This window comes from Gorilla gorilla, chromosome 8, assembly GCF_029281585.2.
Source record: "Gorilla gorilla gorilla isolate KB3781 chromosome 8, NHGRI_mGorGor1-v2.1_pri, whole genome shotgun sequence".
NCBI classification, from domain to species: Eukaryota; Metazoa; Chordata; class Mammalia; order Primates; family Hominidae; genus Gorilla; species Gorilla gorilla.
In genome coordinates, this window is record NC_073232.2 from 11321843 (window position 1) to 11610200 (window position 288358).

General features: G+C 39.5%; 2 long non-coding RNA genes across 2 annotated transcripts; one reads left to right on the forward strand and one right to left on the reverse strand.

The window, feature by feature from the left end:
* Nucleotides 1–60275: 60275 nt before the first annotated feature.
* On the reverse strand, nt 60276–115338 carry LOC134759164 (uncharacterized). The gene is made up of 4 exons (XR_010135094.1): nt 115308–115338; nt 115187–115244; nt 61309–61372; nt 60276–60972 (listed from the first exon to the last, which is right to left on the reverse strand). It is a non-coding gene; the product is annotated as an uncharacterized lncRNA (long non-coding RNA).
* Nucleotides 115339–116106: 768 nt separating this feature from the next.
* Nucleotides 116107–183632, forward strand: LOC134759165 (uncharacterized). The gene is made up of 3 exons (XR_010135095.1): nt 116107–116243; nt 175938–176054; nt 182624–183632. It is a non-coding gene; the product is annotated as an uncharacterized lncRNA (long non-coding RNA).
* Nucleotides 183633–288358: the final 104726 nt, after the last annotated feature.

The following is a 288358-nucleotide window of genomic DNA, read 5'->3' on the forward strand; positions in this document are numbered from 1 at the left end:
ACCCATGTGTGCAGAAAAGCTCGAGTGAAGATGCAGGAAAGTCTCACAACAACCAAGTACAAATCTCCTCGGCCACAACAAATCAATGGCATTGTTAAACTTGGAAATAATCCATCCCAGCTTTCATATCACCTGTCTCTGTGCCAACTGGCTGCTGGCTGCTCTGTCTTCCTACACAACCCATGCTGCACAAGCAGCCCTGAGGCTCCGATGTAAACAAATAAACATACATTCGTAAAAATGTGATTTAGAAATGTTCTGAGGCACGTCCTGTAGAATATTGTCCATCAATTACCATTCTCTTTCTTCAAATCAACGATGCCTCTTAGAAAAGATGGTGTGACCAAGAAGCTGATCCCCAAAACAAAAAGCTAGTTCAACATTGACAAATGTATATTGCATTTATTATTTTAGCTAACTAAATTGCATAACATATTTTCATCTCTATAGATGCAGAAAAAGAATCATAGGCTTGATACAATTTAATATTAATTCCAAGTTTAAAAAGTTCATTTGGGCTGGGTGAGATGGCTCATGCCTGTCATCTCAGCAGTTTGGGAGGCCGAGGCAGGTGGATCACTTGAGGTCAGGAGTTTGAGAGCAGCCTGGCCAACATGGTGAAACCCCATCTCTACTAAAAAATACAAAAATTAGCTGGACGTGGTGGCAGGCATCTGTAATTCCAGCTACTTGAGAGGCTGAGGTAGGAGAACTGCTTGAACCCAGGAGGCGGAGGTTGCAGTGAGCTGAGATAGTGCCACTGCACTCTAGCCTGGGTGACAGAGTATGACTCTGTCTCCAAAAGTAAATAATAAATAAATAAATAAATAAATAAATAGTCCATTTGCAAACCAGTAATAAAATGAGCATCCGTTACCTTACAAAAGGTAAGTCCAAAAAACTTTTTGGCAAAATCATATTCAAAGGAAAAATGATAAAATTGAGATGCTTAAACACTAGAAATATGACAAGAGCACTATCTCTTACCACTTCACATTACACTAGATCTCTAATGCTGCCATAAAACTAGAAACATAAATCGCAGAATCGTGGAGGAAATACTGAACACCATAATGATCTCATCTTTAAACTGTTCTATAATTCAACAAAATACCAAACTCCCAACAAGGGAGGTTTTTTCTTTGTTTTGCTTCTTTTTAAGGTTTCTCTGAGGATATAGATAAGTAGATTCCCAAATTTTATATGGAAAAAATATGGCTCAGATACAGTGAAGACACTGCTGACCTTGAAGATGAATGCGAAGTATGTCAGACACGACATTGTGCATTGCTGGAGAATGGAAGGGAATGACAGTTTCATATGGGAAGAATAAACAATCGGTTTTTCTATTTAGGCAAATTAGCTAGAAATTGGAAATCTAATATATTAAAAACCTAAATGTAAATGGATAAAGATTAAACTGTTATAAAAAAAAAACAGATGAATTCTTTAGGAGCTTGTGGTAATGCATTAGGTAGGCTGAAAAGGTTATATTGTGTTAGCAAATAATCCCCACATCCAAGCACTTTTCCCCATTGCTTGTTTAATTCTCCTGCACACAACCTCTGCTCCTTGTCCTAGTGACTCCCCAGGGGTCAGAGTCCTCAAAGGGCAGCACAGCCATGCAAGCGGACCGGACGGAGACGCAAAGTCTCACATTTTCATCAAGTGCCGTGCATGCTTTGCTGTTGTTGCTGTTGTTCATGCGTTTGGTGTTATCTGTTAAAATCTATGACCAAATCCAAAGCTATGAAGTGCAATCTCTGTGTTTCCTTCCAACCGCTGTATAACTTTAGCTTGGGTACTTAGATTTCGAAATACTTTGTGCTCATTGTTGCATGTGGTGTAAAGTAGGAATCCAACTTCATTCTCCTACAAGTGGAAATACAGTTGTCCAAGCACCATTTGTTGAAGAGACTATTTTTTGTGCCCATTGAATAGACTGTACACCCTTATTAAAATCAGTTGGCCGCAGATGCATGAGTTTATTTCTGCAGCCTTGATCTATTCCATTTGTCTCTCTATATAAGCTTATGCCAGGATCACACTGCTTTATTACTGTAGTTTGTGATATGTTTTGTAATTCATCTCACTTTGGTATTCTTTGTCAAGATTATTTTGACAGCTTGGGGCCCCTAACAATTCCAAATGAATTTGAGAATTTGCTACTTTATTTCTGCATAAAGTCTGTTAGAGTTTTGGTAGGGATTGCATGGACTCTGTGAATCATTTCATGTAGTACTGACGTCTTCACAATATTAAATATTTCAATCCATGACAAAGAAATGTCTTTTTTAAATTTATATTTTCTGTAATTTTTTCCATAAATGTTTTCTAATTTCCAGTGTACAAGTCTTTGATCTCTTTGGTTCAAATTTACGACTAAGTATTTTTCTTTCCTTTTTTCCTTTCTTCTTTCTCTCTCTTTTTTTCTTCCCCTTTTCCTATCTTTCCCCTTTTTGTTTTCCTTTTAAAATTATAGTTAAATGTGGATAACATACAATTTACCATTGTAACCATTTTAATGGTACAGCTTTTTGGCATTAAGTATTAGGTTGGTGGAAAAGTAATTGCTGGTTTTGCCATTACTTCTAAATCAGCAATTGCTTTTGCACCAACCTAATACATTCATATTGTTATACCAATCTCCAGAACTTTCACCTGCCCTAACTGAGGCTCTGTACCATTAGTGTGAATAACCCACTTCCCCCTCCTCCTGCCCCCGGGATCAGCATGGTACCTGCTGCCTCTATGAGTTTAAATAATCTAGGTACTCAGACAATTGGAATCATACCATCTTCTTTGTAGCCAAGGAGTCTGAGATTCAGAGTACAAGGGCTACTTCATCAGGACCTCGCTCCACGCTGACGGCCGAGCAGAAGGGCCCAGGCCTTGCCCTCCCTGGATGGATGACCCGCAGATTTGCTGGTGAGGAGGAGGTACAAAGCACACCACCCTCCTTTAATTGCACACCAGGATTTCTCTTCCATTGCTTTTTCCATTCCATTTAAAATAGCGTTTTAAATCTACTCACATGTTTGATACTAACCAAATTAAAAGTATAAAAAGTAGATGAGCCCAATATACATACAAATGGGAAATAATGGTAGAATTTAAAATGTAGAAAATTTTATCTGCATGAAATATAAGCTGAGAAAATCCAGAATATAGGTACACATAATTCTTAAACACTCACTTGTTCCCCAAACTTCAGCCACTTGTCATTTTTGGTATTCTGATGGTGTGAGATAAGTAACAAAGGGAAATGGCAACAGTAATCAAAGAGTCGCGTGATCAGTAGCTGCAATTTTGTGACATAAGCTCGTGTGGAGAAGGCAGTATGTTGGGTGTGAACCAAATAAAATTGTTCCCAAGTATGGACCGTGAACCACCTTTCTTATTTTTTATTTGAACTTACTATGTCTACATAATAGTTATACATATTAATGGGGTACATGTGGCATTTTGACAAGCATTCAATGAGTAATGATCAAATCAGGGTAATTGAAGTATCCATCACCTCAAGCAGTTATCATGTTTTGTGTGTTAGGAATAGAACATTGCAATTCCACTCCTTTAGATCAGCTCTTTTAGAGAAGAAAGCTCTTTTAGAGCTTTTAGAACATTGCAATTCCACTCTTTCAGATCAGTGTGTTTAGATCAGCTGACAGGTGAGGGGAGAGGAGGGTGTGTTTAGATCAGCTGACAGGTAAAGAGGGGAGAGGGGTGTTTTTAGATCAGCGCTGCTGTCCTTCACTCCCATCTCAACCTACATTGGTGGGAGGTATCTTTCCAAGGATCCTCTGTGTGTGCTGCAGGTGGGAAGGCTGGGGCTACGGGGGGCCAGTAGCCTGTACGCACTGTTGTCCTGCTGGAGGCCACAAGCTTCCAGGCGAGCCCTGCCTCTGGGCATATTTTGAAATATACAATACATTGTTACAATAGTTGCTACCGAATTCTCCTTCTCATTTTGTCTATCTTACTGTATTTTTGCACCCATTAATCATCCCCTCTTTATTCTCTCCTCCCTGCTACCCTTTCCAGCCTCTCCTACCACCCTTCTTATTTTTCTTGTAAAATCCAAAATCCTGGGCCATAGATCAAGTTAAGGAGCTATTCCAATCGGCAAATTTTTGATGCTACCACTAGCAAATGTAGCCTCTTTAGTGAACTAGAATTTAAGCAATCAGCCAAGATTCCTTTAAGAGAAAATGAGAGGCTGGGTGGAAGACTAAACATTTGATAGGAACATAAAACCACATTCTTTAGAGTAAGTGAAAACTTGATAAATATTCATCGACGGTCCTCCTATTCATGGGAGCAATTCGTAACAATTGTGAAGAATAAAATAAAAAGTAATTAGAGATGATTAGAATTCTCAAAATCACACGCTCAGATGAAATGAAATATAGCTTCAGAAATCTTCAAATGGCAATTTTCTGAATTAATTTTAAGTTTGCATCACCTAGCATGGTCGGAACATATCCTACTGATTGCTCATACTGACAGAATGTCAGTATGATGATTCTAATATTGTTCAAAATAAGTACTGGAGTTTGGCAAGTTCACTGTAAACCTGCACTACTGTAAGACAATTTGGAGACAATGTAAAGATAATGAAGAAAATCTGGTGTAAGTATTGAAGTCTCAGACCCGATAAGCAAGCTGAGCACCTTAGATGATGCTTCTGTGAAGAACTTGGCATTGTCTTCTGACTGCATGACTTACCATCTTTCACTGGGATGAGCACCCGCTCTGACTGTGATTATGAACAATGTGTGTTTCTGTGTCTTTTAGCCTTTTTGTTTTTGCACAGCGATTCATATTTTAACATAATTTTAATCGATGGACTAACTTTGTTAGGGTCATAGATTTTATTTTAATTTATTAAGTTAGATATGTACTTTGAGAAGATTTAAATTAGAAGCTGCAATTAAAGATTGGGTGAAGATTTTGAAGGGTTCAGAATTATTTTCTATTTATTCTAAATTAACATAAAAATAAACATTACCAATCACCTCACTTTTAAACCAATTTCTCAATGGAGTTGAGAAGTAGGATACGTTTTTGAAAGCAAAGCAAATCCATATTAGAACGATTAGACTAACTCTCATTTATAATTTGAAAATATATGTATGCAGCAAACTCTTTTTAAAGTTAATTTGTAAAGTTCCAGGCTAAAAATTGTGTTAAAAATAGAGAAAACAAAATTGACAAATAATTTGTTTTGAATTACCTATTTTTTATTGTATTCATTAAATATTTATTAAGCTCCGGTTCCATTCTCGGCTGTGACCTCTGGGTAGGGTGATCCCTCACAGCCGTGTTTCCCAGGCTTGCCTGATCATAATCACCGGGAGCCAATGTCGTCAATATCCTGGTTTCCTGTTCTCTTTTCTCCCCACCATGTGGGTTTTGTCTTCACGTGTGTTGCCTCAAGATTATAAGATGCCATTTCACCTCCAGCACCATGTTTATGTCCGTTGCAGAAAGAAGAGGGGAAGGCCAGGAAAATAAAAACATCCCCCAAATCCTTGGAGGTTTTGGTTCATGTGTCATTGGCCAATGTTTTTTTGTTTTCAATGAATCAGAAAAATAAGCATTCCACCTAGACATGTTGCTTTCCCAAACAAAATTACGATTTAGCCACCAATGAAGAGGGAAAACTACGTATTGTATAAGCAACCTACAGTGTGTGCTAAGTAACCAATGAGTAATGCGATGAACCTGTTGAGAGGAAATGACAGGATCATACGAAATCCGTTGATAAGAACTCTGTCTTTTTATCAGATATTAAGACCAAGCATGACCTGCCCCTTCTCACTTCTTCATACCCTTCAGAATCTATGTGGGCCTTTATTATTTATTTCTTCTTCAAGAATGCGTTTGTTTCTTATATTTAATAAAAATGTATGTGTTTTAATAAACCAATATAAATTTTAACAATAAAATTTCTAAAAATCAATCTTCAAAAGTCACAGTAATTTTTCACAAAGTTTACTCACAAAAATGTTGAAGTAACCTGCATACCTGATAATGTGGGTTGGCTCAATCACTTAGAGGAAAATCATAGGAATCAATAGCAGGTAGCCATTACATTGTAAATAGACTTGAGTGTAAATTGTGATGAATTGGAAAGATACTCATGATAATTTTATTTTAATACAATGATCAGTGTACTCAATTTTATGTAGATATGGTTATACATAGATATGTTTATTGATTTGCATTAATAGCTATATGTTTCTTTATGGATGATGATCTTAGATAAGAATTTTACTTTTTTAGTTACTATTTAAATTAAATTAAATATATTACAAGTCATTTGGTCAACACTGGAAAAGGGGGTAGAGACGAAGACGCTGGAAAAGTGCTTCTGTGTCAAGATTTTAGTGCATTAGAAATGAGAGGCTAGGCGGGGTGGCTCACGCCTGTAATGCCAGCACTTTGGGAGGCCGAGACGGGCGGATCATGAGGTCAGGAGATCTAGACCATCCTGGTTAACTCGGTGAAACCCGTCTCTACTAAAAATACAAAAAATTAGCCGAGCGTGGTGGTGGGTGCCTGTAGTCCCAGCTACTCGGGAGACTGAGGCAGGAGAATGGCAAGAACCCGGGAGGTAGATCTTGCAGTGAGCCGAGATCGCGCCACTGCACTGCAGCCTGGGCGACAGAGCGAGACTCCGTCTCAAAAAAAAAAACAAAAAGAAAAGAAAAAAAAAGAAGCGAGAACACAGGAGATGGGGAAGTCATTCTCTGCAAATTAGGAGGCAAGGTAGCGCAATTGCATGAACGACAAACAGGCAAGCACAAAGAAGATGTCAAATTTATATATATATATATATATTTAATTTTTATTTTTTAGACAAAGTCTTCCTCTGTCTCCCAGATTGCAGTACAGTGCTGGGATCAAGGCTCAGTGCACCTCAAACCCCTGGGCTCAAGAGATTCTCCCACCTCAGCCTCCCAGGTAGCTGGGACCAGAAGTGAACATCGCCACACCCGGCTAAAGACGTGAAAATGTTCTATTCAACCCAGTTTGGCCTTAGGGAAAGCAGCTTTTAATAACCTCCTAGCTTCTTGCTTATAAGTTCTCTAAAAACAAACAAACAAACTTGTTTTCTAATATTCCCCAGCTATCTTCTTATCCAATCCTGTACTATTTAATTCTGTTATATAGTGTTAGCAGTGTGTATTGTACTAAAATATTTGATCAATAACTATTGAATTAGTGCATATTTGGAAATATTGATATTCTGTTCTCTATTTCATTTTCCCATGACATGCATATGATATTTCATCCAAAGCGATTACAGTCTTTCTTTATTATGATTAGAGAAGTAGATAAAAGTATTTCAAATTATAGACAAGAAAAAATGCAATTACTAATAAACTTCTAAAACTCAAAATTGTACTTTCTTCAGCCAGAAAAATAACCCTAAAGCCAGAATTGGTCATGAGAATCAGGAGTTTCTAAATAGAGTTATTATGTCAGAATTTAAAGTGAGAGGTTTTGGATCACGGGCTTTCTTTCAAAATGCAGACAAGAGGCAATTTCTGTTTATTACCTCTATACTGCGGGTGCAGCTCCAAGTATGAAAATATATGGTGTAGAGATTGGAAAAGGCCTAGACCCGTTCCTTTGAGTTGTCAAGGTCACAGGGTGAGGAGGGGACGGGGGTGTGTTTATATCAGCTGACAGGTGAGGAGGGGAGGGGAGGAGGGTGTCTTCAGATCAGCTGACAGGTGAGGAGGGGAGAGGGGGGTGTGTTTAGATCCGCTGACAGGTGAGGAGGGGAGGGGGGGTGTGTTTAGACCAGCTGACAGGTGAGGAGGGGAGAGGGGGGTGTGTTTAGATCAGCTGACAGGTAAGGAGGGGAGGGGGGGTGTGTTTAGATCAGCTGACAGGTGAGGAGGGGAGGGGGGGTGTGTTTAGATCAGCTGACAGGTGAGGAGGGGAGGGGGTGTGTGTTTAGATCAGCTGACAGGTGAGGAGGGGAGGGGGGGTGTGTTTAGATCAGCTGACAGGTGAGGAGGGGAGGGGGGGTGTGTTTAGATCAGCTGACAGGTGAGGAGGGGAGGGGGGGTGTGTTTAGATCAGCTGACAGGTGAGGAGGGGAGGGGGGGTGTGTTTAGATCAGCTGACAGATGAGGAGGGGAGAGGGGGGTGTGTTTAGATCAGCTGACAGGTGAGGAGGGGAGGGGGGGTGTGTTTAGATCAGCTGACAGGTGAGGAGGGGAGGGGGGGTGTGTTTAGATCAGCTGACAGGTGAGGAGGGGAGGGGGGGTGTGTTTAGATCAGCACTGCAGTCCTTCGTTCCCACCTCAACCTAGATTGGTGGGAGGTACCTTTCCAAGCATCCTCTGTGTGTGCTGCAGGTGGGAAGGCTGTGGGGGCAGCAGTCTGTACTCACTGTTGTCCTGCTGGTGGCCACAAGCTTCCAGGGGAGCCCTGCCTCTGGACATTCGCAAAATAGCACGGGGCAAAAATGTGGGGTATCGGTAGAGGGCAGGGAGAGATAGAGATTCAGATGGCCCTTGTATGTCCCGATCGCTTCCCTCTGTGCTTAGATTCTGAAGATGGATCTGTTATAGATAATTTGAGAATGAATAGCATCAGGGCCTCCACCCCCTCTCTAAATAGGACTCTGACATTACCCAACTGGCTAACACTTACCACTTGGGGATTCACCATTTCTTATGTAGGCAGGAAAAGTTCCTGAGGGCAGCACTCCTTGGCTCCCCTTCTGTGTGGGCTAGAAGGAACTCAGAGATGAGTGTGTATACCTCAAGAGGGTGGCTGGCACGGGAGGAGGGGTTCTGCCAGGAGTGGCTGCTGCATTGGGGTTGAAATGGCTTTGAAGCAGATTAATGGGGCCAAGTGCTGGGGCCAAAGAAAGTCAGTCACAGGTGAGTATCAGGAGGTATGCAGGACCCATTAGGAAGAAAATCCAGCCTATGCGATGTAGAACCAAGGATGTACAACACTTTCCTTGTGCACCAGAGGTGGACAGTGCATTTCCTGGAAGTGAGGAGGGCCCAGGCAGACAGACTCTGCCATAAGCCAGGGTCAGTTAAGACCTGCACGTAGCAGAAGACCCTGACAGTCAGACAGGTGAACTTTCCTCAAAGTTTCTTCTTTACACACCACACTCAACCTCACCTTTGGGGTTAGACTAGCTTCAAATCTAAGAGATACACCTTTTACCTAAAAGCACTGTTTCCAATATTGCATCAGATTGCATGACTCTATTGGACTTTATTCGTGCTCATGACCTGTAGGAGAGAAATTGCAGGAAGAGCCAATTAGCTACAATGACACGCATGCTGTCCATTAATGACCTTGCTACAGAAAGGAAAGAATGAGTCCCAGGGCATCTCTGTGAGTAACAGAGTCTTTCATGACTCTAGGAAGGTTGAGCTTGGGCAGCTCTGGATGTCTGAGTAGTTGTTTTAGGAAAGCATCGGTAAATTCTGACATGGTCACAACATTTCACGGAAAATAACAGAGGTTGGACAATCACGCCATGTTACAAAGAAGCAATATTTACAAATGAGAATTATCGAAAATAAAGGCAGTCTGTGCTATCAAGGTTGCTTTAGCTAAATCTGACAAATGTAGTAAAAATATCTCCAATTTTAAAGGCAGTAAGATGTCGTGATCCAGAAGCTCAGGTGACAAGGCTTTAATTAAAGATAACAACATATTGGGAGGCCAAGGCGGGCGGATCACCTGAGGTCAGAAGTTCGAGACCAACCTGGCCAATATGGTGAAACCCCATCTCTACTAAAAATACAAAAATTATCTCTACAAAAAATACAACCAGGCAGTTTGGCAGGTGCCTGTAATCCCAGCTACTTGGGAGGCTGAGGCAGGAGAATCGCTTGAACCTGGGAGGTGGAGGTTGCAGTGAGCCGAGATTGTGCCCCTGAGCTCCAGCCTGGGAAACAGAGCGAGACTCCATCTAAAAATAAAAATAAAAATAAATAAAGATAACGGTATAGATGCTGTGGATGAGTGGGCCCCAGCCATGAGCTCTCTGTGCCCGGTGGGATGGAATCCGCTGGAGGAGGAAGGCTTGTAGTGTGATGCCAAAGAACGCAGCAAGTAAATACAGCCGCCTGAGTGAGGTCCTGAGCAGTCCAGTACACGTGACATGGCAGGACTTTTGCACATGGAAAAATGAAAGGAAAACGCAAGAAAGTCCCCATAAGGTTGTAACCATAAAGGGAGAGACTAAAGTAGAGTCCTTAGAGAAATTAAGTTTGCAGGTGGGTGATGGAAAATCACAACATTTGAATTCTGGGGTGATAAAGGAAGAATATCTAGGTTGTCTTCGTAACTCTTTTAATTGTTATAATTTTTGGAGAGGTTTTGAAAAAGAGGAATGTCCAGTCCCAGTCAATATGAATGGAATTGATTTTCAAAAGCAGTAGATACACAGAGTAGATGAAAGGTTACACATGTTTTGGAAGAACTGATGTAAAGTTATTAGGAAAAAAAATACTGTAGAGAGCTTTTTATTAAATAAAGTGATTTGATTTAAATAATTATATACTGTATGTCCTTTGATGCCTTGAGATAGAATCATAATGTTTAACCGTAACTGTTAAACATTCTTCACTTAGCAAAATTAAACAATTTAATGTCTGTTGCCTGTATATTTGTTGTAAAATTTCACTCATCTGTAAATCTGCAAGTATAGGAATCGCTGATCTAAACCACCAATGACACAGATCATTTTACAGACAGGGCTTTAATTTCCAAATTTACAGAACTCATCGCTTTAAATTAAATTATACATACAATATTACATACATATTTGTGTTACAAATTTATTAATTATGGTAAATATGATATCAATAAGTAATATATAGATATAATTTCTTTCTCGTAGTTTCAAATAATCTCTTGAGGATGTTTAAACATAAATCCCAATCATTGTACATTGTTCCAGCGTTGCTGCCTGTTTGTGTTTATACACATTAGAATATACCAGTATATTTCTCTTAAACCATTCCTAAAGTAAAGGTGAGGAAGTAAATATTTCTTTGAAGGACATTAGCACAGTATTTGATACCTTTGGTAGTATTTGATACATATTGAATGAAAAGAGAGCTATATTGTTCATCACAATATGAACAGTGATTATAAGAATTATATCCTGTATAGGTAAGTTATATAGTAATCTATCTTATCATTATGCAAAGAAGCCCCTCCACATTTAAGTTAGTTGTGTATTGCTTGAAATACGAGCATAATAATTATACTCATTTTTGTGTACTATTTTTGCAGAGTGAAGTGTCAATGCAGGTCTTTTCTTTCTTTTTCTATTGCTTTTGTTAAGTAGAAACTGCCTTTGTGACAAAGAGGTTTTACCTTAAAAACCCTCAAATTCGTTTTCGCAGTTCATCTGAAGCTCTCTGTACAATTTCTGGAACAGCCAGAGAAGGTTGAGTGAATAAGTACAGAAAATGATCTCAGAACGAAATCAGTGCTTTTATAGAATATCGTTTTTAAATGCTAGTATTTTACCATCTATAAATCCTTAAACGCTATCATGGAATTTTTTCCTCTTAACATTTTTCAATAACTCCATAAATAAATAACTTCTTTATTAACATTCAAAATCATTTTATGAATTATATAAAGGTTTGATATATATTTGTCATTTTTCTGAACTCAGATATTTATTCTCAAAATATGAAAAATGCATCAAATTATGAGATAATATTTGACATATCTAAATTACTTATATCTAGTGGAAATTATGTACTTCTTGTCCATTATTTTAAAAAAAGTAAATGCATTAATTCTCAGATATGAGTAGTTATCTGAATTTTACTGTATTCCACTCAACTAAAAAATGATCATTTTTTAACAGAAAAAAAAACTATAAGCAAAGTTCTGCTTAATTTTATAAGCAATTCTGGCAGTTTATTTTATTTGCATGTTTGCTCACTTGGCCTTATCTAAGACCATCCATCAGGGCTAAGGACCTGCCCAAGCACTGCATCTTATCTAAGACCTTCCTTGTAAGGACTTGCCCAGGCATTGCTTCTTACCTGAAACCCTCCATCAGGGCTAAGGACCTGCCCAGGCATTCCATCTTATTTAAGACCCTCCATCAGGGCTAAGGACCTGCCCAGGCATTCCATCTTATTTAAGACCCTCCGTCAGGGGTGAGAACCTGCCCAGGCATTGCATCCTATCTGAGACTCTCCATGAGGGTTAAGGACCTGCCGAGGCATTGCACCATATCTGAGACACTCCATGAGGGGTAAAGACCTGCCCAGGCATTGCTCCTATCTGAGACTCTCCATGAGAGTTAAGGACCTGCCGAGGCACTGCATCGTATCAAAGACCCTCCGTCAGGACTAAGGACCTGCCCAGGCATTCCACCTTATTTAAGACCCTCCATCAGGGGTAAGGACCTGCCTAGGCATTCCATCTTATCTAAGACCCTCGGTCAGGGGTACGGACCTGCCGAGGCATTGCATCTTATCTGACACCCTGAGTCAGGAATAAGGTATCTAAGACCCTCCGTCAGGGCTAAGGACCTGCCCACGCATTGCATTGTGTTGGCAAGCCGTGCAGATCTCCTGCCATGGGCCTCATTCCCCACCCCTGGTCTGGGTCTGGATGATTTTATTTATTTGCTTTCTGGATCTTTACAGCTTGGGTTCTACTGTCTCAGGATATAAATGGCATATGACGTGTATGAATGATGCCTTTTGGTCAGTTTAATGTTTTTTAGGTTTTTACCCTCGTGTTGCATTTCTATGCATTCAAATCAAAGCCGCTTTCATCCTTGCAGCCTGTCACACAGGGGACTTCAGGGATCAGTCAGCGGAAAATCCAGGTCTGCAGTTTATGACGACTTTTTTTGTCCATCTAATTCTTGCCTTATCAACACAATAAACAACTATTCTATTCTTAACGTTTAAACCTGTAAAGCTACCTCATTTTTTAACTTTTAGAACCAGCCTTTCCTTCTGCTAAAATGTTCTCATTTAAAACCCTCCCCCATTCTTAAAATTATTAATGATGACCAGGGTTTAATTGGGTTACCTTAGTGTGTTAATTCCTTTCACTGGGAAGTCAGAAAAGAAGCTGGGTGCCGTGAGGAGTCTAAGCACACTGGGGAGGTTGAATGAGCAGAGTGGAGCCACATTATGGAGGGGCTAGATGGAGCGACCCAAATATTTTATCTTAGAACACTAACATCATCAGGCTCACAATATATCCATCCTTCATGGAACTGAATTATGCCTGCATTGGACCTAGTTATACTGAAGAATTTTAGGTATAATCAGATAAACTTACGTTTTAAATAAGAATGTTATGCACCACTCACATGCTGCATGGAGGTTCATGTCTGAAGCAAACAGTATAATATTTAGTATTTAAAATTCTGGCCTTACTTCTGTTGGTTTCCAGATTAACTTTAGAGGACAGTTTTCTCCCTACTGCAGTAGTGATCACAGTAACCCAGCCGCTAAGGGAGAAAGATTTTTATCTTTATTGCCACGGGCCACTGTCTACAGGCTGAAATGGGGCAAATGAATTTGGTGACGGTCTTCAGAGCCTGGTTTCTCATCTTTCCTTAAAGCTACTACAGAAGCAGGAAGGTGTCATACCTTCCCTTACCTGTCATAAGGGTCACAGCTGATACTCCTATAACAAAGACAGGCGAATGAGACAAAAGTATCACAAATTTATGAAGTCAAAGTTTTACATGGTATACGATCTTTCAGAAATAAAGACCCCCAAACCCAACAACAACTACTTTTATGCTTAGGTTCCATAAAAAATGGACAGCTGTGTAGAAATGTGTTTGGACAAAAGGCTGTGACCTAGCCATAACAAAGTTGAATGACCTGAGGTCAGGAGTTTGAGACCAGCCTGGCCAACACGACGAAACCCCGTCTCTACTAAAAATGCAAAAATTAGCCGGGTGTTGTGGCGGGCACCTGTAGTCCCAGCTACTAAGGAGGTGGCAGGGGAATTGCTTAAACCCAGGAGGTGGAGGTTGCAGTGAGCCAAGATAGCACCACTGCACTCCAGCCTGGGCGACAGAGTGAGACTCCGTGTCAAAACAACTAACCAAACAAATAAACAAATACCAAAGTGAAGGGAAACCCAGCAAGGACTGCCTGTTCTGGGTCTTCTTGACCTCTTTGTATGTGTTCCTTACTCCCAGGGACAGGGCAGGACTCCTCTGGAATGAAGGTCTTCAAAGGAGAGGGGTTAAGGGAGAAGGTGACCTTCTAGGTGGCATGGCAGATGGATGTGTTTGGGGAGCCAGGGGACTGACTGTGGTAGCCACCTCCAGGATGACCTGCAGTCACCCTCATCTCCTGGTATTGACGCATGTGTTTGAGCCCCTCCAACATTTAACCAGGGCTGCTGCGTGTGAACAATATAATATGGTGGAGGTGACCATGCCTGACTTCTAGAGTTAGGACACGAAGGCATTGCAGCGAATCCTGCGGCCTCTTGGATCATGTATTCTGAAGGAAGCCAGTCACATGTGAGAACACTCAACAGCTTTGTGTGCAGCCCACACAGAGAGAAATTGAGGTCTCCAACCAATGAGCCTTTTTCATTGGATACCGTGAATGTCGTGGTTTGCAGACTCTCATCCTCTGGAGAACTCTGTTGTCTTGTTAAGCAGATACTTTCCAGCCTTTAGGCTCAGGTCAGTCATCACAGCTTCCAGTGTGTTGTTACACATCTTTGCTGCTTTCCTTTTACATCCTAAACTCTCCAGGCTCTTCCTCTGACTCCATGGACAGAAGGCAGCAGGTTTCTGTTAGAAACCCTCACCGTGCTGCTCTATGACAAAAGCCACCCGGGGCGAACTTGGGTGTAAGAAAGAAAAAAAACCGCTAGGAAACCGCCCTGCGTTCTTTGCTTCACAATTGTGGATTCCCCTCAACACCAGCCTGCCTGGTCCTCAGGTAATTGTGTTTGTAAAAATGGTTTTCAGTAGCTTCTGAAGTAGCCTCTCATTCCCACTTGCTATAATCAGTTGTCCAGGATAATCACTGAAGATGCAAATCCAACCGTGAAAATCTCTCTAAAATATCTGTGACGCTCCGTACTACCCTAAATAATATTACAACTGCTTACCATAGCCCTACATTGTAAAGAACCCATTTATAGCTCTGAGCAGGTCTTTACTACTCCTGTCTTCTTAACCACATCATAGCCATGTGACTTTCTCTTTGTTTTTCACATGAAAATGCCTCAGTGCTGTTTTGCTCTCTCAGAAAGGTTCTTTTCTGAGCTTTTCTGTGGCCGTTTCCTTCTACTCACTTTTCATGTCTCCAAAGACCTTCTCTCAGCCCCGCGTGTGAATTCCTTCTCCCTCCTCACTGACTGTATCTCATCCTTTTATCCATTCACACATTTATAGCTTTTTGAAACGACTTTATTGTTTTTAACTTAAAACATTCCTATCATATGCTTCTTCCATTGAAATTTAAACTTAATGGCTCCAGGTCTGAGAAACACAGAAGATTAGATTGTCAAGTCAGATTTCCACAAATCTGATTTAGCAAGTATCACCTTTACTATAGAGGCAAGCTGATGTCTGGGATCTGCAGCTGACCTCCGCAAAAGTGTTCTCACCCAGCTAACCAGCCCACCTCGCCCTCACCCAGCTAACCAGGCCACCTCGCCCTCACCCAGCTAACCAGCCCACCTCGCCCTCACCCAGCTAACCAGGCCACCTCGCCCTCTCCCAGCTAACTGGCCCACCTCGCCCTCACCCAGATAACCAGGCCACCTCACCCTCACTCAGCTAACCAGGCCACCATGCCCTCACCCAGATAACCAGGTAACCTCACCCTCACCCGGCTAAATAGGACACCACGCCCTCACCCAGATAACCAGCCCACCTTTGGCCTGAAATATCTCTAGTTCTAGACTCAGACAGTTACAAACTTACATAATACTTCCTAGGGAGACATGCCCCATTAATACAAAATTCTAGATGCGTCTATTATAAAAAACACCAGACAATCAAGCATTTTCTGCTAAAAGCACTCCATGGACAAGAAAATGGAAAATGACCCTAAAGAATAGCTTTCTTTGAACAAACTCCTCTGACAACTCCACACACAACCATTAGCATAATAACAGCTCTGAGAATTATGTCCCCCAAGTTTTAAAGCTCTGTGATTCAGGCTTCTAGAAACCTATTTAATCTCTGAACCCTTCTTTATAACATTGATTTAGAAGACTCAAGGTCTCCTACAGCTACCCAAAGTAATAAGAGGTGAGAGCTCACTATTCTAGCCTTTAAAGCCAGGGTGACGATATAACTCACTTACATTGTGAGTGAGAGGGGCACTGTTGCTGGTTATGTCGGGAAAACAGGCGGAAATGCACACTACCCAGGAAAACACCCAAGTACGCTCACTTCGTCTAAAGTAAATGAAAGCAGCAATATGTTTATTTTTAAGCAGTAATATCTAAATATTTCTACCCACATCAGCCCCTAAATTATATATGTTTATATATTATATATATTTATATATATGTATGTGTGCATGTGTGCGTGTGTGTGTGTGTGTATATATATATATATATATATGCATTCTCTGAAAATAAATTTGGAAATACCAAAAAGCCTAGAGCTGTTTCAGCTGACAGATCAGCCCACGTTTTTGTTAGAAACATGAGTGCAGAGCAGGAGACAATGAGGAAGAATACGGCTTTGTTTGGTGGAAGCACAGCATCGGGGCTCAGTAATCTCTCCTTTATTGTGTGTCTGAGTTGGAACGTCTGGATAATAATTTAGCCTAAGCCACCAGGAAGAGATGGAGACTTATATAAATCATACAGCTCTGAGTATACTGCTTGCTAAACAAATACCAACAGAAAGAATAATGTTTGCCTAATGGTGGTGAAATGTCACACGAAATGTGTGCTCAGCAAAGCAATCACCCTCAGCCTGCACAGAATGATCCGGAAAGCATGATACTCAAGGGCGTCGGGGGTCTTCTCTTCCTTTGATCTTCCTGTGTGAGAGAGAGCTTTTTTTTTTGGATGGAGGTGAAGCATTTTTTCTTGCTTTTACATCTAGATTAGTGTTTGTGGGGAAAAAAGTGATAAAAGATGAATTCAAAGACAAGGAAAAAAAGATGAAAGTAAAGATTAAAACAAGAAAGAAAAAGAAAGAAAGAGACAGAACCTTTGGATTAATGGAAATGGATTTCTTCTAAATAACTATTGTCATTACTCACTAGAATATAGGCCCTCACCACTCCATCCCCCTTGCTCCTGTTCACCCATCACAGTGCCTTGGACACAATATATACTCACAGATTACCGACAGGGAGAGGCAGAGAAGAAATTAAGACGTTCTAGAAAAATTAAAATAAAACACACCAGAGGTTGTGTCTCAAATATTAGCAACGGTACCATAGTATTTTCTGGGTAGATCTGTAGTTCAGTTCTTCATACTTTCTTTTCTAACTACAAATTTAAAAATGGAAAATACATCATCTGTTTTCTAGCGTTTTCTCTAAAGTATGTCCTAAATTGATTTATTTGGAGATTAATATAAAAAGAGACAAGCGTTCTCCTTAGAATCACCATCTACGTTACGAATGGTGTGTATTTTATAACAATACCACTAGGTTCAATTAGTAGCTCATTTACATTAATATCTTAAAAATTTATCTGGAATATTTATAGTAATTTTTTTGATAACCAAGTCTATTTTGTTTTGCCATTTAGGTCACTTTTTAATCTTTAACTTGTAGTTGTATCTGGAGATATTTTCTGAGCTGTCATCTTAAGATATGAGCAAGAAGCATAATGTCTAATGTGGTTGACATTTCAATCTGAATTTGACTATTTTGTATGAATGATGAGCATATTATTTTCAAGTAAACGATAACTTTTAATGGAAGAGGACATTGTGTTACTATATAAGAATAAAATAAAATATTCTCTTTCTTCAAGCATCTTAGAATTATATAAACCACATGTGAAGAGATGTTAGATAACATGAAAATTTTACTAAACATGCAACATTATTAAATGCTAAATGATAGCGTACCATAAATTTGTAGCAAGGAGCTAATATTTCACAGTTTATCTAGGAATTATCTCTGGAGAGTATGAAGTGTCTTAATGTCTGTCAAAAATATAACTGATGTTGGAAAATATGTTTGTTTACAAGTAAGTTGTGTGTCAAGGCATTTTGTAGGTTTGTCATTTGATACAGGAACTCTTTGAATTGGTGGGAGGCACAATTCCCTAGTCTTCTAAAACTGGTTCTTGTTTTCTATGTCCTGGGCTTGAATAATGAGATATAGAGGCAGCACTTTCACAATGATTATGGAGAAGTGTGGAGGAGCCGACCCCAGCTTCTGAGAGTCTGTGCTAGAACAGCCTTCTCAGGTGCTCTGATTGAACCAAGTGACAAGGGTGCAAGAGGGCATGGTGACAAGGTCTGTCCTGAGCCATTGTGGATGACACTTTATGGCTTACAAGTGTCCTCAGGTGACACAGCCTAAAAATTCTTGAAAACGGGTCAAAATGGAGAGAATGGGAGGATGAGAACCAGTGCTTTCCCCATCCCGTGCATCAACACCGCTGTTCCTTGAATCTTTAAGAAGAACAGACGAAGTAGTAAAGTGAACACATCAAGGAACACTCCCGGCTCTAGATAGGCTTCTCATAAACCTTTGTTTAATAGTCTATTTTAACCAACTAAAGAGAAACAAACAAATAAATCATGGGGCCAGTGTGTGGCTCATGCCTGTTATCCCAGAACTTTGGGAAGCTGAGGCAGGAGGACCCCTTGAGCTCATGCATTTGAGACAAGCCTGGGCAACATAGGAAGAATCCATTTCTACAAAAAAATTTTAAAAATAGCGGGGTGTGGTGGCATGCAGCTGTCATCCCAGCTACGTGGAAGGCTGAAGTGGGAGGATCACTTGAGCCCAGTGGTAGAGGCTGCAGTGAGCCATGATGCATCCAGTGCACTCCAGCCTGGGTGACAGAGTGAGGCCCTGTCTCAAATAAAATAAAATAAAATAAAAAGGAGAAGTTTCTTTCAATGTATAGCAAACACAAACATCAAAGTACAGTGGGTGGTATTAGGGTGTTTATAGAGGAGTTGCTTCTGCTGCAAGATAGACAAGAACTAAAGGTGGAAAGGAAGCAAGCTCCTGAAAGAGGACAGGTGTGGGAACATCCAAGACTCTCAGATTCTATGTCATTCCCTGCAGGCGCGGGGACTCTCAGATTCTATGTCATTCCCTGCAGGAGCAGAGACATCCGGGACTCTCAGATTCTACGTCATTCCCTGCAGGCACGGGGACATCTGGGACTCTCAGATTCTAAGTCATACTCCACATCTCACAGCAGGAGGAGACTGATTCTGGAGAGATCACCCAAACTGCTCAAGCAACCCACTCAGTCTGCAACTGAGCGGGGTCTAAAGCTCAGGGCTTTCCACTCCTCGTTCTGTATTCCTTCTTCCACCAGCACTTACTGTCTCTCCAGTGACTCAATGCTTGGGCCCAGATTAACACCTCAGGAAGGTTATGTCCCTTGCTATGAGTTACAAGTACTGGAGGATAGCGCAGGTGCATTATACCAGTCTGATGTGAGGTAAATATGTGGTATCAGTGAAGGTTTATGGACAGTAAAATTAGGAGTGTTTGAAATACAGATGTTCTTGGACTTATGAAGGGGTTATGTCCCAATAAATTCATCCTAAGTTGGCAATATTGTCAGTAAGAAACGCATTCAATACACTTAATCTATGGAACATTACAGCTTAGCCTGGCTTACCTTAAATGTCCTCAGAGCACTTACCTTAGGCTGCAGTTGGGCAAAATCATCCAACACTACTACCTAGTTTCAGAAGGTTTTGCATAATTAACCAGCTATGTCTGGGAGTAACATCATGAGAAGCAGGCCCCTTCGCTTCTTAATTTAGATCAATGACAATTAGAAGACCTAACTCTTAAGGATAAGGGCTAAAAAGGGTTTAACTCTTATTTGTTTGTTTATTCTTTTCTTTTTTCTTAAGACAAATGTTTTTTAGAACAAAAGGCGTAGGTTCTTCAGCAAATACGGGCATTTGTGTATTACAATTCCTTAAACTCTGTGTGTATGTTCTATGGTTTTTGTTCATATAATGTATTTCATTAAAATACTTTTTAAAAGCAACTGATTTTTTTTTTCTGAACACAGCACTATTTTAATCCCCAGGTTCATGGCCTGTGGCAGCTATACTTAGTATAAATTGTGTGTGTGTGTGGGTGTGTGTGTTTGTCTTTCCTGAATTTCTAGGGAGAAATGCTCTCATGGTACCAGGCTCAAGAGAATGTTGGCCTCCTCTTAAAATTTTAATTACTCACTTAATCTTTCAGTTGAGAGTAATTTTTAGTGTCTCCTAGGTGTGGGGCACCTCTAGGATAGAAGTCCTGTTGGGTTAAAGGAAAGAACAAGTTACATGGGCAGATTTTAACTCCAGGGACTTTAGTGAAGATGATTTCATAAATGCTCATGCCTTCCAATAAATAATTGTGTAAGTATTTTTGAACATGAAAAATCTACTTTATAGTTCACCATAGAGCATTTTCTGTAAGCTATAGAGTGACAAGATAAAGATTTTTATCCATATCACTAAAGACATTACATTAATGAGAAGACTAAAGGAATGCTTATTGTTTGAAATGTCACCTACGGTGAAGCCTGTGTCCCTGTGTGAAATGGTATAATGTGTATGGATGACGCATTGGACATTGATGTAAGTTAAAACAAATGCAAAATCATAGGATATCAGAGGGTAAGTTGACCTTATACACTATCTAATTCAAATTTCTAAATCAAGACAAACAAAAATTGAGGGAATTTATCACCAATAGACATGTAGAGCAAGGGACGTTAGAAAACATTCTTCAGAAACAAAGAAAAAGTTATAGTTCAGAAACCCAAATCTACACAAAGAAAGGAAGAGAATGAGAGAATAAACAAAGATAAACTGAAATCTTTTATATGTCTTTTCTTAGTTGATCTAACAGGTAGCAGTTACTTTAAATAACAAGGAGAGCAACGCTGTTAAAGGATGAGCACGAGGAATTGGGAATGTTCTGTTCTAAGGCACATGCACAGCCCATGAAATGGCGCAGGGTTATTTGAAAGAGCACTTGGACTTATTGTAAATGTATACTGCAAATTCAAGGGCAACCACTAAAAATAATTTTTTGAAAAAAGCATAATTGATATACTAAAAGTAAACAAAAATACAATCGTATAAAATAAAACCAGAGAAGGCAGAAAATGAGTGGAAGGCAAAAAAAAAAATAATAAGATTAACAAATAGAAAACAGTAACAGATGTGGTAGGTGTTATTCAGACTACATCAATCATGAGTTTAAATGTTAATGGTCAGAGTACTCCATAGATGACGGAACTTCAGGGGCCCTTCTGACCTTGGAGGGACTGCCCCTTCCAGCGTTAGTTAATTCCCAGATATAGCAAACAACCTGCCTGTAAGTGTGCTTGTCATTAGCAAACTGACCAATGCCGAGTCGAAATCCCCAACCACAGGCTCTCATGCTCAGCCCCACCGTACCTTGCCTTGGTCACCCCCAGGCACATTTAGTTTTTCCAGTTTGGTTAAACATTTGGACATTTACACTTGGCATACATTTAATTCATAAATATAATCTTGTAAATTTAAGATTTCAAAAAACTGTTAACTTGATTTTGAAGATACATTGAAATTGAAAATATACAAATCTTATAGATGCCTAGCATCTAATAAAAAAAATTAGGAAACTATAAAATGAAAATATAAGCCCCAAACAGGACAAAACACCAGCCACTAGGAACCGACGTAGAAATTATAGAAACCATGAAGTCAGCACATGTGCACTTTAAAGTAACTGCTGCAACTGTCATCAAATATTAAAAGAACGTTTTTTAAAAGTTATTTTAATCTAGCAATTGTCAAAGAGATACCATGCAATAAAAATAACTCAGATAAATTTAAGATGCCGAATTCCTGGAATTCAACTCTTAAAAAATTCAACTCTTAAAAAAATAACAGGGAGAAATATAGCTTAGATACATGTTACATAATCTGTTAATTTACAAATACAAATATATGTGTCCAATAAATAAGCATATTAATCCTCAATATTATTTAAGAATTTTTGGCAAAATTCTAATGATATCATATATTTGCAATATTTTGTAATTCTTAGGTCACCCAGATGTCATAATATTTTGATATAAATATATTTATTTTCACCTTATGTTTGATAACTGAATCTACATAAAGAAATCAGAGTTTATGATGTTGTTCTAATACTTTTGAATTTTTTATCTCCAAATGCCGGTTTCAACTTTCAATCTTCCAAATGTATTACTTCAGATTCTCCTTGCGCCAAGTTAAGACTGTTAGTCTCAACTAACGTGATTCCAAATTTCATCACAGCAGTCAAGGAGTTCTCAGCCATTGCCCGCAGAAGTACTGTGGAACTACCTTGAAATATCCCATTCTTGCTGGTGATAACTTTCTTTTCGATGACAATAACTTAATCAATGTAACGAATCCTCCCCATAAAATAAATTTGTTCAACAACTAGAGACTTTTATGTGACCAGGAATCTTACATGTGTTTCTGTATTCTGAAGAGTTGGATGAAAACATATTGTGTGAAATATTCAGCAAACTAGGATCGAAGAGGAAGAATAATTCCTCCACATTCCTGGCTTCAGTTAGATTTAGTCCACATTTTATTTATTTTGAGACGAAATCTCGCTCTGTCGCCCAGGCTGGAGTGCAGTGGTGCCATCTCGGCTCACTGCAACCTCTGCCTCTCTGGTTCAAGCGATTCTCCTGCCTCAGCCTCCCAAAAAGTAGCTGGGATTACAGGCGCGTGCCACCACGCCTGGCTAAGTTTTGTATTTCTAGTAGAGACGGGGTTTCACTGTGTTAGTCAGGATGCCTTGATCTCCTGACCTCATGATCCGCCCACCTTGGCCTCCCAGTGGCTAATTTGTCTATTTTTGTAGAGACAGGGTTTCGCCATGTTGGCCAGGCTGGTCTCGAACTCCTGACTTCAGGTGATCCACCTGCCTCGGCCTCCCAAAGTGCTGGGATTACAGGCGTGACCCACCGCACCCAGCTTACTCCACATTTTAAATAGATTTTGGATTCAAGATGTATATACTTGGTCTTAGTTCCTGATTCTCCCAACAAGATCTGAAACAGATGTTCTTAAATAGTTTTTTCATATTTAATTCTGTTGTGAAAATGTTTAAGTTTAAATATATACTGAATATAATTTAAAATTTCAGACACTGACGTTACTGAAATAGCATCTTACATTACAAAGCTGTAAGGAAACTACATTATCTTTTAATGTGTAATGTGATGATATGTTAAGGGAATGGGTAAATATTAAATTCAATAATTTATATATTTTTAAAATATATTAAGGGAAAGTGATATGAGATTAAAAGTTTATAAGGCTAATACTTTTTCTCAAATTGAGAAATCAGATTTCCTCAGAGGTCCACAGAAAATGAAAAATAACTTTGTTTACTTGTTTCTTATGTACATTTGGTAAATAAATATGCTTCAATTCATGCCTCCACGGCTCATCAAACTATTAATTTAAAATATACTACAGATGCATATTGGAGTAACAGCAAATTTTAGAATTCTTCAGAAGATAGTTTTGCCATGGTCAAGATTATTTATAAAATTCAGGTGTATAAAACAATTTAAAATATTTTGGGCCATTGATATAATTGACGATAGTATGGGTGATACAAAATGAATCTTTGAAAAACTGCTGCACTAGATGGGAAGTTATTTCTCTGGAGATTGTAGCTCAGGTGTGTGTCAATAACTTCAAGTTTCAGTCGCAGAACACAGCTGAGACAAAGATCATAGGCAAGTGTGTGTGCACGTGAGAGTGTGAGTGTGCATGTGTGCACGTGTGGGAGAGTGTGTGAATGCACACCTATACCTGTCTGTGCGTATGTGGCAAGGGTGCACAAGTATGCATGTGTGTGCATCTGTGAGACTGTGTGGTGTGCATGTGTGATCACACACACGTGTGACTGCGTGTGAGTGTGTATAAGTGTGTGAGCATATACGTGTGCACCTGGGAGTGTGTGTGTGAGATTGTGTGTGAGAGTGTGTGAGTGTGTGTTAGTTATGAGTGTCTGACAACAGGCAGCAGGGGAGGTATGGAGAAGATGATTGTAAATACATCGGAAAGCATCATGCTCACTCAAACATTTATTTACTTATTTATTTTTTTATTTTTTGAGACGGAATTTCACTCTTGTTGCCCAGGCTGGAGTGCAATGGCTGATCTCGGCTCACTGCAACCTCAGCCTCCCGAGTAGCTGGGATTACAGGCACGAGCCACCACGCCCAGCTAAGTTTTGTGTTTTTGTAGAGACAACATTGTCACCATGTTGGCCAGGCTGGTCTTGAACTCCTGACCTCAGGTGATCCACCTGCCTCGGCCTCCCAAACTGCTGGAATTACAGGCGTGAGCCACTGTGCCTGGCCTGTATCCCATCTTCAAAGGCTCTTTGGAAGCAACACGACACCAGCAGCACAGACAGACCATGTCACTCGGCTCTGCATTAGGACTTCAGGACCGTGGCAGTCTCATCATTGTGGGTGGGCGAGTGGACAGGGAGTACCCACGGCCTGGACAGCTGATGCCAGGACTTGAGGGTGAAGGATAATGCTCAGACAGCATCTTCTTTGATACGGAATTCTTGGGCCGATTCTTCTCAGCCGAGTTAATGCTTTTCCCCTTGGCCTGGAGAATACTCGCCAGCTGCACTTGTGGCTGCAGCTTACGCTGAGATAACGCTGCCACGAAATATCTCGCTTTTATTATTATTTTCGCATCGCTCTACTATATCGATTTTGGAAATAAATCATTCTATCTAGAGCATTTATTTATTTATTTATTTATTTATTTATTTATTTATTTTTTTGAGACGGAATCTCTCTCTTGTTACCCAGGCTGGAGTGCAATGGCGTGATCTTGGCTCACTGCAACCTCCGCCTCCCAGGTTCAAGAGATTCTCCTGCCTCAGCCTCCCGTGTATCTGGGATTACAGGCATGCACCACCACGCCCGGTTAATTTTGTATTTTTAGTAGAGATGGGGTTTCTCGATATTGGTCAGGCTGGTCTTGAACTCCCGACCTCGGATGATCCGCCCACCTCAGCCTCACAAAGTGCTGGGATTACAGGCATGAGCCACCGTGCCCGGCTTATATTCTATTTTTAGTAGTGGTATTTCCATTTACAAAACATAGTAATGCTCGATCACTGAAAATATCAAACCCTGGAAAACATAGCATTCCTACGCGTGATGTTAACATCATTCTCCAACAGTTGTTGGCCGAAGATTCATTTGATGAATCCGTTTTTTCCGAACTGGATGATTCTGATCATTCAGACGATTCTGATGTCAGTTCTCTTTAGAAATAACTCCAAGTGCAGTTTTTATATTTTATTTTCGCACTGAAAATTAGTTAGATATGCTTCAGCCTCAGAGCATGTTTATGTAAAATTAAATGAGCACTGGCAGAGAGCTGCACTTTTTTTTTTTTTTTTTACTAACAGGAAATTAAAAAGTTCTCAAGGGGAAGCCTGTCCCATCTACATTCATAATTCCAAAGACACCTATGCATTCCGCTGCCTGTGTAAAGTACACACCATCAATCTTTGTGGATTTACTCTTGCATGTTTAGTATACACAATTTTATTGGACCAGTTCCAATCTCAGAAACGGGAAAGTATGCTAAAGCAGTAATTTTCTACCGTCGCTGATAGTCTATCACCTGGGGCTCTTTTTAATAAATGCTGGTATCTGGACCACATCTCATGATGCTTCGGTTTCACGCATCTGTGTGAGGTTCCGGCATTAGAACTTTAAAACTTAAGCAAGTGTGTTTTAAGAGGTTGCCAGGGGATCTGGGGAGCCACAACTCTAGGAATTCTAACTCATGCTTTGGATTCTCTTGTATTGACAACCATATCTAAAACCACTCTGTCTTGCTTCCAGAGGTCTTACCATTGTCTTCCATTTTTTAACAGTGGCTATTCAATATTTTCCCTACTCCCTGTGTTTGTAATGAATATTTTCCCTACTCTGTGTTAGTAATGTAAAATACCCCTTCCTTACACTAAAAATTGTTCTTATTTTCTCAGGGTTCTTGGAAGTTGAAATTCTGTTGGGGATATGGGGCCATGCTACCTGCTTCTCTTCCTCCTGGATGTCCGTGACTTATCCACCTATATTGCTCATCAGTGCCTTCTCCTTGACTCTGCGTGGATTGTGCCTCCTTACTACCTACCCGTTAAGGCAATCTATCCTTATTTTGAGCAAAGAGACTTAACGTCAATTCTTCGTGGAATAAATAATTATTTTGTCTGGAGCCTTCCTTCCCATCTGTGTTATTATCTTCCAAATGTGGCTTTATCCTATTCATGATCCAAGAGTTCATTTTCCCCCACTACGGTAGGCAGCTGAGCTTCTTCCACATTTGTGCCAATTTGTTCAATTCAACTTCAATGAATGAGGCCATGACCAGGTGTGTCCAAGACATGGCAGTGGGAAGCACATCACACAAGCTCACGAAGAGCTACAGATGGTACCATGGCAGCTGCATAATGCTGCAAAATAGAGGGGCTCTGCTTATGAAAATGAAAGGCTTTGTAAGTCTCAGTTTCCAGCAGAGAAGAACATCAAGGCGCCATATTCCAGTCTGTGCTATTGTTTTTAAAAAACTCATGGATGGACAATATTTCTTAGTTAGGCAGTTAAACAAAATGGCTAGGTGTCTGTGTTAATTTCTATGTATTTGCAAAGCTATGTGCACCAAATTACAAAATTCTCGTGTATGCATATGTAAACCTACAGAATGAGAGGCTGTTTGTAGCCTGTTTCTCTTCCTTCTCATTTTTCTCTTCTTCACATGCAACTCTTAGCCAGCCATAAAAAATGAAATGCGGTTAAACCTAACAGTTGAACAAGTTGAAATTGTTTTAAAATATTGAGGTCAAATAATTATATTTCAAACAGATTAAAATCTCTATGAAACGAGGCTATATAAGAACTACGAACCTCAGAGCCTCATTTTTAATTCGCACTATGGAATTCTAAAGTTGACTGTATCTGTTATCTGCTTTGTTCCACGATGTTAAAAATCTAGGATTTTTATGATTGCCAGCAAAATATTTTTCTCTGGTAATGCAAGAAAGCGGGCTGAGGAACAATAAGTTAGGGAATTGAATTGGCATAATTCCCAAATTTAATAACACAAATGTCTACGGACATAAGAACTTATAGAATTTTGTCAGGTTGAATATAAAGAGAAAAGTAGTCCAGTGCGAATAACAGAATATTGTAAAATGAGAAATTAAATCATTTTACAAGATGCAGAATATATTTATGTTTTCTACTTTGCAGCTGGACAATAAAAGAACATTATCTCAATAATGTTAATGTTATTTTATTTCTAATCTATCTGATGACCAAACTGTAACCTAACAAACGTATTTTTATTCAACTAGTGAAATTCAAATCAGCTATATCTGTTCATTGTTTTATCTCATTTTAAGTTTCTTAATCCTTTTGGTGTTTAGGAAAAAAAGTGCAGGTGGCTGCCAGCACTCATTAAAGTTTACATAAACATGCTCTGAGGCTGCAGCCAATCTGACTGATTTTCAATGTGAAAATAAAATATAAAAACTGTTCTTGGAGTTATTTCTAAACAGAACTCACAACAGAACCATCAGAATTGTCTATGTCAGAAAAATCGAATTCATCAAATGAATCTTCAGGCAACGACTGTTCAAGAAGGATGTTAACATCCACGTAAGAATGCTACGTTTTCTAGTTTTCTAGGATTTGACATGTTCAGTGATCAAGAATGACTGTACTTTGCGAAAACAAATACTGCTACTAAAAAAAGAATGCTATAAACGAATGACGTCTTCTGTTTCCAAAGTCGATATACTAGAATGATGCAAAAATAATAATAAAACCTAGGTATTTCATGGCAAAGTTATCTTGGGGTACACGCTGCAGCTGCAAGTGCCCTGGTGAGTATTCTCCGAGAAAACTGGTAAAGGGTTAAAAGGTTTAGCAGTGAATGATCTAGCTTAAGCCAAGTGGGCTTATGCTTTCAACATCCATAGCATGGCCAGTTGCCATCAGTTATCCAAGTCACAACTGGGGTGGCATAGAAGCCAACTCACATCAGAAAGCTTCCAAGGGACAAGGTGGCTGTTCCCTGTGACTCCACCCTCATTGATTTGGAGGGATCATATTCAATTTTCTTTCAGAATTTGCCTTATGCATAATGTGACTCCTTGGCGTCTATTGAAGCCCAAATCCCTTGCTCTCCATATTTGCTCATTCAATTAATCAAAACAAAACAAAACAAAAAGGCAAAAGAAAACTTTAACTAAAAAAATACTTTGCATTCCAATTTTAGAAATAAGAAAATTTTTGAAAAATATCCACTTCCCGAAATGTTAATTTACGTTTTAAAATATAAATGCTGAGAAAGCAAAAAATTGCCCTTAATTTATACAAATTATTTGTGCATGGAAATGGTGTTAACAGATACATTTCCTTTTCTTATAGTTCGGCTTTGCAGTTGGACGATAAAAGAACATTTTCTTATGGTGGAGGAAGAGAATAAAAATATGCCATGAATAATATTAATATTTCCTGTTAGCCCTGATTTTATATGACTGGCTAAATACTATCTAGTTAATTGCCTCCTGATTTCCCAGGAATACATTTTATATTTTTTTATATACAAGAAGTGGACATTTCTCAAATATGTATATATTTGCTTTGCTGCATTGCTTTGCTGATTATTTCCTATCGCTAAAGTGATCAAGTAGTAAAATTCACACTTGACAATTTCTGGGACCCAATACTCATGGCTTTAACTTATCTTAGAAGTGGTGAATTGCAACGCCTTCCAATGGGGGCTACTAGGGAGTCCTAAAGGGAGAGGCGCCTACTCAACAGCAACCAGGCGTTGGCATGCAGGAATGGGTGCCATGTCATCCAGAAAATTGATGTCTAAGTGAATCTCTCAACTTCACACATGCGTGATATCCTTATGTGATCCAAATGGACCCATCTGAAATATTGAATCTGGCCAGTGGACTTGCAGATTGCAACCCCTGCAAATAAGGCTGAAGTTTCAGAACCTCAGATCACTCCTTGTTCAAATTGTTCAAATTAAAACAGACTCAACGGTTTATTGGGAAAGATCTCTACTTGCACCAATTCCACAGGAGAAAACGTACCTCCAGGGAGGATTTTAAGGCTGGAAACCCTCCTCTTCCATATTCATGCAGTGGCTGTAACACTGTGGATTCTCTCATAAAAAGGTGGAAACTCTTCTCCACCTGTTGCATCCAGGTTGATGAAGTGAGTCACAGTAGCCAGACAAACATGACCTAGCGTGGTTTCAAAAGCACACTGGAGCCTTCCATCACTGTTCTTAGAACCCCACTACTGCCTTGGGAAGCGCCCTGGGCTAACCTGCTGGGTGATGATATACGTGTGGCCCCATCATCTCTTCACCCTAAAAGACAGCCTTCCAAACACCAGATATGCGAGTGCAGTCACCTAGATAATCCTGTTGCCAGGGGATGCTCCAGCTATCCACAGGTGCATGAGGGAGCCCAGATGTTTCCAGCCGAACTGGCCAAAGCCCTGTGAACTTCCCGGCTGACAGACAAAATTTTGAGCTAAAGGAAAGGTTACTGTCTTAAGCCACTGAGATATGGGAGTGTGGGGTATTTTAACGCAACAAAAGCTGCAGGTGCTTCAAAATCCTAATGTAAAGCCACATCCAGAGTGCAGAAGAAACAGGCACGAGGGGTAAAAGGTGGTTGCAGAAAATGCTTTTAGTAGGGTCCTTTCTCTCCATCACAGCATCCTCAGTTGGTTGTTGTCATGGGTTTCCACTTTGAGGCGAAAAAAAAAAAAAATCAATATCGCCAAATCAAAATTTGTCAGCTCTGTTCTGGGATAGTCAAGTATAAACGGGACTCAAATCTGGCTGGCTGGGGCTTTGGTGGTGCTAGCTTTAGGTGAAACGTATAAACCGTAGCTGAAAATGTAGCCCTCTCTCTGGGAATTGGTGTTACCGTCCTTGCTAGCTGACAACAATTGGAAATACGAGTCTACAGGGAAAAGCAATGAGGAAACCTATGTGTCTAAAATGTAAAAGATAAAATAAAATTGTACAACTTACCACAGAGAAAACAAAAAAACAGAAACAGATCAAGAAAATATAAGAAAGCTTTAAATATCCCAAAGTGATGAGATAATATTGGTAACATGAAATTTTAAAAAATAATTGTAAAGAAAAAAATCCCAATTATGGAAACTACTGGATAGCAAATGCCAAACAGTGGAGATAAGCATATCAGGGATAATTGTACTGAACAGCACAATAGATGCAGATTCCAAATGGATTTTCCAGCTGGAAGCTCTGTGGGGCCCAGCTCTGCTCCTAGCTTCCGGCCCCCGAGCTCGTGAGCTCCATGGGAGCCTCACCTGCTACTCCTTTGCTGAGGGTCTGTTGACAGGTTCACCTTCTGGGCCTCCTGCCATGTCTTATGCTTCTGACACATTCTTTGAGATGCTAACATTATTGCATTTTGTCTGCAGTGTGTAGAGGGGAGGTTAGCATTAGCTGTGACTTCCCACACGATTCCCAGCTCCGTCTTCACCAAATGTGCAGCCTGACCCTCAACCCTAGAAAACTGCGCTGGCATTTCCAACAAGCAGGCCACCTTCCAATTCTGTCTTGCTGCCAAATCAAATATAAATATTACCAGGATAAATATATAACTAAATAATTTTTAAAAATAGGATTAGGGGGCCGCACGCAGTTGCTTACACCTGTAATCCCAGCACTTTGGGAGGCCGAGGCGGGCTGATCATGAGGTCAGGAGATGGAGACCATCCTGGCCAACCTGGTGAAACCCCGTATCTACTAAAAATAGAACAAAAAATAGCCAGGCATGGCGGCATGTGCCTGTAGTCCCAGTTACCGAGGAGGCTGAGGCAGGAGAATCGCTTGAACTCGGGAGGTGGAGGCTGCAGTGAGCCAAGATCCTGCCACTGCACTCCAGCCTGGGTTTTACAGAAACTTGATACAGTCTTATAACAATTTAAAAGCAAGAAAGATTAGTTTATATTCCAATTAATCTTCCCCATTTCCACATCAATATAGCAATTACGTTATGAGTACATGTCAAGGGATTTCTAGTATCTCCAAGATGTAGACAGTAAGAAATTAATCATGGAACACCACTTAGTATATGGGGTAATATTTTTCACAAATAATAAAAGTCATTCCTTGTTTTCCAGTTGGTGTTTCAACATGATGTTAACTGCAGACTTTAATACACTTAGAGCTGAAAAGTGCTTCCTTGACCAAAGTGTGCTTAGCAAAATGTAATTTAATAATAGTGCTCTGATTCTGGCTTTAAAAAAGTGTTTTAGAGCAGATGACATTGAAACAACAGAGCTGTTTAAAAGTCTAATTGATCTCTTAAATTGTTTAGAAAAACATATTCAAAGGAATAAAGTGTATTTCTGCTTAAAATAAATGGAAAAACTGAATCACAAGTGAACTGCACCAAAAACAATAGAAATCAAAGAAAATATGCAGGTTTTATAACTTTTTAAAAATGCCTTTAAGTCAGAAATCCTAAGTTATTGAAAATTTTACTGTGTCATTTATTTTCAAAATTTTGTTTTTTAATTGACAAATAATAATTGTTCATATTCATGGGGTACACAGTGACGTTTCCACACCTATAGTGATTAGACCAGAGTCATTAGCCCACCATCGTCTCAAAATTGATCATGTCTTTGTATTGGGAACATTCAGTACTCTCCTTCTGGCTATTTGAAACCATATATTATTGTTAACTGTAGTCATCCTACAGTGGTACAGAAACAAAAACTTCCTCCCGTCCAGCTGAAATTTGTATCATTTAACACATCTGTCCCTATCCCTCCATTTCCCCTCCCCTTCCCAGGCTCTGGCATCTTCTGTTTTTTTTTTTTTTAGAGTGTCATGGAAACCTCAGCTATGGGGAGAATAGAGAGCTACCTGATGTGTATCTTCACAGTGTTCCCAGAGTCCTTTACCCAGACTCTTCCCAGATCAGTGTGTGTTTCTCTTGATGTTATTTATCAGTGTCTCCCAGGCCTGCTACTCCCCATGCCCAACCACACATCATGCAAACACTTTGAAGCCACAGTTTGGCTGAATATTGTTATGCTCAGAGTAGGAGAATTGTACCCGAATGTAAGCATTATTCTACAGGATGGGTTATCCTCTTCATACATTTTGAATATATTTTGGGTTTTATTGCTAAAGAACATGAAATCAGCTGATGGCCTCTGCTGAGTATGTCCTCCAAATTAATCCACTACATGTTCAAGACTGTCTCTTGATGCACATGGAAATCCAGGTACCATGCCTTTCCAAAGACATTTTCCTTCACTAGAATTGCTTTCAGTAATTTGTTAGTTGTTTTTTACCCTTTTCTCTGAAAGCAGTTCATACAGTTTTTGAAGTATTCCTCAGTCAAAATGTGTAAATGCCTGTGAGCTGAAATAAGTTCTATAGAGAGATGTTACTGATTCTGCTAATAAACGAATTACTCAAGCACTTAACATTTAGAAGTGAGGTATATCTTCATGGCTTTCACGACATTAATTATTTCATATTCTTATTTTCAGTCCCAGGTAGGCCCTGTTATCTGAGTTTCTGTCTCTAAGTGCGCTGTTAAGGTTAAAAAAAAAATTGACAGTCCTGGTCGTATCTTAAAACTCCTCTTCCATACACAAATATGGTGACTCAGATGTGAGACTTTAGAAATGAAATCATGCCCCATCAGCTCTCTTCCTTGGGTTCTTCACCGAGAAATTTAAATTCTCATTTGTGAAATCCTGACCAGAAAGAATTTATGACAGTTCTAGCCTCTTTAACATATTGATCCAGCTTGTAGGTTCAGTTTATCTTTGAAAATGGTCATTGACCAGACATTCTACACAGTGGTTCAAAATAACATGTAGAGAAAGGACTGTTATTATCTCATAAAGACATGCATTATTCAACCCAGTCCTTTTAAAATAGCTGCTTTAAGCTCACATTAATTGACATTCCAATAAGGCAAGGAACAAAGGTTCGATTCTTTGGGTTAAGATAGCACTGCCTTGTAATATAAAATATGCATATAAAAACACTTGGTCTGTGGAATATATTTCCTAATTTCATCCTATAAAACACATTGATGACACTTTCAATGTAGGATTAATGATATTACAATGCTTATTATTGATTTGCATAATGAGCGATGCAATGAGCATTAATGATTTTTCCATTACATTCCAAATAAAAATGTTCCTCCAGTAATAGAAAGTCTCCTTGATGAATGAGAGACCTGCATTTCAGTGAGGACTGAAACGGAATCCTATTTTTTACCTTCTTCTCCCATTAGGCTTCAGGATGAAGCAACCAAGCTTGACGACATCAAAGAAATGATTCTAAATCAAGCATGAAGAATTTGCCAAGGAGGGATTGCCTGTTGAGGGAGGTTTTGAAAGTTCTTTACTGGAAATATGAATAAATGAAGTTAATTTCAATGGCAAAAGATGGTTATTATAAAACTAATACGTGTTGTGTGTTGAGTAATAGCTCCCCGAGGATATGTCTATGTTCTCATACTCAGACCTTGGGAATGTGACCTTCTTTAGAAAAAGGGTTTTTGCAGATGCTCAGGACCTTGAGATGAGTAAGATCCTCCTGGATTACCTGGGTGGACCCTAAATCCAGTGACAAGTACAAGTATCCTCATAAAAGTCAGAAGACGAGAAGACATGAGCACACAAAGAGAGGAGGAAATATAACCATGGACGTGAAGATTGGAGTATGCTCCTAAATGGTCAGGAACCACGGGACTCACCAGAGGCTGGAAGAGGCAGGGAAGGATCCTTCCCTAAAGCCAGTGGAGAGAATGTAGGATTTCCACAAGATCTTCTGGGACGTGGTGCCCAGACCTTGCAGGAAAAGTACATGGAAACAAATAAAATAACTTGGTTGTGCCAGTGCATTTGGGAGATTTAATTCAGAAGATGCATTCACCAGACTGATCAGGAAAAGCAAAAGACCAGTATTTGCCTGGAAGCAAAAGTAATACTGTCACAAAGGCTGATATTCTTATCCTGCAAAGCCCAAATATTCTCTTCTATGGGAATCCCTACAGGGGAAACCAGATGGAAATCAAACATTGTTTGTTGAGCGTGAAATCAGAACTAAAGGGATTAGTTAGCCAATTTTATTATTTAATAGCACTGATATGGTTTGGCTGTGTCCCCACCCAAATCTCATCTTGAATTCCCACGTGTTTGGGGAAGGACCCTGTAGGAGGTAATTGAATCAAATGGCAGGTCTTTCCCATGCTGTTCTCATGATAGTGAATAAGTCTCATGAGATCTGGTGGTTTTATAAGTGGGAGTTTTCCTGTAAATGCTCTCTCTCTTTTACTGCTGCCATCCATCTCCTTTTTGCCTTCTGCCATGATTGTGAGGCCTCCCCACCTACATGGAACTGTAAGTCCCATAAACCTTTTTCTCTGTATAAATTAGCCAGTCTCGGGTATGTCTTTATTAGCAGCATGAAAACGGACTAATACAATCACTGAAGCTAAATAGCCTAAACATCTATTCCCTGATAGAGATTTTATTGTCAATAAGATTAGAATATTAAAAATCTACTTTTTAAGCCTCCCTTTTTTGATGTCACTGGGAGCGTTTGCTTGTGCACATCTTTTCACTTGTTTTTCTCTTATTCGGAACCCTGATAAGTCTAGCTCGTCTAGCAGCCCACTCACAGTTTTTAAGTGACTATTTTTTTCTGCTCTAATCCATTAGAAGTTGTTTTGAGGTTAACTGTCAGAGGGCATTTTCCTTCAATTACCCACTTCTGCTGCTAGCTGACTGCAAATCCTTGTTGGTTAGCAAGCTGCAATTCTGGCTGCCAAGGTGTGTACATGCCTATGACATTACGCTTATCTTTACCTATCTGTAATCTAAATCCAGACTCTCAAAACTTTGTAGATAAAATTAAATTGGATGGCACAGGTAACTGACCTTTAGATAAAGCTATCTGAAAGAATTTCAGTTAGATGTGACAAAATAAGAACATAAAAATGTAAGGCTTCTCCAGAGAGAGATAGCTGATAAATGCTTAGAAAAGCAACTTCTTTTCTAAAATTATTCACTCTGTTATCAAAAGAAAAATTATCACATATTAAGCCAAATATGCTTTCTGAACATTTCCTACTTTGAAAGAAGAACTATATCTTACCAGAAAAACAAAACAAAACAAAAAAACTGCAACTGGAACATAGTCTGTGCCATTCACTGGAGACATTTAAAACCTTATTCATAAAAGGCCAAATATTAACAACGTGATAAAAACTGAAAATTAAGTTTTTGTTTTCATAGAACATTGTTGGCTGCAGTATTTACTAAATTGTGGCTCTGTAATTATTCCGAATTTACCATATAAAAGATTTTCATTTATAGCTTTAGGATGAAGTGACTACTTAGCATGCATACAAATGGAAAATTCCAGCTTCTGCTATTCTAATGCCTTTTACTGATGAAAATGTAATTCTTATTTTTAGATTTTAGAAGATGGAAACTGTAGTCAGAAAAAAATTGCTAGACTGCATTTGCTGTTCCACTTAAATTAAATGATATCGTATTTATTCCTCAGGTAAATTGGTTTTCACAAGTATATACCAGCATATCAGACACCAGACCCTATTTCCCCCCACATATAATCTATTTTTTTGGTGACATTTTCCATCAATGATTAGGCATAGGGCAACAGATCTGTTAAATTATTAAATCACAGTGTACTAATGCAGGATCTCCTTAAAAAATTGTCATAGAATTTTTCTTCCTCCAAAGTAGTAGATCAGACAAAATGAGCTGGATTTTCTGAAAATGCATTTAATTCTGAAGCCTGACTTACAGGCTAAGAAGTGCATATACTCAGGGCACACACTTCAGTCTAGACTTAGAATGTATTTTTCAGGGTTGCATTTCTTAAGGACTAGAATCTATTGAAGCCAACTCTGGCATGTTACTTTTTAAAAGAAGGCTGTCCTGGCTCAAATGTCTGCTGGTTGTCTCTGTCACACAGCATGCTTCATCCTCCTTAGGACCAAGTGGGTAGCTCAAGTATGTCTTTCTTATAGTGATGAATGCTGTGAAGAGAAAAAGCAAATACAGTTGCACAAACACTTTCCCAGTATCTTCTTGCATCATATTGGCCTGGCCAAAGTGAGTCTTGGAACTGAGGCCAGGGGGAAGGTGGAACATCACTGCAGTGTTCTGGGGAAAAGGGCGAACATTCTTGGAAGGGGACCGGATTTTTTTCAATCTATGATAGTCAATGTTCTACCCATAATTCTCACTGTCTTCCCACTTTAAAAACATGCTTAAATCCATCGCTAGGATCTTCTACATCGCCTCCCATGTTGAGTTTCGTTTTGTCCAGGATCCTGTGACATGTTTTACATTCATGTTTCTCTCTTCTTCATCTTGAGAACTGTGAACTAAAGAGACAATGATTTGCCTCTGAAACACAAAATGTACCTAGTGAGAGAGAGACAGATTCCCTGCAATGAACATTTTCACATGAAAAAGGAAAGCAAAGATAAATAGCCGTTTCTGGTCCATAGCAATTCTGAAATCTGTTGAGTAAATGCTGCAAGTCCTCTTTCACCTGGGGGCAAGGATTGTTTCTGCCTTCTGATAGAGCTTCCTTCACTCTTCCGTAAATACACTGGAAAAAGCACCTTCTATACAGCTTTCTACCACGGAAAGTTTTGGGCCCGGAAACTGTCGTATATTTTAATCGTTTTAATCTGCTGTTTTCTATAACTTTTGCGAGAGCAACCAATTTAAGAAATAAACAGTCAAATGAACAAAAAACTAAAAAGCCATGTATAATTTTTGTTTCAGATTTTAGTTTCCTTCTTGCACCAAAAGCCTTCTGTGTGTGTGTGTATGTGTGTGTGCATGTGTGTGTATGTGTGTGTGCATGTGTGTGTGTGTGTGCGTCTGTGTCAATGCTTTACTTTCTAGACATGAATAAGACCTACCGTGGGTAGGTCAGGCTGCTATGGAACAATACAATTAAATTTTTAGAACCTCTTTTTTCTTTTTTTTTAAGATTCAGCTAGGAATACCTTACTAGGCATCAGCTTGGTTTGTTTTTTTCAGATGACTTAATGATAAAGATCGTTGGTTTTGTTTTTACCTTGAGGCCATTTTAATGTGACACAATTTTCTTTGCTAGAGAGGAAGAGAAAGACAAACATATTTACTTTCTAACCCATGGAAATCCCAGAATTTCTGAAATTTATGTAATAGTTTATTTGAATTAAGCCTCAAAATCGGCTATTTCATTATTTATTTCATGTGTCTCCTGATGTTCAGTCATATATGCAGCTACTAAGAGACAAGAGATACTTTCATCCATATACTTACAGGTTCTCCTCTACAAACCCAAAGAGCCAGGAGGTGTGTGTGTGTGTGTGTGTGTATTTTAAATATATATACTTAAATGTTCTAAGTGACTATATGCAATGTTTTGAGTTTGTTTTCTAAACCTTCTCAAGTATTTAACTAGGGTTATTATTTTCTAAGCTGTCTATAACATTTTCCTTGCCATTTTCCAACATTATATTAGGTGTTTTTTTTAATCACTTTTAACTTCCAACCACCACTTTGTCCCAAAACAAATGTCAAAATGTTAGATTTTCATTAGGAAAGCACTGTGGTGTGATAGCATGATTGCTGATCTGTTAATTGTCACAGTAGTACTGCATGAGAAACAACCATAAAGCTTCTGACACAAGACACATAAATGTCTGCGGAGGTCACAAGCGTGCAAGCTGGCATTCTGGCTGTGGGCGGTGGGTGGCACGTTTGATTCCTGCAAGGCTTGCCCGTGCTCTCTGGAAGTTGACAGCTGAACGTCTGATGGGTCCATTGGATTGACATTGACAACTCAAATCCACTGTCTTCTCTCATCCTCTTCCTGGGATCTGTGGGCTAGTCTCAGGACGTCCTTCTTGTGGCAGTGACAGGGCAAGACCAACAAGGTCAGACATCATTACACTCACACTTCTCCAGCTCTAGCCTGCATCACTTTGCTAACATTCCCTTCGCCAAAATGAGTTAAGTGTCCATCTCAAGATCAGATTAGGGTACCTCTGAAAGCCTCATGAGAAAGAGTGATAATGCTGGAAAAGAGGAAAAATAAGGGCCAATTTGGGAATCTATTACATAGTGAACGTCAGCTTCCAGTTTCTAAGTAAAGGTAAATTTGAGAACATTATTATGGTCCAGAGAGATGGAGTACAACAGACTAATATATGATGAAAGTGAATACACACACTTTGGAATGTGCAAATCAGTTTCAGAAATATGAGGCCTCCACTGTACAAGAATCGTGTATGAGTAAAACATTAAATCAAGGACTGAAGAGTATAATGGATCCTTAAAAAATAGTATATTTTTCCTTTCATTATAGAGGAAGAACATTCTATTCATTCTTCCCTACTGCCTCATTCACAAAAGAGGGAAAAGCCCATCACACGCACCAGAAGAAAACACTGCAACAGAAGTTTGAAAACAAACTCCAGAGGAACAGGAACAACTCTCATGTAGTTCATCTGGGGCCAAGTGTAGGGATTTGTGTCTAGTGAGAAGACTGAGCAACACTGTCTAGAAACATGGATTGCTTGATGGTGTTTCTTAAATTTCCAGATATTTTGACAATCTTTCACAAGTGGCACATCCACCGCAAGTGTATTATTCAAGCATATAGTCATACATGGACAAAGAATTTCTATTAATTAGGAATTACCCTCATGTGCTCTGCTGATTAAGAGCAAGACCAGTGCCTCTCCAAGTGTGTCTTCCAAGCGTCCCCCGAAGATAGAATAAAATTAAATTAAACAGAAGCACCTCAAGAAGAAGCAAGATATAAAAACATGAGTTTGTGTTAAATCTCTTGTTTTATATCAATCAAGCATGAACATTTCTGCTCTACATACACTCAAGTGTACAAACACACCACATGCTTTCTTCCCACATCTACATAGAAGACTGATGACCAGTGACAAGCACTGCATTTAAATCTCTTGTTTTATATCAATCATGCATGAACACTCCTGCTCTACTTACACTCAAGTGTACAAAAACACCGCATGCTTTCTTCCAATGTCTACAAAGAAGACTGATGACCAGTGACAAGCACTGCATTCATGCTTTGTGTTCCTCTATTTCTGGACACGAGGTAGCTGAGACAGGGATGTTTGAAGGCAAATATAGGAAAATACATAAATATATTTAAATTTATCAATCAGTAATTTTGCACACTTTATGGCTATAAATTGAAAAATAAAATTAAGAAAATTAAATGTATCAATAGTTCTAACACCAAAAATAGTCAGTAGATATTTTATTGTGTATCATTTGAATATTATTTCTATGAATATATATATGTGCTTCCAAACAAGAGAAGTGATGGTATTTTCTATCTATAAAATCTTTCAAAACTATATTTTAACTGGGTGGTAAATAATATCATACTCATCTTACAACATTGAGGTCTTTCTTTTTAAACCTTTATATCTCTCTTTTTTTAAATAATATTATTGCTTAGTTATATTTTTAGGTAGAAAATTTATTAACGTCACAATTTGCTACTTTTGTGAATAATTTATATCAGTTTAAAATTAATATTTGACTGATTTTTGCTTTTCACTGTTAGCCCTTCTCTTTATTTTTCAATAAAAGATCCTTTTTTTTGGCTTAAAGATGGAGAAGAAAGTATCCAAGGCAAGTGTTGTGTGAAAAGTAAAGTGGGAAAAGCTAGCAAAAGATGCACCAGGATCGTATAGCAGTTCTTACAAGGCACCGCCAAATGCCCTGCTCTCTGGAAGCCTATACTACCAATTTCAGCTCAAAAGTCTCATCCTGCTCTGATTTCTGGCACAGTTCACTTGCTGCGTCACTTCCTTGACACCTGAAGCAGGCCTGTGTCCGCTGTTGCTGCCATCCCTCCCATAGGTCCTCCCTGGGACCAACTATGATTCCTGAGGAAAGCATGGGGGCCCTTGAAGCCCAGTGATGGAGCTCAGACCCTGTAGCCCCACCGCCTGCACTATGATTCCTGAGGAAAGCATGGGGATCCTTGAAGCCCAGTGATGGAGCTCAGACCCTGTAGCCCACACCACCTGCTCATGAACTCGGCCGCTACACTTGGACAGGAGCCCTGGGCATGCTACCCATCCTCTACATGGCTCATGGCCTGTCCCTGAACAATAAGTGAATAACAAAACCTTCCTAACAGGGTTGCCTGGAGGTTTGCAGGAGGTGATACCTGTGAAGTGTTCAGCGCAGGGCCGACACACGTCCAGTGTTGGACATGTTCTGCATTTTCATGATGAAAGCAGGTAGGATGTGCATGGCCTCATGCCTCTACTTTATCTGAGCGGATTAACTGGCTCTCCTCATCACTGGCTCCTGTGCTGGCTGCTAGATCTGCATGTGTTGCCCATCGTGGTTGTTTGCTCACTCTCAGTGCATGTGCAGATAGATGTGATAAGTCTTGAACCTTTATTCTTCCCATGAGGTTTTTAACTATCCCTGCATTCTCTTTCCTCCTATCTCTCCTTCCACGTTTCCCCATCCCTGTCCTCTTTCTGTTCTTTCCTTCTTTCATCTCCTTTCCTCCTTTCACTCACACATACACATCCATGATGAGCTCAGGCGAATTGGACTCTGCTTTGTCCCCACTCTGAGTTGTTGCTTATTAAGTCTCTCCTTCTGTGCTCAGCTAACATTAACAGCGCCTTTGTCAACCTCTCATTTTAGAAGTAACCTTGCCTCTTACCAAAAATCTGACGCAGAAGCCACAGCTAGAGGGGACAGACTGTGGCTCATTTTGGTTTGCTGCAATGTCTCAAAGGACATTGTTATCTACTCTAAGAGCTTCAGTTTTCATCTATTGCCTAAAAGTGCACTCGGTAATTGCATGTGAAGCATCTGACAAAATCAACTCATTGCAAAAATGCTTTGCAAACTAGAGATACAAGAGAATCTCCTCAACCTGACATAGCCCATCTGTGAAAATCCCACAGCTAACATCATAACTGAGGGTAAAAGACTTGAATGCTTTCTGTCTAGGACTGGGGAAGAACACGAGAAGTCTGTTCTATTTCTATTTGAGATTGTACTGAAGGCTGTAGCTGACATAATGAAGCAAGATGATATATAAAAGGTATGAGTCAGAAGTGAAGAAGCAAAACTGTCTCTTATTAGAGATGATGTGGCTCTGTATGTAGAAATCTCAAGGTACTTAAAAAAGGTTATTAGAACTAATAAGTGAGCTTAGCAATGCTATGGAATACAAGGTCGATGTGCCAAAATTAATTGTGTATTTCTATACACAGCAAGAGCAATTGAAAACTGAAATGTTTCAAGAGTGCCATCTAAAATATCAGTTAAAACAGAAACAAGTGACACTTAGTACTAATTTAACAAAATATGGGCAAGATCAGAAAAGCACAGAACATCATTGAGGGAATTAAATACATATGTTTTCATGAACTAAATGACTCAGAATAGTTAAGAAGCCTATTCTGTTCAATTTAATCTAAAAATTCAATAAAATTTCAATAGAAGCTTCACTAGTTTTTGCTTGTATAAATTTATATAAATATTTAAAATGCAATTTTAATTTAATATAAATTAAATTTAAAAATACATTTTAAATATACGAGGACATTCAGAATGACCTAGAATATTCAAAATCATTTTTAATAGCACAGGTAGAATACTAATGTTATTTCAATCAAGACTGATAATAACCCTACAGTAATCAAGCTAATGTATTATTGAGAGGAAACAGGTATATAGATGGGAGATAGACTAATAAACATTGAAGAGAGAGGAAGGTCCAGAAATAGATCCACACTTCCATTATATATTGTTTTTTGACAAAGAGGCCAAGTTAATTCAATGGAAAAAGGATAATTGTTTAGCAACTGATATTAGAAACACATATTTGTATGAGGGAAAAATATTAGAAACACATATTTGTATGAGGGAGAAATAGCCTCTATCCTTATCTCATGTCATACAAGAAAACTAACTCAAAACTTAACAACCTCAGTATGAAAGTTGAAACTATGAAATGTATATGACTATATTGTTCATTATGGTGATTGCTAGCCACATGTAATTATTATACATTGAAAATACGGCTAAGTCCTACTTAAGATATACTAAAGGAGCAAAATGCACACCACACATCAAAGGCTTAGTACTAAAAACGTTGAATAGCATTTTAGTAAACTTTATATTGATTCTATGTTGGAATAATATTATTTTGGATGTGTTAGATTCAATAAAATACTTTATTGAAATGAATTTTCCTCTTTCTTTTTACTTATTTAATGTGGCGACTGAAAAATTTTAAATGGCATATGTAGCTCACATTGTATTGTTGTTGGACAACATTGAGCTAGAAGAAAACTTAGGAAAAAGTTTTACAGTCTTGGGTTAGGAAAAGATTTCTTGAATAAGGCATGAAATAAATTATAAGATGGCTTGATAAATGAGACTTCATCAAAATTTAAGTTTTCTAATCTTTAAAAGATATAGTTAAGAAAACAAGAAGGCAGTTAACAGACTAGAAAAAAATATGTGCAAGACACATATCAGAAAAAATAAACTTGTTTCTGGGAAATATAAGAAGTCATAACTCAAGAATAAGTAGATATCCAAAACTATTAAAAATGAACAAACTGTGTGAACATACCCTTCAAATAAGAAGAGATATGAATGGCCCATAAGGCCTTGGAAGGCTCCTCAGCTCCATTAATTGTCAGGAATCTGTATTAAAATCATGGCGAGAAACCACTGCACACCCACTGAAATGGTGGACATGAAGAAGACTATCAATGTCCAGTGTTGGTGGGAGTATGGGGCAAGTGGAACTCTCCTGGGTTGCTGATGGGATTACAAAATGATACAGCCACTTTAAAACTTTTTGACATTGTATTATGAAGTTAAACCTAAGCTTACATATAGTAAAACTCAGAAATCCCACCTCTATGTATCTGCCCCAAAGAAATGAAAACATAAGTTCACGCAAACACATATACTCGAGTGTTTATAGCATTTTTGTTCATAATAGCCAGCATCTGGGAACAGCAAATGCCCGTCAACAAGGTCCTGGGTAAAAAAATTGTGTTCTTTTCCTACAATGGAAAAACGATCAATAATAAACAGGACTGAGGTATTGCAGCCTGCAGCAACATCGATGGATCACAAAAATATTTTTCTGAACGAGCAGACCCTGACACAGAAACAACCACACTAAACGGTACTGTGGGCGGGAAACTTTAGACAGGGCATGAAATCTATTCTGACAGCAAGTGTGGCAGTGTTTCCCTGGGCCCTGTGCTGGTGGTGGTTTGCAGGAAAAACACACAGGTGCTCTTTGTGGGCCAGTGGAAACATCCTACCTCTTGAGTATGATGGTGGCCACACAAGGGCATCGATTTGTCAACACTCATCAAGGTGTACCCTTAAAGTGGCGCATGTCCTTGTATGCAGAACATACCTCAAAAAACCTAAAACAAATAACAGGGCATGGCAAAATCATTTCCTTTAAAAGAAAAAGGAACAATTTTATACATTGATGTAGACTTTTGATGTGCAAATTAAACTCATAAGGAATGTCCTTGGTACCTCCATTTTACTGATAGCCAACTGAGAGACATCAGGACGTGGCCAAAGACTAGAAATGTCAGAGTGAGGCTCGGCATCTGCTCTTGGAGAGCACGTGTTCAATCCCAATCACACAGCCTCCCACAGTGACCTTGAGAGTCGGGCATAATGAGAGGCTGTGTAACTGCCAGTCTGTTTCCACGTCAGGGTCTGGGGTAGCCATGGATGGTGATTAGAAAGGCCAGTGCACTGTGGCCTACTTCCAAAGAATTGTGCACACTGTTAATTCAGTCATAGAAGATATGTTATTAAATTGTAAGTCAGAGATCTTTGTTTTCACAGATGTTTCTTACCACTGATTCATCAGAAAAAGACACTAAAAATATAAATAATACAGTTGCTTAAGTAGAGGAATACAGCCTCTGAGAGATGCGTAGGAGAAAGAAAGAGAGAAAGAAAAAGAGAGAGAGAAGAAAGAGAGAAAGAGAAAGAAAGAAAGAGAGAGACACAGAGAGGGAGGGAGGGAGGGAGGAAGGAAGGAGAGAAGAAAGAAAGAAGGAAAAAGAAAGAAAGAGAGAGAAAGGGAAAGCAGGAGAGAGAGAGAAAGGGAGGAGAGAGAGAAAGAAAAAGAAAAAAGAGGAAGAAAGAAAATAAGGAAGGAAGGAAGGAGGGAAAGAGGGAGGGAAGGAAAAATGGAGGGAAGGGAGGGAGGGAAGGAAGGAAAGATGGAGGGAAGGAAGGGAGGGAGAGAGAGAGGACTGACAAACCTTCACACCATAATTTATGTAATTTCACACAGTAGCTTGAAAACACTGAGGGGATTATTTGTTACCTGGTGGTTTGGCTCCTACGTTAACTCACTTCTACATATTTTTCTTCTTTACAAATACCATGGGGCCCCAAATCATGACCAAGAAAAACAAGAATCTGTCTCACCTGAAGCCTACTGATGCAGATAAACATGAAGCCTTGTCTTGACATAGACTGACAGGTCTGTATGTGATGCAACCAGGAACCAGGACTCCATAGCTGCAAGATTTGACCCCATCTTACCCCATCACACTGGCCATGTGAAGCCACATCACACCCCAGCAGCCATCAGAATGCCAGCGGCTCCCTAGCTGACGTGGAACAAGACAAACACACAGACAGACAAATGTGTTGTCAAGTTTGAGAAGCGCAAAATAAATAGTCTTTTGTTCTTTTATGAACATGGAAGTTAAAATGAAGATCCAAAGAGAATGTAAACCGATATATAGTTTCAAAATGCCACTCAACAGAAATACGTATCTTTGAAAAAAGTACTTTCTATAAAAGAGCAAAATCTTACAAATTGTATTCTAAATATAGACACTAGAAGTTGGCTTTTTAAAATGTACTGAAGATGGTATATGATGTTGCGATTTCTTCAGAAACAGAAAATTAAATATTGATGCCCAATCAATAGATAATGCACCTAAGGTGACAAGTTAAGTGATTTCAAATTGGACTTTAGACAATAATACAAAGTCCTCCTAAAGTCCTTGTTCAGTTGGCTCTAAGTACAGCATTTGTTAAAAATGGTTTTCATTTTGTAGTTTAGTGAAAAATCAAATATTTGATCCAGATCTTAGAATGCTTTTGTTGAAAGAGTTGAACTTTTTATCTTTAAAGATAAATCCATGCCCCTTTTCTTCCTTGAAGTATCAGTTTTGTGGGAGTGGTACCCAGTATGGACCATGCATACGCACGGTAGAGCACAGACACAGATCTACAAATTAGGTGTGCATCTGTGATTAACACCAGGTTCCATCTGGAAACGAACACAGCACATTAACAAATAAAATCATCTCCTGGCTCCGAAGGTCATCATTTTATAAAAGGGCTCTGAAATAGAAAGTTCTTCATCATTTTATTTTTTTCAAACCTACAAGGATTCTGAAAATGATTCTTGCATGTGTGTGTGTGTGTGTGTGTGTGCGTGTGTGTTGTTTTTATGAGCTGTGCCCCAGATCTGTATTTGCAACTGCCATTAAAATATTCAGTCATCTGTGTAAAAACAAAGAATCATGTGTTATATCCCAGAGGGAACCCCAAGTTGTCACTGTCACATGAGTACAAACTGATGTTTGGCATCCACCGTATCCAAAAGGAGCAAAACTTACAACAGTAGCAATGAAGATAATAAAATTGATTTGAGTTCAACAAAGGGGACAAATTTTAGGTACTTATTGGTTGGGGAAGAGTCAACTTACAGCCCTCATAACCAGACTTTAACACATGGGTAAATGTGTAGGTTAAGAAAGAAAAGGGGTTAATTTACAGCTTCATACAGAGAAAAGCAATTGTAGAAAAATTTTATAGATACATATCTATGGTTATGTATATGTGTATGTACATGCATATATGTATACCTGTATGTGTGTACATGCAGTATGTATATGCGTGTATATATAGTGTATTTTTACCTATATATTTTGTATATGAGCACATAACACATAGTAACAGAATAAAAGTTAGAAACGAATGCTGAGCCCATGGATAGCAGCAGACAGTTGTCCTGTGTGATTTGCCTTTGTAGAGAACATAGACCCTGAGTAATATGAGATACTGAGACAAAGAGGGGGCTGGGGAGAGAATGGTGACCAGCTATGCTGAGCCACCATCTGAAGAAGAAAATGGGTGCCATGAGAAAGAGTCATCTTAAATATTCTCCTTGTTTCCCAACACCTTCTTGTCAATATTTCTGTGTCTTGCTTGAGTGGTGTCCATCAATGGAAAGGCCCGCAGAGCCCTGCTGAGCTGCCCTTTCGAGGAAAGCAACCAACTTGCTCATCATGGCTTCCCCTCCCCACTGGGTCTCCCTAGGGACTCAGGACTTGCTTGTTCACCCCCACAATCACATACGCCAATTTCTGGCAATAAATCTTTTTTTTTTTTTTTTTTGAGATGAAGTCTCACTCTGTCGCCCTGGCTGGAGAGCAGTGGTGCAATCTCGGCAATCTCGGCTCACTGCAACCTCCACCTCCCGGTTTCAAGCAATTCTCCTGCCTCAGCCTCCAGGTAGCTGGAATTACAGGCACCTGCCACCAGCCTGGCTAATTTTTTTGTATTTTTAGTACGGACAGGGTTTCACCATGTAGGCCAGGGTGGTCTCGAACTCCTGACCTCAAGTGATCCACCCGCCTCGGCCTTCCAAAGTGCTGGGAATACAGGCATGAGTCACTGCGCCCTGCCTGAACTTCTTAATATAGATCCCCTACTGGATCTGCTACCGTGGTTGAATCCTGACTGATGCATGCCTCTTCTGGGAAGCGGTAAAGAATCATAGTTCTACCAAAGAATAGCTGCCTTCATCATTTATTGTACAAGGTGACTATGACGTTAGATTCCTGTTAGGTCAAACTAAAAATCATTTTTTATAAAACTGCATTAAGTCTAAATTTTAACCTTTTGAAGTTTTTGAAGGCCAAGTATGTGCAAAGATATTTAATATCATATTTATGGTATTTTATATCACATTATGTGGTGAAGAAAAACAACTGCCTTAATTAGGAGTTAGGAGTCCAAGATCACTTTACTTCTTAGTGGGATAACCGGGTAACAGCCACCTCCGTTACTTACATTAGGCTGCCTGATTGGGAAATATGATGCCATGTGGCAGCGCTGATTATACCATACAACACATATGGGCATGTTATATAAACAACAAACTCCTTGCTAACACGATGTGAACCAGGAGCTTCCCTGTAGGTTCCTGAGCCTAGAAGCTGTCCTGGAAATGTTCTTATTTTCAGCAGAGTGGGTTCCACCTTGGGATGTCACTGCAGAAAGGAGACAGCCTCCTAGAGAAGCGTTGAACGCAAGCTACTTTAGAAACCCATTAGAAGGCCGGACTCAATGGCTCATGCCTGTAATCCCAGCACTTTCGGAGGCTGAGGCGGGTGGGTCATGAGGTCAGGAGTTCGAGGCCAGCCTGACCAACATGGCAAAAACCCATCTCTACTAAAAATACAAAAATTAGCTGGGTGTGGTGCTGGTGCCTGTAATCCCAGCTATTCAGGAGGCTGAGGCAGGTGAATTGCTTGAACCTGGGAGGCGGAGGTTGCAGTGAGCCGAGATCACACCACTGCACTGCAGCCTGGGAGACACAGCAAGACTCTGTCTCAAAAAAAAAGAAAGAAAAAAAAGAAACCCATTAGATAGGAAACAATAGAAACAAAGCAAAATAAAACAAAACAAAACACTGCTTGCCAGGTGTAACAATTTCAGCCCTACCATTTCCAGCTTTTCACATTCTTCAGCCATTGTTTACCATTTTCCACCTGCAATCTTGACTGAGCCCCCGGCTGTGTATTCCTCTAAATGACTCCTGCTTCATAGCCCTCATAGCGTGTGTGCCTCTGACTTACTTTTAGGCTCTAACTCTCCTTAATATTGTCTGACATTTTCAGCTATTAAGCTCCTGGAACTTTTGAATTCTCCCCTTGACCCATCTCAAAACTTCAAATGGACCATCAGCAGCAGTTGGAATTTCATGTTTCCATGTGATTTGTCCCAGAAACTGCCTCAAACGTTGAGCCTTCTCAAGTCGTTCAGTGCCAATTGAGAGCCGAGATTCTCTTCTCCATTAGCGACAGGGGATTCCTCCCCAGGAGACGGGGCTTTGGTTAATATGAGGGTTGTATGTCACTTTCTATCCAGGATGAGCTTAGAATTGTTCTGAAAGTGCCCTTGCTTTTGCTTTTTCAGGTAGTGGGTGGAGGGAGGCTCTTGTTCTTTGTTGTCCTTGCTCTGCTGTAACTCATATTCTAGCCCCAGTACTCACTGTCTTCACAGAAGATTAAATGCACCCACTGTGGGCTACCTCTGCCCCTTTTATGAGTAAAATTGTCATCTGTGCACTCCACACTCCTGCGTTTACTCTCCAGTCAGGATCTGTTCCTAATCCCCAGACACGTGTCTAACTGACTAGTGGTCATCGCCCCTGTCCCGTGGGCTCCTCCAATTCAGTGCATGGAAACTAGGCTCACATCTTTCTCGAAGCCACTCATCTCAGTAAACGGGTGAGCATTATCCAGTTTCCCGAGACAGTGGTTCTGGCCTTGTCAGGGATTCCTCCTGCCCGACCTCATATTTAAGCATCCGGATCTGAACGTCCAGGGTGGACTTAGCTCAGCAACCTGGCATGTAAGACTTGATCTATTGTCCCTCAGCTCTCACAATTTCTTACTTCTTCCAGTTCCTGAAAATAGTACTCTGCATTTTGGCCAAAGTGAATAATTTCCAGTTCCCCAGCACACAATCAGGTAAGAAACAGAGAGCAGGATGTCCAGAGGATGATACCCCAGCTTCACGTTTGTCTGGAGGGAAGCTTGCACGTCATTCAACGGATCCCAGCCTCAGGTTCTTCATGGGAATATAAAACCAGATTAGATGATCTCTAAGGTGTACTCTGGCTCAAACTGTAATCATATTTTAACAGAACTAAAGAAAAGATACGGTGCTCAACTTTTAAAATTAGTAGATATATTTTTGGATTACCAATTGTACATTGGCTTACAGAACTTTGAATCATCAGATTTCAGTTCCAAAATATCTTACTTCCAGGCCTCATGTGAGTGTTTTGAAATAAAACACTATAAATGATATGAAGAATGATGTAAAAGGCTTTCATGTGAGAACATACATAAGTAGTCACAAAAGCTATCACCCAATATACTTATGAATCGTTTGTGAAAATATAAATAAAATATTATTTGTCTATTTCATGAATAATGACTGTAATTATACACAGTTGCTCCTCTTTTAGCAATTACTATATTTTCTTAAACCATGTATTTTCTTATTTTGCTTAATAATTCTATCAATTATGTAAGTGCTATCCACTGTTATATTGTACAGTGGTACCATCTTCTACCTGAATTATCTCAATGGCTAACAAGGCTGTAAGTTTCTAAAATATTCTCAGGACTAAATCTGCTTCTGGGAACTTAACATGACAAGTCTATATAGATGAAATAAGTGCTCCAGACTCTAATTGTATATTATGTATACAAAAAGTAATATATATTTTATATATAAGACATATCTAATATAAAATGAGAGTCTAGAACATAGTCTATAAGTATATATTATAATATATACTTTTATATTATATAATATATTATAATATATACTTCCATATTATATATTATAATATATAATGCATAATTACATAGAAATTATATATATCATGTGTGATTATATAGATATGTAATTATATATTATATAATATAATATAAAATATATATTTGTGCAGATACACAATATAGATAGTAATCAAATAGATGCATATATGCACATAAAATATATATGGGAATCTCCTATAATAACTATGATTTTTATTTCACATTTAATTCATCCAAATCCCTGTTAATAGATAAGATTTTGGTCCTATTGTATTAACTAGCTAACATGAATGAAATTATGTATAATTTGAAATAGCTGGGCGCAGTGGCTCATGCCTGTAATCCCAGCATTTTGGGAGGCCGGGCAGGCGGATCGCCTGAGGTTAGGAGTTTGAGACCAGCCTGGCCAACATGGTGAAACCCTGTCTCTACTAAAAGTACAAAAAAATTAGCCGGGCATGCTGGCAGGTGCCTGTAATCACAGTTACTCTGGAGACTGAGGCAGGAAAATCCCTTGAACCCGGGAGGCGGAGGTGCAGTGAGCCAAGATCGCGTTACTGCACTCCAGCCTGGGAGACAGAACGAGACTCCATCTCAATAATAATAATAATCTTTTGAGAAAATGCTACATAGAATGTGTACGTTTTGGTAAGTGGATGGTGGTTGGGAACACTGGATGTGAGGATGGCTGGGGAAGACACTCCCTAGAAGCAGTAAAGTGAACGAAAGAGAAACTCCCATGAACCCACCTCCCATCCCCATCAAGTGCACCACGCCTTTCTCCGCAGGGCTGTCGCGGCAGAAGCCCATGCTGGTGCACCTGCTGCTCCTTCCACTACGGAGCTCGACACATGACCACCTTCTTGCTTGGAGACTTTTTGTCATCCTGAGGGTCTCACCCCAAGAATATATTCTCCAGCATTCCTGCCTCTCCTGCCCACAGCAGACGTCTCTTCAAGTACCCATTTCACTATAGGGACACCACCGTGAGTTCACTCAAGAGCACATCTACCTGCAGGATTTGGTTATGCTTTAAAAGAAAAAGTTTTTGTATTGTTACAAGAACACTTGACATGGCTTCTGCCTTCTTAGATTTCTGAGGGTGTAGCACAGTATTTTTGACCGTAGACTGTGTTGTACAGCAGCAGGTCTCTAGAACGTATCCATCTTGCATGGCTGAAGCTTATACCCATCGATTAGCAACCCCTCATTCCCCCTCCTATTAGCCCCTGGCAACCACTATTCTGCTCTCCGATTCTATGAGTTTGACAATTATGTATCTTATATAAAAGGAATTTCTTCTAAAAGTATACATTTTAATCCAACTACATGCAAAATAAGAATGCAAATAAATGCATTCTTTTCTTCCTTTTTTTGAGTCTGTGAGACAAAACTTCATCTTCCAGAGGCCATACATGAAAAACAAGGAAAAGTAAAATCAACTCATCAGAACCTGATCGATGTTATGATGTTACGTATGTTACTGATGTTACATATGTAGCAAGAATTTGGAAAATTGTGACTCATTCTACAGAGATAGTTACAAGTTAAAATATCCCACTTATTTACAGAAACATACAGTAAAGAATATACTTAATGTCCTTGGGAAGACAGTGCGATAGAAAGAAATACACAGCAGATGAGTGCTCAGATTTGAAAAAAAAATTATAAAGAAAAAAAGACTAGTAATCTGATTTAAAATTTATCAGCACAGAAATGCAATGCATCTTAGAAGAGACTCAGTACAACTAATTAAAATTAATTCGATTGCAATTATTGAGTAGTATAGGAAGAACAAGGGGAACATTTTAGTCAGCATTTCCAAAAATATTATAAAACTTTCATGATATTCACATGCTGATGTTGAATGTGATATGTATACAGTGGCCACTGAAGAGAACATCAAATTGCCTTTTTATGTAAGAAATTGGATAAAGAACAAGAATCAAGTAAATTCAAAGTGTAATTTTCTCATGAACATGAATTGATGGGATGTGTTCGGGTCAAATATAATGTGTGTCGTTATACAGCTGAGGCAGGAATCTGACATTTCTTTGGCCCTGCTATAAAATTTAAAGTGACATGCTTTTATTTTCCTCTGGGACTGCGGCTACGATTCTCAGATGAGAAGTGGCCTCAGCTGGCACGGTTTAAATGGAAATACATGTGGATAATAACCATAGACTATAAAGCACTGCTGGCCAACCAGGAATCAAATTAAGGGTAAGTAAAATCTTTGTTTATATTTCTTTTGCTTTTAAACCTTTCCAGAGATTTGATTATATGTTATTAGCATGAAGATTCATTGAATATGAACCCAGGAGACAAAATAGTATATTTAGCTTCAAGACTCTTCCTGAGGGGGTGTGTGTGCCTTGTTTGCATGTGCCTATGTGTTTGCCTGTGCACATCAATCTTTCTTTCTACGTGTGCAAGAATAAGAAGAGAACACTGACTTCTTTGTCCAGATCTCTTCAGTAGGGAACAAACCTTATCCAGGACCCAGGACAATGGCTTTTTAAACTTACTTTAATCCACTTCCCTTTGGGAAGGCATGAAAGGAATACTGTACTTTCAGTATGAACCCAGCATCGAAGTCTTGGAGCAAGCCTCTCAGGGGTCTTAATTAACAATCATGTATCTAAAAACAGTTGATGGCTTTCAGGATTGCCGGGAAATAACACCCCCTGGCATTTCCTGCCTGAGAACTTCCTCACCATTTCCAGTTCATGGGTGTGAAGCCTTTGGTGAACTGTCAGTCATGGAAAGGAGTTGGGGGGTGGGGGAAACGAGTGGACCCTTGATTGGATGTCCTCTTCACGCACACTGTACAATTTACGTTCTGTAGTGCACCGGTGGTGAGTCAGGCTTACCCCCACGGTAAAGACAGGGAAGCAGACACAGATGAAAGTGTAATTCACCTAGGCCAGGGCAGCTGCATCATTTGAGCCCTGAACTATGCAAGGTCAAAGGACGCGTTTCTCATACCACCCTTTGTTTATAGTCTCATAAATGTATGTGATTCAGGTTTCCACCAAATCTTAGCAGTGAATAGCACTTGAATGCTCCAAGACACATTTTTAGTTGTTTCGTAACAAATGTCATTTTCCCATTGACAGAAATAAACAACACTGAGATATTTTCCCCATGGGTAGGATTCACATCAGCGACTATCACTTGGTCGGGAAGTTTATTCATCGTGCAATTCCACGAAGAGCCAAGTCATCTGCCGTTGTCATAGATGAGGAAGTGGAGCTGTGAGCACTGCCTGGCTTGCTGTCTGACAGATTTGGTGGTCCCCATGTGGTCCCTGCAGCAAGATGGCTTTCAGGCATGCACCACTGTCAGCTCCATGGGACATCAAGCAGTTCCCATTTATGCGCCAACGTCCTCCAAAGTTTCCTGACTTCAAACATCTGCATGTCGAGGCACTTTTGCAAATGATGAAGAAAAACAAAACAACAACAACAAAAAACTCTTGACTTAGGGAAAACTCATGAATATTTCCAAAATGAAAACCTCTTTGCTTTATCTTGGAAAATATCGTGCAGAATACAGCCATTATCAAATTTTTGGAAGAACTGTTTCTTAGAATCATAGAGTTAGCAGGAACCTGCTGGAACAGAAATACATGCCATCCTCTTCAGACTCTGCCATTTAACAAAGAAGACGTTCCATTGTTGAAAGTCTTTCACTGTTACTTCTTCCTTTGAGGAGGTTTACGTCTACGTTTTCCCCTGCGTTACTTATTTTTCTCTTTGTTCTTCCACATATGTAACATCAGTTAGTGAATCCCACCGGGACACCAGTGTCACCCTTGTCCTCTGTTGTACAGAGCTTCCTGTCAAATATTCTGAGTTTCCTCAATTTTCCCACATGGGATTTTGTTCCCAATGCTGGCATTCTAATCTCTGGCTTTTGCTCCTTCTCTGCATCCATTTGTAAGTACATTTCTTACACAAAGGCACCTGTGTTAGAACAGAAGTTTAGAAGTAATCCAACCCGCACCAAGACCTTATTAACCATGAAATAACCTTGATCTGAACACAATGCACTCATTGGCACAAAGCAAAGGGGTAAAACCCTTTTTATGTGTCACTTTTTAAGGCCCGGATTGTGTTTAATTACAAACTTTTTGGTATTTTTCTTACAAATTCTTATGTCAAAAATAATTATCTTCTTTTACAAATTAGGTTTTGAAATTAATTAAATGTAGCAATTTCAGTTAATCTCTACTAGTGTTCACCTTTAAAACATTACTACCTCAATTAATAAAAATAATTTAAAAATATGTTTCTCTTCCCAATATATATTTCATTCTATTTAGTAGCAAAATGACAATAATAGAATATGATGGCAGAATTTGGTTGCTGTATCCAAAATTCTATATTTTCTGGTTGTTTCGTCAACTATTCATCTTCTAAATCTGCATAACTGTGTTATTATGACTTTTAACTTAAGGAATTCTGATGTATTTAGATACGGTAGCTCCCCAATTACAACCCTGTAAGCCTTTTTTGTAACACACGTGTTTCTAAAACCTCTCTCTCATGCATCCCCCATCCTCTACAACTGAGGTTCCTTACATGCACCCTTGTATCCCGTTTGCTGCTATTAATTTACAAAGTCACTCATTAATCCTTGACAAAAGAGCTGTGGACTCACCTTTAATATTCACCTCCCTAGACTAGCACATAATTCAACTCTGCCCTTAACTCTGTCAATGGCAGTAAATTAAACTAAGAAACTTTCACTGGGGCTTTAAGTCCCTTCTCTGTTAAGAAGGGACAGTGGTGGATGGGATCCTTGGAGAAAACTGGCCTCGTCACATTTTGCTGCAGCAGACAGAGGACTGGAGGACCATCACAGGTACAGGGCTATTGGCCGTCACGTGATGTAGCTGAAGTTCATTTCTAGTGCCCTAGTCTTCCATCCAGATTATCCCTCCAATTATAAAACTTTTTTTATTGTTTTAGAAAGTAATTATCCAGGTTTCCTCATTGTAATGCCTCTACGTGAATTCATTCCATTGTCAAAACCTACTCATCCAGTTATCAACTATGTAACAGCCCGCTCTGAAAAAAATGATAGTAAAATCTGGCAGGTGTCATGTTCGATTTAATAGCTGTCTTCGACTTTTTGTTGAGTTTTACTCACTGAAGGTGAATAATAAGAAAAGTACTTTAGACAAGAACACTTTGTTAGTCACCTATTTTAAAAATTATTTTGACATTTGCTTTCTATTTTTGCACATTTTCCAAGTAACAGGTCATTTGAGTAAGGTAGACAAATACGGAAACAGAAACACAAAGTTTGAAAAGAATCAAATCCCACTAACTTTGTAAAGATCCACTTTGGGAGGCCAAGGCAGAAGGATCGCTTGAAGCCAGGAATTTGAGACCAGCCTGGGCAACAATGTGAGATCCCATCTCTACAGAAAATAAAAAATTTAGCTGGTGTGGTGGTGCACTCCTATGGTCCCAGCTACTTGGGAGGCTGAAGTGGGAGGATTGCTTGAGTCCAGGAGGTTGAGGCTGCAGTGAGCTGTCATCATGCCACTGCACTCCAGCCTGGGTGACAGAACAAGCAAAGCCTTGTGTAAAAACAACAACAACAACAAAAAAAAAAATCATCAGCATCTTAAGTGGAGACTTACAAAAGAGATACTTAGCATTTCTGGATGGATGAGACCAAGGGAAAAGAGGTCAGGCTGTGTGGGCTGCTATTGAGGTAGAAGTGTTTTGTTCCTGTAGGAAAACAAAATAAGTTCCTTGAGACACACTTGCTACTCCACCTCCCAGGTTCCAGTGATTCTCCTGCCTCAGTCTCCCGAGTAGCTGGGAGTACAGGTACACACCACCACGCCTGGCTAATTTTTGTATTTTTGGTAGAGATGGGGTTTCATCATGTTGGGAAGGCTGGTCTCAAATTCCTGGCCTTAAGTGATCAGCCCGCCTCAGCCTCCCAAAGTGCTGGGATTACGGGCACGAGCCACCATGCCTGGCCTGAAAACAGACATTTAAAACATGAACAGCTATAGGGATTTGTGGAACAATAACAAAAGAGCTGGCCTTCCTATCACCAGAGTCCCAGAGGGAGAAGAGAAGGCAAGTGAGACTTAATACAACATTTCAGAGAATAATTGCTGGAAATCCCCCCACAATTTAGCAGAAGATATAAACCAACAGATTCAAGGAGCTGAGTGAAACCCCAACAAGATACCCATGCTATGACACATTCATAATAAAACTCCTAAAACTAAAAGCAAAGAAAAAAATTGATAACATCCAGAGAGAAAAGGAACGACGCATTGCTGATAGAAGTCCCGTTAGATTGACAGCCGACCTCTCATCTGAGACTCTGAAGGCTCAAAGGATGCGCCACAAGGTACTTCAAGCACCGAAATGAAAGACCTGTCAAATGAATTCTCTATCCAGTGAAAACACACTTCAGGAAATGAAGGGGAAATGCAGATGTTCTCCAACAAGGAAAACGAAGAGGAATTGTTACTAACGAGCTCACCCTTGAAGAATGGCTAAAGGAGCTTCTCCACACAGAAAGGAAATAACTGGAGAAAATCTGGAATCTTGTTAGCAACAACAGAGAGCACTAGAATGATCAAAAATAGAGGCCAATATAATAAACTGTATCCTTCATGTAAGTTTCTCAAATCATATCTGATGGTAGAAGCACAAATTCTAACATTATGTGAGGTGACAATCAATATGTAAATATGGAGAGGAAATACATACGGCAATTATATTTAAAACATGGGGACGTAAAGGGATGTAAATGAACATAAGATTTCTATATGTCACATTAAGTGGTGGAATGTTGATATCAGTGGCCTGTGTTAGTTAAACACAGGTACTGTGTTTACTTAACCTAGAGCACTAAGAAAATTATGTGAAACTCTATACTCAAAATATTATAAGTAAATCAAGATGAAATCTAATCTTTCAAACTTCTGAACTCTTTAAGATTTTTCATTAAAATAAGTTATTTAAAAAGTGAATATATTTGAAGTTCAGCAAAATAGAGAGAGCAGAGGGGTCACAGTGTGGCAGGAAGAGAGAAAGGTGGACAGAGAGAACTGATTTTGCGTACGCAATATAAAGATGAGAAAAAGAAGTAGGAGTGTACAAACATCACCAAAAACATCAAAGAGGCAACCCAAATGTTCTCTGCATCAGATAATGCCTACTTTGCTGTGGCAAGTGTCAAGAAATAAATAAACCTATTTTAGGGCTTACCTTATTTAAATGAAAACAGTTTTTCTAACTCTTTGGAATCTTTAACTTGTTTTTTATTGTTGTTGTTGTTTGTTTGTTTGTTTGTGGCAGAGTCTTGCTCTGTCACCCAGGCTGGAGTGCAATGGCATGACCTTGGCTCACTGCAAACTCCGCCTCCTGGGTTCAAGCGATTCTCCTGCCTCAGCCTCCTGAGTAGCTGAGATTACAGGCATATGCCACCATGCCCAGATAATTTTTATATTTTTAGTAGTGACAGGGTTTCACCATGTTTGCCAGGCTGCTCTTAAACCCCTGACCTCAGGTGATCCACACCCCTCAGCCTCCCAAAGTTCTGGAATTACAGGCGTGAGCCAAGGCACTCGGCTGGAATCTTTAACCCCTTTTTTTACACCTCTTAATTCACCAAATCTTGTTACTTCTACCTTAATGAGATAATTCATATCTGCCTCCACCTTTACCAAAGTTTAGGTGAAGAAAGGAGATACTAGCTCCAACGTGACGTTACCTGGAATTGACATATTTAAAGCAGAATTTCTCTCCCCTAGTTATAGTCTCATCTCCATCACGCCAGGTTGCCCATTGTCCTTAGTGTTTACTTTCTTCTCCCTCCAAGTGTTCTCTAAGGGATTATAGATAAGTCACTGATACTCAACGTGGGCTTAAAGGAATGGGTCATGTCTCTCAGGTGCTTTTGAATTAAAAGCGTTATTGCTCGCTTTTGCATGAAAGACTGCTTTCCCTTGTATAAGTTTTAGTTAACTGAAAAGAAACTGGAATGAGATTTTGGGTTTAGCAGAAATTCTGTTTTATTCACTAAAGGCACAACAACACTATACAGAGTCAACTCCTGCACCTGTGAGCTGCCTCTGTGCATAACAGTGAGACTTCCACTTCAACAGCAGGCAAGCAACAAGAAGACCTTGCCAGGGAGGTCAGCAATCACCTGCCAGGTATGGCAGCTCACACCTGTCATCCACAGCTCTTTGGAGGCCGAGGCAGGAGCATCGCTTGAGGCCAGGAGTTCAAGACCAGCCTGGGCAACATCGTGAGACTCTGTCCCCCCCCCCCCCCGACACACACACACAATTAAAAATATAAAGAGCAGGGTGTGATGCCTTGTGTTTGTTGTCCCAGCTGCTTGGGAGGCTGGAGGTGGGAGGATTGCTTGAGCCCAGAAGATGGAGGTTGCAGTGAGCTGTGATCTAAGATCCCAACACTGCACTCACTCCAGCCTGGGTGGCAGAATGACTCTCTGTCTCTAAAATAAATAAATAAATTTAATTTAATTTAAATAAAAAACTACCAACCCCCTTCCTTTCACCACGCCCTGTGAAATTGCGATGAAATTGTTGTATAGTCCCAATTAATACCATTCTATGTCCCACAGGGAAGAAGCAGGCATGTTCTTCTCCACAATAGTATGAAGGGATAACAGATGTGGCAGCTAGAGAAAGGCATAGAAGAGGAGGGAGCAAACTAAGAAATCCAACGTTCACAGGTGACACTCTCCAGCTTCCCTTTTCACGTACAATATGACATGTGCCTTTCTGCAAGACAGAACTTCATCTCCTTTGGGGAAAATATGGCAAGTCTCCTGTTCTGTTTGACTAGACCTTGATCCCAAGAAAAAGACACCTCTGCGACCAGGTCCCTGGAGAAGCTGCGTAAAGCCCGCCGTGTGGTCGTGCCCACCCGTCACCCTCCCCACGCCCTTGCCTGCAATTCATTTCTGGATTTCCAAGGACATTTGGGCTTCAAGGCAGATGGCTCATAGTTCTCCTTATTAGTACATTTGTACGAATCAGACCATGGGGACCATTTTAAGTTTAAAAAATACACGAGGACAACTTATTTATTCCATAATTGTAAAAGTCCTCCAAAAAGAATATAAAATTTGAGTAAGTCCAAAAAAAAAAAAGACCGTGTTGTTTTGTTTTTTTGTTTTTCTTTTTCGTTTTTTTTCATGGCACAGTAGGCTGAAATATTGTTCTCTAAGCCTGTCTAAAAACCAACTTTCTTGGGCATGTAACCTTCTTCTGTTTATCATCCATAGTTGTTTAAAGCCCTGACTGTGTAAAGTCTGCTGTTAATTTTTAGAAAACGAAAGAGTTGTCCATTTTGTATAGACTTAGAAATAATTTTTGTCCAGTAGAGAATGTGATCCCCGAAGTTCTGGTGCTATTGCTGTGCAGCGTGTGAACTAGTTTTCTTTCTATCTAATTTAGCAAGCCCATTTCATCACTCTCATTTGGTAACTGACTGGGGGCATAGCCATGTCTCGTGTTCTCCTCGGAAGAAGCTTTTCATCCTGCTGGGCTCCTCGATAGCTGCCCCATAAATCTTTAACATATGTTCATTATAAATTCCTCTGAGGATTCTATTCTTCCAGTTTTGAAAATTACACATAGACAAAACAAGATAGAGAATATGCTAATTTTAAAATACATTTTCTCCATTAATCAAGTTTGCACTGTTGGGAAAACACTGTTCTGTGTCATAAATATTTTACCTAATTTTTACACGATACTTAGAGCATAGGGGCTTATTTAAGATTTGAGGGTGGTTATGATTTAAAAGATTTATGCACAGAGAAAATAGACACACAATTTTCAGTTGAGTCTTCCATTTTGAGAAAAACTCCCAGGAAGACTGGCTTCTAATTCCCAATAGTTTATTCTCTCACTCGAACACGTTAAACCTTGTACAATGGCACCAATTTTTTTTTTGGTACTTACAATTAATGTTATTTCTCTCCCATTCTATTTTTATTTCCTTACAGAGTCAATGAAAGCAAAAAGTAGAAGTTTATTAAGCCAACTCAATGGCATTATGCCCCCAGGAAATCCAGTAGGTCAAGTGCTATAAATTATGGCCTTTTACATTGCATGAGTACCATGAAGATAAATGAGGATGCTAATGCATGACACCGAAAGAAGAAAAGGACACATTTCACTCTGAGTTTTTGTTCTACCGTTTATTTTTTATATCTTTGGGTAAAGGTAACATTCCATTACCTACGAGCAAATACTTTATACTACACCTTTAGCTATTTCTCCCATATAAATGACAAAATTGCCAATTCCAGAATATTGACACAAACTTTATAACACTGGACAGTCTTTCTGGCAATCTAAAAAATGAGAAATAAAAGCCCCAAATATTAAATTGATTTTCTGTGCATTTACGTATCACATATTAGAAAAATAAATGGTTATAATAGTCTCTGAAAATTCTCCTCATTGTTTCTCATACACATTTGTAAATGCTAGTGTGTTTTCTAACTGTATTTACAGCTCTTTCATGCCCATCTCTCCAATTCTACCAGGTAATGTACTTGGTCTTTTTTTTTTCTTTCTTTAACGTTGTAATTTTGTGAAGCAGGATGAAAGGAGTCCAGGTTTCTATTTCTGTACTTGCGCTCCCTAGAAGGAACAGAGTTTGGAGGACTGTAAAAGAAAAGTGGAGGTAAAAGTGTTTCCTCCAGACTGGAAGGAGATGCCTGAGGTGCAAGGGAGGAGCAGCAGGAGTGGTCAGTTGGATCAGATCACAGCAGGTGCATTTCACTTTCCTGTAGCCTCATTGTCCTAGCAATGGCTCAGCATTCCAAGCATGGAAGCTGCAGAGGAGAGTAGAGGGACCCTGGATGGGATTTCCTGCAAGAAGAGAGGACATGGCAGTCTCGCTGCCTCCACCTACCAGTGCCATGGGAACAACTAAGATGCTGGCACCATGGCATGTCACCAGAGGGGATTACAAGAATGGTTGGAACAAAACATTATGAACTTCAGCAAGACTGTGGCTTGAAATAAAGATTAAATTACATTATAAAAATCTAAATTTAATGTGTATGGCACAATTGCTGTACAGATATTGGATAAGGTGTGGTTGTGATTACTTATTTTTGTAGGATGAGAATGTTTGTACTGTCATGGTCCTAATCATTATGATGAAGAATCTGTTTGGAAACAAGTGAGGTTTGTATTCACAACCTGCATGCCTTTGACTGATGTTTCTCTCCAGGGCTCTCACATCAGCTTCATTATCCCTGAACGCCTGTCAGAAGGTGAAGGCTGAGGTCACTATTTGTTTCACCATTTATAATATTTTAATGAAGATTTGAAATAACACCATGACTATAACTATAAAGATAACTCACAAAACAAACAAACAAAATAAATCAGGACATAGAACATTTTGAACCTTGGGATCAGGTGTGGGAGAATGTTGTGTCTAACAGTGTCAGTCTGAACTTGTTTTTAAGTTCTTAATGTCCAAAGTAATTGAACATGTGTGTGTCAGGGGTCAAGTCCATCACATGGTTAAACTGCGCTAGTGGACTGGGGATATAAATGAAATATGCTTTCACAGTCAAGAACATACCCCATGGCTCCAGCTTTTTTCCCCCTGAATTCTTTTAGATTTCACCTCCAGTCTACAACAAGCCAAGAACTTGTCTCTTCCCTTCTGAAATTTCTTTCAGAATCAGTTTCTATGAAAGCAATAACAGTGCCTGCATACACACACACACACACACACACACACATACACACAGCCCACACACACACATGTCAATACACAGGTACACAGTATCACTCACACATAGTCATGTTTCCCAAGGAAAAAAAAGTGAATGCTGTATAGTCAAGTAGAAAGAATACTGTTAAAAGGCAAGCAAAAAACTGATTACCTTTTATCTGGGATATTCCTTCTTATATAATATTAACAGTGGGCTCTGAGTCCTTCCCTTCTGGGTCAGTTAGTTAAAATCCTGCTCACTTTATTCCCGTCTAAATTAGTACCATCCACTGGCCATTCTGTGCTTTCAGATTTTTTTAATGTGTATTTTTAATAAAATGATATTCATAATTCAGAACTCAGGTCATTGTGACCCTTTCCTTGCAATCTAAAATAAGATCTATAATTTTGTTTTGGAAGCATGTAGATAAGGCATTAGAAGTAAGGCATTTGTTGTACTGAAACCAAACTCCTAAAAGACACTACATTCCAGAAGTTATTTCAAATGGTTAGTCCCACCCACCATCCCTCTCCATTTCTCACTCTGATGATTTGCTGAACAGGGGTGACCCTCCCGTCTACCACAGTGAGGCCCTCAGTGGAGAATATCCATGTGTGTGCGTATCCTGAGCCAAATGATCACTAAGAGCCAGTTTCATGACTGTTTCCTAAGAGAATGTTGTCTACGATTATTTTATTATCTATTACTTAGATACAGCCAAAATTCAGTGTTAAACCTGGAAATATAGTACTAGGAAAATATAGGACTCTTCTCTCAATGCCTAGTAGAAATGCACACACTGCACATATGTTCAAGCAATACATAAGTAAAATCATTCAAACCACTCTGTAAATTATTTATGTTTCTGTTTGTTTCCAAAATTGTGAAAATGCGAAATATCAAGCTATTGGCCCAAATTCTACATCTTAACTGAAATGTAGAATTACATCTCAAATAAAGATAATTTTATTGGTGGTTATGCCGCGACATGCTTATGCACTCTCTGCTGGATGTTTAAACTAACCAGATACACGTTGTGAAAGTAAATCTTATAATTATTTCCATAATTCTAATATATAATTCTTATCACAAGTACATGATTGCTGGGTCTAAATCAAATAATAATTTTTATGCTCTTGATACCTGCTGGCAAGTTGCTTTCTTAAATGACTAACCAATTTATATTCCTTTAAGATTTCTGTGAGAAAACCTATGATTTTTGGGTCCACTTGATCACTCTGTGGCTTTTCCTATTGTAGTTTTCTGTTGAAGGTTATTCTCATTGACTTCTTTTTATTTTATACTTTATGATGCGCTCAATGAAAGCTGCTCCACACCAAATGCACAGCTTAATACATTTTATTTAAACAAATACCCGCATAACAACAACTCTGTGGTGCAAACACCACAGAAGTAGGAGGCCACCACCTTTCCGGGCTTCTCCACTGGCATTTTCTACAGTCTCCTTAACATTAACGCAATTTGTGATTTTATAAAAATCTCCTCATTCTCCTTGGTAGCTTTAAGATAAAATAATGCATTTCTAAATAAAATTACACCTGTTTCTTGAATTTCAAACACATACTATTCAAGAATATTTCCTCTCTTTAAAATGTCAATATAATGTACTATATTGATCGATTTTTAAATGTTAGGCAAACTTGATTTTTTGAAATAAATTTAATTTGGTTGTTATGTATTGTACTTTTTGCATATTGCTGAATTTAGTTTGCAAATACTTTGCTCAGAATTTTTGCATCTATAATTATTAGTGAAATTGATAACTTCTATATATTCTTTTGTGTTTTGATACAAAGCTGTTCATTTCTCCATTTTTTTAAGTTTATGGTATATTTGCTTTATTTCTCTAAAATATTTGTTTGAATTTGCTGGTGAATCAAGCTAAACACGGAGTTTTGGGGGAAAAATATTTTTTAAAAATATAATGTCTATTTGTTGGAAACAAAATTACTGATATTTCTTATTTCTACTTGCATAATTTAGTAGTTATTTAATTTTCTAAGAATTTGTCTATTTGATCTACATATTCAAAAGTAATGGCAAAATCTTGCCCATGATATTCTTCGTTTTCTTTTAAAAGTCTGTAGGATTTGTAGTGATGACTCTTTTTTATTTCCTTTCTATGCTCGGCTTCCACGAGTTTAACTGTGTGTATTCTGTAGTTTTTAAGAGCAATGTATATATATAAAGTAAGGTTTGATGTACTAAACATATTTTGCAAATGTTCTATATCCTTGCTAAGATTTTTTTCTTGCCTTTTTCTATCAATTATTCAGACAGGTATGTAATATTTCTCACTCTAATTGTAAATATAATTTTTTGAGATTATAAAACATTTTGCTTAATATGTTATCAGAATAAGTAATGTGGTACATAATCATTTAGAATTATTCTATTTTCCCGATGAGTTGTAATTTTTATTTTTATAATGCATGTCTTTTTAATACAGATAATGTTTTATCTCCTCTATCGGTAGATTTTAATATCAGCTCTCTGGAGATCAGTGTTTTTGCCCTTTTCTTTTGATTTTCTTGCATCTTAATATTTCTAAATATGCTTCTTTTTAACAGTCTATTATTGGGTTTTGCATTTTTTTAAACATCCAGAATAGCCATTTTGAGTTATAATTGAAGGATCGTGTCCATTTTTTAAAATAAACTTTATTTTTTCGAAAAGCTTAGATTTACAGAAGAATTAAGAAGACAGTACAGAAAGTTCTTGTGTACCCCATCCTAATCATTTCTGTTTTTAACGTCTTATCTCAGTATGATACACTGATACAATTAAAAAATCAGTCTTGATACATTATTAACTAATGTCCAGGCTTTATTCAGATTTATTTAGTTTTTGCACGTATGTATTTGCTGTTCAAGATCCTATATGGCAGGCCTCATTATATTCCATTGTCATGTCTCTCAATCTCCTCGTGGTTGTGATAGTTTCTTAGACTTTCCTTGTTTCCTCAAAACCTTTACAGTTTTGAGGAGTTCTGATCATGGTTCTAGAACATTCCTCAACTGAGATTTGTCACATATGTTTCTCATGATTAAACTGAGGTTATATGTTCTGACAGGAAGACTAGAGAGGATTAGTGTCATTCTATCACATCGCATCACATATAATATATACTATCAACATAACTTAGCACTTCCAATGTCTGCCTGGACTACCTGGCTGAGATAGCATTTCACGTTTTTTTGCTGTAAAGATTATTTGTTTCACAATTTCTGTACAGCCTTCTTTAGAAATAGGTTGCTTTATATAGTCCACATTTAAGGAATAGGATGTTACATCTCAGCTTTTTAGAATAAAGTGTCTATATAAATTATTTAGAATACCAGATTCTTTTTTTCTGGTACTACAAGATGCTCTAGGGTCACCTGATATGTTTCTTGCCCTCTTCCTGGTATATCTAGGTATTTTTTTTGAAGAGCAGCATCAGAACCAAGATCTGGACACCGAGTGAGCTCCTTGCAACTGAGGTGTCCTTGACTCTGAGCCCTTTCACCTGACATAGCAAGAAAATATATGTGTGCACTAACCTGTGACTATGTACATACCTATAATTAGTTCTATGTAAAACTGTCTGTAACAATGTTAATATTAACAATATGAAGCTGAAATTTCTATTCTGATCTTACAAACCCTAACCCATAACATGGAGCCTTCTAGAATTTTCCTCTTGCTCATCTGGAACCTCCACTCAAACAGGGGGAAATCAGGTCCCGCCACTCACACCCTTTTATCTAAATGTTTACTAAGTGAGTCAAGGTGGTTCGTGCTGTAGCCTCGGATCCCAGCACTTAGGGAGGCTGAGGTGGAAGGATTGCTTATACCTAGGTGTTCAAGATCAGACTGGGCAACACAGTGAGACCCTGTATCTACAAAAAAAATGAGAAGAGAAAAAATTAGCCAGGCATGGTGGTGCATGCCTATAGTCCCAGCTACTTGGGAGGTTGAGGTGGGAGGATTGCTTGAGCCTAAGAGTTCAAGGCTGCTATGATCCATGATTGCACCACTGCAGTCCAGCCCTCTGGGCAACAGAGTGAGAACCTATCTATCTCTAAAACACATACACACATGTTTACTACTGCATTTGCTTTTAATGCAATGACTGATATCTGTAAGATTAAATTTACTGTATTACAACACTTTTTCTATTCTTTACCCTTTCCATTTTTCTCTTTTCTTTCATGTATTTAAATTGATTTAGTTTTATAATTTTTTATTACATAAATGTAAAAATATACAAACATTTATTGCTTTTCAATGGTTGCCCTAGAAATTGCATCACACATCTTAACCTATATTTATTTTATATTAATTGTTACTTTTCTCTTTTTTCCCAGAGCAAGACCCTTCAAACAAAACATTTAAATTATTTTCCTTCCATAATACATGCTACAGTTGTTAGATATCTAATTCTCTCATACACTTTGAAACCGAAAACATTTTAACTCTTGCTATATACTGTTGATATTTGTTTAAATTTATACATGTAAATTGTATTTTTTTATTGATCACTATTTTTCTCCCAAATCTCTAACTATCTGACCATCCCTTCTACTGGAAGAACAGCCAACATCCAGTTCGGGAATCTCAGTGCCAAAGTCTTTGGCTTTCTCTAACCTTATCCTCCTTGAAGAACACAACTATTTTCATTTTGTTTTGTTTCATTTTATACTTATTATTATATTTGTTAGGGTTCTCCAGAGTAATATAAAAAAGTAGAAGACATATATATCTTCTATATATACATATATAGAAAGAGAGAAAAGTGAGAGACATATATATGGATAGATACACACACACGCACACACACACATATATATGAAGTGAGAGAGAGAAAGAATTATAATATATACTATTATAATACCTACATACATAAGGAATTAGCTCATGTGACTATGGAGGCTGGAAAGTCCAAATCTCTGGTGTGAACTGGCAGGTGATAGACCCAGGGAAGGAGAAAGTGCAGTTTCTTTCTGAAGGCCAGAAGCCCAGAGACCCAGGAAAGAGTCGATGTTGTGTGCTGGCAAAATTCACTCTTGCTTGGGGGAGGTGAGTCTTTGTTCTACTCGGGCCTTCAGTTGATTGGATGTGGCCCACCCACATTGGGGAGGGCTATCTGCCTACTCAAAGTCCACTGACTTAAATGTTAACCTCATCCAAAGACATTTTCATAGAAACATCCAGAATAATATGAAACCACATATCTTAGTACCCCAGGGTCTGGTCAAGTTCACATGTAATATCAACCACAACAAAATATAACATTATTTTTTCTGGAAAGATGATCTTTTTTGCAAGAAGGCTATTAGGTTGATGCAAAAGTGATTGCGGTTTTTGCCATTACTTTTAATGTCAAAAATCGCAATCGGTTTTGCATCAACCTAATATTTACCAATAAAAATTTGGAATAGACTCTTTTTTTGATTACTATTGTCAGCAAAATGTAAACTATTTCACAACAATTGAATGAATACCCAACTGATTTCAATATCTCTAATACTGCCATCATCAGGAAATTTAAAACCGCATTCATTCCTTCTTACAAGTGTAGACCTAAGGAGGGTGCATGCAAAACAGGCAGAACCCAGGATAATTCAACATAATTTAGGGGCTGCCTGCAGTGAAAGTCATTTTGCACTGAGAACCGACTCTGTTGGGAGTAGCATCTGCTCCTCCAAGCCCTGATGCAGAGCCCTTTCTCCTGCGGACAGCAGCAGCGTGCTGAGTCCATGAGTGACGGCGATGAGGGCAGTCCACATCCCTCCCTTCAGGTACATCCTTCCACTGCATTGCTGCCCCAAGCAAGAGAAGAAGGGTGATGACTCCTTTCTGTTGATCTCACCTCTATCTCTACTACACACTCAAAGCACAGGGTTCAACCAACTATCACAACCCGGAAAAAAAAAAAAAAAGCAGGTTTTGAATAAGAACATCTTTAAGTCTCGTGCGGGGTGGTATGGGAGTTCCATGCAGAGATAAAGGGAATATGGCAGAGGGGGAATCTTGGGAAAATACGTCCCCCACATTGAGGATGGAGGAAATGTTTCTTGTTTTGTTTGTTTTATTTAATCACAGAATCTGGGGCACATCTCTAATAGATTCATTTGTCAGTGTAATTCATGACAGCAGGCTTAAGACTTGAAAGAACTCCTCAAATTTACCTTCCTTTATTGTAACCAAACAATAAGACTAATATCTTCAGTGTGAAGCCATGTAAAAGTATATCTTGGAAACCATATAAGGTGGATTTACTTCCTTGTAGCTTTAGCAAGCCATTCAAAAAAGTATTTGATAAGATTGCGTGAACTAAAGGTTAAAAACAATTGGGATTTTTCAGAATGATATATTCAATTTTGTATGCAACTATTACAATGTATTTATTTTTCTCTTTTATATCTCTACTAGTCACTCTGTTCAGAAGGAATTATTTGGTTATAATGCAGCACATATTAAAAGGTACTGTGACTATAAATTCCCTATATATACATCTATATATATAATCAATATATATTCAATTTTTTGTTTTTGAGATGGGGTTCCGCTCTTGTGGCCTAGGCTGGAGTGCAATGGCATAATCTAAGCTCACTGAAACCTCTGCCTCCCAGGTTCAAGCGATTCTCCTGCCTCAACCTCCCATGTAGCTGGGATTACAGGCACCCGCCACCATGCCCAACTAGTTTTTGTATTTCTAGTAGAGACGGGGTTTCGCCATGTTGCCCAAGCTAGTCTCGAACTCCTGACCTCAGGTGATCTGCCCGCCTCAGCCTCTCAAAATGCTGGGATTACTGGCGTAAGCCGCTGTACCCTGCCTATATATTCACTTTAAATATTACGATAATTAAGAAAAGAATAGATTTATATTTCCTACGGAGACTATACTTTTAGTATAGTCTCCACTGCCATTCTGTCAATGCATGCATGCTCAGTATTGTATCTGGGAAGTGTTTTACAGCATGGGGTGGTGGAAGCCAGGTTCGTAGCTAGTGTCTATTTTTCCTGGGATAAGTACCCTCACCATGCGAGAGCTAAAGTTACCAACTTGGTATCAATTGACTTGAAATCTTGGAATTTTACAACTGTGTTCACATTCAGGTGCCAGGCTAGAGCTGGCCCTGGCACAGCAGTGGTATCTTTCTCCCTACCTGAATCTCTGTCCAGATATTGTCCTTTGCCTTCTGTCCTTTCATTACATTAACTAATTAATTAATTGTGAAAACCAGACTCTTCTGAAGAACTCTACAATGTAGCTGGAAAATAATACTGACCTGTATGAAACAGAGACTGAAGTTGTAAGAGTTAGACAAAAGAAGAGAATATGAAATATGGAAAGTCAGTGCAATTGATAATAGCAGCGATATGATTCACCATTTCTAGGGCTCCTTTCAGGCACAGTGCCAAGTGCCCTACACTTCTTACCCCATTTAATCCTCAAAACAGTCCTAACAGAATCACACTATTATCAGACCTACTTTGCAGTTAAGAAAACTGATGCTTAGTAAAGTGAAGTAACTTTTCCAAGCTCACACATGGCAAATCCATTTACTTTCAAATGTCTTATACAGGTGAGAACTTCTTTGACTTTACAGATGGGTGAGGTAACTGTGGTTGAAATAGCCTGAGAAGAATATGTGGATAAGAAGCGCCTTGGATTATGAGTGAGACTTGAAATTCGAAATAAGTACATTTGACCCTCGAACAGCGTGGGCATTAGGGGCGCTGCGCCAATCCCCTGCACAGTCAAAAGTCTGAATATAACACTGGAGTCTCCAAAACCGAACTACAAACAGCTACTGTTCATGTTACTGCTAACATAAACAGTTGACTAACACGTGTTGTATATTAAATGTCTCATATGCAATATTCTTACAATATGGTAAGCTAGAGAAAAGAAAAGGTAATTAAGAAAATCATAAGGAAGAGAAAATATATTTGCTATTCATTAACTGGTAGTGAAACCTCATGAAAGTCTTCATTCTTGTCTTCACATGGAGCAAGCAGAGGAGGAAAAGGAGAGGCTGGTTTTACTGTTTCAGAGGTGGCAGAGGTGGAAGAGGTAGAGGGGGAAGAGGAGAGGCAGGCACACTCAGGATAATTTCCATTGGAAAAAAAAGTATAAGTGGACTCTCAAAGTTCAAACCCATGTTGTTCAAGAGTCAACTTTATATACAATTAAGAGAGAAAGAAATGTCTCTTATTACATAAGTATTATATTGACAGTCTTTCTATTACTTTTTTACAATAACTATATCATTATCCTCATTTTAGAAAAGAAGTTAAATAATTAATCAAATGTTAAATAATTATGTTGTTAAGCTGTGACTTCAGATTCTTAGTGAAGGTTAAACATGTGTTCTAAACACCATGCCTCCACTCCTGGTAGCTCTCTCTGGGGTCCAACACAAACAGGCTTTCTTACCCATGACATGAGTTCACGAGTTTCACATCATTTTGCTAGAGCACTTTCAGAGATCAAGTATTGCTGTACTTACTGCCAGCTCCCTATAGCCTTTTTAAAAAATTCACTTCAAACCAACAGTTTCTTGGAAGAAAAGAGTCAGAAACTCAGGGAAGCAGGTGAACAGAGAGTAAAAGGACAACAGAAGCTCCAGAGAAATTGAGCAACAGGCCCAGGGTCACACAGGTGGTAAATCACAGAGCACAGATACGAACTCCCGCACCACAACAGCATTAATTCTCTTAACCACCATACTGTTTTGTACCTCAAAAATTCTATGTGTGATTTCACTAAGTTTAAATGTCACATGTCTGAATTAGCAAAATGTCACCAAAAGTAATTGAAATGTATTTCTCGCCTTCATCTTCAATATTTACTTCTTACTCCCAACTGTTTCTTTCCAACGTACTTTCCTCTAACGTTCCAACAAACACACAAAAACAGTGCAAAATTTGTTTTTAAAAAGTAAAATAAAACAGGGAGAGAGTTTCTCTCCCTGTTGCAGAAGGAAGAGAAAAGTAATTGTCAAGAGAAGTATGTTTAGGTAAGAAAAAGATAAAAATTTGGAGCCTTAGCTCCCGTGTGGGTAGAGCAGCAGCGCAAGAGAGCTTTGTTATACACCGAAGTCCAGGTGAGAGTGCCACAGCTGTCTTGCTAATGCACCTGCAGGATCACGGAAGATACAGAGACATACTCACAAGCCATGAGCTGCTAAGCAATCGGGAACCCTGCAGAGGAAGCCCTTTCAAATGGGAAGTCAACTGCCAGATGATCAGGAGGTGTGAAAGGAAGAACCAATCACAAAAGAAAAACAGAAGGCAACCTTCCACCTGTACCAACAGGTAGCCCACACATTTCATCCGACTTCAACTGGAATCACACAGAGCTGCCGAGGGAAGGAGAGCAAATATATTTGTTAAAATGTCATTTTCCTTAGCTGCAAAAAATTGGAAATAGAGTTGAACGTATTTCCTCAATCACTCCCTCTTGAAATCGTCTGATTTTCTCATTATAATTTGTTACAGATGCTGCTTTAGATCTCTGCATAGAGATGTGCAATTTCTTTATGTATTTCATGATACCATCTTTTGAAATAAAAAGGAAAATGCTCTACACTCTCTATCTGAAGTGAACCATTTTTTGCCTGTGCAATGCTAACGGCGGGAAGCATGCATAGGAAGAGCATTGGGCATTTTGAAATAAAATGCACCTAGCCTTGAAAACTGTGTTCATCCATTTCACAAGTGCCAGACTGGGCTGATTACTGGGGATTGGGTGGGAAATGCCACCATAACTGTTCTTTGTTTTCATGGGAGCTTGGAGACTAGCAGGAAAGACATACTTTAAAGAAGTAATTACAACCCACTGTACAGAAAGCATGCTGACAGTGGCCCATGTGGTAATTTGGGAGCAAGAAACAAACAGCCCACTGGCATGTGGATGCCGTGGGAGGAGAGGCACCCTGAGGAGGGGGCACGCACTCTGAAACTCCTCCATTAACTGCATGGAAGCAGAGCCAGGGTGGCCTCCGCAGAGGGATGATACGTGGGAAAGAAGGAGAAATTAAGGCAGGGTTGAAGAGGTTATGAATTTTTTCCCAAGAGAAAGAAGCAGGAAATGTGTGAAGGAATTTAAGCACAAAAATGATTTAAAATTTCTATGGAAAGATTTTGACAGTTATGTGGAGAATATACTAGGATAGATCCTAGGAGACCAGCTAGAAGCATGGAAGTGCTTCAGATAAGAAGTGAAAATAAATCGGACTGGGAGAGGGACAGTAAGATTGGACAGAAGTGAATCACTTTTAAATTAAGATTTAATAAAAACCATGAATATAAAGAATCTGCATAGTACTAAGTCAACAAATGTTTCTCTCTTGATAAATAGCGACTTAGATATATTAATACTAATGGCGAATAAATTTTGAGCAAATAGTCTATGCCAGGTATTGTACTAAACAATATTGCATGTTTGGGTTTAACTTCACTGTTACATATTATACAAATAAGAAACTCTTCCTTGGGGTGGGTAGGTAAAATGTCCTATTCAACTCAGCTTGTAACGTGGAAAGGAGCTCGAGTAGGATCCACACATCCTTGAGCTTCCATGCCACATCTATTCTCCCCAAACTCTGGGTGCTCCTCCAATTCCTCAGGCAGCTCAGTAAGTTATTCAGAGTGATTCTGAATAACCAAGATAGTATTTTTTGCTTACATTATTTCTATTTAAAATATCATTTCAAATCAATAGTTGATAGAATAAACAATGTCTAAATATACTACCCTGTCTGTATTCAAATATTTAAAAACTTTATCAGTTGAAAGAAAAAGATATTGTTCATAATGAGGCTCCAGCTGTAAGTCTATGTGTAATAAAAGGAAGTACAGAAAAAGAGTGGAAATTTTCATTTTTTTGGTAACATCTAATTTATCGATGAGTTTTTTTGTAATTTTGTGGTTTTGGTATATCTTTTAAATTTACTTGATCCAAGATCAGAAAGATTTGCTCTATGTGCTCTCTTCTAGGAGTTTTATAGTTTCAGCTCCTATATTTAGCTATGTGGTCCACTTCAAGTTCATTTGTGTATATAGTGTGAGGTAGGGGTCCACAGTCATTCTTTTGCATACAATGTTCAGTTCTCCCAACACCATTGGTTGGAAAGATTAACTTTAACCAGTGAATCATCTTGGTACCCTGGTCAAAAATTAATTGACCTTCAATATAAGGATTCATTCATGGATTCTCAATTCTATTCATTGATCTTCTATATTTCTATCCTTAGCTAGTGTAACACTGTTGCAATTATTGTGTCTTTGTAGTAAGTTTTGATATAGAAAATTACAAGTCACCCAATTTTGTTCTTTTTCTTCAAGAATGTTTTGGCCGTTCAATGTTCCTTGCATTTCTATATACTTTTTAATATCAATTTGTCAATTTCTGCAAAATAGGTAACCAGAATTTTGATAAAGATTTTGTTCAATCTGCACATCAATTTCAGTTCCATGTATTGTCTTTCTATTCATGGGCATGATATGCCATTTTGTTTACTTAGAAGTTTCTTATATTCTTTGAACAATGTTGAGCTTTCAGTATACAAGCCTTATACTTCTTTCATTGAATTTATTTCTAAGTACTTTACTCTTCTAATGCTATTTTAAATGAAGTCATTTTCTTAATTGTATTTTTGTATTATTCACTGCTAGTGTATAGAAATACCATTGATATTTGTATATTGATGTTTCTTGCTGCATTGCCGAACTCTTTTATTAGTTCTAACGGTTTTTATGGGATTCCTGAGAATCTTCATTATACAAGTTCATGTCATATGCAAGGAGAGTTTTACTGCTATTTTTTCAATGTAGATGACTTTATTTTCTTGCTTAATCTCCCTGCGTAGAACTTCCTACACAATGTTGAATTGAAATAGGGAGACTGGAAATCTTGTCTTTTTTAATTGTCTCAAGAAAAAAAATCATCAATCATAATCTATTATGTGTGATGTAAGCTGTGGGTTTTTTGAACATATCCTTTATCAGGTTGAAAGGTTTCCTTCTATTTCTAGTTTGCTGAATGTTTACATCATGAATGAGTGGTGAATCATTCCAAATGATTTTTCTTCATGAATTGAGATAATCCTGTGATTTACTTCTTTACTGTAGCAGCATTGCCTAACGTATTTATTGATTTTTTTGTAATTCAAACCAACTTTTCACTCCTGAGGTATATCGTACTTGGTCATGGTATACAATCTTTTATAATTGTATGTTGTTGGATTCAGTTTGAGGACTTTTGTATCTATTGATCCTAAGAGACATTGTTCTGCAGTATTACGTTCTCATGATGGCTTTAGCTGGGTTTTTGTCATAAAGTAATACTGGCATCAGAGAATAAGTTGAAAAGTCCTGTCAACTCTCCTATTATTTGGAAAAATTGAGAAGGAATAGTGTTAATTCTTTATTGTATGTTTGGTAGAATTTACCACTGAGACCATTTGGAACTTAGATTTGTGTATGTGTAAAATGATTTTATTTACTAATTCCATCTTTTCACTTGTTATGATTTATTCAGATTTTCTGTTTCTTCTTGAGCCAGTTTCAATAGTTTGGGTCTTTCTGGAAATTTGTTCTTCCTGAGAATATACCTAGCTTGCTGAAAGAGAGCTTTTCATAATATTCCCTTATATATTTTTTAAAATGTCTGTAATGTCTGTAGTGATGTTCCCTTTTCCATTCTTGGTTATGGAAATACGAGTCTTTTTTTCTTGTCAGTATAATTACATTTTGTCTGTTTAAAAAATCCTTCAAAATACCCTTTTGGCTTTGTTAACTTTTTTTTTTTTCCTATTTCCTATTTCATTTAGTCAGCTGTAATCACTATTATTTCCTTCTTTCTGCTTGCTTTTCATTTAGATTGCTCTTGTTTTCTAGTTTTTTAAGGTAACTAGATGAGCGTCTGGGTCCTTCTTTTCCCTGGGTCTTTCCTAGGAACACACACAAACTTGCACATGCATACAACCTTCTACTTCCCAAATAATATGTGTCAGATGTTCATTAGGTTATTGGCATGAAATCTGTTTTATTTTTTAATGTAGCTGTTTACAGCTCTACATTTTCATTTAAACACTGCTTTAGCTGCTTAACGTAGGTTTGCATATGTCATGCTTTTGTTTTTATGCACTTTGAAGTATTTCATAATTTATCTGGTGACTTCTTCTATGATCTCTTGCTTATTTAGGAGTCTGTGGTTTATTTTTTACATAGTTGTGGGTTTTGCAAATTTCCTTCTGTAGTTTATGTCTGATTTTGTTTCTCTGTGATCAGCAAACATACTTTGTGTGATACTCATTCCTTTAAATTTATGAAGTCTTGTTTTATGACATACTGTATATTTATTCAGGAGAATGTTTCTTGTGTACTTCAAAAGAATGAAAATTCTGCCTTTCGTGGTACAGTGTCATGGAAATGTCTCTTAGACAGAACTGGTTTTTAATGTTCAAATCTTCTACATTCTTATTAATTTTCTGCCCAGTTATTTTATTCATTATTGAGTTTTTAAGTCTCTATTATTGTTAAATTTTGTATTGGTTCCTAAAATTCTTTCCATTTTGTTTCATATATTTAAGAGTTCCTTTGTTAAGTAAATACTGTTCATAATTGTTATAATTTTCTGATGCATTGATCCTGAAAGATACATGATATCCTTCTTTATCACATCTAAAATTTTTGTCTTAAAATCTGTTTTGCCAAATATTAGGATAGCTGCCAGAGCTATCTTTTGGTTACAAGGTTTATTGTGTTATCACTTCCATCCTTTTATTTTTAACCTGTTTCTCTCTTTGAATTTATACTGTATCTTTTATAGACTGTATATAGTTGGATTAAAATTTTACTCTTTTTTCCATTTTCTGCCATTTATTTGCATAATTAATTCATTCACATTTAATATAACTACTGACATGATAGAATTTGTATCTGCCATTGTACTATTTTTTATTTTTCTTAGTGACTTTGTTGTTGTTGCATTGTTCTTTTACTCCTTGATTACAGAATTCTTTTGTACTAAATATATATTTTCTAGTGCGCCTTTTTATTTCCTCATAGTTTCTTTTACTGTATTTCACCCAGGTTTCCAATCAGCATTTTAACTTAACACAGTCTAGTTCTGATTAACATTATATTAATTTCAATGGTTTTCAAAAACTGTTCTTTAATATACCTCTGTTCTCATCCTTTGCTTTTGTGTTCTTTTTGTCATCCAAATTACGTATTCATACATTATATCTCCAACAACACCATAGTATGATTATTACTTTATGCAATTGTCTTTTAAACAGATAGAAGGCTTTGCTGAAAATTGGACTTTTTAAAGACTGTATTGTAATAACTCTTCATATTCCTCCCCAAAATTTGTTTTATTGTTAGGAGTTTTGTTTGCCTTTTGATTTTGTGTTTCTTGTTGATGATTTTGTGTTTATTTACTTTTCTGAAATAATTTTGTAGCTTTTATGTTCCTAAGAGTGTGCCATTAATGTTTCTGGCCAAATGTTTGTTTTTTTTTAAGTTGTCCATTTTTATTTTTAAGTCTGGCTTCCTAGGGTTCACCTGGGTTAGTATAATTAAGTAGTGCTCCAAAGATTGGTCAGAACATTTTCTTAAACATCTCCACTGTTTGTCTTCTACCTTTGGCCAAGAGGATCTGTGTGGCAAGGTATACCTCAAGCATCAGAAGGATTACGAGACAGCCTTTGCTTTCATAACTGCTTGGCCAGAGCCTCACGGTGAGCCAGAGAAGAGTGTCTGAGTCCTTCTCCTCCCTAGGTCTTTCCTCAGCACATACACAAACTTGCACAAACACACAGCCTTCTAGTTCCCAAAGAATGTGCCTCAGATGTTCAAAGCTCTCTATGCTCACATAGTTCTCCAAGAATTAAAAAAAAATCCAGCCAAGTTCTGGATTGTCCCAACTGAAATCACAGCCTCATGCAGCTGCAATATGGTGAGAAGCTTGCCACCGTATTGGTAACACTCTAGGATTAAGGTCTTTTTATTCACGGAACTTAGCTCTGAGTCTGATAAAATAACCAGAAAGTACTAACAAATCTGAGTCTCAGCTGATTATGAATGTGAAATAAAGCAAACATCAAACAAATGGCAGACATCTTTTATTACAGCTCTTCTGTATTATGAGACTAATTCACATTCTCATAATTTTTGTTGCTCTCTGTTTGCTCTGCTTTTATGAACTCTATATGTTTATCATATGTTTTATTATCTCTTGCGCTTGTTGCATACGATAGAAGATAATTGCTTTATAAAAAAACACACAGGCTTGTAATTGATACAAAAATATCTGCTGACCTGGTAAAAGAAAGATAGGCAGAATTAGGACACAGATAGGCAAGCTGTTGCGGTTGTCTCACAGCTGCTTTTTCTTTTTTTACTGTCAGTCTCACTTTTTCATTTTTCAAAACTTTCCTTATACTTTAAAGCATATTTTGATGGCTTTCGATTGTTATCTTTTATGTAATTCTTTCACAACAATTGTCTTTAAAATTTATATTATCACCAAATGCTTAAATGGAAGAAAGCCTTTTACTCCTGGAATGATGGTGAGTAACTTTGATTTTGCATAATTCACCAGCTATTGTGGTTGTAATATTGTAATGAATGTGAGGTTTACTAATGGCCAAACAGCTGAACAGCTTCATCATCTCACTTTCTAAGACTACATTTTAGATGACTCAGGTTGTGTCACTTAGAGGCTGCTGTACCATGTGCTATTTGGAGGTGAAAGCTTGGGAACAATTAAAAGCAAAAGAATACCTTTCGGACCCCTTTGTTCTCCCGTTGTCTCTCATTCTAATTCAAAGCATACACATGGTCCTGTAATGAATGTCCTTATTCTAAAATTGCTCTCATTAATTTTCCATCTCTCTGTTTCCCTTTGAATGACTCATTGTACTACAGGAAAATTTTTACTCATGGTGCCTGTCAAACTCTGCTCACCAACCCTCCTCTCATAACTCAGATGTATGTATTACTTATACAGAAACAAGTAAACTTAGCCTCAATCAAAACTGCTGTCTTCTCAGGACACCATGTTAACTTCTGTTCCCACATCTTGGGTGGTGCTTTTCCTCTATCCTGGAAATTAATCTTACCTATCAAAGAAAGAGTACTTAAAGTTCAAGTCCAGCCTCACAGAGGAAGAGTCTATCATATTTTACCAAACACATCTGCCTCTTTATCTTAAATTTTTAAAAAAATATTTAATTTACCTATTCAGTAGGATTATTATTTCTAATTCTTAATTTGGAATTACCAAGTCATTTGTGAGTTGAAGCGATCTTAGATTTACACCAGTTTATTTTCTAGGTTGGTACTGTTTAAAACTGCTCATCACATTAAAAGATATAACTCACATATGTTTTATTAAATGAAATCATGATGCTCTATAACATTTTTGTTTCTTTAAATACAGTTTTATTTTAGAATAGTTGTTTTAGTTATAGAACTATTGTGAAGAGAAAGCATCCATGTAATCTACACCCATTTTCCCTTACTGGTAGAGTGTATTAGCATGACATATTTCTCACAATTAATGAACCAGTATCGATACAGCCTCATTAACTGAATTCTGCACATTATTCAGATTTTCTCAGATTTCTACATAATATCTCTTTTCTGTTCCATAATCCCAAGAATATCACATTCCATTTAATTGTCATGGCTCCTAGTCTCTGACTGGCTACAATGGTTTCTCAGTCTTTCCTTGTTTTGAAAGGCCATGATAATTTTGAGCAGTTGTGGCTAGATTTTGCAGAATGTAGCTGATATTTTTCTCACGATCAGATTATGTGTGTTTTGTAGGAAGATGGCAGAGATAAGGCACTCCTCTTGTGACACCACCATGAAGTCACTGTTGATGTTGAACTTGATTACCTGGCAGAGGTCCTGTTTGTCAAGCTTTTCCCCTGCAGGGTTATTCATTTTTCCCCCTTTCAATACTGAGCTCTTTGGGAAGAAGCCACTGTCCACAGCCACAGGTAATTATACTTCACCTCCTTGACAGTGGGGTATCAAATAATATAGGAAATTCTTCTGCAAAGAAGATTTGTCTCTTCTCCATTTATTTACTTATTCTTCTTATTTATATCAGTGTGGATTTATAGATATTAATTTTATATTTTGCATTAAAATTCAATCATACTAATGCATATATTTTGTTGTTCAAGTTGTTCAAGCTTTGCCCATTGAGAGGTTCTTGGTTAACTCTTGTGACCCTTTGACACACCCCATCACTGTGTGTGTGTGTGTGTGTCTGTATGTGTGTGTGCATGTGTAGCACTTTTCTACTTTCTGATATTACCAGATGCTCTAGACTTGTCTTGTACGTTTCCTACCCTGGTCCTAGAATCAGCCATTTTGCCAATAAGTTGTGTTATGCAGAATGGAATTAGAAACCATATTTTAAGACTTAGTGTGCTCATTGCTACTGGGAAATCATTACTTCTAGATTCTCTTGGCAGACAGAGAAAAAGAAGACGTGTGTAAATAGACTTATCTATAAATATTTCTGGATATAATCATTTTTATCTGTAGTAAGATAAACATGCATTTGTAGTAATGTCTCCAAGTCTAATCTGTTTCAACCTGGGTCACTCTAGCTTCCTCTCCTCGCTTATCTGTAATCTCCTCACTCTAATAGTGGGAAAAGTGGCCCCTGTCATCCACCATTCATTTATTTAATTGTTCAATTCCAGTGAACATGTAGAGTGGTTTCAGAATTTGTCAACTTGTTTCCTGTAGGTAACAACTTTATCAATTAAAAGATCTTTTTTTTAATGTACAATTCCTTTAGCCTTTAGTCTTGCATCCCACTCATCTCCAAATCATTCAGCTCAACATTTCCATGCGACCTTCCTTAGCAAGATGGTCTCCTTTGTTGATGATGCAGTTATATATTTTTGTCACATTCTGTTTTTTATCCTGAGATCTCTCAACCGCCTAAATATCCATTTAAAAATGCATACTTAAGGTTTTCTCTCTGTGCTCTAAAGATCTGAGTTTTGACAAGTGCATTCTGTCATACCTCTACCGTTGCAGTATCAGAGAGCAGTTTGACCACCCTGAGAAAATCCTGCATGCTTTCCCTGTTAACTCATCATCCCACAGAAACCTGATGTCCAATGACCGTTTTACCATCCTTATGGTATTATTTTCCAAAATGTCCTATCAAGGGGCTCAGAAAGAGATGGTGCTATTTCAGACTAGTGACTTTCACTCAGAAATTTGCATTAAAGAGTATTCATATCTCTGCATAGCTTGACATTTTATTTTTATTCCTGTGTAGTATTTCCTCTTACACCACTACTTAATTATCCACTTCACAGTTTGTTTAGTTATTATCCTATTGAAGGACATCTTGTTTGATACTAGTTTTTGATGATTATAAATAATGATGCAATAAGTATTTGCATGCAGGCTTTTGTGTAGACATACTTCTTCAAATCAGTTGGCTGAAACCTCAGAAGATGATTGGTGTTCATATGTTGCACCAATAGTAAAAGTAAGCTTTGTACAAATTTTCTAAAGTTTTCCAAACTGAATATACCATTTTTTTCCTTCCATCAGAAATTAATGAGAATTTATGTTGCTCCAAATCTTCTCCAGCAATCGTATTGTCAGTCTTTGCAATTTAGCCATTCCAATAGGTGTGTGGTGAACTATTGCTGTTTAATTTGCATTTCCTAAATAACACATTATGTTGAACATCTTTTCAAATGCTTATTTGCCACCTCTCTATCTTTCTATCTTTGGTGAGGTGTTCAGATTTTTTGCTCATTTTTATATTAGAATTTTTTTAACTGTTGGGTTTTAAGTCTTTGTACATTTTACATTTTTACATACAAATCTATCACATAAATGTTTTGCAAATATTTCATCCAACTCTATGGCTTGTCTTATCATTCTCTTAACAATGCCTTCCACAGAGTATAAGTTTTCAATTGTAATAGTGTACATTCAAATTTTTTAATAGGTCACTAATTTGGTATTTTATCTAAAAACTCATTCTCATAGGATATAGGAATATAACATTTTTACATCTGTCCTTTTACCTTATCGAGAGAGATAGAACAGATCCAATTCTTCTTCTATGAACCAGCCTTAAGGTAGAAACAGTAAGACATCGTGGTTCCCACCTCACTGTTTTATTAGTTTGCTGCAAAAGTTAATCGTGGTTTTTGCCATTACTTTTAATAGCAAAAATCAATCCTTTTTATCCTTATTTTTTTATGTATGAAATGAGTTTCCTGGCTCCCATAGATCCTACTGTTTCCTCCAACCCTCTTAACACTATCTAAAGTCCAGGTTCCGTCTCCTAGTGAGATTCCTTTAAAGGAGACTGTGAAACCCAAAAGGAGTGAATGTTGATGGGGGTCGGTCCTGACCCTTCCCAGTGAGGAAGTGACCACCCCTACTGTTAGGATCATGTTAAGATCATTGACTCCTCAATGCTCTCCTGTGTTGTTCCCCAAGAATTTCTCTGAGCTGAGCTGTTTGCCCTGCTTATGCCCCCACCACAAAGGCAGCTGTATCCAATGGGTACCTTGTCCTGTGGTCTTGGGACAACTCGAGAGGTCCATGCCAGCCGACTTCGTCACATTCAACTTGTTCTTTCACTTGGATCTGCTTTCCTCCCTCCTTTTCAGGTTTGTTCCTTAGAATACTCCCTGGCACATGTCCTCCAAGTAAATCACTGCTTCAGAGTCTGCTTCTTTTTTTTTTTTTTTTTTGAGATAGAGTCTCGCTCTGTCACCCAGGCTGGAGTACAGTGGCATGATCTTGCCTCACAGCAACTTCCGCCTCTCAGGTTCCAGTGATTCTCATGCCTCGGCCTCCCATGTAGCTGGGATTACAGGCACCTGCCCCCATGCCCAGCTAGGTTTTTGTATTTTTAGTAGACATGGGTTTTCATCATGTTGTCCAGGCAGGTCTTGAACTCCCGACCTCAAGTGATCTGGCCGCCTCGGCCTCCCAGAGTGCTGGGATTATGGGCATGAGCCACCATGCCCAGCCCAGAGTCTATTTCTTATGACGCATCCACACGACCTTGAAAAGCACAAAAATACACCGAAGAGTGAACTGCCATCATGAACTGCTCCTGGCTGCACATACAATGTGCTTGTCACAAACACTACAGTTCTGCTCTCAATAAACTCACATTCTACTGAGAAGACTGCATAACCACACAAAAATGAGTACAGTTAGAATAACAACAGAAAACCATGCAACATAGGGAGAAATTACGATATAGTGGCTTAAAAGCAGGCATTTTGGCCATTTAATTCAACTTATTCTTATTTTAATTAGATTTAAACACATGTTGAAGTTTGTGCTTTAGTACAGAGATCAGTCATTGTCAGAACTCTCAAAGTTCTTAAATTACGTATATATAGATTTTATCTGATGAGAACAAAGTAATGCACTAGTAGGTAACACCATGGCTTTCTCAAATCTCGTCAATCTCACTTTTTTTTCCATCAAAGGTTGAGGTATCAAATTCTGCGGGGACGCTGAGCTGTTCACGCATAGATAACGAGGCAGCATTCACCTTTAGTCCACTGGCCCCTACCCTGGGGCCTCTTTCATGACCCTGAGGAGTGGTTCACCTGTGGGGATTATTTTATATTTAGACCTGAAATTGTGGCTCAGCCAAGGAGCTTTGACCAATGGGGGATGGGAGGCCTTGGATAAATAGTTTACCCTTCTTTCATGCATGCACCAGCCTGAGGCACCTGCCAGGTCATCTATGGAAGTGAGCACATAGTCACACATAGCCCCTTAGGGGAGCATCCCTGTCCTAGCCCTCCCTCATTACCTGAGTCTCCTTCCTGGCCTGTTCCCCTTGCTCCCTGGATCTCATTCTTGAATGTGTTATTTGCACTGAGCTAGTGTCTCAGGTTTACGTTCGTCATGGGGAACTCGACTAAGCAACGTGTTACAAATTACAGGAATCAAGGAAGCTTCCTGAAAAGTCTTGGTCAAAAGGATTATTTCACACATGGAGAGATGCATACATAATGCAACTTCCACTCACCTCTTCATCCCCGGCTCCCTCACTGCCCCTGGGACTCTGTTATTCTGTTGGTGAAATAAAAAAAAGAAAAGGAAAAAACCTTGCTTGTTTTTTACCTTTTGTTTTGGTTTTGCTTTTTACCATCGAAGACCTGTTTTGTAAGGAGCATCAACCCCATATAATTCGTCTGTTGTAATCATATATTTATCACAGCAATGCTGCCTTTCCTCTTGATAACTCGTTTGTATTTCCTCTTTTTCCCCTCCTGCTGCTATTTTATTTTCTATAAAAGCAAGAGTGTTAGTGTTTTTATTTTTTTGAATTTGTTTTTGTCTTATGAGGTTCTGTTTTTATTTTCTTTTCTTTGCTGGAGCAAGTAGATCATCTCTGTTCTGCTGGACTAATTCCAAGCTGCCATTCTCTCTACCTCCAGCAGGTACCTCCTGCCAAGCCAAGAGCTGAGAAATCAAATTTTCTCAGCCATTGATTAGACCCAATTAACTATGGAGATCAGTATCAGTTATGAAGATGGCTGAAATGAATGGAGTAGGTTAGTTGTGGACCAGTCTTCCACCACATATAGACACAGACGAAATTGAAATAAAGTTTGATATTATTTGAGCTGGTTAAATGCTCTGAATGAGCAAAAGAAGTGTAAAGAGTTTCTATCCTTTTCTTGTCATAATACTATCATTTTATAACTATAGAATTCACACATGAGAGATTCAGAATTAAATGTTCTTATATGTGATGATTGGGTTAAAAGGAAATCATTACATACAAAAAATATCATGTTCAAATAAAAATTACAATTCAGAAAAATCTTTGAAAAGACACTTGTATTAAGGGCTACCATTCATTGGGGAATATCCACGTTACAGGCAATGAATACATGGCAAGAGATATAGAGATGAGACATATGGATAGAAATATAGATGTAGATATAGATATGTCCTCATTTATATCTATTTTGCAAAACTTTTTCTTACCTAACATGTTCAAATACAGAATATGATTATTGTCCATTTTGCCATTGAGGAAATTGAAAAGACATAAGGAACAGGAGTTGAGTAACACATTGAAATTCCTTGGCTTAACTCACAGCAGAACACAGTGAAATTCCTAGGCTTAATTCACAGCAGACTCACATGTGAACCCAGGCTTATGATCTCAGCACCAATTCACTGTAGCTTTCCAACTTTTAAGTAATATTATCCACTTCTTAAGTGACTAATGTTAACTGTTTTACGTGCTTTAATTCTATGAAGAAGGATATTCCAAGGTAAACATTATCTCACCATTTGACACATAAGGTACCTGAAGCTCTAACATGCTAAGCCACTATCATGATCCTTCAGCTGATGGATAAAAGTGGTGGCCCCTGCACCAGGCATGTCTTGCGTTGAAGCATGGAGTCTAAACTGTTCCACTCTGCTGCTGCTGTGCAATGCAGTACCAGTGTGCCCTCAGCCTCAGCCTCCCTCCATCTATCTTGCCCTGGGAAGGCCCCATGTTGCTTCAGAGCCACCTGCATCTGCCCTTGTTATCCCCAAAGCTAGATGCTGAGCATTCTAGCCTTTCATCTATCCAACATCAGTGAATTTTGTGTATGATCTTTCTGTGTTGTTCTTAGAGCAGATAAGTGCACGTGTTCCCTGGTGACAGGAGGCAGCACTAAGTCTCTTTTGGAAGAGACATTTCTCCTAGGAGTCGAGCTGACAATCCCAAGAGCTATGCTAAGTAACAATACATCTGTGTGTGTGGTGGCCAAAGTGACTCCAAAGGAGGAGCTGTGTGTGTCACTGTCACAGTCGTGTTGAAAGCATATTGAGACAGCTGTGTTCAGATGAGAGGGTTTTCAGGTGTGGCTGCCGTGGCCAATGGCCTTTGTTCTCTACATATTTAGAAAGTGATGCCCTGAGTTAGAGTTGATGGGAGAACATTACACTTGATTTGCAAATGAACTAGACAACTTTGAGAAGCAGGTTGAGGCAGAAGGAAGAGATGATTCTTGAAATACAGAAGACTGATTGTTAAGGCCAGATCCAGCTGTATGTCATGCGGAGAGATAAGCATTCTTTTCATGTTCCTCTGTTAATCTTTCTCAGACAAAGCACAGTCACTGCTGCCCCTGAAGCCACACTCTCTCTTAGACACATTTCCTTCAATCCTGGGGGTACCAAGGTGTTAATAAATTATTATGTTTGATATTTATCCCTCCTACATGGCAGGTTTGTATTTGAACTAGGAGCTTCCAGAAAACAGAAAACAACTTGCTCAACAAATAAGAAGTGGATGTCTCCTATGAACTGAGCCCTCTCCTGATGCTGGGGAGGAGCTGTTGAGTGGCCCAAGCAGAACAGTCCCTAATAGTAAGGAGTTGATATTCTGCTGTAAACACTAAGCATTGAGGGTAAAGAAACCTCCTCAAGCAGGGAGGTAAAGATAATTTTATAAGTACAAGATCCTCAAATCATTCCTTGAAACGGTTTGCCTTTCATGCCCATGTAGACCTGGTCACAAGATTTATTTAAATACATTAATAATCAGACTCTAATAACTGAGGATCAGGAACATTGATGTGCTTTTTAAAAAAATTGGTCGCCATTCACAATACAGTGGCTTCTGAGGGCAGACACACCTGGGTGGTGTCTCCTGTAGTGCTGAATGAGCTCCTTCCAGAACCTGTCATAAAAATTTCGGGATTAAAGCATCCCATTCCATCAGAAAGTCTCCCTCTAAATTACCACAGACTTGAATTTTACTCAATAAAACCTCTCCCCAATTCTGCCCACGTAGCTGGAAAGGCAGACGATGGCTGTGCTATATCATTATGTTCCTCCGGCTTCTGCCAACTCAAACGATTAGAGGCAATTCTAAAACTTTCTGTCCTATTGTTCTGATAGGTCTGGAAATAAATTTAGAAATTCATTATGAGCATCAGTGCTCACATTCACATCTTTTTAACTGAGAAAACAAAGCACCCTCTCCTCCCGCTTTATAAAAAGAATTTGGGATTTGGAAAATGCTGAAAAATTAATATGTTATTCCTAATTCCATATGCATATCCACACTTGTAAAACAACTGCATCCTTTTAATGTCAGACCATAAATTGCTTGGGATGTTATTTGATCTGCCTCCCATTTGTCAGCCAAGAAAATCATCTCATAAGATATGGGAAACTGTCCAATCTAAACACATGTTTTACTTGTACTTATACAGACCTGCCCCTTTTCAGAATCAATTCAAAGTGCCTTAAAACCAAAGGTTTGTATTTTGGAGCAATTATACATAAGCCAACTATAAACTGGATGTACTTGGTATGATAAGGCTCTAAATTTGGCTCTGGGTTTCTCACAAATGAAGCAAAAAGAAAACCACTGTCACCTTACAGAAAAAGAAGGCACCCTTCCTTTTAGGAAGTAAACAAAGTTTTTTTCTAGCCTCAGACGTAAAACCAAATCTATTTCACCATCAAGACTTAGTATAGTAAACATCATTTTCATAGTAGGCACATTTATAAACATTTTTCTCTTTCTTAGAAACATTAAAGAAAAAGTAAAACACTTTTTAAAATAATCCATTAGTTAGATATTTACTAATTCAAATTCACTAAGTTAAGTTAGCAAGGTTCTCAGTAAGAACTTTGTTGTATTTATTCAGAATTCGTGCTAAATGAATAAATTGTAGCTGCTTTGCCACATGGACCACAGAAAGGGTAAATAAGTGAGATGATGAATATGTTAATTTGCTTCACAATAGTAACCACTTTAATATCTTTATGTTCCTCATAACATCACATTTTATACCTTAAATTATGCAAAATAAAATTTATTTAAAAATAAAGAAATCAGAATGAAACAAAATCACAAAATACATAAGATGTGCATATTCCTTTCTATAGACAATTAGTTTTGGAATGAAGAATGTGATTAATAATATTTTTAATCAAAAATGAGTCTTCTACTATGATCCACTGAGACAATCAAGCATTGTATCATAATTTTATCAATAGATTTGATATTAAGAATAGGATAGCACAGAATATTTAATTATCAAGACCACTTTAGATACATCAAAACAGTAAAATCTGGCTAGCTAAATTCAGTGAATTTGAATTAACAAATGTCTACGTAACAGGTTCTTTTAAAAAAAGTTTTGCTTCTTTAATATTTTCAAGAAAGAGAAAGATATTTAAAAATGTATCTACTAAATAAATGATCATTACTATACTAAGTATTGATGGTACAAATTTGAATCAAATATGGAAACTTATTTCCTGGGCCTTCTAGAGTAGAAGAGAAGATGAGTGAAATACAATGAATGAAATAAAAATGACAAAGGATAAAAGTGACATCAGAGAAAGATAGAGCCAGAGAACTTCATAGAACATTGTTAAAGTATTAAACATTAAAAAAGGAAAGAAGTAGTAGTGAACATCAAAGATACTGATTCAATCACAGTATCATTATTAAGGAAGCCAGGAGCAAAAACCATTCTGAGATACAAGAAAGTGTATTTAAATTGTACCCATTTCAGTCGTGTCCTGTATATATATACGCATATATGTGTTTGCATTTGTGTTATTTTCACTGCTTCTTTGGGTCATAAGTTATTTTCTAACTGATTCTGCTTGATTTGTTTGGTAAAGCTTTCACTTTATGCTAGCAAGAGGTTCAAATACGTCCAAATCTCTCAAAGATTTTTCAAATCTCTTCCAGGATGGTTATGAGGGCTCAGGGTCTGCACATGTTAGATTATTCAGGTGAGGGGTGTGTGTGTGTGTGTGAGAGAGAGAGAGAGAGAGAGGTGGGACTGAATACAGAAAGAGACAGAACTCATTATTCTATATATACTGTTGCCACAAGCAAAAAACCATCACATCTCATTTCCCCTGTGATTATAGTTTTTATATTATAACTATAAAGAAGAATTATCTAGTTGCTCTAGCCACTATACCTACTTCTTCACCCACCATTTCCTTTGACCTCACCTTAATCAGATTTTTGCACTCATAATTCTATGAATCCACTGTGTTTGGAGTCATCAATAGTTTTTATCCTTCTGTATTAGTCCGCTCTCATGCTATTAATAAAGACATACCCTAGACTGGATAATTTCTAAAGGAAAGCTGTTTAATGGACTGATAGTTCCACATGGCTAGGGAAGCCTCACAATCATGGTGGAAGACCAAGGAAGAGCAAAGTCACCTCTTACAGGGTGGCAGGCAAGAGAGCTTGTGCAAGGGAACTCCCGTTTATAAAACCATCAGACCTCATGACACTCACTATCACGAGAACAGCATGGGAAAAACCCGCTCCCATGATTCATTGACCTCCCACCAGGTCCCTCTCACGACACGTGGGGATTATTACAATTCAAGGTGAGATTTGGGTGGGGACACAGCTGAACCATATCACCTTCCAAAGAGAACGATCCGCCTTTGGTCTTCATGTTATTTGGCCTCTCCACTGCTCAGTGTGTCATACCTGCTCTTCCCTCACCTGGCTGCCAGGGTGTGCATCTCCACTGAGCTGAGTGTTTCAGACCAGCTCTTCGCTCACCTGGCTGCCAGGGTATGGCACAACCCAGCGTTTTCCTACACCAATGACTTCCCCCTCCCACCTGCTTTGCTGGTTCCCCTGTAAATATTATTGTATCCCAGGGTTTATTTCTGGGCCCTCTTTGCATCATCCATATCTTCCTATACCACCTCAGGCAGATCCATGACTTCATGCAGCAATTCAACAAGACAACTAGCAAATATATTTTTGTAGCTTCACTCTTTCCCCTGAGTCTACTGTATGGGCGATCGGGAGTGTTATCGAGTGGTCTGGAAAGGGGAGATGAAAAGTCAAACCTGATCCACATCTGACCTGGATCATACAGCCAGAAGGAGTGCCCTTGGGGGGACGTTGTATCATTTTCTACTTCATAACTGAGTAATGAGGTCAAAATAAGTAACTTTCCACCCACTGAAAGTCCATCATTGTAGCTGACCTTTCAACCTTTGCTGCTAAACCCAGCACCCCGTGATGTTGAATGTTCTTTATTCCCGAAGTGACTTCAGTGAGTGCCCAGCTTCGGTTTTTTTGTTTCCTTGTTTTCACATAGCTAACAACGTGTCATGTTCTTAATTCCTGGAGTGACCGAAGCTTGGGGGTTTTGCTTGCTTGATTTTACACAGTCCATGATCTTATTAAACCATTCATCAAAACACAGAAACCCAGATCCAGGCCCAGCATTCTGGACCCTACGTCCCTTAAGCTCATTGAGAGTTTCATTTACTGTATCAAAATCAGCATGGACCATTGAGAAAGCTTCCTGTACTTTGGGATCTGTGTGGTTTATGTTTAAAAATATTTGTAAAAATATTTGTAAAAATACAGCCCCTGCTGCCCAGACACTCGATATGAGTGCTGTGGGAATAGAGTTTGAACTCCACCATCAACTCTGTAACTGTGAGTAGAAAAGGGGCCAAGCCATGACATTGTAGATTTGGGGACCCAGGAGCCCTGTGTGGGTAGAGCAAAGGCATCTGGTCGAGTTAGGGTGCAGGAAGACGCAGAAAGAGGTTTTTGGAGACATTGGGCCAGACTCTTCTGTAGCAACTGAGGCTCCAACTAATACTCAAGCAGGGTTAGAGTTAGGGTTAAGCAGAACTAGGCAGATGGTTCATGAGGGTGGAAAGCAGTGGAGATTGGGGTGGGAGGATCAGTCTGTGGGGGAGCAGCCTGTGGGTGTTGGAGGGTCACTGGCTTCCCAAGGGGTCAGGAAGAAGAAGGGCAGTGGCCCGGTAAGAAAGGAATGGGTCCTGGATTAGACCCAGACTCCTGTCTCCACACTGGAACTCTCTGCACTCAGGCAAGAAAATTAATTACCTGAGCTTTTTCTTTCTTTTTTTTTTTTTTTAATTTATACTATGACACTTTTATTTCCTAATTTTCTGGCTTGCTGTAAGTTTCACAGCATTAGTAAGGAACATTTCTGGAGCACCAGAGACTCACAAGATCTGCCTCTTCGTGGCTTCACGTGGCGCTCAGGCCTGTCTTCTCTCCTGGCTCTCCCTGCTGGCCCTCCTGCCTGCGTGTTCCCTTCCTACAAACTCCATGCCCTTCTCATTGTTCTGTTCTGTTCTGTTCTCTTTCTCGTTTGTCCTTTTCCTAGTGTCGTTTTTCCTTCAGTTCATCACCCTCTCTCTTCCCTGGACCATCAGTCACCATAAAGGCATGGCCTCAAGTGACCAAATGAAAGCCGATTGTTATGTTGTTATTTTTAACCTGAAAGAAACCAAAAGAAGGAAGAAGGCAAAACCCGTGTTCTATGTCAGGAAGTCAGCCGGGCAATTCTCAGATGTCTCATTTAAGACCTCATTTAATGAAAACACATCTCAAGGTTAGTTTTGAATATGTCAGTGTTTGGGGTGTTAGGAACTTGAGGAAGGCCAGGTGGCTCACAGATGGAGAGCACTCCAGTTCTGCAGGCCGTAAGGTTTTTCCCCTGTGGGCCGATGGACAGAAGACGAGGGGGGCTGGTCCTGGATTGAGGTCTGTGCTTCACTGTGTTTTTCTCAGTGTAAAGTTGGAACACAAGAGAATGAGTGAAACTTATAATCGTGAACGATATAATTTACTGCGCAGGCACCGCCCAAGTTATGACTGGGAATTACGAAGCTCAGTCAGGAGGAACAGATTCTCTCTTCTCTGACTCATTGTTTCATCTGGGACGGAGGCTGATAAGAAAATAGGTCCCGTCGTTTTTTTTGCAGGACATGGTACTCTTGGTTTTGAAATAGGGAGATAACTTAATTTCATTGCCAGTTTTGCATTTTACCTGCCTATTCATTGCGATGCTCATTTAGAAACCTACTGTTTCCTTGGCAACTGCTCTTTTCTTTTCCTTCCATTGTGTCTTATTAGTTAACACACTGTTAAAAATGTGTTAAAGGAAAATTATAATTTATAACAATTTATCTTGTTTAGCAATAACTTGACCATTGTGGTCATTCTCTCCACAGTTAACATACAGCCACGTGGCAGAGATGAATGATAAACCACGCTGACGATAATCTTAGGAGGTAAGTGGTCGGCAGAGTGAAAAATCACTGCACAGGAATCTAGCAAGATTTTTTCCAGACGTCTCTGGGGGTGTTGAAAAGGCCATGAGGTGTCCAGGCTCCTGGTATACCATGAAGTAAGTTCCAGGGCTTGCTTGGCCATGGGTGAGACAAAGCCAGAAGGAGAGAGAGAATTATGGGCCTCTGGGCTATTCAGACTCAACATCTTGGAAACCTGAGGCCCAGGGCCCAGCAGGCCTCTCACTGAATATGACCTGGAACTATTTGGCTGTCCCCAATTCATTATCCAATGTCTGTCTCTCCAGATGGCATGCCCTCTGCACCTGCTCCCAGTGGCCTCAGGGGTGCAGGGCAGAGGGTTCGCTCAGCTCTGCATCTTCAGCTCACACCAGGACGCCTTCCCTAGTGAATAACACACAAATACCAGGGATGCCTTCCAAGGGGCTGGCAGGTGGCTGCCTTTGTGTTCCATGTTTACTGGGTCTGACTTTCAGCCTGTGGCCCCGGCTGGCTTTTGAAGCACTGTTTGTGGCACCCAGCCGTCCATAACACAGCTAAGATCTGCCTGCTCACATCACATTGCACATGGGCGTTTGCTGTGATGAGAAGTCATCGCATGTTTCCAACCAGCCATTCTCAATTTCAGGTGGCATTCGTTCCTGATGTATTGGTAGGGAACAAAGAAGGAAGTGTTAAAAGAAAAACTTCAGCCAAATTAAATTTAAAGGGGTTTAATTGAGCAATGAACGGTTCCTGAATTGGACAGCCCAATTGGACCCCTGAATTGGACAGCAGATTCAGAGAGACTCCAGGAGCCTGAATTTAAATTAAGTTCTAAAATGAGACTTAGGTTGACTATTATGAGCAGTTTGATGGTATTCCCACAAAAATTCATTAGTATTTGTTTACAAGTAGATTTCTTTTAATTTTTTATTTTGAAATAATTATAGATTCAATTCACAGAATGTTGCAAAGAAAATGCACAGGGAGATCCCACGTCTTTTTTTTTTTTTTTTTTTTTTTTTTTTTTTGAGATGGAGTTTTGCTCTTTTGCCCAAGCTGGAGTGCAATCTCCTGATCTTGGCTCACTGCAACCTCCGCCTTCTGGTTTCAAGCAATTCTCCTGCCTCAGCCTCCTAAGTAGCTGGGATTACAGGCACCCGCTGCCATGCCTGGTTAATTTTTGTATTTTTAGTAGAGACGGGGTTTCACCATGTTGGCCAGGCTGCTCTCGAAATCCTGACCTCATGATTCACCCGCCTTGGCCTCCAAAAGTACTAGGATTATAGGTGTGAGCCACTGCGCCTGGCCGATTCCGTGTCTTTTTGACCCAATTTTCCCCAACAGACAATGGTGATATTATACATAACTATAATACAGCCTCAGAACCAGAAACTTGACATTGATAGAATCCTTGGCGCTTACTCAGATTGTATTAGTTTTATACACACTGGTTTGGTGTGTGTGTAGATTTACGCAGTGCTACTCCATGAGCAGATTCATGCCACCACCTCCACAATCAGTACACAGAACTGTTCCATCACCAGGAGGTTCCCGTTGTGGTCACACCCCCTCCACCCCATTGCTAACCCAGACATCCACTAATCTGTCTGCATCTCCACAGTTTTCTAGTTTCAAATATTATATAAATGGAAACATAGGATATGCAACATTTGGAGATCAGCTTTCTTTGCTCAGCATAACTTCCTTGAGATCCTCCCAAGATGTTTGTACCACAGTTGGTTTTAACCCTCCATCCCCTGAAGGACATTTCTGGTGTTTTCAATTTCTAGCTCTTATACATAGAGTTGCTATGAACATTCAAGTGCAGGATTTAGTGTGAGAGTGATTTCTGGGTCATATGTTAAGTACCTGTTTAGTTTTAGAAGAAACTGCCAAAATATGTTCTGCATACTTCACCATTCCACATTCCTCCCAGCAATACATGAGTGACTCAATGTATCAGTATCTTCTCCAGCATTTAAAATCATCACCATTTTTTAAATTTTAGCCATTATGTCAGGTCTTTAGTGATATCTGATTGTTACTTTAATTTGTGTTTCTCTATCTTTCTGTGTGCTTACTCTCCACCTGTGTATGCTTTTCAGTGAAATGTCTGTTCATATCTTTTGTCCATTTTCTAGTTGGAATGTTTCTGTTTTACCTTTGAGTTCTTAGAGTTCTTCATAAATCTTAGGTCCAAGGTCTTTGTCAGATGGGTATTTTGCAAGTATTTTCCCTAGTCTATAGCTTGACATTTTGTCCTTTGCACAAGGTCTTTCTCAGGGAAAAAGCTTTTGATTTTGATGAGATCCAAATCATCAATCTTCTTTTTTACAGATAATGCTTTCGGTGTCAAGCTTTGCATAGCCTGAGGTCCCAAAGTTTTCTTCTGTGTGTGTGCTTTTCCCTAAAAGTGTTATAGCTGCAGGTCTTACATTTAAATCCATGACTCATTCTGAGTTGATTTTTGTAAAAGGTGCGAAACTTAGCTCAAGGTTCTTTTCTTTTATTTTTTATTTTGCCTATTTTTGTCTAATGCTCCAGCACCCATGTGCTGAAAGGTTTTCTTTCATTAAATTTACTTTATGCCTCTGTCGATAATCAATTGGGCATATATCCTTTTATCTGTTCAGTTGGATGTGTGTTTTTGACTTGCATTCATAAATTTCTTCTATAGTTATTTTTCTATCCAAGCCTACCATTCCTTGAGTCCATTTTAGGAATTAATATTTTTCCAGGAAATTGATCATTTCACTTAGCATTTTTAAAATTTACACACAGGAAAATTCAGTCTTTGTAGCATATATTCATATGAGTTTAGACAATGTATAAAATTTATGTAAACACCACAATCAAAATGTAGAAGCTGGGCACAGTGGCTCAAAACCTGTAATCCCAGCATTTTAGGAGGCCAAGGCAGGAGGATCATTGGAAGCCAGAAGTTCAAGGTCAGCCTAGGAAACATAGCGAGAGATCCTGTCTCTACAGTTTTTTTTTTTAATTAGCCAGGAGTGGTGGTGAATGCCTGTAGTCCCAGTGACTTGGGAGGCTGAGGCAGGAGGATCACTTGAGCCTATAAGTTCAAGGCTGCAGTGAGCTATGATGGCACCACTGCATTCCAGCCTAGGCATCAGTGAGTCCCTGTCTCTAAAAAAAACAAAATGTACGATGTAGAAAAGTTCCGTTAATCTCCCCAAAATTTTCCTGGTGCAGCTCCTTTGTAGTGACGCCTTCCCTCAAGTAGTCTGCTTTTCTTTTTTATAATTCTGCCTTTTCCCTAATGTCACATAAATGGATTGTAAACATACAACTTTTTAGTTTTTCTTTCACTTAGCAAAATGCATTCAAGATCCAACCATGCTGTTTCACAGATCACTAGTTCATTCTTCTATATCGCCAAGCAGGATTCCACCATGTGGATGTGCCACAGTGGATGTGACAGACATTTGGGTTATTTCTAGTATTTGGCCATTATCAATAAAGCTGCTAAGAACATTCATGTACACAGGTTTCTGAGAGCACATAAGTTTCACATCTCTTCAATAACCATCTAACAGTGGGATGACTGTGCCGTACGTTAAGAACATGTTTAAATTTATAACAAATGAACCCACAGTTTTCCAAAGGTCCTATTCAATTGTCCACTCCAGCAGAATTAAAGAGAGTTCTCTTTCCCCGCACCCTGGCCAGCACTCAGTCTGTGCTCCACTGTCTGAACACTGTTATTTCATGTGTTTTGCAGGTGTGTTTATGGTAGAAGGTGGGTCTCTACTATTCCATCATGATCAGAAGCAGAAATTTCAGTCTCCTGCTCTTTATCTTATATCATCAAACTCTCTGTTCCCCCTGCTCCCACCATCTGTGGGGGTCCCTGTGTCACTTCCACTTCATCCCATTATGCAAGTGACCCCATTTCACACATTTTTGTACAATCTGTTGGTCTCCATGAAAGAGTGTAGCTCTTGACTTACTATATTTTCATTGATGCTCTTATCTTATTTCTCAACAGGAATTCCTCCTCACTACTCTATTTCTTTTGCATCCCTCAAAAAACTTGTCACCAAATAGTGTTGACTTTTCCATCAGAACTTACCCAGACTGGGACCAGTTCTCACAATTTCCATTGCCCCAACACTCAGGCACACCTCATTGTTCTCCATCTATGTTTTCATGGCAGCCTTCCTGCTGGTCTCCCACCTCCACAGCTGACTTCTCACAGGATTCTCAGCACAGGAGCAGAAGAGTCATCCACACCACTGCTCAAACCCTGTCTGGCTTCCCACCTAACTCCCTAAAAGCCAATGCCCTTCCAGTGTCCGAAGGCCCTGCATGCGAGGGGCCAAATGGCCATTCCGGGCTTTGTATTGTCTCAGGTGACTGTCCTCATTCTTGGCTCTGCCCTGGCCACGCTCACAACCTAACATCCCTGTCACTAAACACTCATCTTCCCCTGCTGTCTATTGTTTCCTTTTTCTGAGAAGGCCTTCCCTCAGACATCTCTCCTTCATCCCTCCTACTGTAGGACAGCTCTTACCTACACAACGAGGCTTCGCTTGGCCACCAGATTGAAAATGACACAGGGGCTTCACTTGGCCACCAGATTGAAAATGACACAGAGGCTTCACTTGGCCACCATATTGAAAATGACACAGAGTCCTCACTTGGCCACCATATTGAAAATGACACAGAGGCTTCACTTGGCCACCATATTGAACATGACAGAGTCATCACTTGGCCACTATGTTGAAAAACCCACTGCATCTCTTCTGTTGGTCTCTATCCCATTTCTCTGCTTCATTCATTATTCTTCATAGCATGTGATGCTAGCCAATACATTCATTGTGTTTTTTATATAGATATATAAATATATCTACATAAACACATCTATTAGTATTACAATACTGAGATATTAGTATTAGTTATAATATACTAATATAACTAGTATTGGTAATAGTATTAGTTAAATTATGGTAATACGTAGAAGTACTATAAATACATATTATATAAATATACCTACATATTTATATACATATATTATATCATATAGAATATTAATAGTATATTGTTATTCATAATTCATTCATATATATTAGTTAAGTATTATAAAATGTAGCATTATATATATTAATTTATATGTATGATATAATACTAAATATAATCTTATATATAATACCACATAATTTAATTATCTAAAAATATGTAGTACTATATTTTTAAATTTTAAATATAATTTAAAATATTTTTCCAATTCAATGAAGTGGTAATTTGTAGAAATAGGTCCTCTCAAATCTCCACTTTGTTCACTCCACTTATTATCAAACTTGTCATTAGATTTCTTATATTTTTTTTCCCAAGTTCAACCTCAGAGTAAGCTTATTATTTACATTCTTTCTCCTGGAACTTACCTCCTTTAAAAATTTTATTTCTCAACTGTGAGTTGTATCTTCAAGCAGATTGCTGTCTGATTCAGTTTATTAGAAGAACCACAGAAAAATAGCACCTTATACTTCCATGGTTTATATCTTATTTCATAAGCTGTTCTCATGTGTCATTATAAAATACTGAACCTATTACTTACATAAGCCAGGAACTATAAATAAACTATGGCGAAAGAGAAGATATTAACTGACAAACCTAAAAGGAAAATCTCATCTTTGATGTGGTCTCCTGAAGAAAAATACATATATTTAAAATGCTATCAAACACCATAGTACACACTGAGTATGCAGACAAAAAGAATACAGGACTACCAAAAATGAAAAATTGACACACTAAACTTTGTATAATTTGAACATATATGTTAATAGCTCAGAAAGCTTCAAATTTCATAAAATTTAGAGCAGAAAAGTTGAGAAGAAACTATATTATGATAAAAATGATTTTGTAACTATACTGCGTTGAATAGTGTCCCTCAAATATTCACCCAGAATTTGTAAACGTGACCTTATTCAGAAACGGAGTCTTTTCAGAGTAATTTAAGTTAAGGCATATTTGTCCTTGGTGTAAGATGAAGCTTAATCTAAGGGCTGGTGTCCTTTAAGAAGATAAAAGGCAATGGCCTGGCATGGTAGCTCATGCCTGCAATACCTGCACTTTGGGAGGCCGAGGCAGGCAGATCACCTGAGGTCAGGAGTTCAAGATCAGCCTGATCAACACGGAGAAACCCCATCTCTACTAAAAATACAAAATTAGCCGGGCGTGGTGGCACATGCGTCTAATCCCAGCTACTCAGGAGGCTGAGGCAGGAGAATCGCTTGATCCCCAGAGGCAAATGTTGCCATGAGCCAAGATGGTGCCATTGCACTCCAGCCTGGGCAACAAGAGCCAAACTCCGTCTTAAAAAAAAAAGAAGAAGAAGAAGACAAAAGACAAGCACACAGGAGTGAGGCCATGGAGGATGGAGGCAGAGATGAGAGCAAGACATCTACAAGCCAGAGAACACCAGGATCCTCAGAAACCCCAGAAGCTAGCAGAGACAGGCTGTGATGCTGTCTAGAGCCTTCAGAAGGAGCGTTGTCCAGCAACGTCTTGATTTCGGATTTCCGGCTCCCAGAAAATGAAGAGATAAATTTTTGCTGTTTTAACCCCCCAGTTTGTGCTAATTTGTTAAAGCAGCCACAGGATAATAATATGGTTAGTTATCTTTTCAAGTTACTATATAACTCATTAAGGGAAAATATTAAAAGAAAAAAGGGAGACATGAATAGGTAAAGGGTTGGTTACTGAAAGACTTCTGGGATCTAAGAGTGGAATTTATGTGAAGATCTCATTCCAGGGCAGGCTTCCAAGTCTTGAGTTCAAGGAGCCTGTGATTGTGTATGCTGGATTTCAGGGACCATGCCCTGGAATTTCAAGCACAAAGGTGTAGAAAAGGGGGTTACATCTCCAGGGAACAGCCTTGGAGCACGTCTGAGAAAACTGGGAAGTGAGTCCAGGTCTCCCAAGTCGACTGTTTTACCTGTAAGTCGCTCCCCCAAACTGTAGAAGTCAAAAATTCCTGAACTTGTGGAACCTGTGAGCTGCACGTTAGTCCACGCTCCTTATTTTACTCTGAGAGGACCGAGCTCCCTGTTCCACTTCCAGAACACCTGCTTCACCTGCTTTATTCTAAATGGGGAATTTACACAATTCCACACCCATTGACAATGTGCTCGTCTTCTAAGGGTGAGGTGAAAATGAGTAGTCAAAAGTTAAATGCAAAGCTTGGAACCTCCTAGATAAAAAAATAATAATAATACAAATCCTGGCATTTGGGAATTTGGAAAAGGTGTGGACTTAGCTATTGATTCAATGACAGTGTGAGGAGGAAGCCAAGTTCACTATCAGTGGTTAAATGGCTCAAATGCAAAGGCTGTGATGAAGGGACTGTGTGGAGGGGTGGGCACGGTTAGGGGGAGAAACAAGGAATGAGGGCCTGGCAAAGGTGAGACGCAGCCACCACTCTCAGGGATGGAAGCCCAGGGTGGGCAGGAGGTTCCTTGCAGCCTATAAGGTAGAACCATAGAAAAGTCACTGCCCAGAGAGAGCTTTGGCCATGTGACCCCGAGACATGGTGTCCAAACAGAGAAGACGCGTGGGGATGCCTCTGCCACCTCACTTCCCAGGCTTGCCCGGCTTCTGTTGGTCCTCCCATTGGCTCAGCCATCATGACTCCAGCCGACCATGAGCCCAGACACACAATCTGTGGGATTCAGCCTCCCTGGCTTCACAACATGATAGAGAAGTAAAGAGAATGAATCCGAAAGAGCAAATCGGAGAAGCTGCTGCTACATGTGCAGTCATTTACTCCAGCAACATCTAAATAAACTCCCAAAGGTCCGTGTTTACCATCAGCCTCCTCCAGAGCCAGGACTGGATCTTCATCCTATTTGTGACCACGGGGCCCTGCAGCGTTTCTCACAAGCAATAACAGTATATAACAGCATAGTGAACATGAACAGAATGCCAGAGGCTATCCTAAGTGCATTATCTACTACACCTTGTTGTCTTTGTTTTTTTGTTTGTTTGTTTGTTTTTGTTTTTTGAGATGGAGTCTCACTCTGTTGCCCAGGCTGGAGTGCAGCGGTGTGGTCTCGGCTCACTGCAGCGTCTGCCTCCTGGGTTCAGGTGATTCTCGTGCCTCAGCCTCCTGGGTAGCTGGGATTACAGTTGCCCACCACCACACCCAGCTAATTTTTTGTATTTTCAGTAGAGACAGGGTTTCACCATGCTGGCCAGGCTGGTCATGAACATCTTTGGTTTTATAAGTAGATACTATAGTATTTATTATATACGAACATATTCTGAAATATAATATTCAGACAAAAATTTGCTACATGCCAGGTGTTTTTGGAAGTCTACACTCTTCAATACAGTAGCCAGGAGCAACACGTGGCGTTTGAGCCCTGAAATGCAGCCAACTCTAAGTTAAAATGTACTGAAAGTGCCTAACCCACCCTGGGTTTTAAAGACTATGAAGAAAAGAATGGAAAATAGTTTATTATATTTTATATGGGTTACATTTTTAAATTATGATGTATACATCATGTGAAAATTTTAAAAAATTGATAAAATTCACTTTACCCATTTTTTTTTCATGTTTTCATGTGGCTGCTAGAAAGCCTGAAGTTAAATCTCTGGCTCACCTTCTTGGCCTGTACCATGTTTCTAGGACAAAGCTGCTGAGTGCTTTCCATGGATGTCAAGAGGCAGAAACTGGACTTGAATTGAGATCTTCTCACTGGAAAACCCACAGCAGAATCACCATGTTATGTTGCCTACATCGTTAATGAAAGAGTGAATGAGAACACATTCACCATCCTGAGATCCTGCCCTGTCCAAGGCACTAGAGCAGGCACTTTATCTACAATGCTCAGAGCAATCCTGCAACATAGATATTATTATATCCACTTGGTAGATGAAAAATACAATTTGGATGTAACATACTCTCAGCTGCAAAGCCAGCAGGTAGTTAACCAAACCGCAAACCTAAAGCAGACTCCAGAACCCACTATCTTTAGCACAATGTTTTATGAACTTCTTGGTATTAATGTTCTAAAAAACGGGCAAATGTTGAAATCTCAGAGATGAAAATGAACAGCGTGTTTCTGAATATACTTAACAAGCTAAATTCTAGAGATGTTTAATAACTTATTCTATAATGGGGCATGATTAGCACCAGGCAGAATTTCTCATCCATGAATTTGTAGATTAAGAAATATTAATAAGGAAATCTGCATGATAAATAGCATGATGTGAAATACTTAGTTTATCATCAATCACTGAGTATTCACAATGTATGAGAAGCATCCATCATTCAGCCAAAAGAAGCTTGCACAAATACCTGCTCACAAACACAGCAATCCCTAATACTAGATATGCTTAATTCTCTATCACAAGAGACAATAAACAGTCAATGGGAAAGAACAAGGGGACGATCTCACAGCACGATTTTTTCACTGATTACACATCAGAAAGCTGTAAGGGACTATGATTTATGTAGGAAGCATAACAAATAATTAAGTCATTTAAGATCATCATCTATATACAGGAATTAAAAATTACACACAGAAATTAATATACACGAAGAAAATACTGGAAATAGCCTTCCCTATGATATGATACTATTAGCAGTATAGTATTGAAGTGAATTTTGCTTTCTGTTTCTCAGGATTTCTACTTTCTTTATGTTGTTATCAGTTTATTTTTCTATGAATGCTTTCTGTTTGCCCAGTCTTTGTGTGCCCAGGATAGAAATGGTATCCACAATAGAAGTCCTTTTCAGAAATACTTTTTCTTTTTTTTTAATAACAAGGGATATTTCTATTAAAGTGTTGTCCAATTAAAATATATATATACTGACTCTTAATTTTAGAACCAAAGAAATCCATTTTTTGTGGACAAATTTTAGAGCCTATAAGGTGTTTTAGTACGAATTTCTTTCATGTGTGAGAGAGAGGCACACAGTAATATCACTGTAAATTTAATTTTGATTTTTATGATGACAATGAAAGAAAGCTACTTGGGGAACATAGTTCTGTAATATTGCAAAGGTGGAATAGGAAGGAAGATAAGGTGAAATGGCATCATTTGAAAACTTAGGGAAAAACCATCTTAAATTCCATACTTGCAACAATAGACATAACATCATAAAATATTTCTGGTAAATCTTAAAATGTTTTTATAGCTCATCACTCAAATGAAGCCAAAAACTTTACGGAAACAGATGTTGAGTTCAGAACAGTTGGTTGCTCAGTGCTAGATTCATGCTGGATCCTAAATGTGTACATTCTAAGCTGGTTTTGTCGATGGGAGGCGGTAAAAACAATGACCATTCTATCTGCCCTGGGTTTTGCAATATCAGAACTTGTGCTTAATCACCTTCCATCCCTCCAGAGATGACATCCTCAGTAGGAAATAGAGTAACAGAAATCATTTCCTCTCTCCTTTTTCCTTCTGTAAAGCATACGGCTAATCTATCCTGTGAAAACTCCAATTTATTTTAGCATTCATGAAACTTCATGACTAATTTCCTGAGCCAAACTATAATTACTTTAATTCGACTCTGCTGGAGAGAATTTGAAAACAGGACTTCTTTAGAAGAAAATTAACTTACATAATGAGAGAAGAGATAAATCATATTAACTGTAATTAAAGTATATTAACATTTTGGTTGCATATGAATAAAAATCAGACACAATGAAAGCAGGTTTCTCATAAAGAGTCAATTTATGGAGATTTATGAAGATTTTAGAAACTTGCAAAATTTCATTACTTAACATCTCTATTAAGATCTTTACAAGCATGCATAATGAAAAGCCTAATAAAAGATTTAATAAATGGACTTTTGCTTAAAGTCCCACTGCTTCAGTGCAAGCAAAGGTTTTAAACCCCTCATGGAGATTAAAATGATAATTGTCAATTTAAAAAATACATATGCTTTCCACGTGGTGAGAAGTGGAGAGTTAGAACATCAGAAAGTCAGAAAACTATTCTTAGTAATTCCACGGCTTTGCTTTGTATCCCAAGACTGTGATGATTACCTCCGTCTTCCATATTATGTTATCTAGTACATCATAGATGACATATTACCTACAGGTAACATATTAACTGTAAATAATAGACTACAGATGACATATTAACTGTAGATACCACAATAACTACAGAGTCCTGGAAAAAAATATGAATGTTTCTTTACCGTGAAACCATATTTCAAATGCTCCTGTTTCACCTCAATACAAGATATTTATCTCTGTCTCTATGTGTAGAACAAAAGTCTAACACAAATAGTAGACTTCCAGGTAAGCTTACTTAAGTTTAACTTGAGAGTGAAAAGAATTAATTTTTCTTCCAAAATGCTGTTTCTCCAAATGTATACAATGAAACTGCTCAATGATTGAATTTTCAGTATTGCTCATGAGTGGCTCATAAAGTAGATGCTCTCAAACTACGTCGCAGAAAACCGCTTTGCCTGTGAAGGTGCACAGTGAGCAGCAGGAACTGTGTGTCTAATTCGGAGATGAGATTTGCAGCCACATTAGCCACAGTGCTCTCTGATTTCCAACAAAGCATGTGTGCCTTTTGACGCCGTTCAGAGCCACCACACCCCACTGGCCACCACACTTTCACCCTTCACTGCTGGGGTCCCCATGGCCGTAAACACTCTGAGCAAGTCTCCTGTTCTGTCATTCACACCACAAGCTGCTTACAGCTGCCTTTTTTTTTTTAACAATTGTCAAATAACATGACATTATGTCATCAAGCATTTAAACCTCGATGCCTTATAGAAAACAGTTATGCTCCTGCTGCAAAAAAATATGAATTTGTAGATTATCAAATAATATGGATACAGATTTTAATATAGAAAATTCCAGACTAAAGACTGTGGAAATGTATTCCAGTTTTACCATCTATACATCAGTAATTTGGTATTAAAAACAAAGGTTTGCTCGTATCGTATTTAGCTATTCTTTTGCAGAGCTAAACATGACACTGCTGTTAACAGACACACTCTCATTTCTACATTCATCATCTCTCACACTCCTTGAAAATATTTATTGAACTGCATTTTTAAAACAACTCTGAATTGTATTTCTGTATGTACAAAGAGTGAAGAAAGCAGAAAATGAAATTTTCAAAGAACTCAGAGAATAAATGGCAATTTAAAAGCAAAGAGAAGGAGGGCCGGGCACGGTGGCCTGCGCCTGTAATCCCAGCACTTTGGGAGGCTGAGGTGGGTGAATCACCTGAGGTCAGTAGTTCGAGACCAGCCTGGCCAACATGGTGAAACCCCATCTCTACTAAAAGTATAAAAAATTAGCCGGGTGTGGTGGCATGCGTCTGTAATCCTAGCTACTTGGGAGGCTGAGGCACAAGAGTCACTGCAGAGCTTGCAGTGAGCCAAGACCACACTACTGAACTCCAGTCTGGACGACAGGAGTGAGACTCCATCTTAAAAAAAAAAAAAGAAAAGAAAAAAGCAAAGAGAAGGAAAATATAATTGTAAAAGGAAAACAAGAAAAAATAATGATCAAAGGCTTTCTCATAGTGTGGAGGAAAAAATTCCTAAGCACAATAATACAGTAAACTGATTATAATTCTGGGTTGAATATATATTTTAAATGATATGTTGTAAATACTTAACTGAGATGTTCATAAATGAGAGGGGAAAAGGTAGGAAACCCCAGGGGTAAGAAATGAACAGAGATGAGGTTTCCCCAAGAAGGTTCCCGGTGTGGATAAGCTTCCCCAGGATAGGACTGCAGGGATTTGGGGCAGCGCCTTCTCAGGGCGCAGGGTATGCATGTGGACAGAAGCAGGAGACCTGAAGCCCCAGCAGCTGTGGCCTGATGTTTCATGGCTTCCTCTGTCCAGTCTCACGCAGAGTTAAGACCTGAAAACACACAGCCAATGTGCCATGAAGAAAACCTCAAAATATGAACTTGTTTTAAAATGATCCTGGGTTTGCACTTCACACACGTAAAGGCAAATACTTGAGAGAAATGTGGTTCAACCAACTATCCCAGTGTTCCCAAAGATAAAGCACAATTGAACAAGGACTTAATATAAACTCTCTCGAACACACACACACACAGAATCACACACCTACTCACATACACACATGAACTCACACACACACTGTCACACACACACACCCGCACATGCGCACACACACACACACACTCATCCACTCACACACACACATGCACTCACACGCATACTCTCCACTCACCGGCATAGCCATAAGCAAACACACACTCTCATACACATGCACTCACACACTCACCCCCACCACACATGCGCACACACAGTCACACACCCACTCACATACACACATGCACTCACACACGGAATCCCACACACACACACATGCATACACAAACACACACATGCACTCAGGAAAACAAGGCAGCATAAGCATGAGCTGGAAAACGAAACAACCCAAAAAACAGATGTAGAAAAGGACATGGGGCCTCTGAGATTCAGACAGTAAACTGCACAAATTATAAAGACAAGATTGAGATGCTTAACTATCAAATTAGAAAATGTCATTTACCAAAGACAAAAAGAAAGGGTGCTGTATCTTGTTTAGGAACCAGTGTTATGTCTCCTAAGATAAACAATGTTCTTGTATACCATGTTCTAAAAGTTTTAACGTTTGTCATTCACATTTGATTGTTTAAATTACTTGGAATTGATTTTTATGTAAGGTGTATTGAAACCTAATTTTGAATTTTTATATGTATAAGCAAGGTATCTTTGCAATTTGATCATCAGAAGAGTTTTAAAAATAACGCTGTGACAAATATATTTTTTTATTTTTTTATTACTAACATTTTGTTTGTATTTATTTATTTTAGAGACATACTCCCACTGTTGTTGTCCAGACTGGAGTGCAGTAGCACAATCATAGCTCACTGCAGTGTTTTTATTTTTAGTATTTTTTTATTATTGTACTTTAAGTTTTAGGGTACATATGCACAATGTGCAGGTTTGTTACATATGTATACATGTGCCATGTTGGTGTGCTGCACCCATTAACTCCTCATTTAGCATTAGGTATATCTCCTAATGCTATCCCTCCCCCCGCACCCCACCCCATAGCAGTCCCCAGAGTATGATGTTCCCCTTCCTGTGTCCATGTGTTCTCATTGTTCAATTCCGATCTATGAGTGAGAACACGTGGTGTTTGGTTTTCTGTCCTTGTGACAGTTTGCTGAGAATGATGGTTTCCAGTTTCATCCATGTCCCTACAAAGGACATGAACTCTTCATTTTTTATGGCTGCATAGTATTCCATGGTGTATATGTGCCACATTTTCTTAATCCAGTCTATCATTGTTGGACATTTAGGTTGGTTCCAAGTCTTTGCTACTGTGAATAGTGCCACAATAAACATATGTGTGCATGTGTCTTTATAGCAGCATGATTTATAATCCTTTAGGTATATGCCCAGTAATGGGATGGCTGGGTCAAATGGTATTTCTAGTTCTGGATCCCTGAGGAATCGCCACACTGACTTCCACAATGGTTGAACTAGTTTACAGTCCCACCAACAGTGTAAAAGTGTTCCTATTTCTCCACATCCTCTCCAGCACCTGTTGTTTCCTGACTTTTTAATGATTGCCATTCTAACTGGTGTGAGATGGTATCTCATTGTGGTTTTGATTTGCATTTCTCTGATGGCCAGCGATGATGAGCATTTTTTCATGTTTTTTTTGGCTGCATGAATGTCTTCTTTTGAGAATTGTCTGTTCATATCCTTCACCCACTTTTTGATGGGGTTGTTTGTTTTTTTCTTTTAAATTTGTTTGAGTTCATTGTAGATTCTGGATATCAGCCCTTTGTCAGATGAGTAGGTTGTGAAAATTTTCTCCCATTCTGTAGGTTGTCTGTTCACTCTGATGGTAGTTTCTTTTGCTGTGCAGAAGCTCTTTAGTTTAATTAGATCCCATTTGTCAGTTTTGGCTTTTGTTGCCATTGCTTTTGGTGTTTTAGACATGAAGTCCTTGCCCATGCCTATGTCCTGAATGGTATTGCCTAGGTTTTCTTCTAGGGTTTTTATGGTTTTAGATCTGACATGTAAGTCTTCAATCCATCTTGAATTAATTTTTGTATAAGGTGTAAGGAAGGGATCCAGTTTCAGCTTTCTACATATGGTTAGCCAGTTTTCCCAGCACCATTTATTAAATAGGGAATCCTTTCCCCATTGCTTGTTTTTCTCAGGTTTGTCAAAGATCAGATGGTTGTAGATATGCGGCATTATTTCTGAGGGCTCTGTCCTGTTCCATTGATCTATATCTCTGTTTTGGTACCAGTACTATGCTGTTTTGGTTAATGTAGCCTTGTAGTATAGTTTGAAGTCAGGTAGCGTGATGCCTCCGGCTTTGTTCTTTTCGCTTAGGATTGACTTGGAGATGCGGGCTCTTTTTTGGTTCCATATGAACTTTAAAGTAGTTTTTTCCAATTCTGTGAAGAAAGTCATTGGTAGCTTGATGGGGATGGCATTGAATCTATAAATTACCTTGGGCAGTATGGCCATTTTCACGATATTGATTCTTCCTACCCATGAGCATGGAATGTTCTTCCATTTGTTTGTATCCTCTTTTATTTCATTGAGCAGTGATTTGTAGTTCTCCTTGAAGAGGTCCTTTATTTTTAACCTTATTTTCTATGTAGTTAGAATGCTTAAGGATTCCTATATTTGCAGTACGAAGAGGGAAAATGAAAAAGCACCAGACAGATTATAAAAATAATAGAGGAATCCTATAAGGATTAGATTTACCATGAGTGCAAAGTGGACTTTTCTGGGTAGAGAACTTTTCAAAAGATTAAAAAAAGAAAGACCCTGTTTTGTAATCAAGGTCAGGTTTTCTCTGAGATCAGGGAGTCAGTAAGTTCTGTGCAGCAAGAGCTTTTTCTTACTCAAATGTAAAACCATAGTGTCTTATGCAGTGCTTGGAATGTACTAGCTATGCTACAATTATAAGTTGAACAAATGAAGAAATGACCTGGTTGCTATCCCATGTTCTTAAAGGTATTGAAATGTCCTCACTGATGATGTTGGTCGGCTCTGGATCTAGGTGTGGGTATGGAGATCACTCCATTGGTATTGACAGGGTGGTTTTCCATGGCCTCCCTGCTACAGCGTTAGGGACAGCATTAGGGAAGAGAGTCCCCCAGGTGCACTGTCTGCCCGTGTGCCAGTGGCTCATGTGAAGACAGAGGCAGTGAGATTGAGGACGGCAGAGGCAGCCCATGGACACCCTGACTGGCACTTGCTTTTATACCTGGCTAATGTTAACTCTTGCTGTTAATAATTCCTGTGTGATACCATGCAGCAGGAAACAGATGTAACCTTAGAGAGACAAACATACCCACAGTGCAATTATTTTCCATAAGCACGTGTGTGTGTGTGTGTAAACCTCCAAAGAAATTTGTCATTAGCTGTCACTTGTTTACTTTCCATGAAAGGTGTTTCTTCCATGAACTAATTTGTCAAAACCATGCCAAGTGTCACAGTGTGCCTCAGGGAGGTCTTAGACCACCCAAGCCAAAAAGGGGGACCAGCAATGTTTATGTTCTTATTCTTGAGGTGAAGATTGGCACATTGAACCAATCAGACAGACAGGACTCTGTCTATTCATATTGATAATATTGTTAGTGAAAATATAAATGTTCTTATATGCTATATTTTTCTTTTCATATGAGATTATTACAATAACTGTGGAAAATGAAAATTGTATGTAAGTCAGAAACAAGCATTTCTGCCTCCAGTTTTAATGTGAGAAATACAAACAACTAAAGTGTTAAAGCAGAAACGTTTCAATTTTCTCATTGATATATGCTGTGTTTTGTTGCTCACAGATACTAAATAGTTCAAAAAGCTACTGAAAAATTATTATAATTGGTTTCTTGGGTCTTTAAACTATATTCATTGGCTTGTCAACCATTTTCACAGTTGAGTGATTTCAAGAGTGCATCTGCAATTTTGCCTGCTATTTGTTATTTTTGGAATATATGTTCCATTTTTACTTCCTAGAATAAGTAACAGGACATGTATAAGGTCACAATTAAGTATGGAAGTACCCATAGTTAGATCCTGCAATTTATGTTGTGGCAAATCTTTCTAATTACAAGCTTGGAAATGCCCACACAGGTTACATCTACACAAAAAAAATGCAAACGTATTTTCTTTGTCAAAATGTTTGTATATTTACTGAGTGCATTTTCAAATGAGCCCTGACACTTCCGGTAAAAAATGCTTCTATTTTGAGAGGGTTTTTGCAAAGTACACTTTTCTTTGGTATCATATAAATGACCCTTCTGAAGTAACATTGAGTCAAAAACTTACCCAGTGAATTAAAATTATAAAATTACTACTTTCTCAGCAAAGTGCTGTATGAGTAACTTTAATTTTCTGAGTCTTTGGCAAGCATGTGACTGCATTAAAGAAGTCATCAATCTTTTTACCGATGACTCAGTGCAGTTCTGACTTCCATGAGGTCCATCCAGTGCCCTCCGGGAAGGCTGATATTCATTTACCCTTCCCCACGACTTCCCCTGGATGCCTTCACTTACACCCTTTAACGGACTTATTTTGTGACAGTGGCCAGGGATGGGAGCTGAAGATGTTGGCTTCCATGTTCTCATCACAGATCTGTGGGGGCCCCTTTACCAGGTGACTCAGAGGAAGGGCGTCTGCTTTCCTCACCTTTCTCTCACCTTAAATCCAAACAACCCTCATGATACTTCACAGATACGGAAAAGATAATCCATTTTTTTAGGAATTTTAATGAATTTTGCTGTTGAGGAATTGAATATACCCAAGGAAACTGAGCCAAACTGCAACTCTGACCCAAAGTTCAGCTGACCTGGTCTCCAAACTGAAATCTGAATGAAAGCTTTCCTTCCATTTTATTATACTACCAAGAAAGACAATAATTTCTGGCCTCAAAAACATCAACATAGCGTAGACAAAACCCGATGTATTTTTTAAATACATGGAAACGAAGCAAAGACAGACATTTTTCTGGACCAAACCCGAGCCCACCCATTTTTTATTACTTTCTTGGATTCAAATCTAGCCGGTTAAACCCCCACCTTGTGAAAAAGGACACAGATGGTGTGTATCCAATTCCCTGCTTCAGTTTTCCTGTGGAGCTTCCCCTAAATGGGGAGTGTGACTGGGATGCCTCTGTATATCTGTGTTTGTTTTCTATTGCTGTGTAACCAATTACCACCATTGTAGAAGCTTAGGCTACATGCAATATACTTTCCCACAGTTCTGTCCATGATCGAGCTGGGCCCTGTGCTCTTGTCCCCCCTGGCTGCAGTCAAGGTGTCAGCCAGCCTGTTTCTTTCTGGAGCTAGGTGGTCACATTCACATTCAGCTGGTTGTCGGCAGAATCACTGCCTTTCATCTGTGGGGCCGAGGCCACTGCCCTCTCGCTGGCTCAGCAACAGTCCCATGTCAGCTCTCAGAGGACACCCAGCTCCGTGCCACATGGGCTCCTCCGTGTGACCCCTCTTGTTTCCAATTCCTTTTTCAGGAAGGGTGCAGTCCCATCCAGAGACTCACCGATGAGGCTGGTGAGACCAGGACAATCTCCCTTTTGATGAACTGAGTAGTAGCCTACTCATGACAATGACATTCCATGATATTCACAACCTCAGGCTGCACACAGCAGAGGGGACTACACAGAACGTGAACCCAGGAGTAGGAAGCCTGGGGGTGTCTGACTGGGATGCCTCTGTCAGGCCTTTGCCCACCTCAGTGTCAGTGTGGGATGTGCTGAGATGCGGCTTTCCTTTTTTTTTTTTTTGAGATGGAGTTTTGCTCTTGTTGCCCAGGCTGGAGTGCAGTGGCACGATTTGGGTTCACTGCAACCTCCACCTCCCGGGTTCAAGCAATTCTCCTGTCTCAGCCTCCCTAGTAGCTGGGATTACAGGCGCCCAACACCACGCCCGGCTGATTTTTGTACTTTTAGTAGAGATGGGGTTTCACCATGTTGGCCAGGCTGGTCTCAAACTCCTGACCTCAGGTGATCCACCCACCTTGGCCTCTCAAAGTGCGGGGATTTGAGGTGTAGCCAGTGTGCCCGGCTGCGGCTTTCCTTTTATGTGGTGACCGTCTATTGGCTTCTGTACCCCAAAATTCTGGGACTAGGAGATTATTCTTTGGGACTACAGTATTCAAGAACTAGAACTCAACACCAGTCAGACTAATGAATATGTTGGACTCTATTCTTCCCCAAAACATCTAACCTAAGTCTAAAAACATCAGAACACTCCCAGCTGAGGGGACATTCTACAAAACACCTGACCAACCCTCCTCAAAACTGTTAAGGTCATGGAAGACAAAAAAGTAAAACAAATATATATTGGGTTATATATATTAGACTAGATTATAATATATAATATATATTAGATTTTTTTTTACTTTTCTTGTCTTCCATGACCTTAATAGTTTTAGGAGCATTGGTCAGGTGTTTTGTAGAATGTGTATACATATATATATATATATATATATATACACACACACACACACACACATACACACACACACACTGCCACAGCCAAGAGGATGCTAGAGAGCCAAGATGATTAACTATAATGTGGAAGAGAGAGCGAAGATGAAGCTATAACTCAGAAAATCTGAATACCGTAGATATTTTGTTAATAATAAATAACAATGTATTCATCTTTGTAGAACACAACACTATTCAGTAATTGTAAGAAATGTGCTATACCAAAGAAGGATACTCACAGTAGAAACAGCTGAATGTGAGATTCACGGAAACTCTCTGTCCTTTCACCTTTTTGGTAAATGTAAGACTGTCCTACATCAGGAAGTGTATTTAGGAAGGCTGTGTTGGAGTTGTGGGCTTAGAGGTGGCAGGTGTGAGAGACCTGGAGAAAGGCTGGAAGCTGACAGGAGAATTGTGCAGGGGTCGGGGGCTGAGAAAAATATCAATTACTTTTTTTTTTTCTTTTTTTGAGATGGAGTCTTGCTCTGTCGCCAGGCTGGAGTGCAGTGGCACCATCTCGGCTCACTGCAACCTCCGCCTCCTGGGCTCAAGCAATTCTCCTGCCTAAGCCTCCCAAGTAGCTGGGACTACAGGCGTGCACCACCATGCCCACCTATTTTTTTTTTTTTTTTGTATTTTTAGTAGAGACGGGGTTTCTCCATGTTCGCCAGGCTGGTCTCGATCCCTTGACCTCAGGCGATCCACCCACCTCAGCCTCCCAATGTGCTAGAATTACGGGCATGAGCCACCACACCCGGCCAATAAGTTTTTAAAATTAAGGAATGGATTTGATTTCTTCAATCGTGTTTATTTCATCTTAAATATGTGCATAGAAACAAGTTTTTGAGGATTAGAAAATCCAAGACGGATTTTCATCCATACAACAGCCCAGGGTGGGAACTCTTTTGGATGCTGAGAATATACTCACCCCAAAGGGAAGTGGCTCTGAGCCGCGAGCGCACACCTGGCGTTAATTCCACTCACCGACCCCTTGGTTCCCCGCTGCAGAGAGATGATTTAAGGTTCCTGGAAGGTCACAGAGGTCGTTCTTTTGCACCCTATCAGTAGACAGCTTGCCTCCTTAAACTATTCGAATAAGTAGAAGACGATGGAAAACAGGGAAAGGGGCATATGTTTATCTGAAAGTCATTGGTGTTCCTACTCAAAGTCTTAGTGGCATCAAAGCAGACCTGTGTTTCCTAGAATATCACTCAAAATTGCCAAATCAACCTTTAACAAAATGCCAAAGTTTGTTCCTCTAGATACAGAATGTTGTAGGGTCTCCCTTAGTCAATCAACATTGTTTTATCTGTCAGTTATCACTGATTCTGAGTCGATGAGCACATTCTTGCAGTCTCATTTCTGCTTATCATCGCATACTCTTGTTGAATTATTCTGAACTCACAAGCATTTTGAAAGGCAAGACACATTGATTTCCTCATTATGTCAGGAAATGGCGAGTTAAGCAAATTTCTAAACCCTTTCAAACACCAAGGTCTGTTCAGAAATGATAAGACAAGACACTGCGTGGAAGTTGGTGAGTTTTTGTATAGAAACAGTCCTCAGCGGAAGCATTTTTGTCCTGGAAATGTGTCCTCTCTCCATAACGCAGTAGGAGGGACTGGATGAGGAGACAATTTAAGGGCTAATTCGCTTCTAACTTTTCTTAGCATTTTCACACTGTGAAAGATGTGGGGAGAGGGCTTCCTGCTTCATTGTTTTACAATTGTTTTCTCCGCACAATTTTTCTAACCTCCTTATAAAGATTACTGCAATACAAAACAAATTAGGCCCATTAACCACAGATGCATGATGACAAAAGCAAAAGTCACATCAGGATTTTTAATCCACTATTAAATATATAAGGTGCTGAAAATGTAAAAACTAGTCATTGCTTAAAACCTGAAGAATAGGAGATTGCCAAGGAAGAAAAGATGATAGTTTGACTCGAAAGGTTTCCACAGGCCACTGCCAGACATTAAATCACACAAGGGCACTTTACCAAACAGGAATGACAGAAGTTGGTAAGGAAAAAAAAATAAGGAGAATAATAACAGTACCTTGGAAAAGTATAAATTAAAAGGGCAGCCAGCGGCTATCTGAAAGGTCAAAGAAATAAAAGAGGGTCTTCTGAGAATCACTGGTTTCAGAGCGGTAAGTGGAATTCTCCACAGCACAGGAAGTGGAAGGATTTTCATTCACGTTTGAAGGTTCTTTTGACATTTTCATTAACTGCAAAAAACAAAAATAACCTAATCTATACTGATTTGATTAATAAGTAGAACACGGTACATTAAATGCTCATTTAGATGTTACAATTAAGCAGTACACAAAACATTGATTTTATTGCATCCTGGTGCTTTAAAAAAAATTCTGCAAGTTTGTAAATGAGCAGGGACCATGGTCACTCAGTTATATTTCTCCTGAGTCAGAAAATAGTGAAAACACCGATAAAGGAAGGCAGTGAGTTCCTAAAGAATTTTACAAGGTTTTAATTCAATTTAACTTAAAAACTCTGAGTTAATGATAGAGTCAATATTCTCCTACCTAAATACGAGAGCTTGGACTGGATGACTTCACAGTAGTGTTTGTTCTGTTGTTTCCACCTAAGCCTGTGATACCAGGTCCAGGACCATCATTTCACCCTCTATTTTCTAATTAATGTAGTGCAACAATCAAGAAGTACAGGAAAGATAAACAACCTGAGAAATTTCACTCACTGTCATTGGTACTGAAATCCACATTGCAAGGGTAGAGAGAGATGTGTGCAAGGTGCAGGGATGAGTAGCAATGGCAGCATTATACTTGTTTATGGGAAGGACGGGAGGCAATGGAAAAGCAAGCCGATAAATCTAACATGTATTCAAGCATCTGGCTAAGGACCAGTCCAGGGCAAAAGAAAGAGAGATGGGCATAGCACGTGACACTCACATAGTCTCTTCACACATCTTATCAGATTGTGACTCAATTGCTGTACTAATCCCTCGTCCACAGTTGACGAAAAAGATGAACAGAGGGTTAAACGCATTAACCAAGCTTGCATAGTCAGTAACCTTACAGCTAAGACTCAAACCCAGGTTTTCTGACTCTGAATTCAAAAACTCACAGACCAATGCCAGGGGCAACCAGATCTACATGTGATTTTAATGGGTTATTTTTAGGACATCATAAGGAATTCGGTAAGAAATTTTATTCTGAGATTTGGAAAATCAAGCCCTATCACAGTTTAAACAAAATGGCCACAATTTAAATATATTTTAAAATTCATGTGTTCCAGTTTAGGGCTTTGTTTTCAATCATTGTTTTCTTAATTTTTGATTTAAAACAACCTGTCTAAAGTTAATGGAACTCCTTATTCTGTGCCTTAAATAAGATGGGAGTTCCCTGAGAAAACAAATGGAAGTTCTTAGCCCGGCAGCTCCGTTCAATACCGTGGAAGTCACGTGGCTTCCATCACCCGCGGTCTTTCCCTTGGCTTTCAGGTGTATTTCTCCTCTAAGGATAGATTAGAACAAAAGTCATAGGAAAGGAAATTTAAATTTTTCTGCAGACTGAGCTAAGCCAAAAAGATGTGTGACATGCTCTTGTACATTTTTCCCTTCTCTAAGGTAACTTGTAAAGGACCCTATTTTGTCAGATCACCTATATGTATTTCAACATTCCGTGATATTGCCTTGTCCTTCTTCATAAGCTTATAGGAATCCTTGAAAGTGGAATGCGTGATGTCCATCAGTGACTTCAGGGTTCGTGGAGCAAACGCTATGGTAGCACCGGGAAGAACAGTGGGTGAGAGGTGACCCCAAAGTTCAGGAATATTGCTTCTGACCCCACTTCCTCAGCTAGCACGTCTGGTGTGTCACAGCAGAGTCCAGCAAAGGTAACCAACAACAGAGGGAAAACTAGACACAGTTGCCTGGAATAAATACGAAATGTAAGAACAAACAAAATCTGTAGCTGCTTGTCTGTTTAACAGTATAAGCCAATGAGGGATTGTAAACTCAGGGAACCACCTCCAGTGCACACATGTTCAGACGCACACAGGCTTACACACACACACACTCACACAGGCTCAGACACACATTTGCTCAAACACACACACGCTCAAACACACACACACTCAAACACACACATGCTCAAACACAATAAACACACAGGCTCAGACACACACCTGCACAAACACACACACGCTCACACACCTGCTCAAACATACGCACACTCAAACACACAGGCTCAAACACACGCCCAAATATACATACCCACCCAAGCTCAAACACACTCACACACTAAAACACACAGGCACACACACACACACAAACACACAGTAAAATACACAGGCTCAAACACACACTCACACACACTCTCAAACACACAGACACACTAAAACACACAGGCTCAAACACACTCACACACACACTCTCTCAAACGTACACACCCTCAAACACACTGGAGCTACGTTATTTGAGCAAGCATTTTAGGCCCCAGACCATGATTTAAGCATAAATTCAGTGCCTTCTTGTCTGCATTATGCTCATTTCAACGTAATATAATCTTCACTTATTTCAAATACAAGAAAAATCACTCTTCTCTGGAACTAAAGGAAACACAAAGTACAATCGCCCCACTCTTCATGTAACGCTGTGAAAGAATCCTGCTCATCAGAACGAATTCTAACAGGTGAATGTGAAGTTCACCTCACCAACAAAGCGCGGTTTCCTCCCTCGCCATCCTTCCTCGTGATCGCGCACCCGGCTCACCTCAAGAACAAAGCGCGGTTTCCTCCCTCGCCATCCTTCCTCGTGGTCGCGCACCCGGCTCACCTCACCAACAAAGCGCGGTTTCCTCCCTCGCCATCCTTCCTCATGGTCGCGCACCCGTTTCACCTCAAGAACAAAGCGCGGTTTCCTCCCTCGCCATCCTTCCTCATGGTCGCGCACCCGTTTCACCTCACCAACAAAGCGCGGTTTCCTCCCTCGCCATCCTTCCTCGTGATCGCGCACCCGTTTCACCTCAAGAACAAAGCGCGGTTTCCTCCCTCGCCATCCTTCCTCATGGTCGTGCACCCGGCTCACCTCACCAACAAAGCGCGGTTTCCTCCCTCGCCATCCTTCCTCATGGTCGCGCACCCGTTTCACCTCACCAACAAAGCGCGGTTTCCTCCCTCACCATCCTTCCTCATGGTCGCGCACCCGTTTCACCTCACCAACAAAGCGCGGTTTCCTCCCTCACCATCCTTCCTCGTGATCGCGCACCCGGCTCACCTCAAGAACAAAGCGCGGTTTCCTCCCTCGCCATCCTTCCTCATGGTCGCGCACCCGTTTCACCTCACCAACAAAGCGCGGTTTCCTCCCTCACCATCCTTCCTCGTGATCGCGCACCCGGCTCACCTCAAGAACAAAGCGCGGTTTCCTCCCTCGCCATCCTTCCTCATGGTCGCGCACCCGTTTCACCTCACCAACAAAGCGCGGTTTCCTCCCTCACCATCCTTCCTCGTGATCGCGCACCCGTTTCACCTCAAGAACAAAGCGCGGTTTCCTCCCTCGCCATCCTTCCTCATGGTCGCGCACCCGGCTCACCTCAAGAACAAAGCGCGGTTTCCTCCCTCGCCATCCTTCCTCATGGTCGTGCACGGGGCTCACCTCACCAACAACGAGCGGTTTCCTCCCTCGCCATCCTTCCTCGGGATCGTGCACCCGGTTGGATTTCACAGTCATGGAAGTTCTGCTTTAAAATCCGTTTCTGAAGAAGTGTTAATGGTATTGTATCTCACCATATCTTTTTTCTTCTTTATATGACATTGGTTTTTAAATTATAACTCCTGGTGTATAATGAGATAAATTCACCAAAGCCTGGTTCGTGCCCCACAATGCCTTCGTCACTTGGGCAACTGAGCCTTCTGTTAAGCGGGGAGCTCTCAAGCCAGCTTTTTCCGTGTTGCGTGTGTTACGTCCTGAGAAAGGCTTATATACGTGTGGTCCTTAATCAGTGGTGAAGTAATAATGAAAAAGAAGTGCCCGTTACGAAGCACCTTCTATGTGGTATGACACAGTATTTCACCACCCTCAATTGGCCAATGTTTTTGAAAAATAAAAAATATTATATGTATTTTACTAATAAGGAATCTAAGAATCTGCGACTGGAAATCAAGTGTCCTGGTTGGACCCTTTCCACGTTGTGCAAAGGGTTTTGGTGAGGGCTGAATGCTTCGTGGGCTCTTTCTGCTTAACCACACCATATGTATTAAAAGAAAAACAGTGGTCTTGCCTCAGAATGGTAATTTTCAAATATTTTCAGTAATTGAAACTTTTGCTTTTTATTAATGTAAGCAGAATGAACTTTTTTTAAATGATTATATATTTTGGAAAGGATCCTTACTCAGAGACCCTGCTTCAATAATTTTAGAGAAACTTGGGTTTCTCTAAAGTATTCTTAAGACAAGCTTAAGAATACTGTCAGACTAATGCATTTGCCTGATGTGTGTGTATGTATAAACACGCGCATATATAATTTGCCTAACTACCAACAAAATCTTTAGAGGTGAAGATAAAATGATGGGTTTCAAAATTTCATGATACCTAAAATGCCTTCCTAATTTTTTTGTTTTTTATTAGTTTTTTTTTCAACTACAAAAGATCTCAATCATGACAAACTGCTTGCTAGACCTGGTTTTCTGTCCTTGTCACCTATAAGCAAGACACATAAAACCCTGTTAAAAAAGCATTGGAAAACAAATATCTAAATAAACAATAGGTAAATGCTATCTGAAGGTCTGTATGTCAGTGGTTATATGAAGGTGATTAGAATCACTTCATTAAAATATTTTTATACATTTGGGAAAACAAATAAAAACCAAATATGCCTGGGAAAATGTTTCTTGATGCATGCCACAAAATATTTATTTGCCCAGAATATTTATATGGATGATCTGAGAAATAAATATGGGTTACTTATTTTTCCATGACTGTGTCAGGGATAAGAAAAGATTAGATTAGTAAGTAAAAAAAAAAAAAAAAAAAAAAAAAAAAAAAAAAAAAAAAAAACTTTTCCTAGTGAAAATGTCAGAGCTTATAAGATAAGAATAAAGCAATTCTTTATTTTAGGCAAAATACGTATTTCAGTTGAAAATAACATAATAGCTATCATACAAGGGATGGGAAAACACATTTTGGTAGTGTGCATTAAACCAATTCCTTAGAGGAATGGTAGCTCAGGCATTCACTGCTAAGGGATATAGAAAATAATCTATAACTCCACTGCAAGCACAAAAAGGGCTCCTTACTCATTCTCAGCATGAGGATTGCAAAACACTAGGCAAGATTCCCTGGGGGCAGGTTGGCAGACACTCTGAACAGGACACAGGCCGACCCTCTGAAAAGTAGACCTCTGAACAGGACACACCCTGGAGACTGGTTGGCAGACCCTCTGAACTGCACGCAGATGGACCCTCTAAACAGTAGACCCTCTGAACAGTACACAAGTGGACCCTCTGAGCAGTACACAAGTGGACCTTCTGAACAGTACACAGGTGGACCCTCTGAACAGTACACAAGTGGACCCTCTGAACAGTACACAAGCGGACCTTCTGAACAGTACACAGGTGGACCCTCTGAACAGTACACAAGCGGACCTTCTGAACAGTACACAGGTGGACCCTCTGAACAGTAGACCCTCTGAACACTGAACAGTACGCAGGTGAGACATGGACATTAGCGCTCTGCCCTCAAGCGCCACCTGTCTGGGAAGCACATCCCTCGCACATATCCAAGAAGAGGACGCCACTGAGGCTGCAGGGTTCTGCCTGCAAAAGGTTTGAGCAAAATAATTATGCAAATGGTTTATTGGTATATTCCGTGGCTGTGTGCTCCCCGTGTGGTTCAAAGTAAAGCTTTCACTTTGGTATTAAAGATCCCATATGCCAGAATAGATCAGATTCTCCGTACGTTTAACCCAGCAGGTCATTAAGCTGGAGATCCTGATTTGTCAGCAGTCATTCCTCTATCCAGGGCCTCTCGGGTGCCTGCTTATCAGTTTGCTATTGATCTGAACGGAAAGTAATTTAAGCAAAGAATTGTCTTCACCTCTGAAATAGGGCAAAGCTGAGAAGAAATAGAAATACAATCACATTTAGGAATGCGGCAAATCCAGTTCTCTTATTTCCCTTCCAGCTCCTGTTAGAACATTAACATCCTGTGAAGAGCAAGAAATAGAAGCTAGATTAGCTAAATTATTTCCTCTTTTTTGCAGAAAAGGAGCTTGAAAAAAATATTCTTAAAGACGCCCTGATGAATTTTTATTATCATTCTCCCTCTCTGTCTTTGCTGATAATCATTCTCTTCTGAATAGTTACACTGAAAACTTTTGCAATAAAATTCAAATTAGTTATATAATTAGAGTCAATTATGTTAAAGGGGGAAGAGGGACTTCAATTTGCAGCTTTTAATTCTAGAGTTCTCCAAATAGTAATTGACACAGAATACAAACAATTCCAATCATGGAAATTAGACTGAGTACCCTCACCTGTCCCTGACGTGAACGGAAATTGGCAGGAGCAGCGCACGCAGAATAGTAAAAGACTGTCCTCGATTGTAAATGGACGAGGTCCCGCAGAAGACTGAAATCTTGGGCCCAGCCCCACTTTTCCTATAACACATTCCAGGCTGCTTCAAGGCACAGAAATAAACCATGACGCTAGAATGCTGCCTTCATAAGGCTTTTCCACAGTCTCCTCATAGTGCACATTTTTATTGAACTCACGGTGCATAGAACTCATGCCAGCTGTCTGTCCATTTCTCTCCATATGTGGTTTGGATTGACCTTATTCTTGGTTCCATATTGCCATTTAAATATGTGCTGTTACTGAATTTCTCAGAAATCGATCTGGTTACCCCAACTTGCTGTCGTGCTATTAAGGCGTTCTCACCTTAGCCTTGCTTGGATATTGAGCACTATGCTTTGAAAACTAATAGGTCGATCATAATTTTAATTTAATTTAATTTTATTATTATAGGTGTTATAAGGTGTGGACATTTTGTTCTGAATTTCATATCATTTCTAAATTTGTTTTCTGGCTTTTCACCTCTTGACCTGAGTACAGCCTCCTTGAGAAAAGGTTCAGGTTGCACTGTAGAACCAGGGGCCTGGTGGAGCAGATAATACAACTGGTTGACCTACTTTGTCATGGCATTCTGAGCACCATCTCAAAGACCAGTGGTACTAAAATCTTCGTTACCTTGACATAGCTGATGAGTTAAGAATGCAATGATTTTAAGGTGCTTTAAAAAAAATAGGCTGACAAAACCAGTTCAATCAGTGAAATAGGTAAGGCTCATTTTTGTTCCATAATTTAGTTTCTCTCCTTCTTTTTTAAAAAGAAAACTAGGTCAGCAAAATTGTGGAAGTGTTGTATAATAATCACTACAAATCACTTAGAGTTCTGGTTCAAGGGGTTTTAACCTGGTAATAAATTATCCTTCTGAGATGAGACTCAGAGTTAATTATGTCCATTACTCTAATTTTATTTCATATCTAGAGGGGAACTAAGGAGAAGAGATCACAAATAACTCACTACCAAAAGCAGCTACATTTTCCCTTTATTATACTAAAAATATTCTAAATGGACCACACCATCCCCAACAGTGGGCCTTTCATTTTATGCTGAACAAAGAACCAAAAAATTGACTGATAGGAGAGCTGAGAAGTAATTTTTCTATTTGTGACATCCATGAAAACCACACCGTGTCATCATTGCTCCTCCCAGGCCATTAAGAAAGAATCTGTCCTTCCCAGCCAGGCATTTTATACTAAACCTGGGATGGTGGGCTCCCTACCCAACGACTTGGGCTGTAACACAGGGAAAGCCTAATTATTAATCAATCCAAATTCTCCCTGAAGTTGTAGGTAGCTCACCAAATCATAATCAAGTAAGCCTGATCAGAAATTCAGATAAAAAATACCTATATCCTTTACGGAAAAATCAACCTAAATATCTATGCTGTCTCTACAATGAAATGGAGTTTCTGAGCAATTACTCTATGAACCTCAAGTATTTCAGTCATTAAGAAGATATGATTATAAGTCTGTACTTACTTGTGATAGAAATGTAACTTGACTATTTTAGAATAATTTCTAAGCACTCAGCCTTAAAAACAGATGGCTTCTTAGATAGAATTTCTCATTGCTCAACAAGAATGCTTGAAGTTTTTATATGATTCCTTAGCATTTAGGGTAATAAATGTACATGCTAGCTAGGTGCAGTGGCTCATGCCTGAAATCCAACACTTTGGGGGCAGGAGGATTGCTTGAGGCCAGGAGTTCAAAACCAGCCTGGGCAACATAGAGAAACCCCTTTTCTACAAAATAATAATAATAACAATAAATTAGTTAGGTGTGGTCACGTGCCTGTGGTCCAAGCTACTCAGGAGGCTGAGGTGGGAGGACTGCTTGAGCCCAGGAGGTTGAGGCTGCAGTGAGCTGGGATTGTACCAATGTAGTTTCGTCTGAGTGACAGAGCAAGACCCTGTCATGGTAAATAAATAACTAAATACATGAAAATAAACATTCATGCTATATATGCTGCTGTTTTGCAGTAAAGAACATATACTGTAAAATATACAAAATTTGAAATTTTTCTATGGGACATGTTACTTTTTTCAAAGATGTTAACATTTATGTCTGCCAAACTTAATCCCTCTTTTTCTGTATTCTTATTTCTTGAAAGATTAGACCAAATCTTCTCTTCTGTGCTGTGATCAACTAAAAAATAAGCCTGTAATGCCTTCCTATGAAATTTGAAGATATATGTATATGAAGCATACAGGTCATTCTTACTCCAGCTTAGCTCTCCCACAAGAACTCTGTTTTTGAGGGGCACAAACATCAGCTAATCTGAGCCGTGGGCCCCCAGCTCCCTTGAGCATATCTAGATATGGGTCATTCTAGTGGGAAGGTTTGCCGGATTATCCTGACTGGGTATGTTTTACACAAAGTAGCTCTGAAATTTTTCTCTAATCACCGCCCCCCAAATTGTTAAGTACATCTCTCTTTTGTGCCTGGTAGTGTGCCCTGTGATACCACCTTACCCAAGTGGCAGTACTTCCTGTGAATTGGTCAGTAAAAAGGAGCCTGGATGTTTCCACACTGATGGTTGCCAAGCCAGGGAGTGAGATGCCAGGTCCCCTTGCCTTGGGCCTGCTGTAGTGTGAGCAGCTAGGACAGGGCCCCCTCCTCCATCATCCCTCTGAAGAGGAGGAAAGCCTCTCACTCTTATTTTGGATGCTCCCGGGGACATCTCAGGCTTTCTCCCTCCTCTGCTACTGTCTTCTTCCCTAGAGCTTGATTCTGTGTTTGCCGAGGGAGATACATTGATTGTGGGACCTCCAGTTCGTTTGACTCTTTATGCTTAAGGGCATAGGTGGCACCAGATTTTGTCTTTTCATCCTCAATTTTGAAACCAAACTGACAATTCCAGGGCACTAAGAAAAGACCCACCCATGCAGAACATCACTGAAAGCAAGACTAGCAAGTCTGTTTATGTCTTACAAAGCGCCCAACTTGAGATTGCAGAACAGGGTTACCTCAGCAAATAAAAGAATAAGCAATCCTATTAGCAGAGATTGCAGAACAGTATTACCTCAGCAAATAAAAGAATAAGTAATTATATTAACTTAGCTAATATAATTATGGCTGAAGTTTGCTTTAGCAATATAATGTTATATATAATGTTATATGTAATGTTATATATGTTGTGTTTTTATATAATATATATTAGCTAATAATTTGGGTACTTGCAAATTTGTTATAAACTAATTTGTTATATATAATAAATTAGCTTATAACAAATACATATAGTTATATATATTATATATATTAGCTTACAACAAATTTGCAAATATACAGATAATAAAATATATTATTATTTATATATAAAATTTGCAATCATCCAGAGTTGCTTAAACAATTAGGTAAAAGATAGATGGAAACTCTGTAATAGATGGGTCAGACTGACAACACTTTAAACCACTGATCATTAGTTGATTACAATGAAAAGTAGAACAACTGGAAATTTTTTTCAGAGCATAAGTAAAAAATGAACTTCATAGAAGAAAGATATTTAAGAAACATGCTAACCAAATGAAAATTGTTTTGATATAGAATATTAAAAAATTATTTACTTTAAGTGTGAGGATAGTATTGTAGTTATGCTTATTTTAAAAAGCACTAATCTATTAGAAATACTAAATAATTATGGAAGAAATGATATGATGGCTGAAGTTTGCTTTAACATATTTAAATAAATAAAAAACAATGAACGTGTTATAAAAGAAGAAACAAGATTTGTGAATATTGATAATTACTGAAGTTAGATAATGGGAACATTATATTTTTTTTTAATTCTGTCATTTTTCTAGAGATCTCCACATGTCACTTGTTTTGTTTGCTTTTTCGGTCACTGTGGACCCCACTGATAACTCTTAGGCTTGACTCTGGCATTGTCTTTATTATCTAAACATGTTTCCAGTATTTTCATACTGTGCTCTTATGCGAAGCTGCCAAATCAGAGGTTAGCAGGTCACAGTCTTGGCCTCTGGCAATCTTAGCAGGGTTTCCAATGGGTTTGTTGTGTGGAAAGTACCAAGGATCATCCTTGGTCCCATAAATCATTAGCCACTCCTGAATTCCCACTAGAAAGCACAGAGCCACATAACACTTCTTTTGGACGCTCATCAGGACAATACTTGGGTCTCATTCGGAGGCTTCGTCCTGTGTGCTGGCTCAGATGAAAAGGGAGAGTGGAGTGAATCTTGGACTGATGATTGTAATCCACCCCGTAAGCAGCCACTGCAGAGTCTCCAGGGAAAGAAAGGCTGTGTCTCTGCGGCAGAGGTTTGTACTACATCTGCTGACTCAGAGGGTCCAGGGGAATCCGGGAGTTTGATGGTATCATCCATCCCTTATTTCAGGATTCTATTCATTCCCTGTGAGATAGAAGACTCACAGCAGGACAGCTGTCAATGGAGCTTCCTTATATAGCCAGGGCTCCTATAACCACATCTTGAGCCTTATTTTCAGCAGTCTTCCCTCAGCTGTAGGAGAGAATTGTTTAATTGCTGTTTGGAGACCTTCTGGCACTTATAAAATATGCTGAGCCAACCTCAGGAATGATGACTCACTGACCCACAGTGAACTTGGAAACTGCTGTACAGAATATCACAGATGCACAACTTAAACTCAAAAGCATATTTCTCAGTCCTGGAAGCTAGAACTCCAGGACCCAGGCGTCATCAGAGTTGGTTCCTGGTGAGGTCTTGCTGTCTGGCTTACAAGGGGCCACATACTCACTGTGTCATCTTCACTCACACACACCTGGCTGTACCTGTTTCTTCTCTGTGTGTACAAAGAGAGAGACAGAGAGAGAGAGAGAGAGAGAGATCCAATGCCTCATCTTATAAGGGCACCAGTTCTATAGGCCGAGCGAGGGCCCCACCCTTATATCTCATTGAGCCTTCATCACCTCCTTAAAGGCCTCATCTCCAAATACAGCCACATTGGGAGTTAGGGCTTCAACATATAAATTTGGTGGGACAGAATTTACCCCATATCAGACGGGATATAAGCAGACTGAACATTAGAAAGATTTTTACTTGAAGGAAAATAATAAGGGGAAAATAGATCTAGAAGATTGGAAAATCAGTAAGGGAGCTATTAAGAGATTCCACATACGATGTACTGGAACCATGGTCTGAACACTGATTAGAGTTATGTAAAAACATTCTGAAGAGATATTTAACATGAATTAGTGAGTGATTTCGTGTGCAGAGTTGGGAGAAAGCTGAGCTATATGAGATGACCGCAAACCCTTCCATGAGGCCCTTGGTGTGCCAGGGTGAGCGATACAGAACAGCTGAGCCATACGAGATGACCACAGAATCTTCCATCAGGCCCTCAGTGTACCACGGTGAGCAGTAAGGAGCAGCTGAAGGAGGACATATGAAAGAGAAAAGAGGTGTAGTTCTGGGCATGTGTAAGTAAAAACGGAAACACAGGCGTGTACTTAAAAAGTGTTTGAAGGTCCAACTATGCAGAGAGGTCCTTGCGGGGAACTGGAGAAGCAGAAGAAAGGGAAGGAAAATCGAACATCTCAGGGTGGAGGAAAGGTTGCGGCTGGCAAGCACGCAAGTGAAGGCCACCAGCAACCGTTCAAACCACTTCCCCTCACGTGGGAGACACGACAGTGGTTCTGTAACCTGGAGCTGGGACTTGGAAGAGGAGGTACAGTTCTTCTGTAACTTGATCCATTGTGATCTGCTGTCTCCTGAAAACTGGCTGACAGTGCACAGAACCAGGGCTTACCCTGCAAACGCCCGTATTCGATGCTAGAATGTTTGAGTGCAAGCCTATCTCTGTAGAAGTGAGCACTATGCGGTGATAAAATGTGTGTACCTGGGGTTTTGGAGAAAAAAAAAAAAGGTAGAATACACCCATTGCTATTCCAAGGCAACAAAGAAATTGTGACACCTTAAAACAGATACACACAAAAAATCCATTTTGTTTCTCTAATGGATCTAACGAGAGTGATGGTAGCAACAGCCAGGTAAGGTGAATGGAGATTTAAACATAAGCTCATTTTAATCTACATACTTAATGTTTCAATCAAAATGTCCTATAATTAAACTTTTAAATAGTTCATATTCTGCAAGAAAAGCTAAGAAAAGGAAAGATGGAACCCTGTAATATTCAATGAAATAAATTAACCTCTGAGGAAATTCATCTAAAAACTCACACTGATAGAGATGCTACATTAGTTTTGAGATGCCTGTGGAATAGCCAGAGGAGATATGTATCAGCCCTTTCTCACACTGCTATGAAGAAATACCTGAGACTGGGTAATTTATAAAGAAAAGAGGTTTAATTGACTCACAGTTCCGCATGGCTGGGGAGGCCTCAGGAAACTTACAATCATGGCAGAAGGCAAAGGAGTGGCAGGCACCTTCTTCACACGGCAGCAGGAAGGAGTGAGTACAAGCAGGGGAAATGACAAATGCTTATCAAACCATCAGATCTCATGAGACTAGCTCACTCTTACTAGACCAGCAATGGGGAAACCACCCCCATGATCCAATTACCTCCACCTGGTCCTGCCCTTGACATGTGGGGATTATGGGGACTGCAGTTCAAGGTGAGATTTGGGTGGGGACACAGAGTAAAACTGTATCAAGATACATATATACATTCATATATATTAATACATATATACATATATATATAGTTGTGTGTGTGTGTGTGTGTGTTTGTGTGTGTGTATTCTGTATCTACCTATCATTTAAAAAATCAAGCTAGGAAAAATATTCTTCCGAGTCAACCCTAAGATGCTTGTTCTCTGCAGCTCTGGGTAATGATGACGCTGCCCAGAGATGAGAATGCATCCAGGAAAACAGGAAGAGGCCAAGGTGAATCTCAGAGAAACTAAGCACATAAATCTCAGGACATATTACAACACTGAAAGGAATTATATTTCAGAAATAAGGTTATTGATCTAAAATTATTTTTATTAGTTTTCAAATTTACATGATGAAAATGTATAATATTTTAAAACAGAAAAAAAAGTCAATGAGAGAAATTCAGGCAGAGGAAAACTTACCAAAAAATGCAAAACACAAACTAAAACCCAGTAAGAATGTTCTTAGTCACCCATGAGCTTCTGGCCATACATCATGAGGAACAGACAACAATTTTATGTTAAAATCAAATCTTTTTAATACCATAGTCAATATTGTCAGATCAATTTGGTGGTATTATTAAAACAATTACAATAACAAAATTGAAGGTCTCTTGGGCACTCTATAACATCAATCAAATATGATGACTTCTCTTTAAATCACCATTCAATAGCCTTTTAAGTATATTGATTTGAAGCATTTTATCAATGCTATTAGCATCAATGGTAATAACAATCATTGATTATGTATGTAACATTTGCTACCATAAGCACTAAAGCTTTTCTATTTATTATCTCTAATTCATACAAGAATTTTCAAGATGAGAAATGTTTTTCTTATTTTAAATATTTAAAAAATAAGGCTCAGATTAATTAAGTAACTTGGTTAAAGGCACGCAGTAAATGTTGGATTTGTATTGTGAATGCAGGTTAACCTGTTCCAATGAAAGAAATTTTTTTCCTATTTAGGAGCTCTTTTACAAACATAGTTAACTGATTTTTGAAAGAAAATCTCTGAGAATAGTTTAAATATGTATGAACCTTAATTAGTACATAGTACCTAGTAGTACCATTGGGAAAGTAAGGGTTTCTTTTTTACATAACGGGACAAGAAAATTATTGTCATAGAAGAAAACCAAGCACTGGGTTTTATAACATATCTATGTAATTCTTCCTCTTTTTCTGCCTGCTTTGTGAAGAAAATGACATAAGCAAATGTGCTCACACACACATAAGCACAGCTTTTTCCAAGATAAAGATTCTGTCCTCTTGTTCTAATTTGGGATATTATAAAAATTAAACCAGAACCTTTGTTCTAATTTGGGATATTACAACAATTAAACCAGAGAAACAAAGCTGAACATAAAACTGAAACAGAAGTGAAGATCACGCTGTCTGTTACATAAACTTCACTTTCAATCCCAGATCAATGCATTGAGAGAGAGAGTCAAATATTTATCTCAGAAAAATGCCAGAGGAGGAAAGGAAGGAGCTGGAAGGGTGATGTCCACACATCTTGCCATGGCACCTCTGCCTGTTAGAAGACCTTTGGGTTTCACCGTTTTTTTCTTTTCATCCTAGGTCATTCTCTTCAGCACAAATGGTTGGGTCATAAAAAGAAGCTACACAAATAAGAAGGGACATGAGGGAGTTCCTTGATTATTCATGTCTCTCAGAACATTATTAGTTGCCTTTTATATGCAGACAAAGTAGTAGGTGTGGTGCAGGTGTATTGAGGAGTAGTGGGGGTTGTAGGTGTGGAGGTGGCTGGTGTGGTACAGGTGTACTGAAGAGCTGTGGTGGTAGCAGGTGTGGAGGTGGTAGGTGTGGTACAGGTGTTTTGAGGAGGCGTGGAGGTGGCAGGTGTGGTGCAGGTGTTTTGAGGAGGTGTGGAGGTGACAGGTGTACAGGTGTATTGAAGAGCTGTGGTGGTAGCAGATATGGAGGTGGCATCTGTAGTGCAGGTGTTTTGAGTTGGCGTGGAGGTGGCAGGTGTGGTGCAGGTGTGGTGGTCATGGGTGTGGTGAAGGTGTGGTGGTTAGCCCAAACATCTTGTAGCATTAAAAAATCCATGAGGTAATGAATATACACACACTGTGAGCAGGGCATGACATGGGGGCACAGCAGAACCTCTTGACTCAGACAATGAATTTCGATTAAAAGACACAAATTGTCAAAGTGAATTTAAAAAAGGACCAAATGATATGCTATCTAAAAGACTTCCACTGGAGTATAAAGAATTACATCAGTTAACAGTAAAGTGATAAAGATATACCATCGTAACCCTAATCAAAAGAAAGCTGGAGGAACTATGTTAATTTCACACAGAGCCAACTTCAGAGCAAGGAAAATGAACTTGGATAAAGCACAGCACTACATAATAATAAAGGGGTCAACTTTTCAAAAAGACATAAAAATCCTTAAATTGTAGGCACCTAAGGACAGAGCACCAAAATGCATGAGGCAAAATCTCAAAGAACTACAACAAGAAATAGATGGATGCACTACAATAGCTGGAGACTGCGGCAGTCCTCTATCAGAGATGGGCAGAGCCCACAGGCAGGAATTCAGGAAAGACACAGATGAGAACTCAGCAGCACCATCAAGTAATGGGACATTATGGTGACTTCATCCAACCACAGCAGAATACACACTCTTCTCAGGACCACCTGGAATATTCACCAAGATAAGCCATATTCTGGGACGTAAAACAAACAATTTAAAAAACTCATGTAAGATGTAATTTCAGACCAGAATGGAATTAAAGTAGAAGTCAATAACAGTGAGATAACTGGAAAATTCCAAATATTTAGAAACTAAACAGAAGAACTCCTATGGGTCAAAGCAGAAGTCTCAAGATAAATTAAAATATACGTGATCTAAATTATTAAAGAAAAACTTACATAAATATGTGGCAGTGATCAGAAGAAAATGTTTAGTATGAAATGTATACATTAGAAAATAATAAAGATCTAAAATCAATAACCTAAGCTTCAACCTTAGGGAACTAAGGAAAGAAGACCAATTTAAAGCTATGGTACTTGGATGAAAAAGTAACAAAAATTAGAACAGAAGCCAATAAAATTGAAAGTAGAAAAACAATACAGAAAATCAAAGAAAACAAAAGCTGGAAGGCCAGGCATGGTGACTCGAACCTGCAACCCCTGTGCTTTGGGAGGCTGAGACAGGGGATCACTAGAGGTCAAGAGTTTGAGGCATCATTGAGCTGTGATCTTGACACTGCACTCCAGCCTGGGTGAAAGAACGAGATCCTGTCTCAGAAAAAAAAACCCAAAAAACAAAAAACTGGTTGTTTGAAAAGATCATTAAAATCAATAAACCTCTACCTAGACTCACGAGAAAAGAGGGAGAATTACCAATGGTAAATTACCAACATCAAAAATGAAAATAGGGCCATCACTACTGATCTCATGGCCCTTAAAAGGAAAATAAAGGTAGACCACAAACAATTTTCTGCCCACAATTTTGATAACTTACATAAAATAGGCCAATTCCTTGAACGACAATCAACCAAAACTCACCCAAGGAGAAACAGACAATGTGAATAGACCAATATATATTAATGAATTGAATTAATAATTGATAATCTTCCAAAAAAGAAAACACCAGGCCCAGATGGTTTTACTGGTGAATTCTACCAAAGATTTAATATAGAAATAATTCCAGTACTGAACAATTTCTTTCAGAAATTTGGGAAAACAGAAGGAACACATTCTAACTTATTCTATGAGGCAAGCATTATCCTGATGTCAAAATCAGTTACACAATGCAAGAAAAGCTAAATCCACACCAGCATCACTCTTGACCATAGATGCAAATAATCAGAAATATATTAGCAAAATGAACCCAACGATGCATAAAATAATTAGAAACCTTAAAAAAAGTAGCATTTACTAGCCATGTGAGCCTAGTTTAAAATTTGAAAATAGTCAATGTAATCCATCACATCACGCAGCTGAAGAGGAAAAATCATTTTTCTCAGTTGCAAAAAGAGATACACCTAAAAACCTTTGTGACTATTGAAGTGGCATTTCAAATGATTCTGAGTTTCTGGATTGCTGAAACAAAGAGACATGAACACATCTGATTTGTTATGTGATAGACATGATAAAAAGAAGAACGAGGATGAATTTTTTGTCTTCATAATATGTTATAATTAGAAATGATTTAAAATATAAATTTTGTAACATCGATCCAAGTTGAATTTTTATTTCCTTTTTTAGCTAAGTCATATTATATTTGATAAGAAATAGAACCCCTTAATAGGAGAAACTATAGATGCAGCCTGTTATATAATAATCAAGAAAGACTCAATGATATTAAATCAGCATCATTGCTTTTAAGCTTGAATTAGCTTTTATTTTACAAATGTATGTAAAGAAGAATATGCAGCCGTAATATTAATTATTACAGATAGTAAGTGGGGCCTTCATGCTTAGAAAATCTTTACTTTCATCCTATGGAAAATGGAAGCCTTTCTGGGACAATATTTTCCTTTGTTTCAGTCACTAGAAAACCCAGAGTCCATTCTAAAATTCAACTTTAATAGTCATGGAAAACCTCATGATGTATTTTAATGAACCAACGTCTCCTTATGTTAATTTTACTATTATATTGATTTTTCAGGCAGTCTTGAATGAAGGTTTCCTTACTGTTCTAACAAGTGTTGAAATAATTTTTTTTCTTTAACAGAACTCTAAGAAAAAATACTATCATCAAAATAATAACTCAAAAACAGATGCCATTTAACAGTCATAGTGACATTAATTCTGTGGATGAAGCGTGAGATTAGAAGTTACATCATTTATTTTCTCTTACACTGCAATGTGATTTCTGCTAACATTAATTGTTACAACATTTTTTTCTCTTCAAACCTTTTGTTGTTCCTCCTCCTCCTCATCTCTTGCCTTGGTTTTCTGCTTCTGCGTCAAAGAGGCCATGTCCTTCTCCATCGTATGACAAACAATGTTTCCTGAAATAATACTCTGGCTGGTGTCACAGGGCTTTGTCACAGGTGTCTTCCCTCCCATATGCTTTCTGAAAGAGTAATTTTTTTTTATTTATTCAACTTAAGTTCGTTAATATTTAGTTTTCCAGAGAGGAGAAAGCAAAGTTCTCTTGTCTCTGCACCATGTCTACAAGTCTAGAGGTAGAATCCCTCCCTAAGACAGGCCACATCAGATGGCCACTGCTCTGCTGGTTAAAACGATGCACTTCTGGCTCCCCTACTTTTATTTTTGATGGTTCCCATCATGTAATCTATTTACCATGCAGAATCAGAGCACATCTTTTAAGAATACATTAAACAGCAACATTCCCATACCTGAAACCTTTCCATTCTAGCTGCCTGAGACTCCATCCTTGTCAGTCTCTCTAAATTTATCTTCGATCCTGCACTCTTTGTTCAGGAAACTCCACACACACTGCCTATCTCCTCCTCTCGTCCTGCTCCTTCTCCCATCTTCCTCCTCCTCCTCCCATCCCCGTCCTTCTTTCCATTGTCCCTCCCCCTGCCTCCTTCCTTATCCTGCTTCTTGTATTCTAGTAAGAACACTAAACTTGAAGTCTGCCCTATTAACGGATCTTTAAGTGTACAGTATTATTAGCTGCGGGCATGGTGCATAGCAGATCTCTAGAACTTACGCATCTTCTATACCTGAAACTTTATACCTTTGAACAGAAATGCCTCAGTCCACCTCCCCTCAGTCACTGCCAAGTACCGTGCTACTCTCTGAATCTAACTTCTTTAGAAACCTCATATAAGTGAGATTATGCAGTATTTACCTTTCTGTGTCTTGCTGAGTCACATCTTGCAGGTTCATCCATGTTGTCCCACATGGCAGGATTCCCTTCTTTTTTAAAGCTGAATAATATTCCATTGCATACACACACACACACACACACACACACACACACTGCATTTTCTTCATCCATCAATGGACACTTAAGTTGCTTCCGTATCTTGGCTATTATGTATTATGCTGCAATAAATAAAGAAGAACAGATATTTCTTCAAGATCCTGACTTCAGTTCCTCTGGATACACTCCCAGAAATGAAGTGAGATTGCTGAATCGTATAATAGTTCTATTTTTAATTTTTTGAGGCACTGCCTTACTGTTTTTCACAGTGGCTGAGTCATTTTGTGCACAACGTTCCAATTTTTCTGCATCCTCCTCATCGACATTTGTTATCTTTTGTTTTCTGATAATAGCCATTATTCCTAGAAAAATGTAGGAGAAAAGTGTCATGACATTGGTCTTGACAATTTCTTGAATATGATATCAAAAGCACAGGCAACAAAACCAAATGCAAAAGCAAAGTAAAACTACATCAAACTACAAAGTTTCTGCACAGCAGAGAAAACAATTCATAGAGTGAAAAGCTAACCTACAAAATGGCATAAAATATTTGCAAACCATACAGCTGATAAGGGGTCAATGTCCAAACACATGAGGATCTCCTAAAACTCAATAGCAGAATCATCATCATCATCATCATTATCATCGTCATCATCTTACTTGAAAATGGGCAAATGGCCTGAACAGACATTTCTCCAAAGAAGACATACACATGTCCAGCAGGTATAAGAAAAGCTGCACAACATCACTCATCGTCAGGGAAATGCCAATCACAGCTGCAATCAGGACACCCCCACAGCTTCTCAAACACAGCAGGGCTCCTCCCTCTCAGTGGCACCAGTGCTTGGTCTCCTCTGAGAGGCCCCCTTACCCCAGGCCCATCCTCCCCACCCCCCACGGCAGACCAGTTCTTTATCTTCCTGTAAGTCTCTGTTTAGCTTTCATGTCCTGGCTTTTCCTGACCTCTTAGTCTATGGTTTTATTTTTACCCCTAATTTTATTCCTTCATAACACTCATTTAAAAAATACATTTTTAAATTGATTTTCCTCATATCACACTAATCTTCCACTGGACTATAAGACCTCTGAGAACAGAGACTGTGTCTCTCCTGTTCACATTGTGTCCACAGCCCTGACACTCTTTCTCATACACAGCAGGTGCCAAATATATGTTTTTTAAGACTAATGTAGCCCAAAATTTTGTAGCCCACATGAGAGAATGGGAGATTGGAATTGCTCTCTTCTGCTTCGTTAATTCAAGAGTCACATGATTTAATCATGATTCACTGCAGGCACACATTAAGTCACCTAAGCAGTTTGTGATCGAGAGCAAAGATTTTGGAAACTGGTTTCCTGGGCACGTAAAAGTTCTCATAGTACCTTAGGAACTGCTGCAGAAAAGGGAGGAACATGGTGAGGAGGTGTTGGCCACAGGACTCTGAGCCCAATCTCTGCTTTTAACCAATCAGTGTCAGATGTCGTGACCTTAAATCTCCAGCTTCTGCTTGAGTTTTCATGTGGAAGAGGAAGAGGAGGAAGAAGAAGGAGGAGGGGGGAGGAGAAGAAATGTGCTGCTACCAAAAAAAGTCCTTAAAAATTCAAATCTAGACAAATTGAAGTTGATGATTAAGGATGCTTTCATCACTTCATGTGCGTGTTCATGAAGTGAGACGCAGCTCTGGGTAATTCAGTTTTAACTAGAATATTAAATATATTAATAATTAAGATTTGGGGCATGAGTTAAACTGTGCTGTATGCTTTTCAGCTTAACCTACATGTGCAGATAGATGCGTACCAGCTATGGCAGAGCTTAAACACTTGTTGGATGTAGTGCAGCTCATCACAGATCACACTCTAGGGCTGAAAGCAAATTAGTGACGCCCACTCTTAGATCTCTTGTCCGGTGCTTGGATCGTGGTGGTTGCCAGGGGCAGAGGTTTCCTTAGCAACGGTGGGGCCTGGGAGGACCTCGCTCATTCTGTCAGCTTTGAAGAGCTTAATATCCAGTTACCTAATATCCAAACATACAAGGGTCTCCTAAAACTCAATAGCAACATAATAATAATGATGATAATAATAAACTGGAGTGGAAAACAGGCAAAGGGCTTGAATAGACATTTCTCTAAAGAAGACATATACATGGCCAACAGGTATAGGAAGAGGTACCCTGATGTATTGTATGCATTGTTGGCAGAAGTGTTTTATCTACCTGTCTGTCATGTGGGAATGATCTGATAATTCTACCAGAAAAGAAAATACAAATGACCTTTAAAATACCAAGGTTGCTGAAAGAATCAACAAGATATAATTTCTCATTAAAATCACCCTCATCGCACCATCGTGGCATCACTTGACTTAGAAGTGGCTTCTAGCAGTTCACGTAAACAGAGAACTTGGTTCTCCTAGGCCATGGGGGCTGTTGTCCTTAGACAAAATTATCAGGTTCTGGATCATAAGTTCACCTCCACTAAACCACTTGAATAGGCCTGAGATAATTCTTACATTCAGGGTTTAATGCTGCCCAATGTCTGAGAATGTAAGGGCTCATCAAAGAAGGCACAGGGCTGAGATCAGGGAAAATATATGACTGTCTCGGTCATCAACTATACCTTCCTAAAGTTCGAATAGTGTCTTCAGAAACTCTTTAGTGCCATTGGTAAAGTCTATTCATGTACGGTCAATCGAATAATTGCATCTTAAGTAGTGCACCGTCAAAAAATCCATATAGAAAATTTATTTTGAGGAAGATCAATGATGACTGCTTATTGTAAGTGTTTCAAAGTTATCAGAAAAGCAGAATTCATTTCAACAGAGGACAAAGCTGCAAGTGAGGCTCTGAGAAGTTTCCAGAAGAATGATCTGCAGAATAGAATGGACTGCATGACTGTGTCCCAGGACAGAGCCATGGACGATGCATGAAACATTCAGCACCATGGAGGGAAGATGAGTATGGAAATCAGGAGAGAGTCTCACAATGGAAACGAATGATGTGAGCCTGCTAACGTTGATTGAGAAATTCCATTGATTGGGCGAGACAAGGACGGATGCCTGAATAAAGGAGCTGGCATAATCGGAGGAGAAGAATGTACTAGGAAGGTGTTAGAAAAGAAATCTCCAGCTCTGTCAGAAAACGTGCTAAGTCATTCTCTCTCCATGGCCCTTTCATCAAATCAGCAGATAGCAAAGAGGTAATGAAGCCAGAAAACATCAAAAGCCGCCTGAAGGAATTGCTGGTGAGTGTCAGGAAGCCGCTAGAGACACCAAGAATGCTCCCCAAGATTTTACATCTGGAATTAAGTCATTAGTTATTTAACTATGTCAAAGGGGCTGAAGGAAAAATCTTTGCTTAAGTATAATAATAATAGAAAAGTAAAGAACAATTCTCTAGTTATTATTAATATTTGATTAGGGAAAAAAATCCCTGGGCTGGAAATCAATAGTCCAAGATCAGCCACTAATTACCTGTCTGGCCTTGAGTAAAATACTTAATATTTCTTGGCATCAGCTTTCCCCTGTATAAAAGGTGTCTGGCAATTTTCAACCTGACCTCTAGGGAACTGCCCGGGATGCCCAAGCGCAGGGGAAACTGGAGGCAGAATTAGCACTAAAGGGGGATGCAGAACCCCACCCGTACTCCCCAACACCCACATCCACACCTTATCCAGGCGACACCCACACCCACACCTTATCCAGGTGACACCCACACCCACACCTTATCCAGGCGACACCCACACCCACACGTTATCCAGGTGACACCCACACCCACACCTTATCCGGGTGACACCCACACCCACACCTTATCCAGGCAACACCCACACCCACACCTTATCCAGGTGACACCCACGTCCACACCTTATACAGGTGATACCCATACCCACACGTTATCCAGGTGACACCCACACCCACACCTTATCCAGGTGACACCCACGTCCACACCTTATCCAGGCGACACCCACACCCACACGTTATCCAGGTAACACCCACATCCACACCTTATCCAGGTGACACCCACGTCCACACTTTATCCTGGCAACACCCACACCCACACCTTATCCAGGTGACACCCACACCCACACCTTATCCGGGTGACACCCACACCCACACCTTATACAGGCGATACCAACACCCACACCTTATCCAGGCAACACCCACACCGACACCTTATCCAGGCAACACCCACACCCACACCTTATCCGGGTGACACCCACACCCAAACCTTATCCAGGCAACACCCACACCCACACCTTATCCGGGTGACACCCACACCCACACCTTATCCAGGTGACACCCACGTCCACACCTTATCCAGGCGACACCCACACCCACACCTTATCCAGGCAACACCCACACCCACACCTTATCCGGGTGACACCCACACCCACACCTTATCCGGGTGACACCCACAGCCACACCTTATCCGGGTGACACCCACATCCACACCTTATCCAGGCGACACCCACATCCACACCTTATCCAGGTGACATCCACGTCCACACCTTATCCTGGCGACACCCACACCCACACCTTATCCAGGCGACACCCACGTCCACACCTTATCCAGGCGACACCCACGTCCACACCTTATCCGGGTGACACCCACACCCACACCTTATCCGGGTGACACCCACACCCACACCTTATCCGGGTGACACCCTCACCCACACCTTATCCGGGTGACACCCACACCCACACCTTATCCGGGTGACACCCTCACCCACACCTTATCCGGGTGACACCCACACCCACACCTTATCCGGGTGACACCCACATCCACACCTTATCCTGGCGACACCCACACCCACACCTTATCCAGGTGACACCCACACCCACACCTTATACAGGTGATACCCACACCCACACCTTATCCAGGCAACACCCATGTCCACACCTTATCCAGGCGACACCCACACCTACACCTTATCCAGGTGACACCCACGTCCACACCTTATCCTGGCAACACCCACACCCACACCTTATCCAGGTGACACCCACGTCCACACCTTATCCAGGCAACACCCACACCCACACCTTATACAGGTGACACCCACACCTTATCCTGGCAACACCCACACCCACACCTTATCCAGGTGACACCCACGTCCACACCTTATCCTGGCAACACCCACATCCACACCTTATCCAGGCAACACCCACACCCACACCTTATCCAGGCGACACCCACGTCCACACCTTATCCAGGCAACACCCACACCCACACCTTATCCAGGCGACACCCACACCTACACCTTATACAGGTGACACCCACGTCCACACCTTATCCTGGCAACACCCACACCTACACCTTATCCAGGCAACACCCACACCCACACCTTATCCAGGTGACACCCACACCCACACCTTATCCAGGTGACACCCACGTCCACACCTTATCCAGGCAACACCCACACCTACACCTTATCCAGGTGACACCCACACCTTATCCAGGTGACACCCACGTCCACACCTTATCCAGGCAACACCCATACCCACACCTTATTCAGGCGACACCCACGTCCACACCTTATCCTGGCAACACCCACACCCACACCTTATCCAGGCGACACCCACACCTACACCTTATACAGGTGACACCCACGTCCACACCTTATCCTGGCAACACCCACACCCACACCTTATCCAGGTGGCACCCACGTCCACACCTTATCCTGGCAACACTCACACCCACACCTTATCCAAGCAACACCCACACCCACACCTTATCCTGGCAACACCCACACCCACACCTTATACAGGTGACACCCACATCCACACCTTATCCAGGCAACACCCACACCTTATCCAGGTGACACCCACACCCACACCTTATAAAGGTGACACCCACGTCCACACCTTATCCTGGCGACACCCACGTCCACACCTTATCCAGGCAACACTCACACCCACACCTTATCCAAGCAACACCCACACCCACACCTTATCCTGGCAACACCCACACCCACACCTTATCCTGGCAACACCCACACCCACACCTTATACAGGTGACACCCACATCCACACCTTATCCAGGCAACACCCACACCTTATCCAGGTGACACCCACACCCACACCTTATCCAGGCAACACCCACACCTTATCCAGGTGACACCCACACCTTATCCAGGTGACACCCACGTCCACACCTTTTCCAGGCGACACCCACACCTTATCCAGGTGACACCCACACCCACACCTTATCCAGGCAACACCCACGTCCACACCTTATCCGGGTGACACCCACACCCAAACCTTATCCAGGCAACACCCACACCCACACCTTATCCGGGTGACACCCACACCCACACCTTATCCGGGTGACACCCACACCCACACCTTATCCAGGTGACACCCACGTCCACACCTTATCCAGGTGACACCCACACCCACACCTTATCCAGGCGACACCCACACCCACACCTTATCCGGGTGACACCCACACCCACACCTTATCCAGGTGACACCCACGTCCACACCTTATCCAGGTGACACCCACAGCCACACCTTATCCAGGCGACACCCACATCCACACCTTATCCTGGCGACACCCACACCCACACCTTATCCAGGTGACACCCACGTCCACACCTTATCCAGGCGACACCCACGTCCACACCTTATCCAGGCGACACCCACAGCCACACCTTATCCAGGCGACACCCACGTCCACACCTTATCCGGGTGACACCCACACCCACACCTTATCCGGGTGACACCCACACCCACACCTTATCCGGGTGACACCCTCACCCACACCTTATCCGGGTGACACCCACACCCACACCTTATCCGGGTGACACCCTCACCCACACCTTATCCGGGTGACACCCACACCCACACCTTATCCGGGTGACACCCACATCCACACCTTATCCTGGCGACACCCACACCCACACCTTATCCAGGTGACACCCACACCCACACCTTATACAGGTGATACCCACACCCACACCTTATCCAGGCAACACCCATGTCCACACCTTATCCAGGCGACACCCACACCTACACCTTATCCAGGTGACACCCACGTCCACACCTTATCCTGGCAACACCCACACCCACACCTTATCCAGGTGACACCCACGTCCACACCTTATCCAGGCAACACCCACACCCACACCTTATACAGGTGACACCCACACCTTATCCTGGCAACACCCACACCCACACCTTATCCAGGTGACACCCACGTCCACACCTTATCCTGGCGACACCCACATCCACACCTTATCCAGGCAACACCCACACCCACACCTTATCCAGGCGACACCCACGTCCACACCTTATCCAGGCCACACCCACACCCACACCTTATCCAGGCGACACCCACACCTACACCTTATACAGGTGACACCCACGTCCACACCTTATCCTGGCGACACCCACACCTACACCTTATCCAGGCAACACCCACACCCACACCTTATCCAGGTGACACCCACACCCACACCTTATCCAGGTGACACCCACGTCCACACCTTATCCAGGCAACACCCACACCTACACCTTATCCAGGTGACACCCACACCTTATCCAGGTGACACCCACGTCCACACCTTATCCAGGCAACACCCATACCCACACCTTATTCAGGCGACACCCACACCCACACCTTATCCAGGTGACACCCACGTCCACACCTTATACAGGTGACACCCACGTCCACACCTTATCCTGGCAACACCCACACCCACACCTTATCCAGGCGACACCCACACCTACACCTTATACAGGTGACACCCACGTCCACACCTTATCCTGGCGACACCCACACCCACACCTTATCCAGGTGGCACCCACACCCACACCTTATAAAGGTGACACCCACGTCCACACCTTATCCTGGCGACACCCACGTCCACACCTTATCCAGGCAACACTCACACCCACACCTTATCCAGGTGACACCCACACCACACCTTATCTGGTAACACCCACACCCACACCTTATCCGGCGACACCCACATCCACACCTTATCTGGGTGACATCCATACCCACACCTTATCCAGGTGACACCCACGTCCACACCTTATCCAGGCGACACCCACCTCCACACCTTATCCAGGTGACACTCACATCCACACCTTATCCAGGTGAGTTCTTTGCCAAGTCTTCTGCTTTTCTGTGGGCTAGATTTTCTTGAAGAAGTGATCTTGCTAAAAAAATATATATATTTGAAAAGTAATGAATTTGACTCCTCACAACTAACACACCATACATTCAGTCCCATTTTCATAAGCAGACGCTAACTGTGCTCTAAATGAAAATATCACTCCCAAAACCTGATCTTCCATTGTATAGACACATATGTTTCACCGTTAGGAGAATGTGGCAAAAGAATTCAACTGGTATTTTCCCACTATTATTACAATGTATTGAGCTATGTTTTTTAAATAAAATAAATTATTCTAACAGTGGATATGCAAAGTATCAATAATCATAGACAACTTTGTACCAGTAACAGGTTTTAAGTCTATCCCTCTCCTTTGTCCCCTCCTCCCCCTCCTCGCTTTGCCCCCAGGACTGATGTCAACACTTACTCCTTTTCCTCAGTGTGTTTTTGATTTTCCTGAATCACTGCAACTCCCTGAGTATTCTTCCAGGTTCCAACTTTCTTATTTTAGCATTTAAAACAATTGTCATTCTTCTTTTCCATTTAAGCCTCATCACTTTGCTCAGACTCACCATAAAATATGCTTTCTTTATTTTTGCTGTAACTCTCCAACCTAGAATAGCTATGGTGGTCACTGTGGCTCACCAAGTATTTATGAATTTTGGCCTTCCTGGCCATGCCATAATTGCACTCTGTGATCTCTTGCGATTGAGAGGTGCCACGTGATTAATCTTACCTAACAAATTGTGAGCAGAAATAATTGCGTGTCATTTTGAGCATGAAGCATTTAGTTGCCGGTGTGAAGCTCTCCAGAGGTCTATTTCCTTCTGGCAAAGTGACCTTCAGTGTCTAAGGTGGTAGCTGCGCTGACAGCTTGGGTTCTTGAGAAACTCCAGTAAACACAGCCCCCAGCTAGCTTGCCGTGTATTTGCAGTAGCGATGAAACATACAGCTTAGTTCTTTAACCCACTAAGATGTGGGGGTTTGTATGTTAATGCCTCAGAACCTGGGCTAACCTAACTGATAAAAGTAATTAACACACTAGGAAACTAAAACAGCCTGAAGTGTATCCAGTTCTATGAGTTCCGTGGGATGCATTCAGAAAGCAGCCTGTTGGCAAAGTGGCTTTTTGTATCTTCTCTTCCTGTTCCCTGAGTTCATCTGGGATAAAATTTACAGCTTTCTGATCACTTTTCAGTAAAAATGTGAGTCCTTCTTTAGTAATTTAAATCATTTAAAATATCACTCTCAAAGCCAGCCAAAGCATCTCCTATTTCCTCCCCACTCTCTCATCCCCAGTTCAGCTCTGAATCTGTTGAAGACCCGTGGAGGGGGAGGCCTGCTCCTGGTTTGCTCTGCCATTTCACTCCCTCATTTACAGTTTTCTGTTGCTGCTTTTAATTCTACCAAGTCAGGGAGGAGAAGAGGGCGTTTAGCAGAAATGGAGTAAAGGCGTTAACAAGGTGACTCTAGCTCTGCAAGGAGCTCCCCCAGACCTCATGATCTGAAGGCAGAAGTTGGTGTCCAGGTGTCCACGCAGCAAGGGAGGCATCAGGACAGTCACAGTGAGAGTGGTCTCTGCTTTGTCTCGGACCTTGGCCGGGAAGACTTGGTGACTGAGGGTGACTTTGATGCAGAGCTGGGGTCCCTGGAGCCTTCATCACTCCCAGGCTCAGAGTCTCTTCAAGATGGGGATGGTTCCCCATGCTTCCTGCAGCCTCTCCGTGGAGCTGGGCTTCCCTACAGCTGGATCCTGGAGGTCCTCAGACTCCTTCTGCGGATGGGGGGATCTGAGCTCCAAGTAAGAGCGGCCTGGCAGAAAGAGTGAATACTGTACTGCCTTCATGACTTAGCCTCCAGGGTCCCATAGCTCACTCCCACTCTTCTCTACCTGTTAAAATAGTTATAGCCCCACCCACAGTCACAGGGACAGGAATGAGAACCACTTCCTACAGCGGGTGACCAGGCTGCGCTGTGGTGAAGTACCTGACAGAGGAGGATCCTGGACCTTCCTGGAGATCAGAGGCCACCAGACTGGTGCCCCACCCCATCTGAGACCCACGCTCAGGCTCACGTGCTGGGAATGAGGCAGGCTCTTCTCAAGACCCCGGGGACCTAAGCACAGCAGGCCTCATTGAGTGGAAGTTGCTTTTAAGAACCCCGTGGGCACCTGCCCCTCAACTACTTACTATGACTTGCTGGGAAGCCACTACCAGCCGCCTTGCTCCCCAGGGAGGGAGAGTGGAGCCGAGGCCGGCCCTGCTGCGGGCAGCAGCACCCACGCTCCCGCGGATTCCTGCATCCTAAAGCACCAGGAGCGGCAGGGGACCCCGCCTATTGTCCCCCGTCCCTGTTGCCCCCACCTCCACTTCCACAAGACCTCCCCCACCTCCTGCCCTACTGCAAGGATGGAAAGTCCGTGGCTCCAGGACTCACATCCCTGAGGGCTTCTACATCTCAGCTGCCTTCTGCTACGGAGGCAGCTCCGGGCTCTCCTTCTACCTGGCTCCTGTCAGCTGCCTTCAGCTACGGAGGCAGCTCCGGGCTCTCCTTCTACCTGGCTCCTGGAATCTTTGGCTGGGTGACCCCTCATTTGGCTCCGATGCTAGGGGAAGGGAAGAAGCACACTCTGCCTCAGCCGGCAACTCATTACTGGATGAGGAATGCTATGGACTGCAGGTCTGTGTCCCCCCAAATCCACGTGTTGGAACCCCAACCCCTAATGGGATGGCATGAGGAGGTAGGGCCTTTGGGAAGTGATGAGGTCATGGGGTGGCGCCCTGTGATAGGCGCAGTGTCCTTCTAAGCAGGGACACCGGGAGAGAGTACACTTCCTCCCTGCTCCCCTCCAAGTGAGAAGATCAGACACGGAACCACCAGCAGCTTCATCTTGGACTTCCAGGTGAGAAGGTGGCAAACCCAGGTGCAGGCCTGGATCAGACACGGAACCACCAGCAGCTTCATCTCGGACGTCCAGGTGAGAAGGTGGCAAACCCAGACGTAGGCCCTAATCAGACACGGAACCCACTGGCACCTTGATCTCGGACATCCAGCATCCTGAGCTCGGACAGCTACATTTAGATTTGTAACCCCCATCTACGGTATTCTCTTACAGCACTTGAACTGACAAAGACAGCCGCTCCAGCTCCTGGGATCCAGTCATCATTTGACCTGGGCAGGAGACAGATGAGGGCCAATTCTTAGTGGAAGCATTTCACTCTGTTTATACTCCCAGGGTAATGATACAAATTAATGATACACATTGTCTTCAACTTTGGTGACTTAGGCTGAAATTCTGAGAGAACTGAAGTCCCTTCAACACTACTTACACAGCCGAATATAGGAAAGGACATTGGATTATCAGAAACGAAGAATTTAGAATATACTTTCTGCAAGATGCAGGGCATTCAGCTCTGAAAGGAAGAGAAGATGCCGTGAGATGCGGTGGATCATGTCAGTGCCCTTCACATAGCTTTGATTGTAGCAAAGGATGCAATAAAAATTAATAAAAAATTAATTCCCTGCTATTAAGCTTGAACACCAAACCCAAGTTCACAAGAAGAGCCAACAAAAACCTTAAGAGGGAAGGTCTTATTCCTCTCTTTAGTGAAGCTGTTTCCAACAAAGTCACCAGACCACATGCACTGCGGCATTCTCTTGTAAGGGTGAGAACCCGCGGAAACTCAGGAGCTGTGCCTGCTGCTGGGGCGTTCAGCAGAATTGCAGCGTTTCAGGTTTCCGGTTTTATCAATTTCCCTTCACAGCTTCTCATCCCAGCTCTGATGTTTGACAGTTTTATTTCCTTAACTCATTAAATATTTAATGATTCATAATAACAATTTTCCATGTAATTTTATTGTTCTCATTCTGGCATCAAATTCTTGTACCAAATACCAAAAGTAGAAAATACCCACTTTAAATAAGGACATTTTAGTTGCCATTTTCCTTGCATTCTATTATCAAAAGGAGCTTGTTGCAAAAGAATTCCAGATATTACTGAACGATGTCTCACTATTGTAACTCGGTGCAAATGAGAGTTATGAAACAAAAAAGCCAGGAAGGCAGGAATATTCAACCAGTATCACACTAACTAGAGAGGAAGCTAAGAGAGTGTGAAATCAAAGAATAATCAATTTCCTAAAGGAACCAGGTGCTGCTCATGCCGTGGCAGGTTATTTCAAGGGCACAAGAAAGGCAGGGGAGGCTGCAGAAGTTTGATTGAGAGGAATATAGCGGAAGATGAAGAAGCAAGCCTGGGTTTTTCCACTGAAGAAAGCGGCTCCTGCCTCGCATCTACTGTTACACTTCTAGAGTTTGACAGGATGGTGCTTTCAGGCCAAAAAAAAAAAAAAAAATGCTGGTGTGGGTGCAAAAGTTACTCCTAATGGTGCTTGCAGGAGGCCATGAATTCTAGAATAGCCTCTCAGGAGGCCGAGCCACAGAAGGCAGTGTGTAGACCTGTCTTACCCAAGTATTCAAATCCTTGCTCTGTGGTTTACGAGCTGCCAGCTTTGAAGCTCAGATTTTTCCTGTCTTCATTTCCTTTTAGTGTAGTTCAGTGTCCAGGTTCCAGCATTTCCACAGCACCCTCCGGAGTCCCTGACACTCCTTTCATTCCCCCATGGCACGAAAGGCGGCTTCAGTGGATCAAGGGTCTTCATGTTTTGACACTATGAGGAGAAGCCCCACACAGGGCAGGCAGGACCCATTGTCAATTCAAGCTCAACAGCCTCCAGTGAAATGTAAGGATGACGCCCCGTGCTGGACAGATGCCAGGGGTTCCCCACTGCTCTTGGAACATGTGTTCAAATCCCAAGTATACTTCCAGGGGGAGGTACCCCATGCCCTCTCTAGCCCCCTCCGCCCCAGTCACGTGGAGGAACATTTCCTCCCATGTCATTCTCGTTCATCTGTCTTTCAATTTGTTAAAAAGACTTCCACCTTTGTTGCTCATCTTGGCAAGAGGAAGAAATTCATGAGACTTTAATAAAGAGTCCAAAGCCAACACAACCATCTAAACATCCGAACAAACCTGTTCTGGTGAGGAAACTGCAGACGTGTGTTTTTCCAGAGGCAGAAGAGTTAGGAAATAAAGTAACTGGAGCAGAAACATCCTTGCATATGTAAAAGGAGGCCTGATTAAAATGGATGGCTAAGCCACAGCTTAGTATAGTATTACTTATTGACAATATTTGCAGAAGAACAACATCACTTTGAAGAGACTAAACTAGTGACTAAGTTGGATTTTTCAGGTGTTTTGAATCCCTCAAATTGCAATTACATGTCAGGTCTTTAAAACAAACAACATACAATCGTGGCCGGGCACGTGGCTCACGCCTGTAATCCTAGCACTTTGGGAGGCCAAGTCAGGCAGATTGCCTGAGCTCAGAAGTTCGAGACCAGCCTGGGCAACATGGTGAAACCCAGTCTCTACTAAAATAGAAAAACAGAAATTAGCTCCACGTGGCAGCGCGGCTATAATCCCAGCTACTTGGGAGGCTGAGGCAGGAGAATTACTTGAATCCGGGAGGCGCAGGTTGCAGTGAGCCAAGATCAAGCCACTGTACTCCAGCCTGGGCACGAGACTCCATCTCTTAAAAGAAAAAAAATTGAGTTCTATCAAATTGTCGATAACGGTGTCTCATTTCTTGTAACTGGCATTTTAAAATCCGTTCCATCAAACTAAATAAATACAAGCCAAATACTCCTATAAATGTGACAGAGAAAGGCGATATTTTCAGAGGACATCCGTAAGAAGGAAGCCTGGATTCACCAAGATGACATTTGGTTGTTCCCAGCTGACCCCTCCCAGCAGGAGTTTCCTCGCATGACAACCCACCTCTGTGCCCCTCATTCAGCTTCACTTGCTCCGTGGAAACCGTTCGAGCATCGACTTCCTACAGCAGATTTCATGCACCATAGCTGTGCTGGCAAATCCTGCGTCCACAGGCAACTTGTGGCCATTTAAATCTGAGTGGAATTAATTAAAATTAAATACAATTAAAAACCCAGGTTTTCAGCCCCACCAGCCACATTTCACGGGTTCGGTCACCACCTGTTGCTGGGGGATGGACAGGTGCAGGCATTTCTCCTACAGAAGTGCTTTTGGACAGTGCCTGTCACGGCTTTTCCTTTTACAACATGCGTGATAAGTTCCTTGACGTAGCAAAGAAAACTGGACTCCCCACAGCATCTACCTATTAGCTCCAAGAAGTATACATTAAAATAACACCTTGTTATTTTTGTATATGCTAGAATTTCAAACACTGGTCCAGCTGTTACCTCAGTAATTGGAACTGTCAGGCCCTCCCAGAACAGATACTCATTTAGTTTAGAAGAGAGCCAAACAATAATAGTCATTGTAATAGTAATAGCGGTGATAATTATAGTTAATGTTATGCAAATTACTGGAAAACTGGTGCTATAAAAAGACTCACTTCATAATGCCACAAATATATTTCAACCAAGGGCTTCTACAAAATTGCAGGCCACTTTACTATCTCTTCTGCATCTGTCTCTTCTGTTCTGTTCTCTCTCAGTGGCAGCAACCTCTTATCTTTCATTTCTTTCCTCATTCATACAGGCATCTGTGAAATGGATACCTTTACATTTGATGGTAATAATAGCTAACATTTACTGAGCATACTATATGCTGGCCACTGCTACAAAAACAGCTCATATTGATCCATAACCATTTAATTCTCCCAACCACTGAGTGAAGGTGATGCAGGTATTAACTCCAATTTGGAAATACCAAACGAGATGCTTAGGATAAGTAACCTGTTTGCAGTCACTCCACCAGAGAGAAACAGAACCGAGACCTGAACTCAATCAGGGTGAGTTACAACAGGCAGCCTTAACTGCTGCCTCTTATTCCAAATACCTAACACAGAGACCACTTCTTCTTTTTTTTTTTTTTTTGAGACAGAGTCTTGCTCTGTCACCCAGGCTGGACTGCAGCGGTGTGATCTCGGCTCACTGCAACCTCCACCTCCCTGGTTCAAGTCATTTCCCTGCCTCCGCCTCCCAAGTAGGCTGGGATTGCAGGTGTATGTCACCACGCCCATCTAATTTTTTTTTTTTTTTTTTTTTGTATTTTTAATAGAGATGGGGTTTCACCATGTTGGCCAGACTGGTCTTGAATTCCTGACCTCAGGCAATCCACCCACCTCAGCCTCCAAAAGTGCTGGGATTACAGGCGTGAGCCACCATGCCCGGGCCAGCCTGCTCACTCCTTACTGACTCCTCACATAGGGGAAAGAGGGCAAATTCCTTTCGGGAGTCTCTTTATAAGAGCACTAATTCCATTATGAGGGCTCCACCCTGGCTAACACAGTGAAACCCTGTCTCTACTAAAACTACAAATAATTAGTCGGTCGTGGTGGCAGGGGCCTGTAGTCCCAGCTACTCGGGAGGCTGAGGCAGGAGAATGGCCTGAACCCGGGAGGCAGAGCTTGCAGTGAGCAGAGATGGGGTCACTGCACTCCAGCCTGGGCGACAGAGCGAGACTCCGTCTCAAAAAAAAAAAAATTCCTCAGGGTGATTCTCATCCAGGGTCCGCAAATTACGAGGCACTAAACCATATTAAACAAAAAAAATAGGTGCTTCACAATAAAATATTAAGACTGTAAAATTAACTTTATAATTAAAATTTAAATAAGGTGAAAGGGATCTCCTTATCAGAGGCAGTTTTTCCCTTTAGTCTAGTCGTTCACACTCATTATCACTAATTTCTTAATAAGAAAAATATGCATATGTAATGTTAACTAAGACTTAACCAACACTGAATTTTTCAAAAGTGCCAAGTGACTTTCAGACAAGAATATATCCATCAAAAGGACTTTCCAAAGGAGAAGAGGAAAATTATCCTAACTTTAAAGATGAATTATATCACTTTGTAGATTCCAGTCAAATGAAGCATTGAAATAGGATAGACTGAACATAAAACCAGATGAGGTATTATTTAGAAATGTCCTTCTGAATTATACTTATTCAGTGTGGAAAATGGTATCTGTTTCCTAATAGACTATGTGCTATTGAAGATAAGGAAGATGTTGTTTGAAGTTTATAAGAAATAAATTTTTTCATAATAATGAATGAATTGTGTATGCCTGACAAAATGGCTTAGTAATCACAGAATGAAGATAAAAGAGAAACTTGATTATCCTAATTAATGATGATACTACAAAGGTGTCTCAAGAGTAGTGTGAGGCATGTGCAGGATTAATAAATACTGCTTGATTATTTGCAAAACTGCTGCTGATTGTGCTGAAGTATTAGCGGATGTGTTGATGTCTTTGCAATTGCAAGGAGGTTGCCATTTTGCTAGACGGGGTAACCAGCTTCTGGGGTAGGGTGGGGGCAGCAGTGGGACCCAGATGGCCACAGCCTCCTGCCCCAGTCTTGTGGAGAATTGCATTGTGAGCACAGACAATCACTCTTTTTTTTTTTTTTTTGACATGGAGTCTTGCTTTGTCAAGGCTGGAGTGCAGTGGTGCGATATCAGCTCACTGAAACCTCCACCTCTGGGGTTCAAGCCATCCTTCCACCTAAGCCTCTGGAGTAGCTGGGATTACAGGTACACACCACAATGCCCAGCTAATTTTTATATTTTTAGTAGAGACAGAGTTTCACCATGTTGGCCAGGTTGATCTTGAGCTCCTAGTCTCAAGTGAGACCACAGCCCACCTCAGCATCTCAAAGTGCTGGGATTATAGGTATGAGCCACCATGCTCGGCTGGGACAATCTCTTTTATGAGCGAAATTGGTTGGAGATGAAACAGCTTACCACTCTGACTCTGAAGTGAGTGACACCATATTTTAGAAGTTGTGTCCTTCTAAAAAAGCCTTCTATAAAAACAAATTCATGCAAAGAAAGCAACGAAGATTTTAAAATATACCTTAGCCAATATGGAGTGAGAATATGAGTATTTTTGCACAAATTAGAAATTGTTGGTGTAAATCAAGCCAAGGGTGAGATAAAGAAGAAACTTTCTGGCTGTGAACAGGAGGAAAGAGTAGGCAGATATCTTTCTTATTATTATTATTTAGCTAGAAAATGAGGTGTTAATGGATGCCATCAAGTTTTTTGAGTTTTTCAATGTGGTGGAGGGTCTCACAAAGCTGCAGCCCTGTGTGCAGCTTCTCTGATATGGAGATTGGCCTGCGCTGTGCTCCCCAGGGTGTGCTCTGGGCATAGCCATTCTGGAAGGGAAGAAGCTGGAAGGGAGCAACGTTGCAGGAGAAAAGTTGGCCTCTGATGCCTTCTCCACCAGTGCTTCCGGAGAGCCTGCAAGATGCAGAGGCTGGACGGCCTAGGTTACCCCTGCATCCACAAGCAGTTGATGGAGTCTGTCTGGGAGCAGCTGACTTTCTTCAGCCAAGCAATCCCTGAAGGTGGCTGAAAGCTGAGCTTCTTCTGGCTACAGTCACAGCAGCTTGGCAAATAAATCCTCAGCCTGACAGGGATGGGGCAGGTGCCTTGCAGCCTTCTCTACGACCAGCTGCAGTGGCAATGCAGGAATTCTGTTTCCAGCTGCATAGCCAACTCAATATGGAAACTGACCCTCCAATTGGAAACTAAATGGACAGAATATTAATAAAATACACTTTAATATTATTTTTATTGCACCAATAATTTGTTTAATACCAAGAAGATTCTGCAGAGGTCAACACTGAGTAAGAACAGGAGGAAAAGAGATGAACAAAGCTTTGACTTGTCTTTTACCCTGAAGATATTTTCCAAACACAAGTGAATTTAACCTTTTTCAGAGCTTTGAAGGAAGCTAGAGACAAGAGATTAAGTCTACCAGCCCCTAAAAATGATACATCGGATAGGACACATTATAATAAACTGGAACCCAGGAAAACACATGTAAGGGTCATGGTGAACTAAGACTTACCACTCTCTGGGAAAAGAGGAAAGAAATGTGTGTAAATCAATTTTATCACTGGGTGGAGAGGTTGCTCTCTCATGCCGAGAGCTTGCACGCACAGTGGAGCTGCACAGGGGTCTGCCACTTGCCTACTCCATATCTGGGTGGGTAAAATGAAAACTCACCTGGAAATTTAATTCAGAAAACCCAATTGGCAGTATGCACAGTGAAATTGCAGAATCAACTGTGATTTTCCCTACAAGATTCCACATTTAGCCTCAACCACTTCTCAGAGAAAAACTTCCATAAACAGTGCAAGTTCATAGTTAATAGTCAAGGTAACCAAACAAAAACAGCATACTAGGAGCAAGAGCCAGAAGGAACAATAAAAAACGGAATCAAAACTGAAAAGCCTGCAAATATTATAACACTGGCAGAATATAAAATGGATGCTAAAATGTTTAACGAAAAGAAAGTCTTAAATATCAGCAAAGGCTATGAGTCCATCAAAAATCATCAGGTAGATTTGAAAAAAGTAATGTATCAAATAAAATATATATAAATTTAAAAAAATTAATATTAAAATATTATTACATGAATCTAACCACAGATTAGAGGTATTTGAAGAGAGAATATTTAAACTGGAAGTAAATTACAAAAACATCCAAAATTCAACATAGAGGGATGACATTGGGAAAACATTGAGAAATTAATTGCAAAAATTCTCATTTGAAAGAAATTATCATGCATAGAATTGGAGTCATGAAAAGAAAGACAAAATAAACAAAACATAAAGCACTAATACCTGTGTGTGTGTTGCAGTGTGTGTGTGTGTGTGTGTATAAATTGGTAAAAGAAATTGCTTTTCAAAGTCAGGAATTGCAAAAAGACCCCAACTTAAATATACAAAAAAAAAAAAAAAAAAAACCACAGCATCATAGAGAAACGAAACAATACCATAACCGAAGCAAAGCAACACGTCATAAAAGCGGCTAGATAGATAGATGACCTACAAATGAAATAAATTTGTGCTGAAGTTGGTTTTTCAATGACAATAATGGAAGCCCTGAACCAGTGAGCGTCTTCAATACGTTGGGGGAATAATAAATGTCAGCTTGGGACTGTGTGCCGTGAGAAAATGTGTTTCAGGAGTGAGGGCAAAAATCAAGGCTTCTCAGGAAATCAATGAAACAAACAAAAAAACTGTTTTTGCCGTCACTATCCCCTAATGAAAGGAACTTCTAAACTCCGTTTCTGACATAGGAAAAGCGACATCACAGAAGCTGAGTGTGAGGTGCAAGAGGCATGTCCGGCAGAGGCCACAGTTTTGGGAACTTAAACAGACATTGCCAATGTGTTCTTCAAGGTCGAGAAGCTCCTTTAGGATGAAAAACACACCCCCTGTGAATTTTTTCCAGGTTGGGAAGATGTCATGGAGTAGAAGCGTTCTTAATTTCCTTGCATCAATTTTCAAACCAAAATATGCAGATGAACACGAATAAAATAAGAACTAAAGCGGCTACTTTCCAAATTAGTATAGGAGAAATAGTGAAGAAGATTTAATAAATAAATCCAAAAGGAGAGCAGAAAGCCACGGGGCCGACGCAGTGGCTCACACCCGTAATCCCAGCACTTTGGGATACCGAGGCAGGTGGATCACCTGAGGTCAGGAGTTCGAGACAAGCCTAGGCAACACGGTGAAACCTTGTCTCTACTAAAAATATAAAAATTAGCCAGGCGTGGTGGCGCACACCTGTAATCCCCGCTACTCATGAGGCTGAGGCAGGAGAATTGCTTGAACCGGGGAGGCAGAGGTTGTAGTGAGCTGCGATCATGCCACTGCACTCTGGCCAGGGTGGCAGAGAGAGACTCCATCTCAGAAAAGAAAAGAAAAGAAAAGAGTCGTGCGAGATGCTGAACCTGTGATGTAACTAGAAATAAAACAGTGAAGGTGAATCCAGGTCCTTAGGAGTAGAGGGCAGGCCAACTTATGTGTTGTCACCAGAGGTGGCTGAAATCCAAGAAGGGAAGGCAGGAGGTCAGGGTCTCGAGTAACACCTCTGCTGAAAGGGCCCAGGGGCATTTTGTGGCCTTTTTAATATCTCAAAAAGAGACTTCAAGGCAGAACCTTGGCTAGGCTTAAAAGAGCTCTCACATGGTAAGAGATTCAGTTCTTCAGAAAACCTAACAGTTATTGACTCCTGGGCTTTTAACACAGCCTTGGAACAGAAATACCTAGAATTGACAAGATAATTATGCTTAACTGTACGAAACTGGAGATATCCAATGCTTTTGACCTCCAGGAACACTAATTACATATGGCTCAACCTACTGTTAATAAAAATAGACAAGTCTAACATAATGAAATATTTAACACAAATTTTTCTATAAGTAGATCAAGAAGAAAATAAAACAATAGACACTCGATTGGAAAAAGAGCAAACAAAAACATTCCCAAAGATCCTACACAATGTGATTTCATTACATGATATGAAGAATATGAGTAGCTACACAGTGAATTGCTTAGGAAAATAGATGTGCATAGTAAAACTAGAGGAGAAAACCAGAGAACAACCAACACAAGAGTGGGAATTGGGGCTCCCATTCAGGGAAGAGACGGTAGCAGGTGCAGAAGGAAAAGCCTACAAAGGAAATTCCATTTTTCCAGTTCTGTATCCCTTAAGCCACACAGTGGGCACAGAGCCTCTGCGTGTCCTTTATACGCTGCCTACATCACGAATATTCATTTGCATCTATTAATAGTTTAAAATAATTTTTAAATAAAATTGTATCAGTACATCATAACAGCTCTACATTTAAGGAAAAATATTTCCTTAAATGTAAATATTCCTTAATAAGGAATGTAAACATTCCTCAAATGTAAATATTCCTTAATAAGGAATGTAAACATTCCTTAAATGTAAATATTCCTTAATAAGGAATGTAAACATTCCTTAAATGTAAATGTTCCTTAAATGTAAATATTTCCTTAAAGTTGAAAATGGTGATTTGTCAGCATTTGAAAAAAAAGATTAGGAAGTTTCCTGCTGATAACAGTCTGATGTGTAGCTTTGCCTTAAAAATGGAAATTACAGAGCTATCATCAGGAAAGTTGCAATAAATAGGTTGGGCACGGTGGTTCAGCCTGTAATCCCAGCACTTTGGGAGGCCAAGTGCTAAGATCAGGGCAGATCGCCTGAGGTCACGGGTTCAAAACCAACCTGGCCAACGTGGTGAAACCCTGTCCCCACTAAAAATACAAAAATTAGCCAGCTGTGGTGGCACATGCCTGTAGTCCTGGATAGTCAGGAGGCTGAGGCAGGAGAATCACTTGAACCTGGGAGGAGGAGGTTGCAGTCACCTGAGATCATGCCACTGCACTCCAGCCCAGGTGACAGAGCAAGACTCCATCTCAAAAAAAAAAAAAAAAGACAAGTTGCAATAAATATATGTAGAGAAATGTCTTCTTTAGATGGGTATACACACAGATAGAAAGCTAGATAGACAGACAGTTGCATAGATAATTAGGTTCCTGACTACAAAAGCACATTAAGTAGATATTGCAATAAATGAAAAAATGAGTAATACAGATTCTATATTCCATGGGTTTTTAGGTGAATAGAAGACATAAGAACAGAGTTTCTAGACTAATAGAAGACATAACACAAGAATATAAGACAGTATGGTAAATTCTGTAAAAGTGATATAAGTAAGAATTAGAAGGTTCAGAGGTGGCATAGAGTGATTAGAGAAATCAAAGCAGGCTTCGTGGAGGAGGCGGGCTTTGGAATCCGGCGGAAGAGCAGGAGGGTGCATTGATTTGAAGTCCCCTTAATTCTTTGTGGCACTCTTCTCCACTAGCCCGCAGCTCCTGAGAGCAGGAAGGACTGACTCCTGTTTTGTTCCTCTCTCTGACTATAGGCAGCAGTGAGCCCCCTTGCCTCTGATTGTCATCTTTGGGGGCCAGAGAAGTGAGCAGCTATCCTTCCCAGTCCCTGGTCCCTCCAAGCAGTGACAACAAAGAATGGACCAGGCGAGGCATTGTGTGTAGACACGTGAGACTTCTCATCCAGGGTCAAGAGGAGAAGCAGTGGATTAGGAGTGCCGTGACTTAAAGCTAACCTCTTTAGAGCAGATGAGCCCTGCTTATTCTAGGGCATTCAGCTATGTCTAATCAATCGCTCCTGTGCTTGGAAGAAGGGGAACACGACACAGTTTCCCCTTCTTCCTTGTTTATCTCACTGTAGCGGTGAATAGACGATGGTCACATTGGTACCATCATGGCGCTGCGGTCATAGCAGTCCCTATTTATCCCACAGGTTCCCCTGAATTCCAAGGCATCCCACATTTCACATGACCAAATAGCCTTGACACCTGCCGCGTCTCCAGGACAATAGGCATTTCTGACCCACATGATCTTCACAAAGAAGAAAGCCTCTCTCTCTTTCTCATCACTGCATCCCCAACTGATGTGGACCGTGATACATAATTGGAGTTAAATAAATAGTTGAGGTTGTCCTGGGGGTCCTGCCTATTTAAGGCTATGTGATTATGCCAATTCATAGAAAACATGAGATGATTAAAAAGAGAAATAATTGGCCAGATGCAGTGGCTGACACCTGTAACCCCAACAGTTTGGGAGGCCGAGGCGGGTGGATCACCTGAGGTCAGGAGTTTGAGACCAGCCTGGCCAAGATGGTGAAACCATGTCTCTTCTAAAAATACAAACATTAGGCCGGGCGCGGTGGCTCACACCTGTAATCCCAGCACTTTGAGAGGCCAAGGCGGGCTGATCACGAGGTCAGGAGATTGAGACCATACTGGCTAACACGGTGAAACCCCATCTCTACTAAAAAAAAATACAAAAAAATTAGCTGGGCAAGGTGGCAGGCACCTGTAGTCCCAGCTGCTGGGGAGGCTGAGGCAGGAGAATGGCGTGAACCCGGGAGGTGGTGCTTGCAGTGAGCCAACATCACGCCACTGCACTCCAGCCTGGGCGACAGAGCAAGACTCCATCTCAAAAAAAAAAAAAATATACAAAAATTAACCAGGCATGGTGGCGGGCACCTGTAATCCCAACTACTTGGGAGGCTGAGGCAGAGAATTGCTTGAACCTGGGAGGCGGAGGCTGCAGTGAGCCGAGATTGCGCCACTGCACTCCAGCCTGGGCGACAGAGTGAGACTGTCTCAAAAAAAAAAAAAAAGAAAGAAAAGAAAAGAAAAAGAAAGAAAAGAAAAGAAATAATTGAAAAAATCAAAACAGCAAGAAGGGCTGCCACATAAGAAGAGGCTTAGAAGATTTCCAAGGAAGGTTAAAATCAAAGAACAATAGAGTTTACATCTGCACAATCATGAAGAAAAACTATAAAAAACTACAAATAAACTATAGATGGTCTCTTATCTCACAGCTACAAAATTATAGAAAACAGAAAGAGAAAAGCTAAAGAAGAAAATGTCACAGCTAAAAATGGAAATATATTTCCAAACATTGTGATTGTTTCATGGGCACTTTAACCACAGTGAATTATTCAGGAGACTGAAATGTTTGTGGTGGACCCCTGGGAAGCTCACCAAGTATTCCTTAGGTGCCCCCCATGAAGTAAAATACATTTGGAGGCAAATCGAGTTCCCAACACGATAAGAGTTTAAGTAACAGAAGACAGAGTTCCCTTCTCCCAGCAACCAGCTGTGGATTTACTCGCAGAATCTCTAATACTAAAATGACTGAGAGGAGTTGCCAGAGGCACAAAGCCCTGATTTAAAATCAGCAGAACCTTTGGGCTTTCATTACTGCAGTGATCCCAAGGTCAGATTGTCTTTACTTTTGTATTGTCAGTTTTCCAAGGTCAAATACTTCAGCATCTTTTCAACTGTTCCTTGAGCAAATGTAAAAATGAGGGCCGGGCGCGGTGGCTGAGGCCTGTAATCTCAGCACTTTGGGAGGCTGAGGCAGGTGGATCACGAGGTCAGGAGTTCGAGACCAGCCTGGCCAATATGGTGAAACCCCATCTCTACTAAAAAAAATGCAAAAATTAGCCGGGCGTGGTGGCGTGCACCTATAGTCCCAGCTACTTGGGAGGCTGTGAGGCAGGAGAACTGCTGGAACCCGGGAGGCGGAGGTTGTAGTGAGCTAACACCACTGCACTCCAGCCTGGGTGACAGAGTGAAACTCCATCAAAAAAAAAAAAAAATCAGGACAATTTTTATAAGGCATTTCTTATAGAGATTTGCAGAAGAGAGGGGACACAAAAGAAGCAAGCACCACCAGTCTTCTGGGCACAGACAGATGTGCCCCATGGCTCCTGATGCTCTCTAGGAGGGCCTTCCAATGAACAGCGGGCCTGGGAGCATTTGAGGGAAACAGCAGAAGCACTGACTCACTCCAAAGATGAAGGGGGTGTCCTTCCTAACCCCGGAGTGGGTGCCCCTCCCAACACTGGGTGAAGTGATCAAAACCTCTCCCAACAGTTTTGGTCCTCTGACACCAGGTAGGTGATACAAGGGAACCCACTTTTTACAGACACAAAGTAAAAGTGACTGTTGACTAACCATGATTATTAATAAGCATAAGACAGTCCAAGTAAAATTCCGATAGAGACTATATTATCAGGGAAGTGTATATATGATCACAATTTATCTGGGTCTTAGGTTTTTAATATGTACACACACACCCGTGTGCACACACACGTATGTAAGTTAACAATGTAGGGATTAACAGTAAATAAAACATCGTGATTGTACAGTGAGGCCAAAGAAGTTACACAAAAACTAAGTGGAATGAAACTGAGCTTTATCATTTTAAAATTTGTTTTGTTTGTTTGTTTGTTTGTTTTTTGAGACGGAGTCTCGCTCTGTCCCCCAGACTGGAGTGCAGTGGTGCGATCTCCGCTCACTGCAAGCTCCGCCTCCCGGGTTCACGCCATTCTCCTGCCTCAGCCTCCCGAGTGGCTGGGACTACAGGCGCCCGCCACCACGCCCGGCTAATTTTTTGTATTTTTAGTAGAGATGGGGTTTCACCGTGTTAGCCAGGATGGTCTCGATCTCCTGACCTCGTGATCCGCCCGTCTCGGCCTCCCAAAGTGCTGGGATTACAGGCGTGAGGCACCACTCCCGGCCTTAAAAATTGTTAATTGCTGAACAAATTTCTAAAAGAAACACGAGTAAAGCTGCCAACTGCAACGACACTTTCTTCGGATTCTATAAGAGGGATTTTCATTTGAGTTTCACAGCACGTATTTAGAATCGCTGCAGTCTTTTACAACCAGAGAAATGGCATCTTCCAAGCTCACTCTCCACTGAAAAAAGAGTCAAGATTTCCTCTCTGCAAATATCCTAAAAATATCAACCTTGTAGCAGGTAGGCATCAGAATAGCCATTGTAAGGAGAGAGACTAAACCACTAGATCACCTAATAACTGCATTTCCAGGAAAGCTTGAACAAAAGAGAAAACAAGACACAGAGTGACTTATCTACCAATGCCTCATTACACAAAGAGCTTCCAGAAATTCTACCATGGATTATGAATTTATTTTGCCAAATAGGCAGACTTCATTACCTGGCTAGTTCTAACTGAGGTTTTTGGGACCTTCAGGATTTAGCATCACTTAGGAACACGATGCCACGTTTTCCTGAAATAATGCTTACTGCTAAGTTTAACTACTTTAAACGATATTGAACAGCAATCTCTCAGTCCCTTTGATAGACAATAATTAAGCATTTCCTGTGCTTCAGCAATGTGGTGCCTGCTTTTGTAGTAGATAAATTCACAACCTCCTGCTGTCAGCAGTCAGGATGTGGTATGGGGTGTCTAGCCAGGTACAGAGTATTTCACTTGTCTTAACCCCGTGGTGAGGGGATGCAAACTCAGACTTAGTGCTCAAATATTTTCCAAAGCGACAGACACAGTTGGTAGGTTGTGAGAATAACATTTGAACCTAGGTCTTTTTACCCTCTAAGCTTGCATGAATTTCAATTCTAAAATGTATTTTTACATCTTTGCTGTCTAACATAGAAGAATCAGCAGAATTTAACTTTGGATTTTCTTTATTATGATAACTCTAGAAGTATCATTGTTCTGAGAAGTAAAACTCTTGATTTCTTTTTTGTTGTTGTTCAATAACCCATGTCTGGCACGGCTCTTCAACAAGTCCTCTGCAGTGCTTATGGGGCTTTTCTTGACTTAATTATAATGGCAATTACCTTCAGAAAGCAACGTGAAGCTTTCAGTATTCTAGCATTTGATCTTCACAACAAGCAGGTGAGATGGTGATTTTACATAGTACATCTGAGCAAACAGGGTTAGAGTGCGCCAGGGGTTTTACACTGGGGAGGACTTTATACGCAGGACTCTCATTACAAACCCAGTGTTCTCTCTGGGACTTTGAGGATTCTGTTACTTAACTGTGGTCTGGAGATGTGGAGAGTTTAGGGGCACTGGTGCTGGTGGGCTGACTTTGATCTACAGCCATAACATTTGGAGAAACATGTATCTTGTACATTTTTCTTTGTTTACATCAATTCTGGTGTATTTGCTTTCATTGTTTTTTTTCTGGTTCTTTAAGGGATCATAATTCTTCAGCCTAAAAAACTTTCTTTAATTTACTTGTAGCACAGACATACTCCAGCGAATTCTGTCAGATTTTCTTCATCTGGAAGCACCTTTATTCCACCATGGGATTTGAAAACATATTCAGAGGTGTTGAATTCCATCTAGAGAATCTCCTTTTCAGTCTTCCAGAGGTGTTATGCCATTTTCTTTTCAATTGCATAAATTTTAATGAGAAGCACGCTGTAATTGTTATATATTAAATTCTTATATTTGTAAATTTATCTCTCAATTCTATATGTGATTTTTTGGCTGCTTCTTAAATTTTATCTGTACTCTCCGTTTTCAACAGTTTGAGTATCATTTCTCTCTCTCTCTCTCTCTCTTCTTTCTCTGTGTGTGTGTGTGTTTGTGTGTTTGTGTGTGTGTGTTGTATTGTATTGTATTTATTTGGGTTGGACTTTACCTCTTGGTTTTGTGGTTTGATGTCTTCCATTATTTTTGAAAAATTATTGGCTATTAACTCCACAAATATTTCTTATATTTCATTTTATCTCTCTTTTTAGATTCCAAAGGCACTTTAGCTCACTTTATATTTTATCACAGACCTTGGAGACTTAGTATTTTTACACCATTCTTTAATTATTTTGTTTTAATTGCTCTAATTTTTATTGACCTATTTTCAAGTTCACTGATTTTCTCCTTGCTGTGTCCATTCTACTGATGAGTTCATTGAAGGGATTCTTCATCTGTGAAAGCATATACTCTTCACCTACCTTTCTATTCAACTCATGCTTACATTTCCCTTTATATAGTAACATCCTCCAACTATACATTCATATTATTCACCATTTTCGTTAAAGCCTTTAACATAATCATTTGGTTACTTTTAAAAATTACAATAAAATTGTTGCAGCAGTTGAGTCTGCTCTGAATCTCACCTACTTGATTTTTGCCCCTTTCTGTCCTTGCTAGGTGTATGTTATAATTTTTTATTGCATTCTGGATATCATACTCAGCACACCAAAATCCATAATATTAATAAATAGCAGGCACATTTGGGAATGATGATACCCCTTCTACCAGGTCACTGGTGTGGGTTGAAGTCAGCCCAGGTGGTAGTTAAGCCTAGTTCGTATTGTCTGATTTCTATGCTAATTGCCAGAGCACGAAAGACTTCACCTTTCTCTCATAGTGCTATGTACTCAGTATGAAACTGGGGCATGATGCAGTCACCTCACCCTGAGAGGTTACTTGGGTGACTTTGCTGTGTTTGTATTTTTTGAATGTTTTGTCCAACCTTTCCTTTAAGCTGTTTCACCACACGGGGCCTCTCCATTGCTGCCCTCCTCCCGCAGTGGAGCACCTCTGCCTAGCAGGTGTGTGCTCGGCCGGAGTCAGGTGTCCAGCGTGCTCTCCAGCTCCCTAGTCCAGCTGTCTCTTTAAGTTGGCTGCGCCTCTGGGTCTCCTCAATGGTACTTTCCCAATGCTCTTGCCGCTTCTCACCGTGGCAGCCCCGCGGTTCCTCTATCTGTGGGGCTTTTTTAGGAGAGTGGTTCCTGCTGTTCCCCATGTAGTAGGCGACCTCTGAGGGCACTACTATAGGAAGCTGAGGTTGAGATGACTTCCAGTCCCTTCACCGTGGGTGGAGGGTTTTGACTTTCATTTTTTCCTTAGTAACAACGGTCCGCTGTGTTCGGTGAGCTACAGGATTCATAGTCTTTCCCTCAGCAGCCTAAAATCTTTGTTCCAAATGAGAGATGAATCCAGGCCGTGTTCATGCCTTTCCTGCCTTCTCTGCACCTGCACCTCTAGGAGACCCTCTCCAATCCACTGTGCTGCCTCCAATCACTCTTGTGAGTTCCTGGTGGGGTCCATTTGAGATAATTTACAAATAAATGCAAACTTGCTTTTGTCTGAATTTCCAGGGGTTTTATACTTTACCCCAGCCTAGGCTGGGCATCTGCTGATTAGTTGTACATTTTATGACTTCTTCCTCCCTGTGTGGTGGCATATCTGTGTCCTGTGCTCCACCATGTGTGGGATCTGTGCACTTTCAGTGTCTTGTTTCTTCCTGGAATTCAGGCTGCTTGGTTTCATTGAGAACTTGGCTCTCTGATGGTTGAAAAACGTTATGTTTTTGTAAGTTATTCTACTATTTTCTTGTGGTTAGTGTGGGAACAACACTCATTCCAGCTTACATTCTAAACAGAATCAGAAGCTCACCAGCTCTTCCGATGAGTTGGTTGAAAGAGCTACTCTAGGCAACCATCTCAGTACATGTGCAAACTTGCCAATTATTTTTCTTCAAACATGATCACTATTACTGCATGATTCCAATAAGCTGACATGTTGCATTTCATTATACAGGATCTTCAAAGTACAGTGGTCTAACTATTGATCATGGGGCAAAATTTGGGACCAGCAAAGAGATACAGGTCAGCGTGGTGGTTCAAGCCTGTAATGCCAGTGCTTTGGAAGGCCAAGGTGGGCAGATCGCTTGACCTCAGGAGTTCCAGACCAGCCTGGCCAACATGGTGAAATCCCATCTCTACTGAAAATACAAAAATTAGCTGGGCATGGTGGTAATTGCCTGTAATTCCAGCTACTCTGGAGGCTGAGGCAGGAGAATCACTTGAACCTGGGAGGTGGAGGTTACAGTGAGCCGAGATTGTGCTACTGCACTCCAGCCTGGGCATCAGAGCCAGACTCTGTCAACACACACACACACACACACACACACACACACACACACACAGAAACACAGATATAATGATTCTTGAAAATATTGGACAGTATATCTATTTTTTTGTTAAATGGATTGCAATGGTGTTGTGAGGAAAACATTTTTGGGGAGTAACAGCTAAGACTATACTATCAATTTCTGATAAATCTCTGTGTTATTTTTCATTAATATTTTACATGGCATGCTGGAAGATACCCATCCAATGAAATCTCCTTACAGATTTCTGCTCAGTTATCTCTGGGGTCCTTTAAATTGTCCCAGAAATCCAAAAAATCACGGCTACTTCAATGGAAAACACAAGTGCTAGTTCTGGTGGCAAAATATCTTCCTAACTTAAAAATGTACTTATTTCACTCTAGCATTTTATTACTTGAGAAATTTGGGTTCAGATGATGGTATTGACTTGTCTAAACTTTCCCAGCCACACCAATTCTCACTTATTCAATAAGGAAACCAACTATTTCCACTTTTTTTTTTTTTTTTTTTTTGAGACGGAGTCTCCCTCTTTCACCCAGGCCGGACTGCAGTGGCGTTATCTCGGCTCCCTGCAAGCTCCGCCTCCCAGGTTCATGCCGTTCTCCTGCCTCAGCCTCCGGAGTAGCTGGGACTACAGGTGCCCGCCACCACGCCTGGCTAATTTTTTGTATTTTTAGTAGAGACGGGGTTTCACCGTGTTAGACAGCATGGTCTTGATCTCCTGACCTCGTGATCCACCCTCCTCGACCTCCGAAAGTGCTGGGATTACAGGCGTGAGCCACCGCGCCCGGCCTCCACTTTTATCTTCCACGTATGCCTTAAGGATGATGCACAGGAAAGCTAATGTGCGCCACCCCCACCTCATTTCAGGCCCTAATTACCAATTCCTAGATTGCCATAGAGCTCACTGGCCAGAAAGGGGAGGAGGCAGAGAGAGAAAAAGACAGAGAGAGAGAGAGTGTGTGAGTGAGAGCGAGGAGAGAGCCTCAATCCTCTATTTCAAACCTTTCAGGGGCTTCCCCTGGCCCACATAAGAAAACCTATTCAAATGTATTCTTATTGGAATGGTGTGCACAGTCGCTGTGATCTGACTTCTGCCACATATTCTATTTTATTATTCTAATGTCAGAACTAACTTATATAGATAGGTTGCCTTGGCTTTGCTTTATGAATGAATAATCTTGGGAAATGTTTATAATGCCTTTTTGATAACTCTTCAATAGAATACAGCAAACCCCACTTATTTTTCTTCTGTGCCTTCATATTTTAATTCAGTTTGATATGCCAGACTTGTTTTTCCTTTTCAGACCCACAAAATCTATTGTCCTTTGCATTTCCTCTATTTAAATTTTATAGAAAACATAATCTTCTTGATACCATCATTTTGGAGATGAGAAATGGCAACTACTTCAAAATGAATCTTCAACAGCAGTTCGAGGAGATTTAAAGACAATGCATGCATGAAGATGGGCGTGAGATGCCAGTAACTCCATGAATTAGAGTTTCACATAAGCCAAACCCTCACAGAATGTCTGCAAAAAAACCCAAGGGAGACGGGGATAGTTCGACCTCAGCTGTCCACTGCTAGTGGAGAGTATTTACGATAATCATTTTAGTAACTTTAGGATACAATTATTTTTAGGATCTTCCTGTGCTATTGGCAGTGGGCTGTTTCTCAGTTTACTGTTGATTTTTGGTCAATAGCTGTTACATGTTACATGATCAGATGTTATAATCAATTAGTTTTACATTTTTTCTTTTAATTGTTTTCCATATTGAAACCCACGTGTCATAATCTAATAATGCTGGAGCTGCAGAGTGTCTCTAAGTTTGATTTTTGCAAAGACATTGATGCATTTCAAGAAACTAAAGATAATAATGGCATTGATAATAATTATACATTACATTAAAAAGAATTAACAGGCGTGGGGTGGTGACTCACGCTTGTAATCCCAGTACTTTGGGAGGCTGAGGCAGATGGACCACCTGAGGTCAGAAGTTTAAGACTAGCCTGGCCAACATGGTGAAAACCTGTCTCTACTAAATTACAAAAACAAGCCAGGCATATTGGCTCATGCCTGTAGTCCCAGCTACTTGGGAGGCTGAGAAACAAGATTCATGTGAACCTGGGAGGCAAAGGCTGCAGTGAGCCGAGATCACACCACTGCACTCCAGCCTGGGTGACAGAGAGAGACTCTGTCTCAAAATAAATAAATAAATAAATAAATAAATAAATAAATAAATAAAAATAAAAGGAATTAACAAAGAATTTCTTGATGGTAAAATCACCCGTGTGTTTATATCAGTGGCCTTTATGGCTCTGTGTGTCTGTATGGTGTGGAGAGTATATCCTGAGCTATGTTCCTCTTATTTTACCTATGAGCACATGATCTGCTTTATTATTATATTTAAATATCCTTATTGAATTATAGTATGATGTGCATTCACATACATTTTATGTATTTCAGTAAAGACAAAGCGGAGATTCAACTTATCCCTTTGTATGTAACTAACTGTCATTGTCTGTTTGCCTCATGGATCTTGAAAGCCTTCAAGGTGAAGACCAAGCTAAAATTATTGATGTATCCCCAATACTCATAATAACATCCTGTCCAAAGTGATAGCTTAATAGCAGTTTGAAGAGTAAATTAATAACTTCAAGATTATTTTACGTATTTGAAGCTTAGGCAAAGGAGAGTCAATGATGCATTATCAGAAGACCATAAAGGATATCAATCTTGCAGACCTGGGAAACCAAGATAAATAAAATGTATGCTTTTCTATCATTCATAGGGGTGCCCTGTGTGGGATGTTTTGGCCATTTTAAAACCTGACAAAATCTGGCAAAGTTTGCCTTCTCTTGAGGTATTCCCGGCCCTCCACTCTCCTGGCTTCCTGTAGATTGCACCCACCCTTGTCCCAGAAGAATGAATTACTCACTTCCAGAGAAAAGATAATCAAAGTGTGGTATAGAATGACGCTGGATAAGAATGTTTGTTTCTCCATAATTCTGTAACGTCTTCGAGAGTTTGGAATTTTAATGCCCCATCCTAGTTCACTTCCTAGCACATAGTTGGTATTCAAATAATTTCTTAAAGCATAGTGTTCAATAAATCTTTCGATAAAAAATTGTGAAAAGTAAAAAGTATATTTTAATAGGAGTAAAACTAGACATTATGATAGAATCTGAATAAAAAGGGAAGCATGACCTTTAGCCTGGGGAAGAATATCCTATAAGAATTCCATAGAATATCTCTTAGTAAATGTAGTAAAAACACCCATTGATTAAAAGAAATTGGATCTATGGCTGATAATAACATCTCATTGATTGAAAAGCACTTTGTAATAGCTTTCTTCCATGTGGTATCTGTCAGGCATTAACCTTTCAGCCTGCTGATCATGTGAAAGGAATTCTTTGCTTATACCACTGCTCATATGACCCCGTCCATGACATTTCATAAATTGCATCTATTGAACAGAGATTTTGGGTTTTCTGGAACTGAAAAACCCATTGCCAAAGCAAGGCATTTCTCTATGGATTGTATGATAGAATTTAGGCATATGCTCTAGAGACCTGGAGCTATTTTAGCAAACTTGACTACCTCTGAAAAATGACTATTTACAAAGAGATAAGTAAGTTTCAAATTTTAGAACATGTAGGGTTCACATAGAAATACATTTAGAAGCAATCATATACTTATTTACTCTTTAAAGGACACATTTAAAAACATAAAGTGTTCCTCTTATTTAAAGCAATGAGTTAAAATTATGCCAAATTCTGTACATAAAAAAGTGAATATGCTAATAAAATAGTCCACCAAGTTTTATTATTAACACTAGGAAATCAATCTGCATGTCCTAACAAATAAATAACAAAATAGATGAGCATTTTAACAAAATATAATCTCTTGTAATTCCAGCTACAAGCTTGTGTTGCTTTCTTAAGCAGAAATAATAAAGAGAAAGTAAAATAAATAAAAAGAGTACTGGCATATTTTAACAAAATACCTACATAATTTTATTATTCACATAAAAAATTAAATCTGAAATACAGGGTCAAGAAAACAAAACTGCATACACTTTTATGCCCTTCTCAAATGGATAAATCATCTTTCATGTTGATTGTCTGTATTTTTCATGTAATTACTTTAACCCTGAAGAAGTAAAATTAGTGATTAGCATTTCAATTCAGGTTTGAATGTGAATCTGAAACTAACTGAAATAAATTTTATTGAAAATTCTCCAAAGGAATCTAGAAGCACTCAGGTTCAATCACACTCCACTCTTGTCAGTATTTTTGCATTAATATAACCACTCTCTTTCAAAATAAGTTTTAATGAATTCAGTTTGCAAGTGATTGCTGATCTTAATGGAAAAATAATTTCAAAGAAAATCCTTAGCTATTCAAATGTCACTCATAAATATAGCACAAAGAATTACAATGGAAGAGATAAGCAGGAAGTTGTGGTCATAAAGTTTATCTGCAAATTTGATAAGAATGAATCCATTAGGGCGGCAGGGGATTTTGATTATGGACTTGCCCTCTGTGTGGAAAATGCTAAGGTTGAAGACGACTTTCCTGGCTCTTCTGTGACTTACGGCCGTCTCTATTCCTGTCATGCCCAAACACAGGGAGAGTCTGCGGAATAGCAAATAAGTTGTTGCAAATGAAATCATCAGGAAAATTATTTTGACTGCACAATTAAAAAAAGCACCTGACATATATTTTTACTAACTTAATACTTGATCAGAGTTTTATGTTAAATGAAAATGTAAAAATCTTGAATTCAGTCAGTGGAACAAGGTTTCCCATTTGATCTGAAATAAACCAAACACTATAATTCACAGCCAGTAGGCAGGAGGAAATTAAATATCCAGTGATAACTCAGATTTCTGTCTAAAGTGCCTCTCGATCCGTAAGAAGCAAGACTGAATAAAATTAGAAGTAATTTGATCGACTAGCCCCCTGTCCTTTGATCAGATGGCTCAGAATTGTGCTGAAACTTTCTGAAGTGACCAGACAGAATGAGATCGGAGGAGCAATGTCTGCTGTGTGGTAATGGATGGCTCACAAACCCAGATGAAGACAGAGAGACAGAGACAGCAACAGAGACAGGGAAAGAAAGACAGAGACAGAGAAAGAGAGAAAGAAAGAGGCAGAGAGAGAGAAAAACAGGGAGAGAAACAGAGCAATGAAGAGACAGGGAGAGAGAGAAAGAGAGAGGAAGAGAGAGAGAGGAACAAAGATAAAGAGGGGGCAGAGAGTGGGGCAGAGAGAAAGTCAGAGAGAGAAACAGAGAGAAAGAGACAGTGTTGGGGAGTTCCTTAAGAGACCGAATATCAATACACTGGTGGATTAGCAAAGTACTCATTGGTTCAAGTAAACCAATAAATAAATTTCAGGGCACTCACAAAGTCATGGGATTTCCTCTTTGGTTTGCTCATTGATTCAACATCACCCTTGCACACCTGCTCTGGGCCAAGCACTGCTTCTAGTGTTGGAGTTTGCTCATTGATTCAACATCACCCGTGCACACCTGCTCTGGGCCCAGCACTGCTCCTAGTGTTGGAGTTATACCGTGGACAGGAAAAAGACCCTTGCCTCCAGGAGCTGCTGTCACCATCCTTACCAAAGGAAAGCTTAGACATCTTCCCCTGAGAAATTTCTTCCTGGAAATGTTCAGAGCTAGTGTTTAGCACAGCTTCACACACACTGTGGCCTATTGGAGAGTGCAAGGTGGAAGGAGGGAGAAGTTCAGGAAAAATAACTAATGGGTCTTAGGCTTAATACCTGGGTGATGAAATAATCTGTACTAGGAACCCCCATGACCCATGTTTACCTATGTAATGAATCTGCACATGTACCTCTGAACTTAAAAGTTTTTTAAGAGTTTATTTGATAGCCTAATGTATACCAGATCAAATGTTTCCAAAAACTGCCAAGAACCTCTAAATAATACAGTTTGCTTTCAAATGCACCTTCTTTTTTTTGTTTTAATTCTTTGTCTGTCTTACTTAAATTCATTCAGTTACTATAACTATCTTTACATATATTTAAAGGAGCAGCATTTTGCATGACTTTACTTGTATCTTTTAACACATTTTTTACCATTCCCTTTTCTTCCTGCTGCTATTAAACTTCTTAACAACCCTTCCACTGAAAATCTTTGATCACTGCAAATATGAAGTCTACTCCATACCCATCATTGATTCCATCAATGCTTAACAATAATAAGAATGACAACAAGGATAGCGCATACTTATTTATTTCTTACTATATGTCAATCACCGTTTAAGGGCTTTACATATACAAACACAATTAATTCTCAAACTAGTACCGGAAAGTGAATGTAATTAATGCCTTTATTTTACAGTTGAGTAAATTAAAGCACAAAGATTTAATCACTCACTAAAGACATACAACTAGTATGGTAGACTAGATAATTTAGAAGATATTCCCACCATAACACTAATTGATTATCAATAAAACATACTTTATCAATATATTGGTAAACTCACAAGAAATGTAATCTCTGAAAATTTCTACCTACAAAAATGAATAAAGAAGCTAATGATCAAAACAAGAGTGGAGGCCACAAAATAGCAACCAAACCCAACAGGTGGCACTGCACTGAAGGCCAATGCCAACATAATCAATATGATCAATAGACTAGGTCTTTGAGCATGCATGGAAGAGCTGAGTCTGACATTCCCACATTATGTCTAGGAAACTGGAGGTGAAATCTTTTAGCTGAGGTACCTTCCAGAAAGCAGGGGTAAAACAAAGGTTTTCATCCAAGTGGTATAATTTAAGAAAAAATTCCAGAAACAGGAAATACTAGGTAAATAATGTTATTGAAATGGCCACCACCATCAGGAACTGAATGCCAATCATCTAGGGCCCATTAAGGTGCTGATAAATGGTGGATCAAAATCTTATGCCCAAAGGATGGAAGAGAAATGAATTCATCCAGTGGATCCTAGCTCCCAAGGGTCAAGGTTTTGATCATGAGATGTTACATCCCACACCCTTTCAAGTTGAACATGGATGAGCCCCAAACCTTAGTGTCGAAGATACCTTGGGCACAGAATCCAAGAGTGCAGTCAGGAAGCCAGGATGAGGTGTTGCTAGGTGACAAAGGCAAAAAGCAGGTTGCCATAGCAATTCCCCTGGTGAGAGAATGGAGAGGGTGCTGGGTCGGGCATATGTAGGCATTCGGCACATGGACGGCCATGGTCTCAATTCATGACCACCCTTGGCTTCCCGCATTAGGAATTGCACATTATCTCTCGAGGAGACTCTTCAATTTAAATGTGCTGGATTAGCACAGATGGAAAAGTAACAAATAGGAGCTGGAGAGTCAACAAGCACACGCACACAAAGCCATCATCAGTGAGATACAGCCATTAAAATAAGCCATAGATTAAGACATCTCTCTCCATAGAACTTCAGAATGTTAAATTCTCAATTACAAAAAATAAATTGGGACCCAAATCCAGCCTCATCTTTGATTTTTTTATTGATCTTATATAGTAGTGCATCCAATCTCTTTCAGCAAAAGCTGTGGTCTTTACCTTGGAAACATATCCAGAATTTGACCACTCCTTGACAAACACCAGCGATTCTCCTGCCTCAGCCTCTTGAGTAGCTGGGATTACAGGTGCTTACCACCATGCTTGGCTAATTTTTTTGTATTTTTTTTTCAGTAGAGATGGGGTTTCGCCATATTGGCCAGGCTGGTCTCAAACTCCTGACCTCAGGTGATCCGCCTGCCTCGGCCTCCCAAAGTGCTGGGATTACAGGTGTGAGCCACCATATCTGGCCACTTCTCTGTCTTTTTATTGTTGGTATAGCCTCAAAAGAATGTAAGTTCTTTAAGAGCACAGGCTTTTGACTGTTTAGTGTAATGCATTTACTAAGTGGTAGACACTTAGTACAGTGAGGGGACGTAGCAAGTAGTCAATAACATTTGTTAATTAAAGAATAAATGAACTACTATTTATTAATAAATAAATGCCATCAAAAATGAAAAGATAAATGACAAACTGAAAGATGACATGCAAAAGAGTTCACCGACAAATGGACAAAAAATGATGAACAAATTTTTTTTCGTTTTGGAAACGAAGAAGCCCAGCAATCTATTATCCTGTTAAAGGCACCATGTAGGCAGCAATGGGGTGTGTGCAAAGGGAGATCAGATAGAAATTGCATTCCACACTCACTGGATTGGCGGTGTTGAAGAATTCGGATCATATACCATGATCATGGGCAGCAGGATGCCTGCTGAGATGGGAAGAAATGTATGTCCACTTTTCTGGCACTGATTCAGATGCTGCTGTCTATGTGGATTTGCCCAGATTTCTGTTCTCACAGTTTCTGCCTGGGCTCCTTGCCAATCCTTGCCAATGCAGTCCCTGTCTGGGGCTCCCTGCATTGTACCTGGGCCACCTGTGAACACCTGGACAGGCCCACAGCAGTTCCCACTCGTATATGAAGAGTGGATGGTGAGGCAGTGGCTCGTATGGAGAGGGAAGTGAGCCCAGTGGGAATGATTTGGCCTGATGGCTCATTCCCATGACCTAGGTCTGAATAGTCAGGAATGTGTGCTCTTCCTGAGAGGACCTTAGAGACCATTAGTGGAGTCCAATGCCATTGAGGCTGGATGCACTGACCGCCTCCCACGGCATGCTGCCCTCATGCTGATCAGCCCTGTGGAGCCACTTGTCATTTCAGAAGGGCCTCCATGCCAGGCTTCATTGAAGCCATTTCATCCAGAGAAATGGGGCAGCAACAGGATTTGCTTATTTGAATGCTATGGTCGTGCTGGGCTGAGAGAGAAATGAGGAGAAGCCAGTTGGATAGGGATTGAGCTAATTACATATGAGAAGTTTTATTAATGTTTTGCATATCTCTATGACAATTATAGATAAGTAACAACCCCCTCATTTTGCTCTGAAGGGAATGTTCTGTGTATATGATGCTGACATCGTCTGTCTTTGCTCAAGAATAATTTTCTAGATCTTCCTGTGAACTAGGAGTTCTTAAACTTTACGGATATCAAAGAGAATTAACTCTCACATTCAAAAATCAGCTAAAAGCATGAAATGTATTTTAAGTTTTTTAAAAGTTATGTCTGGTTAAACGGAGACTAGTACTTCTCCAGTCTTCTTAAAATTTTTTTTCCTAGAATCTGCACATAGAATTTTAAGTTCTCATAGCTACAAAACCTACAAGTCATTGGGTATAATTAGTAATGCAGTCATTGAAGGCATGATAATTAATGCTACAAATAGTATTATTTGTAACTAAATAATAGGAAGATCAAATTAGACATAGCGTATTTGCATTATGATTTTAAAAACATAAAAGAATATATCAGACATGCTTGCTAAACAAAATTATCTTCACCACAGAATCTCTATGACATTCAGAGAAGCTCCAAAATGAAAAGTCATTTGAATAAAGACATAGGTATAAAAGAAATTTAAGAGTTATAATCAATTTTTTAAATTATTAAATGATATACATAAAATCATATGCTTCTCTTGACCTAAATAAATGTTTCAACCTAAGGATAAAGAAAATTAACAGGGCTCAGTATTGCCGCCTCTGGTGTGAATGTTGCCATCTTTTGATTTTGTCATGAATGTGTTGCTGTTATAGCAATCTTGCTTTCATAGCCCTGGGCACATTTAATTAAACACTGTGCTAGCCATTTAATACACAAGAGACCAGAGAAGTGCCAAGAAATCCTTTATCAATATGCTTGTATTAAAAAAAAGTCAGTAAAGAAAATTGCATAACAATTTATGGTGACTTTGTTATTGAACTTTATTTGTACATTACTTTATTATGTATTTGTTAGCAGATGCCACCAAATAATATAAAACGCTAGTAAATAATGTGACATGATTTTTATTAGATCAAGGGACAACAACCTGCATGACATAAAGATGTGGTAATCATAGGAAAGATGACATACTCTAACTTACTCTAAAGCTATTCTGTGGCCTTGAATTATTAGAGTCATAAACTGATAAAATTATCCAGAAAAGCCTTAGAGACATCAAAATATTCCCCATTTAAGCAGCAATATGTTGAAGAATAAATTTCCATTTTTAGTAGTTCAGTTCTATTCTCTATTACCCCTAAAGGGCAATGCTTTTCGATATATCTTTGTAATGACAAAATTGTGGCTGTTTAGTGTGTTTATTTAACCAGCTAATGTTTATTGGCAGGCCTGCCTCTTAAGTACACTAATACTGTGTTGGATGTAATGTCTTTTATTATTTTTTCTTATAGGAATTTTGTTTGAAGCTTGAGGAAAATAATATTCTATAGAAGTTTTTGCCTTTCTTCCCTCACAAATGTTTAGATTAATAGAAATAGATAATTATGATGTTGCAAATAAAATGAAAAACTTAGAGAAGTATTTCATGATTTCATAAGTACCAGTAACACTGCACAAAATATTATCCTCAAAGAAAGAAATTATGTATGTTTACTAATTCACTGAGGTAAAAGTCATGTTTGGTGACTTCTTATTAAATTTACAATAACTTATTGCAAAATAAAAGCTAACTTTTGATGTAAATTAAAGGCCAATCAGAGCTTTTTTAATGCCATGTATCAACATAATGCTAATTTCAAATATCAAATTTCTTAAGTAATGATTAATTCATCTTAAAATCTTGGCTAAATGAATTAGGCATCATTTCTTACCTGTGATTTTATTAAGTATTTTTTAGGAGATTAGGGTGTAAGAGGCTAAACATGTTGTTGAGAGTGAACAAGCCTGCCTTAGCCTCCCAGGTTCTTTCTCTGGAGTCTGGTATCTTCTCATATGCGTGTGTGATTGGCACTCAGCTCAAAGTGGGGTTCCCTTTAGATGTTAAGTCATTCTCTCTCTGCAGAACTCTCCTCCTCAGTACATTGCCCTGCAAACTCTGGGTTCTGTGGCTTCTCTGGATTCCCAGGTCATTTCTCTCCTGGCTGGGAGATGTTGTGCTCTTCCTGGGCCAGCTAGTTTATTTCTAGTATCTCAAGAATTACTGTCCTTCCTTGCCAGACACCAATGTCTTGAATTTCATTGTTTTATTTATTTGGTTGGTTGAGTTTCTACTTGTTTCTACACTATATTCGGTTTTAATTATCTCTTTTTCTGTTATTTACCAATGCCACACTGTCTTGATTATCAGAGCCTTTTAGTAAGCCTTGAAGTCAGATAGTGTTAGCTTTCAACTTTGTTCTTCTCTTTCAGTGATGTCCTGGCTATTCTGGATCTTTTACCACTCTCTCTGTAATATTTAGAATGAGTTTGGTAATATCTACAAAATAACTTGCTGAGATTTTGTTTGGGATTGTGATGAATCTATATATTAGGTTGGGAAAAACTGACATCTTGACAACATTGAGTCATCCTATCCATGAACATGGAATATCGTCCCATTTATTTAGTTCTTCTTTAATATATTTCATCTGAGTTTTGTAGTTTTCCTAACATAGATCTTGTACATATTTTGATAGATTTATACATAAATATTTCATTTTGGAGGGGTGTTAATTAAGTATTAGTGCTTTTTTTATTTCAAATTTCACTTGTTCATTGCTGGTAAAAAGGATTGACTTGTACTTTAACCTTGTATCCTGCAACCTTGTTATAATAGCTTATTTAGTTTCAGAAGATTTTTGTCAATTCTTTCAGATTTTCTACTTAGTCATTTCATCTGTGAGCAAAGACAATTTTATTTCTTTCTTTTCAACAGGCTGAACTTATTTTTCACTGTATGAAGCTATATATAAAATAAGAGAAAATTCAGAACTCTTCAATAAATAGCAATAATTTAAAATTATGCTGAAGTTAGAGATGATTAGTTGCCCAATAATGTTTAATTTGAAAAAAATCATTAAATTATATATTCACCCATCTGCCAAATGTTTTGTTACAGTGATAGCAATGAATGTGTATTACGAGAAATTTTGAGAGCTCTTGTTTTAATATTTGAATGTTGATTCACTAAAAACACATGAGCATATTAATGTAAACTGTTGTTTAATTTTTTCCCTTCAAATAAAATGTCAATTAATTTTTTCCCTGAATATTTTAACCCTTTCCAGAGTTTAAGCCTTACTAGTCACTGATTTTTATGAAATAATATCCTTACTTAAGCAAAATTAAGTTATATAGGAAATGGACCATTTTTCAATCAAATTAGCCCAGGCTCATAATTTAACACAAAGGTGCACTGTGCATTCTGTTTATTGGTTATGTGTACAGGGAAGTGAAAGAACATGGCCAGAAATCATTAACAGTGGGGTGTGTGTGCACACATGTGTGTAGGTCTGTGCTTAGGTTTGAGTGAGAATAATAACATGAGTATTTAGCCCCTAATATTAGTTAAAAAAAAAACAGGGATAGTTTTCAGTAGTTTTTTAAAAAACAAATATGCCACACAGACTTTATACCCTAAGATGAAAGTAAACTCAACTTTCATCAAGACTTTTTGGCAAAAAATGTTATAGAAGTTGATGGATATTATCATATGAAACAGCAGCAACTGCTTTCAGTGAAATAAGATGTCTGAACTAAGCCTCCTTCCTTCTGTCTTATTCTTTTTCTTCCTTTGGCCCTATTTTTTATTTCTGTGTGTATTTAGTTCACAAAAAAATGCCAAGGTAATTAAGGTATACAGTCCTAACTTTTTAAAAGGCAATCAACAATATAGAAAAAAACATTTAGCATATGTGCTTTAGTATTTTAGTCACATATTATCTGTGTAAATTATAAATATGAGTATATTTCAGTTCTCCAGAAACTTTATTAACTTGAAGCTGTAACTCCATTAACTGTATTCCTTTTTTATTTCCAAAAATAGAAGTATGTCCCAAAAGACAGGAATGCCAACAAAATAATAAAATAACCTCTAATATCAATGTCTGTGAAATAAAATTAGAATCAAAAGAGATTTTTCCTTTAAGTACATTTATAAAAATGTACTGGGCTGGGAGTGGTGGCTCACGTCCATAATCCCAGCACTTTGGGTGGGCAAGGCAGGAGGATCACCTGAGGTCGGGAGTTTGAGATCAGCCTGGTCAACATGGTGAAACCCCGTTTCTACTAAAAATATAAAAATTAGCTGGATGTGGTGGTGTGCACCTGTAGTCTCAGCTTCTTAGGAGGCTGAGGTGGGAGAATTGCTTGAACCCGGCAGGTGGAGGTTACAGTGAACCAAAAGCATGCCACTGCACTCCAGCCTGGGTGACAGAGCAAGACTCCGTCTCAAAAAAAAATAAAAAAAGTACTAACTTTGACTAATTATTTATCATAAATATTAATGCCAATTTTTAGAAACAACATTTCTTGTATTATTCTGTCTCTGAGCTTTGGTAGGAGTAGGCACATTTAAGGAAAATACTGCTGATGTTACGCCACTGAAAATAAGCACATAGGCATACAGCAGCTCTCTCAATCCCGAATGAGATGCATTTGCCCCTCAAGTCAGTTATTTCTCTATTCAGTATCAAGTTCATCATACAAGGCATAGTATTTAAAGGTAACACCAAAACTTTTATGAGCTTGTTAATATAATAATAACATAACTGCATTTTTTCACAATCCACAAACCTAAAATCAGGGATTTAGTGTAGCAGCAGAGTTGCTCACTGATGCCTGCCTATCTTTCTTCTGGCACAATTATTTTGAGCTTATCCTAAGCTTCATGTGAGTTCCCTGGATATCCACACAAATAATCATCATGCAGACAAAACAGGGGTAATACGAATAAACAATAAAAATATTTTTAAAGCTATTAAAAGTTGTTCCAAGGTAGAAAGTATGTTTAAGGCAACCACCCATAATTCATTCTGTACTAGGCTCTAATAAAATCAATCCAAATGTTCACAAACTGAAAAATCAATTTTTTGCTGATCATATTTTAATAAATCTGGAAATTAATTGCAGCTCTTTAATAAGAGAGTTTTCTACAAATACAAGCAAGTTTTTAAAAAGATCCAAAATAATTGTTTGGTCAAAGAAATCAGAAAAATAATATCAAAGTATTTGAAAAACAATGAAAAAAATCTCTATATATCAATATATACCCAACATAGTTATGGCAGGCATGTTATGGCTACCAAAAATATGTTTATCGAAAGAATTCTTAAAACCTACTCCTAGGTTAGGAAACGTGGCAAACGGAAATCCGGGTTGCGGATGAAACTGTTTGTTAAGCGTCTGACAGTCAGAAGGGGAAATAGTTCTGTATCATCCAGGTGGGCCTAATGTCAGGAACAGAGTCCTTAAAGTGGAAGAGAAAACCAAAAGACAGAACCAGAGAGATGGGATCTTGAGAAGGACTTGAACAGACATGGCTGGCTTTGAAGATTGGGAAAGGGGCTGCAAGTCCAGGAATACAGGTGACTTCTATCAGATTGGTACAAAAGCGATTGCACTTCTTGCCATTTTAATGCATCAAGAAGCTCAATTACTTTTGCACCAACCTAAGAGAAGCTGGAAAATGCATGTCAACAGATTCTTGCCTATCACCTGCAGGAGGAACACAGCCTTGCTGATACTCTGATTTCATCCCAGTGATACATATTTAGGACTTCTGAGCTCTAAAACGGTAAGACAATAAAGTTTATGCTGTTTTAAGACGTAAGGTTATGGTAATTTATTACACAGCAATAGGAAACTCACTGAAATATGTTCTAGCTTCAAATATTTTTATGCAATAAAAACAATCTAAGCCTTCACCTCATATTTCTTAAGTTCAAAAATATGTTAAATAAAAACCAAAGCACCCAGTGGCAACAATATCCCAGTAGCAGCAAACACACTTAACACCCATCTTGGTATCTAAGACCATTCTCCAATAAAATGAACCAGCACACTTTCAAGAAATGGTAGATTCTAGGACTGAAGCAGAAAAAAATATAAGATAATTCCAGAGCATCTTGTAGTGCCAGAAAATAAGGAAGTTCTCAAAACAACAGCAACAGAAAAACAAGTCAAGCAAAACACAATATTTATAGTCTGTACTGTTGATATGAGTTAAAAAAAATGGTATTTTAACTCTCTAGTTTTTCTCTCCAACCCCAATCTAGTATAAGAAAAATGGCAGACGAACACCAGGTGAGGGACAGTGTCTTAAACATCTGGACGGTACTCCTCAAGTATGACAAGGTCACCAAAGACAAGTTAGAGAATCTGTCTCAGACAAGGTGAGCCTAAGACAGCATCACAGTTACAGATAGGATCCTGGAGTAGAAAAAGGCCCTTAGGTGTGCAACAAAGTAATCTCAATGCAGTATGCACTTTAGTTAACAATAACATGTCAGTATTGATTTATTATTTATATCAAAAGTACCATACTGATGTAAAGAATTATCATACTAATGTAAGAAAAGAGAACGTGGGGTATATAGGAATCTACTGGGTTTTTTTTCTTAAAAATTGTTCTAAAATTTAAAAGTTTATGTAAAAGTTGCATAAGAAAAAAGGAAAATAAAATTTTAAAAACAAATAATTAATATATTAGAAAATGTAAAGTTAAAATTGTAAGAAAATAACAAAAAAGTCTGGTTCTTTATAAAATATAATCACATAGAAAAATCTTGAATATACTCATTCATGTGAAAATGAAATCATTAAGTAGGAAGAAGATAGAAGAAATTCAAAAAATGCTTAAGAGGCTTAGCAAACAATTTAGCAAAAAATAAAAATTTAGTATAATTTTGCACATGCCTTTTTAGTTTCTATGAGGTATAAGATGTTGTGGTGGACCCAAGGGTACTGAATCGTTATTCTTACAGTTGACAAATAGAGAGAAAAGCTAGTAGGTATCCTGCCTTCTCTGAGCTATTACTTTAGTGCATTCAAATAGTTGATGGGAAAGAAATCCTTCATTATAGACAAATTCCAATTAATTATAGAAGGACCAACAATATTAGAACATCACAATTTTACAATCCCCAATGAAATCTTTTTTAAAAGAAACTATCAAAAACAGCTGCTAAAACAATTAATCAAAACTTTGTGAACCTGTGGACCTTATTTGAGCATCACCATTAATCAAAACTTTGATGTGAAACTTTCCGCTAGGAATATGAGGCTGAGCACACTGATTTAACTTTGGTATCAGTAAAGTGGGACAATCAGAAACCATGGCAAATAATGTGATGAAAGGGAAAGCTCATAGCCTTGCCTATGAATCCTTTTGTGTTCAAACAATTAATCCTGAATCTAAGCAAAACATTTGCTCTTAATACTAGAATATAGAAAAGTGCTGGAAAACCCTTGGCCAAATCATAAATGTGCAGGTGGACAAACGTCCTAGTGCCCCACGCTTAGATGAACATGGTATTGTAATAAACCACTTTGACCAATACATGAGTGGTATAGCAAAAAAGATAGGAAAAGGAAGGCCCAGGAGTTGGGCATTGTTGCTATAGCTGCCACTTAGGAAAGAAGAAATCGGGTAGTGAGCTATCAGCCAACTCCTCATTGATTTTTAGCATTTTCAGACTTCCTTTCTTCAACCATGAACCTCAATACCAACACCATAAATAGCAGATTAATAGATCATTTTTTATCAGGATATCAATTATAAAAATCCTGTAGTTGGCTGGGGACGGTTGATCACACCTGTAATCCCAGCACTTTGGGAGGCCAAGTTGGGCAGATCACTTGAGGTCAGGAGTTCAAGACCAGCCTGGCCAACATGGTGAAACCCCATCTCCACTAAAAATATAAAAAATTAGCTGGTGTTGTGGCACACACACACCTGTAGTCCCAGCTACTCAAGAGGTTGAGGGTGGAGAATCACTTGAACCTGGAAGACAGAGGTTGCAGTGAGCCAAGATCGCATCACTGCACTCCAACCTGGATGACAGAGACTCCATCTCAAAAGCAAAAACAAATCCTGTAATTGTATCATTTTAACAATTAGTTTTCTTGATTCTTGCTGGGGCCAGAGTGTTATTCTTTTTTATGTTTCCCATGTGAAATAGGATTTATTTGACGTACTCACATCTGAGTTTCTCAATGAAGGGTTGTAACTTCAGAAACATTAATAAAATACAACAATTCCCTTAGCATAAGGTGTGAAACTTTAATTAAAAGATGCTTACTTAATTTATAATTGGAAAAAGTGAGTTTGCTACCACTTGGTGTTGAAAACTTACACAAGGGGAGGTTCCTGGGTCCTCCACCTTTCAATGGTATCAAAGGTTCGTATTATGATTAGGGCTATGCAGGCTACATGGAGCTCATCTGCAGACAGTATCAGGACAGGAAGATCATTCTACCCTCCTCTCTAAGATTTACAGTTACATGAGCAGAAGGAAATGATATGGATTCTGAATTTCTACTAAATAAATAAAATACTTCACTGGCTTGTTCTGTAATACAGCTGGTCAGACAACATTTAATTGCCTTTAATTCATGCTTATCTTAATTAATGTTGCCTGTCAGCAAGTGGCACTTACAGGTAAGAAATTCTTCCCTAGCCTAAAAAACAAAAGTGAATCTCACTGACTGGCTGGTTCATCGAGAAGCATAAATTCTACTTCAGAATGGGGTTTCTAAAAGATTAGAATCCAAATAATGGGAGATTCACTAGAAGAAATGGTCAGTTGGCTCGACTTTCCTTGAATGACTAGTCTTATCTAAATCAGGCTGCAGTGTTATTGAGTTAACATTTTGCAGAATTAACTCAAATAGAAAATTTGGTTTATCAATCAAGTGGAAAATGCGGGGCTAAGAAGTCATTAGTCTTTTGCTCTTTTTCATTTTTCTTTTTTTCCTATCTTGGAATGAATAAATGAACTATGAAAAATAGGGAGAAAAATCGACTATGATACATATATATATATATATATATATATAAAAGAAAAATCGACTATGATACTTTTTTCTTCTTCTCTTTTCATCCTTGAATCTTGACAAAGCAGATCTCATATGTATTCCTAAAAGGGAACTTGTAGCACTTCTCCTGAGAATATGATGCTCTAAAATATCAAAAGAGAATAAAGCAATTTAATGTGCTTCATAAGTTCCTACCCATGCACATCTTCCTGCTTAATCGTGTGTTAAATCTTCTTACCTAATCACACACAGAAAGTCAGGTTTGACTTCCTGAATGCTTATAACACCTGTCTAGACTTGTCTGTTATTTAACTTATCTGCATAAAGCAATATGCATGCTTCTTATATACTAGTATGTTCTCATTTCTATGTCCTTAACTAAACAATGCTAATAACATTTTACATCAGGACCACTGGTTGTTATAAATATATTTACTCTTTATTGTGCTACTGTTTTTAGCTCCACATTTGCCTTGATGATGCTTCACTGCAAACCATCCCAAGATTCAGTGGTCTTAAACAATAAGCCTTTACTTAGTGCATGAGTTGGAGGGTCAGTGACTGGCAAGGTTGAGTGGTCCTCCTGGTCTGGGCTGGGCTCACTTACATGTCTAGGTTGGGCTGGCTTTTGACCTAGACTGACCTTAAAGATGGGCAGCCAAGTCCTTTTCCATTCTTCTCATCTCTTCTGCTCCAGAAGGCCTTCGCAGGCTACTGGGAAATGGCAGAGGAGACTGATCTACCCAAGTGATCTGCCCAACTTGGCCTCCCAAAGTGCTGGGATTACAGGTGTGGGCAACCGTCCCCAGCCAATTACAGATCCTAAGGCAAATGCACAGCCTCCAGAGGCCCAGATCTGGAATGGGGACATCTCCACTCTGCTGGGTGGTCTCGGCCAAAACAAGCCATTTTATGGGGCCAAATTCTAGAACAAAGAGGAGACTGTGACAGTTTAATTTGAGGGACCACAAGGTCACGTGGCCAACAACATAGCTAGGGAAGCTTGAGAAATAGCAACATTGAAGCAACTAGTCTATTCCAGCTACCAATGAAGGATTTTAATTCAACCCCAAGGGCCCCAAAATTATAAAAAGGCCAACATCATTTTGTAGGAATAAAACCCCACGGTAAAGAATATAACTGATAAAATATTAACCTGAAAACCAGAGTCTTAATATATGTATTAAAAATCATCTTCAATCTTTTATTTACACTGGAATGCATCATCACAGTTGATGCATGCAACACATTCACCGTTTGCCAGCTCTGTCCCAACAGGTTTCCAAACATTAACTCATTTAATCTTCGTAACACGACCGCTATTAGATCTACACTACGCCAGGCACGTGCAGCTTCCCCATCCACCTTCCTGCCCATGAAGGCAAGCTGCATTATACATGAAAAATAAAGAGCTATGTCAAAATGGATCAGGACTAATTTCCATTCAGCTAAAGTTTGTCTACTGAATGTGTTTCTTTTTCTGTCCAAAGAAATCAGTTCATTTACATTTTCTGTAAACTTAGTAAACAATCAGGTTTTCATCTTTTTTTTTTCAATTAGGCCATAACTAGATAGGTAGAAAATAAAAAATATACACTTTTTAACTGTGAAGTTAAAATAAATTGTAGAATGGGCTGCAAGAAGCACAAAGGCATTTCATTTCATTTTTCAAGTACCATTTGCAGATGTGTTTCACATATTTAATATCTTCCTCCAATGAAGAAGAAACAATAAACAGGAAGGCTCAAAATGAGCTTAAAAAAATCCTTGAAAATCACCAGGTATTATCAGAGCCAGTATTGTAATCATCATGCATACGGCGTCAAATGTAGCCTTATCGAAATTGAAAAAAAAATGGCAACAACAAAGCCCAAAATCTTCATGATGTTCTGTAGCTTGTTCTATATTATGAATGTACTAATCTCATGCCACCTTTCTAAAAATGCTTCTACCTATTGAAAAAGCTATGCCAAGAATAGTATCAGGTTATTTTTCTGGTTCCTTTTCGTAGGCACTATTCCTTTTCATAAGTAAATTATGAAACTCGGCACTGCCAACTGTGTTACTAAATTATATGATTGTGATCTCCATCAAAGAACGGACTACACTTGTAGCAGAATGGTTGATTGTAGGAAGCACTTTTAACTTCCCACATAATTCCATGATCTGATTTCCCCATAGAAGTTTTAACCGTAGCATATATGTACATTTAGACTTCTTATGGCAAATGAGTTGTCAGATTGCATATTTGTATATTTTAAGGAATATTTGTCAGAATTTAGGCAAATAATCTATCTCTTCTAAATATTAACTTTAATGTACAACTTAAAATTCTTAGATTACTCTTTAATCATGCATAGAACATTTTTTAGTGTATCTTTTGTTTATATTCCTAACCATACCCTTTAGGATCTTTAGAAACTAAACATTTTCCCAAATATTTTATAATGAATATGTATAGTTTTCATAATCAGAAAATAGACTAAGTGTACCATTTTAACTATGAAATCTGGGAATTGAATCGTGTTTAACCCTCACAATTTATTTCCTTTTTTAAAAATGTTATGCTTAAAGGAAATGTAGAGCCCCACGTTTGGGTCTACATGGGCCACAGTGCGAGCAGAATGCTCTTCCCATTCCGATATCAAAGGAGTGGACGACGACACTGAAGACCTCATTCCTTACCCTAACGTGGAACCACAATGCCAGATAACCCCACATTTCCTCTGAGGATGTGGATTCTGTTTTCCAGTTCTTTGAAACTGGCTCACCCTGTCTGTCGTTGGATGATGAATGTGATATAAATAGCAGTGAGCTGGTCCAAGCCTTGGCTGGGGGCCTTGGTGTTTCACTTGCTCTCTCTCGCACCCTGTCCTGCCATCACTACGGGAAAATGCCCAGCCTTGGAGAATGACAGGTGCGAGCATCCACATGGTCTCCTAGGGAATGCCCTCCTCAATGGGCCAACAGCCAGCTGACACTCTGGCCGGTGAGGGAACTCCACACATTCAGCAGGGCTCCCCCAGCCGCTGTCCCCGGACGCAAGCACAATTCATGCTTGATGTTGTTTAGCACTGAAGATTCCTGGCTGTTTGTTACACAGCCTCATGAAGGAAAAGATTATTGATATATCAGGGTAATGTTAGTGAGTCTGAATCTGGAAACACAGGATAAATGAGTCTTTGCATAAATGAAAGCTTTCAACAGCCTTCAAAGGCCAAGTCTCAAAGCTTATAACCTAATCAGAGTTAATTGTTTTAGTCATTTTTATGAATAGAAATCATATGGGTGTTTTAAATATATATGCACCTAACATTTTCCAATTATTAAGAATCACCTTTCATAAATATTTTCTTTCCTTTTTGACAAGACCATTCACAGCGTATGTCGAGACATAAATGGCCATATTTTGCCTGTGTTTTTTTTTGTTAGCCTTACAGAAAAGAAATGCCTAGAACTGAGAGTTTATCAATCAGTCTCCAATGTCTTTGAAAAGGACAACCATTTAGTATGTATGAGGCATATAGAGACTTTCACTGTAGTGGCAACTGTATTGGCAACTAAAGAGACTCTCATTTGGAATCCCAGCTTCTTAGTTATCACACAACGCAATAAAATTATCTCAGCTGTATTTGCCTCACTTGTAAAATGAGAGCAACAAAATCACACATAGAAGAAGTGTCATGCACCACGTTATTCCACTCAGTTGTGCACTTACATCTATTTACTTTACACGCAAGGGTTCTGTAAACTTTCAAGCACTATGTTAACGTAAGTTATGATCATTGTACTGCCTTGTCAAACATTTCAAGCAACTTTTGCCTCTCCTATCAATTTTCTTTTCATTATGATTTGAGCTCTATTTATTTGGTTTAATGTATTTAATTATATGATAGCGATCACTGGCTCCTTTTCCTTTCCTCAGATCTTGACACTGCTGACCAGGGACAAAATGTCCCATTGACAGTCATGCTCTGGAGCGGGATGGGCAGTGAGAGACCAGAGACCACAGGATGGGTAAGAAATAGCCCAGCTCAGGCTACTGGGTTGAAGAACTGCCAGAGCGTGATCGCCGACGTGCAGATTTCTGATCTACGTGTAATGTAGAAGCTGACTGTTCTGTATCTGACGTTTCATTTAGAGTCTATGAAGTAGCTTAGGCCAATTACTCATAGACGCCTGCCCCTCCTCAGTTACCTGGACATATGTCTTGCGTTCTGGAATCAAAACTAATTCTGAATGCATATCCTGAAAATATGGGACACTTACTCAGATTTCACTCTTGGGTGTCATTGGCCTTTTAATTATTTTCTATCAATAGACCGACCTTAGATTTACTTGTCAAAAAAAGTAAGGTCATTTTATGAGCACTTTCATTCCAATTTCCTAGATGTCTTTTCTGATTAGAAAAACCTATAAACTATGTAGCTTTGAATTTATAGAATCATTATTCCTGAAGGTTTTGCTGTCCTTTGCGCTCAGAGATGGTCCCACTGACTCAGAGATGGTCCCACTGACCCAGCATGGCAGAGCCTGTGATCGCAGCTCCAGGGGCCCTCAATTCATTTGTTTCCCTGCGTCTCCATCTCCCCATGTTATCCTGTCACCCCAAAAAGCACCTGCCTGCAACACGGTCAACAGAGTCCATCCATAGAGTCCCGCTGGTTCAGCTGGTTGTTTCCAGCTTTTTGACCGTGACCCACCGTGGGAAGCTCATCTTAACTAGCAATGCAAATGACACACTTATACATGTGCACACACACAGAGCACTTCAAAAAGCAACACTTTATTAACTATGCTACTTCTAATGCATTTTAATCCCAGCTCTTAACTTTTGCAGAAAGTGTTTGTAAGCATTCAATTGATTACTATTCACAGTTAGAAAAAAATATATTGGTCACGTATGTGGTAATAAAACTGCAAAGTGTACCGAGCATCGGTTCTTCACACAGTAATTCTTCACAACAACCGTCAAAAAGCATCAGAGGCATACTAAAGTGAACGGTGGTCTGAGCTCACAGCCTGTGGGTGGCTGAGTGGGCCAGTGAGGGGCTGGTCTGGCTGGAGACCGACGCCCCTGCAGTGAGTTGCGGGTTGTTCTGTGCACTCATCTGCACCTCTGCATGTCAGGGGCTGCCTGGGAGCCAGTCTAGAAGGGCCAGAGCTGGGAGAGTGGAGAAATTGACTCTGTCGTCCACCTTGATAACCCAAATATATTCTTGGAATCACGGGAAAGGTCAACAGAGACAGGAGGATTTCTCAAGTGCGTTTCAAGGCCTCCACTTCCTTTATCTCTCCTAACAGCTCCTTGGATACAATGTCACAAATCTTGGCCTGAGCAAGAATGTGCAAGTAGGAGCGAGGGTGAGAAATTGGGGTCATTCGCATCATCTATCACAGAGTTTCATAAGGAAAACAGCTGTGACTTCCAGTGCAGTGTGCCATCCTAAGCCAAACAAGCTACAAGCAGACCCTGGGTGGTCTCAATGCTCTGGAATGAAGCGCTCCAGTGGCAGTGTCTCTGTGGAATCTGTCATGGAAGTCAACCTTCTACGCTGGTCAACGTCTTGAATAAATGGGGAGAGGAAGAGGAGATTCTAAATGCCTTAATTGTGGAAGAAAATACCATGTATATTAACCGTGATGTGGCTTAAAAATAAAGGCATTATTTTAATTTACACACTGGATAGGGAAGACGCTTCCAAACTCCAATAGCCTAGTACAGCAAAAGAAGTGGATGGAGAATTCAATTTCACACCATTGAGCTAAAAGGTATTTTTCTTCCCTAGCAACCACTAGCAATCGCAAATATCTATTTCTCTGGTATATTATAAAAAATAGCTACAAACAGGTCTCAGCATCCCTGGCCAGGTCAGATTATTTTTGATTCAAACTTAGCAATGAAGAATTATTTTCCCAATATACACATTTTTTTATATTGATTTTACCAATCATTAACACATGCAATTGATGTGGCACAATTCTATTCAAATTTCTTTTCCAGAAAAACTTTTGTTATCTAAAATTTATATGGTGGGATCTTATGTTTGTAGTCTTTTCATATCATGGGCTATTTCCATTACTTGCAGTTTTCATAAAATGAGAATATCATTTTTTTAATGCAGGCGACCTAATGCTAAATGACGAGTTAATGGGTGCAGCACACCAGCATGGTACATGTATACATATGTAACAAACCTGCACATTGTGCGCATGTACCCTAAAACTTAAAGTATAATAATAATAATAATAATAAAAAGTGGAAAACAAAATATTAAAATGTTTGGTGCTGTATGAATTCAAACAATGTCTTTTTCATGCAACTTGCTTTAAAAAAATAAGGCAGAGATGTGGCTATGGCTGTCAGTTATTGAATAATAGAGCATGCATTTAGCTATCAGAGGTCTGTGTTTTTTGAGATCACCAAGCTGTTTTGAAGCGTTTGAAGATGAACATTGATTAATCCTCTCACGCAGCCTAAGGTACCTACTGGCCATTGGAAAAGTGGCAGGAAATGGGTTTGAATCTACAGAGGCTCTTGATATTTACTTGAAGAGCTCCAACATAAAACAACTGATTAATGTTTAGAGTGACCTTTAGGAAACAGCACGGAGCACTGGAAAATCCCTTTGAAAATGAGACACATTTGGCCGGGCGCGATGGCTCATGCCTTTAATCCCAGCACTTTGGGAGGCTGAGGTGGGTGGATCATGAGGTCAGGAGATCGAGACCATCCTGGCTAATACAGTGAAACCCCATCTCTACTAAAAATACAAAAAAAAAAAAAAATTACCTGGGCGTGGTGGTGGGCACCTGTAGTCCCAGCTACTCGGGAGGCTGAGGCAGGAGAATGATGTGAACCCAGGAGACTGAGCAGGAGACTGAGCTTGCAGTAAGCCGAGATCGCGTGCCAGCAGTAAGCCGAGATAGCGCAGCGCTGCACTCCTGCCTGGGCGACAGAGTGAGACTCAGTCTAAAAAAAAAAAAAGAGAGAGACACATTTGGCTATAATCCCCAACAACATTACCGAGTAACAGTTTGAACTTTGGGAAATTTACTTCCATCCTGATTCCTGATTCCTAATCCATAAGGAATGATGAAACCTACTTAGAGGGCGGGCATGTTATTTATGCAAATTGTGTACTCTAGAAAATAAACTCAATCAATAGAACATTTTAAATGAATTTTCTGGAATTAGAGGTAGTCTGGGCAGTGACTCTAGTTTATTCTGTCTGATGGCATTATATGTTCAGTGATTTTTGACTCCAGAACTTGGCGTCACAAAGAAATTGCCAACTATAAGGCCGGACTGTGTTGCCAGTGCTAGAAAATTTGATCTAGAAAAAAAAAAATGAAAGCAAGGGGATACATTCATAAAAGTTATCTTATGGGTGCTCCATAACTACCAGCGTGAACGCCCTGCCCTCTTCAGCAGGATGGGATGGTCAGCCTCACTGCTAAGGCTGGAATCCTTCACGAGGCTTTGTCTGTGGTAATTAAAAATGATTGACTTTCTTAACGATGACTTTATATTCCTAATTTTATTTTCGTGTAAACAACTTACAAAATTAAGTCACAAAAAGTTTTTTTTGTTGTTCATTCTAGTGGAAAAGCCAGGAAATTTGTGAGCCGACCAAACCGGATTTGAATTCTGTTTCTGAAAATAAGTAATTATGTGAGTCACTCATTCTCTGAGCTTGAGTTTCTGCATCCGTAAACTAAGGATGATATGTGAGTTTTGCTTGTTTCCCTAAGACAAGTTATGCGAACTGATAAGAGCACCCTTAATTAATGTGTTTCCTTTTTTAGTAGTTCTTAATTCTTCAATTTCCTTAAGAATTTAGATTAAAAGATGTAGTTTTGCTCAGATGATGCCAAAATCATATGTGTATCTTTTTAAAACTGATTATCAAATATAATTACGTAGTCAGTGAATTAAGCAAGAATAAAAATGACAGTGAAACAAATACAGTTTCCTTCATGTAAAAATGTGTGTAGAGTGTCTTTCATGTAAAATGTTAATTTTCCTGGAATGCCAGTTTGCGAAACTCCTTATTCAGATGTCTTTTAGAAAAACGCAATACCCCAAGAGACGGCCATTTTCTTTAGTAAGTTCCCATTTTTCTGTTGCTGTTTGTGATTCCTGGACCGCTAAGTTAGTGTTTTATAAGCCTTTGCCTTGGCTCTTCCTTGTTTCAATCCTCTAAACCTGTCAAAAATAACTTAACTTGCTTTATTGTTCCCATAAATTCATATGTAACTAGTAGCTAAATCCAATTTGTATCAATCTTCCTTTCTTTGTAGCCTATTCTAAATCTCCCAGCATGTTTCCCAAAAGTAGAATCCTATTAACACCAAATAACCAGCTCTGCATTTTATTCAATAGTTATTATAGACCTTCCAGTGTCACAGTGCAGAAAGGAGGCTGATCTCACCACTGATATATTACAGCAAGAATTCCCAAACTCATTACTCTGAGTGTGTGAGAGCATGCGCTGTGGAGGTCCAGAGTGTTTTACAGATGTTTATACACATACTGCCTTTGCTTCAAATTTAGATTATTCCCAACACCACTTAAAATCATTTGACAAGGAACTTCCAGATATTAGGGAGTATAAAATGGCTCCACATTATAAAAATAAATAATTTAAAATTTGTAATTGAATATATATATACATATATATATATATATATTTTTTTTTTTTGAGACGGAGTCTCATTCTCACCCAGGCAGGAGTGCAGTGGCCTAATCTCGGCTCACTGCAAGCTCCACCTCCCAGATTCAAGCCATTCTCCTGCCTCAGCCTCCCAAGTAACTGGGACTACAGGCACCTGCCACCATGCCTGGCTAATTTTTTGTATTTTTAGTAAAGACAGGGTTTCACCGTGTTCACCAGGATGGTCTCGATCTCCTGACCTTGTGATCCACCCACCTTGGCCTCCCAAAGTGCTGGGATTACAGGCGTGAGCCACCATGCCAGGCCTTGTAATTGAACATTAAGTGTCACAAAATAATATGAAAGTTGAAAAAAATATTTTAATTGAGGTATATGATTTGACTTATTTGATTGACGTGACCTCAAGGGAATACCATATATGACATACAGTATAGATGAAAGTAGTTGCATGTGACCATCCAATTTACATTAAAGGGACATCAAATGCATAATCTAACAGTCTGAGTTCTGCTTTGCATATTATCTAATGAGCTTGACAACGTTTATTCAATAAGAGAGTTTCAGGTTGGATCAGCCAATACTGTTAACTATAGAATGCTTAAAAACAAAACTGTTATTACTTTTGAATGTATTACAGTTTAGACTCTTGAATTTATTACAACTTAAACTCTCAGGTTTATTGCAACATAAAATGTATGTTTTAATAGTATTATTATAAATATATTTTGCATTATGCTTTGGCAGATATATTGTCATATTTAATTAGCATAAGAATTGTGCCATGAAGACATTATTCTTATAAATTTAGGACCTTCAGAAAGCTGTGTTTCCTATTAAACTATTTAATCTTTTTATCATGTTGTTTAATTTTAAAATATCAAATTAAATTTAGTTATCAAATACTAAGTTTTACAGGTAGTCAGTAGGAAGACCAAATTCTGCCCATCTTCTGTCTGACTTATAAAATCAAAATTCCCAAAATATGAAATAATCATTATTTAATCACAAAACTATAAATTCAGAAAAATAGATATTTTACACTATTAATATTTTGGATGAAATTAAATTACCATGATTATATTAAAAATGTGCCAATACTGATATATAAGATGATCAATTTGTCAAAATTGTGAGTTAGCATGAAGTGTATTGTCCCAGGTATAGCTTGCCTTGATACAACTGGAAACAGTAGGAGGAATGTGGTTTCAACAAACTGTGTTTGCGTCCATTGCTGCATCACACATCACCACACACTTACCACTTAAAGCAGCAGCCATTTACTAAGCCACAGAGTTCAGATACCCAGGGGCTCAGCTGGGTTCCCTGCTCAGGATCTGACAAGGCAAAATCAGCCTGGTCAGCTGATCTAGCCTTACATGTGAGGGTTTCGACATTCTCAATATTTGTAACATTTCATTACATGTGACAGATAGAGTCTTGAGTCAGTTTGATTTCCACTTATGTCTGTATTTGAAGACATATCCTTACCAATTTTATCAATTTTCTTGCCATTTCATGATGGTTTCCAAATAAAATATTCATATCCTTAAGGGAATAGTGATAATATAGTTTTGCTTTAGAACAGCACCTACAGTGTACATTCCTGAACTGGTAAGTGTTTCATAGATGGAGAACAAACTTTGATAAGAACTATAGTGGACTTTTCATCAGATATCATGCAAACAAAAATACAGTGATGTGAGATGTTTAAATAGTTAAGTATTGAAAGAAAATAAAACCTTCAAACTAGAATTTTATGTCCATTGAAATTACCCTTGAAAAATAAAACATGATTTTTTTCTCAGAAAAACAAAACCTGAAGGAATCTATCACCAATAACCTCACTTAAATTAACTTTATCTAATTGATATTTATAGAATATTTCATCCACCAAAACATAATACACATCCTTCCAAGCTCACATGGAACATATACCAAGATAGATAGACCACGTTATGAGTCACAGCACTCAACTAAACAAATTTAAAATAATATAAAGCTTACAAAGTATATGCTCAAATCATAATCAAATTAACCTAGAGATCAGTAACAGATATATAGACATAAAATATTTAAATATTAGGAAACTAAACAACACGCTACTAAGTAATACTTGGGTCAAGAAAAATCTCAAGGTAAATTCTGGAAATATCCAGTCTACATAAAAATGAAATTACTACCTATCGAAATTAGTGGAATACAGTTAAAGCACTGCTTAGAGGAAAATTTATGAAATTAAATGCACATATTTGAAGAGAAGAAAGGCCTAAAATCAAGAAACTAAACATCCACTCTATGGAACTAGAGAAAGAAGAGAACTGCAACTCTGAATTAAGCAGAAGAAAACAAATATACAAATTAGAGCAGAAATAAGATGGAAAAAAAGTATAATATTGAAAATCAATGAAAACAAAACCTGATTCTTTGAAAAGATCAACAAAATTAATAAATCTCCAACTAGAATAATCAACAATAACAGAAAAAAAATCTCAGCTTCTCTGGACGTTGGAGTCTCCCCATGCCCAGCTGCTATGTGCTTATAATAAATAGTAGGTGTGCTAATGATTTTGGAAGGAACCCTTAGAACTGTGTATCAGCAGCCTCCCTGCCTTCCTAGAAAATGTGCAGGGATCATAAGTCATTTTTTTGTTGGCTTGCCAGGTCACTGTGATGCACAGTAGGTTTTGTAGGGGGCATTTTGAAAGCGAGGAAGGAAAGGATGGTGGGCTTCTATAGTTTTATCCATTTGGGAGCACTGTGAGCCACACACCCTGTCTTCCCTGGCATTCCTGAGTCCCAGGCGCTCTGTGTCTCTGCAAGTAAACAATTTCTCTTTTTGCATCTTCTCCTCCTCCACATACTTGCAACCGGTGATGCTCAAATAAGGTCCACAGGTTCACAAACCATGAGTTATTGCTCTAGGATGGGATGAGACCAGATATTCAGGGAAACAACTGAGAATTTTCTATAGCAATTTCACAGAGTAATTTTATGTCTATTGGATGTAATAGTAAAAATGCTGTTCCTGAGTTTTTATGTCATTTTATTTTTCCACTATTTCCATTTTATTATATTGTACAAAAGTATTGATCTGCAAGAGACTGTAAAGCAAAAATGAAATAAAACATAACTTGAAACAAAACAAAAGTACTCTTTCTCCATGAATACTTTGAGAGGTGTGGCTTCAGTCTAGAATCCTTTACCAACATCTTCATCTACAGAAATTGGTTTACATCCTACATATGTTTGATGCTTACCTTCTTTTCCTTGTGTTAGGTTTATGTTTAAACATAGTTCAGTCTGCCTTCCTGAACCAGCAATTCAATTATTATCTGTCTGTGTGTGTGGTGGTGGTGGTGGTTAGAATTTTAGAAACATTTCTTTTTATTCAATGTGTCTAACAACAGTAACATTTGTATAAATTTGTCATTAGAAAGAGCTTGGATTCCAGAAAACTGCAGCAAAGCATTCGGTATAAAGAAACAGTAAATAGGATTGCAGTGATGAGCTGCCAATTCTTTCTATGTTCTAGGACGTAAGTCTGAGTGTCTGGAATCTGCAACAATGTAAAAGCCTGGCTGTTCACTGTGGTGCAGTAGCTGATACATCTTTTAATACTTCAGTTTTCCAGCTCCTGAATTTCTAGCTCCATTTCCCTTTCCCCATCACTTGTTAATGTAAGCATATCAAACCTCCCATCTTCTTGCTGAAAACTTCCATAATCATACTTGCACCAAAGATTCCAACAAATACAGGTGTATATCATTAGTTATTTTATGTAAGTATATTCTAGCTAGAATTTAAATATTTCAGGAGAGAGATGCTTGTGTATGTTTTTTTTTCATGTCTTGAATGGAGTGAATGTCTGAACATATTCACTCATTGAGCCAGAATAACAAGATTGAACATTCATTTAGGAGTGCAGTGACCTCAGTTCCATGAATTCTATCACTACAAATTGATGAGATCATTCTACTTCACAAAACTTTTTTTCTCATCCACAAAATGGAGGTATTGAAATATTAACTGGTACTACTAAAATTAAAATTCTCTTTTGCAACAAATTAAAAAATATTACACTAATCATATACTTTGTTTGTGGGAGTGGGAGAGGTAGTCTTGGTTCTTATTTTACTAATAATATATTTCATCTTCTCAATGAATCCGTGAGCTGTAACTGCTAAGGTGCAAACCAGGCCACATGCTTCCGTGTGACCTTGGACAAACTTTATCTTTGCTTGCAAAGCAGAACTGCGGCCATGGTCAGGCTTTTGAAAGGACAGCAGGAGGCAGAAGACATCGGAACTTGGCGTTCCTATTTCCATATCAATACCGAGGCTCTTTCAATGATAAGGAACTTCAAATTAATGCTGGGGTCAGGAATCTAAAATCCTATAGAAAGTTCTGCATAAATCTTATTTAACTCAATCAATATTACATAATATCAAAGTTTAAAAAGTTAGTTAATAGCTTTCTGAAATGTTCCCAACTGAATTTAGGGAGATAACGGGTGACAAAGGATGGGCGGTAGAGAGAGAGAGTCAGGAGGAGGAAGGGCACCTTAGGGAGAACATAGCTTGTGATTCAAAATATTTCTCTTTAAATACAATTTAGGATGGAGAAAAAAATCTTTCTTATGTAAAAAATATATTTATATACATAGATATATGTGTCTGTATGTATAATTAAGAGTTTGTATTTTAATTTTCTTAGAATAACCTATAAATTCAGATTAATTGAAGAAGAGAATAGAATCATTGAACATGTGAGTTAGATAATTTTTCAAAGATCTGTAATATTATCATATATAAAATTAAGACATGATAAAATAAAAGGTTTTCCTAATTTCTAATTTTTAGACAAGCTTTAATAAAGAGATAAGAATGATAAGTAATTAACACACCACTATTTTTACATAAATAGAGCTTTCTAAGTGCTTCTACAAACAGTTATTTTCTTTATTTAGGTAAGTGTATTAATATAGTCTTGTTTATATCATTAATTCTCAGCGTAAAATCTTTATTCACACATGGAAAAACAGCAATAACCTCCGAGTTTGAATTTCTGAGTTAACTCTATATCGGAATTTAGAAATCAAAATTAGTAAGAATTTATCACATTAACATTTGCTAATTACATCATGGATGCCCATCTTTCATTTAAAATATGCTTATGAGAATGTAATTGCAAAGAAATAATGATTTCTGGATCATAAAATGCCAGGCTAAGTTACCTGAAATCTTCCTGTAGCTTTTAAATACCCCCAGATAAAACATTTTTAATGTTCAGATGAGCACAAAAGACAAAGGAAGAAACCCCTAATGTTTCATAAGTAAAGGTAAAATGCTGCAGATGCTCTGAGAGGGAAAGTTACCTGGATGGACTGGGTAGATTGCTGGGAATATAAATTCAAGGGCTGGTGTTTTATTGTCTGAGGGACAAGAACAGAGCCCTGGGGCCAGAGGGAGAACTATGCTTGGCACAGAAGAGCCACCCCATATACATTGATATTCCTGAAGATGTGGCGGTGGGATTGGAACTGAAGCCCAAGACCCTATGAGGTAGGAGGCAGGACTTGACTCTGGAGGTGGGGCTGGGACACTGGACCAAATTGAGGACTGGCTAGAACAGGTCCAAGATGAAGCAGCTTTCTGTAAAACACACCACCAGGGTGCCATGTCAGTTTACCATTGCCATGGCAACACCGGAAAGTTATCACCCGCTTCCATGGACACAACTCTGCTACTGGGGTCCTAGACATTGCTCATAGCCCGCCCTTTGATTTGAGTATAGGTAAAAGTGGGCATAAATATGAGTGCAGACCCACCTCTGAGCTGCTCTCTGGACAAACTGCCTGTGGGGCAGCCCTGCTCTGCCAGGAGTGGGACCTCCGCTGAGGCTGAGCACAGCCGCATCAGTCAAAGCTCCTGTTGAACACCATTGCCTCGCCTTTGAGTTCTTTTTGGGGCTAAACCAAGAACCCTCAGGACTAAGCCTCAATCTGAGGGCTGGGCTGTCCTGCAGTACCTGTATTAACCCAGGACTATAGAAGGCTATACTTTCAGCAAAATGGTGACAGGGAAAAACGCATCTCCATATCAATACAGGAGTCCAACAAGAAAGTGTGTCTGACTGCCTAGGCTCTGAGAGAAAATAAATTAAAAAATAGTAAACTGCTTTTAAGAAAATCACAGTCTTGAACTTCCCTCAAGGGGAGAATTCTAAATATGTATCGTTGTGAGGCAAGACTCCTATTAATGTAAAAAATTAGCAGTGGGCAATGCACCTAACAAAACAGATGCAAAATGCAAAACCTGCGTGGGTTCTCATAACCCGCCCTTTGATTTGCATATAGGTAAATTCTAAATTCTAAATAGGTAAATTACCTAAATTCCCATGGGATTTACATGGAAAAACCACCTAACTCGGTGAAGATGAACCCTATGAAAACAACTACAAAGTGCAAAACAGAAGGTAGAAGTCATTCTGTAACGACAATTCTAAACAGTGCTAAAGCGTTTCATGAGAGTGGCCTGGGCGTCCTCCCACCACAGCCGCTGTGCGCAGCGGAGCAGAGGGAGGGAGAACCCGGGCAGAGCTGCACACCTGCTGCGGGAGGGGCTGCGTCTCGCACTTCTTCTGTCTGGGGAGGCGCCTTGCTCTGACCTTCCTCCTCAAAACACGGGCGCGGTGGCTCACGCCTGTAATCCCAGCACTTTGGGAGGCCGAGGCAGGCGGATCACAAGGTCAGGAGATCGAGACCATCCTGGCGAACACGGTGAAACCCCGTCTCTCCTGAAAATACAAACAATTAGCCGGGCGTGGTGGCGGGAGCCTGTAGTCCCAGCTCCTCGGGAGGGTGAGGAAGGAAAATGGCCGAACCCGGGAGGCGGAGCTTGCAGTGAGCCCCGATCGCGCCACTGCAGTCCGGCCTGGGCGAAATTGCGAGACTCCGCCTCAAAAACAAAACAAAACAAAAAAACACGCAAGTGGAATTCCAGAAAAGTCACCACGTCTGCACAATGAGAAGTCCAGGGTCTCCTGCCATTGTCAGCATCTGCTGGCCTCTCAGTTTCGCTGACTCGCCCCTGGTGCCGGTGTGAGCAGACAGACACCAGAGCTGGAGCAAGATGTCAACCTGGGCTGTTTCCACATGACCAAGCAGAGATTTCCCATGAACCAGGAGACCTGAACCACGTTGCTGGAACCAGCATGTAACGAAGGAGCCTGTAGTGAGTGAGCTTCCAACCACAGAGGGGAGGCTGCAGCTGAGGGGAACTGGGAGCCATGGGCCCCAGCAGACCCACCAGTTACGGAATTGTGCAGTGAGAGGCTCCTGAGTGGGCCTGCAGAACTCACCCGTGACCTCCTGAGGGCCACAAGGACGTGCCACTGATGGAGAGACTCAACAGGATAAGGTGCGGGAGAGACTCAACAGGATTAGGTGCGGTAGAGATGCGTGTCACTGTCCACTCCGCTGCTCTCCATCTCAGCACACCCAGAAGGTAAGCCAGAGAAAACAGCAGCAGAAATGAAAGAGCATGCTACCTATAAAATACATACAACTATTTTAGATGGTAATACAACAAAATACCTCTTAAAAATGACTGTGTATGTCAATATAAAAAGAATTCCTAAGAAAAGAACAGAACATTTGGGAAAAGGATGAATTTCAAAATAACAAAACAGAGTTTCTAGAAATAAGTAGTAATCATTGCTGAGTTTGAAAACTCATTGAATGCCAGTGTTCAGGGCAGATCGTAGAAACTAAGATTTTAAACACAAAGGAATTGAATATTGGAAATTAGATGCTTAGGAATGGGCAGGATAACTGCAGGATGAGAAGGAGAGAACACTGATCACTTCATTCATTCATCCCAAGCTCACTGCATTTGGAATTACTGAGATGTAGGCATGAAACATGATGTCGTGTTTGCTGTACCACGGTCCCTGGTAATTAAACTGCTGCTACAATCACGGTGATCTTTCTATTTTAAAAGCTGGTAACTAGACGTAGGAAGTTAATCCAGACAGAATATAATAATTGTACTTAGACCTCCAAACTTCCTTCCATTTGGAACAAAAGTTGGTGCCCTGCACTTCACTTCTGCTTGCTAAATCTTACATCATAATTTCACCCCGGTGCAACTTAAATCTAGAAGTCTGATTGCAAAATAATACTGGTAATACGGAATTGAGCTTTCCACTACTCTGGGGAAAATTACACATTTAATGTTATGGTCTATTGACTCAAATATGAAAAACCAAAATGGGATCATGTATCTACAGTAGAGCTTAAAGAGAACTTAATAAGAAATTTATAGTAGATTCATAACCATTAACTATGGGCTTTTTAAAAGAATTTTTTCTTTACTTTGCTATTCTTTTTTTTTCTTTCTCATTCTTTTCTTTCCATTTTCAAAGTCAATAAAAGGACCAAGAGAAAATTTCCCATGAAAAATACATGTTTTTATTCTTTAGTTCAATTCTGCTCCTAAAATGTATAAAAGCCAATAGGATTCAGGAAGAAGAGAGGAAACACAATGAGTTCTGATTTTTTAACAAGAAGTTATTCTAGCAAAGAAGATAAGAAAAAGAAACTTCAAGTCACCAATGAGGGTAAATCTCCCAAATCACTGGAGAGCTCAGGTTTTAGAAGAATAAGTCAGAAAAGTGAACAAGGAGGTTACTCAATCAAGGGCAGTTTCAGAGAGTGGTGCAAACCTGTAAGGTGTGTCAGAAAGACTAATGAATTACATCAAATTAAAACCCAGAAAGAGCTGATGCTTGCAAAAAGCATTGATAATGACCCAAGTGTGATTTTTAAAAAGGAACTAAAGCTTTTAAAGAGACAATAAAAAGAAAAAGAAGGAAAAAGTGATTCCATTTATTGGGGTTTATATAACTTAACTGAATGGGAAAAATTGCTTAATAGAATATGAAGTTTATGTATCTTTTTCTACAACCAATATTCTTTTAGTTACCCAAACAATAAAACAATATTGTGAGTGTGGCATGGATTTGAGTTCATGATGTCATGCTCTAAGCTTTATATGACCTGAATCAAGCTGGTTAACTTCTCTACCTCACCTTTATAGATAGATGATAGATAGATAGATAGATAGATAGATAGATAGATAGATAGATAGATAGATAAATAGATAGATAGATAGACAGACAGACAGACAGACAGACAGATAGATAGATAGATAGATGATAGATAGATAGATAGCTGGTTTTTTTTATGGTTATTCCAAGAGGTTGTTGTAAAAAAAAATGAAATATTGGTAAAAATAAACAACGTATGATTATCAATACTATCCTGCTCTCATCTTTATGTAGAAGAATGTTCTTTAGGTTTTTCACAGTAGACCTTACATTATTATTATTTTTTATTAATTTTTTTTTGAGACGGAGTTTTGCTCTTGTTGCCCAGGCTGGAGTGCAGTGGTATGATCTCGGCTCACCACAACCTCTGCCTCCAGGGTTCAAGTGATTCTCCTGCTTCAGCCTCCCAAGTAGCTGGGATTACAGGCGCCCGCCACCACACTTGGCTAATTTTTGCATTTTTTAGTAGAGATGGGGTTTCCCCATGATGGTCAGGCTGGTCTCAAACTCCCAACCTCAGGTGATTCGCCCGCCTCGGCCTCCCAAGATGCTGGGACCACAGGGGTGAGCCACCGCGCCCGACCAGACCTTACATTATTAAAGGGATACTGAATTCCAGCTTAGATGAAGAGATAGAGAAAAAATAATAATTTAAATTAATGTAGATTTAATATATTCTTATAACACTAAAAAGATACAGATAATACTAGAAAAATAATTTTAATGATCAATTTAAAGTCATGTGTAAAATGGAAAACAAAAATATATATATTCTGATTTTCAAAGGGCAGAAGTAGAGTTGACCACATGAACTCTAAATGATGCGAATGATCATTTAGAACTTTAAATTAACTTTGATCAGAATATTTCTGAAACTATATTAAGAGGAATGGGGAAAAAGCAACACATAATCATTACTGTATCGCAGGAAAATAATCACCCTATCCTAAAGTCACCTTACTTTTTAGTAGAATGTCTAGACTGAAGTACAAGAAAACTCTGTAGACATTGAGTACATTATTTGTTTTCTGCATAAAAATGTATTGTACCTTTATAGGCAACTGGGGAAAAATGTGCCTATATTTAAGCGAAGTATTCTACGTTAGAACACAGTTGGCCAGAATTTCAGTGAATAAAACACTTTTAAGTGGAGTGTAGGTTTCCAGGGGAGGGCTACAGTGAAGTCTTTGATCGAAGCCTGCTCTGCGTTCAGACAACCTTGATAAGATTATTGTAAGATTGGTTTTTAGATCAAATATGAGAGTTATAAGAAGTATGTTAAATATTTTGAATACTGTATTATCTTAATAATTTTAAGTATTCTGATTAAAAGTATAAAAGGTATCTGTATGGGGAGAAATTTGGGATTCATTTCCCATACTGAAAATAATTATCACTTAAACTGAGAGCAAAATGATAAAGATGCTTAAATAACTCAGACCTTCTCTGAGAATATTACTAAAGGAAAGGCTGTAGCAAGAAGCACTGTGTGAGGTTCAATAAGTAATGACAACAATAAAAGTCTAGTTTATTATTACAACATGTAAGTAATTATTTATTATTTGATAAGTGATTCTTGGAAAATATATATTTATAGCAATATTGTCTCATGAAGAAAGAACATTTTTGTAAAAGACTTAGAACATTTAAAGAAGCAAATGTAGTAGAAATTTGTTAGTTTTTGGCCATGAAACATGGATACCAGATTCCGAAAATAATCTAAGTTTAGGAAGGTTAAAAACAAAGCTGAGTACCTGGAGATACATGCCACCTTCAATGGAAGATTCAATTTTGTAAAATATCCATTTTCTTGATTTTTTAAAATCCAAAATGTTTCCTCATTTACTCCCAGTCAAGCCCTTATCATTAAGGGACTTGACAAGCTGCTTCTAAAATTAATATAGAGGAATAAATGTGCACAGACACCATAATATACAATAAATATAACAAATAGTTGAGATTCTTCGTAACAGATATCACAGTACAGTATAAGAAATTTTTTTTTTAATTAAAGGGGGTAGTATTTGTTTGGAACAGACAAATAGATCAGCAGATCTATTTAGAACATGAAAATGTGTTTTCCTTTCTTGGTATCAGTTAGACTTTTGTAAATCTCTAGTCTGCTAATCTCTAATAAAATAATTTCCCTTCATGAAAATTTAGTATTTAGTATGCCTTAGAAATTTTTAAAAGCTGAATAAGTTGTACTTGGTAACAAGAACTGAGGTAAACAGGCCTTTAGCACGAGGTTTTGTGTTGATCTGACTAGGGGTGAGGCTGTGTTTACTTCTTGCTATAGCTGTATGTGTTAGAGGCTAAAATTCCCTATGATATCCTTGTTTATGGCTCCTCCGTTGCCTTTGGGTTTCCCTAGAGACTTCTTCTTAAATAATGTCTGAGACATGCTGTTTTGTCAGTCATGTTCTCCTACTATTTTAGAGAGGCTTGCTGAAGTGGAGGTGAGGAGTTAGGAGGGAGACACATTTCACATTTAATGTTTACTCAGCTTTAACAAATTTCTAAGGCATACTAAAAGACAAACACACACACACACGACCACAAGTTGAAGAGACACAGTAAGCCTCAAAAGAAGACGGAGATATGATATATTAGAATTCCTGGTCAGACCAGGAATCACAGTGCTTGTTACTTACCCAAAGGAGCTGAAGACTTATGTGTACACCAAAACCTGCATTCAAATGTTTACAACAGCTTTATTAATAATTGTTCAAATTTGGAAGCAACCAAGATGCCATTCAGGAGGTGAATGGATAAACAAACTGTAGGGTTTTGTAATACTAAAAATAATATTACAGTGGACTATTATTCAGCAAAAAAGAAATAAGCTATCAAGCCTTGAAAAGACATGGAAGAACCTTAAATATACATTATATAAATAAAATATATATTATATAAATTTATATATTAAATAAATATATAGATATATATTATATAAATTTATATATTAAATAAATATATAGATATATATTATATAAATTTATATATTAAATAAATATATAGATATATATTATATAAATTTATATATTAAATAAATATATAAATATATTATATAAATTTGTATATTAAATAAATATATAAATATATTATATAAATTTGTATATTAAATAAATATATATTATATAAATTTGTATATTAAGTAAATATATAAATATATATTATATAAATTTGTATATTAAGTAAATATATAAATATATATTATATAAATTTGTATATTAAGTGCATATATAAATATATATTATATAAATTTGTATATTAAGTATGTATATAAATATACATTATATAAATTTGTATATCAAATAAATATATAAATATATATTATATAAATTTGTATATTAAATAAATATATAAATATATATTATATAAATTTGTATATTAAATAAATATATATAATATAAATTTGTATATTAAATAAATATATATAATATAAATTTATATATTAAATAAATATATATAATATAAATTTATATATTAAATAAATATATATAATATAAATTTATATATTAAATAAATATATAATATAAATTTATATATTAAATAAATATATAATATAAATTTATATATTAAATATATAATATAAATTTATATATTAAATATATAATATAAATTTATATATTAAATATATAATATAAATTTATATATTAAATATATAATATAAATTTATATATTAAATATATAATATAAATTTATATATTAAATATATAATATAAATTTATATATTAAATATATAATATAAATTTATATATTAAATATATAATATAAACTTATATATTAAATATATAATATAAATTTATATGTTAAATAAATATATATTATATAAATTTATATTAAATAAATACATATTATATAAATTTATATATTAAATAAATATATAAATATATATATATGTACATTACTAAGTGGAAGAAGTGTATCTGAAAAGGCATACAGTCAATTTCCAACAATATGACATTCTGGAAAATGAAAAACTATAGAGGTAGTAAAAATAATAGAGGTTGTCAGGAAAGTTGGGGAAGGGCAAAGAATGGATAAACAGAGCACAGTGGATTTTTAGGATTGTGAAACTATTCTGTACAATACTGAGAACATGTCAGTACATACTTGTCAAAACCTTTAGAGTGTACAGCACATAAGTGAACGCTAATGTACAATATGGACTTTACTACAATGTGTCAACACTGGCTCATCAATGGTAACAAATGCACTGCATTGAAGATGTGATGAATAGGGGAACCTGTGTGAAGATGAGGTGGGGTAGTTAAGGAGTAGGTGGGAACTATATTTTCTGCTCAATTGTTTTGTAAATCTCAGACATCTCTAAAAATTAGTCTATTAGTTAAAGCAAATCCAAAAAGCAAAACAACACACAAGCCAGTGTATGATTCTTAATTTTAAAGAGGTAATTTCCATAAATTCTCTGGGAGGTCATCTTTATGTGAGACCCTGTACAAGATGGGCAGAGAATACCCAACCAGAAGAAGCAATGGGAAGGAACAGGAGTCCATGTCAGTGTACGTGGGGGCACAATGGGGAATGGAGGGCACATAGGACATTGTCTGCTGTTTTTCTCAAGGAAAATGCATTGGCATATGTGTTCTTTGTGTAATAAGCATTTCAACTGACAATAGAAAAACTAAAATGAAATCCATAATTTAGACAGAAACTAAAAACACTACACATGTAGAGTCAGGGAAGACTCAGTCAAATAGCAATTTATGTGCCAGAGTTTTCTAGAAGTTTTGATACGAACAATAAATCATATTGTAAGCTCATAGCATGTAAAAAAATCAAAAGATGATGCAACCTCAGAGATGCATTCATAAAATTCCGATGTCCAAATCAAGAGGACTGCCTGATGCTAGGCATTCAATATTTCTCCAGTAGTGGATGATTGGTTAGCTTGTCTGATGTGGAAACGTTTGCATCCAGCTAACCTTGATTGAACACTTCCTCCATGCCAAACACAGTTCTGAGTCTTTTGTGTGCATCTCCCTACACCAGGAGCCATATATTCTAGCAGTGGAATGCTTATGGAGGTTTATTCGTTGTCAAATAACAAGTAGAAGAGAGTCAGAGAAACTGCTGCTACCATCTGTCTCCCCGTCCAAAGCCCAATGCTTGTTTTCTTTGTTACTATTGCCATTGTTGTGGCTTTTAAAAAACAAATTCTAACAAGTAAATTACTCATCGGTTACTAAAACTACTGTAAATTAGTTTATTAATATTCGTAGACAAGTGGAAAATTGCAGAAGAAATGGCCAACATGCACATTTAGGGGTAGGAGTCATATCATCCCCTGAGAAGGAGTGAGAATTAAACTAGGAATGTGGTGCCTTCTCTCCTTGTTCTATTCTCTTTTGTGGAATAGATTCTTGCTATCTCAGATTGCTTCTCTTTTTCCACAGTCCACCTAGAAGGTTTCTTATTTTCATCAGCAAGAAAGGAATATGGGATTTCTAGTTAAACACACCATGGTTGGAATCCCAGCTGTACCACTTAGTAGCTACACAGTAAAGCATTGGACTTACTCATCCCAAGTCTCACAACCTTTATTTCTAAGGGGGACTTAATGATGTGTGACTTAGGTGATCATTTTGAAGAGACATTGGGAATGCTTGGCGTATTATATATACTCTATATGTATCAGCTTTTATAAGTTATAATCAGTATTATTAATAATTCTATATCCATGTATGGATTTTTCTACCTGCATATAGATGTTTAGCCAAATGCTTTAGTAAGTTACTACTCAGAATTCTCCCATTCAAAAGAAAAGGAGCTCCTTTAGATACTTCTATTCTAATTATCTTGTCATTACTTATGTCGACGTGAAATGGCTATATGATTCTGTTTTATAAAAGTTTATCAGGGATGCTAAAGTCCCAAGTCTGAACTATCCTGATTTCCATCTAAAATTGATTTTACATATATTATATATGTATATGTATGTGTGTATATGTGTGTATATACACGTCTATGCAAAACTTAAAAGGCTACATTCTTTAAAGTCTGTGGAAGAAATAAAATGAAGTAAAAGACATCCATAATAACATTAAGTTGAGTGTTCCTTTATCTTTGATGGTCAATAAGCAAGCTAGAAAATGACTTAGAAATTTTGCAAGCCACACAATTTTGGCATTGAAGAGAATCGTTCCATTATGTACTTTTGATGCTATTTGTGGAGTCAGTCACCTCAGTCACACTATGACACACACATGAAATGCAAAGCTGATGGGGGTAGTGAAATATGCTTTTTCCTATGAAGGTTCCTATAAAAGAAGAGAATCAAGCTCATGATAGATGCAGAGAAATCCAGCAATTTCCTTCGGAAACAATCTCACTTCAACTTGCCTACATTTTTGTAGACAAATTCCATTACAATTGACCAGAACAAAATGATTTTTTAAACCACACAATAGCATGTTCTTAAGTAAAAACTCTCATGGGAAGTTTAAAAGAAAGTGAAAAGTTTGTTTATATGGCTTTTTTAAAAGAATAGATGGCCTATGGGTACCAAATTATGTTCCAGAAGACTCAAGTGGACCATGATGGAGGAGCCCTCATGTTGAAAATGTTTCCCACATTAGTAAACACTTCATCTTAAAAACCAAACTGTCTCAATTTAATATGATAAATAAGCTTTTATTAAATGAAAAATAAGAGACATCCAAAATACACAAAAACTATTCTGGGTAAATTGTTTTCCTGAAGAACAGCCCCAGCTTTGGTCGCTTCTATTTTATTTATTTTTATTTTTATTTATTTATTTTTTTTTGAGATGGAGTGCCGCTCTTTTGCCCAAGCTGGAGTGCAGTGACATGAGCTCGGCTCACTGCAACCTGCCTCCTAGGTTCAAGTGATTCTCCTGTCTCAGCCTCCTGAGTAGCTGGGATTACAGGTGCGTGCCACCACACCCAGCTAATTTTTTTTATTTTTAGTAGAGACAGGGTTTCACCATGTTAGCCAGGCTGGTCTCAAACTCCTGACCTCAAGTGATCCACCCACCTCAGCCTCCCAAAGTGCTGGGATTACAGGCGTCAGCCACTGTGCCAGGCCTGGTCACTTCTTTCCTTTTGTCTAGGACTATTCTCATGTTAATTTCTCCTCTTCTGTTTTTTCCCCTTGCATTATTTTTCTGGGCTGTAATCCATAAGGATAATTTAATTCTCCTTAGGCCCATCAGGGTTTAAATACCTGGAACCATCCCTACATTATGGACACTTCACCATTAAAAATACAAGATAAACCTTTGTTATTTACTTTCCTGAACAAACTACATTTTACAAAGCCAAAAAAAACCCCACAACCCTTTGTAAATAAAAGATTATGTAAGTTACAGTTAGCTTCATTTTTTTATAGCACAAAATTTCCTCCATAGAGGAGTAGCTAGAACCCAGCAGTCTCTCTGCAGGTGAGATCATCATAATCAATACTAGCAGGATTATTATCATATTTAAGTGATGCTTGATTATTTCTTAGAATTTCACTTGTATGTTCCCTTGTGTTTTCAAAACTTAATTTGAAATAAAATGTCTTAAAATACATAATTTCTTTAAAGATTTTGACTTAAGTCAAGACCTTGGTGTAAATTCACACAGTATATTTGGAATATTATAATTGTTGATCTCCCTGCCTCTATTTAATACTTTATATTTTCTGCTTTCTTGGATATCAAATTCGTATTAAAACTCTTAGTCTTGCAGTGTTCATATTCTGCATAGAATGTAGAGAATGATGGCCATGATTTGAAGTCTTAGAAGAAATGAATAGCTTTCTCTCTTGATTAAAAACTGAAGAAAAGCACAGACAATAAGCTGCAAGTATTGTTTCTGATGTTGTTGTAGTTGTTGTTGTTTTGAGCCAGTCTCACTCTGTCGCCCAGGCTGGAGTGCAGTGGCACCGTGTCAGCTCGCTGCAACCTCTGTCTCCTTGCTTCAAGCAACTCTCCTGCCTCAGCCTCAGGAATAGCCGGGATTACAGGAGCCCACCACCATGCCTGGCTAATTTTTTAATATTTTTAGTAAAGATGAGGTTTCACCATGTTGGCCAGGCTGGTCTCAAACTCCTGACCTCAGGTGATTCGCCTGCCTCAGCCTCCCAAAGTGCTGGGATTACAGGCGTGAGCCACTGCGCCTGGTCCTTTTTAATTCTTTACATACTGTTTGTGTGAACAGTGTTGGCAATATGTAAATACACAACAAGAGAAGAGAAAATAATTTCAAATCTGGGTCCCACCCTGCGATGTGTGTGTATTTGTGGGGAGGGAAGAGGAGAATGGAAGAAGATGGAAAAACTTGCTCTTGGAAGCCCTTTTTCTTTCAAGTAATTCCTGTGAAGACATCTTTTTCCCATAGGCAAACGCTTCATTTTGTGAAGTTATTTGCATAACCTTGTGCAAAAAGTTAATTCCAAGGACTAAATTCCTACAGTTATGTTCTGCCAAGTATATTCTCTGTTGCTTCTGGTGAATTTTAAAGGAGAAACCACATTTTTGTAACATTATCAAATTCAGTGGTCAATAGTTAAGACCCTGTGATGAATAGTTAAAACTATTGACAAATAAACAGGGTGTCTCCCAAAGTCATTTTCTAGCAGTAGCTGGTTTCCTAAGGCTGTTGTGGGAATTCCTTGATTAACTGGGACAACTGACAGATAATCTCTTGGGGTCTTTCCAGTGAAAGTCCTGGGGATTCTAAATTTTTCTTATGAACATAATTTTGGGAGAGTTTTCATTTTGCAAGAAAAGTCATTCTGTATGAACAGTGAGCTCAGTGGATTCACGACCAAATTGGATTGTCTGATAATCACCAAAGCCCAGAAGCTTTACACCCACAGACAGTGTTCGCGGAGGTGGATACGCTTTACCTGGAATAGCACATCAGTGATTGCATGGAAGTCAGGAGCAAGATCGTGAAATGAACCGATGCACAACATTCTTCCAACCCAGGAAACATTTCTAAGTAAGGAAACATGGTAAAAATAGTAAAAGAAGAACAGATGGTTCTGTTAAAATAACCATATTGAGTCAGTTTCATTTCCATTATCCATTTAGATTTTAAAGTAACCTGGGGTTTTGTGATGTATGTAATATATTTTTTTCAAATAAATAAATTTAACTTGAAGTTATTTTGCCTTGTATGAAATATAATAAATATTGTATAAAAGGTATAAATGTATGATGAATGGGAATTCTAAAGATCCTTTAGGTTGAGATGGAACATTCTAAGGTATGAAAACAGATTTATACAGCTTACTCTGACTTTTGTTTATCTCTCATATTTTTTTAACATCAGTCAACAAGAAAACTACATTTGGGGATTCCCTGCCTGTTGTTTTTCCAGCTGCACACCAGGAAGATGTTCAGTTTGTACACACATATCATAGTCAAGCAGTGAGCTGATAGAACCTCAATAGTGCCTGGAGCAAATGAACAAATGAAAAATGCAAATTTTAGAACAATCAGAACTTTTATGGTTCACGTTCTCCAGAAATGTAACATAAGTTATATAGGTAGTAAGTGAAAGCAATGAATAAAGACATTTTAATACCTAACACAAAAACCTGACATAGATTTTGTCTTAAAATCTCAATGTTTGCCCATCAAATTTGAGATTGTTACAACATCTCTGAAAACTACTGTAGATTAGTGTTTGGGGGAAACCCATTCCCCTGCAAGTTCTTGTTCACCCCATATTTACAGTGTTTATATGAAGAACTAATAATCTTATTGCTGAGCCCTTTGAATCAAACAAATATTTTTTTAAATAACAGAAAAACTGGCAAGTTAATGTGTGCCAGCTCTCCACTACCTGCAATTAGTACAGAAATAAAGCAGAAACCTCCCATCCTCTCAGGGAATTCTGTATCTTGTTGGAGAGAGGAACACTGAAGAAACAAATTACAATACAGAATGTATGCCTTCAGGTGGAAGTCCAAATTCCTAAGGAGGTGGGCAAACCTTTCTGGATCTGACCGTCGTATGCCTCTTCAGGACCATCTCCCAATTCCTAAGGAGGCGGGCAAGCCTTTCTGAATCTGACCCTCGTATACCTCTTCAGAACCATCTCCCAATTCCTAAGGAGGTGGGAAAATCTTTCCAGATCTGACCCTCGTATGCCTCTTCAGAACCATCTCCCAATTCCTAAGGAGGCGGGCAAACCTTTCTGGATCTGACCGTCGTATGCCTCTTCAGGACCATCTCCCAATTCCTAAGGAGGCGGGCAAACCTTTCTGAATCTGACCCTCATATACCTCTTCAGAACCATCTCCCAATTCCTAAGGAGGTGGGAAAATCTTACCGGATCTGACCCTTGCATGCCTCTTCAGGACCATCTGCCGATTCCTAAGGAGATGGGAAAAGCTTTCTGAATCTGACACTCACATGCCACTTCAGGACCATCTCCCACCTCCAGAACTCACTGCAAGACATTCTTCCTTTCACTGGAGGATTTTCCACGTCCGATGCTTCCTTCTTTACCTTTCCAACCTCTACTCATCCTTCAACACTCAGCATAAACTCACCTTTTATGGGAGGCTGTCCCTCACCAGTTACTTCACCTCACCCATCTCAAGACCCAGTCGTGGAGATCATGGAACAGGTGACAGAATCTCCTTCCAATGAAACAATCCTGGAAGAAACGTGATTTGGCAACAGTTTGTTATTTCAGGGCCATACACGTAAAGCTTCATTACCCTTATCAAACAAACCCAAACGTGGTGAGGACCTGAGACAGTAAACATTCCCCAAAATCACTAAAAGAGGAAAGAGAATCAGATCACAGATGAAACTACACAAAACCCATGCATTGAATGTGCCATAAAATATAATCCCTGGTGACGTTTCTGGAGCACCAAAAGCCAAGGTACGCCCCTGCAGAAGGTGGAGCACCTGCCCCCATCAGGGCACAACTTCTCCTTAGAGGACCCCGCTCCGGGTGAAGCAAGGGTCATGTGAGAAGCCATCGCCTCTGATCTGGTTTGGCTGTGTCCCCACCCAAATCTCATCTTGAATTGTAGCTCCCATAATCCCCATGTGTTGGGGGAGGAACCCTGTGGGAGGTAATTGAATTATGGGGGTGGGCTTTTACTGTGCTGTTCTCTTGATAATGAGCGAGTCTCACGAGATCTGATGGTTTTATAAAAGGCAGTTCCCCTGCACACACTCTCTTGCCTGCTGCCATGGAAGACCTTCCTTTGCTCCTCCTTCACCTTTCACCTTGATTGTGAGGCTTCCCCAGCCATGTGGAACTGAGTCCATTAAACCTCTTCTTTATTTATGACTCAGTCTCAGGTATGTCTTAGCAGTGTGAGAACGGACTAATATAATCTCCACTCACTTCTTGAGGGAAGGATATGTGCCAGACTGTCACTCTGCTGGGTCACAGGACCTGACTTCACACCATGACTCTTTGATCCTCCCACCCTGACAGGGTGCATCACAGACTCCAGCAGCCAAACCCAGTGACCAGAGAGTGCTGAGTCAGGCAGAAAGGTGCACTGCAGGGACAGAGGAAAGGAGAATGTGGCCTGGACCTCAACAGCCCAGCGCATGAAGCACTGTGTTGGAAACTGTCAGCAGGCCAACATGATTGTGTTTCTACTTTCATCCGAAGTGTGACAATTCTCCTGCATTGTTCCTATGATAGAGGTTTCTCGCCTGGCCAAAGAATGTCCTAGACATGGTTCTGGACTCTCTGAGGCCTGGGAGGGCCTCCTTTCTGGTCTGCTGAGCCTCGCAAGGACACACTGGGTGTCTGATTCATCGCATAGCTGTAAGGGTGGACACTCTCACCATCCGAGGGGAGTGCGGCAGGAGACCTGGGCACCTCGGGGCGCAGTCTTGGCTTTTAACGCTTGCTTGCAGGAGCATTTTTTTTGTATTTTTCCAGCCTGTGAATGTCTTCTATATGCATTCTATTTCCACCTTAATGCTCTGTGTGTATAACTAAAGATGGGTGGTATTAGTTCAATTTTCTTTTCTTAAAAAAATGTTTTCAAGTACAGTTTCCATAAATTTAAGTGCTAAAGGCTTTAAAGCACAGTTTTCATACAGTTAAGTGCTAAAGCCTTCCCTATCCTCCCACATCACATGACTGTCTCTTACATCCAACAGACACAGAAGCAAAAGATGAGCAAGGCATTGTTCAAAGCCAGTCATCTGGGAGTGCTTCAATACCGGTGAAAATATAACTAAAATCCTGCCATCACTGGTACACTTTTAGAACATTATACCCACAGGACTCACTTATCTCAAAATTACAGTCTGTATTTCCTTAACATGGTGGGAGATCACAGAAAATAATTGGTCAACCTGTATTATCAAAATACCATGCTAAAGATAACCTCCCATCCAAAAGGTAATTAAGACCTAAATCTAAGTATATTCAATTACCTCTCCACATGGCTTCTGTAATTCTGGGAATTCTGCCCTAAGAATGAGCTAAAGTTCAGCTTGGCTTTTCTCTGGAAGACTGATACGGAGAGAGGTAGGCAGCAGTTAATATGTCTGCCCTCCCTTTCTTCCAGGTCCTGCTTCTGTAGGTTGCAGCGAGCTCTGCGTTGCTCCTAGTTTAGGAAGAAGGATGAGAGCCAGGCCCACATCTAGACAGGCAGATTTATAAAGGCAGCCACATTCAGTTCCCTGCTCAGTTGATGGCTGTGTTAAGTAGAAAACACTGACGGTGTCTACATCTTTAATGGGGAGAGCTAATGATAAAGAAAGACTGCAGGCATTTGGGGATTACGTTTGTCGGAAGGGACAGCTAGATTGTTCTGTGATTCTTAAATCATAACAAAATTGGTGAGGGCTGACACTCCTAAGAGTTGGCAAGATGGAGCTAAAAGTTGAAAAATCTAAATCTCATTTTCAATGCTGCTTCTGCTGTTTGTGCTTTCAAATCTATAACCATCAAATGAGAGAATAATAACTACTGTTCTTTAAAGAAGTCCTGTAAAAAAAAAAAAAAAACAAAAAATGTGACGATTGAGCCAAACAGTTCTTACACTGAAATTTCAACCAGGATCTTAGGTTAAGAAGAGAGACAGCAGAAATTCCTTTTAAAAATGCAAACATGTTCCTGTGAAAGAGATACCAGATAAATGTGATTCATCATTAATAAACAATGAGGACTAATATGAGATTAACTCACTTTAAACCTCATGGTGTAAAAACACAGAGATGATCAGTCAGCTTGCTTTTGCAGCTGTTTGTTTTTCTGATTAGAAAGGTAATTCATATTCACTGTAGGAAATACACGAAGTACGGAAAGTACAAACAACAGCATCACTATTTGTTAGCTTCTTGCCGGACTTTTTGCTGTGTCCGTGTAACCTTATGTTTTTAACAAAACTGCATCCTGACCTCATCTCCAGTTTTGAAGTAACGTGTCATTACACATGTGGATATCCAGTATTTCCCCAGATCATGGCTGATATTTCCAGGCAACAGAGACTCACCGACAGTGTTTCATTCTCCGGTAAAGATAGACAGAGTGCAGGAGGAGAACTCTGCAAAATCGTGGAAGAATAATCATTGTCATGCAAAAACATATCCTGAGCTTCTTCAGATGAAAAAAGAGAGAGATGACATCTTTTACTCTGTTTTTACTCCTGATCTCCATTGTGAAGGCTCAACCTCTGAACGGTAACTCTTCCCTCCAAGAAATCCACCTTCTTCCCCAATCCTGGGTTCTATTGTCTCAGCACAGGAGCACAGCCAACAAAGATACAAATGACCAGAGGACAGCAATAGGCAGTGCTGTGCCTTGCATTTTCCATTTGAATTTCCTGCCTTATATGCCTACACTGTAACTTTCCTGCCAGGGCACCTCTTCCACCTCTTTTTTTTTTTTTTTTTTTTTTTTGACGGAGTCTTGCTCTGTAGCCCAGGCTGGAGTGCAGTGGCGCAATCTCGGCTCACTGCAAGCTCCGCCTCCCTGGTTCACACCATTCTCCTGCCTCAGCCTCCCGAGTAGCTGGGATTACAGGTGCCCACCACCATGCCCGGCTAATTTTTTGTATTTTTAGTAGAGACGGGATTTCACCATGTTAGCCAGGATGGTCTCGATCTCCTGACCTCGTGATCTGCCCGCCTTGGCCTCCCAAAGTGCTGGGATTAGAGGCCTGAGCCACCGAGCGCGGCCCTCTTCCACCTCTTTGGGCCAACGCTGAGGGGCCCTGTGGACTCTGACTTTCCAGCCACACTTTATGTTTATCCAAAATGCTCAATGGTCATATTTGAGGAAACTTTGGCTTCTTTAACAGAAAAGCTTCCATGTGGGGGCAGCAGAAGTGAAGGAGGGATCTCTTGGAGGAGAAGAAAGACTGAACCTCCAGCCCCAGCACACTCTGGTCCTGGGCCTCCCCGTTGTCCGTGGGTTCAGACCAGCACCACTCCACAGCTCTCCATGGAGCAGACTTCGCTGAGAGCCTGGGGAATGGTAAAGGGAGCTACGGCCAGGAGCCTCGGGGCTGGCTGGCAGATGTGCCTGCTCTCTGCTCCTTGTGGGCACAGGCCATCTTCATGGGATCCCAACAAGTGCCCACCATGGCACCAGCCAGCTTTTCCTCACTTTCCTGACAACCATCACACAAAACGAATCCTCTGAGCCCAGCCAAAGGAACAAGGCTGCCCATGACCAGCCTCAGACACAGTGGAAGTCTGGCTGTGATGGGACAAGGGACAGAGATGCTGAGGAGGCTCTGCCCTGAAACCCAGGAGCTCGAGGCCACCTGCGGCCAAGGCTGTGTCAGGAGAGCAGGGACAGCTCCTGCATGGGCCAGTGCACACACAGCTCAGGAGTGGGTGCAGACAGACCCCATGGTGGGCAGCACAGCCACCACAGTGAGCTGAAGGCAGAAGAGGAAGCATGAGAAGAACCTTTCCACATCCCAGGCTCAAGGATGAGCACGAGGTGAGAGCGACTCACACACAGGGGGAGTAACAGGACTGCCCTGCAAGGATGAAGTGCCTGCAACAGTAAAACCCAACCTGGCTCCCGCTCAATGCCTCATGTGGTTTGACTGTGTCCCCACCCAAATCTCATCATGAATTGTAGCTCCTATAATTCCCACATATTGTGAGAGGGACCCGGTGGGAGATAATTGAATCATGGCGGCAGTTTCCCTCATACTCTTCTCGTGGTAGTGACTAAGTCTCACCAGATGTGCTGGTTTTATAAGGGGAAACCCCTTTCACTTGGTCTCATTCTCCCTCTTGCCTGTCGCCATGTAAGACGTGACTTTCAGCCAGGTGTGGTGGCTCACACCTGTAATCCCAGCACTTTGGGAGGCCGAGGCAGACAGATTGCATGAGGTCAGGAATTCGAGATCAGCCTTGCCAACATGGTGAAACCCCATCTCTACTAAAAATACAAAAGATTAGCCATGCGTGGTGGTGCACACCTTTAATCCCAGCTACTCGGGAGGCTGAGGCATGATAATTGCTTGAATCTGGAAGGAGGAGGTTGCAGCCAGCTGAGATTGCACCGCTGCACTCCAGCCTGGGTGACAGAGCGAGACTCAGTCTCAAAAAAGAAAAAGAAGGAGTTCCTTTTGCTTTCCGCCATGATTGTGAGGCCTCCCCAGCCACGTGGAACTGCGAGTTTATTAAACCTCTTTTTCTTTATAAATTACCCAGTCTCAGGTGTTTACTCTGACCTGAGGGCTTGGTAGGAAACCTCTGGGCCCAGCAACTTGAACAGCAGTGTGAAAATGGACTAATACAATGCCCATTGGATTGGCACAGCCCTGCCTCCCACTAAAGGCCTGATAGGAAGCGGGGCTCGCTCTTCTAGGCCCAAAGGCTATTTTCCACAGTTTTTACTGTTCTTTCATACACAATGTCCAGAATTCAATTAAATATCAAGCGATCTTCCCACACACAGAAAGAATAAAAGCTGCTAATTTTTAAGATAAAAATCAATCAGTAGACACATATGTAGGAATGGCCCAGATGCTAGAACTATGAAATCAGAACTGTAAAACCGAGGGTTAATATGTCAGAGATCCAATGGAAACGGTGTTGCATAAACATATGGCGACTGTCAACATAGTTATAGAAATTATTTTCAAAAGCGGCATGCAAATGAATTATTGGAATAGAAAAGCACTATTTCAGAAATGATAAATTTCCTTGACAAGCTGAAATCAATACTCATTTTAAAGTCATGCATACAGGGTTACTACATTTTCAACAATAAGACCAAGATGAATCCGTGGGAAGGGGATAAACTTTCCAACAAATGTTTCTGGAGAAAGTGAACATCCACATACCAGAAAGACAAACTGGCCCCTTGCCCTGCATCCATGAGAAACCAGCAGCTACCATCACCCCTAACGGGGAAGGACCGAATGCTTTCCCCTGAAAGACGGAGAAAATGCACATTCCTGCTCTCACGGTTTCTATTCAACATTGTACAGGTGCTTTTAGTCAACGTAATAAGACTAAAATTAAAAATAGGAATATAGATTTAAAATGTTTTAAAACTGTTCTTATTTGCAGAACACATGATCACCCATATAAAAATCTCGATGAATATAAATAATCACTGGATACAAGGTCAATGTTTAGAAATAATGTACTCCTATATGTTAGCAAAGAATCAGTGGGAATTAAAATTTAAAGAATAACACTTACAATAATTTAAAAACATAAAATATTGAGGGTCATTTCTAAGAAAATATTTGTGGATTTGCATATGGAAAACCATAAAGTATTTATGAAAGTACTTTTAAAAGACCTAAATTAATAGATGAACCATTCATTAATTGAAAAAATTCACATTATTAACAATTCAGTTCTCCCCGAGTTGATCCGTAAACCCAAGGCAATTCCAATAAAAATCCTATAAGAATTTTTTTTGGCAGAAATTAACAAATTGATTTTGAAACATTTCTTTTGTAAAAGTAAAATGCTTAAAATAGTCACTTCTTATTGTTTTTCATTTTACTGATTTCTAGTTATCTACTTACAGTTTGAAAGACATGATCTTGAATTTGACTAGCATTTCTGGTTTTCTATTGTTGGTGTGGGTGAGAGCTGAGTCAGTGCCCAATAATCACTGTGGTTTTATTTAAAACATGTCTCAGATGATACTTTGAAATAACATCTGTTTCTATCTTTCACAAAGCTTTCATAATTCTTCAGTGTCCATTAAATAAATTACAGAGTCATTATTATTCTATCTGAAGTTGTCTGTACACAGGCTCAACCTCACAAGCTTGTATTTTGAGACTACTTGCTATTCATCTCTATTCCACTGAAAATGATTTTTGATCCAGGACTTACCACACTTTGTCTTTCTCCTGTATTACCTTCTATCTTGAATACACTGATTTGCACTTCCATTTACCTCAACTCCAGCCATCCTTCAAAGCCCAGCTCAATTTTAAACTTTCTCCAAAAGCTCTCTAATATCAAGTCAGATTTAGTGTGCATGTCCCCAGTATTCCCCTAGCATTTCTGAAGACAGTCCTCAGTTCCGTACCCCTCATAATGGTGCATCTCTGTTCAGTAAATACTTGCTGAACTGAATTGCACAGTATCCTGGGATGAACCTGCTCAGGAAAAGATTGAACAGAGCATGAAGAACAGCTAAAATGAAAACTACGACAGGGCTTCTTTAGTGTGAGAAGCTAGATTCCAAACACATAACAAAAGCTGAAAGAGACACATGAAATAGGGATTATTTGCATTCTCATTAACTAAGATTGTTTAATTCAGGACATGGTCTCTGAACACAAATAAAAAGAGAAGAAAAAAATTCCTTTATTGACTTGAGAACGTATGTCAAAGTTGCTTTTTATTTTAAGAGCTATTTTTAAAAGTTGATGAAAAAAGCATTGTATCAAACAGTAAGTTTCAATTTTGAATTGTAGAATGCTTTTAATCTAAAAAAAAATAGTTTTTAGTGGCATAAAATAAATTATTGGGAAATGCTATATTTGTGTGGTAGAGGAACTATTTTAATATAAGCATACTCTTTTTATTTCACTGGTGATAAAGCATATTGTCTTTTTAAAGATTATCAGCATATATCTGTTTTTCCCATTCAAAGGTAGGAAGAAATTGTCATTATTTAACGGAAAATAGCATCTAGAAGCCATTTCTGTATTATCTATATTTGAAGCTGCAATTCTACGTAAATCATCTTCAATTCTAAAATACAAATGTTTGTCTAATTTAGCTTCTATGTGTGTTTTCAAGTTTAAAGTTCCTCCTACCCATCACTCGTTCTTCGAGAACAGTGATTTAAAGGAATTCAGAATAATCACAAGAGAAATTGCTCTTTCAAATCTGACCTGGAGATCTGCAGCTCAGATTACACTGAGAAATAATAGCACCAACCACATTTTTATGTATGTCGATCTATTTTCATGACTTCTAGGTAAAACATGACATGGCAGCCCACAGTGGTCCATGAAGACTTGGCTCCAAGGAGCCAAAATCAGGACCTTCCTAGAGACCATGGTCAGCATGGGGACAGGGGCTTTCCCAGGGAGCCTACACAATTGATAGCTGAGTATTTACATGAGCTGTCTTATCTCGTAGGGTCTCAGAGAAGGCACAAAAATTGGGTTATTTAGGGTTATTTGATGCTCTGTAACCGTCTTTTAAGCAATAGATTGCTGCCTCATTTTAATAAAGGTCGAAATAAAAGAAGAGATGATTTTCACAGAATGAGATTTTCAGATTTAAAAGTATGACATTGAAAATATAGTGTAAAAACAAAATTACACGTCAAAAGGAGCCCAGTTGCACATCGGATCTTTTTTGAATCTTCTTTCGGCCTTCCCTAGATCAGCTTCCCTATTTCCCACTACAGAAATGACCTTCTCTAGAGAAATCCCTTTCTCTACTGTGACATTTATTTTTGTTTCATTTTAATTGTATTGATAGGAAAGCTGAGGAGAAAACACTTTTTTTGACTATGGTATCTCCATATAAATCATGACTACAGGTAAAATCAGCTGACTTTGGTTTGCAGCCAAGACGGAGCAGCCCCACTCCTGTTGGGCCCTCCATACACACAGGACACCTCCATACCCACAGGACAAGCACCAGCACAGCACACATGCGGGCCCCTGAAGGGTGGAAGCAGGAGGCACCCGGGGGTCTTGAGGCTGAGGAACCAGCTGCAATGGGTCCCTGGGCTTCTGGGGGCTTCTCATGTATCCTGGACAAGGTGCTTCAGAAGCCTCCACCCAGAACTTTCAACAGGCATGGACCAAAAGAGCTCCAAGGAGAGCCTGCTCCCAGGCAGGTCACGGGGAAAAGGACCACCTCCCGAAGGAAGGCAATGCCCAGCCCGCTTCAGCCAGACTGCAACAGAACTACAACTCGACTCTGTGTCAAGGGTGCCCAGCAGGGAGCGGGCCTCCCAGCCATCCCTGCTTACTACAGCAGGTAGTGGCAGCACAGTCACGCCTGGGGGGTGGGCAAGGCAGGGAGCTCCGAGTCTCTACCAAGGTGGGTATAGCAGCAGGTGGCAGATGGGTCCAGCGAACTCCGAACATCCACACCCCTCGGCAGCGGGCAGGGCTGCTTGCACTTGACTGTACCACCCCGATCACAGCAGGGTACAGTGAGGGGCTGAGCCTCCACCCACTGGAGGCAACCATGTCACTGCCCACTTTCCCTGGGAAGGAGTCAACCCGGCTGAGGGAGGCTGAGTTTCATGCCTGCCAAGGAGACGCTGGGAGTCAAGGCCCACCATGGGAGGGAGGTGTCAGGGCCCCAGTGGGAAGCTACACACACTCGCCCAACGGGACCTGCCTCTGCACCTCCAGAGAGCAGCACCTGCCAAAACAGAAGATGTGTCTACTTAATATACACTAAAAAATAGAAAATCTCAGCAAAACATAGAAATTATAACCAGAAAAACTCACGATGAAATCATATAGAACTGAAAGTTACATTAACCAAAATTAAAAGGAAAAAAGAAAACAAAAAAACCTAAAAAGCAGAAAATTGCCTCACTAGATGGTCTCGCTAGTAGAGCAGAGACGACAAAGATGGAATCAGCGACTCTGAGGACACGTTGAGATAAGTTATCAAATAAGCTGCATGGCAGAGAAAGGAGAACAACGACCACAAAAATGAACAGTACCTAGGACCTTTGTGTCAATTTAAAGAAAAGTAACAGGATAGCTAACATTTATATAATGGGAATTTCTGACAGAAAAGGAGACTAAAAAGTATTAGAAAACATAATACCTGAAGCCATCTCCAATTTGGAGAAACATATACGCCTGCAATTCAAGAGGCTAAGTGAACCCCAGGGGGGATAAACCACCAGATCCCATGATAAACACATCATAATTAAACTTCTGAAAACCAAAAGCAAAAAAAGGGAAATAAATATTGAAAGCAGCCACAGAAATAGGACATTTTCCTTGAAGAGACCACAACTTCAAATGACAATGGATTTTGATCTCCAATCAGAACAAACTGGTGGGAGAGGGCGTAACATGCTGGAGACAGTCTGAGTGATTTTTATGGCGGCCTTATCAATATCCGGATATACTATAAAACCTGTTTAAGGCATTTTTGGCAGAAAGATGACATGGAAAGACATCTCCAAATATAAAAATACAGCAATAAGATAAGATATCTAGAAATGGTGGCGTCTATTTTTCTCTCTGGGGTACTGCCCCATTTTGCTCTGTTATAACTGACCGAAAATGACCCCTAGGACTTACCTCATTTGAGATGCCTCCACCTAATCCCCAGAGAATTTCACTGTGCTGATTTCTGATCATCTCTACACATGGCTACAGCCAGACATGATGCCATATTTGTATACAGTTTCTCCTCGTCCTGTGCACTCCTCTTTGCTTTTCAGAGTTTGCCATTTTTCCAAAAGATGACATTGTCTTAGGCTAAGAAAATCATTTACTCTTTTTATTAGCATTTATTTATTTTATTTTATTTATTTATTGTTATTTATTTATTTTTGAGAGACAGAGTACAATGGTGCAATCTCGGCTCACTGCAACCTCCACCTTCTGGGTTCAAGCAATTCTCCTGCCTCAGCCTCCTGAGTAACTGGGATTACAGATGCACGCCACCATGCCCAGCTAATTTTTTTGTATTTTTGTATTTTTCGTAGTGATGGGGTTTCACTATGTTGGCCAGGCTGGTTTCAAACTCCTGACCTCAGGTAATCCACCTGCCTCAGCCTCCCAAAGTGCTGGGATTACAGGCGTGAGCCACGGCGCCCAGCATTAGCATTTATTGTTACTTATATGTGCATCTTCTATTTACGAGATTATGTTAAAGATTGAAAATGTGTATAGACTACACTGGATAATTTTTAGAATTTCACAAGAATACACTTAAGGAGAGTAAAATACTAAAATTCCAGGCAGCACCAGTTCAGAATACATATTTAACTCTTGTGCCAGTCACATGAAGTGTGGTCCATCCAGAAGGTGTTTGATAAACCCTTTTGAATACATTTAGAACATGGTAAAGCTTTCTCTTCATCACAGGTTCATGCTGGTTGATTCAAAAGCCAGTGGGAAGTATTATTTATTTCATGATGCCTTCAAAGATGACAGAGTAATAAAGAGAGTAGCCAAATGTTTTAAAATATAAAAGTGAGGGAAAATTTGAATTATTTAACTTCAGTGAAGAAAAATTCTGAAATCAATCTAATAGAGTCATCAGAATTATAAGAATTTATATCATCATTGAAGAGTAGCAATATAGAAAGATATTATATTCCCATGTGAAGCCATTAATTAATTAATTAATTAATTTAGAGACAGAGTCTCACTCTGTCACCCAAGCTGGAGTGCAGTGGTGCAATCTCGGCTCACTGCAACCTCCGCCTCCCGGGTTCAAGCAATTCTCCTGCTTCAGCCTCCCAAGTAGCTGGGACTACAGACATGCGCCACCACACTCAGCTAATTTTTGTATTTTTAGTAGAGACGGGGTTTCACCATATTGGTCAGGCTGGTCTCGAACTCCTGACCACAGGTGGTCACTTGCCTTGGCCTCCCAACGTGCTGGGATTACAGGCGTGAGCCACTGCACCCGGCTGAAGCCTTTTGATAGACCTGAGACCAGATACCACCTTGAAGCCGATGTAAGAGGCTAAGTCTAGCACGCGTGACCTGATGACATGACTGATTCTGGAGCCAGTTTTGGACCAGACAGTTTCTCGTCCAAGTTCAGAGTTAGAGTGACAAAATTCCACGTCATGCTTTTCCACTTTTTGTTATAGCCTTCTCCAGAGACAGGGACCCTGTTCAACCCTCACGCAAGCTCTGCCCACAGGACAGGAGGCTGCTTGTTTGTGGTGCAGCCGTAAGTACTGGAGGATAGGAGCTGGTGTGCAAGTGAGCACTGGAGGATGGAGCTGGTGTATAAGTGAGCACTGGAGGATAGGAGCTGGTGTACAATTGGGCACTGGAGGATGGAGCCGGTGTGTAAGTGGGCACTGGAGGATGGAGCCGGTGTGTAAATGAGCACTGGAGGATGGAGCTGGTTTGTAAGTGAGCACTGGAGGATGGGAGCTGGTGTGTAAGTGGGCACTGGAGGGTGGAGCTGGTAAGTGAGCACTGGAGGATGGAGCTGGTTTGTAAGTGAGCACTGGAGGATGGGAGCTGGTGTATAAGTGAGCACTGGAGGATGGGAGCTGGCGTACAATTGGGCACTGGAGGATGGAGCTGGTGTGTAAGCGAGCACTGGAGGATGGAGCTGGTTTGTAAGTGAGCACTGGAGGATGGAGCTGGTATGTAAGTGACCCAGGCTGTGCCCATGTGCAGAGTATTCTGAGAGGGTGTTCTGTGTGCTTCTCAGAGTTCACCTGGAGTGGACTCACTTTCCCCAAGAACAGCTACCTTTAAATGCATCCTTGTTTAAAACATTTGCTGGCCATCTCCCTCTCATCACTCACTTACTCTGGCATAGGGAAGCAAAGGCCCGTTATTCAGCCTGAACCCACGTCCTTGTTTGGATGACTTTGCTTTCGAAGGAGGCCAAGTGTTGGAAATACTGGCTTGGGGAAAAATGAAAGCAATAGAGTTTCATTCGTGTTAGTCCTGCTCATCTAACTACGATATATCCCAATATTTTAGATGTTAACCAGATAGGTTGATTCTTGTCCCAATTTCTTACCAACCTCCCAATTAATAGGCTCAATTGCGAACATTGTCAGATGATTTACACATGGTGCTGAGATCGTAAGTTTAATATGAGATAGGAAGAAGACGGAACATTTTTAAGCATCTGAGATTAGAAAATATATTAACTGTCTAAAAGTGATAAAATTATAAATATACATGAAGTCAGCTATGAAACTGTTGAAACATGGATCACAGTTCTGGTGCTCCTGAAAAATATAAAAAGTAATATTTCCATCAAATTGGAAAGTAAAAACCAATAAATGCCATAAACATTTTTATAATTCAGTTGATAACACTGCTTCCACCAAGATTGTTATCGGGAGGAAGCTACCTTACTCTTTCTCAGAATCAGCCCTCAGCCTCTCCCTTAGACATTTTCAGTTTGCTGTTCTTCTCTCAGGACTCTAAGTGACTGTCTAAACTGCAGCCTGACAGCATGAGTACAGACATCCCTAGCCAAGGAGAAATGTTTCTTTCCTTCCTTCATTCCTTCCTTCCTTCCTTCCTTCCCTCCCTCCTTCCTTCCTTCCTTCCCTCCTTCTTTGCCTCCCTCCCTCTCTTTCTTTTTTTCTTTCTTTCTTTCTCTTTCTTTCTTTCTTTCTGTCTTCTTTCTTTCTTTCCTTCTTTCTTTCTATGTGAGAGTGGTTTCAACCGAATAAAGTAAAATTTAATTGGCATAATATCATATTCTTGCTTAAATATTCCCACTCATTAGAAGAAAAGTAATCGGTATTTGGATTTGAGTGAAAAAAATTGAACCTATAGTAGCAGAGAGAGTAGTAAATGACATATGTGTTGGGAGGTGAGACAACGGTGTGAAATTATAAAGAGCTCCAACCTTTCAAAATCGGTGATTAAGAAACCATCATCTGCTGAACCAGGAGCTCCTACCCTCCCACTCACTTGTCTCACACCCAAGATCAGAGTGAAGATCAATTTCCATCTCTCTGCTGCCCTCATGTTTCAGAGGTTGCCCTTCCGTAAGGTAACAAACTTTGGTAAAGCTACCAGCTTTCTACAACTTGGAATTACTGTTGATTATTTGAAGAATTGACATTGTACAGGAAGAAGGCTTATCCAGCTATGTAATGAATGTCATTGCCATTTAGATAGGTCATCCAGAGGTAGAAATTAGACATGACTCAAACAAAGGAAAAAAGTCTGTGCAAAACCAAGAAGGAAAGACAGAGGCAAACTCCTGGGATAATGGTAGACAAACCAAAATGATGACAGGCCAGAAATTAAGGAAATTAAAGTGGTACATTATCAACTTAGTTTTGAAGATAGTAATATATGTATATTATATATACATATTATATATATAACATAGAATTTAAAATAGCTTTAAACCAGTTGTGCATCATGTGAGAAAACATACCTACTGTAGGTGTGTGATTTGTTATTAATTATATGTAGCTTGATTTGAAAACATACAGTCACAGTAACAGGATAATCACCTAAAGCAGTTCTTTATGTATGGTAAATAGAGGGTTCCTGGAATACAAAGATGTTTGAAGAGTATTTGTTGTTTAAAGAAAAAAGAAGGAATACATGAGAGATAATTTCCTACACTTGAAGAATAAAGTCATTACAACTATTCAGTGCTTCCAAACATTCAGAGCTATCTCTGTAGCAGAATTCTCACTTTCTCATTAACTTGTTTGTAATGGAATTTTCACGTTCTCCTATTAACTGGCTATTAGTAAGATCCAGTATAACCGTCCATAGCTGAATTAAACTATATATAGCTTAATAATTCAGATGAATATGACCTACACAGATGAAATTAATAATCTACATTTTAATAAAAATATACACACTTTAGAAAATAAATATATGAACAACAATTTTAATGACAGTTACCAAGTCTGATGTCCATCATGCCTTTTATGTGATGCTGTTTAAAACATGTCTTCAATAAATTTGTAGCTAGTTTTTTCAGCAGTTGAATCACTTATAGGAAGGAAAAAAAACCCTCTATCTGAATAGAGCTTCCCAGGTACAATAGCAATTTCTGTAAAACCTTTTGTTTACTATTTATTATGTTCAATAAGAAAATGACCTGTACATAAAAAAGATGTAATATTTGTTTAACACATAAACCATGAGCTAAATTAAATTTAACAATTACTTTTATTGTAAGTCTTGCGCTCATCACTGTGGTGGGTAGCAGCATCAGTGAAAAACAGCCTGTAGGCTTCATAATTCCTTTTAAAGAAATGTTTCTGCAGGCAAAAATATTTTGGAAACCACAAATCTCATTAAACTTTGAGTTTTATTCATAATAAGAATAAATCAGGCTCAGAAAAGTGAAGTGAGGTGCCCCAGGCCCTGACCTACTTGGAGCAGAGTCAGTCAGACAGGGTGCATGGTCCCCATCTTGGTGCGGGCACCCCAAGTCCAGGTGCTGGGAGGTTTCTCTTCACGGCTCCACGTCTACACTCATTGCGTGGAAAGTCGGGGTGACGAAGGACTTATTGTTGTTTCTGGACAGCCAAGATCATTAAAAAAAAAACAAACAGGGAACAGATTGTACCAACAGGTTGTCATGTTTTATTTTTGTTATCGTGCTAAAAAATAAGATAATATAGAAAAAATGCTATGAAGGCAACAGAACAGCACCTCATTCCCTTTGCTGTTGTGCTGGGGCAAACACTTCAAGTGTTTCTGACTCTGTTTCTCCAGAATTTTCTCCCAACAGTAAATAATGAACACATACCACTATAGATAGATACATCGATAATAAATAGATAGATAGATATCTTGCTATAAAATATAAGAATTAAATTCAGTTATGTTATTTTTGAGCCCTTTTTCCTCAATTTGATTTGGCTTAGTTGGTTTTTTTTTATTACCTTTTTTTCTGCCAATTATGATTTTGTCCCCATATTGTCAAACACATTATTTATATACATTTTCATATTAATTTTGCATTGTTTTATTGATAACAAATTAATACATTTTAGTTTTATCTTTTAAGTCTAAACGATTAAAAATGTAAGAGTGCATGACAGTATGGTAATTACATGAGTGTCGTTCAGTGCAGGGTCTAGTTCCGTGCTGGGACCATTGCTCCTTTGTCCATGAATTCTTTGTCAAGAACCCTGCAAACTCCAGGGTAAATGTTCCCAGCATTTGAAAATCCATCATTTTCTCAAAACTGTGCCCACTTAGTCCCTGTTCACATACACTAAATTTCTCTTGAGATGTTTTTCCTTTATATTGTAATCATAAAGTTTCTGTAGCATTTTTTGAACTTGGAAAAGGGACTGTTTGATTGATGACATCACCAATATTTTTCCACTTAAGTTTTATTGAGTCAATTCCATCGGCTTCTCCGTAGGTCCCTGGCTCACTCCTCTGGTCCATCACATGTCAGAGGCACAACTGTCATCCAGGGGCTTCATTTTCCTGGTGTTTTTGTAGTTTCTACTGATTTTTATTTATTTATTTATTTTTGTTTGTTTATTGAGGGAGCACTAAATAATTTCTTCCAAAGTATCATATCAAAGGAAAATTGTCTTGAAATATCTCACTGACTGATGGCATGGCTTGGAATAGACTACAAGGTCTGCAATTTTAGAACATTTGATAGACAGCACAGGTGACAATATTAACATACAGATCTCTCAGTGTATTAGTCTGTTCTCACGCTGCTAATAAAGAAATACCTGAGACTGGGTAATTTATAATGGAAAGAGGTTTAATTGACTCACAGTTCCACAGGACTGGAGAGGCCTCAGGAAACACAGTCATGGTAGAAGTGGAAGCAAACATGTCCTTCTTCACATGGCAGCAGCAAGGAGACGTGCAGATTGAAGAGGGGGAGGCTCCTTATAAAACCATCAAATCTCATGAGAACTCACTCACTACCACCAGAACAGCATGGAAATAACTGCACCCTGATTCAATTACCTTCCACTGAGTCCCTCCCATAACATGTGGGGATTATAGGAACTACAATTCCAGATGAGATTTGGGTGGGGACACAGCCAAACCATATTATTCAGTATAGTTTTAAAATTAAAATAATCAAAAATCAACTTCCATTTGGGGGCAAAGCTCTCCCCCAAAATATCTGGGTTTTATGGAGGTGGGAGGTGTTATCTTCATGCTTACAAGCATGACATCTCACCAACAAAGCAGCACCCTGCAGGTGACTTCTCTCTGGCTCTGCCCCACAATGTGTGGTCTACACCTGAGGCCTCCACCCCCTTGAAACCAGGTGAGTTTCCTCTATCAGCCCCCGAGACCACACCAGAGCCTGCCCTCTTCTCAAGAACACAGAAGGGCTGCCACTCATGAACTGAAGCCTTCAGCCACCCAAGGCTTGCTGGGATCACTGAAGCTTTAAAAGCTTTGGAGCCTGCTATAGTTTGGATGTTTGTCCCCTAAACCTCACGTTGAAATTTTGTCCCCAAGGTTGAAGTTGGGGCCTAGTGGGAGATGTTCAGGTTATGGGGGTGGATCCCTCTTGAATGGCTTTGTGCCATCCTGGCAGTGATGAGAGAGTTCTTGCTCTACTGGTTACCCTGAGAGCTCATTGATTAAAAAGAGCCTGGTGCCTTCCCCACCATCTCAGCTCCTCTCTGGCCACATGATCTCTGTACATGCAGCTCCCCTCTTCCTTCCACCATGGTTGGAAGCTTCCTGAGGCCCTCACCAGAAGCAGATGCTGGCGCCATGCTTCCTGTACAGCCTGCAGAACTGTGAGCCAAATAAACCTCTTCTCTTTATAAATTACCCAGCCTCAGGTATTCCTTTAAAGCAACACAAAACAAAATTACACTCATTTCCCACTAATGCCTGGAGAATTATGCCCTCATAGCTACTTTGTACGGTGCCAAGTGGGTCTCAAAGCACCACTGTTCTGCATTTACAGGCTCTCTAGGACCTTTAATGAAGCCATCCTTTCACGTTGTGAAGACAGCCTGTCTCTATGTAGGATCCAGTATTTGTCAAGAGCTGGGTTTGAGGATGAATCTGAGGGAAGACACAATGCGCACAAATCCAATGCCCATTCTCTCAGAAGACTGGCTCATGATCTTCAAATCATTCTACATTGCAATCTCTTTCTCATGCTTTCTGAAGAGTGTTTTCCTAGAACAGCCTTCCATTCTTTATGCAGATAAATTCCTGGAGACACATCCATATAGGTCTACGTGTTACAGAGACCCGACCCCACAAACAATGAGGTGTTATGCATGTCTGCAGAGTGAAAAGGTTGGAGTTAATATATATAGGGTGATATTTTATTTAAAGGACTGAATAGAAAATATTGAATATTGATTGTTTCCTTTTAAGACAAAACTTTAAAACTTGAGTCATGATTAAATTTGAAATAATGTATCTATTTCAAAGAAAAATATATTTAGGAAATTTAATGTTATTAAGTAAATATATTATTATTCAGTCAGAACTGACACATTAGTAACAGATGAGAAATGCACATTGAGATTAAAAATTATTTACAGATTTAAAAACGTAGATCCCAGAGAAGGTAGGAGATCAGCAGCACACCTTTTTTTTAATGCTTTTTCTTCAACGGGTACTTCCCAGCAGTGGGTCAATTTCAAGAAATTGAAAAAGTATAGTGGCAAACTTCCAAAACACAAAATAATATTTCAAATAAGCAACACAGTAATCTAATTATTATAAAGACTTATCACACTCTCAATTATTATTTGAAGGTTAGTCCAAACACTTTTTTATCACCTGAGGTCAGGAGGTCAAGACCAGCCTGGTCAACATGGCAAAACCCCATCTCTACTAAAAATACAAAAATTAACCTGGCATGGTGGCATGCACCTGTAATCCCAGCTACTCAGGAGGCTGAGGCAGGAGAATCACTTGAACATGGGAGACAGAGGTTACAGTGAGCCGAGAGTTGCTCCAGCCTGGACAATAGAGCGAGATTCTGTCTCAAAAAAAAAAATTATGTTTACCAAATGCCTATCACTAATTCAAATTCTATGAGTGCAAAGCATAAAGAAATGTGAGATTCCCCTGCCTTCGGGGAGCATCTACTTATAATGAGATAGTGGAATTACTCTTCATGCTTGAAAGACCATGCATTTGCTGTAATCAAGATCCTAATCAACTCCGCAAAGGGCACTCACTAGCTCCTTGCTCCTAGCAGTAAATTCGGTGGTCAGCTTGTTTCTGAGTTCCGTTCTTCTGATCCTATTAACGGAGACATCACAAAGGCGAAAATCTGCTTAGAGGCCGATTTAGCCTCCACTGATTCACCTCTGAAAATGTGGAGATGCTTTTTACTGTACACATTAAGATTATCCACTGACCTTAATTGACAAATTACTCCAAATAGTGAGTGATCAATAATGACTGTACGATAACATACGATGTAGTAAAATGTGTCACTTAAACTTTCAGAATTATAAAACAGGACTATCCTGTCGTTTTCAAACAAATATTTTCTGAGTCCCTGACAGGTATTAGGCTGTCAGGGACAGCCTGAAAGAAAATAAGAAGTGTGTTTTAATCTTCATATGGTTACAATCTAGTCAAAATTGAGATGCCTCTATAATTACTAGAAGAGACAGTAGAGGAGAATTAGCTGGTTACTGTAGGATGTGACAAACTCAGAAATTCTTATTTTCATTGGACTACATCATACCATGATATTATTTTAGTTTTTCATAATGAGATAGAAATTGCAAGAAACCAAATTACAGAGGTTGAAGAGTTTCTTGCACTTGCAGATCCAATACCAATGGAAATCCAGATATTTGTAACTAACCTTCCAGTGGGAAGGTGGTGACATGTCATAGCCACAGCTTACCCCCTGCAATGTGTAGCATCAGCCCCACACAGCCCAAGGCTGCACACTCAGATGTCAACTTCCCATTCCCAAGCTTCAGCTGGGAAGGACAGAATGAGCTGAACTTATAAATAAACATGGTTTTATGTAGAATTCCTGGAAGTAAAGAAAAAAAATACTCACCTACAAGGAATAACATTCTGTTGGCCATTCTAACCCCATTTCTTTCTTTTTTTTTTTGAGACGGAGTCTCACTCTGTCGCCCAGGCTGGAGTGCAGTGGCGCGATCTCAGCTCAGTGCAAGCTCCACCTCCCAGGTTCACGCCATTCTCCTGCCTCAGCCTCCCAAATAGCTGGGACTACAGGCGCCCGCCACCACGCTGGGTTAATTTTTTTGTATTTTTAGTAGAGACGAGGTTTCATCGTGTTAGCCAGGATGGTCTCGATCTCCTGACCTCGTGATCAACCCGCCTTGGCCCCCCAAAGTCCTGGGATTACAGGTGTGAGCCACTGCACCCAGCCAAAAACCCATTTCTAGAGACACTTCAGGGAGACTCCGTGTTCTCTACAGCAGCAATTGTTGCTAAACTAAACCAATAGCTACACATCCTTAAAAGGTAGAGCAGTTAAACCCATTCAAGTATTTTAGTATTAAAGCAATAAACAAGGCTCCCTTGACCAGCAAAAAACTTAAGACACACTGACAAACGAAGTGAAGAATAAAAGCAGTCAGGAGTGAAGTTGTGGCGAACAAAAAAGGTATTCCCCTGTGTGAGCATTCAACACATTTAAATCAAGTTCTAAGGTGAAAAAGGGCAAAATTATACCCATAGAAAGAAAACCATGTTACAGAACTTGACGAATTAAAAATAGTATATTTCTGACTTTTGAAGTTCTGTTACATGTCTACAGCCATGGCCCATGCCACTACTCAGGACTATGCCCCTAGTCAGCAACTTGTGTTTTTAAATCAATTTTGCCTGCTTTTTATCAGCAGCTCCTCCTACTAGACCAATACAAACAGGAATACGATGAGGAGAACCATAGTAATTGTTGGAACCTGTTTGGTTAAGGACCTTGGCTCTGTGAGCTCACAGCAAGTAGTGAGCCATGTCTGCCAGCTCCACACTCTTATTTGATTTTTGCCTGTGTTTTGAACTTTGGAGATGAATGGCATTGAACCCTCAGTGCTCCATTCTTTGATTCTATTGGTTCTAAAATTTATGTCACGTTCATTCCCTTAGGGATTGGTTGGGATGAAGAGAAGGGAAGAGAATTCTGTGATCCAATTTCTCTGTTTCCTTGCACTTGAAAGTAGAATATATGGCATATAATTTTAAAAATCAATAAATGATATAAAAAGTTACCTGTATGCCTTAAATTCACTAAAGGAAAGAAAAGCAAACACAATCTGTCTCACTAGCAGCAAATGGAAAACAATACAAACAGCAAGAAAACACCAAAAAACCTTAAATGATATAAATGCTTCCAACAGAAGAAAAATTAGAGATTAACTCAACAAACAAAACCAAACTCTATGCTATCTCAATATGACACATTGAAAGCAAGGACAAAGTTGACAAATTAGACTAATGTGATGAACACTAACTGTATTATGTGAATGAAGTAAAAAAAAAAGATGAAAGAACAAAAGAAGGAAAAATATTTCTTTCCACTTAATCATGAACAAACAAAATTGGAAACAAAAGGATTAAGCAGAAAAAAGAGAGTTGTGTGGCAGCACGCGGTATATAACCCACAGATAAAGAAAGGACATAAGTGAATTTTCCACACTGATACCTTGGGTGGCACGGATACAAAATATGCAAGATAAAAGAGGAGCAATTGACAGAAAAAGGAATCAGAAAAAAATAGTTTTGCTAGATTAAAAAAAAAAACTTTCAGCAAGGGAAGGATTTAAGCATTCAAAGCAAAACAAGCACTCCAAACAAAAACAAGAATAGAATATCAAAACACAACAATGAGTTTAGAATACTAGTTATCAGAGCAAACCCAACACAAAGTGAATTCACCTGTCATGATAGGGTTTGTGAACTATTTACTAAAATAAATTCTCATAAAACCAGAATGGAAAAATAACATTGCTCCTGGAATAGCCCAGACAACAAAAGAAATTAACCAAAGAAATTAACAAAAGACAATTGTAAGTAAAACAACAAGAAAACACTTATGTCAGCCCCTTTTTGTTATGGTCCCCTCGTCTCTAAAATGGAATAACCTTGAAGGAAACTTAAACTGAATTCCCCACCTTTCTCTGAGCTGAAGATGAGGAATCCCTGGACTGTGTCCTGAGCACAGACACGTGGCTCCTCCCAGACAAAGTTTTGCTGTAGTCTACCTGATCTGGCTCTAGTCTAGCTATTTTAGAGACTGGAGAAAATCTGATACAAATTAATGAAAAGACGTTAATGCTGGCAGATGGCTCCAGAGTGCTCGGAGCTGTTCTAATACCTGTTTTACAGAAGTAATCTGCTCTGCCTTTATCCTCAGCCATTGTGAGCTGATAATGAGCCGGGAGAGCAGAACCAGGCCTGCGCAGGGCTGCCACTTCTGATTTCATTAGTCTTTCACTGCAGGCAAAATGAAGGCACTAAGTGGTAAGTTAATTGTTTCTTTGCTGCTGTACCTCCCTTGGGTGCATTATGTCATTGTTAACACTGATATATTAAGATAGGCACTTTATGGTGGTTGCCAACAACACAACACTAATGCGTTTTTATTTCTCCCAACTGCAAAAATAAGTTCAGCTCATTTCCCTGAGCTTCATATTGTTTTGAGGACTCTCCTTCACTGGAAATAGTAACCCTTCCATCTGAGAGAAAGGCTTGCTTATATCATAACTTCTATAAGATCTCACTGAAAACTGCGTAGACTTAGGGTTTACTTGTGTTATTAGAATAAAAGGAACTCCGGCTTTTAGGAGGGTGGTATGAGGAGCCTGTGGACCTGTTTCCAGTGAAACAATTATCACTAGTGAAAATTATTTTAAAAATAGTAATAATAAAGTTTTTTGAATTGTAGTAAGTGAGGAAGCATTTATTTGAGAAAATATATGAAGACTCAGTAAGAACAGCAGGAGTCTATTCTACTTGGGCCATGATTGCTCCCCAGCCATCCCTCCCTCACTCAGCTGGGCAGTGCTGCACTCGCAGTGGCTGGGACCAATGAGATAAGGATCTTCTTTTGCTCAGATCCCAGTTAAGGGCTACAGTATCCCACCAAAAAGGGCATGCCGCCAGCATGTCTCACCTACTCAACCCCTGAGTTTCAGAGTCTAAATTAGTGGTGCTCATGGCTGAGAGATTGGCAGTTCCTTTCCTCTACCCAGCCCCCAGTAGAAGATGGAGGCTGTACTCCAGGCACAGCAGGCAAAAACGCTGGGGTCCTGATAGCCCTTGATCCAGCACTTGCATGAAAGATTTTCTATGCCAGGAAAACAAGCAAAGAGAGCCAGAATCCACTTCCCTCCACGGAACCAGAGTCTGCTCCCCATCTCCCACAAAAGTGGCTCAGAAGAGGGGCGTCAATCCATAAGAACAGGAAGCACTAGTGTTCTCCCTGCAGCAACTGGCTTGATTTGAAAAAATCTGGGGAAGTTCCAGCCTAAGGGTAGTCTTAAAAACAAAGAATATTTTGGTGTAAAACAATTAAGTGGATAATTACAGCAAATAAAAGCAATAAAGTATGCATACGCTGCCTAGTTTATCAGAGATAACTAATATAACTATTAAGAACTTAGTAAAAAAAAAAATATTGTCTTCAAAACTACCTTTGCCTGACAGTAACATCAACAGTGTAGTAGATGTGAAGTCCCAGCTCTTATTCCCCTTTGAAAACATCAAAATACAGCAACAAGAGAAGGACCAAACTAATACACAGGAGCTCTGGAAAGCAGCCTAGGGTTTAGAGCAGCCAGGTGAATCCTAATCACGAAAAAGCCATCATCAAAATGCTAGGAAGAATGTCGGAGCATTTTACTTATTCTTGCCTCACCCTCTACCTGGTGCAGAGTGATCTTGGTCTATGGGATGTGGAAAAATAGTCTTATTTCCCACAGTCTAAGCTGTCTAGGGGCTACCTGAAGAACGGATCTTGGTATAGCCTAACTCAAATCCTAGTTAGGAAAAGTAGTGAGTGCTACTGTGGAAGCTGCCATGAGATTAACATTTCTGGGGCAAGAGATAACTGCTGGATATAAACAGCAGAACACTCAAGGCTTAAGGAAACACTGGGTGAAACTCTTTAAGGAAAAAAAAGACATTCAAAAGCAGCCACATGTACGGGAGAATTGAGACAGCCACACACACAGGCCAAGGAAAGATACATGTTCCAAAAAAGTCCCGAAAAGACTTTAAGCTCTTTCCTTCAGCGGATCCCCAGGATCAGAGCAAATCCAGCTAATTGGAGAAGTGCAGGCCAATGACAAAGTCAGTGTGCAAAATGTAGAAAGGGCTTTTGTTTTTCACATGCCCATTCTCCAACAACAATAACAACCACAAAATTCCAAAGCATAGAGAAAAAACGGGAAAAACAATCAGCTTTCAGAAAAAAAAAGTAAGTTGACAGAAATCATCCCTCAGGAAACTCAAATATCAGTCTTACTCAAAAAGTACTTAAAATAAAACTCTTAAATATAACCAAAGAGCAAAAGAAAAATACAGACAAAAAAATCAAAGATATCAGAAAGACAATAAATAGACACAATGAGGATATCAAATAAGAGACATAAATTATTTTTTAAAGGTATGAAACAAAAATACTGGAGCTACAAAATAGAATAATGGCAATGAAATATTTATTAGAAGGGATCCATAGCAGATTTGAACAGGCAGAAGAAAGAGCCAACAAACTTGAAGGTAGGCCACTTACAACTAGCAAGTCAGAGAAGCAAAAACAAAAAAGAGTGAAGAGAAAGAAATGAAGCCTAAGGGACTTTTGGGGCACGACCAATTGGTTTAATATACACATTATGGGGCTCCTGCAAGGAGGACAGAGAGCTTATTTGAAAAAGTAATGTTAGAAAACTTCCCAAATCTGATGAAAAGCATTAATTTATACATCCAAGAAGATCAGTGAACTCCAAGTATAATAAATGAAAGAAATCACAACCAGCCACAATATTTAAAAACTGCTGAAAGGCAAAGACAAAGAGAAAAATTTGAAAGCAGCAAGAAAATAAAACAATAAGAAACCTCCAAGGAGATTAGGAATTGTCTTCTCGTTAGAAACAATGAAGGCCGGAAGGCAGTAGGATGACACATTCACTGTGGTGGAAACAAAAAACAAAAACAATCAAACAAACAAACAAAAAATTAGAATCTGTATCCAGCAAAACTATCATTTAAAAAATAAGGTAAAATAAATGCATTCCAAGATAAGCAAAAACTGAAAGAATTTGTTGCTCGTTGACCATTCTTACAATAAATATTTTAAAATTTTTTAGGTTAAAAATAAGTGATTCAAAATAGGCATTTGAATTCACATTTAAAATAAAACTAAGAGAACTGGTATAAGTAACTATGTAATTTCAAAGACTGTATAAGCACATTTTGTCTCTTAACTGATAGAAAATCAGTTATATAAAACAATATGCATATAATTGTATTGCTGAGCCTATCACAAAGATAAATGCAATGTATTTGACACTAACAGCATAAAGAGTGTGTGGGAGCACAGATGTATTCTAATAGAAGGAAATGACACCAGATGATATCCATAGTCCACTAAAACAAATGCCAAGAACCAGAAAGAGAAAATAAGAAGGTTAATGTAATAAATTATATTAATATATATTTGCTCACCTTCATTTTCACAGTATTTTTAGTAGAGACAGGGTTTCACCATGCTGGCCAGGCTGGTCTCAAACTCCTGACCTCCGGTGATCTGCCCACCTCAGCCTTCCAAAGTGCTGGAATTACAGGCATGAGCCACAGCGCCTGACTTATATTGGGGAATATTCTAAATAATAATGAAGAAGACATTGCATTCTCATAAACATTTAGGATCTGAACTGTCCAGCAGAGTAGCCACTAGCTACCTGTGGATGTTTAAATTTAAATTTTATTGAATTGATATTGGATAAAAGGTGAAAATGTATCTCCTCAGTTGTACTCGTTGCATTTCAATTGTGCATTAACCACATGCAGCTATGGGAGGCTGTTCTGAAGGTCACAGATACAGAATGTTCCCTTGGGTGCAGAAGTTTCCATAGGAGAGTGTTGTTCTGGGGCTTTTGGTTCATTTTTAAAATGGAAAAGATTATATCATATCAGTTTACATTAGCACTTAAAACCAATGCCAAGGAACTGTGGCATCCGAGAAGTTTTCAAAGCATACTTCATAGTTTATAGAACTAAATTAGAGTTAGAATATATTCATATACATCAGCAACTGTCTACTGGGGTGCTGGTGCTGGCTATTAACCACGGATATCTCAGTCTGTTTGGGCTGCCATAACAAAACACCACGGACTGAGTGGCTTAAACAACAGACATTTACAGCTTATGGTTCTGGAGGCTGGAAGTCCAAGATCAAGATGCCTACAGATTTGGCATAAGGTGAGGGTTCACTTCCTGGTCCATAGATGGAAGTTCTCACTTCACCCTTATGTGGGGAAAGAGGTGAGGCAACTCTCTGGAGCCCCTTTTATTACAGTATTAATCTTATTCATGAAAGCTTCACCCTCAGGACCTTCTCACCTCTCAAAGGCCCCACCTTGGAAAACCACTACTTTGGGGTTAGGATGTCAATATAGAAATTTAGAGGGACACACACATTTCAGACCATAGCATATGGCAACAGGAATAGAACTACATCAGTGCAGCACAGATCTCTGTGCTTGGCCTTTTGCCTGTTGAATAATTCAAAAATATCTTCATGGCAGGGGAAACACAAATGCTGACCTCAAGGAGAAGCTGAAGCCAAGAGTATTAATCACAGTGGTGAAGATAAGAAAGATGACCCCAAGTAAGAAAGCCCAGAAAGGCACTTGCTGTTGACTCCCTCAGAAAGAACACCACGAAAGACCATGGATCATGTAAAGTAAGAATGAGACTTACTGCTATAAGGGAAACGAACGTCTTAACAGAGTCTTAGTAGTATCTCGAAAAGGGAAAATAATACCAAGATATTTATAGGTATTTAAGGCCTAGGCTGGGTGATTTAAAAGTAGATTATCTAAGGTCAAGAACTGGTTCAGGTTTCAGAGAGTTTATGACAATAACTCTGGGTTGGTGAGCAGAACAAAGCCGGGACTGTGGGTGAGTGGTGATGAGGAAGATGTCAGTTCTGGTAACTAAGCTGCTGATGCTATTTTAGTTGCTTCTCAGCCTTGTCTTCTAGAAGTAGTATTTCCTGGAAGCCATAACCCAGGTATATTTGCCTCATCACGGAAGTGTTTAGCACAAAATCCGGGAGAATCCTTCATCCCAGAGTTGTTTATTACAAGAGCATGAATGTATGGTTAGACTGGAACTGCTTAACACAAGGACAGTAAGTTATATTGGTTTAGGTTCTCAAAGTTAGGTCCCACTGTTAGAGACAGATATTGGCAGCTGTTCTTGATCTGCAGTGTAGTCCAGAGAGGCCACTGCAGTAAATCCCAGATAGGAGACAGAAATATAGAGGGAGATAGAAAGAAAGATCAAGACAGAGGTATGGCAATTGACACCATCGCAATGCAGCTAGTGCTAATAAAAATTCATAAAACAAGTAGTCATTAAACGACCAAGCACATGTTTTGGAAGCTGCTTAGTCAAGTGAATAATACATCTGCAGTCCACATGTGAGGAACCGCAAGTGAGCATCCCTCTAGGGCCACCTGGAGGCCACCACTGCTGGTGGGCAGGGGTGGCTATGGGACACCTGGACAGCCCTGTTCTTCATGCAACAAGGTGGACTGCAGGTCTTGTACAGAAAGCATCTGCAGAGACCACCCAGACATTCCACCGAGCTATGGCAATCTCAAGCCTAAGTGTGTGCAGACCCCAGACCTCCCCATGATCCATTCTCAAAGAGGCTGTGTGAGCCCAGACTCCACAAAGGTAAGATCTATAAGGAGAAAGATCAGCATAATCAGACAGAGGATTGCAAAACAAGTCTGAAATTTCTGGAGTTCCATTTTATGCCAGAAAATAGAACTGTGCCAGAGTTAATGGGAACTCTCTTTCACAAATCAAATATTTTCTCAAAAATTGGTATTCAAAATTTCTTGCAAAAAACTCTAATAATAAAAGTATAAAAGGCAAACTATAAATAATGAATGACATTCCTTAGTAAAACATATATATATATATACACACACACACACACACATACATAAATATATATGTGAACAAAGAGAAAGAGAAAAATTTAGGGGGATTCATTAATATAGAATCAATCTGTCATCTTTTGGGATCTGATGGCAAAAATAAATGGGTTGCAATGCAGAAAATATTAAAATAAGAGTCAAAGTACTGAGTGAACGTAACATACTCCTGGCAGTTTTCATGTAACTTTACATAAGCAACTTCATCTCTATCCTTTAATTCTTCACCTAGATAATGGGAGTGTGGGATTCACACCCAATTTATGAGTGTGAATATAAATTATAATTATAAATTCCATTCACTCAATTTATGGCTAGACCCAAAATATTAATAAATGTAAGAGTTCTATCCATAACCAAAAGAACAATGATGCCAGTTAAACAAATGAGAAACACAAGATAAATAGTTTGGGGGGAAAATAAAAGAGGTAAAAGCCATGATGATCACATGTTTGGTTCACAGAGCTCAAAAGATATATAGCTTGTGATGGACGTTTGGGTAGGTAGAAGTTCTAGTGCTAAGGAGATGCCATTTCTGGAAATACAGTTATGTCTAGAAACAATGTTAGAGGTTCTGAGAGTATAGAGGTATTATAAGGAAAGAAGTATAAATCAGTGATTGATTGAATAATCCTGGCCAGTCTGCTCACTCTAACCAAGCAGATACAAGTATGCCCTCCAAGCAGAGATGAAAATAGGTTTTTTAAATAATTTTGTCTAAGTGATTCTAAGATGCTTTTTTCATTGCCCCCTTCACCTCATTGCAAATTGCTAGTAAGAAGAAGAAAGAAAGTAAGGAAGAAACACCATACCTTGTTGAGAGCTGTAAATGGTATGAGATTTTACTCCATGTGGAGCTAACAAACTAGCCTGTCACAAGTTCAAGGATGCTGTTGGAAGACACAAGATTCCTGGGTCAGAGACAAAGGACCGTATCAACCATGGCAGTGCCTGGGCATCCCACATTTGTGTTTATTCTCCTTGCCCACAAAAATGGTGTGGAACGCCCTTGAGGAAACGTGTACACAGTGGGTTGCATGACAGGAGAAAATCTCAGAGACTTAGGAACCCAAATATGTTATTGTGAGCAGTGAGCATGGCTGCCCTTGGCTCCCCGGGAAGACAACATCTGTATCTTCCAACACTGTTAACTGCACAGACATCCTTGAAAAGATAGTCCAGAACAAAGGGTGGTTAGTGCCTTGCTGGCAAAATGTGATGAAAATATGACACTCATTGAAATTACCGTCCAATGTGTCTTTCCCATATGAAATAGACAAACTTTAAAAATAACTTTAATTAAATTTTTATACATTCCAATTTGGGAAGCAGTGATAATTTAAATTATGACAAAACTCACTGGATAGCAGTGTCAGGGAGAGAATGGGGAGGCCATGCTGAGAACATGTTTATACATGCAAAGGAAGAGAATTGCGTAGGACCTCATAAACAGCTTTTGACTTTGCCAGTGACAAACTCAAGTGTGCTACGGAAGAGTCAGCTCCTGCAACCTGGAGCGGAGGCAAGGGGTCCGTCTTCAGTAAGTGTGGTGGGTCAAATGGTGCCCCCAAAAACCTCAGAATGTGACTGTGCTTGAAATAAGAGTCTTTGCAGAGACAAAGAAGGAGACACAGAGAGACAAAGAGAGGAGGGTGATGTGAAGATGGACACAGAGATCAAATCCATGAAGCTAAGGAATTCCAGGGAGCAGAAAGAGCTGGGACAGAGATATGGAACAGACCCTCTCTCTGAGCTTCCAGAAGGTGTGATTTTGGACTTCTCATCTGCAGATCTGGGAGAGAATAAATTTCTGTTGTTTTAAGCCACCCAGGTAGTGGTAATTTGCTATTGGTTGAGTGCATGTGTGTGTGTGTGTGTGTGTGTGGTGTGTGTGTGTGTGCACGCTTGGGAATGGTGGCAGAATTGTGGAGCATGTGGACTGAACTACTGAACTGTGATGGAATTGCAGCTACAGGACAAGGAGGTACAATCACATATCGTTGTCCTGACTAATGGAGGCGACGGCTGGGTGTTCCACCTGCCCCTTCTTACAATAACTGTTTGGTGTCACTCTGTTTCAGGGTAATACTGTCTACAGCAGCTATTCATTCTAAAAGCTGAGTGGTGCCAAAAGTAATTAGCAATGCATTTGTCAAAAACAGCGTCGCAATTCAGGTGCTAGAATTTGGCAGAGGCTCTAGGATGATGTTTTATAACAATGTGTGTCATGAGTCAGGAAACACATCGACAATGTTTCCATTTAAAATTGTTTTTAGTTTTTTAATAAACTGTCTTTTTAAGAAATATAATAAAGGATAATCTTATAATTTTTCTCTTCAATGTTTGTATAAACCCCCTGATGAAATAAGCAGAGATTATAGTCCAGAATAATATGTAATTAATGTGTCCCGATACAATATTTTGTAATCAAATGGGGAAGAGACATTCTATTTAAACTTTAATTGTTACCAATCATCACGGGGTATGCTAAATAATATTTTCTGGTTATTTCAGTTTTCATTGGAATTTCAATTTCCATGGGCATAAAATGGAAGTTTTGGGTGACTACTGGAATCGTAAGATCACGGTCCCCGAAAGCACCAATGAGCAGCCACTCTTCAGAGGAGTGTGGGGAGAGCTCCTCAGTGAATCCATTAATTACAAATTTGAGGTCTGCACCGGTAACTACAGTCACTCCCCCCCCTTATCCACAGGGATATGTTCCAGGACCACTAGGGGACGCCTGAAACCCCAGATTGCCATCAATTGAAATACATTGCTGTTCATGTCTTCCGCCCACAAATGTAATGCCCTTTCTATGTTAACTAAGCATTTATCACACACTGTGCCTGTACATTGTGCATTTTGAGGTGTAACAATAAAACTGGCATGAATTTCTTTTTCCTTCTACACAATTTCATGGACAGAAGATTCATTCTTACAGGAAATCTTAGCAACCTCAATATATACATATATATGTATCTTTTCTTTCCTCAAGTTAAGAACTTCTGCATTTTCACTTAAAGGAAGCATTTAATAACTCCTCTTTGGCATCTCCAAATTGTCAGCCTCACTACTCTGGCGCATGGGGCCACCTTTAAGTAAAAGAAGGGTCACTTGAACACCAGCTGTGATATCAGCACAGTCAATCTAATCATCATGGCAGCTGCTAAGTGATTAATGGGCGGGGAGTGTCTGTAGTATGATATGCTGCAAAAAGCAATGATTCACGTTCTGGGTGGGACAGAGCAGGATGGGGGCAGATTATATCACACTACTCAGAATGGAGCTCAATTTAAAACTTATGCATTGCTTGTTTCTGAAATGTTTCATTTAATATTTTTGGATTCCAGTTGATTGCAGGCAACTAAAACCACGGAAAGCAAAACCGTGGATATGTAGGACAGCTCTCCTCTAAGGCCCACCATTGGCTCAGCATTAAAGAGCAGTAGGGGAGCCATGGTCTCAGCAGTGGCTGGACCGTTGTCCCTGAGACCTGTTCTCAGCAATACTTCCTTGTTCTTTCCAGAAGCTTAATGTACCCAAATTGCTTACCACTATTTGGAAGTTAATTTGCAAATATCTTTCAAAATCAAAAACACATTTTCTTTGACACGTCAATTCCATTGCTAATAATTTAACTTTATCGATATTTTTAAGAAAGGCCAGGGCCGGGGTGCGGTAGCTCATGCCTGTAGTCCCAGCATTTTGGGAAGCCAAGGTAGGTGGATCACCTGAGGTCAGGAGTTTGAGGCCAGCCTGGCCAACAAGGTGAAACCCCATCTCTACTAAAAATACAAAAATTAGCTGGGCATGGAGGCTCATGCCTATAATCTGAGCTACTCAGGAGGCTGAGGCAGGAGAATCCCTTGAACCTGAGAAGTGGAGGTTGCAGTGAGCTGAGAGGTTGCAGTGAGCGCCACTGCACTCCAGCTTGGGTGACAGAGTGAGACTCTGTCAAAAAAAAAAAAAAAAAAAAAAAAAGAAGGAAGGAAGGAAGGAAGGAAGGCAGGCCAAAACAACAACAACAACAAAATCTCCTTAAATATCAACCCCTGACCACCCTTTCCTCTTGAACTAAAGGTGAATAATGAAATCCTACTGTGTTCCTTTGGTATTTGGCAGGCTACACAAAGGGCTGGGGGGCCTCTGCAGAGCAGGCTGGTATCTGCACATTCTGTTAAACCTCATTCTCTGATTGAAACTCTATTTACTTTTAGGTTTGTAAAATAATTTCAGGGTAAGCGCACCTGGTGGTGTCTGGAACTAATTTATGTATTCCCTCATTTGACAGCCATGTAATACTTTTCTGTCCTGAGTCAAAAGGGTCACAATTGTATATATTTTTGGGTACTCAACTTCTACCCTGAGGAAAACAAAAAGTGTGGAGGCATTGCGAAATAAACCACCCCTGTGTACTAGGATGTGTTTCACCAGACACTCAGTAGCTGCGGGCCCAAGACAGTCAGGGTGATGAATAAAACTTCATCCTCAGGCACTGAGTGGATTACACCATAGAGAGATCTAGGAATTAATTAACAGCACTGTCAGGAAGGACCAGTCTTTGTCTCTTGGTATCCTAAAATGTTCCTTTATTAATATCCAAGCAATCATAGTATGGTTGAATTCCAAGAAGAAATTCCGAGTTTCACAGACACTAGCAAAATAAAGGTTCAAAATTGCACACACACTCACAAACACCCACACACACTCATCATACAGTCACACACACACAAATGCACATAGATACACACACATACACCCCCAAACACACACACTCACACGTACTCAGAGAGAGGAGAGAAAATCCCAGAATTTTGGGTAACAGAAAAAACCTTCTAAAATACCTACATAAATAGGCAATTAATATAAAACCCATTAAAATAAATTATGATTAAAACAGATTAAAATAAATATTTATTTCATAAATTATGAAATTATGAATTTCAATACAATGAAATGCAATCAACCTTCAAACAGGATGAGATGGTTCTCTAGGTACTGATAGGAAATGTTCTAATGTTTCGTTAGAATATGTACAAAGGTACGTATGCCATTTGATTCTATTTGTGTTAAAACGAAAGCTATCTTGCTGACTCGTACGCAAAAATCCTTTCAGAAGGAACACTAAGAATCAAGTCAATTGCTACTTAGAGGAGAGCGAATGGAGTAAGGAATTTATGGCAAATTACATTTTACTTTTCAGTGTAAGCCTTTATTCTTTTACTTTGTGCATAGACTAAAATTATATGTGTGTGTGTGTGTGTGTATATGTGTGTGTATATATATATATATTTACACATTTCCATGCAGCGAAGAAACTGCTCCTGCACTTCACACCCCCACTTTGAGATCCGTCCTGTCTAATGCCTTCCCTGTGTGTAACAACCATTTCCTTTCTTAAGGCAGTAAATAACCATATCACTCCAAAATTGTTTAGTAGTGGGCTGTCTCATATTGGCAGCTGTTTGGGAGTCTGTGGTGCTTCCCAGGACTGTCATCATGCCCAAAGCGTGAACCACACAATCTACTTCTCCTTTTCACTTTACAAGCCTTCGTAGAAAGTTTAGTGCATAGTGGGTAGAAATCAGTATGTTTATTCATATGCAGTCAGAATATCTTTCGGATGAAAAATAGCAAAGGTTTCAAATGACATTCACATCCATGGTTGTCACATTTGTGGACCTTAAATGTCGACTCTAAAGACAGAGGGGACACACAGAGAGACCACCTGGAGATTTTGCCTCTTGCTCCCTAGGCTTCGAGGGGCTGCTTTTAAACTAGTTTGGTTTGGTTTAATTCACTGAGGATGGTTAATTATTTCATTCTTTGTATAGACGTGCTGTGAGTGGTCACTGTGCCCTGGCTTGTTCCAGGTACGGGGCGTGCAAAGATGAACCAGGCTGGCTGTGAGGGTGTGTCCTTGATGGCACCAGCTTCACAGCCTGTGGTCAGTGGTCCAGCCAAGTCTCATCACAGTGTATGTTTCCCAGACCAATCCTGGTACCTCCTGGGTTAGCTCAGGTCCTTTAAGAAACAGGAGTGAAACCAATGTGTAAGAAGTCTATTGGGGAATATGCCTGTGAGGGATGAACTAGGGTAACATGGGCTGTCAGGGAGCACCTTCCACCATGGGTCAAGCCTCACCACCTGAAAAGGGAGGGGCAGGAAGAAGTGGTGCAAGGTAGGAAGAGACTCAAAGGCACACTCTAAGAGTGGGTAGGCTCCTCTGAGAGGAGGCCTTCAGCTAAATCATCCAAGAGGGATCTGGTGACTGTGGGAATGGGAGGCACAAGCACCCCATGGTGCTGAGTCATGGACTGGGGGCTGTCTGATGGAAACAGAGCCCTGGTGTGAATACAGAGATAAGTCCAGAAAGGTAGAGACTGAAGTTGTCAGATAACACCCTCCCCATACCTGGGCTGTCAGGTAAACCCCTCCCCACAGCTGGACTGTCAGGCAGCCCCTCCCTGCAGCTGGGTTCTACAAAGGATACCTGAGCCAGGCCCCCCACAGCAACCACACTAACCAAGTTCCAGCCCTGTTGTCATTTATTGTGGAAAAGACATTTTGAGGTAATTGTATGCATATGTAGAGTAAGGACAAGAAGTCATAAATGTCACTAGGGTAAATAAAGCAAGATACAAAGGGGAACCTTTGGGGTGCTGATATTTGGGATGAGAAGAGCCAGGCAGGCATCAGAAGGCAAGTGCAGGTGTCCAGGAAAAGGGTCGAGTGACCCAGAAAAGGATGGGGATCAGGAGAATGACTGGGACTGAGATTCTGGGGTGAAGGGAGAGCCAGCAGGGGTTGGATGCAGACAAGGACAGACCCCATGGGACATGTCCCTGGACATGACAGGGAGAGGGAAGCAGGGACTCCGCAGCATCTGGGCTGGGCACCTGGGCGGTGGCCGCCCCATCCACTGCTGCCACGTTGACCACCTGCGGTGGGGAAGCCCAGTGGGTTCTGGACTGGGTGGGGATGAAGGTTCTCTCTGGGGCTTGTTACACTTGGGAGCCAGCCGACAGGGGCCCCACAGGGCCAGCATGGTTGCTGGGGAATGGGAGGGAAACAGCTGTCTGGGGTCAGTGGCTACCTGCTGCCTTGAGAGCTCCACATAGGCATTGCTGACTTGGCTCCTGTGGGCACCGGGGCAGGGCTCTGTCTGCAGAGATGAGGGCAATCGTGTTTCCCCAGGCCCAGGCCGGGTAGGGGCCAAGCTCCTCAGCCCTGCTGGGCTGCCCATCAGCCAAGCAGCATCCTCTCTCTCCCTGCGGGTCTCTCGCCTCAGGGTATCTCCCCATTTTCTTTCTATTTTCTTTAATTTTGGGGTTTCATCTTTTCCCTTCAACATTTCTCCATAGCTGTTTTTCTGTGACAGGGAGTTGAGTCACCAATAATGATAGTTCTGCTCCTGTAAGAACTTCAGAGTTCTCTGAACATGGTTATTTTATCACAAGGCTTACACCCTTTCAGTCCTACTGTATGTATCGGAGAGGGAGATCGCCAAGTTTGGACCTGCAGGGCGCACAGGAGCGTACCGTGTGTGTTCATTTCACAAAGGCGGGGTCTCAGTCCCTGGAGCTGCACGCGGTCAAGGCCCAGGCCCTGCCTTCCAGGGTCCCCTCCGAACTCCAGGCTGGTGCAGTGGCCGCTGCTCGAGCCGCTTTGCAGACTTCCTTTATGCCTTCCAACAGGAACAAAACAAAAAAGTTAACTCACTTCTGCTCATAAAAGTCGCCAAATAAATGAAAATTCGATAATTTACTGCAGTGCATTCTAGACAGAAAATGGAGAATTTGAGCACGTTTTCCTGGCTCCTTTCCCTGGTCCCACCTGTATCTCTATTACAGGGACAAATGGGGCTAATCTCACTGATGCGATTCAACACATGAACGTGTGTCTGCCGAAGCAAGAACAATTTAATCGTTGACCTGAAGCCCTGGCTGCAATGAACAAGCTTCGTTTTCCTAAGCAGAAGGTAGTGTAAGAGGCAGAGGCATTGAGACCAGCTGCACAAGAGGAGAAACCCGGCGTACGTGGAGGTGGAGGGAATTTAGCTTCTTTGAGAAACCTGGTGTGGAATAAAATGTACTTGTTTTCGTCCGAGTTAGACTTGCTGGACGGGCACATGATTATGGACACCACCCCCATTTCAGTAACGCTGTTCTGTGTCTAGCTATTAGGACTATGTGCCTAGTAAATGGATAAATCACACCGTTTCCTCCTTTTAAAACAGGGAATAAAGATAGTTTGAGAGTGCAGGTCGAGACAGAGCAATGAAATGTCCAGAATGAGGCATTTTGTTTAAGAGACACGCGTGAAGCTCAGCGCTTGACGAGACAGAAAGGCAGAGCTTCACGTGCGATGGACCCTGATTGACAAGGCTTTTAAAGCATGGCTTCACTGTGACTGACAATCATGCTGGGGAAGAGATGAACAGGTAATTGCAGTTCTGTTCTATCTTTGCATAAATACTAATGCCCTAAATAGTCCTGCCAGCTTGGAAACAGATAGTCTGAATAGAGGCTGCCAACCAGAAATTCCACCCCGGTAGAGAGAAGGTCAGACCCCAAACTGCTATGAAGCAACAGACGCTTTCAAATTCCTTAACTACCAGTGGGATGCACATTGCATTTGGAGGCAGAAGGCCAGAGAGAATCCCAGACTCATCATTTATTTGTGCATTTCCCAAGGGGGGTAATTTGGACTTTGACTTTCAGTCTTTTTTCAGTTAAAATAGGATTGAAAACACGGAGGCTTCCTAATGCGCACAGGTTCTATAAGAAGCATGGAAAACCATGCACAGAGAAAGACTTGAACCATTGTGATGGCTGCGCGCCAGATTCCATGAACGCATTTACCACATTGTATTAAAAATTGTACATTTATTAAACTAGCTAGTTGGATAGTGATTTTCTTAAGTAAAACTTTAGCTAAGTCACTGTTGTATCCTACGGATTTAGTATAGTGCTGGTAAAAGCAGGAGAGTAACAAAATATATAAATGGAATAAACTTCAATACTTATTCTAAATGCAGTTTTGAAATCTAAGAAAGTTTCCAAAACTATAAATAGAAAATTTCTATTCACTCTTCTGTTCATTCATGGAATGTCCAACAGCAAATGGGTAAGTCCTGGGTGGAATTCTCTTTTCGACACTGTGACAGTTCCTCTCGGTAAGAAGCACAGGAATGGTAAAGAGGGTAAAAATGACAATCCCCTTTGCAACCAAGATTACAATAACTACAAAGTGCATGCTCCCAGGAAACGTCATTGAGGTCACCTTCATGCCAACTGCTACATTTTCTGCTCCTTCTGCAGGTTCCGCTGTGACTTCCACAGGGCCAATCCTGCTGGAAGCAGGTTCCACTGTGACCTCCATGGAGCCATCCCTGCTGGAAGGATTTGGGCCGGGAGGTTATGATCTTCAGTGTCTCCACTCCTTACCATTTCTATTCTTGGAAAGTTTATTAAAATAAACCATAAAATTATCTTGGAAGATGAAAAAATAAGGTTCCCAAAGTGCTGTGCACACCTGAAATGTGAACGTTTGGGAGGGTTGTTGCCGGTGAGAGACCCACATTAGTTTCCCCTCTGGGGTGGCTGCTGCTGTGTGCTGTTGGCCAGAGAGGATTTCCCAAGACTCCCCAGGACCTAGCATGTGCACCCTGTTGCTCTGTTCTCCCACTTCCTACCAAGAGTCCAATGAATTGTTGTTTAAAACAAAAAGTTCTGAGTTTTATCCCCCATCGACACAATTAAATCCACAAATTGGCCTTTAGAAAACCGTCCCAGGTAATTTTTAGGCCTTTGCAAATGTGAGAGCCTAATAATTAATTCCAATAATCATTTTTGATCATCGTTATTTTTCTCAGCAACTGCTTCCTGCAGGTGACCTATACCGTGTCTGCCACCTGCTGACTTCAGCCCAGCACCTAGGATCCCAGCCTCCCTGCCCGAGTCCCACCATCCTGCCAAGAAGCCTGTGGATAAACAGCATCAAAACCAGAGCCTCAAATGCATGACTAGGCAAACGCATGAGTGTGGAAAAGTCCCAGTAAGGAAGTGGCCAGTTGGAGGTAGAATGCCTAGAAAAACTTCTTGGAATTTGTGAGCCAAGGCCTCAGTTTCCTCCTGTGAGCACAGCAGGATTGAGTAATTTGCAAGTTACTATTCTGGTCAAAGACACTTGCCTAGATTGCAAGTTGGCTTCTGGAGGAGTGTGCACATACTCAGCGAGCAAGCAGCCACCAAGGCCCCAGCCTCAACCACGTGAGCATGCCACATGGGGTTGAACCAGTCAGTGGGTTTCAAGAGAGTATTTCTCACATCATCTTCATGCACTATCAGAGTACATGTGTAAACACCAGAATCAGTGTCTAGTTAAAAATAAAAACACCGTTTTCCTTACCCTCCTCAGCTTTCTATGAAATCAACACTTCATGCGTATTTTTCCTTAGAGAACTTGTATTAAAATACAAAAATATGAAGTGAATATCTATTAGAAAAAATAAGTGAAAGTAGTCCCTTGTATCATTGGAATTTTGTTGTTAAATCTCAAATGCATAGTGTGGCATGCTTGCACTCTCTTTATCTCTCTTCCTTCCTCCATCTTCCTGTCTAAATATGAGACCCGTTTTGCCTGAACCGTTTTTAGTCTAAAAATAGAACTACCAGAGGGTGTTTTTTTAGAGTTTGTTTTTAATGGATCAATTTATCTTGAGAAGGGGAAAAACAAAACTTAAATGCTCTTAAAACCTATACAGGTTTTCAGAACGAGATGCTTTCCTTTGGTGAATATTAAACGATAAGTGTTGAGTTTGACAGAAGAATAGTTTAAATTAGCTCTAAAAATATACTTCCTGATTTTAGGAATTTGGACAATATTACTAAGATATTCAGTCAATGATTGATTATTTTTAAGCAGATGAACCGTTTTTCACATTTATAGTCACAAAAACTGTGCAATCAAATGCACTTATTAAAAAAATACTAATGACTAGTAAAGATGACTACGTATTAGAAATAATTTACTAGCTGGAGTTTTACAAAAATTAATAGATACTATTCTCCCATTTGAAATGACTCTCTTGATTGTTATGTGCATACCTATCTACTGGCAGCTATCTAGCTACGTACCTATTAGCAGCTAACTAGCTGCATAACTGTCTAACTAGCAGCTAACAAGCTGCATACCTTTCTACTAGCAGCTAACTAGCTGCATACCTATCTACTTGCAGCAAACTAGCTGCATACCTCTCTATTAGGAGCTAACTAGATGCATACCTGTCTACTAGCAGCTAACTAGCTGTCCATTTACTGTGAAGGGGAGAAGGATCTGATCTATTAGTGGGCACTCCTATTTCCTGGTAAACACATTATTTTTTCAAAAGCAAATAGAAAACTAGAGAGGTTTTTCGCTCTTTCTACTCTTGCCTTTTAAAAACTAACAACATGAGAATAGCAGGGAACCAGAAATAGAAGAAATTTTGAATTAAAACATGGGCCTTGACTTTGAAGACTTGCGTGTCTGAAACTATGAGAGCTTAACGTCAAATATTTAAAAGAGTCTAATTAAGTACTAGATAGATTCGGTATTCCGCTTCTACTGTATCTGAGCGTCGTGTAACAAACAGCAAGGGAGTGGAAGACCTAAAAGGAAACCTCAGATTTCTCCCTGAGGAGCTTAATGGTTCATTCAGTTGAACCTGGGCTGATGCGCTGAGAAAGAGCAGCATGAACTGGGGTGGCTGAGAGCGGACAGCAGGGGCCCCTGTTTGGGCTCCCACTTCAAGTGGACTCCATCACAACCAAGGTCCTGAGAACTGGAGAAGACGAGGGTGCCAAGGTTTATTTTCTCCGATGCCACTTGCAGACACTATTAATCTCACATAGCAGTTTCCTCCAAAGCAAAGAAGTGACCTCAGAGGCCTCTCCACCGATGTCCAGGCAGCCAGCACCAATCAGTCAGAGGTGCCGTGCAGAAAGATAGTTGCTGCCGTCAACAGAATTTCCACCAGACAGCTTGGAAACGAGAGCTGGCAACGGGCAGAGTTGACGGCTATTCCATGGGCTTCAGTGTAGTACTCAAAAAATGAAGATCTCAGCTCAAAAAAAATTTGTTTAGCCCAGCAATCATAAGCTATTTTAACATATAACTTATTTTTTCTACTTTTTTTTAGTTTATATGATGTTTTGTGTTATAAAATATCAGTTATAAGTAGGTTCCTAACTATGATATGCATTTTACCTGCTTACATATCCTTTTATTCACTTATTTTAAATGTGTCATTTTGGTTAATGGAACGTTGAATACTGATGCAATTTCCTTAGCTATATATTTAAAGAAATGTAAATGCCAATCTCCCCTAATCTAAGATAGATATAGAGATATAACACGTGAGGGTAGACCAAAAGATATTTTATCCTTTATATGTGAATTTTCCACCCACGAGAGTCTCTACATAGAGCAAATAAATGATCAGCGCACTATGAGAAGGGGAGAAGCTCACCTAAACTTGTTTTCTAAACTTACAGCCTGAGAGACACCTGCGTCTCACAGTAGGGTGACATCAAGGGCATGCATCTCTTGAACACAGCTACTGCTGTTCTCATTTGAGCTGAATTTCACGTGGGACTATCAAGAAGTCCTCATCTTATCATGGAGCACAGAACCATGATGTCCTATTCACAACTTAGGAATACACCATTTCTAATTGCAGGGTAGAATTTTTTTTTTTTTTTTTTTTTTTGAGACAGAGTCTCGCTCTGTCGCCCAGGCTGGAGTGCAGTGACGCGATCTCGGCTCACTGCAAGCTCCGCCTCCTGGGTTCATGCCATTCTCTTGCCTCAGCCTCCCTAGTAGCTGGGACTACAGGCACCTGCCACCACGCCTGGCTAATTTTTTGTATTTTCAGTAGAGATGGGGTTTCACCATGTTAGCCAGGATGGTCTCAATCTCCTGACCTCGTGGCCGTCCGCCCCGGGCTCCAGAGTTGGGTTGTGGCTTTCAGTCTGGGTTTGGATCTTTTGTCCACTGCATATTGGCAGCCTAACACAGCGCCCTGGCTTTCTCCTAGACAGAGTGGAGAATAATAGTACGGACCTGACAATATTTTGTGAAGATGAAAGGGAAGTAAAGAGCTTAGTGTGTCTCCACACACATTCTGAGTGTTCAACACTGTTGATTTTTGTGGTCCTAGTTACATCTGCTTGACATTAACTACTGCTGTAACTGAAAAGACAGAAAGAGTTCATAGTGAATCTCCATAAAAGAGCATACCATTTTCAGTACTTTCTCTTATACACATCCAAGAGGCTAGTATTATATGTATATATTACAGAAATATTAAAAAAGTAAACATGACAATCCAAAAATGCAATCAGTAAACTATAGGATTACTATTTCTCATGGCATATATTCCTCATAACACTCCTGTAAACTCCATTTTTATAATAAAAGTGTCATTTTTTAATTTATGGACTAACTATAGCTTTGCAGATGTGCATCTGGTATATAAAGTTGCTCACTAACCTTTTGATTTAATGCTTCATTCAAAATCGACGTACTTCAAACATCAGGAAAAGTTTTTCAGAATTATTAGCAGCTTCTGCTACTTTCTAGAAGAATCTAGCTCTGTGCAGTAGGAACATATCAGGTGAAGTGCCCGTGGAGAGCGCTGCTGCTATTCTCACTTGCTCTGGGTAATTCCAGCTGGGAGTATAGAGGTAAAGAAACTAAATTGAAACTCTTTAATGGCCATGCACAAGTTGCCCATATGATTTCAATATAATTTATAAAATTTGTTTGACTGTTTTTTCGGTACCAACCAGAAAACGTTATTGTCTGATAAATTCTATATATTGATGGAAAGAAAGAGGATGGAAGCCACATACTTTGCATAAGGGGCCTCAGCACACTGCATTTCCATGAGTCTCAACTGCTCCTTTATAGAAGGTCCAAGAGATGATCACTCCTCAAGAAAAATTTTCGAAAGTCAACCAAATATAAGAACTTTTTCATTTAAATAAAAAAAAACCCTAATAATGCATTTTATTTTTTGAAAACAGTCAAAATGTCTTGGACAGATTTCCTGTGTGGTTAACAGAACACTCTCAGATATGTGCAGCTTAGGGATGAGTTAGAAAGGAGGATAGAAAGAGATCGTTTCCCATGATAGCGTTTGGTACATATTTTAGCATAATATAAAATTGCTAATGTGAACATGTCAAATATCAATTCACGAATCTCAGATAAATGAATAAAAATGTGAGGTTTTTATTTAAAAAGCTTTAACTCTCTTGAAAAACAAAGATAATGACTTTTTAAATGTCTAATGAACACTGATCTATTATCCCAGGGGTTTACCAGGAAAACAACATTTTGTAAAAGAACACTCTTGTTTTAAATCCCCATTACACCTCCTAAATCTCCTTGGATATTTTTTTCTACTGACTATAGTCTCCCATTGATGAGGTTGGCCAATCCATAAACACTCTGAATGAGCCTAAACTACAGGTTGAAAAGTGTCCTTTGTAATTTTTGTGCCTGGTTAGATCACACCCAATTTTTGCTACTTACCACTTGTAAAGGAAATCTATCAAACCCGTTGAAACATTTATAATGACATTTTAACTCCCTTCCATTGAAAATGCATTGAAAAGTATTCCGTAAGTGCAGTATTTAGAAGGAAGCTATTATTTGGAAGAGGAGGCAAATGTCTGAACCTGCTGTTTTAAAATTGCTTTCCAAATTCAAGGAAACGTTTTACAAAAGAGGTTCATAATGGAGTCTGAGCCGGGCCCCGGGGACGTGAATGCCATATTCCCTGTTGCAGCATCTATTGACCCTCAGACGCCTGATAAAACGGAAGACAGATTGCCCTGGTCCTCTATGTGTTTAAGTATCAAGCTGATCCATAACTTTCACAAGAACCAGAAATCATTTATTGTCAGTGCTGTCCAGAATATATCCTGACAGTTCAGTGGGAGTTTCACTGCCATTTATTTTCAAATCAATACTCAATTACGAAGAGGAAGATTCACTCCCTTGCCCATTTTCAAGATGAAATTATGGACTGGAGCCATAACACTTAGTCAAGGCAAACCACCGTCTATTAACTCAAGATGGTACCGGGAACCAGCCAGATACTTTATTAAAGTTCACTCCTCTCGTTCACTCTTTTTGGCTTTTAATTAATCATTGTGAAAAAGGCCTTTCACATTGTGACTGATGACCAGAGAAAACAATTTTCTCCTAACTGCCTTTTAATTTCAACTCTGGGAGAGCACATTGACCGAATCGCACAACAACCCATCAATGCTAGTTTTTAATGTGTTTTCTCCTTTGTTATTGAGAAGAATGGAGCGCGTTGAAGCCCCATGCTCCTCTTCATAAGTCAAGTAATTGATTCAGTAAATGCCGCACATTTGCTACTGGATAAAATGTGCTGTCAATGAAGATACTAGGTACTATATAAATTACTCCATTAAGCAGAAATAAAGCTATTTATGGTTTTTAGAGCAAAATGCAAGTAATACTAAAAAGAGAATAGAAGAGTGAGATTACATTCATTTCCCTTTTCTTAGCCACCCAAGAAAAGGGTGCCACCCCCTGTCTTGGCTCCATCAGTTATTTGGATAGTAATTAAAATAATAAAAAAAATGAAAGTGGAATGATAACAATAAAAGCTATTCCTCATGGTAGCAAATCTGAACAACCAGATTGCTACTGTGTACTTCAGCTTTTTAAGCTTTGTACACTAAATAGTTGTCACTGAGTTTTAGATTGGTGGATAAATACACACCCAGTAAAATCTTTCGAATGCATTTATTTAATAGAAACCTTTGAACATAAGTGCTAATATGCACTTCAAAAGATATTAAAATCCAAGCAATTAAAACTATCTGCTGTTTCACAGAAGAGCATACTTCTAGCAATCAAAATTGAGTACAACCAATCACGGCATAGCAAAGTCATAAAGTTTTATGGAGATGACAGCATTTGGGTGAAATCGCAGATACAGCAAAAGAATACACTTAGTAATTCTTTCAAGAGAACAGGTTTCATGTTTGATTGTCTCTGACACTGCCTGTTTGAATCAGAGCTATTTTCCAAGACATTCTCCTGGCTTCGTGAAATTGTTACTTGCATCAGATCAAAATTGTTCAAAGTCACTGATTTCCTTCCAGGAAAATTATTAGGTATGATTGGAAGGGATTTACTTATTTGAAATCCATACCTTCCCTGCCTTCAAAAGTCCTCCACTCTGAAATATAGTCTTGCATTTATAAAACCTGAAATTTAAAGTTAAGGAAAATCAGAAATAAGAGAAGGAAGTAAAAATTAACTGCACCTGGAATTTGTAATAAAATTGTTTCTGCACAATATTCAATTGGCATCACGTTCCTAGCAATCAAGAGAAAAGGGAAATATAAATTGCTATATAGTTTTTTACTTAAAAAATACAAGTTCTTCTGAAGGAAATTTTCATCTGCAGTCTGCTATTTTAATATTATTTTCCCCTATGCAAAGAAAAATGCTTAATAAACCTTAGATATTTCCTAAATCACTGGATACATAGATGCAATTAAAATGAGTAAATATATAGGAGAAAAGGGAGAACAATAAATAAAATGACACTTTAGTAGAAGACACCCTTCAATGGCTGGATCCTACATTCACAAGTTGTCTTTAGGGGTGTAATATAGTGTAGTGCAGTCATATGGCTCTGTAGAAGTCCTTACTCTGGGAAATAACCATGAGCACCTCAATGGTGGAAGGGTCCCTCCAGCTTTCTTTAGCAGCAATCTTGTTAACCACATGCTTGCTCTGACAACCTTATCACTTGCCAAGTGCAAGCAGCAGTGTTTGCACTCTTACTGTCTCTTACCCACTCTTACTGTCAACCACCCACTATGCACTGCGTCTGTTTCTGAGCCTCTGTTTCTGAGCTCAGCCCTGCTTAATGCTAGATAATTCGTGTTTCCCATGTTACCCTTGACTCCAGATGAAACAAAGTCACTCAAACAATACTCAGCAATATTCCTCGGGTTCTCATTCCCAGCCGCAGGTCCATTTCCAGTCAGATCCCTCTCATTTAGTGTGGAGTCGCTGGGTGGTGTTTTGCGCGCACACACACACACACAATTCCGGAAGGTCCTCAGGTTGGCTCGACGGAGCCGCGCTCTGACTGCCGTGGCTCCACTTCTCAAAGCCGCATGAAGGCAGAGACAGCAACAGCATCCACACGCTGCCCATAAGCTCTTAGCAACCAGTAAAGCCACCGAGGTTGACAAGATGTCATAACACTGTGACCGAAGGGAGCTGAAGCCACCCAACCAAAAATCCTCTTTGATGCCCTGCATGCAAAGCACACCAACCCTACAAGCCCTGAGTCCCAAAGAAATGCTGAGTTTCGATCCCGAAGTCACACAGATTCTTCTTTCCAGTGTCTGAGCTGCTGCCCTTTAGCCTCAGAGAAATTCATGGGATTAACTTGGAAGGTAACGGGAGACGCTGCACTAATAATAACCTTCTCCCCTGCTTATGAGAGGGTTATAGTAGACCCTGGGTATACGCAACTTGTTTGCCTTAGAAGACACATCCTACAGAAAGGTTGCTGAGAGCCACGGAGTCTCCAGACAGTTCCAAACCCGGAAGTGACTGCCACTGCTATGTGGGCTGGGGCACTTTATTCTCGAATAATGATGTTCCACATGGCAGATAAAATGGCCCAAACTAGCTACATCATCTGGGCTAAAGTGCTAAAAGTGGAAGAATGGCAGCATTTTTAGCAGTATCTTCTAATATTCACCAGTCTTTTATTTATAAAACATAAAATGGAGGCGTAGGAAGATTAAATAATCTTCATAAGATCACACGATTAACGAAAGGCAGATCCAAGACAGAAATCTCCTTGGTCTCTCCTGATGCTGCCCTGACCTTTTCAAATTATGCTTTTTCATTGAATACACAAATATTACAAGTTGTTATTCATAATGTCCAAGGACTAGAAAAACGTGAAGATGTATATGAGACATGTATGGTTCAGCTCATTTATATTTTAAACAAAAATAATATCATCCCATTTAATAGCAATCCCTATCACAGGTTCCACATTGAATAAATTCTTCATCTGAAAGCATCTAAGTAATGAGTGAATTTCAGGCCTCATCTGTCCACTTCTACATCATCTTCCTCAGAGAAATGGTCAATATAAAGAAAAATTTCAGTTTGAGGCCATCATAGGGTGGTGGAGCTAAACCTAGTCTTGCATGTGTAGAAAATGGTCTCACTAACTAAAAATTATCGTACAAGTTGATTATCCTTTAAATCCATACAGAAATGCACACAGAGTTATTATATGATGTTTTGCTCAAGGACATTCACTTGCAAAAAATCACCTCCTACTGGGGTCAAATTCAGGCAAAGAAAAATTTAATTAAGAGACTACCTCTGAGTATCTTTGGAGGGAAAGTATCACAAACTTTCTAGGAATAGGAGCCAGCTACAGAGAAAAAGAAAGGTATATATATATATATATATATATATATATGCATATATATGTAAGTATATGCATATATCTATGCATATTTATATATGCAAGTTCTTCTCATTAGATGAGATGTCATCATAAAAGTTTAATTTTTTAAAAGGCAGGTTGATGCTTTCTGATCAGAGAGGTATTGCTATCAAAGTCATAACCAATGACTGAACATCACTGATTGTCTATCTGTAAAAAAACATTTGTGTAGCCTGCATAGTAGGCTCTATGTAGACGCTAGAAATAGCAGAAGAGACTCCAGCAAGGGGGCAGTTGAGGAGTAGTGCAAAATACTCCTGAAGGTTCCCCCTCGCTGGCTCACATGCTCTAACATGGCTGACTAGGTCCTCCTGCTTGGCACCTGCAGGACTTTGTATGCCCTGGGTCTTCTAGGGCTCAGTTCCTGGGTCCTCCCACTCCCCCAGCCTCAGGGTTTGTGCAGGGCGCCATTCTCTCAGCAAGGATGGTCTTCCCTGCAGCTTATTCTCTTGTCTCTCACAAGTTTTTATTTAAAGGTCACCTTTTCACAGAACCCTCCTCTGACCACTTGTGTAAAATTTCACTTTCACCTGCACCCTCTCTCCACACCTCTAACCAGAATCATGCTTCTCAATGTACACATTATTTTTTGGAAAACTAAATAATTTTCTGTTAAATAACTATCTCTCCCCCTATAACAAGAGATTTTTAAAAGAATTTTTCCTCTTGCTATTTACCTACCACCAAGAATAGGACCTGGTGTATAACAGATAATAAATATTTGTTGATTGAATACATAAATATTATTTTAGAGACATATACATACATATTTTAGAGACATATACATATCCCCAGAGATAAACTTTACTAAGCATTGCACAATGTATTGATTTATTTGAGTGTCAATTATGCTAGACAGCATACCAGGTTCTGGGGACATAAAGGTAAACAGAAAGAGAAGATCTCTCCTCTCTCCTTAGGTAGCTTAACCACCTAACATCTGAGAAGGATATGTATTATATTTTCATGCAAAAATAAGTAAAATTTCAATTGTTATGAGTTGGAAGGATGATGATGTGGTTTAAATGTCCCCTCCAAAACTCGTATTGAAATGTAATTGCCATTGTGATGGTATTGAGAGGTGGGACCTTTAAGAGGTGATTAGGTCAATGTCTAATCTCTGGAATGAATGCGTGTTAGGAAAGGGCAGTCCAGCCCCCCTTTCCTTATCTAGGTTGCACCCTCACCATGTGATGCCTCCTGCCATGAGAAGATGCGTAAGAAGTCCCTCGCCAGGTAGAGCCCCTTGATCTTGGACTTTCTAGCTCCCACAACTGTGAGCCAAATAAATCAATTTTCTTTTTTAAATTACCCTGTCTGTGCTACTCTATTATGGCAGCAGAAAACAGACTAAGATAGACACTTAGTGCATTGAGCACACAGGGCTGGGTGAAGAGAGAATGATTCATGTGGATGGCCACAGAAGACTTGAACTGTGAGCCAGAGGATGAGTGGGGAAAGAGCCTGGTCTTGAGAGCAAATGTGCTCTGGCAAAAGGAGGTGCTAGGTTGGAGTCAGGGAAGAGACCCGCATTCTGAATGGCTGATAAGGAGGCTGCTTAGGTGAGAATGGAGGTGTGGGTAGCTATGGGACAATCTAAGGCTTTAGGTTCTACTTAGAATTTTGCAACCACCCTGCAGACAAGAAGCCATTAAGGTGTTTTACGGTGGCTCATATCTGTAATTCCAACACTATGGGAGGCTGAGATAGGAGGATTGCTTGAGCCCAAGAGTTTGAGACCAGCCTGGGAAACGTGGCAAAACTCCATCTGTACACAAAATGCAAAAATTAGCTTAGTTTGGTGATGAGCACCTGTAGTTCCAGCCACTCAGGAGGCTGATATGGAAGGACAGGCTGAGCCAGGGAGGTTGAGGCTCCAGTGAGCCTATATTACACCACTACACTCAAGGCTGGGCTGCAGAGTAAACCTCTGTCTCAAAAAAAAAAAAAAGTGTTTTAAGGATGGGACACAATAGGCAAAGAGCAGGTTACATCACTGGATTTGCATTTTACAATTATCCTTGTGGATTTCCATGGGGGAAGAGGCAGGAGAGCCATAGACCGTGTGAAGATCCCAGCCAGGAGGCTCTTACAGCAGCCACAGGGAGCAACAGTGATGGTGGGAAGATGAGGGAAGTGAAGAGAGTCGAGTGTCTATGTGAGTCAGCTGGAAGGGATCAGTGATTCAGGGAGGAGGAGACACCAAAGATGGTGCATGGTTCTGGGAGTTCACTGAGGTGAGTAACCTGGGTGGAGCTCTCAAATAGAGTGGAACTCTTAGGGTGAGTTCCTTCAGAAGGAGAGGAAAAGGACAGTCAGAGGGGAGGCAGACTGGATAAGATAAGATGAACAGTAAGCATGGGCAAGGTGGATGGCTTGTAGATGTGATGCTTTGCATGTCCATTTTATATAAAATAGGAAGTAAGATCATCTGTAAAAAGTGATGCAGGAAAAGGTTTGAAGGGAGTGCAGGTGGTTTGAAATATTGCACCAGTTTATGTGGAGATGGTGAGCAAACAGAGCATAGAGACACACTAGTTGATTCTGCATTTATGAACATGAAAATGAAACCCATTACTTCTGCTATAGGACACTGAAGGCAAATGATTAAGTAGCTGTTATGGACTGAATGTTTGTGTCTTCCCAAAATCCATGTTGAAATCCTAACCTCCAACGGAAGGGTACCAGAAGATGCAGTCTTTGGGAGGCAGTTAAATCAGGAGGTTGGAGCCCATAAGATGGATTAGTGCACTTCTAAGAAGAGATAAAAAGATGGGCTGTTCCTCTTTCTCTCTCCACTGTGTGAGGACACAAGCAAGAAGACGCCTATGCTTCACTCCAGGTATCCAGGTCGAGTGCCCTACCCAGATGCCAGACCTGCCCGCTCCTCGAACTTGGATTTCTCAGCCTCTAGAACTATGAGAAATAACTGTTTGTTGTGTAAGCCACCCAGTTTATGGTAATTTGTTATAGAAGCTCAGACTAAGACTGCAGTAAACACCTTTTCTGGTATAATATTATATTTATTTGATTGAAAAACAGAAAATAGGGCAGGCAGACTAGAGTCCCCAACTGTGAAGTATCCACCTCCAGTGGCTTCTTTGATGAACAGAGCTCATGGTAAATCCCCTCAAACTGCAGAATCCATGCAGAAGTTGAGCATATTCAAACTGCAAATTATCATACTGTTATTTCTATCATGCTGCCATGGTCATCCTTAGACAACATCTGAAATAAAGTGTCTAAGAATAATTTGGTTAAGCTGTCTGATTTGCCAAGCATAAAAGGTGAATTTTTCATCTAAAAATATTGTATTAAGAAACTAAATATACATAAAATATGGTTGAAAAAACTTGAATATCTGGTCTGTTTTCCACAGTCACAAAATTCACTAGCTGTCATTACTTCAGTAAGCCTTATAATTGCTGCTTACTCAGAAAGAAAAATTATCATGTAAAATTATATTTTTAAATTATATTCACTTGAACAAGTGAGATGAAATAGATACCTTACATGATATGCCAAGGGTTTTTGAAAATTATTAATGCTCAGGGTACTGATTACAGGCTCCTATGTATAAAAGTTCTCAGTATGTGCAGTCTGGATTCATTCTTCCCAGATTCACTCTTCCACTAGGCATCCTCATCCTCTTTGCTGCCAATTTTAATCAAAAGTTGTTAAAAGTATTTTTTAACTTTAGTTCTTAATGTTAACCAATGATGATATATCTTTCTTAATTTTTAAAAACATGTATGCTAAAACATGCCCCTGCCATTCATCATTCAAGTCTACTATTCAAAAGGACAGGTTGGAGATGCTGATAGAATCAAGAATAGATTTGAAGGAATCTCTGGTTTATACACTTGGGAAGTTCAATAGTAGTTCAATACACAGAGCTCTAATTCTTTTATTCTGTCAGTAATTCTTTCAACAAATATACGGCAAACAAAAGAGAAAATAGAAGCATTCATTAGGCAACCAGGCAACAGCCATGTGTTGATACTAAATTGAAAACAATTGTTTTTGAGATTTAACCATGTTGTCCATCCTAGGGATGGGCACTGGTTTACTGCATGACCATTCCACAGGAAGTGCAGCAATTGTCCTGTTCAAATACTCTTTCTAGATTTTGACTATCCTGAACAAAGCTGATGTGGACATTACGGTAGCATTATTTTGGTAGAGATACATTTTTGTTTAACAAAATAAGTATGTAAGTGTGATGTCAGTGGGAATGCAGAGTAAGGACATCAGAAAGCCACTCCTCAACAAAAGAATGAGAACACCATCAAAATCAACTGCTTTAGAACTTTCAAGATTCACTATAGAGTTTAATCTGTGGAGTATTGATTCAAAAACAAAAACAAATGGCAGAATGTCAGTAAGAACAGTGAGAGTTGTGGCATTTTAATTTTTCTTAAACCATCCTCCTCTCCCCCAGCTTTGCAGTAGCCTTGAAAACCAACAGCCTCACAATCCACAAAAAAGCCAGCAGGCTAGTGGCCCCTGGAGAAAGCATAATGTGTTTGTCGCTTTCCATCAAATTCTCAGGAAGTTGTTTTAATTTGACTTGTTCTCACAGTTTCTTGAAAACCCCTTGATATGGTTTGGCTGTGTCCCCACCCAAATCTCATCTTGAACTGTAGTTCTCGTAACACCCACAAGTCGTGGGAAGGAGCCAGTGGGAGGTAATGGAATCACGGAGGAGTTGCCTCCATGCTGTTCTCATGATAGTGAGTGAGTTCTCAATGAGATCTTGTGGTTTTATTGGGACTTTTCCCCTTTTGCTCAGCACTCCGCCTTTCTGCCACCTTAGTGAAAAATGACATGTTTTCTTCCTCTTCTGCCATGATTGTAAGTTTCTTGAGGCCTCCCAGCCCTGCAAAACTGTGAGTCAATTAAACCTCTTTTATTTATAAACTCCCCAGTCTCAGACAGTTCTTTATAGCAGGATGAGAACAGACTGATACACCCCTGTTTGCAGGACTTATCTTTATTTGACCCGACTCAGACCTTACTCAGTGCACATAGATATGGGATGTTTGTTGGACATTTTTAGCAGTTGTTGAACATAGCATCTTCCTGAGGTGGTAAACCTCAGGAAAACAGAAACCTTTGGGAAAACAGAAAAAAAGCTGACCAAAAAGCTTAAAAAGAAGAGCTGTGGAGTGAGAGGCTCACAGGGAGGTTTCAAAAGCTCTAATACATTTCTGAGAATCTAGAAGTCCACGTGCATGCCTAATGCTGTATACATGCCCAGCGAAGACCTGTGGAAGGCCTAAACTCTCAGCTCTGGTTGAATTGAAGGCTCTGTGCAAGCAGAAACTAAAGGCAAAGACAGAGTCAAAACCACACATGTGAGTCTGGATGGGGTGATGAGACACACACAGTCAGAGAATCCTGGGAGATGTATTGTTCTTGGAAATTTAAGGAAATCTTTATTAAATCATGGACTTCTCACTAAGCCAACTGAGCAGAGACATTATTAACAACAGACAACAAAGAGACCAGATGCTACGGAGTTGGCTGAGGATAGTCACTGAGCAAACAGCAACAAGACACCCTAAGAGGGAACTTGTTTCTAGAGTTGCCACACTACATTATTTAATATATATGTTTTTAACAGCAGCAACAACAAAATGATGATGCATGTGAAAAAAAACAAGACAGTACAGCTCACACACCAGGAAAGAAGCAGTCAGTTGAAATTCTCCATGAGTAACCCCAGAGACATTAGACTCACTAAGCAAATAATTTAAATGAGCTGTTTTAAATATGCTTAGAGAACTAAATGAAACCACATTTAAATAACTACAGAAAAGTATATGAACAATCTCACCAGAGAACATCAGCAAAGACATAGATGTCACACAAAAAGAACCAGATAGAAATGCTGGAGACAATACGTGAAATAAACAATTGTCTAGAGGAGCTCAACAGAAAATTTGAGGTTACAAAAAAATTAGTAAACTTCAGCCAGGCGCGGTGGCTCATGCCTGTAATCCCAGCACTTTGGGAAGACGGGGTGGGTGGATCACCTGAGGTCAGGAGTTTGAGACCAGCCTGACCAACATGGTGAAACCCTGTCTCTACTAAAAATGCAAAAATTAGCTGGGCGTGGTGGTACCTGCCTGTAATCCCAGCTACTTGGGAGGCTGAGGCAGGAGAATCACCTGAACTTGGGAGGTAGAGGTTGCAGTGAGCTGAGATCATGCCATTGCACTCCAGGCTGAACAACAAGAGTGAAACTCTGTCTCAGAAAAAAAAAAAAAAAGTTAGTGAAGTTCAGACAAATCTGTTGAGATTATTCAGTCTGAAAAACAGAAAGAAAAAACATAGGTGTTAGTGTCAAAATAAATATCCCTACTCAGTTAAATCTTAGCAAGGAAAAATGATCTCCGGCTCTAGAAGGTGATACCTAAAACGTTGTTAATGCTATATGTAAATGACAAAGAAACATCTTTTAAAATGATGTGAATTAAATGTGGATATTCCGCTAAACTTTTGTAACTCAACATAGTGCTGACAAATTAATTTTCCCTCATTCATTGGGAAATTGTGTGACAACCAGGCACTTTGTTTCTTAATAACCATTGCACCAGCAATTTCTAATTGTATATAGAACTACTGAAAATATCCAAATGAATTATAGAACACCTTTTTCAGTACCTCGTTTCTCTTCTCTTCATTTCTGTTGTTTGACATCATAACACCTCAAAATAAAATGAACTAAAGAGAGTATTTTACTCATTTCGTGAAAGAAACTGAAGTATTCATTTCCAACTAAAGCAGCCTGAGTACGAAAAGACAGGTTCAGCGGATAATTTAAAGCAAGATTAACCAGGAAAAAAAAAAGGCATAATGGCACCTGATTTGTGTTACTCCTTCCTGATTCATTCTTTACAGTTAAGCATCAATTTCATATATAGACAGAAAACTACTTCTTTTAAAAAACAAAATTCCTAACTAAAGCCAGAGGAATGGCAAGAAAATCTTCTGACCCTATTCCACTCTATGGCAGAAGTCTAACTTTTTACAGCTGCCATCAAAAAATTTTATATCCTAGGGAGATTTTATCATAATGTGTTGCATTTCGGTTATCTCCGGGGAACAAAGATTATGGCTTGCTTTTATGCTTATTGACAGCTACTCTACTTGATTTTAGTTTTAGTGATATCTTAGCTCCTATTATTTGCTTTTATAAGGTCCACAGGATCCTAAATGTTTAAGCATTTTATATTTTTAAAGAAAAAGTCAAGAAGAAGCAAACTATATATCAGTAAGGGAAAACAAGACATAAATTTAGCAGAGGAGTTAAGAAAAAAGAGAAAATGGTCAGTTTGACTAGCAGCTTCTTTTAGTTAGATCTTCCCACCATGGCATCGTTACTATTTGATTTGTAGGAACTGTAGATTCCATTACTAGCATATTCCTTAATATATTTAAGTCAGGATATTTTAAAGTCAAATATATTTTTCCTTTGTTTTTTATTGAACCCATATATAACATATAAAGCATAAATTAAACCAAAAAGAGAGTATCAGAATATTAATTTTCAAGATAAATGAGTTATCTCTATAATTTTTCACTCTATAAAACCAGACTGTACTAGAGATTATTAACAAACAGAAATAAATAGAACCATCAATTGATTCTGCTTCAAGAATGAAGTGAAATTCATTAACCATTTCATTCTAATTCCTTCTGATATGTAGCTTGAAATTTAGCAAAAGATAAGATGAAAGGGACAATAAGATGTTATTAAGAGCAAGAATGTCCCTCTTAAAACTAGCATCTTTTCCCTATTGGTAGGGAGCAGAGAAGTCTGTGACTGAAGAGGTTAGGAGCTGTCTTCCCCTCCTGCTCTGTTTCCCTTTTTCCTCTCCCCTTCACTCCCTCCCCTCTCTTTCCTTAAGGTTTCTCTGAGCCACAGGAAGCAGCATCCAGACTCCTTCACACTCCTTATTCTGGCATTATTATGTGTATCTCACAGAGGGTGGTCACAGATTTTCATCTCCATCAACCTAGGAGGAAAACACTACTTTTCCCACCTTTGCAGGTAAGCAAACTGAGGTGGAGAGTTATTAAGCCATAGGCAATAGGTCACGCGGTTGTCAGGTGACGGAGTGGAACTTCAGCTCAGATAGTGGCTCTGGTGTCCAGACTTTTTTTTTTTTTTTTTAAGATATGGAGTTGCCTAGTCTCAAATTTGGCTTAAGAATTCCTGCCACTTGGCCTCCCAAGTAGCTGGCACTACAGACACGCAGTTCCTGGCTAAGACTCCAAAACCTATGGCGAGTCTCTCCCAGTGGCTTTGTGCTCGTCAGGCTGTACAGCTATCACAGAAGACGGGGGTGGGGGTGGTGGTCGCCCCTGGTTTAGAAAACCCTCACTTCACCAGGACTGTTTCTAAATGTCAGGTAGAAGCCAGAGTCTGAGACGAGCGTCTCAGGAGGACCCCCAAGTCAAGAAGAAGAGAAAAGAAAAAGAGAGAAGTCTCAAAAACCTGGGGCAATGAGAAGATTTGGGGATTGATCTCGGAGAAGAGCTGCTGGAATTGAGAGACATGTTACCGTTTCCATTTAGAAGGAGATATTGAGTCTTGACAGTGTTCAAACAATTTAGTGAAAACAAGGAAGAAAGTGTCTTGCAAAAGTATAGAGAGTCTGTGTATCTTTTCCTTCTCCTGACCTTGTCAGTTTCACTCACTGGTCCTCACTGGTAGTTAGAGTGGCTTGAGCACCACCTGGGCTGCAGTTAGAATTCACCTTGCAGGAGGCTGGCAAATGTTTTTGTGGATGGAAACTGAGAAAAAACTCATCAGTCTTCATTTCTGATACGAAACTGCTGTTTTAACATTGTTTTTAAAACAAAAGAGATGTGGAAAGAAAACAAAAACTGCAATGTTTGTAAAATTGTTTTTAATTCTCAAATGAAGTCTTAGAAACTTCAATGAGTGCAATTCTCATTCATTGTCAGCATTGTTAGTATGGATTCAAAGTGTATGTATGTGTGCATGTATGCATTCATCTGTCTATAATCTATCCATCCATCTGCTTATTCAACCATTCATCCATCTGTCCATCTGTCTGTCAGTGATCTATCATCTCTTTATCCATCCACCCATCTGTCGTCCTTTCATCTGTCCATACGTCTACCTCTCATTTATCTATCATCTACATATATATCCATCCATTCAGCCATGCATCTGTTCATCTATGTATCTGGCTGTCTGTCCATCATCCGTCTGCTCATCTATGAATCTGTTCATCTATCATCTATCTGTCTATCTATCTGTTTCTGTTCATCCATCCATGTATCCATCTATCCATCTATCCATCCATTCATCTGTCTATCCATCCATCCATCCAACCATCCATCCATGCATCTGCTCATCTGTCTATCTGTCTGTCCCCCATGTCTATCCAGCCACTCAACCATCTATCCATGCATATGTTCATCTATTTATCTATCTGCTCTCTATCCCTCCATCCATCTATTCATCTATCTTTCCATCTCTCAAATTCTCTTAAACCTATGTTAACCTTATTCATCCCTTATTAATTAGGGATTTGAACAAAACTTTTGAAATGTGTTCATTGTTTGTTTGCATGAGAGCAATGAGTTTATCTTTTAGAAAATTATACTTTACCAGGGAGGAATTCATGTGTCCCATGTCCCCTTCTGTCCTCATTCACCTCTGCAAAGGTGAGGGTGACTCTCACCCACCCCCTTTTTGTGCTTGATTCATAAACTCAAACCTTCCTGTTGCAGCCGCTGGGTTTCTACTGGGTTTCAGACATTCTCACTTGCCACAGTTGGCCATTCTTCCTAAGCTACACAGGGATGGGAGGATTTCTGTGGGCCCAAACCCCAGTGCAGTCTTCCAGACGTTCTGGATATTCATCCATCCTCTACTTCCCAGGAGGCAGGAATGAATCTGGGTTTTTCTAATCTGCTTTCCCTTAAGCTAAAGCTAAGACAAGAGGCAAGAGGAGTCTCTATTCACTGACCTTGAAACTGCCAGGCCTTTCTACAGGTTGGTGCAAAAGTAATTGTGGAACTGCAGTTACTTTTGCGCCAATCTTCCCTACCACCCTCTCCCACATGGCTTCACCCCAAGGTGCTGTGATGCTGGAGCTCTTCTCAGATGCTCAGACATCACCTGAATTCACGTTGCACTCCTGCGTCTCCCTCCTGCCTGTTGTTGGACTCCTTATGCTTTGGGAGGGGACACACCTTCCTTCTTCCTGGAGTGTCCTCAGCTCTGTGGAGGATAGCTACATCTACACTCAGCATTCTCCCTGGGTATTACTATTCATATTCTTAGCTAAGCTACTTTAAAATTGAAGACATAAAATTCCTTCTCAACAAAGCCCAACCCTAGAAACTGAAAGCGCTTTGACTTACAAATGATTGTTCAGCGTTAGTATTTTTAAATGTCTAATTAGAGCTCAAAAATCAAGAGGTTAATATTTATTAGGTTCCTCTGTGTTCTCTTTAAACTAAGGCAATGAAGTTCACCTTTCTACTGTAGATGGAAGATAGAAGAGGATGCAGGATTTAAAATATATTTAAAAGTAAACATATGTACGGTGTGTTTCCAAAACACTATCCCACAAAAATGCACAAGGAGGGAAACACCCCATGCTCCCACACCTGCTTCTGTGCCCACCACCTCACTCACTTGTACTAAAAGGGGTAGAAACTCCCTTCTCTAAGATTACGAGGGAGTGTCCTAGATCCAGCCACTTTCCTCCAGCCTTCAAGGACTTTGTTCTGAGTGATTCCATTTCCTGTACTGTTCTTCTCTTTGTTAAATCAGTTCTATTCGTACGCACATGCTTGAAAATATCTCTTTCCAAAACTTCAAAAACACAGAAGTACACACATCCCTGCAATCTCTCCCCTCCTCTCAGACACTGGCAGTTCTATTTTTCTAGGCAGATAGGCTAAGAGCCTTCACCTTGTCCCCTTCTTTCCCTAGCCTTCCGGATATTCAGTGTATCAGGACTTCTCATGGGATCACTTCTCACTTCTTCTTGTGCCACTTCCTTGCTCCAAGCCACCATCATGAACCCAGCAGTCCATGCCTTGCTTTCTCCGCTAACCAGCTGGCCTCCCACCGGCTGCTTTTGCTCCCTGCTGGAGTCTGCTCTCAAAGCCGCAGTCAGAAGAATCCTATAAAACCCTAGGCTTGATCCTGTCTGCACAGACTTCCCGATGGGCTTCCATCCCACTCAAAGTACAGGCCAACTCCCCCCACCAGGACCCACAACACCCACAGGTATCTGAGCCCCATCTCCTCTATGCAATCATCCACTACTGCTCCGGTCTCTGTTCTCAACACTCAGACACGATTTCCCTCCTGTTGCCCCTCACTTTTGCCTCCTGTCCGCTGCACCAGTGAAAAGTTAAGGCATTCCACGAGGCCATAGTTAAGCCTTTCCACCAGGCCATAGCCGAGCTGACTCCTTCGGCGACTGCTGTCTGAACTCTAAAGTTGCCTTACTTACCTGCCACCCTATGGAACATGCCAACCTCCATCACCCAGCATTCAGGTTCGGGCGTTTTCCCTGCCTGAGCCCTCATCCCTGTCACTTCCCGCTGCCTCACCCACCATCCGTTTCATGGGTTTCCCTTCCTTACCGTCTACCTCTTCAGACAATGCAAGCTTAGTGTGTTCAGGGAAAGCATATTTGAATCTCCTGAATTTAGAATATTTTGGAACAAGGTCCCATATTCACTGAAATAATGTTTGCATTATTGATCACTTTAATAAAGATAAAAAGTCTTATTTAAATGAATAAATAAATAAGCTTCACTATAGCACTATAAAGTCAATCAAAAATAATGCTAGTTTATCTTCCCTATGAAAGACATCTCTTCAGTGAGATGTTAACTGGAAAATACATTCTTGACTCACATTTTAGATATGCATGCCGTATATTATATTCTATTTGTTAATATTTATTCTTAAGTCCACATCTTCTGCAAATGAATTCTTTAGATTTCATTGCAACCAAAACATGTTTAAGTATATGTTTATATTTGCACATTTAATTTACCATGTAGCTGTAATATGAAGATGAGAAAAACCAACTCTTGAAAAAATCTCGTTTTAAGGTCACATAACTACCCAAGACAACAATATTCAGGTTTTAAACAATTAAAGGGATTTATCCCAATGACTGACAATGCAGCTTCAAGCTAACACTTAAGGAGCATGACAGCAGCTGTGAAATCCCGGAATTTCTCCCTTCTCCTCTATGACACCTTGATAAGGCAATTATAGCATAATTACCTTAACAAGTGGCATTACAGGAAATTATTGTCATTCTCCTGTTAAAATAACACATAATCATCGGCAAGTGAATTCTAGAATCCCCAATCAGCATCTCATTACCTGCCGTTGGCTCTGAAATAAGCACAATTGTTGGGCAAAATCTCACAAGGTATTTGAAGGGAAAAAATATGAAAGAGGACGGTTTAAAAAATTGACAGGAATACAACCATCTTAACCCCCAATGATCGAATTTGCAGTTAGTCATCAACATTTACTGGTACTTAGAAACCTCTGCAAACCTGACATCATCTTTGTTTTCCATAAATATGTTTACTTCCCTTTCCTGCCATCTTGATTTTTTCCAAGACAGTGACATTCTTCTATGAAGCAGCAAATTATGAAGCTATATCCTATAAATGACAACATTCTCAATCGCATGTCACTCCAGTAAAAACATTTATTTAAGCCATTCACTTCTTGATACAGTAATTTACTTCCAAGTGCAGTTCAGTTTTAACAATAGCAGACATTATTTTAAAATAAATCTGTATAAACCGTTTCTTGTCCCTTAAGGCCTAACTTTTCACCCAAGATCTTAAAGCAGTGTGACTGAAAGAAAGGCACAAAGCGCCATTGTGAGAAGATTCAAAGTTTCTTTAAGGTCAACAAATATGGGACTTTATGAGGATGGCCGCACACAGCAGCAGACACCCACCATGCTCCTGGAGGGGAGGGTTAGCTGCTTGGGTCCCCCAAGTCTCCCAAAAAGAACAGTCTTTTTGACAATATTAGGGGTTTTTAAAATTTTTTATTTTCATTGGTTTTTGGGGAACAGGTGGTGTTTGGTTACATGCGTAAATTCTTTAGTGAAGATTTGTAAAGTTTTGGTGTACTCATCTCCTGAGCAGTATAGACTGAATCCAATTTGTAGTCGTTTATCCCTCACCCCCTTCCCACCCTTTCCCCCCGAGTCCCCAAAGCCCATTGTGTCATTCTTATGCCTTTGCATCCTCATAGCTTAGCTCCCGCTTATGAGTGAGAACATGCAATGTTTGGTTTTCCATTCCTGAGTTACTTCACCTAGAATAGTAGTCTCCAATCTTATCTAGGTTGCTGCAAATGCCATTAATTCATTCGTTTTTATGGCTGAGTAGTATTCCATCATATATATCACAGTTTCTTTATCCACTCGTTGATCGATGGGCATTTGGGCTGGTTCCACATTTTTGCATTTTTGCAACTGCGAATCGTGCAGCCATAAACATGCATATGCCAGTATCTTTTTTGTATAATTACTTCTTTTCCTCTGAGTAGATACCCAGGAGTGAGATTGCTGGATCAAATGGTAGTTCCACTTTTAGTTCTTTAAGAAATCTCCACACTGTTTTCCATAGTGGTTGTATGAGTTTACATTCCCACCAGCAGTGTAGAAGTGTGCCCTGTTCACCACATCCACACCAACATCTATTACTGTTTGATTTTTTTATTATGGCCATTCTTGCAGGAGTAAGGTGGTATCACATTGTGGTTTTAATTTGCTTTTCTCAATAGCATGGTTTTTCACATACTGCTGGCCGCCCTCTTGTCTGGCTGTCCAGATGACTTTGATGGCAGACTTGCCAGGAGGTAACAGGAAAATGCCCAGCACAGTAACCCGAACAGGCCCCTGAGCATTTGCCACAGGACAACATAAAGTGAAGGTTTGCCTTTCCTCCGTATTTCACAGTCTATGCCTGAAACCTGCCTGAGTTTAACTTTTCCAAAGAAAGTGAACAAAATAATTACTTGAACCTCTTACTCCATGTGATGAGAAAAAGAAATAAATGCCACAAAATACAGGGAAAAAAGACACTCAACCATAATAAGTCATTCTCTTCACTGTCTGTTAGTTTCTTCCAGGTCAGCTATGATGTTTTTTAAAAATGATAAGAATAAAAGAAGCAATTTTTAAGATCATATTTTAAATAAGCCTCCTCCCCTTCTTTTAACAGAGATTTCAGGTTGACCTCGTTCATTTAAATAAGCAAAGCATTTGAGAGCTTGGCGGCTATGCCAAAGAGGCTGTTTGCGGCAACCATGGTAAAAAAGAGAAGGTGCATTTCTGTGAGTTACCACCATAAGTAATAAGAACAGGAAATGATGGTAGAACGCTTAGCTTGGTGAACTGTCATAGCAGTTTCTAAAAAGCCACATGATACAGAGAAATTATGGTACCCAGCCTGAAGACCTTGACCAAGGTGATGGATGGATGCCGCGTCTCATTCTTTCTGGTATTTCTAAAACACAGTTCTGTTGATGCTGTTTTAGTATTTCATAGGTGGAAATATTTAAATGAAATTTCAACAAACACAAAAGGAGACAAATACACTCCCTAAACCTATGTCCCATTTATACAAACATCATTGCTAAGATCAGAAGGTCTAGATTAAAGAACTCAAATTTACTTGATGAGTGAAGAGCATCAAGCCAGTCTGGAACACCTAGGAACCCAGCTGCCATGGTGCTACTGTTCAGAACTTTTTAAAGTTGCGCTGCCTCTGGATAGAGTCTTGGCTGCCATCTCCCAGCTGGCGGACTAGTTCAGCCAGATGGATGAGGTCACATGTCCAAAAAGCAACAAGCTAGGTCAAAAAGTTTGCTCTATAGACATGGCCCATAAAATTAACTATAGGAACATGATGAAAAAATCACAGCAATACAATGCAGTTGACAAGATTCATTCAGCACAAGTGTTAGACTGTGAAACAAATCAATTATTTCCTCTGAATTTTGTTTATAATGAGTACACTTCTGGGAGAATATTCTTTTCACTTTATTCACTTGCACCAAAAATTAGAGTGAACAGATATTTGGTACTAGTTAGTAGAGTCAGGAGTACTGTCTGTACATTTGAAATGTGATTTCTAGAGAAATCACTGCCCTTTCTTATTTTTATGATTGTCTTTTTTTTCTTTTCTGATTTCATCTTTATCTTGTTGCATCATCACGTTCTGCAATCCAGTATCTCTCTCCGTCCATCTCTTCTTTATCTATTCATCCACTAAACATCTGACATAGTTTGGATATTTGTCCCTATCAAAATCTCATGCTGAGTTGTAATCCCCAGTGCTGGAAGTGGGGCCTGGTGGAGGGTGTTTGGGTCATGAGGGAGTTTCAGTCATGGCGTGGCACTATCCTTGCAATAGTGAGTGAGTTCTCTCAAGATCTGGTTGTTTAAAAGTGTGTGGCGCCACTCCCCTACCTCCCATGCTCCTTCTCTGTCCATGTGACCTGCCTGTTCCCCCTTCACCTTCTGCCATGACTGGAAGCTTTCTGGGGCCTCCCAAAGCCCAGCAGATGCCAAATGCCACACTTCCTGTAAAGCCTGCAGAACAGCGAGCCACTTAAAACTATTTCCTGTATAAATTACCTAGTCTCTGGCATTTATTTATAGCAGTGCAAGATGGCCTAATACGTCTATCATTTTTGTTAAGTTCCTACCTTAACTGATGCATTCTTGGTAGTAAGGGGGACAAAGGCAACTTTGTAGGACATGAGTACAAATAAATACAACAAAGGCATTAATTTAAAAGGACAAACTATGTTTTGAAAATGATAGTAAACAAACATTTTAGAATTTTGCTTTCTGAGCAATAGTACTTTTATTTTTATTTTTTTCTCTGTGGTTACATTCATTTCTCCTTTATTCACTAAGTTTTAACAGAAATGGAAAAACAAAGAATTCAAAAGATATGTAAGTTAGAGTGGATGCAGCTTAGAGCATCATTAGCTTTGGGTAAGTTCTGATTTAGAAAATAGGTGAATAGTGGTTTCTTTTAAAAGTATGAGAAAACACAAGCACAGAGCAAGTTGTATGGAGAAGACATGTTGTATTGTGGAAGTCGCTTAATCTAAAGAGCCTGTAGGACACTCAGGAACATAGATCAAGCCAACTGTATAAGTGTCTTAGGCTCCCTGGAGAGCTTTGGGCTGAAGATGCTAATTTGGAAATAATATTTACAGAAACAGCAAGTGAAGTTACAGGCATGGAAGGGTTTCTGGGAAGAATGGGAAGAGAAGACGACCAAGGGTAGACTTAGTCAACAATGTTTAAAGAGTAAGAACAGGCAGAGAATTCCACAAGTGCCACACTTAGGTCAGTAACAACTAGCAAGAAAGGGTATGTGTTGCGTTTAGCAACCAGAACATGGGGATGATAACAACGTGAGCCTGGGATTATGGCCTTGAAAGAAGAAATGTGGAGTGAGAGTGGGATTTAGGGAGTGAGAGACACACTAGGTAACATGTGGATCTGAATGTCTTGCTCTGAAACGCTTCTTTAAAAACACAATTCCTCTGGTTGAAAAAGTATCTACACTCATTACAAATTGTTATGGGAAGCACAGAAGGGAAAAAGAAAACAAAAATTATTATCGCAAGTGTATTTCCTGCATATAATTGAAACAGTATTAGTGGGATAAATAAATGTTCTGTTTCACAAAATAAGACCATCATCTGCTAATATTTTTGGAGCCTTCTTCAACCATTTAGCAATGTTACATAATGGTTTTCCATGTTATGAAGTATTCATTTGTTTCTTCATTTTGCTTCCTTAGTGCTCTGAGGCTCTTGTGGGGAGGAACAGGGCGGAAGAAAACTCACTTATTTACTTTGCATGTTAGATTGAATATTAGAATAACTTTGGAGAAAAAAAAGCTTTGCTGCTGAAATTTAGAACTATTGTTCAGAAGTATTTTGATAGCTGATATTATATCCTCTTTTATGGGACTATTTGATACATTCACACTTTTTCAAAAGTCCTGTTTTTTTTCTAACTATGCATTTTTATTTTATAAATAACACTTCATGGAGCATGCTTGCAAACATAATCTTGAATATACTGCAGAATTTGGTTAGTTTTTACTTTACTTAGTGATTTCTTATCTATTTGTGTAATTAAATAGTGCTGTATTTTTCTGTGTAATATTTTGAGAGATTCTGACATCAGTATTAACCCAGTTGCACAAAACAATTTGAAATCCCTACTTTTATCAATGATCAGTTGCAGTTTGTATCCTATTAAAAGTACAATTCCTTAGAAAAATTGGAAAATATAATTTGTTTTATTAACACAAAAAGTAATTCAAGTACAAAGCCATAAATAGAAGAAATTATTGAAATTTTAAAAATTAGTTAATGCTTTATAATTTTTCAGATCTTCTACATTTTGAGATAAGTTCACCATTTGTAGGTTTCCTATAAAGAAGCATACATTTTACAGAAATTATGCTTATGGGCATAGAGTAAGACAGTTTATTCCTGTAAATATCGTCTTTTGATATTGTCTTTCTTTCCCAGTTTATGAACAAATTTATGGACAATATGAAAAAATTCAACTCAGTTGATGGATGTCGTGTGTCCTGATTGTTGAGAGAGGTAGTGTGTTGTATCGCTTATGATCACAGACTCAAAAACTACACTCCTTCGGTCCAAGGACAGGCTACATCTCCTTGGTCAAGTTCTCTAAACTCCTCAAGCCTCAGTTTCCTCACCTGTAACATGGGAATAAAAGCAACGTGAGGCTGGGACTGTGGTGAGGGCTAAACATGTTAATGCCCTCAGGTTGCTTAGAGCGGTGCCTGGCACATGTGCAGCTTCTGATAAATGTGAATCCTGATTGCTATCAAAATGGCATTGACGAATTTGAGGTCAATATGCTTTCTTTGCCAAATGTGGGCCTGAATATCTCATCTACTTTGTATACACATGCAAGCATGGACTTCTTTCAAAACGGAGTTTTTTGAAGGCAATTAAAAAAATTGCAAAAGATAATTTTAAAATAATAGCAATGAATAATGTGAACTCCCGAATGACTCCACTGAAAGTTGTACCCAAATTTGTATGTATGCATCATTTCAGACTTACTTCATATTTACCTGATTAAATTTGTATGCATGCATCGTTTCATACTTCATATTTACCTGATTAAATTTGTATGCATGCATCGTTTCATACTTACTTCATATTTACCTGATTAAATTTGTATGCATGCATCGTTTCATACTTACTTCATATTTACCTGATTAAATTTGTATGTATGCATTGTTTCATACTTCATATTTATGTGATTAAATTTGTATGCATGCATCGTTTCATACTTACTTCATATTTACCTGATTAAATTTGTATGTATGCATTGTTTCATACTTACCTCATATTTATCTGATTAAATTTGTATGTATGCAGTATTTTCTACTTACTTCATATTTATCTGATTATATTATAGGCTATTTCCTGTGCTTTCAAAGTCCCTCAAAAATTTCTATATAGTTATAAATCCAACGGCCAGATTCTTTCTTAAACTGCACATAGATAGTGAGGAGACCCCTCCCCTTTCTGTCTGAAGAGATGATTTTCATGGTGACTGCAACTTTATTCTTGTCAAAACACTTGTGTGTAACGGGACAGCTGCCCTGTATAATGCGAGACAAAGCAAATCATCACTTTCTAAACATACAAGTCATGCTTTCTTAGTCACTGGATTCCACTGCAGATGGAAGGTTGAGAAACGTGGAAAAGGAAAACACGAACCGAGATACGAAGGGTGATACCGAACTCCCGCGATGAGAAGCAGCTTGCAAGGCTTCCAGGGCACAGCACCTGCTGCAGGGACCCAGGCTGCAACAAAAAGAACAAAGTCAACTCCATCTGACGCGTCTCCATTCAACATTCCAAATGACACACCCAACAACAGAAAGAAATACCTAAGTCAAGTTCAAAAATGTTTGAACAGTAAGAACCTGTGCAACAGATTCGCCATAGGATAGGAGGACTTGACTTGGACCCCAAATGGCAGTGGAGGGAATGGTATGCAAGGACCTCATGGAGGTTCAGTGAGTCTCTTCTGCAGATTCATGTGGTACATAAATAAAGAGGCATAAGGAACATTTCCATAGCAACTGTGTTTCTTAGGAAGAGGAAGAGCACGACAATGCTTGAATGTCAAACTCTCAAAGAGAACTATTATCAGGGAAAAAAAAAAGTATATATATATATATATATATGCAACCATTCAAGTCCATGGAGGGGTAGGGAAAAAGATTATTTGCAAATACGCAGAAAAAAACAAACAAACAACAAACAAAATCTTGTTTCTGATACCTACACAACATGCTTTACTTCTTACATTACAGAAGTGAATCACAGAGGATCCTGACAACTAAACCTTATTTGCTGTTTTGGAATAAGCCCTTTTTCATGTGTCGCTAGAGGGGGTTGTCTTATTTTCTTTCTTTCTTTCTTTCTTTCTTTCTTTCTTTCTTTCTTTCTTTCTTTCTTTCTTCCTTCCTTCCTTCCTTCCTTCCTTTCTTCCTTTCTTTCTTTCTTCCTCTTTCTTTTTCTTTCTTTTTTCTCTTTCTTTTTCTCTCTCTCTCTCTCTCTCTCTTTCTTTCTTTCTTTCTTTCATCTTTTTTGAGACAGAGTCTCACTTTGTCGCCCAGGTTGGACTGCAGTGGCACAATCTTGGCTCACCGCAACCTCTGCCTCCTGGGATCAGGCAATCCTTCTGCCTCAGCCTCTTGAGTAGCTGGCACTACAGGCGTGTGGTACCACACTCAGCTAATTTTTGTATTTTTATTGGAGATGGAGTTTCACCATGTTGGCTAGGCTGGTCTCGAACTCCTGACCTCAGGTGATCCACCTGCCTCAGTCTTCCGGGGGTTGTCTTTCTTTAGCAGCCTGAGCAAGGTGTGACTGGCCATGGCTTCTAAATATCTAAACAATGATCACTGCTGGAGAGTAGGACCTTGGCCACAGAGGTGAATGAATATTCAGCCTGTTATTCTGGGTTAATTGGGAATTGATTAAATTAGTTATCTGAAAAGACTCACAAAGTCCAATAAATGTTTTCACATTAAGCAGTTTGGAGAACATTGTTTTATGATAAGTCCAACTGAGGCAGCATCTTCTGAATGTGTCTGACACCCACATCCAGCTAGAGGAAAGAAGAGACCAAAGATTGAACTCCGAGGCTGATAAAACAAATTGCTTGTTTTGTGACTTGACTTAATGGTATAAAATGCTTAATTTAATTCAGGTAAGCACGAATAACAAAGAATTTAGGGGTTCATTGTTCAATCTCTAAACACACGCATCAGCATTGCCCAACCCTGTGTTTCCAACCAGAGCAGCCCGTACCTGAATTCCACACCCACAGGGAGATTGTCTGGCATGATGTCTGAGATCCTCTCTGTTTTGACTTCTTCCTGGCCAGGGAAGGTGGACTCACCCATTCATGATTTGAGAGGAGGAAGTAAGCACAGCCTAGCTCTGTGCTTTCTGCCCTCCACAATGACAGGGAGTATTTTGTTCTGTTTCACTTTTAGTGAAGTTGGAGGCACAGCCTTACCAGGGGAGACCTACAGATTTCTAGTGCTACCTAAGACTGGGTGGACACATTGTCCTCTTTCTCCAGTGTGGAGCAAACCACAGAGGAGACAGGCTGTATCACTTCCTCCACCCCCGCGTCCCCTGTGGCGTGGGTGATGGCCTGCTCTGCACCTGCCTCTCTTTGGTCTTTTTCAGTTTGTTCCAAACTGATTTGAGTAAGAACATGCTAAGTGTTCGAGATTATACAACTGACACCACATGCATTAGGGATGCATATTCAAAATCTCTTTTTCAAATTTAATTCCAGCCATAGAGGTGTTTTATTGTAAAAGAACTGCCTCCCTTGTTAAAATAAAATGATTATCTCACGTGAGAAGTGAGCAAACCCTTTCAGATATTTCCAGGAAATTTTCCTGCCTTTCCAGTTCTTCACATTTTGAATCTCTCTTCACTAATTATATGCAAAATCATCTCTTTTTTCTGTTTTCATTATTTTATACGAAAAAAGCTCTCCAACTCGAAACAAAACTCATGCAAAATTAACAAATAAAAATTCACAAAAAGCAAAGATAAAATTATTGTCATGATGCATACATTTAGTCCTACAAAAATTATGCTTTAGTCTTAAGGAGTATTATGCATTTCTGGGCACACTGGTGAGTTTCTTTTCCTTCCACACCACCTGTACTCATACTTGAAAACATCTTACTTCCTAATGTCAGATCAGTCTCCTGGATATTGGAGACCTTTTTTGTGGAAAAAAATAAAAGTGCCCATATGCACTTTGACTTCTCCTTCCTGTTGAAGAAATACTTTTAACAGCAGCGGCATCCCAGAAATAGTAATGAATACTAAGTACTAACCCTTGGAATAAACTCGCACAGTCACTGAGAAATACATAAAATTCATGTATTTTGCACGGAAGAGTGAAATGAAAGGAGATATTCCTGCAAGTGTGGAAACAACGACCCCTCCCACACTGCCCCTTGGAGACCTTCACTCATAAGCTCTCCACCTTCCACACGTGGACATCTGGGCCTACTGCAGGTTGTTGTAAAGAATTCTCCCTGAGGCATGTCATTATTAATGGACATTAGCACTGACAATGTCCTCCCTAGCCATTCATTCGCAGTGGCTTTCCCTGAAGGGAACCCCCATCAAAACCCCTCCTGGAAGGTCCTGAAGATTAACTGATGGGGCATATTTTAAAATTAATAAGATTTCCTAAAATTTCAAGAACAACATTTTGGGCTTTTTAAAAATTAAATAGAGTATTCATTGGAAGAGAAGAAGAAATGCTACATGTAGGCAGGATTTGGGAGAATAGCAAAGTGATGATAGCGGACTCTGTTATGCTCCGAGATAGACTGCGTGGTTAAGACTCCTCTCCTGCAGCACCCTGCGACCTCGACAGTCACTGTCGGAGGCAGAAAAGGACAGGTGACTCCACAGACCAAGGGACCCGCACACTTAGTGCTGAGGGCCAGGGACTCCTGCTGCTCCCGGGGACTGGTATGTGTGGACACCTGAGCTGCATGCTTCCTAGGGACTGCCTGCAGAGTCTGGGTGGTGCAGCTTGAACTTGCGAGAAAATTAACCCTCTGGGCAGAGAACAACTTGAGCATGGGGGAGAGAAGAGGCTCACGAATAAATTACTTCCCTTCACCTCCCCAGATGGACTTCCTGAAGTCCACAGTTCATACGACCCTGTGCAGATGCCCCGCTCAGACTGAGCTGTGCTTGTCACAAAGCCCTGGCCAGCCAGAGAATGCACCTTTATATCTGCTCTCCCCACTTTCTGTTCCCTCTTCCCTTGTTCCCTCCTCTGGCTTTCTGGGTTTGCACTCCCCATTAGAGCATTAGTATGGTAAATTTTTACTCCTAGCTCTGTTTTATTAAGAATCCAATCTGAGATAGTCAGATTTTTTTAAAGTTTTATTCTTAAGAAAAAAATAGTCTTTTGAAAAATTATATAAATTTCTCCAAACTTGTTAAGTGGCATATTGAAGACTGTAATTCAGAATTTCTGAAGTTGTTTCCATAATATGGGCACTTTGAAAAGAAATATGAATCATTGAAGCACTTTATTAGTGCATTGTTATCTCTGATGAGCCAATATTTACCATATAATTATTTACACCTTTGCTAATAATATGGGAGCTAATAAAAATCTTCGTGTGGGCAGAGTAATTGCATTGGGTCACCTTGAGTATTATGTTACTAGATGGCCTCCAGCAGGTGTTCATTTCATCTGATGTGTATCATTTCTACTGATGTCAGTTACATTTCATCAAAGCATAGTAATTATGTTACATAGCAAAGTAAATTCTGCAGAATATTATAAAATGATAATCATAGGCTTGGTGAACGTATGAATAAGATACTAGTCCTCTGTATTCATGGTGTAATAAATAAATATCTGGAGACTATGCTATACAAGAAATAGAACTAAAATACTGGCAGATATTAAACATATGATACATAAAAATAGAAAAAGATGTTATTATATTGCTAACTTAAAGATTAAGTTTTCTATTTATCAACACAGTATCATTAGATTTTACCATTTACTTATCCAGAATATACATAAGAAATGTTTTTCTTAGGCTTGGTTTAAAATGATCAACTATGATTGTGCATGTACTTTTAATTCTCATCCTTCCTTTGTCAACTGTCATATATTCCTGGGAGCAAACAATTAGGAAATAGTTTAGCAAAACAAAACCTGCTGTGGATGGAACACATCACATTATTATATTGAAGATTATTATATCTAAGATTTAATTTTTGTGACTTTATTGCCAGAAATATTTGTTCATGCTAATATAGAAATTTTTGTTTCCTACATATATAATCAGTTTTCATTGTATTTTTTAAGTGGGTTGTTTTTTAATGCCTCATGTTTTGTCAGTGTAGTGAAATAGAAAAAGAAGATAACCATATAAAACATCATCCAAAATTTTTAAGCACGATCTTTATTTAGAAAACCAAGAATCCCATGAAAAATAGAACTACATTACATTGTTCAACAGAAGACAGGTTATAAGTCATCATATTAGTGAACACATAGATTCATTTCTATTACCAACTCAAGGAACAAAACAAAAATAAAATCTCTCTTCCTTCAATTTGCCTTACTTCTTTATTTAACCTGCATGAGATGTTGACTAATTTGCAAAACAATAGTAATAAACCTAGTCTTTTTTAATATTTCGCAGTCTAGGAGTGTTTCATGCTCATGTTGGATTTCTAAGTCAGTTTACCCATTAATTATAATATGACATTAAGAATACTATGTACTTATATCAAATCATAATGTTGCATCCCTTGAATACATACAACTTTTATTTATCAATAATGCCAAAATAAAGCTGGGAAAAAGAACCTTAAAGAATCTTGATCTACTTTGCTAACATTGAAACATGTTGAACACTAAGTATAAATATTCCCATGAAAACCTGAAGAGGAAAAAAAAGCCTTAGTTGTCTATTTTCCAAAGCCTCAAGAAGCACTCGTATGCATTTGTGTTTGTATATTAACATAGGAATTTTACCAGTGTTTTCTAGTTTAAATTTTCCATTTTTAAAAAAGTTTATGTTAGCTCTATCTTGAGCGATAGCTGTGGTTATGTCATTTTCTCATTCAAATACTTTCACAGTTTGTCTTTTCCTGTAGATTATTGTCCAAGTTTCAGATTGTCGTTTTTCAACTGACAGACACGCCACGACCCTACCTACTATTCTGATCTTATTTCCATTTTTTCTTTCCTTTCACAAAGTTATAGAAAAATTGAAACACCTTTTCTACTTATATACTAAAAAGTCCCCTCCTCCCTGAGTTGATGTTTGAAATATTTAACAGGAGATGATGGTTAGGTAACCACCAGTCAAAACAGGCACCCTAACCAACCAGAATGACATAATCCATGAAACATTAATTCAGCTGTACCTATTCTGGGCCTCTAACTAGAGGATGTCTCTCTCCCTTTTATATTCTATTATAATTATTAGTGTTTTTATTTAATACCACAATAACCTTTAAACTCCTGGAAGAAAGATTTGACACATACTTTACCTTTATAATAATGGATATTCCTGAAATATTTTTTAAAAGGAAGAAATAAAAAAGGGGAAAAAGAAGACAAAGAAACAAAGAATAAAAGCTTTACAGAAACATTTGCTGAATAAATAGACTAAGACACAGTTCGAAAATGCGATTTGCAATTGAGGTTTTGGTGGAAATTTCCATTTAAAAAGGAGTGGCAGAATCGAGTCTAATGAAACAGTCAACTTGTATTTTAATAATACTAATTGAAGAGAAAAGTTAACAATTTACTTGGTATTTTGTGGATAAACAACCTAGAAGTGTTTTGTTATTGTATATGAAATTCAAGTGAAGAAATACATCAGAATTTCTGAGCTAGGTAAGTTGGCACACAAGCACTCTCAGGGCCTAAAATTGTAACCATGTATCTTTCCTCCAAGAATGCTTTCATTTGGTCATAGATTTGATGTCTAAATCTTCTAATTAAGTGCTCAGCCTTAAATGTATGCAAATGCAATGGAACAGGCATTTCCAAAAAACTCAAATTATATCAAAGTCACAAAGATAGTACACCTATCTTCTTCAACCCCTTCCAAGATACAACTAAAGGGAATATCTCTGTCCCAAGTTCAAATAATGAAGCTGTTATCCATTTTTGCCCTTCAGGGAAATAGTCATTTATTACATTAAGAATGTATAAAGAAGTGAGAAAATAAATAGTTTGGGGGAAAAATGGCCATGTCTTGTCCTGTGCACAGACACATGGACAACTGCAAGGCAGGTTCATGGTGTCTGCAGTACTCATTCCCCACAGTACAGTATGTCAGCCTGAAATTGGACCATTCAATTATTATATTTGGGTTCTCCTTTAAGGTGCTGTTTTGGAATTTGATGTATGTGGTTATGCAACTTTGAGAAAAGATGAAATACTGCTAATTTTTTAACTTATAATTTTTAAAATTATGAATTATGAGGGGATTAGTGGCCACATAAGAAGAGGGAGAGACACCAGAGCTAGCCTTCTCTACATACACATTGAAAAAAGGCCATGTGAGGAACAGAAGGAGAAGGTGGCCATCTGCTCACCAGGAAAAGGGCCCTCACCAAGAAGGGAATGGGCTGACGCCTTGTTCTTGGACTTCCAGACCACAGAACTGAGAGAAATAAATTTATATTTTAAACTACCCAGTCTATGGTATTTATTTTTGGCAGCCTAAGTGGACTAATACAACTGGGAAATGCAAAAATCAGTCCACAATAAGATAAGACATACTTTTGCATATTCCCTGCACAAAGTACAAATAAAACTCCCAAGTATTCTATATAAAATGAGCTTATAAAATGAGCATAAGAAGGTTCTAAAAGGGGAAGAGAAGAAGACAGCTGACCTAAGGACATTAGGATCCAAGGCAAAACACAACGGCATATTTCCTGGGGTTTTCTTTTATCTTATATATTTGAGACTTATTGAAGAATCCGGCAACTCAGAAATACCAATAGGTGTGGAACAAACCTCACCCCCACCACCGCTAAAAATATGGAAAAGGGAAGCCTACAAGGATGGAAACATTTTAGACTATAACTGTTCTACTCCTGACAAACACCACAGAGAAATGTGTGGTCCCGTCACCACCCCACCAGCAAAGACTGAGAGAAGAACAAGGCTGTAATGAGGTGTCCCAAACCCCCGCTAGAGTGATGTCAGAGAAGGTCAGGTGGAAGCTAGGACTTTCATTCCTGCTGGCTGTTAATCAGCCCCAGCACCACAGCAGGGGACCTGGTTTTCTGCCTCCATCCGACAGTGACAGGATTTCCTGCCTAGTATCCATTAGGGTGATGTCAGAGGAGAGTCAGAACTTTAACCACTGTGTAGGGATAATGAGGTCACCTCCACTGTGATGACAGTGAGATCACATGGGGAGCTAGAGTGCCCACCTGCCCCCAGTAACAAGACATCCGCCTCAGTATCAATGGACACTGAGTAGGGAACCTAGACATCCAACTACACATGGCTGTAATGAGCGGTGCTTCCCCTTCCTTTGCCAGCATAGTATCCAAAAGCAGCTGTCAAGTCAGAAGCATTAAATACGTCTAGAATCTCATGACATCAAATAAAAATGTTCAGCCTTCAATAAAAAATTACTTTCCATGCCAAGAACTAGGATGAATTTAAGCTGAATGAAAAAGACAAGCACGAGCATACTTTGGTATGTCAGAATCACCTGGCAAAAATTACAAAGTATCGGTGACAGAAACTGTGCAGGCCAGCAGGAAATAGCACCATATTTTTCAGATGAGCAAAGAAATATCAATCTAGAATCCCACTAAAAATATAACCTTCAAAAATTAAGTGGAAATCAAGGCACTCTTCAATGTATACAAACCAAGAAAATTAGTTGCCAGCAGACCTACTCCAAAAGAATGACTAAATGAACTTATGTAAACAGGAAGGAAACAATCAAACAAGGAAACTTTAACCATAAGGAAAAAAATAAGACAAATAAAAATGCAGATAAATAAAATAGGATTTCCTTCATTCACTTTTTTGATTTCTAAATTATGTTTTATGATTGAAGAAAAAATTACAGTACTGTCTGATGTAGTCCTGAATATGTAGAGAATACGTTTAAGACAACTATATTATAAATGAAGGAGGGTAAAGAAAAGTAAAAGGCTGTTTTACTTCCTCCAGACTGGCAAAATGATGACATTAATATATTGCAATAAGTAATGTAATATACACTATATACAAAGCAAACACTTAAAAAAGTTGTACACATTGAGACACTTAAAAGTAGTATAGATAAATCAAAATGGAATTATAAAAATTCTCATTACTCACAGAAAAGTGACAAAACAGAGAAATAAAAAAAAACACCAAATATAAAACAACACACAAAATGACAGACTCAAGTTCCACTATGTCAATACTTACACTAAATATAAATGGCCTAAATACATCAAGTAAAAGACAGAAATTGACAGGGTTAATTAGATCTATGATCCAATTATATATTGTCTACAAGAATGTAATCTCAAATATAATGATATAAGTAGATAAAAGTGTATTCTTCTCTATATTAAAAGATACATTTCTGAATAACTCATAGCTAAAGAGAAAGCAAAATATAGATTGCATTGAACAAAAAATGAATTTAAAACCTATCAAAAATTTTGATATGCAATACTGAGGGTAATTTGTATTAATAAATACATGTATTAGAAAAAAAGAAAAGTCTCAAATTAATATTTTCAGCTCTCGACTCAACCTAGAAAAAGGAGCACAAAATAAACACAAAGCAAGGAGGAAGAAAGAAATAATAAGAGCAGAAACCAATAAAATTGAAAAGAGAAAAACAGTACAGAAAATCAAATAAACAAAGACATGTTTCTTTAAAAAGTTTAAGAAAACTGACAAACCTCTAGCAAGACTGACAATAAAGACAAAAGACACAAATTATTAATATCAGGAAATAAATAAAATATTGCCACAGACCCTGTAGACATTACGAAGATACTGTACTATAGAAACACTATAACCAATTCCACACACGTTGATGTAACAAATTATATTAAATGGACAAATTTTTCAGACTACCACAACTACCTAATTACCCACAGTACTGAACTACCTGAAACACGAACTACCACAGCTCATCCAGTTTAAAACAGATCGTTTGAATAGCACATAACTACTAAAGAAATTGAAATGGAAAGTTTAAAAAATCCAAACAATAAATCTTCAGACCCAGTTAATTTCACTGGAGACATACTAAATGTTTAAAGTATTAACACCAATTGTATATAAAGTCCTCCAGAAAATGCAAGCAGGAGCACATCCCAATTCATTTTAGGAAGCAAGCATTGCTCTGATTACAAAACCAGAAAAAAACAGTGTAGAAAAGAAAACCAAAGGCTAACAGTTCCCATGAATATGGAAAACAAAAATTCTTAACAAAATATTGGCAAATAGAATTTGACAGTATATGTGTGTGTGTGTGTGTGTGTGTGTATACACACACACATTATATATACACATTTATGATATATTTATACATATATACACGTGTGTGTATGTGTATATATGTATATATACATATATGCTTGTTTTGTATATGTGTATATTACATATGTATATATACATGAATATACATATGTATATACATATGTACATGTATGTATACTTATAAATGTATGTATGTATATACGTATACATACATCTGTATGTATATATGTGTGCATGTATACATATGCCTTTACATATCACTCACTTTGTCAGGGTGTACTCTATATATATAGTGTATATATGTGTGTGCGTATATATATGTATATACATATCACTCACTTGGCCAGGGTGTACTCTCTATATATAGTATACATATATGTGTGTGTGTGTGTGTGTATATATATATGTATATACATATCACTCACTTGGCCAGGGTGTACTCTATATATATAGTATATATATGTGTGTGTGTATGTATGTATGTATATACATATTACTCACTTGGTCAGGGTGTACTCTCTATATATAGTGTATATGTGTGCGTGTGTGTGTGTACATATGTATACACATATCACTCACTTGATCAAGCTGTACTCTCTATATATAGTGTATAGTGATAGTCCAGATTCCAGGGATGTAAGTCTGGCTCAATATTGAAAAATCAATGTAATCCACCCTATTAACAGACTAAAAAAGAAAATGACATGATCATATTAATCAATGCAGAAAAAGTATTTGACAAATTTTGACAACTTTTTATGATTAAAAACTCAAAAGGTGAAAAAATGGTAACTTTCTCAACTCAATAATAGAGAAGCTATAAGAAAATCTACTGCTTAAAAATGAAAGACTGAATGCTTCCCCCAAGATCTGGAACAAGATGATCATATGTCAATGTTCTTACTCTACATAGTATTAGAGGTTCTAGACAGTGCAGTAAGTCAAGCCTGCCAAGTAAAGAAATAAGCAGTATATAAATTGAAAAAGAAGAAATGAAACTGTTTATATTTGGAGATGACATAATTGTCTACATATAAAATCCCAAAGAATGTACAAAACAAAATTCCTAGAACTAAGAGGTGAGTTAAGTAAGGCTGCAAAGTACAACACAGGCACACAAAAATCAATTAGCTTTCTATATATTAGCAATAAATATGTAAACAATAAAATTAAAAATATAACACCTTTTAAATTACTCAAAAAAGCAACAACCTCTGTAAACCTAACAAAACATGTACAGGACTTATATGCTGAAAATTGCATACAACTGGTGAGAGAAATCAAAGAAGTTTTTGACCTGACACCAGAAGCATGATGCACAAAAGGAAATAATGTTAAATTGGACTTCACCAAGATTAAAAACTTTGCTCTGCAAAGTCCCCGCTTAATAAGATTAGAAGAAAATCTACGGGGTGGGAAAAAAATGTTTGCAAACTATGTCTGCAACAAAGGACTAGTAACTAGGATATTTAAATAACTCTCAAAACTCAAGAATTAAAGCTGAACAGCCCTAATAGAAAATGGAAAAATATATAAAAAGATATTTTACTCCTGAAGGGAATATACAAATTGCAAATAAGCACAAGAGAAATTGTTTGATATTATTAACCAGTAGGAAAATGTAAACATCTTATCAAAATGTGTAAAATGTTTAAAAAGCAACAACACTAAATGCTAATGAGGTTGCAGAGAAACTGGATCAATTGCACATTGCTGATGGAAATGTAAGATAGTACAACTAGTTGGAAAAGCAATTTGGCAGATTCTTAAAAACTAAATATGCAACTGTCATATAACCTAGGTATTTACGCCAGAGAAGTAAAGACTTTTATTTCAGACAAAAGCGTGTGCATTTATAGTAGCTTTATTAATATACTCAAAAACTGAAAATGACCCAGAAATCCTTCATCAGTTAAGTTTTTAAACAAAATGTGGTGCATAACATGAGATAATGCTCCTCCTTCCCAATAAGGGATATAATGAGGACATGGTACTCGAGACAGAGCACCTCGCACAGACTCGGCGGCGACATTGGTGAGAATGCTCTCCCTCTGTTACGGAGAGTCTCCCGGTAACGCCTTTCCTAATCCCAGTGAGATCGCAAATTCACTGAACGGAGGCACCATGTCTGTTTAGTTCCCATTCCCTTAGTGCTTAGCACTTAGTACGTGTAGCATTTATGAAGGATAATGTAAGAACAACTCGTTTAAAGACAGAGGGATTTATACAGGCTGCAGCCTTTTAATATACACATAAGTGAGTGTGTGTGTATATATATATTTTTAAGCTCAAAATTAATCACAAATTTAAATCTAAATTTAAATCTATGTATATACATGCACACAGATATATAAAAATACGTGTGTATATATACATATATATTTATTTGTATTTATATATTTAAATCTTTTTTTCTCAAACTTTCTCTTCACTCCAAAAATTGACTGCCCCAGAAACCTTCACTTAGTTAATAAGTAGCAGGCAAGGAGAGTTATTTTTTACTCATCACGGCCTGCTAGATAGGCCAGTAAATGACAAGGCACAGGAAACGTCTATCCTTTTGTCTGTGAAAGCATTCAGCATTCTACCACACAGGACCACACTGCACACATTTCTGGCTCCATTTTCCACTCAAGAACATGCTAAGATACTAAAAGGGGTCACAGAATGAATGAGTTCTATAGGAAAATACTTAACATTTCTCAGAGCTTTATACAGAGAGCAAATGAAATAAAATGTTATATCTACCCATGGAACCGCCTTATAAACTATAAGAAAATAAACTCGAGAACCAGTCTTAATCCATAGAAGGTCAAGGACCCTTGCATTCACGTTTACGTGTTCTTTTACTCATATTTTGGTAAGTCCAGAGAGAAAATGTACCTGAAAAAGAGGTTGAGAAAAGCAGAATTCATCTTGTTGATATTCACCCCAATACTTTCATCTTTTGCTGCCCCTTCTCTTCACTGCCACAAATCCAAAAATCTTTTCTTTCTTCAACTAAGAGGGTAAATAACGGTCAAGTCAATCACGGAAAAGTTTTTACTGCAGAAAGCAAGCAAGCAAGAGAGAAAGAGAAAGAGGAAGGAAGGAAGGAAGGAGAAGAAGACGAAGAGGAAGAGGAAGAGAAGGAAGGAAGGAAGCAAGGAAGAAGAAGAAGAAGAAGAAGAAGAAGAAGAAGAAGAAGAAGAAGAAGAAGAAGAAGAAGGGAAGGAAGGAAGGAAGGAAGGAAGGAAGGAAGGAAGGAAGGAAGGAAGGAAGGAAGGAAACACAATAGCAAAAAGGTAACATCTGGTTACCTAACTTTCAGAATTTCCATCGTCACCTCATCAATTTTCTTCCCTATAAAAATGTAGTAGGCTGCAATTGAGGAACTGGTCTCTTATGACACAATTAGCTGTTTGTCTTGCAGGGCAAAATAGTGCTGCTATTAAGGCATCCATGGTCACTAGTCCAGGACTCAAGAAAGAAAGCAACACACTCTCAGCAGTGCAAACTGATCCAGCCTGTGATTTGCAGCCAGTGTAAATGAGGTGATTTTCAGGGTGAGGACATAATGGGGTTTTTTTTGGGGGGGGAACATCTCAGCTCTTCAGATAAGAGAAAAAGAAACCAACCCTATCTAAAATATTTCCAACTTTGATCCACTTACACTTTAATGCATTCAGAATAACTCTGCTTGTTCAATAACGCTTGTTGACTTGCTGATGGAAGCGTTCTAAGGCCTTCAATTATATTCTCACTGCCTGTTTCTTTTACCTTTGATAGCCATATAATCACAGTCACAAATAGGATAAAGGTCTGAACAAAATACATACGCATGTCAAGCACTTTGCAAGGCTTAAATTATGCGTTCTTCACAGTTTAAAAACAAATAAGGAAATAAATGCATTAGCATTGCAGAGTAGAAATGCATATGAATGCAATTGATGGTAATTCTCAAAAAGACCTGAGGGAAACTGCTGAAATTTTAATTTTAGTATCCAGAACAAGGACTGCACGGTGGGTTGAGGAAGGCTGTTATTAACTTTGTCTTTTCAATTTTTCACACACGAGAAGGAGAAGCTGTGAAGAATCTCCGCTTGCCCTCTTCAGACATAGGGTAAGTTCCTTTTTCTTGATGATTAAGCACTGTAATTACAGACTTTCCCCACATCTGTTCCTATATATTCCTGGACTCCAGATCTCACATCACTATCAGTCTTTCCTGGTTGGTAGAGAAGAATACTTGACATTTCCTATTTTACAAATTTGAAATGTTTAAAATGAGGTCAGATAAAATTTGGTATTAAATTAAAGAGCTCCTAATGCCCATTTGCCTCTTGCAAGGAGTCACTTTTTCACGTGGGGATTGTTAACCTGAGAGTGCCTAGAATCTGGGAGTGTGTATTTCCAAGAACTTGGAAATAAGATGGGCAGGTTGTAAAAGTCCAGCGTTCTCCACCATATGTTCCCTGACATCTGGCCGTCACGTCCCTGCCCCACCTCTGCCTGCACACACACTATCTCTGTCTGCTGTGGGGACCAAGCAATTGTCACAGAGGAGAGAACAGGAGATCGCCTTTCCCTCACCCGTGGTCTATAGGCCTGGCTCCCCAAGATATACTTTTTAAAAAAAATACTTGCATTTCTTTTTACACACAAGTGCTCACAACCGCACACAGACAACACTCCACGTGTCATGCCTATGGCCTGCTTGCTGCAGCTAGAATGAATCCTCTCCTAGGATGGTGAGTGGGGTCACCTCTTTCCCTGTGTCATCTCCGAGAGGCTCTGTGAATTTGTGCTCTAGGAGCACTGCTACTGCGGACACTACAGATGTGGGGAGTGAACAAACTAGCAGCTCACGACTCTCCTGCCCCCTGGACCCCCTGTGGAGGAACCTGGGCTGTCTGCTTGCAATAACTATGTGAGTCTCATAGCCTCCCAAACCTGCCCGTCTTATTTCCAAGTCCCAGGGAAATCCCTCCCCACCTAGTTTTCTGCCACCAGAATGATTTATACTAAGAATGTCCATCATCTTCTCTGCATAGAGACGACCTGCAGACTCTTGGTCACCCTTATGTACTCCGAGCTGCAGCAGTGACTGTGGTTTGCCCAGGGCCACATCCTTGACCTGTGCGGGTGCAGTCTCTGCAGGAGGCCACAGCTTTGTGCCAAAAGCCCACAGAGTGTGGACGCCAGGCTGGTGGCGTCACTCCTACCCGTTGTCACACTGCGGCTAGCTTGGGGCAGAGTCGATATGTGAAACCAGGCTTCCTCTGGGTTCTGAACAATTTGTAAAATAAGAGGAGGGAAAAGGTACAGACCAAGATGTCCCCTTCCCTGTCGATACAGGACAGGGTGGAAGCAGCTTGCTGTGAGAGACTCAGGACCTAGCTGAACTCCAGCTTCAGACTTTGGCTGACCTATTCACCCGTCACAGAGATGGCCACCAAGGCAGGCACATGTGGACACTACCAATGCAGCTGGCAGCATAGAGCCGCTAGGGAAATCCTTCGCCCTTTGAAGGCACTCCCAAGAGGATCCACAGCAGAGCCGAGATGAACAGCCCTAGGCTTTCTTCTGCATCTTCTACTAGAGACATCTCACCCCTTCTCAATGCTAAACGTAAGCCAAGGCAAGGAGGAAGGCTTGCATGCTAAGGGTGAGCTTGTCACCTGAAGTAGCCCAGAGTGGGGAGGAGGTGTCCCATCTACCCACTCCTGTGTAAAGTAGCCATATGAAAACTGGCCCAGGACAACAGGTGATTTAATTGTTCACAATTTAGTAGCTCAGAAATTGAGGTTGGGTCAGCTGGGTGGTTCTTCTGCTCAACTTGCCTGGAGTAACTCATGCCATTGGTTGTCCAGTGGTTCGCCACAGCTGGGTGGACACATAGAGCCTCACTGTGGTGTCTGATGGTGATGCTGGCTGTCAGCTGGGTCACGTGGGTCCTGCTCGATCAGGCATCTGCCGAAAGCCAGCTCAGACATGTTCACTCGGCTATTTCATGGCAGCAAGAGAGGAAGCCTAGAAGTTCAGAGCCTCCTAAAGCTTACAGTCCAAAGTCTCAAGCCATCAAAGCAGGTCCTAAGGCCAGCCCAGACCTGTGAAGGTGAAGAGACAGACTCTGCCTGTTGACGGGAGGAGCAGCAACATCACATGTGATCAGGCACGCACACGGGACAGGAGGGCTGTGGCCCCATCCTGTGCCTGGACCACAGAGCACTTGTGGCCAGCTCAAGGCAAATGTGTGTTTGTTCCATGACACAGGAAAGACAGGAGAAGGAAACCGGAGACAAAGAAACACCCTGGAAGTACTCCTAGATGGCCAGGTCC